This window comes from Diplotaxodon limnothrissa, linkage group LG14 (assembly GCF_057381915.1).
Source record: "Diplotaxodon limnothrissa isolate DT_005_m linkage group LG14, D_limnothrissa_male_GT1.1, whole genome shotgun sequence".
Taxonomy (NCBI): domain Eukaryota; kingdom Metazoa; phylum Chordata; class Actinopteri; order Cichliformes; family Cichlidae; genus Diplotaxodon; species Diplotaxodon limnothrissa.
The window spans coordinates 35048633-35336990 of NC_140609.1; the positions used below are offsets into that span (position 1 = coordinate 35048633).

Sequence of the window (288358 nt, forward strand, 5' to 3'; positions counted from 1 at the left end):
CAGCAGCTGCATTAAATCGCATCCTCTCGACAGAAAGGTGTCTCCTCAGTTTGAACTCGTGTGTAAGTCTTTGCAGCATGGTGCCTCATCTCCCTTTTAAAATACCTCTTACTTGTCCTCTGTGGAGGTTTCTGATGTCCCTCAGCACATATTACTAAACAGGAAATTGCACGGATAGACTCCTCTGGTGATCCAGATTCTAATTATGTAAATGAACGTGATTTTATTTTAAGATTTAATGCTGATAGTGAACTCCCCAGTTTTGGTAAAACAGGATTCTGCCTGGCTGGAAGGTCAGTTGCTTTCTTTCATTAGATGTCCAGCCTTGAGGTATTGCCAACAAAATATAATGACTTTCCTGCATTAATATGCTGATCAAATTCTGGGTTACAGGCATAGACATGTTTTTTTATCCTCACATTTCCCATCAGATATTCAACATCAAATATGCAGGAGCATCATCAGTTTAGTTTTAAGCACACTGTAACTGCTGAGGGTTACTTCCTGACATCACATAAAGAAGCATGCATCCTCACTGGCCATTTAAACATGAATGGATAGCACTCATGGCAACGCCTGGCTGCAGAGATCATTGCAATCTGTTTGGTTTCAAGAGTTATGCATTTTAAATGCCCCCCCCCCCCCCTTTTTTTTTTTAAGGAAATGACCTTGGAAGAATGCTTAAGACACTGTTCTCCAATAGTTTATCCATGCAAAAACATGAAATTCCCTGCCCTCCTAATGTCCTTTTCAAATAGTGTATCAGTACAATGCAGAATTGTTAGCTCATACAGCTAGAGTTAATGAGATCATTGCTAAGACACAGTGCTTTTCTGAAGGAGGTTTGGATAAAAGGTACACAAAGTAACCCTGTAAGGAAAAACTGGAATATACATAGTATATGTGTTCAGGGAGTACTTTAGATGTAGTCAGAACAGGCAAACCTTGCCTCATAGCATCACTGTCATACCCATAATCACATTAAAAATGTCCTCTCAGCTGCCATTCCTTGCAAGAATTCTCTGAAAGAAGGTTTGTCAGTGATGCCAAACTGGTTTTAAATATGATCCCCCATCCCATGAAATTGGTTACATGTTCTAATATTGCATTAAAAATGAGGAATCTCTGTATAAATTTACGCCCATTCTGTGGTTTTTCACGACAACCTATTTCAACCTATTTCAAATAAAGTGGTAGAAGTGGACTTTTTCAACAAACAGATATAATGACATAGAGGCATAGCTTATAAGTAAACTTCCAATGAATGACATCTCAAACTAATGATGCTATCGTGACTTTGATCGAGGGATCTGCACTACACTTATTGGGCACTATAAATAAAAGCGAACAACAAAATAAAGACAAACGTCACAGAGAAGTATTGCCAGGGGTTGTTTTCATAATGTAAATATTGAGGGCAAACATCAACATTAAGCCAAATAATACCGAACATATCTGCAAGCTTCAGTAAACTGTGTTTCAGGATTTGTACTTCACAAACTCACAGCGCACACAAATTTCTGAGCAGTGATAACTGTCATCCTGAAGGTCAAGATTTTCAATAGCCCGTCTTCAGAATTTGAGATAGCCAAGGTATGAAGAGATGGAGATAGAATAAGAAAAAATGATTATAGTGGAATCTGGCATTTTCTGGATGAATGCACTTTGGCACTCACAGGCTGATTGTGAGTGACACTCTATGACTGGGCCCAGCCCATCTGAGCATCTGTGCTGTCAGAGACAGAGAGGGGAGAAAGGGGGTCTGGTTTTGTGATCATGTGGCTGTTATTTTCTAGCTGAATAACTTACAGCTGGAAGATTATATTCGACAACAGTATGAGAGAATAAAGTAAGGTTGGCATTTCTTCGTTTTTGTTGCTGTGCTCTAGTGTCAGGTGATTTAATGCACTTCTGGCAGCCATATTGGAAGCACTCAGATCCTAGCTTCAGTGGATTTTAACACCTAATTGTATTTCTAAACAAAGTGACAACGTTGTTGTCTCAACTAAATTTATTAGACATGGGACTACTTTAGCACAAATACATCTGATTTTGCTTTAAGTTGCCATCAGCTTATTTGCTAGAGAAACATACTACTCTAACCATCACTGTGTCAGTTTTAACACATCAGATTTTCACACCAGATGAGTTAGGCAGCCCACACATGGGTTGCCGGCTGGGGAATATGCTTCAGTGTCTTGGAAAGGAAAAACAAGAATCTAATTTATTTTCAGAAAGGCACAAGTTTAACAGTAGTCCATGTGGATGTATCGCATCCACAGCATCAAACAATGTAAATATCACATCTTGTGACATAAGTGCAACCCACTCAACCAAGCAATACAAATGTCCATTATTACTACTACCAAAATGAAAGAAACAATAGAAACAATAATATGATTGATGACCTGTACAGAGTAAAGCCTCTCGCCCTAGGATAGGCTCCAGCCCCCCCCCTAAGATAATGATGGATGGAAATATGTAATTATATTAACAAAGTTACTTTTGAATACTTGTTTTGATTGGTCCTGTAGCAGCTAACTAGCTTTAGTGGTCTAGACCTCTGCATCACTCTGATTATGATGGATGGCAGCGATATGTTTTGGCAGTGTTTAAAAGCAGGAACTTTATATCCCCTGAATCAGAAAACACATCGCACACTGCTTCGACATGTAATTTTGAATTATCGATACATTCTTACGTCATAAAACTATAATAACTCACTACCTGCAGCATATTTTTATGTGACTGCTGTAATGTTTGAGCAAAATACACATTTTAAAAAAGTGGAGACATCGCTGCCATTGTATAGCACAAAAGCACAGTGCGTTTATCTTTGAATGTTTTTCAAGACTGCTACAATGATGTGTAACACCTATTTGGCATTTTTTACACTTAAAAGCAATAAATAAACTACAAGAGTTGTGTAAGTGTAAATGTAACTGTAACGTAATGCATTTTAAAGGCAAGGAAAACCAATTTCAGTTGAGTCCTACAGTATATGTCTCGTGATATTTGAGGAAAATTTTAGCTATTTTTCATGTTTTAGTAGTTGATAGAAATTCTACATGGCATAATTCCGTTTTGGGTATCTTTATCTAATCTGGCTGTTTGGACAGTTTTTCAGTGGACCGTCATGATGTTGTCAGTCGCAGATATCTGGAGATTTATGATGCAATCATGAGCTGCGATTATAGACTGCTACATAAAACAAAGGTTTTCTTTGGCTGTGGGAAGCAGTTAGGCTGCTTTTGTTCTTTCTGCAGAGCTCCTGTTGGCTTGACCTAAGTCGGGATGACATGTTCACCTCTTATCCTCAGTACCTATTTCTGGATGACTGTAACTTACTCTGACATTGCTAGGGGCAACACTTCCTCTGTATTACTCATGATAGAAAATCTCACTGATGCATTTTGGCCGTTATTTATCTCAGGAAGGAAAAAATAAATAAAAATATGAAATAAAATTCTGAGAAGTGAAAGGGAGTAAAATGTATTTTGCAGCAACAAAATTGATAGTGTAGAGTAAATAAATCATTTAGCGGAATTTCAAAGCTTTAATGAGGAAGCAAGTGAGAAATTGAATTATTTTGTCAACATTCATCACTACTTGGAATAAATCATATACCTAATCATATACTACCAAATCAAAACAATAAGAAATATATGACACAGGAGTTTTGTTTCAGAAACTAGAAAATAGTACAGCAAATGTAAGATACCATGACTAACTAACACAAGTTCATGTCAAAATCGGATTTCAAGTCAATGAGGACCAGCAGTCACTTGAATATTATTTATTTGTGGACACAGGGGCTTTGTGTAGGATAGTTTCAAATGCTCAAGGTTGGACATCCACCAACGATATGTACAGGAACTTGTAAGTACAATGCATAGACTACAAATATTGTAATCATTACAAAAAAGTGGTCCCTTTCCATTGTGATGTCCAGTGGCAAAAATAGCACTACATCCACACATTTTTTAGGAATGATCACAAAATGATAACGAATTTCTTTCTGCGTTTCAGGAGGTTAGTGGCATTTTCACTAACATTGCAGAATTCATTTGTGATATAAAAAAAATCATCTTCAAGAACATTGCCAGAAGGTGTGCTGAATAGTTTAAATGACTGATCAAGTTGTACATACTTCAATTATTGTCCAGTTTGGTGAATAATCTGGAAATATAAAGTGTGTCTGATCTATTCAAGTCTTAGGAGGTGATCAGGCAAAGAGAGGTTCGGGAAAAAAAAAAAAGCAGAGTTCACTTGAAACTCATTTTAATCAACCTTTTCTCACCACACATAATAGGCCACATTTTTCTATCTAGTCCATCAGGATAATCACCTTTGGTTTCTCATGGTGCAATCAGTTTGACTCAGTATCAAAGTTTAAATCACAGAACGCAGCACAAAGGAGTCTTTCAGAGGTCTGAAGGTCTGATAGAGAAGGAGGGTCCTGGTGACACGACCATTTGAATAAAATATGCTTGAAGATTAAAACCAGCTTTTGGCATTTAAATAATCAAAGGGGCTTTTCTGAAAAGCTCTGTGTTTTGCTTCAGATTGGAGTTGAACCTTTTTTTCTCTCTCTTTTCTTTAGCAGCGCGGGAAAATTAGAGATTGAGATAGCGTGCATCAAAGGCAGTCACTTATACTGAAGGCTGTAATGTTGGAGTGTTGAATTCTGGATGAGTTTATTTTATTTTTTAATGTTCTTCATCACATCATTGGAGCAAAACTAGAAAATATTACCAACAGAGGTAGTTCAAACATAAACAGGGCCGACAGCAAATCTGCTTTTATGTGAGCAAAGCAAACATAATTTCGAGACTGTGAATGTCACTACTTGTATATTGACTGAAATTTGGAAATCCACAGATAGCGAGCAAATTGTCGAATCAAGCATCACTAATCTGTAATTGAGAAAAACAGTAAACAAAACTTATTGTTTTCTGTTTTATTAAGATGTGTTAATGTGTTCGCAATATTGCTACATTTTAGAGTGCAAACCTGTAGTGACCGGCGAAATGCAGACAGATCCTGAGAGGGCTGAGAGCTCAGTTCTATTTATAATGCATGGGGCACTTGCCTGTCCTCATGAATAACCTGTACTGGAATGAATGCTTCCCACTGGGATTACAGTATGGGAGTGAATGGGAGGATAATGTCAGCTGGTGTTTTAGGTGGAAAATTGGTGGGGCATGTACCCTTCCTTTGGTTTTTTTGCAAGTGGATCAGTTATTGATGACTTAAAACATAAACAAGGTTTGTTATTTCATATTTAAAACAAACTGTATGCGGTTCCCTTTTTTTAAATATCTTATTACCATGATTTACAGCATGTGAAAACCCTGTATGTTGATTCTGTAACTGCAAGCTCACCAAAGCTTTGCACTGTTCACTGTCTCCATAACATTGTGTGTGACCAGGGGGTCTTCAAGGGTTGCATAACGCTGACTCCTTTGCCTCACTACACTACTTTGTGCACTGGGTTTATTTTTCCCACATTAGGCCATGTCTCTAAATGCTGAAATTCATGTATGATTACATGTAACGGCATATAAATAAAAGAATACATTACATTGTCGTTCTTTTCCGGTCACGTGGTACGCCCGCCCAAGATGGCAGCTTAAGTTGGAGACGCGCACTCCTCTTCCCCCGAAACCTCGTTAAAAATAGGTCAGAGCCGGTTATTTGTCTTATTTGGGATCTGCCCTGGTAAATTCAGTGGAAGGAGTCAGAAGAATCATTACGTTTTACGCAACGATTCGATTATGCCGCGAGGAAAAACACACAACACTCAGGCTACTTCACTAACTACTATGGCGGAGACACCTGATGGAGTCGATGTCAGGTGTCCTTCCCAAGATGGTGTGGCGGCCGAGCTGACTTCTATAAGATCTCTGCTTGAGCAGGTAGCACAAGACATGACGGCGGTGAAAGGTGGTATCGAGTCTCTCAAGGAAGCTGTGAACAGTTTGGGTGTGAGAGTGGATGAAACAGAGACAAGAATTTCTCGATTGGAGGACGAAGAGGCTAAAGCCAGCTCAATATGTAAGATCTTGAAGATACAGAACCAGCGGCTGCAGGAAAAAGTAACGGCGCTTGAGGGTTCCTCACGGCGCCAGAATATTAGAATATCGGGTATTAGAGAAGGATCCGAAGGCAGTAATATTGAGGATTACGTGAAGAATCTGCTGTCTGAGGCTCTGGACATTGAGATGGGAGATTACTACGAAATAGATAGAATCCATCGAGTGGGGCCAGCTCTTCCGAAGCCCACTGCGGACTCCAGACCGAGACACATTATTGTTCGCTTCCTACGGGATAAAGCCAAGATGTCCGTGCTGGCGGCTGCCAGAAAAAAGGGGCAGATCGTTTGGAAAGGCATGAGAGTTCTTTTTTTCCAGGATTACGCTCAGGAGGTACAAGAAAAACGCAGGAAGTTTGATGAGGTGCGCCGCTTGTTGCAACAGTACAAGATTGGCTATTCTCTTCGTTTTCCGGCTGTTATGACTTTTTCAGTGGATAACCAGTATCATCAGTTTTCCAACCCAGCTGAGGCTAAGCAATTTCTAAGCGGCTTGGATTTGGTTAACATTCCGGGTGATGTAGATTAAGAGGATTTGTTAAGCCATGGGTTGGTTTACTTCTGAGGGGGGGGGAGACGTAAGGAGGGACACCATCTGGGAATTTTTTTGAGTGCCACGGACCTGCGATTTTTTATGTTTTCATGTTCTTTTGTTTTTTTGTTTGTGTTTTTTTTTTTTTTTTTTTTTTTTTTCCTCTCTCGTGTTTGGTTTTGTTGTTGGTTTTGATGGTATGGTACCAATTGTCCTGTATAGACCTAATTTTTGGATCATTGGGTTGTCTCATGTTACTGGCTCTAAGAGTTGTTATATGGGTAAATGGGATATTCCTCTGGATAAATTTGTATAATAATTCGGCTCACATGGTGTTATGGAGTTATGTAAAATTGTGTCGTGGAATATAGCGGGTTGTCATAATGTTATTAAAAGGAAGAAAATCCTCACATATCTGAAACAGAAAAAGACTGATATAGCCCTGATTCAGGAGACCCATCTTGATGAGGCCGAATCATTAAAGCTTAAAAGAGACTGGGTGGCGCAAGTTTATTTTAGTGCATTTTCGGCTAGAAAAAGAGGGGTGGTCATATTGATTAGAAGAAACTTGGATTTTCAGGTCTTTAAGCATTATACAGATCAGGAGGGTAGATGGGTGGTTTTGGATGCATGTTTACAGGGGCGGAAAATGACATTGGTCAATATATATGCTCCTAATTCTCCTCAGCCACAATTTTTTCATGAAGTCTGTAACATGGTGCGGACTATAGGTAACACACACATTGTAATTGGGGGAGATTTTAACCGGGTCAGGGATGTCTTATTGGATAAATCTTCTTGTACTGGACTAAGCAAGGACCCAACAAATGCTGCGGTGGACGTGATGTCAGAGGAACTGAGTCTAGTAGATATATGGAGACTTCTTCATCCTCAAGAAAGAGATTATACCTTTTTTTCGCATCCTCACTCAACCTACTCCAGGATAGATTACTTTTTGGTGTCCCGTTCTTTGGCAAGTCAAACTATTGGGTCCTCTATTGGTAACATTGCTATATCGGATCATGCTCCCATTGACCTTGTTCTTACTGACACTGATAATATTAAACCGTCACCTAGGTGGCGCTTGAATAACTCAATACTGAAGAATAAGGGTCATTGCGAATGTATAAGGGAAATGATAAAGGAGTTTTGGTTGTACAATGAGGGCTCTATTGATGACGTTGGAATGACCTGGGATGCTTTTAAGGCCTATTTGAGGGGGCGCCTTATTCAATATTGCTCCTTGATTAAAAAAGCTGAGAGGGATAAGCTGATGAAGTTGGAACAGGATATCAAGGAGCTTGAAAAACAACATATGTTGCTCCCAGAGAGGGACTTATGGAACAAATTAATTAAATTTAAATTTGAGATGAATAGCATATTGGAGAAAAAAGTGGAATATGCAATGTTTTGTCTAAATCAGAAGTACTTTGAACAAGGGGAGAGAACAGGTAAAATGTTGGCACACAGGGTTAAGCAGATAAAATCTAGTAACCTTATACCATCTATTTTTGATCCTAGTAATAATAATAAGTTGACTACTAGTAAAAAAGAAATAAATGATATTTTTACTAAATATTATCAGGAGCTGTACACTTCTAATGGACTGGTGGAGGAACAGAGGCTGTCAGATTTCTTCTCTTCTATTAAAATTCCCAGCCTGTCGGAAGATCAAAGAAGTATATTAGAAGGTAAGATTACATTAATTGAAGTTAAGCAGGCAATCGGCAGCCTTAGAGTGGGTAAATCTCCAGGTAATGATGGATTTCCATCAGATTTTTATAAGGTGTTTGTGGACGAACTAGCTCCAAGACTACTGTCGGTATATCAAGATGCGTTTCAAAGAGGGAGACTACCGTTTAGTATGCGATCGGCAGTGATCACGTTATTACATAAAAAAGGGAAAGACCCACAGCATTGTGGGAATTATCGCCCAATTTCATTAATTAATGTGGATGAAAAAATTATTTCTAAGATATTAGCTTTTAGGCTTGAAAAAGTTCTTCCGTATTTGGTGCATAGGGATCAGGTCGGTTTTGTGAAAAATAGAAGCTCTGCGGATAATCTACGTAGGATATTGCATATACTCTGGAAGAGCAGGACTAAGCTAGACCCTGTCGTTGCCTTCTCTTTGGACGCAGAGAAAGCTTTTGATAAAGTTGAGTATCCTTTTCTGTTTCATACCTTGAAGAGATTTGGTTTCGGTCCCTTTTTTAGGCAGTGGATTCAGGTGGTATACACAGATCCAATGGCTACAGTTATTACCAATGGGATAATGTCACCCTCATTTTCGTTAAGTCGGGGTACTAGACAAGGTTCACCCTTATCACCTCTCATTTTTGCTCTGTTTTTGGAGCCTTTAGCCATAGCTTTACGTGAATGTAAGAAAATTAGAGGGGTGGATTTGGGTCAAGAAGAACATAAAACTTTTTTGTATGCAGATGATATTTTACTGATTTCAACTAACCCAGAACAGGCCGTTCCTGCAATTTCCTCAATTATTGATTCTTTCTCTGTAATCTCTGGATACACTATAAATTGGTCTAAGTCTGAAGCTATGCCTATTTCTAAATTGTGTCCGCCTGTTATGAGGAGTTCATGGCATTTCAAGTGGATGCCCGAGGGTCTGACTTATTTGGGGATTAAATTGACCCCTGGTTTAGACAACATAATGAAAGTAAATATTTCCCCAGTGATTCAAAACATCCGTTCGCTGTTGCAGAATTGGGTTAAAATAAATCTGTCCCTTTTGGGCAGAATTAATTTGGTGAAGATGATTATTGCCCCTAAACTTCAGTACTTTCTTCACATGTTACCGATAGCAGTCCCACATAATTTGCTAAAGCTTTATAATACATGTGTAGAGGGTTTTGTGTGGGCAGGTAAAAAGCCATTGTTCAATCGGTCTAAATTATATGCTGCTAAAGAGAGTGGTGGGTTGGCATTGTCTAAGATGGTCTGGTATCATTATGCTTTCTCCCTCTCTCAGTTAGTTAAGATACATAATTCCTCTACTGATAAGCCATCATGGGTTGGGATTGAGGAAAGTCTTGTGGCCCCTTCGTCTTTAGAGGCCTTCCTTACTCAGAAGGGAAGGCCAGTACCGTTTAAAGATCCAGTACTGTCTTTCATGCAAGAGACCTGGCTTAGAGCTCACCAATATACCAACAGCAGCCCTTATCTCACCGCTAGAGCCTCTATTTGGTATAATAAGAAAGTATTAATAGGTAAGAAACCGGTCTGGTGGGAGGCCTGGGCTAGGACAGGTATTAATCAGATGGGGGACCTATTTGGGCAGACTGGCATGAAATCGTTTGCAGAAATCAGACGAGAATTCAATTTGGATCCAAGGGAAATTTGGAGGTTTTTTCAAATAAGACATTGTATTAAAGCCATTTTGAAAAATAATCTAGACCCTCCATCTAGTGTTCAGAAGATGTTTGCAACCCCTGACAATAACAGAATCAGGGCATCTAAATTTTATGGGAGCTTCAGAGAGGCACACGCTCCCAGTTTGGGGGGACTGAGGCGGTGTTGGGAGAAAGATCTGGGTATCCAGATCTCAGAGGACAGTTGGAAGATGCTGATCTCATCATGGTATGTTTGCTCACCTGAAACACAGTCTCAACTTATCCAGTACAAGTTGCTTCACAGAAACTATTGGACACCCAGTAAATTAGTCAGGTTGAAGCTCGCAGATAAGGACATTTGTTGGAAATGTCAGCAGGAAGTCGGGACTCTAGTTCATATGTTGTATACATGTCGGAAAAATGATTATTTGTGGGATGGGATCATCAACTTGGTGAATGATATTTTTAAACTTAATCTTTCTAAATCTCCAGCTATATGCGTCCTGGGCCTACTACCTGACGATAACATTCTCTCAAAAAAACAGAGATTGTGGATGCGTCTGGCTTTTATAACTGGTTGCAGGGTAATTCTTAGGCATTGGAAGTCATCCAGCCCCTGTTCTTTCAAGGAATGGACCGAACAAATGTCTAGGATGGCATCATATGAACGGGTCATGTATAGAATGAAGGGAAGAGAAGATATTTTTGAGCAGGTCTGGGGTCCCTTTTTGCGGTACATTGACAATGTCTCTTAGACATTATGATAAATGGTCTCTTAGAGGGATGTTTCATGTGTCATTGGTATTTTGGTTGTTGTCTTTTTTTTTTTTTTTTGCACCAGGGGGTTTTACCCTTATTCGTTTTTGTTTTTGCTGATGTTTTCCAGGAGGCGGTGTATTATTTTGTTTCTCCTGGGTTTTATTTATTTTATTTATTTATTTATTTATGTAATTTTTTTTTTTTTTTTTTTTTTGTTTGTTAGTGTGTTGTTTGTTTGCTTGTCTTAGTTTGTTTGTTTGTTTAGAAACGGACAGAGAACTGACAGTATGATTTTGTAGTTGTATATTTATTTATTAATGTTTCTGTCCATCCAAAAATATTAATAAAAAAAAAAGAAAAAAAGAATACATTACATTGTATTTTTATCTTATACATATGTCTTGTTTTAAGACTTTATCCTAAAACTTATATAGCAGGGCCAGCTTTCCTCAGCATAGACTAATTCATCAATTATCCTCCCAAGCCAACTGAGCTTTGACTTTCACTGGTTACTGCTTGCAGTCTGGCCTTGTGTCCTGCTCACAGCATTTTCAGATTGGTCCTAAGTAAAACCTAATCAATACTGCACTCCATATTTGTGAGCCAGAGATGACAGAAAGGGGGATGCTTAAGCAGGATCCCACTGCTGTTAATATATATGTGCAGTTGCCATAAACACCACACACAGTTGTGATGAATTTTTATGATAAAAAAAGGTTTTAATCTTTATGACCAACATCACCTCACATTTCCAGAATTTTGTAGTGGCAGAATAAGCACAAAAACAGAAAAAAGAGGCGCTTTTTTTAAACCTGCCCTGTCCAGCTGTTAGTTTTTCCAATTAAGGGTAGATATGATTTTGTGTGACATGATGTGACATCTTGTATCCAGGCTGCAGTATAATACACTATGTTCCAATAAAAGCCAGTCAACATTAATGTTCAATGAAATTGTTCATGCATTAGTTTTGTGTGACTTCAGTGGTAAGACAAACAGCAAACCACTGAAAAATAGATGAGAAAGATGAGATGGGGTTTAGAAAATGCAACATCCTTGACCTCTAATTTCCTACTTCTAAATTCAGACGAAACTGAGGTTAGTGGACTTGATCCTAAAAATCAGTGTGTCTAACTAGACATTTACTTTATATGACATTGCATTGGCCCCTAGTTCACTGTGAGGAATCTTACTTGTAGGTTGTAATATTGTAAATTAATTATTGTTAGTATCATAATCACCCCAGCTCTCAGACTATAGAGCTGGGCAGAACTTGTGGTTCTTACGACTTTTAAAAGTAGAATGGGAAGCAGAGCCTTTAGCTTTCAGGCTCCTCTTCAGTGGAACCAGCTTAGGCTACTGGGGGCTTCCCATGAAGTACTGAGGAGTTCTTCTTCCCTCAGCCCCTTTTCACTTCTTGTGTGTTTATACCACTATTGTATTTAATCATTAATAATCATTAAACCTGGGCTTTTTCTATAATTTGTCTTGTCTCTCTTCTGTCTTCGCTTTCTCCTCATCCCCATAAATAACTGACTCTTCTTGACCCTTGGTATTTATGTCTAGAATTGAAGGGTCTTTACCTTACGATATAAAATGCTTTGAGGAGACTGTTGTTGTAACTTTTCACTATGTAAGTGTAACTGAATGGAACAGTGCACCTCCACTGTAAGTTAAATTTTCCTTATTTTTCATTTACTAACAGGATAGTTTGCTGGCTAACTTCCCCATAGACCATCCCCTCAAAAAGCTATGGGAATCATCTGGTCTCATCTTTTGAGGTGACAAAAGGTTATTAATAAATACAGTTGCCAAAAAATAAAATAAAGATACATTATGTTTTTTTTAATAAATTAAAAGTAGCCTATCATAAAGTTGCTCATTACTGCATAAATGTAACTCTATTATTTGGCCAAGTAAGAATTTGTGGGGTTTTGTGTCTGTTTTATACTTTACAACAGAAAAGTCTGAGAATTAATTGGATAACTTGAAAATTGGATTCCAGTTACCTGCCACACCTCTGTATGAGCACTCTGTATGCCAACTCTCTGACCTGTTCTATGCAAGTTTGTCTCCCACAGAGCAGACAGACTCAAAGGGGAGTCCTCTGCAAAGCGTGATGCAATAGAAGAAATCCTCTGCCAGCAATAACAGTATTTTCAAGGGTTTCCTGTTATCACATTAATATATAACATCCAAAGAATGTTGCAAGTATGTAAAACAATTCAAGATATCGACTAAAAGGGCCCAAACATAGTAACGATTTCTATCTGCCTTTGAAAGCTCTGTGTCAGCCAAACCCTTATTTAAAGTTGCACTTTGTATTGAAGCATTTTGTTTTGACTCTAAACTAAGCTGTGGTGACTTAAGCAAAAGCAATGCTGAGGCACTGTTGTATTGTTTGTGGTGATTAATAAGCCCATTGACCCCTAGGTATCATTGTGTGAAAAAAAAAATGTGATGACTCAAGCATTCAAGCATGATGAATAAGGGAATACTGTGACTCTAAGGGTGAACTGAATATCCTGTTTGCATTGTTAGTTTATAATATGTGTTTAAGCGTGCCATCCTTTAAATTGCTCATCTCTACAAATCACTGTATCCTGCCTAATCCAGCATACATCCATTATATGCGTGAAAATACTCTTCAGTAAATCACCATAAAGCATTAAGAAATTCTAGCTGTAAATGTAAAAAAAAAAATCAAACATTACTGATTGATTTAATTGCAAAGCTCTGTGATTCTCAGACATGCAATCTCCTTTTCATATTTAATACCAGCAGCCCAATTTACTTTTTAATTCCTTTTTCCAACCAAGAACAAAACAGGCGATGGAATTTGTAAACAACTGTCTCTGTTTTTTCCATCTCAGTGCTTTGATGTGACCCTCAGGTGATGCCAGTGGGATTGACAACACGTTCCTGCAGGGCTTTCGGATTTGGAATAAATCACCAAGACAGGCGTTACCCTCTCGGTGCTTTGCTCCTGGACACTAATATATCTCCTATATAGCTCACTGCCCTAGTCACTTCGTTCAGATGAGAAAAACGACAAGGTGCCTTAGGGGAAATGAATTGCATGCACGCAATTTATTAATACATGGGAGAAATAACACCTCATAAATGTCGGTAGGTAAGGCGAAGACAGTGTATATTTGACAACGATTAATTTATTCCCGACAACGCGTTGCTTATGATACAGAAAGAAGGTGTGAAACAGGCTTTTTCAAGTGTATCATGTCGCAACGGGAAAAAATAAGAGACAAAACAAAGAGAGAAGATGTTGGATATGACACCTTTAGATAAAAAAACACACCATCAACTGTAAAAACAGATAATGAGGTCAATAATAAGTGAAAACATCTCCAAAACAAAGATAAGCAGTAATTAAAAAATGTGGTTTTACTCATCTAGTAATAGCAGTACTGTAATTTCCCAGTGTCATAATTAAACAGAAACATGTATGAGAACTAAAATGACAACACGCTTCTACTAAAGGTGTTGTTATAATAAGACGAGCCCTTAATTCTTTGTTATGTTGCTTTCATTTTTGTCAGAAATGGTTAGGGGATTGAATATTGGATTACATCCAGATTAATGCAAAACCAGTTGGCAGATTATCCAATGGCTGCATCACATCTTATTTCACGGGTAAATAAAGGATCAAGAACACATTAGAGACTACTATCGTATTTAATCAAGTCAGAGCTGAACATTATTTGCCCACGTGACATAATAAAATGTTTCATTTGGATGTTAAGTATTTATGCCACAAATCACATGACCTCTTAAAATATCTCTGTCTTTTTCATATTTTATGCCTCCTGCCTAATTTAAAGGAAAGAATTAGAGCATAAAATTACTTAGCTCTCTACGGGGAGGAAGCGGTGGACACACACATGACATTAAGCACTATCCTTTTCCTCACCCAGAGCTGATGCCAACAAAAGAGATATTTTGCTTCCCACAGACTCTGAAAATGTTCAGTGTAAAAGCTCACTGGCATCAAAAAAGTTGTGTTTTTTCAGGCTGATGTGGGAGTTGACTTTTATGTATTAATCCATTCGGTACCAAGAGCTTGAAATCCAAACATGCAAAGTTGTGAGGACAGGATTACATGCTGCAGAATTAGAAAATAAAGAAATAAATAATAATAATAACGTGATTAAGTTTGATGCCATCTGCAGCCAGAAAATCATCCTTACTCTGGAATCTAGAAATTTCTCCTCTAGGTAAGCTATAGTGTAGATTTTTTTTCCAATTATAAACAGGCAAAAAAGTCACCTGAAATTGATCCTAACTATATTTTTTTAATATATATTTGCAGTGGGAATCACCAGACATTCCACAACACGATATTCTGACAATACTTCACTCACACTATGATATCATTGTGATTTTTAACATTTTGTGATTTTTCACCTTTTTTACAACTGCAACTTGTGTCTTCAAAGTTAAACTTGGTCAGAGTGTTTTTTATAATTTTTTGCTACAAAATAAGATTATCAAATACCAACACTGTCATTAAAACCTGCCATAAATCTTGCCACAAGACTTGATATCAGTCTGAATGGTTTCAATTTGGTAATTACATGCAATCTGTTTGTGATAACATAGCAATTAAATGGGTTATATCATATAAAATCACATATCTGTTGCTGTCTACATAGACAAAAACTCACATTTAACAAAAATTTAACATTTAGTCATATAGCCAGAATACAACCAGCTGGCAGCCAGTTGGGTCGAGTCAATTCAAGTTGCACTCACTGACAAAGACTCATTCAGAGTGATGGCAACATGTTGTCAGTCTGACTGCATTTATAAACTAGACAACAATCGTTTGCAAAATTTTGAGAGGGATTGCAGTCAATCCAAGTCAGACTGCAATTGTTTGCAGAAAGATTGTCTCTTATTAAGTGAGGTGAGCGTTCTTGCTTGTAGTATTCCCAGAGTATTTTAGAGGGAGAGAGGGAGAGAGAGGCCAAGAAAGAGAGAGAGACTTTAGTGCCTAAACTGGATTGGTTGGATTTGGGAATCATTTTCAGTTTGATCCTTTCAGGCTTTCACCCAGTTAACTAAAAACTTAAATCAACCTTCAAAAACTCTGCTGCCCTTAATATTTAATGATACATCTGCAATTTTCATTTCTCCTAAAATCTTATTCAGCATGTTGTTCAAGAAATGGTTCAAAATGTTAAAACTAAGAACAAAGACTTCAAGTGGCCACTCTGGCTGGAGGTAATTCATTATCCACAGTATCTGCACATACACTGAGGATGCGTAGGGTAGATGTATATATAAAAACACACCAGGAGTCTGTGACAGGCTCTGAGTGCAGGATGGGTTAAATTCTTTCCAAACTGCACGAATCTGACAGCATTACTGAATTAACACACACCTACACACACACTTATATGTACATACATACACATAAATATATATGATCTCCCCACTAGAGCCGTGTTTATTCGAAATGACATATTTGCTGCCCCATATGCTCTAGTCTCATAGTCTTAATTTCTTTCATGTCAAAGCAGCAGACATGACTGTAACTGGAACACTCCACAAAGCCTACACAAGGAAAGAGTCTTTGTTACAGATATATAGGTAAGGCAAGGCAAGGCAAGGCAAGGCAAGGCAAATTTATTTGTATAGCACAATTCAACAACAAGGTGAATCAAAGTGCTTTACAGAGACATTAGAAACAAAAACAAATAAAAAGCATGATTTAAAATTAATTAAAACAAGCAAACAAACTAACTAACTAAACACACACATTTCACACCTGTTCGCGCGATCTGAACCCTTATCGTAAGGGGAGCTACCAGTCCTTCTGTGGACGAGCTACTTTCTATTTTAAATTCCCTGAATTTAAAATACTCTCTAGACCCAGTCTAGACCCAGTTGGGGAGCTACCCAGAGCTCTAATCCCACACCTGGTAGAAAAAATATGAACTTTTTTATGCCTCCTTTTTGTCTGGAAAAAAAAAGCAGTTCAGTTTCTCTGAGAGCAACATTGAGGCTCCAGTTGAGAGAAATAGCAAATGTTGCATGTCATTTTCATTTGCTAAGTACTTAAAACAAAAGCTATTTGCAACCACTGGCACAGAAACGCATGCTGACAAGCAAGTGATTGTATACATTATATAATTTTTTTATGTAGAGCAAAGGCACTGACCTCTACAAGAAAAGTCACTTGGTCTCCAGAGATTCTAAAGACCAATCTCACAGCAGCATAACAGGATGTAAAACAAGCATGAGTAGCTCGCAGCATCAGGAGGAGTGTTAGCTAAGCCAGCCTTGACATCTCTTATATAATGCTAAAAGGGAGCGCTACGTTGGGCTCTAACCAGTCTTGGGCACAGCTATTTCAATAAAGAATATTCCAGCTCCACTCCCCGGTAATTCTGCATTGTCTGTATTTCTTTTATTATTCTTTTTTTGCATAAATAAAATGAACGACCCGTGTCCCAAATGGACTTAAACGCATCGCCTCCTTTGCACCAGATGCACATAGTGCTCATTGCTCAGTCAGTTATTTCGAATGTAGGAAATCCATTACACATGCATCATTGATTTTAAGCTGCATTTGCATTGTGAAGAGCCTTAGGTGTTGACTGTGTTGTAAAAAGAACTGTGTTTTTACTGGCAAACAAAACCCCAGCTAAAGCAGACACTAAGCACTTTTTGTAGCTTTCTCAGACTGTTTCATTATGGTGCCTTTCATGAACTAATAAAAGCAGGAACAGATGAAAAATAACATTTCACAGTGTAGAGGCTTTGATTTCTCTCAGACCAGCATGCTAAGCATCATTTGGTTCAGTTCCTGAGCTGGAACATTACTGGAACAGTGATTATATTTTCTTAAACTTCTAAAAAAAATTAATTGAATTTTTTGGCACTTTCCCAAATCAGGTTTCGCAGTAGGCATTTTCTTTAAAGACTGCAGGTTGTGTTTGAGTGTTGCACTGCAGGATCAGAGTGTGGGTTGTAATGCACTCATTCAAAACATTCATTCAAAAGCCAAATGGAGGTTTGAACTCAACAAAACTGTAGGGCAACCAGCACTGATGATATACTATATATCCACCCAATTTTTTTTTTGAAGTAAATAAAAACAAAAAGAGCCTTTTTATTTTGTTTAATAAAGGTGACTTCCACCCCAAAGAGGTGAGACAAATCAGAAACGTAGTTTATAATTACACCCTGTGTCAATGGATTTATACAGTATTGTGCGAGTGCTGTTGTTAAGCTGTTATCTGAAGTTCCAGGCTCTCTAACTGTGCCTGTGAATGTAACATAACATTAATCACATACTAACAACCAGAAATTACTTTGAAACTCTTTGGTGTAAAACTTTAAATCCCGTACTTGTTAAAAGGTACGCTCCAATCAGCGAGAAGGGGGCTTAAATTATGGTAGATGAAGTGTTATTATGCTGCTGATTGACCCTTTATGATGCCCTCCATTCTTACATCACTAAAAGTTCGATTACCCAATTGCATACACATAAGATTTATTTGCATTTTATTTACAGCAAGCGTTGATGATGTGACTCTAGTGACCATGACATTGTCTCTCGGCAAATTTGCATAATAGCAAGTTAGGAGAACACCCCTGCAATAGTTTCAAGTCCCTATAATAGCAAGCATGTGAGATACTGAAGTGTCCTTGAGCATACACTGTAACTGCTCCAGGCATGCTGTTTTGTAGCTGGAGCCACAGTCTGACCTCTGTAAAAAAAAAAAAGAAAAAAAGAAAAGAATAAAAAGATAGTTTCCTATTCAAGAATCTGTAGCCTCTCATGCATAAAGAAAATTCAAACTGTGACAGCTTTCCTATTATAATACATGAATAAAATACAAAATATACAGTCTGCAGCCAAGCTCAATTCATGGAAGGGAATCTTTCTCAAATATGAAAAGGTTTCTGTGAGAATGTGGAAATCGCATCAGACTGTTGCAATGATTAATCTAAGCACTAATCAATGTCAGCTATAATTACATGTTGCAATGTGTGTTCGTGGTTTGATAAACTGTTTTCCTATCTCCCCCCACATCCATCACATTTTATTTTGTCTGTTGCTTGGGAGGACACCAAAAACTGGGCCGTTCCCTTCCAGAGGGTGAGGATGGTCTCCAGGGAGAATTTGCAACACACATGATTATCATCCAGCTGTTCAATTAACTATCAGCTTTCTCAGAAATGAATGAACAGGCTGCAAAAATGAAGAACACTGACGAAGTCAAGAGACAAATTGAAACAGTGGCCTCGTGCATCTGAAGGCGTGAAATATGAAAATGGACACATAAAATGCAAACTGTGGAGAGAAAAAAAGGGATTTAGCTAATTTCCGACAAGAGCCTCACAAAATATGCATAATATCGATATCTTGCCTCTCTGACAAGTGATAAGGATAATGAGCTTTTCTTCTTCCTCTGCTGGATTCAAGGAAATCACATTCTCTATGTTACAGATGTAAGTCTCATTATCTGACCTGAGTTTCTTCACTTCAATTCCCACAGTCTTTGCTCACTAAGCGCATCAGGCTGATTAAAGAACTTTTCTAGGAGACTAAGCCTGTTTTATGTGTGGGTCGTGTGTTATCACACCACAAGCACAGCCCTGTGCTCTGGCAGCCAAATAGATAATATAGCCTACACATCCAAAAGCTGGCTTTAACTCAGACAGCAGCTCATCACCTTCTTCGATTCCTCAGGTTCCCTCTCCTTCAAATAGCATGTCACATAAGCACATGGTGTGTACTCATCAAAGCATTGCTGCAGTGAAATGTACAGCACTTTGCAAAGCTTTTACAAACATTGCTGCAATTTACTTAAATATTGTTATAAATTGTCATTAGAATTATTGTTCAGTAAAAGATGGTATTTCAAGCTTCACTAGCAACTAAAGCTGATAATTGAAATTAGGATAAAACATGAAAATTGTAATCAGCTGTATTTATTTATAGATATATTTTTTAAGAATATGCCCATTTAATTGTACATGTTGATCGTTAGACTGCTACATTAGCACTGACGCGTTTTAAATATATTCTCTCATATTTTCAAAAATAACTGCACTTTTCTATCTTGCAATTACGTTTGTTTTATTTGTTGTTTTCCAAGCTATCAGCATTTATTATTTTCTGCTGGTTCGTATAATGGGAATTTTAACTTTACTCATACCTGTTTTAGTCTCTTTGTGGTTTTAAAGGTCACGAAGCAGATTTTGTTTTCAAATGTAAGCCATCCTGTCTCCAGCAGTGAAATGATGTTTGAGATCTTGTTTGATCAAGTCAGTGTGATGGCTTCTTCCTTTTTCTATGGGGACAGTAAAAATATTGTCAGGTCGGCTTATCATCAAAAAGAACCTCAGACCAGAGTGTGGCAGGCTGGTAGGACCCCTGTAGCTATTTCAGCTTTCTGTTTGCTATGACAACCATATTCATCAAGCAATCAAACACTTCTTCTAGCTTAAATTGTTGTTATTGCTCTATTATGAGAGGAAAATGGTTCAGTTAAAAGGTTTCCACGGGATGGCATAGAAAAAAAAGAAGTTCAAGATCTCTTTCATCCTTTATAAATCTCCCACTTTACTGCAGCCAAAGCATCTATCACATTTCCTCCGCCCTGTTTGAAAGATGGCATCAAGCACTCTTCCAGCATGTTTTTGGTGTTCTGTGACTCACAAATGTTCTTAGATTTTTATCCAAACACTTCAAAAATATCCTAGATTTGCCTGTCACTTTATTTGGATCATCCTCTGTACACTCTGTTCTTCTTCTTATCTTATTGTTTTTTCCTTTATTGGTCAGTTTGACATAGGTCTTTTCTTTGCACAAGTGCTAGCATCATGGAGCAATGTCTTTATTGCTGACATGTACCATTTAATGAAGCTATTATTTAAGGGTGACTGTTGTCTGTTTCTCAAACGAGAATCTCTCCCACTTTACTTTTTATTATCGTTAGAGGTAAATGGTGTCTACTGTTCCCTTTAGACATCTGTATAAAATCTTTAGTAGTATTCTACATGGGCCTTACTTTTTCCAAATAAAAGACCCTGCCATTTTTGAGAAGATCTATAGTCGTACCCAGATTGTTGCTGCAGACACACAAGCAGCTAAAATTACTGCTTCATTAATCAGCACGGTTTTATTTTACTTACAGGACTTTGCTAGACGTTATGCAGTATTTTTCACTTACACAATTACTATTGCCTTGTATACACTATAAGCATTTATGTAATGTATATGCAGTGTATTACCTCATACATTGCTTTAAGCCCTGAATTGAAATGCACTGAAATTACATTTACAAATGTTTTCTTCTATTTCTCTCTTTTTTTCTCAAATCATTTTAGATCAATTCCAATATTTCTCATTTTACAAGAATGATAAAATAGTGTTATTTTTTAGATTTCATCCAAGCATTAGGACAAAATGTTCATCGTCCATCAGGGAACAGTTCTCTGTGTTTACAGAAAAATGGTCCAATTTCCCTTTATGCCAGTACCAGGCATTAAATGCACATTTCTGTTCAACAAGTTGGAAACACAGCATGATGCATTGCAAATTATTCAATCAATTATCACAGACAGGATGCCTGCGTTTATCATACAGGGTCTAAAACGTTGTTTTTACTGAGAAGTAGAGTCTGTTTTAAAAAGGAAGTGGCACCTTCTCTAACAGGAAAGAGGTTTTAGCCACTCACCTCTACATCAAGATAATCAGCAGACCTATTACCGCCTGTGTGGTTAGCAAGTCACCAGTGATGGGCAGCTCAGTGGGATAGGTTGCTGTCGGGCAAAGCAGAAGGAGGACTTACTAATGTAGAAATAAGTTAACGGGAGAATCTATTTATTGTCCTCATAAACGTGGCTGTTGTGAAACTATGGGTCATGCAACTTTCAACCTTATAGAAAGAGTCAAGAGAAAAAAGAATGCTTGTGGGGGGAAAAACAACTGTAAATTGGGATGAGTGGAGTGAGCCTAGTACCCAGCGGAAAATTTTGCTGCTCACAATGGTATTTTCTTTGTCCCATAATAAATGATGTTCTTATTAGGAGATTACTGGATTCTTCCCTGTTTCTCTGAACACCCTCCTCGCCCCTTTAGGAGAAATAAGGAGCCATAGAATAAATCAATATAAGACAAATTATCCTGTCCACTTTGAGAAAAGCAAGAAAAACAGCGAAAAGCATGAGATAAAATACTAGGAGCTGAGACTTGAATTTCATCACTGAAACAAATTTCTGATTATGTGCAAGCTCATTTATAAGCCAAACAAAATTTCTTTTGGATCTTGCTGTTATCTCAAGAGCTGATTATTTCAGACAAATCGAGATCGATGCAGTGAGAAAAAATGAGCATTTTAAATAGAGCCTGCAAATTTTTTGCTGCTGATCCTCATACCGTTTATTTTTTTCCTTTGCATTATACTCTTTTCTCCATTTTGGGCTTTTAAAACAAGTATCAGTGCATATAAGACAACACATGTCTATGATAGTCTATTATCAGGCCATAATATCAGGCTGATGTGAAAACTGTCACATTTTACGCTCCTGATGTTTCAAGCCTGAGGGACACTCACTTCTCCTGTGTCAAACACATGCCTGAAGAGAGATGCAGTGTAGCATCAGTCAGTGAAAACATCACCATTCTACTTGTTCTGCTGCAGTCCTGTGTTGATCATAGAAATTGAGTTTCTTCCGGCAAATGGCAAAATAAAAAAACAACAACAACTATAGAATACGTTTTAAAGCCTTGTTGTGATACTACTTCGTCAGCTGGCCTTCAGTTCCTATTCTGTCCCAAAAGAGGCCCTTGAACTGAGCTACTTGACTATCACAGATACAGGATGTTATCGGGTCAAAATCCATCCGTTTCTACAGTATTTTCCCGTAGATTTTAGTTAAATCAGCAAAATCCAAATGCAGAGGAAAACAGGCTATAATCAATTTCCACATCCTGAAGTGTTATCAGCTACAGCAGATCCAATTTTTTTTATTTCAGTTATCTTTGTATTCTCAAATGTTGCTACATTGACTGAAAAAACCCCCCAAACAAACTGTTTTTTTACACAACAACTTTATAAGACAGGTTGTTACCAGGAGGTGAATGCTGATAACCCCCTGGCATGCTCAGAGGGTATTATTCAAACTCATGCAGGCACAAGGCAGCAGAGATAGGCTCCTGAACTGTTGAGGTTTCAAACAGGAATATGAGACCAACATGACAGGATGATGTTTTTGTGATTGGGGGAGGTGGATTTATTAATCTGGGGCTGTTGACTGGGGTTTATTTTCTGTTAGATGACTTATATTCCTGCAGCATGCTTGATCTCTTTGAATCAGATTGCACCTTATCAGGAGAAACAGACTGTGCAGAGTTATCTTAAGATACTGCAGCAGGCTCAGCTCTCCATCCACGCGTTGTTCGATAGGCTCATTAGCCACATCATTATTGCAGGCCCAGTGACATTACAGCTACTTTGAGGTAACTCCCTATTGCGGGGCTTGCTAAATATCTAATTGAAAACCAGATGTTTCTCTCACATAAGCATTAAACGGGATTGATCTTGAGCTGATTTCTTGCCCCCTCTGTGATAATATGAAAATAAACAAGATGCACTTTATGAGGTATAAACAGCCTTCTCCCCCCTTCTCTTAAATAAAATGTGCTTTTCCTTATCTTTTATAAAATAAATAGATAAATGTGTTACCTTTGGTGGTTTTTATTACATTTTATAAATTATAATTATATAAGTTCCATGACTTTCTGATGGTTCAGCTGTAATAAAATATATTATTTAACTCCTGTTGCCTACAGCTAGAATTTATTCAGACAGACAGAGTAATTTTGTCCTGTGTGCACCTCCAGAATAGCACCAATGATGAGCCCTGTGTCACTGCCCACCCATTTGCTGATAGCCTACTGGTCACTCACAGACTCTCTCATTTTCTCAGAGCAGGCCTTTGAAGCACAAGACTGAAATTAAAGATCTCCAGATATAATACTTTCCTTGCAGCACTTTACTCTTTTTTCTCCATCTTACTTAGCACTTCAACTCCACACACTCTGCACAGTAGCATTTACAAGTATAAGTTGCAATATTTTTACATTTTTCAAAGAGTTAAATAGCACTTCATTCATTCACTTCATTGTATTACAAACATGTTTTAATACAGAAGTGAGTGGTTGTGTTTGGAGTACACACTGTGTATGTTGGCATAATGAATATCTGCTAAAATGTTTTATGCAGCACATGATAATTTTTACAAGTATGTTGTTGTTGTTTTTTAATTTAAAAGTTTTGGCTAGATGAGCACAAACTAACTTTTTGTTCTCCTTGTTATATGTTGACTTTCCAACCCCTAACACGAGATAATAATCCCACTGAAATGGCAAAATAAAATATATCTCTTGCATGCAGATCATTTCCTGAAAGCTAAACATAAGAGCTATTGATTGAATTTGGGTGCACATCTGATGGCTTTTGTAATTGTTAGTATTGATGCCGGTGCAGAAAATTACATTGAAATCTGCAAGAACACAAGGAGTGAAATTAGTTTCTGTCTGCTGCCATGCTGTTAAAAGCATTAAAGAGTATTTATGGAGTGCAGATATTGTCTATCTTCCTTATTATGTGTATAAATTACAAGATGACAGCCTCTAAAAAGTCAGATCATGCCTTTACCTTACCTTCGCCCAACCTGATGATGTTATTATTGTAAAACGAGACAAACAAAAGAGAGAGATTAGACTGTGGCTTGATGCCATGCAGATATACGAGGACATGCATGCTACCTTAAGACTCTTCTTCTAACTTTTATTATAACCTTTAGACTTGGACATTTTTGAATTGGACTTGAGGTGGATAGTCTAGCTTTGCACTATCTTAAATTGATACGCTATTTATCACTTATCATTAGAGTTTCATCTTAATTTTAACCTTTTAAGCTTTATTTGCTGTGCCTATGATTTTATTGTAGTGGATTTTGTGTATTCTGTGTTTTTGTATTCTGTAACACTGGATTTAAAAAGCACTACACGCACAAAACAACAGATTGTTATTAATATAAAATATCTGATTATTGAAATTCTATTCTCTCATTCCATTCATCCACTTCTCACCTCTTGGAATCATGTTTAAAGGCACTAGGCAAGTGGCATTTTTCCAAACAGCAGTCTTAATGTTTTGGACCAAAACTAACCAAAACTGAAATCTTTTCCAAAATGTAATCAAGCAGTTTTTAGTGTTTAAACATGACAAAGCAGCAAGTGAAAGTAGAACAAAGATGAAAAAAAAAAAGCTCCCAAATGGACACAAACTGTGACTTCCTTGATTTACTCCACTGGCACCCCTCCAACCTCCTCGTGTGGATTTGTGGATTTCATCACACTTTAAAAAAGGACCATTATCTCTCAATGTCTAATATTACTGTAGCTAATGGATCGAAGCACTCAAGCCAAAAGACACTTTATGAGCAACTGACAGAATGGCATTATGAGATGCCCTGGAAAATGCATTGCTTAAAATCCCATATCTGTATGACAAACACCAAACACGTTGATACTGTTTGAAATGCAGAAACGACCATATAGAAAAATGAAAATAATAATCATTAAAATGCACATATAATTTTGTAGTTTTACATATAGAAACCTTGCTCGCAGCGAGTTCGTCTGTCGTAACATATGCACAAGGTGAACGCATGGTGATAACGCATTTGCGGTTTTAAAGCTATAATATGTTGATTTTACATTAAGGTATGCTTCTGTGTCGAAGATAGATCATTTATAATTCAAGTAAAGTTCTATCACTTTTGCTCAAGAGTATGCTGCAAAGACAGCTTGAGGCTACATTTCTACGGCGTGGTGTTAAAGTTCTGAAAAACAAAAAAAAGAGTAGAACATTCATTGTACACCATTCTTACCTCTGTGGTATCTGTTTCATGATCCCTACCTATATGGTGACGGGCTTAAAAGATCATTTTCATACACTTCTTATATTTTGAAGTGTCAGTTTATTTAGGCTGGTATTGTTTTACATTAGTGGAAAACCAAAAGTAGTCTTTTGTGTCATTTCTCCCTGATAAATTTATGCTAATCAGCTCCTGGTAAATAAATCATGAAATATAAATAGAAGTTAATAGACACCAGCATAAAGCATATGTCTCTCTGAAAACACTTTTAATGATGCATTCCTTTGAAATAAAATGAAATCACCCGCCTCAGGCAATAGTCGGGAATATCCTGAGCTCGATGCAGTCAGCATTCAAAATGTCCTATCTAGGTTTGTGTACATTTACTCTGCTTTAATTTACATAGTCCAGTGAAAACAAAATTTCTTATAAATCCAGTTCTTTCTCTCTCATTGCCCAATTTTGTCTGTTTTTTTATAGTTTTATTAAGTCTATGCCCAAGTATGTGTGTGTGGATGCTTTCAGTGAAAAACGGTATCCTGTCAAAGATATAACAGCAAAGCAAACTAGCTGATATTTGTTATTTAAGAATTATGCTTTGGAGGTCCAATGCTCTGGAAACATTCACTCAACAAGGGGCCTAATTTAATGATCCCAGTATAGGTGGCACAGCAGATGATAGACAATATAATTACATAAACAAGAAATTTAGTTAACTTAACGCTGATTCATCAAGCATCTCGACTGGAGGATTGAGACTGTGATAGTTGCATGGTGACAGAGCAGCTGTGTCACCTTCAGGTGTCCTCCTCAGAGTCTCAGAGAAAGAGATTCTCTTTCCATTATCACTTTGTAAAATTGCTGATGTAGCCTGTACTTTGACAACACTGTGAAAGTTTTTCACATCACTTTTTGACTTTGATTCCTTTGCTCTCTAGATAATGGGTCTAGAAGAGTAGTTTGTGGGTGTAACTGGTTTTAAATTGTCTTTAAATATTTCTGTGGTATACTGCGTCTAATGGAGACCATTTTCTACACGGAATTTTAAAGCACAACAGGGGCTGTTTTTTCTTTCCCAACACAGCAAATCCTTGTTGTATAGAAGCAAGAAGGATGTCAATTATATTAGGTCTTTTTATCAGACAGGACAGGCCTGGAGCATTTTCTGCAAATTTGTAAAGCACATGTGCTAAACCGCGGCTTTAAATGCTGCCACAAAGGCTGGATTCAATTCGTTCTCCAGTCAGCAATCAATTCAGGGAAGTGGGTATTCTTCAAAATTAAAAAAATTGAAAAGCTTTTGGCATGAAAAGGTTGTCATACAAAACCAGGGGATATCAAAATGAATGCTCGACCATTAGCAAATGAGGCAGTTTCTATTTACAATTTGCAATGATTGGATTGAAAGCAAATCATCCCTGTCTGGTGCACATGGACATCATTGACAGTAACCTGCCTTCCACAGCTTTAGATGAAACAGTTATGCTAAACCTCGCCTATTTTTAGCACTGATGAGGGAAATAAATGTGGCTTATTGCCATCAGGAAGGTGCCGTGATTATGGAACCACAAGTGATTTAGGGACGCTTGATAGCACCCTTAGTATGATAATTTAGTTTTCATGTCGGGGGGGAAGTCAGGTCGCTTGTGTATAAGTGCAGAAAGAGCCACATTTTAACAAGGCAGACAGTCAAAGTGGAAACATCCTATCTAAGCTATAGGAGGAAGAAGTGGCTTGAAAATGAGTGTGCTGATAGATAGTTAAAGCCATGTAACTTAGCAAGTGCTGCCATGCATGTGATCCATCTCATTATCCTCAGAGCAGAGATTTTATCCTGCTGCCACTGCAAAAGCGCCTTCGTGCTGAGACGTAGCTGTTGGATCCACATTCCCAAAGATAATGCAATCCACAACACTTCTACATAGTTTCATCTAGTGCTCAGAGACAGAAAAGTCAGCCGTAAATGGATTAGTATAGCTTTTAGTATTAGAATATATAGACAATAAGAAATGTTAAGGGACAAATGTGGACCGGATTGTGGTTGTTTAAAGTTAGAATCATTTAATATATATATATAAATATTGTTTTAGAGTAAGTAATATGTAGGATATTAGTATTAAAAATCAAGTGTTTGCTTCGGAAACCCAATTGAAAGTATAATTTCCACTCTACTTTGTGTCTGTGACAGGATACATTGTTTTGCCATTTACCATTTGCCAGCTATTCACTCATCTTAGGTGAGAGAGAGGATATGAATTTGCCTTCTTTGTTCGAGATTGATTTCTTCTTTAAGCTGGAAACGCTGGCATTTTCCTAAATGTTCCCTGAAGGGAAGAATAATCCAAAGTCTATATTTTCTGTGGACACATTGGCAAATTCACGTGCACAATTACAGCAGCCTTTCTTGTCTAGTAAATGGAAGACATCGCGATTCATAAATAAAAGGCTGAATACCTGCTCGGCACACACAATATGAAATGCTGTAGGCTGGTTGTTTTCTTTGGATAGTCTTTTTTTGTTTGTATGTTTTTTGGTAAAGCTTGCCACATTTACAACCTCATGGAAGAATACTGAGTTTAGCTTGATAAAGAAAACTCACCATATTTTTCATAGGAATGAAAACTTTGGTTGGTATTAGGAGCTATAGTTTCTATTCCTCTGAAAAATCTTGTAATGCCCCTTTTTCTCTCTATTGGGATTTTATTTTGTCCCATTTCCTTTGACCTCCATAAAACATATTAGTAAATATCTCAGCTTTAACTTCATATTTCATATCGGAAAACTTGTTTGATATTCTCTGGGCTTCTCAGCTGAGAACTAAAGTCTTCAAGGCTTTTTTTTCCCAGTGATTTGGATTACATGCTTGTCATACCAGAGAATGCTTTTTCTCCTCCCACTGGTTTATATTTGAAGAACTAGATGAAGCATTGTCAATAAAGACATTATAAGATTGACCCACCTTTTCTAAAACATATAAGCTGCCTCATATGTCCATTGCTAGCTTTTCTCCTCTTATGTTTTATTTCATGTTGTGTTGGTGTGTGACATTTTTAGAGCACATGAATATAAACTTTCTATTATGGTCATGTATGAATTATATTTTAAGTAAGTTCAACTAGTGAGTTGTTCTATGTGTATTTTCTTTCTATTTGTAGCACAGATTTCTGGAAGTTGCCTTTTTTTCCTTATACACATACATACAAATGATTTATAATCACTATGACCTGTCTATCAACATACCCACCTGGACATCTCTGCTTAGAGAATGTCGATTTGATGTCATTATTTCCTCAAGTATTTTATCATGCAATGCATCAATAATCTTCTTTTTTATATAATTGAACAGTATTAAATCTTGAAGGAAATCAGTTAACGGATGCCTAGCAGGTGCGTTTTTTATTTCCAGATGTTAGTATGCTGTATTCAGCCTGAATACCTGCCTGTGTGGCTGCATGCGGATCCTACTTGACAATATAATGTAAGTTTTCCACATGTTAAAGCAGCACTGTAGATTTGCCTTTGTTCAGACTGCTTCTAGGCAAAAATGTCTCCATCAGATGTTTTTTTTCAGGCCAGGCAAACTAACAGCTTTGGATCAAAAGACTTGTCTGCTCTCCAGGGAAGCCGACTTGGGTCGGACCCAATGCAGATTTCATGCTATTACGGACTGCAGAAAACCTGGATTCTGTTTTGCTCATCAGCACATTGCCAATGCGCTGCCATATTTTTTCGTGCTCACAATTGCAAGTTTGTGACAGCCTACATTAGGTCACGAATATGGCACATGTCTTGCTGTATAAATCAGTGTTTGCATCACTTCCTGAGGTGCCGACAGTATTTGGGATTGAAGCATTAAATAAATGCAACACACCCTGTGCATAGTGTACTGATCTGTGGCACAATGTAAGTGAATGATTTCTTTTTCAATGGTTTTAAATTTGAAATTGGGGCAAATTGAATATCATTGGGTGGTTATGAGTTAAATGAATGTTTTTACCTCAAATTCTGATCCATAGCATTATGAATACGAATTTTGGGGTCTTTAAGTCATTTCTAAAAACTTTTAAATAAAGGTAAACACTGAAAAAGGATAACAAAGATACTGAGAAAAAACACATAAAAGAAACAAAACCTTAGGGACGCACCAATACTGAACACTGGTATTGACTGCTCTGACATATTGGCAACTACGATTGAACTGACTAACATCTATGGTTGAAAACTACCACTATCAGCATCTTCTAGTGGCCACACTGGCTGCTGGTATCAGCCCAAAATTCACAGAATGCACACTCCTATAAAGGACCAACTACCTACATTGTTTACATGCAAGTTTTAAGAACTATTGTCCATTTATATACTCTTGTGAAATTTAAATCTGAAAATTTTATCGGAAAGTCCAGCTGAATTAATCACTGCCTCTCAATATATGTCCAATTTTAAAATTCTGTGATAATGTCAATTATTTTGTCTCTGTAGTCAAACAAATCACCATTTATTTGGTGGAGAAACTTTTTCCTTGTTACCTTTGTTGGACCTACTCAGTACTTTAGCCATCGCTACTTTTTCTGATTCAGCTCCATACATAAATTATTATGCAGGGCAGTTCCTAAGTCTCGACAGCAGCTCAAACCTCGCCTTGAGCTCTGACACAAGCAGTAGTTCAGAATAAGCGTATCAAATTTCATCAGCTTGCCTGTAAATCAATCACCTCGGCCGCTCGATGAAGGGGGCATCGGAGTTAATGCACCAAAGGCAAGGGGCAAATCCGGAGGGTTTTTTGTTGCTTTTTTTAAACTGTTATCTCTTGTAGGAAGTTCCAAGTGTGGAAGCTTTCTGACAGCTGAGTTTCGACTCACACAGCTACAAACACTCAAGCTGGCAAGTTTAGCCACCTGCAGTAATGAAATGCCTTGCTCAAGGGCAAAGTTAAGGTAGTTGGCCTTGAAGGGAAGGATTTTATGTTCCCTTCCAGATCCAGATTTTCCAGGTCTATCAGATTTAGACTAATTCCTACAGTATACCTCCAGGCTTCTCCTGCTGCTCTGACCTTTCAAGGTATATTAAGTTAAATGATTATCTTCCCAATGGTAAAATGTAATGTTAAATTGACATTGTTAATTCATATTGCATGTTTTATTCATAACCCTGGAAAATACTCCTGCTATCTCGTGTGATACCCATGAATTTCCACCTTCAGTATGTGCCTCATCAATAGTCAGCGAAACATTTTAGCTGCAAACTACACATTCTGATGGCATGATTACATTTTGTAAAAACCATTACCACAGGAAATGTGTGCAGAATTTTTAGCAGCGAGTCTTTTGTTTTTCTTTCTATTTGACGAAACAGAATGTCAACTTTTTAGTTTATCTGCATGCTCCCTGTGGAAATGCCTTGTCTTACTCTTATTACATTTAACAGAACTGCAGGCATGTATATAAACTGCACACTGTACACCTAGAGAGAATAGTTTTTGCTGTTTGTAGTTTTCCATTTTATACAGAATGAATAATGTCGCCATCACTCTGACCCTAATAAGCAGTTGGCTCGGTATTCTTTTGTCGTGCCAGACAATTTCTCTTGCTGTTCTGCAGATTATTCTGTGGAGCTGATCTTAGATCACGATCAAAGACAGGATTTGGACCACATGCAAACCAGCACCCTTCAAACAACACAGTCGAATCTGCAATTCTAACCATGTTACTCCTGATCTGTTGTAATTATCTAAAGACCTTCTGTCCACAAGAGGGAAGTGTTATCACATTCATCCCCAAAATCATTTACAGCCAGTACCTTCCTGTTTGGTTGCTCTTGAGAGTAGGATGAGAAAGTATGGAAGACGGAAGGGAAAAGGTTTACTGAGTGTGGTTAGTCAGCTCTCACAGTTGCTTCATGATATAAACTAGCTCTCTACCCCCACCCCACCAGACACACAGAGTCATGGTGAGTCATTTTTTGCAGTAAAATCAGATTCCTCCACTGTCACTTCCTCTGTTTTTAATTTAGGAGCCATTACCTCACTAGCAGTGTATGCATGGATAACTTTGGATCATAATTCAGCTTTCACTGCCCCAGCTTATTTTTTTTTTAAATTGTGGTTTACTTGAGGTCTGGGGTTTCTGTAGGCGTCACTGAGGAGATTCATGGGTATTCCCCACTTGTAAAAATAATATACGTTCTCAATTATCTAATTAATTTGAAGTTGAAAGTGTAATAATTGACGGGTAAGTCTTATTGGGCTTTGCCTTATGAGATGAGCCTCAAAATATGTGCTTCACCTTTGGCCACTGGAAATAAATCAAATTTGATTTTGATACTGGATTGTTTCCGTCTGCTAGACCACGCAAAACAGACAATAACAAAGACAGAAATAGGATTCATTTGGCTGTTAATTTCACTGACTGAATTCTCTGGCTCCCTCGATACTATGAGCTAAGAAATAGTTTTAATATGTAGGCCATGTATTCACTGAAATATTTTATTTTGATTCTCATTTCTCTTTTCCTGTCAGACGCCTTGCCAAGTGTCAATAGTTTCAGTGGCTCCGTTGGCCCTAAGGGGATTCCAATATGTGAGTAGTGCGTGCACTGGATTATTCCACTTTTGTATACTTATACGGGTTGTGCCATTGTCTTCCCACATCCCCACTCAGTCTTTTCGACAGATCTATCCTCCAGCAGTTGTATTTTTTACTCCTCTGGGAACATTTTTAACGCCTGCTCCAATCGTGCCATATATGAGACCACATGGCATGCAAAAAAAGTTGAGAGCACCCCGAGTAGGAGCTACTTGCCTGCTGCAGTATGCCAGGCGATGCTTTTTGCAGGACAATCCAAGCTCCTCCCTTGCACAACGTCATCCGATCCCGATCTCTCTCCCAAAGCGTCAGCGATAGTCAGCAACATACTGTGGTGGCAGATCAGCGGGGCGGTACGCGCAGCAGGATAAAGCCACACTGTATTTCATCCAAAAAAAGAACCAGAAAAGGGGGCGCATCCCACCATTTCTGGAGTTGCAACAACTTCGCCGGCCTGGTGTGCTGATTTCTGAAAGCTGGCCGTGGCTGCACACCGGGAGAACCGGGACATACGGAACTAAAACAGGGACCATTCCCACTAATCTGCAAGGTGTTGTGCTAGTTTTGCAAAGGAAGTGGAAAGAGAAACAACATTGCCTCGGAGGAACTCTTAAGTGTTGGAAACTTCCCAGTAGAGCATCGATCGAGGACCTCCCGCCCACTTTACCTCAGTTCCACAATACTGGAGGGGGGGGGGGAGAGAGAGAGTTCAGCAGGCGCTGCGGTGGATGGAGCAACAAAGGCTATATGGTTAAACTGGAAGAGCTTCTTTGATAAGAACCCAGCGCTCCTTTCTGTTCTTGCCTGCTATTTTGTAAAGCACTTCTACGCCTAAACAGCAATTCTACAGCTGCTTGGATCTTGCTTTGGGGACCAAGCCAGGTTCTCCTTAGTGCAAACTCTCTCTGGCAGACAGGGAATCGCCGCAGACGAGAAATTGATGCTTTGGCACGGAGAAGCGCAACACCAATCCTCTAGTTTTGCGAAAGTCTCCTACTGCTGTGTAAGGGAGGTAGACTAGTTTGGACCGAAGTGGGATTTCCAGAAGTTGCATGCGGGGTCTGTGTTGTGTCGAGTGAGCACTATCCATCTACTCTCAGGTTATCAGACCAGATCCGGATAGTTGAGGTGCCATGGCGGTGTATGTGGGGATATGGGCGCTCCTGTTGGCGCTGAACATTCAAGGTAAGCCGTAGAAATAGACTTCAGCAGTGAATCGTCTGCCTTATTTTATCATTAGCTCCCTGCTTTCTGTGTGTGTGTGTGTGTGTGTGCGTGAGAGAGATGCATGATGTTCCCGTAATGACAGACTTGATTAGACAAATGCACGAATGTGTGGATTGATAAGACTGCATGGCTTATGTTTTGCAACAAAATGTGCGACAGGAGTGAGGAAAAAAAATGGAAAGTGGTGTCTGCCTTTGAATCCAAAACGGCTGCAGAATACTTATTTAGTTGCCAAAAAATGAACTTACCCCGGCAGCAGGCAGATGGCGATAAATGCGAGCCATGTAGGCCAGCAGCCCTTTAAGTTTTTCCAATATTTCATCGTAATGGCAGAGTGCAGAGACACAGAGTGCACTGGAATGATAATTGAAACATATTATCCTCTGCGCCTGCCTGTTAGTTGATTTATTAAAATAGTAAATAATTAGTACTTACAATAATTAAATATAATTAGGATAGATTTTAATTCCCACATTTTAATCTCCGAATGACACATTGGGGGCTTTGTTTTGTAGTTTCCTTGTCGAATAATCATATTTTCAGAAGAATGACTCATGGTGACGTTTAACTCTCTGTCACACTGAAACCAATTCTTCTGGGAGTTTGTGTTTTGGAGTGGGTGGTGGTGCTGAGCGAATTAATATGTGAATAATTGAAGCAATACTCTGACATTGATCACCCTGGCATTAAAGCTTCCCCAAAGTGGGGCTGACCATTAAGCAAATACCTAAGAACTGTATTTGACTCATTTTTAAGGTGTGTCATTATTAACAATCTTTTAGTTGGAACGCATATTTGTGCATGTGTGTTCATGTTTTTGGTTAGTTATGCAGAGAGGGCTTTAAGGCCTAGCTGAAGATTTACCAAACTGTTTACATCCTAGACTGATAAACTCTGTAAGGGGCCCCCAATTTAAGTAAACAATGGAAGAAAGTCAAGTGTGGTCTAAAAAAGGTCACACCAGAGTTTCGATGGGCACTAATACCCTCATTCTTCAGGTTGTACGTGTTTACTCGATGTAATATGTTGGAGCTCTTACTTTGGTGATCCCCTTTGAGCCTAATAGCTCTTAATAAGTCTTTACTAGAGAAATATTCTGGCACATCCTGTTTTCTTCAACTCCTTTGAGCTTGAGAACAACCAAGATGTTGACCTTGTTCGCAGTGAGGCTCCGTGTGGCTCCATGCATTTAAGACTGATTGAATACTTTGATCAAAAGCCCTGTCTGATTTATATTGAGATGATCCCTTTGCTTGTGGAGAAGATCAGGATTAACTGGTTCCCTTGGGATTCACGGTAGAAATCTTTTGAAGCTGTTCAATGGAGGGAGTGGAAAAATGTCTCGAAAAGTGCACCTAAAGCGTCCTGGAAATGTCTTATTTGAGCAAAGCAAGAAATGTTTTCTAAGCGTAATCAGAAATGTATGAAAATGCTTTGCTCCTATCTCTTTTTTTATTGCTGTAATTGATTTAAAACCAAAGTGAATACATTATTAATGTGTTTCGACATCTTCATGAAGAGAACAGCTTTGAAAGTTTGTGTTTCAGCATCTGTTTGGACCCATTTCTTTTGACAAAAACAAAGATTTGCTCCTTCACCCTGAGGTTAAAGGGCGTCGCCATAAATGCCCACCAGCTTTGATGGTCTAATTGATATACAACATGTTCCAGACTCTTTCCTCATTACTAAAGCACAAACAAGTGGGAAAGGCCCTAACAAATGCAAGTCACAGCAACCCATGTTGCAGCTATCCACGAGGGAAAACCATTTGTGCTTGGTAATAACCATTCGTGGAAAACCCAGCAGTGCCAAATTCATAAACACAGAAATATTCTGAGACGCTCGCCAAATAGATTATCAAATAAAAGGAAGATTGAGAATAATGGATCTGCGCATAATAACAGCAGCTCTGTTCCTGTGTTCGTATATTAGCACTCAGTCTCTCCTGTATTCCAGACTGATATTTAATTGAGTGTGAATGCAGTTAGCAACCAGGTGGTTGTTTATGGCTTGGCTCCATTCTTTTGGCCCCGGTGCAGTAGGAACCCATATAGATATCACTCTGAGTGGTGGGATAAGGGGATTTCGGAGCTCTAATTCCTCATCTTAGTTGGATTTAACGTTTGGGAAATGAACTATGAATGGTGGACGAGTGTCAAGTTTGAATGTGCTATTATTCAGGATTGGAAATTATGTGGCTGTGAATTATAATCTTTGTAATAACTTGGCAGCATGAAAGCTAAAATCATTCTGCTGCAGACCCCTGTTGTTCAGCTCTCTTCTCCGTGTTTGTCTACAGTGTTCAGTCATAAGCTACTCTTGTGATGGCACTACACAGCTGCACCGTCTTGCGTCCGTGACCTTTAACTGTGCTTAGTTGTTGATTAGATTCTCACATAATGTCCCATGAGACATGTGAATAAGTCTCAATGTTTCCCTTTTTTTTTTTTTTCTTGATATATGGCTTTCTTGTTTCATCCATCACAGATTAGTCGAGCAGCTAACTACCTGGTTTCTATGTGCAAGCTCATCATCAAAGCCTAACACACAAGACTTCATTTTGACTTGTGACGAACGGCAATGTGCTGTGCTGCTGCAGCAGCTTGTATTTGACTCATTTGAAGTACACTGAAAATCTACTTTTGTTTGGAAATGTCATGCACTTCAGTTGGATGGATTGATTGATTGATTGATTGGGGAGTCAGGGGGTCGAGGGAACATTTCAGACAAATTCATAAACGGATTTGAAGTCTTTGCTTGATGTTGAGTGTTGAAACAGCCATGTGGATAATTCCTTTTTTATGACATGGGAGGTAGGTATACAGGCTAGCCTTTGGAACATTGTAATTAGCATTTTAGCTTTTAACTAAGTTAAAATGCTCTTTTGAAGAAAACTGTAATTGCCGCTCCATGACATTTTGCATTTCATTTGGGTGACAGTTGTGATATAATGAAATGGAGAGTGTCACTGTGGGATTGTTGGGCCTTGATGGTTTCGGTGTGGATGCAAATTGCTTTGATCCTCGCTCCTTTGGGGAGTCTCCCGTTGGTCCCCGCTGAGGTGATGGATGGGTGAGAGCACTCTGAGTCCTGGGAGAGTAGCTTGAGGGGAGCTGACAGGAGATTAAGCTTTGCTTTTGCCAGAAGAACTAATGGAGGTACTTGGCCACTCAAACTTCATCTCACTGTGTTTAGCTCATTGGGGTTGTGCTGTCATCTCCTTAGCAAATCCTTCTCAAATCACTGCATGAAATGTCCCTGTAAAGGGTAGATTCTTTTTGTGTGTCTGCTGTCATTATGGAAATTGAATGGCCCTTCATTAATTTCAGGAGGTACTCTCAAACAAGTGATATTTCTTTGTTTTTTCAAAGTATTGCTCTATACACCTCTGCCGAGGACAAGAGGCACATTTTCTCTTTTCTTTGTTAGTTCATGATGCACATTTCCAGCCCCTGTGGTCTTCACATAGAGTCTGCGTGTCACAAAACTGATGAATAAAACATGATGATAAGCACTGAACCTAAATAATGGAAAGGTTATGGCAAAATAGAGTGTTCCTTGCATGCGGATGACTGCACAAATACTATTAAAGACTGAATGAATGTTAAATTAAGTTCATCTTTCCAATTGTTTGGAGTTAATAGTGTACATATAGGATTGTAGTTATGTTTCAGGGCCCCAAGTTAGGACGTTACAGTCTTTTGCATGTTTCTCTGATAAAGAAATAGTTTGGAGCTGCGCTCCAGTCACTGAATGAAGCTATTTTAGGAGACGTTTATTCAAATATCACAAGTAGCGTTTGTCCCAGACAACAGCAGTTTAAAGTTACCAGATAGCCTGTTTTGTAAGAACATGCAGTTCAGTATCATATATAATGTTTTATTTGGTCTTTATTTTGGTGTATAGTGTCTGTCAGGTGTCCTCTCTGCATCCTTTGCTGTCTTAACACCAGACAGTCACCATATAGAAACAGGATGGAAAACACATTTATCAGCAAGCTGCAGCTGCAATTTTATGCTTTAAATCATTGAAATGCTTCTCTGTTTCAAGTCGGATCGCAGTATCAGCAAAGTGAAGGAAAGGGAAATCAATAAAAAGGATCAAATCTAGCCCTCAGCTTTTCTGATTTGGCATTAATCTGTTCAGTCGTTTTCTTTCTGTTTAGCCGAACCTTGTCAAGGGATTAAATGGTTAAACTCCAGTTCTGATCTTGAGAATGAGAATTGACTATACTATACTATACTTGTTCCATGTTTTCTTTACTCTTTGTCAGATTGCTGTTGCAGCATCTTAGGATAGGCTTATTATGGTTGCTGACTAGATGTAAATCTTCACAGACGAAAAAGTAAATAATCTCACATGCTGGAAGGATTCTGACAGTCTGTGCTGTTTTCATGAGACACCGTCTTGGCTTGCCAATAGCTTGTAGAGTTTCTCTGAACCGTTTTTTCCCTTTAGTGCTCTGTTACTATAGTTACTACCTGTAATCTGTCTTTTTTTTTTTTTTTTTTAAAGAAAATTGTATTTATTTCTCTACAGGATCTGCATCCATTTCTGTTTTTCAAAGTTGTTGTGAAGGGAGTGCAGCCTTTTAATGGGTCTTTTTTGTTTTTTTTTCTTTTTCCTTTCTTGTATTTTCTGCTTCATTGGTTTTAAAGAAGATGCCATATGGAAGTACCATTCATTGCTCATTGCAACTGGGTTTACAACTAGAGCATTTAGTCATGGGCTGATCAGGGATTGAGAGTGTGGATAATTCCTGATCTTTTTACTAAGGCCGTATACTTGTAAATAAAGCAGATCTGATCAGCACAGCTCCCAGCCCCCCCAGTGTGACTGCCTGAAAAAGTCAATTTACAACAGGCAGCTGGGCTGGTGGTGTGCCTCCATTAGGGTGCAGAGTACTACTGGAAACCAGTCAGTGAACAACCTGCTGAGTTTGAAGAAAAAAGCGGAAAACTGATGCTTAGAGGTTCCCAAATTTACACATGATTAGAATGCTACAGGTGGACGCACAGACAGTGTCACAGTGCACACAGTCTGTTCTGTTACCCACTTGACTTGATCAGCTTTTAGGTTTTGTTTCATTGGCTGTGAGCTCATATTGTCCAGCTCTGTAAGCCAGACACTTTTGTATTTTACTCACAAGCCTGCTTTGTGAATTACACCAGCTGGACTCGTTTTAAAAGTTGATGGAGTAGTTGATACTGTTGCCATGTCTTCTGCTGTTCCACTCAGTTGAATTTTGTGCTGACTTGTGCGCTCTGTTGACAAGAGCTGGCCTGCAGCTCTGCCTCTTACTGTCTTGGGTCAAACCGACATATCAGTTGGCTGACACATTAGACAAGTGGAGGCTATAAATTAAATATTAGCTACAAGTTCTTCCCTGGAAACGGTGGCGTTCTGATGATGTTGTTTTTTGTTTTTTTTTTGCCTCGACTTAATAATGTCACTAATAAATACTAAAATTGTATTTCTCTATTTATCTTAAGTGTAATGTGGGGTTTTTTGTACATTTTTCACTTGCCACAGTGACAGTTTCCTACCTTAACTTGTAAGGTTAAAGTCACCATCAGCGATGAACAGTAAGCCTGACCCTATTCTATCAAAATATGGATTTCTTTTTTATTTGTTCTCACAGAAAAATTAATAACAAAACTAAATTCTATATTTGGGGTTGTGGTTTGGGGCTGGGGTTGGAGTTGACATCACAGCGCTAAATATAGTGGCGGAAAAAAAAAACCTTTTTTTGTGTCGTTAGAGATGTCTTGTGTTTTTGAAACACTTGCGGCTGAATAGATGGGTTTTCCATCCCGCTGAAAGCAAATTGGGATGAAAATCTTGACCTCAGACAGGTCAACTTTTAACACAGTGAATGTCTGCACAAGCTGCCTCCAACGTCTGACTAAAAACTGCCTTGAAAAACCACATCTGTCAATCCCATTACAAGCCTTCCAGCTCACCCACTGCACATGCCATCCGCTGATAAATACCTCCAGGGGTCAGGCTGAAATGGAATATTGGCTTGCAGAGCACATTCAAATGAAAATATAGAGGATTTCTAATATTTAGCAGTGTTTCTAGTCTTTATAGGTTCGTAAAATAGTGAGGAATTTCCGTCATTGTGACACACAGCAGAAGCTTTCGCGAGGCTCAGAGTTGATCTCCTGCCAGAACTTTACATTTTTCTCTTTTTACTTTCTGCAAACTTGGGTGTACCGCCCTCTATCTTTATTCTCCTCTTTTCTCTCTCTCCTGTTTCCTCGCTTTGCCTTTGAGAACGGTGCGTGCTGAGAGTCGGCTTGGTTAGCACTTGATACAAAAGGGGGTTTGTTTCATGAAATGTTTCCCTTTTTAATGAGTGATGGTGTTCGCTCATTTAATATTCCGCACTGATATCTCTCTGGGAGCTGACTGTGCTTCAAAGCAACAGCGTGGTTGTAAATGGGGTGGGGCGGGGGGACCAGCAACCGTGGTGGTGGTGCTATAAGAAAGGGGGGCTGCATAGAAAATACAAACACAGGTTTATTTATTCTCGCTGACATATAGTTAAGCTCCCAATGTGCTGCAGCTTGGCGTAAAGCTCCTTAGTGCCCTAGTCCTGTGCTGACAGACTGTCAGAATATGACTGATAACAGGTCACCTCATATTTCTCTCAGTGTCTTTCATTTATTTTTGCGCTGTTCCCTGTTATGATCAATTTTATAGGTTATTGCTCAATTCAGAAGGATTTATATAGCTTATATGTGTGCGTGTCTCTTATTTCTCCTATGGCCTCACAGGTGACATGTGATTTCCCAATACTTCTCATTATTAATAAGACTGAGGTCCACTTTGTGGTAGAAATTCTTCATATTTCTGCACGTAGTTCAATTTTGTTTTGAGAGCAGTGAAGATAAACATGTAGATGGCCTGCAGTTTGGCATTGATCCTTCCAGTTTGTTAGCAGGGTCTATGCCAAAGCAACTAATGCAGTCTGCTATTGATTCCTCAGTTTCAAGCCTGGCTGAATTTCACTCCAGTGTTGCATTGTTTTCAGAAAGTCAGGTGTGCCAAATGGCCTCCGCCGCTTCCTTCCTGTATGTCCTCTCTCTTTTTAAGCTGGCAATGCAGGCTACTGTGGTATCAGTAGATTTGGTGTTTGAATGTGTGTGAAAAGCGGGCGGGTGGGTAGGTGAGTAATCTAACCACTCGCCCCACCCCAGAGCGATCAAAGGGGTTCTGTTTATCCCTTTATCTCGAGCTGTAACGGCCTGAGTCTTTATCAGCAGTGCACCTATTTAAACTCTCGAGTTGTATGCGTTAAAAGCAAAGCTGTGAGCTGTGTTGTGCTTGAACTACGTTTACTCCTGTAACTGAAATTCATTATATTAAAAGTACAGTACGTCATATGCCAGTAAGAGGGAACCGTCTATTATTTTGTTATTTTCCTGACATTTATTAGGAGCAGCTTTTGTGAGCATTGACCAAAGGGACTCGTACTCATAAATATAAAATGTGCACATGCCCTCCTTAGGGTTTGCATCAAAGAAAATGCATACAGGGTTGCTGCAGTGTCCCTTGAGCATTGTATTTTGAACTGGAACTAGATGCAGGTCTCCCAGGTGACAACATGCTGCTGTACCTAACTGCTCATTATCCCCCTTTGTATCATGGCTTAGGCTGATATTTAATTCACCTTTTCTTGGAATAGATAGAAACTGCTTTAAACCACAGTTAAGCTATATGTGGTGGTGGTGGGAGTTATGTTCATCATGTTCATTTCCAGTCTCATGTTTCTGTTCTCAGACTCTACTACACTAGCTTTACATGATTTACAATTTGAAATGATCTCTATTTACCTTACACTGCGGCTGACTGCTGACTACAGCCCCTCAGTTCATCCTCTATCTGGAACAATCCATTTTAGTCTCCTCCCTCTAAGCCAACTTTGTTGTGATTAGCTGCCCTTCGTAAACAGAACCTTTGAACGGCAGATGGGTAAGCCTTCTGTGTACCCTGGACAGTGCTCCAGCCCATCCAGGGCTAACACACCTATGGCCAGTTTAGATTCACCCATTAATCAAATAAGCATGCCTCTGGACTGTGGAAGGAAGCAAAAGCATTTAGAGAAATACACAGACACGGGGAATAGATTCAAAATCCAAAGAGACAAGCTGCAATTTCCAATTTTTTTTTCTAAATATGTACTTTTTTATTGAATATATAGCAAATAAAATCACAAGCTTTATGTTGGCTAAGAGAAGAAACGAAACAAAAACTGTTCCTAAAGTTTAGACGAGGATTTAGGTCATATTTGACCACCAGTTGGCATTGACATTTTATTTAGATTATTTTTTACTGTTTTCCCTGAAGGTAATCATTTCTAATTCCGAACAGTTCTGTATAGGATTCCTTCCTCTTCTCTTTTTCCCCTTCTCCCTCACTTTAACTTGCAGCTGAACAACACTGCCAGAGGTCTCCACATGGGACCTTCCATTCTGGCAGCACACGCCTTACTTGGCTACAGCGTTGCAAGTAGAATTTACCAGTCAGGAATCTGGAGAGGGCTTTGATACCAGTAAAGGCATCACACAGGGCCATTTTGTAGTTCACACCAATTGTCCATTGAGCCATGAAGATGCCAAATGTCATGTTAGTCCACAGAAACAGAAGGCTCGGGGATCAAGGGTTTCCCGTTCGCCCACCCGCATGTCCAATATACGAGTTCTAACATCTATATGATTATAAGTTATGCAGATGTAAGTGGTCACAAGAACACCCACTCAGTGACCCTGCACCCACACAGCTCAAAGACTCACTGATGAAGAGTGAGAATGAACACTGCTTTTGCATGCCTTTGTCTGAGTCAGATTTGTTGCCCCACTTTTGTTGTATGCTCTGTTCACACGGAGCACGAGCACCGTAAATATTTATTTCAGATGGATGAAGGGACTTGCAATTGTTCCTTGCACTCTGTACCTTTTTTTTGTCAGCATTAGGAAACTGAAAATAGAAGCTAAAGAGGAACAAATGTTTGAATGAGAAACTCAGCGGTACAGAGGTTGTTTAATACCTCAGCAAAACCCTTAAAATACCTACCCTCTTACAGCCTGCAGACTCGTACCCTTCAGGTTGCTGAGTTTCAAATAGTTCTGCAGAATGGGTTTATGGATTGTACCTCACTTCCTAAGTCATGGCAAAGAAAAAAATTTGCATGAGAAAACAGCCTTATCCCAAAGAGAAAAAGTGAATCTAGAGAATTGAGATTTACGTGCACACCCTGCGGGGGATGGGAGTTTGCAGTGGGTCATGCTGTTCCTGAATAAGGCTATGTTCCAAGGGTGATTCTAGTTTGCCTTGAAATACTGTTCTTGGCACAAGTTCTATTTAGGCACATTGGGGCTGCTCACTGGAAGAAAAGCCTTGTGCAAATAAAAGTTCATTCAATTTTTTCCAACTCATTAGGTCTTTTTTGTTTCTATGCGGGAAGCCAAGGGAACCCCCCTAGAACTAACTCGTGTTCTCCATTAAAACTGACTTCAAACAAATACATTTCTTATGGCATAATTCTAAGAATATTATGACACATAAAACGGTAAATTCAATTAAAAGCCCCATAGTGTGCTAAAGCTCATATTGTCTGCTAAATTAGTTGAATTAAAGCTTTCCTAAATGTAAGGATTGAGCAAGTCAGAAGCTATAACAAGTTGGTCCAAGTGTAGATGAAATGGAAGACCATGTTTCAAGAGTCTGATCAATATGCAGTGAAAGCTGACAGGGGATGAAAGTGATTGGATTTACCCTACGTCACCAAGAGTGCGTTTCATTCCTGCTTTTTGTGAAATTTTGGTTGAACTGTAATAATCCAAATAACAGAGGTGATTCCGTATGTCACTGACAGTTAAAGGGTTTATCCTATTGATTAGGTTGTGGGAATCTCTGGAGGAAGTTTTTATCAGCAGATTTGGGGGACAATTTATTGTGAACTGCACTTCCCTGTATCCCTAACCCCTCTTTTTATTCTCACACTGCTCATGTTATGTGACCGGTGAGGGGTGGATATTTGTTTTTGCTGAGAAGACCCGGGATGGGATGCACTGATGCATAAACTCACTCATATGTGTGTGCGCACGTCGCTGAGTGCGCTACTGCACACGTCTGCGCGCAAGCCCAAGGCAGAGGCAGCTTCACGTTCCCGGCCCTGCTCCCTCCTGATCCTGACCCACTTTCTTTTCCCCGCTCATCACTCCCTCTTTAATTGCCGCGCGGCACACTGAGGCCATCTGCTCGACTGAGGCCCGTCGCCATGGAGATGCTGGGAGGCTTTTCGGATTTACTGTGGACTGACCAACAGGGAAATGGAGGTCAGGGAATGGGGGTAGGGTGTTGAACAGTAGTAGGGGCACCACAAGTGTATTATGAGGCACTTATTGACATTATAATAGTACACCTGTATGATCAGATACAGAATTCAAGTGCTTTAAAAAAAGGAAAAAGATGAAGCATGTCTTTGCAAAGTCCTTTTCCCCGAGGAGTTTTCCCAAAACCAAAGGTAGCAGTGAGCAAGAATGACACAATTTTACTCGGAACATGGAATTAATTACATTTGGAAGTAGACACTGACATGAGATGGCATCGCACCAGCTGCCATTCCAAGGATTTCCCCGACCAGACCCATCGCTGTGCGTGAATCTTGGATAAACAATACCAGCTGCACTAGCGGACCAGGTAAATATTTTATGTTTACATGCAGATGACGATATTTCCCAATTGGGAATTATAAATACATTAAAAATTAAAAGAGAGTCATAATAAGAAGAGGCCATGGGCACTTCCATGGCCCCACCTCTCCACATCTGCTCACCCTTAGGACAATGCACCAGCGAATACACCTGTCGACACGTGCGTGTCCTAAACCGTAAATGCACACATTCATTTCTACATTGCTGCATTTGTCATCAGTATTCATGGGTCAGGCCACACTACAGACCTGAGAAGAAACAACCAAACGTTTGCCAAAAACTCAAAACATCCTTTGCGGTGGTTTATTCCACAGTGAGTGTGTCCAAAATGACACCGAGATTAAGCTAGAAATTCCAACATGAAAAAGGTTTTACAGTTGGAACCACACTGAACTTTTTCAAATTAATTTTGAGGCTCAAGGACAAAAAAAAAGGTTTCCCGACGAGTACAAATTACATTTTTTTGCTACCAGGGCAGTTTAAGACAAAAGGCTATTTGTCTGTGTTAAGATAACAGCATTGCCACAGTCAGATGTGTTTTTAGTGTCATCTGCCGGCTCCAATCATACCGAGCAGAGTTCTTTTATACTTATGAGTAGTTTGTATATTTTGCTGCTGCTACTTATTTCCTTTCTAATGACACGCTTCAGTGAGGAAGCAGTTATGTTTCCAATTAACACTCAGGCATATTTCAGAGCTGTGGTCTGCACAGCCAGGTTGCCTCTTGTCCATCAGTCTGCCAGCTGTACTCACATCAAGCCCGCTTTGCATGTTGTTAATGCATTCACATATTCCGTGCTTGTTCAACGGGATCATTTGGGCCAAATGGCTAAATGTGGCATTGTATTCCAAGTGATTGTTTTACTCAAACATCCCTAATGGAGTCTTGGTATTGACCTCTGGCACATTATCAGTGCTGAGCTTTGAGAACCACTCTTTATTCATACTTTATTTATACTCTATCTTTTAAAGGTCAATATTGGTAGCTGTCATTTCTAAAGTGCCATTCATAGGTCAATACCTCATTAGTAATCTGGTGGAGTTTGGATCAAATGCAGCTCCTGTCTTGTCTGTGTCGCTGAGCTGCAGCCACTACCAATTTCAAGTTCACAGCTATTCCACAGGATTCTGTTACAGGCATTCAAAGTTTGACACATTTAGCAGTATTTTTATCGTAACTGTGAGAAGTTTTTATCTTTTTCGGCCATATTATTTGATCTGTATGTTTGTGTAAAAGCAGTCAAAAATCAGAAGATGTGCAAGAAAATAAGGAAATAAGCACAGCAGCAAATCGTCACTTTTCAAAAGCTGTATCTCATGTTCATTAACCTCCTAAGACCCGAACTCTTCCACAGCATGCCTTTTTAATTTTTCTTTGATATTTGGGCATATTGGGGACGGATGAATGTAAAAACAAAGAATTACCAGATTTTTTTTTTTTACCCTATTTTTTGTTTTTAAGAAAAATAAGAGCCGCATATGAGGATATTCGTTTAAAATTTTGATAGAACAGTAGCAGTATAATGTCCTCATAAGTGGATATCAGGCGCTTGTAGAGCAAAATTGAGTATTTTGGTCTAAATAACCCAAAATGTGATGTCCACATATGTGGACGCCAGGTCCTAGGAGGTTAAACGCCTTCGTCGACTTTATTGATCATCTTAATTTAACCAGCACATTACTACAACACCACTACTGTTACTGCCAGTAGGCTACAGAGTTCTATGGTAATGGTATTGCTTCAGGGTATTGGAGCTTTAGCAGTTGTTTATGCGACCAGTAATGCAGTGAACATGTCATGACAGACAGACTAAACTATCATGGCAGTTGCACCTCTTCCATGAATTTCTACTCCATTGTGTTGTCTGAGTTCCAGAGCTTTTCTACTAGATTGCTTAACAAGAGTCAGACCTCCTACGAAGGCTGTCAGAATATGCCGGCTTTGATGCCGTCACTATCTGCATAGATGTCTCAGAGAGCTTATTTTGCTCCTCCATCACCCGCCAGTGACAGAGTAACACAGGAGGCTGTGACAGCGGAAAAGGTAACTCTGTCAATTTAAACTCCAGTGAGCGCTTGATCTCTGAGCTGCCCAAATGTACAGTCAGAGCTGAAGCTAACAAGACAATGTACCCAGGGCCTGTAATTGGACCGGGCCCTTTTCAGCAGTGTGAAAAGATAGAGACCGTCTGTCAGCCTGCTCTCCAGTCAAGGTCATGATGTTGAGTGCTGGATGTGTTGTATATTCTACAATGCCCTTCATCCTATCACAGCTTATCCAGCTGCTGCTGTGCAGAGGTTGGGTGAGAACTGCTGCACTCTGTGGGCATCACACTAGATTATGTGCTTGGAGAGATTAATCAAATCGTATGATGTTTTGCTGTGAAAGAGTGACCAAGAAAAATTTCATCCAACCGGTCTTGCCAGCAAATGCCCCTTAAGCTGAGTTGAAAGTTGTTTTGTTCGTCCTTCATGTCATTGCCAAAGGAGCAGCACATTTATAACTTGACATAAACTGGTGCAGTGATGGGAAATAAACTGTCTTTCTGAAGGATTGTGTCATGGTATAGCACAGTTGATAGACCTGGTTAGCTGAAGTCATTTTTCTTTGATGGCTACGCTCAAAAAGTCGTCCTCAAATGCAACTGTTGGCTTTTGTTTTGTTTAAAGAGAGACACCTTCTTCCTTATTTCACCTGAGCTTTAGCACTAGTTTAAAGCATCACCTGACTCCAGATTCTCTTCTGCACCTGTGTCCAATATTGTGTATGTTCGAATGCTTGCGAACAAGAACATTCTTTATGAGCAGCAGGAGAAAGAAAGGCTGTTCACTGTTTAGAAGAATACACTCCATTCTTCCACCACTAAAATATTTATTTATTTTTTTTACCCTCCTGATGCCATTTTGGTCTGCGGGATCCCTGGAGAGTAAAGTGCATTAAGCCACTCACTGTATTTACTCGTGTTGGACTGAAGCTGATGTGTGAGGGCAGGTCAGAGGATGGAGGATGGGACATTGATCATCGTTGAATGAGTGTCAGGGGAATCTTGACATCCAGAACAGTTTTTCACACTTGGAGTTCAGAGGCCAACAGCTAGAGACTCATTACTATGTGAAAATACACTACCACAACTCGATAAAACTACAGTACATCAAGACATTGTTTTGTCACTCGTAAACTATTCAGTTTTATGTGATTTTATTGAATAATTGAACTTTTTTGAACTTGTAGCAGACACACATCAGGATAAAGAAGCCTGTTTTCTCCCACGAATAAACAGTGAGATCCTGCAAATGTAGCCTAAAACAGCGGTCCCCAACCTTTTTTGCGCCACGGACCGGTTTATGCCCGACATTATTTTCACGGACCGGCCTTTAAGGTGTCGCGGATAAATACAACAAAATAAAACTAGTACCGGTACCGAAAAATAGAAGATCTATTCATAACACACGTGAAAAGACCCATGAAAACCGAGTTAACGATAAAAACGATAACAAAATAACGCTGAAAACCAATAAAAACCCTGAAAACCATAGATTTCACACCCGAGCCTCAACTCTCATGTACCGGTCCAAGGCCCGGGGGTTGGGGACCGCTGGCCTAAAAAATGTGCCAAAAAAACAAACCAACAACAAAAATTTCCAGTAGAATAATTTAATGGATCACATACTTGAAAACAACTCTAGGGAGCTAGACACAGGTCTGTGTGACTGTCGAATTTTGACTTGCAGTCATTGGACTTTTACTGAGATATCCACAGTAAATATAGAGTTCCTTGATATGTTCTGGAAAAAAACAAAAGATCATTTAGACATCTTAAAGCACAACTGCCACACGATCAAAATAAATAATCATAAAGACCACAGCAGGAGGACGGCTTAAGTATGGATGGCTATAAAGATGACCACAGTGTGAATAGATTTAAAAGAAAGCTTGCTGTTACATAATTGAAGACCAGCTGTATTATTGTGAAAGAAAATGGTAAAGAGGTCAATTGGGAGTTTATGTACTGTATCACAGAGTAAACAGTCTGACATTTGTCTTGTTTGTCCTATTGTGGAGGAACTCTGTATTGAGAACGCGAATGACAAATACCTGGTTTATTTAACGTGAACACAAAGAAGTTCTCCAAAACCAAGTTCAGCTCCGACTCTAGTCTGCAAATACAGTTTGAATAATGAATTGTACCCTTTTAAAATCACCTCCGAGGTAAACAAAAACCAGGAATGAAAGGTTTATCTATGTGCCTTTGAGGTTCGCCTTCCCACACACCTTGAACAAAGGTCTGATCTGACAATTTTTATTTGAATTTATGTGAAAAGCCTGTGGAAATTTAAGAGGAGAACCAACAAAAACTAACATTAAAAGGTAGGGTGTTATATTTTGAATTAAAGGCATTTCAAGGATGGGTAGCAGGATCTCCCGGGCATGAATAAGCTCTTTGTGCTGCATGTGTAGACTCATTTGTTTAGCGCGTCATGTAGACAGTACCGAGTTTCAACGAGAGGATTACTGGCATTACTGTTTCACGATAATGCAAGTTTATTTTAATCCACGTAATTGTTGATTATTTTTCTTTCTGTGCAGAGTGCAAAACTTGTTCCCACAGGTTTGAGGCACGCAGCATTTGTGTTGTTTTCTTTTTTTCTTTTCTTTTCTTTTTAATTGCCAAGTCATTATTGTAAATCAAATTTGTTCTCAGCTGATTTCCCTGATTAAACTTAGGTTTAATTAAATTTTTAATTCTATACAACGAATTAAACGCGATGCCGTTACCTTCACAAACCTCTAAAAGTTAACGTCGCGCATGCTTTGTACTTGTTTTCCAAGTCAAGTAGCCATAGGCTGTTGAAACTTTCTCTACTCCTTAATTTGGAGGATTCATTAAATTAGTTAATTAATATTCTCGACTGGTTGTGTCTTTCTGATTATTCACCAGTGTGGTTTGAACCTTAGATTTATGATTAATATTTATAGGAGACTGTCAGGAGCTGTCAGCCTCATATGAATCAACAAGGCTTCACGACTCAAGAGCCAGTTGATGTGCGATAAATCAAAGGGTGAGTGGGGAAAAATCCCACAAAGATGAATAAAAAGAATCCAATTAGAAATGTGTAACCTTTCTGCAGGGAGGCTTACTTTCTGATTTATTAGTACAAAGCTGTTTATTCTTCCCGTTTCTATTATATGTTTTAAGCATTGGAGGAAATGAATATGTCCAAGAGAGTGAATGAGCTCAGGCAGCATGACCGCAACTCATGCATTACAATGGGGTGTGTGCAGGCATCTCTTTCATGCAACGCTGCCTCACCAACACACATAAACACCCACACACACATTCACCGGTGAGATACTACTATACTATCCTATCCTCTGGAACATCTTGCGTGCGTAGAAGTATTTTTAGTAACACGCAGCACTCTGTGTTTTCAGCGCAATGTGTCAGGACAGCAACATGTTAAGGATTCAGTCAGATGGGCCTCAACGCTTTGCCCAGAGCTCTGCAGAAAGGATGTGTTTGTCCCCAGTGCTGGAGGGGGGTCACGTGCTGACCTCATTGTGTGCACGAGTAAGTGCACTCTGCATTATCAGCGTGCAGCTTCCCTCCGCGTAACAAAAAAGGCGACTTTTCTCGCAATAGCTAATTGATTGATTTCCTTGGCACAAATATCCTAGACAGTAACATTTTTTTTATCTTCTCAAGTCAGTAGAGAGGCAGAGGAGCCGGTGAAAAATGAAAATGGACTCTTCTCTGGAAATGGAAAGATTTAATATTTTTCATCCCTAGAAAAAGGACTGACAAGCTTTATTACTCTTTGCTTCACCGCCCCCTCCCTTTGGTCAGGGAGAGCTGTATGCTACAGAAGTGCTATGGAAAAACACTTTGCAATAAAAAAAAAAAAACATTGTGCCTTCATAAACACAAAGGTTAATATCTTATTTACAAGCTGCAGCCCCAGTGGTCGACACGCTAGCACAAATGTCTTCCTGTCTTTTTGAGTTGACTCAGGCAGAGGTGATCCAAAACAGGCAAATCCACCTTATACCGTCCTCTTCACAGGGTTGTAGCTTCATGGAAGTCACACACCCTCCTCTTGGACCTTCAAAGATTGCAGCTGGCTCACTTTCTTCACCGGTACATTAACTCCTGCTGCCTGCATTGCCTCACTACAGCAGATGCTGCCAAAAGAAAACAAAGCTTGTAGGCCACAGGGTTAATCACACTCATCTAGGGGTCTGTCACACTGTTGCCAGGTGTGTCACATTCACAGTACACTTGGCTTCCTTTTGTTGCTGCTCTTTGACCTCTGCTTTTTTCACTAAGTGTAAAAGGGGATCAATTCAGAAGTCTCAGTCTGATGGAATCTGTTTCAGCTCAAATGATAAGTTTCTACAGAAAGGACAGAAAATGAGTGAAGAAAAATTCAGCTGTTTTTCTTTTTCTCCTTTGGTTTTTATTTAAGCTCATTTGAGCTTGGAAGTCTTCTCTGTCTCAAAGGTCTGGGTTGTACGCAAAATACCAGTGTAGTCAAAGCAGTGTCACAGAGCTGTTGTGATACTGTATGTCAAAAGCAGGGATTTGGTTTGTGGAGTCATTATATTTCTCTGTTACAACTTAAGAGCATTGATTTCACATGGTGTACCAGCCCATGTTTATTCTGTCTTTCTTGGATTGTAACACAATGCACAAGAGTTGAATTTTTGTGTGGAATATATTGGTATTCCCTCTCCTTCGCTGATCTGTGACATTCACATTGTAACTTAGATGGTATTACTTGTGACAGATTGCATTGGACTAAGGCAGAGTTGTACATCAATATGCCATTTATATTTTTTATTATATTGGCTCTTGGCAGCATATTGCCTTTGTCTGCGTGTGCAACCAGCAGAGAAGATAGCTTATCTTTTAAGAAAAGCAATCAAAGAACTACTTGCTTTGCCATATTTAGCTAATTTTAGAATAGGTTTGAGTAGCTAGTAAAGAACATAAAGGTCTTCTCTTGGCCTTGCATTGTTGCTAAACACAATGTCGAGTTTTCCAAGATGGCGTTGCCTTAGTCAAATTCTTGTTAAGTCTGTTAAGTCAGTTCTCAGCGATGCATTTGTGTGGTGAAATGCCAATTCCTTCTTTTGAATGCATCTCCTAAGACACAGCTGCCTACTTAGATAGCTAATGGCTGTGTTTTGTGCTGCAGCGCTGTGAGCCAAGTGCGGCGTGATGGCATTTGTTCTGTCTGCCCAAGGCCTGGTCTGTCATTGTGTATCAGTCCAGCCAATGGCCATGACTCACACATGAACCCTCTGGGTGCTTGAGCTCACAGAGAAGACACAGTAGTTTAATGTTCAGCACACGGAAATACATACGGGGCGGGGGTAGCTGGTGGTCACGGTGTTGAAGGCTTTTCTGGGCACTGGTAGTGCTGATGAGGAGGTGTTAGTGACTATTTTCTCATCATAACAGCAGGGGCTGCAGAGCTGTTTTCATGGTGCTAAAACCGTATTTTCTCTCCTGCATCTTTGACTGTAAGCAATCATTGCTACTATGATTTTGTGCAGAGTTTCCTCTGCAGGCAAACAGCTTGTCCAAGTCTGTAGCATCAGCTTTGCTTGGAGTGTCTGTTGATATAGTTGATGCTGTTTAGGCATTGTCCCGGTTTTTGATCAGTGATAGTGCTGCTCATGCTGTGATTCTGTTTACTTTCAACTATTGTTCTCTGCTGTTCCACAATTAAACGACATCACTTTGCGTGCTGCAGATATTTTTTTGGTTTTTCCCCAAGGACCAACCGTGCATTTAGAACAGAAAAACTTGCAAATGTAAGCACTTTCCTGGCCAGGGCTGGATTTCTTTTGTAGTTTTTCAAATGAATGATTAAGAAGAGCAAAACAAACATTTAAAAAGAAAATGTCAGAGATAATTGCTTCAACCTCAGTCCCTGAGACGCTTGTCGATATTGTCAGTTTCCTGTTTTCATTCCTTTGGTGTCCTTTCTCAGATGGCTTCATCTCTCCATAGTGACGTAGCCTGAGAATCATATCCATCAATAGATGTCAGAAAGAACCCCCGCCATTCGCTGACAAAAACAGTGGCCGTTGTATAACATCATCTATCATCCCGGGCCTTTGTTCAGCATCCTGTCTCATACGGGGGTGAGCAGCCAGTGTGAGGGTGGCATTCTGTTTGACAGGCCAGTGCAGATGCTAAATGACAGTGACACAAAGAGGAGGCCCACCACACAGGTCCTGACAGGGCTGTTTTCCATAGAGAAGAGGCTTGACTTGACTCAAAGCCCAACCCGACATCAGATTACAGCGCAACTCTTGACACCTCTTTGGCCTGCTTTTAATGTTTATAATTCAGCTCTTTCCCTTTGTGATAGGTGAAAACAATAGTTGTCATATATCTTTGTACATACCTGCTAACCTAAAATATATTGTCAGCTTTTAATGATTTAACTTATCAACTTTGGAGTAACTTGAAACTTTGCTTGACACAGTTCTGTTACAGCATGTACAGCCAACTGAGAGTACTGTTGAAGTGTCCTAGAAACTGAAACACTGTGTGTCTCTTATTGTAAGTCAGTCTGGATTAGAACATTTGCCAAAAGCCTCGAGAGTTAGTGTGATGATAATATCCATTACGGTGTTTCAGTTTATGCCGTATCCATCTCTTCTGATCCCTTGAAGGGGAACTGCTCTGCGTTCCCCTCTTTGTTAAAATGGTGACTATAAAGTGCATTCATATCTGCAGCTTTATCTGCTACAGTGATATGGATACTCAGACAAGTCTCCAAGTTTCATACTGTAGTCAGATCACACATCCTTGCCATTTGCAAAGTTGTCTTTCTTGCTTAGGTGTGCCACGGCTGGTTTTGGATTCGCATCTTTTTCTTTTTTGTTTTTGTGTTTTCTTATGCAGTTATTGTATCACCCGAAGGCTGTAATCTTACAGGATTAGTGTTTTGTAGAGGGTTTATCGTCATGCAATCCAAACCGCAGTTTTCTCATGATACCAGCTCCTGTGTCTATGAAGTGCAAACTACAAACTATCTGAAAGTGTTTGACTAGTTTACTTTTTCGACATAAAAGGTAAAGAATGTTGATGACCAGAATTTATTTTGGAAGAAAAAAAGTACTCCTCCGGTGTGTTACAAATATTTGTTCAGCACCTGGAAGAGTGAGGAATTATAATAATGGCTTCATTTCAAAGGGCTTTCAACACAACTTTGATGTCCAGTCAGTCTTATTGTGTGAGATCCATTAGCGAAAAGAAAAGCTCGCCTTGATTTGCCTCTAGTGAAATAAATGAAATATAAATGGAGGGTATTTATAGATCTGAGGTGGCCCTTTGAGGGGGTGCGTCTTTGAATCTGAAACTTTTAAGAGTGCAGACAAAAGCAAATAGCAAAGGAGATGCAGTGTTACACAGTCAGAGGAAACAGAAAGTCCACCTGGGCGATCGTGGCTCAAGAGTTGTAATCGGAAGGTTGCCGGTTCGAGCCCCGGCTTGGACAGTCTCGGTTGTTGTGTCCTTGGGCAAGACACTTCACCCGTTGCCTACTGGTGGTGGTCAGAGGGCCCGGTGGCGCCAGTGTCCGGCAGCCTCGCCTCTGTCAGTGCGCCCCATGGTGGCTGTGGCTACAATGTAGCTTGCCATCACCTGTGTGTGAATGGGTGGATGACTGGATGTGTAAAGCGCTTTGGGGTCCTTAGAGACTAGTAAAGCGCTATACAAATACAAGCCATTTACCATTTACCTGGAGCCAGCATGTTGATACATACATGGCAGTTAGTGGCAAGAAGAGTAGAAGTTAGAACTGGTTGGAGTGGATAAGTGCATTGAGTAGGTTAGCTTTTTCAGAGGTCAGCTGATGATTTTTGCCAATATTGTGCTGTTTGCCACCAATGACGTGCAATTTTTCTGTGTGGTACCATCACACAGCAGAAGCAGTATCTTCTGTAAGTTGCCTTGACGTTTGTGAAATAAACTTGGAAATTCAATAAACAATTAATGCATAATATTCTATAACAGGTTGTTTTAATTCAGGACACATAGAAGGATGTCTTTTATTTAACGTTGAATGGGCTTAGACATGTCTTGTAAGACAGTCTTACATATGCTCTGACTGAATATTATACTACTTTGTGTTTTTCTCCTTGAAAAAAATAAAAACAGCTTTCTGCCCTACTTAACAGATTCATTTCAGACACCATCTCTGAATATGACACAGCTACATTTATGTTCAAAAGGGTACTTCACACTTGCCATTAAGAAAGATATGGATTTAAAGGGGAGTTTAGATATTCAGGGGAATAAAAGCCTCTGTATTTCTAGAGATGTTCTGGAATTGCAAGTGTCATCTTTATCTCTTAGCCCAAATGCCTGACATTTACTTTACTATTAGCCACTTTTGTGCAACTTTGTGGACTGCAGGGATAATGCACCGGAGACTTGGATGGTATAGGTCTTGCCATCATTTGAACTTGTTCTAGCAACATTGAGGAACCAGGCTAAAGGCTTTTCATATCCAATTCAAAACAGGGAAGGCTGACTCATCAAAATATATCTCGGCTTTCTCCTTGGGGTGCAAGTTAACAAATTTGTTCGTCCAGCCTTCTGTCTTTTTTTTATAGTAATAACCCGGGGAGACATTGTCATAAAGGCCTCTTGTCAGTCTGGATCTGCTGAGCCTTTTAACACTAACAGCATCCCTCTCTCCACCTTGCCATTCTTTGCTGCAGAGTTTGTATTCCCATCAGCTTTCTTTGTGAGCTCGCCGCTGCGATCATTTTTTTTCCCAATGCCACTGCACACTTCTTCATTTACACAAAAGAGGACAGTGCAAGCAGCAAATTCTTTTCAAGAACAAAAGTGTAACTGATTACACAGACATCCTTAGATAAAATGCTAACGAGCAATTTTTTTTTTTGGTTTCAGAAAATGAAGATTTTGTACATTCATGTCATAACGCTCTCATAGACGACAGGTGAAAAGCGCCTGCAAAGCCTGCTGCTGAACACAAGCTGTTTCCTGTGACAGCTTCATCTGTGAAACTGTATTCTCCAAGGGCTCAAAGCCTGCCCAGGGATCACTGAGACCGTTTAAGATTACATGTCTGCTGGCAGGGAGCAGCAGATAGGTGAAAATAATTGACTTCGTCACCAGCCGCCCCTCCACCTCCCTATTCCTTTTACTCCTTGCGGTGACGACAAACAGAGTGACATGGCGAGGTAAGATGAGCCCAACCTCCCAACACCCACCTTAGCTACTTGTCTAATCGGCAACGATGCCTTTACCTGGCTTCTGTGGCATATAATCAAGAGAGGAACCCTTGTGCCCCCCACTGATTGGGTGTAAAAGAGGTTGCAGACCTAGTTTCATGCAATTAGTGGAGGAATGCCAGACGCTAATGGAGCCCAGAAGTGTTGGCAAAGCATTATGATGGGATTGTTGGGGCCACGGGAAGTTTAAAAACAAACAAACAAAAAAACCCACACAGGGCATTTGCCCAGAGGAAGAGTAAGAAAGAGGTACAGTATATGAAACAATAAACTGGAATGGACGTGGGGGAAATTATCTGTGCACAGCTTGCTTTTGGGTCTGGGGCTTATTAAGGAGGGGCATTGTGGGAAAGTGAGACTGCTCAGTAAAACATGATAAATATTATTGAAGTATTGCAGATGGTTAGGCACGGGGGAGCACTCTGGAGAGAAACAATACTGAATGGGTATCTCTGTAGTAATTACGCCCTAATTTGCGTTGACGGCAGATGCAATGTTGATGTTTTCTCGAGACTCTCGGCCAAATCTGATTGGTGACAGCGGAGGGGAGGAGACTATTGTATGCAGACAAAGCAGCTTGGAGTAAAAAAACAAAAAATTACACGTCTAATATGGATGCTTTAAATGTCATGTTTGAAGTGAATCTCCCAGAAATAATCATTCTTAGCAGAGGATGCAGGAGAGTTTCAGACTTGGCAGTGAGCCTTTAGGATGGTGTGAAATTAAGGCTGAAATGCTCACGTGCAAGTAATTTGGTATATTAGCATTAATATATTTGTTTTTTTCATTATAATGCATGTTGACTTAATTTTTAATATAGTGGAATATAACTATTTTCTAGTGATAGGTCTTATTTTGTTTATTTTAAGACATAAATTTTTAGTGCAAAACCCTCTGCAGTCATCTTTTAGTCATGCAATTCAGCTTTATTTACTTGTACTTTATAGATGGCCATTTCTGCATCATGTTGTAGTATTTTGTTGCTCATAAAGGACTAAAACAATAGCAGCTTGGCTACTTTAAGTTGCTAATACATTTTCCCAAAACTGCTTTATTAGTTTTAGGCTAACAACAGGAAAAATACTGAATTCCAGTCGATACTAAATGCAACTGTTCTTAGCAGTCTGTCTTGGTTGGCTCGGTAGCTTCTCTGTAACCCTACCAATTAGAAGACACAAACATGACAGATCATACCAAAGCAGCACAGATAAATTGGGGGAACTATATATAAGTGTAGCTTATCCTCTGAGCTGGGGGTTTGTAATGTCACCACCTCCAAGTGAATTTGCAGCTACAGCAAGATCTAAACAATTTCACCAGCTGTCTCTTGGGTATTCTCTCACTTTTTTCCCCCCCTTTGTTTGCTCTTCCCTCATAAGAAATGCACACTGCCAAAGTGTCACTGGGGGTTTTAAATAAATAATCACAAAATGCATTTATTCGATGACAGCGCTGCCTTCTATTTACCCCCCTACACTCATCTCCAGGAAGTTCAGGTTTGAGCACTGACAGGAAGGACAAGTCCCTGCCTGCACCTACAACGGCAAACCAACTGTCTTTTAGTCACTGTTGAAACAATTCCTGATAATACCATGGGCTCAGCCCACTGAATAGGGCTGTTGTTTAGCTGTTGCCATGTGAATATTCAGTGCATGAATCATTCTTTATATTCGTGAACCTGCACAGTTTACACAGACTTTGACATTGGTTCTCTGTCAGCTCACGGATATAAGTGGAGCGGGTGGCATTCAGCAAAACCGTCAAGCTGTTGAGGCCCTAAGAAAACTCACAATAAAGCCATTTGCTTAAATATAAAGTGCCAACCAGATGGGTGAGTGAGGGAAAAGGAAGGTTCTTCCTCCACAGTGAGCCTTTATTATCGCTTGCTCTTTTTCCCTCCAGTGGCACAGTGTCCTTGGTACAGATGTTGAGATTTCATGTGTGGTTAGAGCATTTTCATAGCCTTTCAGAAACACAGCTCCTTACGGATAATGGCAGTGGATGGGCACTGAGTGGCTGTCAAACCTTGAAGCTTGTTTGCACAAAGCAGTGACTGAGGAATTTTTGGCTGGCAAGAGCGCTCGTGGGGTTTTCAAGCTTCTCATATTGGCCATGTCGTGGTCGCTGAAATGTGTCGAAATTATATGTGACTCTGGCCAGAGAGTAAGCTGCGGCAGCACAGGCTGCCACACCCAGTTCGCCCACATGTCTGTACCAAAGGAAGGGAAAAAAAACCCATGGGTGACATCAGCGGTGGCCCGAGCTGTTTAACCGGTCTGTGAATGGCTGTCGCGATCTAGAATCCAGGAAAGCCGTTAAACTCCGCCACGGGTGGTTTGGACTGGTTTGTGCATGTGTGCTTTTGTTAAAGAACGTGTGTTTGTATAGTGAATATTGCCATTAGGCATTTTTATTTGTTTTTGGGCGAAACGTATTTACTGTTTTATTTAGGCGCTCTGAAAGTTGTGGATTAGTTTGATCAACTTTTCCCAAGTTGACTGTGCCATTGCTTTAAATGCTCATAGATGTGTTGTATTATTGAGAAGTAGCTGCACGTCTCTGTTTCTGATTCACTGTCATGTGTGCGAGCATGAACTTGAATCTCTGCTATGTCTAACTCAATTTCTGCTCCCAGGTGGATAATGTTCAAGACTGCAAATGGGGATTTATTGGGACCGAGTTAGCGGGGAAACTAACATCATCTAAGTTATATTATTTAACCTAGAGGTCTAACTCATTTAATTTCAATCAGTTTTAGCACAGTTTTAACAGAAACCTTTACATCTCTTGCCCTGAGAGAGTGACTACCTAATTTTTAAATTTTCTTTATTTATGGCCTTATTCTTTGAGCCTGTCTTTAAAAAGTTGTGTTGTTTAGCCTAATTTCTACAAACATTAGAACATTTTTTGTATTTTAGACATTTATTATTTTATATATATTTATTATGGCATATGCCACAAATAACATTTCCTGGTTTGGGGGAAAAAAAGCACTGTGTCAGCTCTAAACTGACTGCTCTGAACAAGTATGTCTTAATACAGAAGCAGAAGGATCATGGATAAAATTTCAGCAGTACTAAGGAAGATCTGAATTTTGCTTGAAACCTGAAAAACATCCGCGCTCCGTCAAATTAAACTTTGAACAGCATTTGAATGTGCCACTTACACCTTTCAATTTTTTGCTTAACGGCGATTTCGCGAGGAAAATCGTCTGGCTTTGGAAAGCGGGATCTTTCTTGACACCATTACCTTGCCATTCTGAGATATCACAATTTCACACTAGGGACCGTGAAACTGCCTTATCACACCGAGCAGCCCTTTCTGTCTGCTGCTGTTTAGCCCGCTCTCGCTCGTCTCACTCGTGGTTCAGGTTTTGCTTTGTTTTTTTCCTCCAAATGTATTGACCTTAACAGAAACCATTTAAATTTGTTGTAGCCAATATAATCGTGCAAAAGGTACCAGATCAAATTTCATTAAACGTCCAGAAGAGTTGGAATATGACGGGGGGGGGGGGGGGGGGGGGGGGGGGTAGTTCTGGATCATTTAAAATTACAAGACAAGGCATTTGCATTGGCATTGGCACTGGCTGAGGAGTGCCCTTGCCAAGTGCCCTTGTAGTTTTTGTTTCTCTTCTTTTGCATTCTTCTTCTATGCCCTCTTTCCTTGTCAAGAAGCTCCCCTTGAATTGCTTTATCGACCTCCGCTGAGCCAAAGGCTGCCTTGTCTCAGAGTTAACAAACGAAGAGAGACAAAAGTTGAAACATTAAAACAGGTGCACTTGCCTTCCTTGTTGCTTTTGCGCTGAGCATAACGTGTTCACACAATTTTACTGGACAAAGTCGTTTTAAGCAGCTTGCTCACAAAAAAACAGTAAACTTGTTTCATATCTCTGAATATTGTAATCCTGTGGGCTGTTTACTCATGCTTTTTACGCACACATTACAAAGCACCATTTCTTCTCAATGGCACATCTGCTAACTGCATCTGTGAAGCGGGTGCCAAAGCTGCAAACCAGGTGTGCTGGCGAACATGACCCAAGTATTATACAGAGAGCTCTCATTTGTCATACAGAACTCTCATTATTCCCTCGCGAGTGACTGTGCACCTTTGTTGTAGTGCGTTCTAGAGATTTCTCCGCCAGGTTTGGTCTTGTTTTCTTTTCTTTTTTTGTTAAACTTTGATAAAGACAAACAAATCCTTGTCAGAAAAGCCTGACAGACATTTTTAATATTGGTTTCTTTTAAAACCTATACCAGCGTTGCACCAGCTGCACATTTCTCTCTCTGGTTTTTTTGTTTTTGTTTGTTTTTTGCTTTTTTATTATTTGGAATGCCCTCAGATTCCTGTTTTTGTAAAAGTATCGGAAAAAATGTCCATCAAGGACATGATAACATTTTTGCAATGTTACGTGCACGCCTCAAGTGCTTGATAAAAATGTTCTTGTTAGATTTGGTTCCAAAAAAATGTACACTCAAAAAAGAAACAACGAAAAGAAAGGAAAATGCTGAAGCTTGTTGGATTGTTTGGCATCTTTATACAGTGTGCGCTCATGTTGTTTCATGGGCCAGATGTCTGATATCATGTGAGTATCGTAGCTTACATTCCGTTACATCTGTAGAAATCCTGTCATAACGGAGTCAATGGATTTAACTGACACTCTTGTGAAAAGCAAAAGCCATTAGTTTCACACATAGCAGAAGGTTACAGATAGTTTCCCGTTAGTTTCACCGTTTTTTTTTCCTCTCACAATGGAAACCTTCACAATCTGAAGCAGTTTTTTTTTCCCCCCGAAACGTAACCAGGACCACACATGCACGGCTGTGAACGCAGGTTTTGTTTACAATCAACAGCACTCCCAGTCCTGACATGATTGTTTGTGAGAGCATTTTGGAAATGATCTCTGTGGAGAGATTCCAGGATATGTTTACACAACACTGAAGAATAAAAACAACATATAACTACAATGGTGTACTCACTTGGACTCACTTAAAACTATATTTTACCTGGTGAGTCTATTGATTTTTTTTCCTTTGCACATTTAGATTTAGTATAATATATTTAAATGGCTATACAATGTGGCACATTTAAGAATAATAGCACATACATTATAGTATAAATAGATATTTTGCTTGATGGCCCTTCACTGTCCTTTAATTAGCTTAATTAAATCATTCAAATGTGTTCTCATCATGGTCTATAAATAAGCCACATTTTTATTCAGCTGCTCCTCAAGGATATTTTCTGCTGCTTTGGTTCCATAATGCAGTTCTAAGCTGTGCACTGATGCTCATATGAAAATTTGATGCACTACACGCTTGGTTCTCCCCCATCGCTGCACAGGGGCAAAACAAGCTTCTCTCTCTTGCATTCCCATTTGATCTGGCATCCCAGCTGTTTCCGTGATCTCTGTCCTCTCCATCAGCCTCCTGGTTCTTCTCTCTTTCGTTTCCCTTTTTTTTTTCTCCTCCTTTTTTTTCCGACTTTCCACATCTCTTTAAATGTGTAAGAGTCATATATTACAGGCTCAGGTTTGGCTCTGGTTCTTCTGGATTCTAAAAGCAGCCAGTGAGAAGCTTATGTCTCCCCTTCATGAAAAATTCACCCTTGACTGACCTTTTAGGTGTCAAGAATCGCAGAAACGCTGGAACATGCTTTCTGGGTGCTTTTAAGAAACTACCTGGGGAAAACTGCTTCACTGTGATAAAAAAAAAAGCATTTGGTCTGTTACTTTTTCTTTTTTTTTTTCAATAGCTTTAAGTTTACTTCCAAAAATAAAATGGTAAAAAAAATAAATCCTACATTTTCTGCTAAACCTTTGGAGAAATCTCTTTGGTTCCACTTTGTCCCACCTGTGATCATTCCTCATTTCACTAAACAGCTATTCTTTCATCAGGACCTTCTTTGTTTACAGCGTGGGTGTTGCACATTCACAAGGTAGAGTGAAGTATATTGCTAATGCATGAAAGGAGACGCAGCAGAGAGAGGAGTTGTCTGATAAAATGATTCTCCAAGGAATGAAAGTGCTCATCTCTCTTTCCCTTCCTCATCCCACTGTTTGTCTATATTTGTGTCTCTCCCTGCCTTAGTTATTAAACTCCCCCGCCTTCTGTCACTGTGCCATCCTTTTGCCGTATACCAGTAGTAGGTCACTCGTACCCTTTCATTAGAAAGAGTTTAGACATTGAATTTTTTTTTTTTGATTGTTTTTTTTTTTTTAAATCTGGAAATAAAGCTGCTGCAAATGGCCTCATGTCATATATTTCATGTAGCTGTGTTCATTGGATTTCCAGCCACCAGGGGATTTCTACATGACTCCGAACCTTGCAGAGCAGGCCAAATACTCAGCATATACATGTCAGAGGCAAATCTCAGGGTGATTGCCTCAGCAAGGTCAGTCAAGGACAGTGCTGTCTGAAGGAGAGGACACACACACACACACACACACACACACACACACACACACACACACATACATACGTTACCATGCAGTAATGCTGAACAGCAATTTTATTCTTGCTCTCACTGTGTTGAACTTATTGAATATTTAGCCAAGATGAAATTTAAATTTGTCTCTGCTGTTGTTTTTATTCATTAGCACCTTGAAGTTTATAGTGAGGTCATTTCAGGTCAATGAATTGCAAATAGAAGAGACCCTCAGTTTTTTGAAATGTAATCCCATCTATAGGCCTTTTATCTGAATGACTTTTTCCCCCTCAGTCACAAGTTGCACGGGAAGTTTTTAATTTCAGCATTAAAAGAAGTGAACCTACTGCCCCGCAGAGTATTTCTGTAATCTACAAGCTCTGTTTTTAAGTATATTGGCCCAGCGCCGCATTTTTCTTTGTTTATTTTGTTGTTTCTTTGATTTGCTTTATAGACGGTGTCTGGGTCAAGGGCATCTCTGTTAGATCTTTAAAGGAAATTTTCTAAGAAGGAACGAAAATAATGATCGGTTCAAAATTCGTGGCACGTTGCTCTGATAAGAAGGAAATATGGGAAGAGTTAAAGTGTCAGGCAATTGCTCGACAGCAACTTGTCTAATTATATTAACTGTCAGTGCAGCTAAAATAGAAATGTCTGCTCTGTCTGTGTCAAATTGTTGCCTCAGATGAAGAGCGAGTGCCAAACAGTGCAGCTTTATTTAATTCATGGCACAGTTTGTTATTACTTATCGTAACATCCATAAAGCTAAGCTGAGCTCAGTGCTGCACCGCACGTCTCAGAGTTCACTTGTTAAACTGCTCTGGTGCACATACTCGAAATCTCTTCAGACATGGCTAACTACCTAAGGATTCTTAGCACTTAGGAACAGAGCAAGGCCCGGTAATTAAAATTGCATAATTATTTTGGCTTTGCATTAATCTCTATGGCATTTATTAAGGAGTGCTTTATGTTTTTGGGAGGGTTTTTTTGGAGCTTGTAGAAAGTCTAGATTCTATAATACGTGAATTTTGGATTGTATTTTTTTATTTGCTCCTCAACAACATATCACTGTTTCTTTTCCGTTCTTTTGCCCAAAGTAATTTTGTTTTTTCATGGGATTTGTATTGATGCTATTAAACTTCTAATAGGTGGCATTCATTACTAATGGAACACATGGTACACACAAGTCAACACTTCCAAACTCTACCAGTTATTGTCTGATATTCTCAGACAACACACTTTTTTTTTTTTTTTTTTTTTTAAACAATGTGGATTTTGGCTGATCACACCTTAACAGATACCTGTCGGCAGTTTCCATCCACAAACAGAAGACGAGCAACAGCAGCTGAACCTTACAAGGTCATTATTTAACTCTCTAATGAGAGCAAATGCATGTACAATTACTCCTAACAGCAAGTCTTGGTAATATCGATTTTTATTTTTTTCCACATGAGTGTTCAACAAAACACTCCCTGTTTATTTCAGCAGTTTGCACATTCTTACTTTAAAACCTCCTTACATCTATCTGACTTGGTGGGAATGCATAGCTCCTCTTTGTTTCCACAGATAGGATCTATGCTACTGTTGCCAAATCCAATTATAGTACCATCTACCCTGCGGCTAACGAAACTTTTAATTCTCTTATGGTGTCTCATTCAGTAATTGGTTTATGTAGTCAAACCAACAAGCATTACTCATCTAGAATAGTCTTCTGTTAAAATCGTCCCTTAACAAATACACAAAGAAAACTTCAAAAAACCTTTGGGAAATCCAGCACTAGTCTGGTGGATGTAAGAGGCCAGCAGACATCTGTCATCGAGTATTTACAGAGGGGTTAACGGGAACTCTGGTGGATGAAGCACTAAGCTGGAAGAATGACTATACAGTAAAATTGTGGAAAGCAACATAATCGCTTTGCTGGGATGTGTTCTTACTGTGTTTCTGGCTAGTATCTCCTAACACCCTGCAATCACACAGAATTTCTAATTTTCTTAATTTTGAAGTGATAATTGTAGTTATTTCTCTTTCTTTGACTTTTCCAGAGGGAATACCTGCTTTACTTGATTTGGATGAAAGTGATGAACACAAATGTGAGAATGTCGTCATTCTCCAAATAAAGCGGCTGCTTAAAGCCTGGGAAAAGATCCTGTTTAAGGTGGTTCAAGTGGGCGTGGACCTGGTGTGACTTTGAGGTGTGTTAACTGCTAGGCGTGTTATTTCTGTAGAAGGGAGACGCAACGGCAACAAAAGGAGTCGTTTGCATGAGTTTTGCTCCTCGAGAGGCCGGCTCCGGAAAAATCTGCTTAGTCGAAACTACACTGCTCGTCTGGTATCTTGTGGGGATTGATGACTATTTGAAGTGGATCTTTGCATAATAAACATGCAGTGGTTTTGACAGACTCTTACACTGTAGCAATTTTGTAAAGTTTCATGCAGAAAATAAATAAAAATCATAGCAGTTGTATGCTTGCTTTGTAGAACTGGGCAGGATGAAAATTTGTGGTTCCTATTTCAGGAAACATGAAGGAGATGTTGAAGTACAGTGACATAAAGTACTGTACGATTTCTGATGTGTAAGAGTTGAAAGCGCAGCACAAACTAACAACTTTCCCAGCACAAGGGGCTCTTTGTAACGCTTCTCAGTAGAGGTAAGAAAATGATCACAAAAGTGGCAGCAGAAAGCTGTACAATGTGCTTTGAGACCCGTAAATGGTGGTGATAGGCTCTCTATAGAGATAGAAACAGTCTATAGAGGTGAACTGAATAACAATCTCCTCACGCACACGTACACGCGCGCACACCTCAGTCAGAAACCTTCGTTTAGATTGATTTGTGAAACAAGCTCCCTGGAGTTTGAGTGCTCCGCTGTCTGCAATCATAGGACTGACCCATTTTAAGTTGTGCAAGGTAATTCGTGTCTGGGCAGGTTTGTGGCGTTGTTTATTCTCTTCTTTTTGTATTTAAACATAACCAGCTGGCTCTACGGCCCCGCAACTCGTACATCCTGACAGTGTGGATCCTTCAGGTGTTCACTGGAGTGTGCCCCAGGTGCAGTCGAGCCAGCTGATATAAAGGTTGAGAGCCATCAGCAGAGTTCAACATTGTTTCATGCTCTTACTCTGACTGGCTTGTCTGTTGCATTCTTTTTTCTTTTTCTCTTTTTTTTCCTTTTAACCAACAACCTTGGAGTTGTGTCCCGTCACAGTTCATCAGCCAAGCAAAGTCAAGCTGGCTGAGCTGTGGGAACGAGGGAAGCGTCACTCCAGCCTGTCCAGGCCCGCTTACCCTGCAGGGGAGTGGCTGAACATTTACAAAACTCAGCCGCCTCTGCTTCCTGTGACGAAGAGCCAGAGCAGCCAGGGCCTGTCCTTCACCCATCTAATCAGCCAAGGAGTAGGACACAGACCTGGCTGCTCTCTGTCCTGCTAACAAACTGTCAATAAGGAACCTTGTGCAAAATATCACGCTTGATACAGCTGTTTCTGCTTGGCTAGCCTCACGGATAGAGGGCGGGCACGGCCTTGTCGTGTGGCATTCTTCTAACTAGGTCACAACGAGTTTCATTTTAGTGCAGCCAAGCGAGATGTGCTTGTAGCTAGAAAATGGGTACATAAATATTTACCAGTTAGGGTTTTTTTATTCGCATGTCTTTTTTTTTCTCTCCACAACAATGGGATTTAAAAACAAAAAAAAAAGGACATGAACATTTATATTCATAAAGTAAATACCATTTCAAAACTATAGTAAAATTATGGTGAGCATAATAACTGCTAAACAACTAACTGTTTAGGGAATAGGAAGACAATGCACCCTTAATTACTGTACACCATCAGTGTTCCCACGTCTCAGAAAATGAATGTCTTTGATCATTGCTGCAATAAAAATGCAGTTAAATCTAAATGCATCTGCTATTAATAACAGTTTGGTGCTTAATTAACCTTCATTAGGAACAATAAGCCGATATGTTAATAAAATACTCTTGTGGACTTGCGCCGACGACGTTTATAAATACACGTTTTGAGATGTGTTTTCTGCGTCATTCTTCAGAGCCAACATGCAGCCAGTTACAGCATTTTGCTTCTGACAGGTTCCATAAACATATTTACCCATAATTTAAATTCAGTAAAGTGAAAGTGATACTTGAAGGGGGAAAAAAATGTTGGATTTGGCCTATGCCATAGTATAGTTTCATGTTAGACTGTGTAAAGTGTGTCCTCATCAGCTACCACATTAGCATAATAAATGCAAACAGCATCACTGGAGAGGCGGCTGATTGGTATGAAGCATCCAAGCCTGTAAAACAGTGGAAAAAACAAACAAAAAAAACCCCTTTTATTGTCTGTGGCCTGCACCAACCCTTAGCCTCTAGCATCTGCAGTTTCATGGACACGAACACATCTATTATGTATGAAGGGTCGGCTGTGTCACAGGGAAAGATAAAAGCAGTAAAAGCTCAGTCTCGGTAGAAATCCTTACGCACCCCACTGGCCTTCATCACTCAGTGATTTGTTGGATGTTTTCCAAGAAAGTGACAGCTTTTGATGGGTTGACGCGAGTCTTTCATGTATTTTGAGACTACATTTTTTTATTTCTTTTTTTTGTAATTGTACTCTTGTATGATAAGGATAAACAAATGCATTGGGTTTCTTTCATGCTGGATTTATGCTGCGTTTATGGTGTCAGACATTTTCAATACTGGAATTTCTTGTTTTCTGCAGATGATGCGCTGTACTTCCTGAAAACACTTTGTGAAAGCGTCAATATTTCAAACCAAATTACACCAATCAGATCCAAAATTAAAAACTCCACCGAATCTGCACAGGTCCCTCTTGTGCTGATATAACCAGCATCTGGACATGGACGCAGGACTGCTGCTGGTGCCCTGTGGTGTCAGGCATACACAGTTTAGATGCTAATAGGATGCTAACTGTTATCGTCTCTTGCGTGATTAATGCTGGGATGAGTGAATAATAAACTCTTGTCAACTGTTTTCATGGTATCTTTGAAACCTGCATGGCTTATGTTGCATTTCCAGCTGTCACAAAAAGCTAGTTTACCCAAAGATAGAATGATTAATGAGTATTTGTTTTGTTATCCTAAACATATCCATCATTCTGAAATTAATACTAACTATAATTACCACATTGATATGCATGGCGGGTTATTGAACAACACACTCACACAAAATTATAAATAACTTTAAACAAGATTAAACACACAATTATGCCCACGAGGGATACACCTGTCTCAGCTCGCTGCCCTTTATTTTACTCTGGCCTGCACTAGCCCATATGTCGAGTTTTATCCTTGCATCCATTCACGACACGATATTTGGAGTGCACAAATGCAGTTTTGTCAGTTGTCCAAACACCTCCATTGGACTCATTTCTGCTCCAATGTTTTCCACCAGCCTTGTGAGTATGAGATCGTTTTAAGTGTGCGAGTGAATGTAGGAGTACAAGGTACACTTGCAATCTGTGAAGGACACTGTGAATATAAAACATTTTCACCCAGCCTAGAATAGAGTGAGCTGTTTTTGTATTTCCACACTAAGTTAAGCACCTACAACGAAAGCAGGAAAATATTTTACACTTACTATGAAAATCGTAAGACCAGTGTTAGAGATGAAATGTTTTCTTTTTCTTCGTTACACAAGTATCTCCCCCCTCTGTACTTTCGACCTTGCTTTCAGATGAGCTCCCACAAATAAAAGGCAAAAATGCATACGTGAGGAATGTCCAAAGAGCAGCTGCGAATGGAGATGTGACCTAGCACTTCACTAACACCATCGCATTTTCCTCCTGCAAAGCCACTTTCACACCTACTTTAAAACACCACTGGCAAAGTGTGAATTTGTTTCTTTTCACCTTACTGTTGTGCTACATCTTCATCAAATATCTAAATGTGGAAAAGTCGTGAATTAATGACACTTTTTGGCAAATTAGTGGTTCATTGCAATAATGGTTATTTGGCGATATTGTCATTAAAAAAAGTCTCGTCGATGACAGCAGCATTTCCGTTTATAGAACATCCCGGGGTTTTCTTATTGGTTCTGTTCTCATTTACAAGAGAACATAAAAGTTGGCACTGATAATTTCGGTTTGTCTTTCTTATGTCTGTTACATCATTTTAGTCAACGTCTTTGTTTTCCCAGCAAACAGAAACAAGATTATGTGGTTGATCTGATAAACACAATGCATCTTTTTGCACAGTGAGTCATATCAAGAAAGACCATCTAGGTGACTGTGTGGGAAACGGAAACCTGCGAAAATAGAAGTACTCTGGAGACAAAAGTAGTGATGAGTGGTGTGTGGGACGTGGTCTGAGATATCTTTCGGTAAAAGTCACCCAACCTTTGAGGTCTTATCCCGTGACTAAAGCTACGGTATTAGGTTTCATTTTATAGATTACTGTGAGATGGCAAAAAAAGAACATTTTCTCCTCTGTGAACTTGGGAGTGGAAAGCCTACCAGAAGGGATAAAATTGGTAAGGTATCCACAGAAGCAGGTATCTTAATTCGCTATCATCCGAACTCGAGCTGAAGTAAATTGAAACGTCCATTTCTGGATTATGACTCCAGAGAGTATGAGCAGCTGTAAAAGAAAACTGGCTACAACTAAACAGAAATTGTGAGGCCGTGACACCATAAAAGTGAGTCCTCTAACTTATTTGGAGAGGATTCAAGTGAACTTTAATGATCTATAATCCTGTGGCAAATCTTGAGTGGGCAGCCCCGCTTTCCAAGTTATTTTTAACAGGATGTTGAAATCCATGATGAAATTAAGTCTAAAGCTGGGAAAAAATAAATACATTGCAGCATGTGCCTGTCAGTCGGCATTTTATTCCAGGCAGTCTCTAACTGAGGAGAGTGGTGGTCAGTGCCATTGTAGTTGTACACAAAACTGCAAGAAAGGCAAAGGGAAGTAAAAAGAGGAAGAGAGAGGTGAAATGTTCTTTGCAAGCCAAAGCAGCATTGTCACATGCGCCAAAAAAACCTGTCTAGGTTGTGTCTTAATGGAGCCATTGATCCTGTGCCAGTGGAGGACACACCCTACAGGGGACTGGCTCACAGCGAGGAGACAGGTGTTCGCTCGATATCTGTCCCACTTCTCTGACCTTAAAGCTTTTAATCAGCTCTGCCAGGGAGCTTGTCAATCCTGTCAAACAATGAGCAGTCCTTAGTATAGACACAGTAAAGGAAGGCAACTTGAGGGTAAGAGCTCTAAATAATACTGCTGCAGCCCTGAGGAGGAAACAAAAAAAATCTGTGCATGCAGTGTACAGCTATTTGGTCTCTCACTGGACAGGCGCCTGCGTCTCGTAGCCAGCGACAGTCTAAACCCCATCAGCAGATTTCAAAGGTTGTTAGTGTCAGAGGTAGATTCACGTAAGTGACTTCACCTCGGTTAATAATTGTTGGTGGCTGCAAAAAAGCTTGGGTTAACTTCCACACCATCGCATAGAAAGAGGCTGACATCATGTGGTACCCTTGCCTGTTGATATAGTAATGAGACTAATTAGATTTTCTTTTTCCTTGCAAAGAAGCAGTATGTTTCTGCATTGGTTGAGTGACAGGGACTTCAATATGACCTAATTGAGTTGTTGTAGCTCCCTTTGACTGCCTGCTTCATTTTCTCTGCTTCTGATCAATAGTAATACACTATCAGGATTTATCAGCTATATTTTCTTTCTTTGTTTCATCAAAGCTGTCAGAACAGTCAGAACCAGTTCCATTCCTGCCTGGCTCATTTCACTATATGTTCTCTTGCATTTCAAGTGTGAGTTGGCATCCTGTGAAGTTTAACACCCTGCCCTTACCATTCTCCTCTATTTTCCTCCTGCCCATTGTCGAGTATATCCACGTTCCCTCCTTCCACATGGTCAATCCAATACCTTCAGCTCTACCAATTCCAGCTTTTTGCCAGTGCCACCATCTCCAAATCACACATCCCAGCATAGCTGTTTTGCTTCTACTTTCATTCCACTTCTCCGCAGAGCATACCGGTACCTCAACCTCCTAAGGCTCTCCTCCACCCGCTCAGTACTCGCACTACAGATCATTGCTGATTTGTTCGCAGTGAATATCACAATCTGTCTGAGCAGTCACACAGTTACAATTTGGCCACACTATTTTCACCAGTCGCAGCCGGCCCCCTTTTTTTTCCACTTCATCCTGATGCTACTTGACATTAAACTTTAAATTGTGTTAATAATCAGAAGAAAAAACACTCACAGGGACTGGAAGTGTTGAATATCCACGCCTCAGTTTTGAACAGCAAAAACAACACATAGTTAAAAACAAATAAAAAAGATAAACATGAGTTTATTTCTTCTTTTTTTTATACTCAAAGCCCACAGCCCACCCACTGCAGTGGTTTCAGATGAAACTGAGAGAAACCCAGAGAGAGGCATTTTATGATTTTTGATTCCTATGATTGATTACTGCTCCCATTCTTTCTCCTTTCAGTCACTTTTTCGAAATGTCTGTCCTGTTTTTCTTGCGGGATTCCGTCTTTGAGAATGTACCAAATGGTTTTTGTATTCTGGGTCCTTGTGTCAATAGACATCTAACGAGCAGTGGAGACTGGGGTAACTTATACCACCCGACTCAGTTTTCAGTCTCCTTTCCCCTTGCTGTGGCTTTGTGGCTCACTACTTATGTCTACGTGCCAGTTGCTTTTCTCTTGAAAGGCCAGTTACAAACTGTGCAGACATTTTTTAGCTTTTCTTTCTTTTTCCTTTTAACTTTTATCAGAAATAATGTCACAATATAAAGAACGAAAGGGATAACAACCTCGAAAAAATTACTACCATCACTCAGTTGTCTGCATTCTATCCTTGCTTACAATTCTGTATGTAATAGTCATAATAGATGTGGTGTCAGAATGACATAAAAGCCCAGATCAGAGCTATTTCATAATATCCTGGAGAGGCTTGATCTACTGAAAGATGCTGTAGAGAAACATGCTAAGCTGTGAGAAAAATACTGTATATGGTTAAGCTCAAACACTGGTGGGAAAGACAATACTTGATCCCAGCTGGAAAGCACATGCAGCAGAATATGAACATGGTCCTGAGATGTGGTGAGCATTCCAACGGTTATATGTATGTGGAACATGGAGCCGTACTTGCCTTGGAAAGATGGGCTGTGGTCGTGGTTTAGGAAATGGTTCAGCCCTGGCCTCAGAGTTCTGCCGAGAACCACTGGATTTCATAGTTTCATGATCAAAACACACATGAAAAGCAGATTTTGGCAAAGGCCAGTCTCAGCATTTATGCAGAAACCTTGTGTGTAGCCATTTCTACCACATGTTAGTATCAATCTTGTCTTTTTGTTTACATGTCATGCTTGCTGTTGATGATTCTACTGTAATTTCTCTTTTTTTTCCCCTTCCATGTCACTCTTTTGAAAAAAAACCTGACGTCTTCTGCCAGCGATGCAGTGTCACAGTTAAACTGTACCAAGGAATGCCTGTTAAAATCTACAAGCATTGCAAATGTAAAAAATAATTTAAATAACAAGATAAGATAACGTGTTCAAGGATAAAGTACGTCTAGCATATCTAACGTTATCAGCTTAAGTAACTGAACACATTCATTCCTCCAGTGGTGAAATCAGGATACTAATCCATGCCTAAATGATGTTACTGCAGGGCAAAATTCATAATCGTGTTTATTTGTACTTAATTCCTTGTACACGTGCACAGAGATGACTTGTTTGTTGCAGTATTAGATCAGCGTACTGGTGAGTTGCTTCTGTTGCTTACAGTTAGAAGACCATCAGACATGGTACAACGGCTGCTAATCTGCAGCATGGCTATTGACGGCACATCTTGAGCAAATGCACAGCATTTTCTGAGTCCCATGACGATCATGACTCAGACACATACTAAGTGTGCTTGTTAATTGATAGCAGACTGGGGCTTCAGCCCACTTCCCACTCCAGCTGGAGTGTGAATTCCCTCTCCTATATGTTAATGGATCTGTTGTATAAATGGCCTGCTCCAGCAATGCTAGAGAAAAATAGCTCTGTGCAAAACACCAACAAGACTAGCTGTGTGCACGTTGCCCCCACTGTCCTGTTTGTGTCCCAAGCACAATTAGAGATGCACTTTGATGACTGCCAGTTCTTCTATTTTTCTCTACACGTCCTTAAAAATGTATGATATGCACAACTTTAATTTGTTTCAAGAAATCTACAGAGGCTACTCAGAGTGGAAATGTCAGAAAAAATCACAAGTGTCTCTAATCAAATATTGATTGTACGTTCTCATTCCTTGGGTTTAATAAGCCACTGGTCATGCAACAGTGCTCCTCGCTATGCTTATACTGGACCTATTTATCCTCGAAAGGCTTCTTCCAGCCTGCATGCCTGTAGGATATCAGCTGGCCTTTGTTGGTGGAAAAAGGGAAAAAAAAACTCCACCAATAAAGGTCAGCAGGGGTCAGACATGCAAAAAAAGTGATATTCTGTGCTCTCACTGAGTATTTCTAAAGGTCACCTTGCATGGGGTGTATGGATTTACACCCATACAATGTTGTTTTGACTGAGCGTGCAGATTCCCGCATCCAATGCCCATTTCTATTCTTATGTGCAGCCAATAATTGATCATCCGGTTTCAGCTGAATGGTTGTTTGATTTTTGAAATCTTAATGTTTTAGAATGTATCCAACACAAGTGCTTGGCATAATCACATGGAAATATTCCGTGTTTGTACTCTATGCAAGACTTATCTTTACTTCTGGACAATGGAACAGATGGTGTGAGAGAAGGATTTGTCATGCGTGGTTGTCCAGGGCCAGACTCTTTCTCAGCACTTTTTGGCAGGACTTTATATGCATTTCATGCTGTATTTGCTGAGTTCTTAGCAGAGGTATAGGGTACTGCTGTGGGTGCTGGCTTAGCCATCCTATACTGCCCATCCCAGTATCATTCTTATACATAATCTGTATGCTTCATTGTCCTATGCATATTGAGTCAGGGCATTTGAGGTTCATATGTAGAAAAACACCATTAATACTGGCTGATGCAAGGGCAAGATATCAGAAAATTGTTAACTTAAAAGTCCCAAGGGTTCAAGGTGATACCCTGAAACATCTTTTGACAGAAAAATGTAAAATCCCCTCTCAGCAAGTAGACATATCTGCTAATTTGGGGGATTTGTGCACATGGCCTAGTTTTACCGGTATTTCTACACTTAAAAAATATATTGTTTTACTTTTAAATGGCGTTTGAAGTGAGCTTAAGGCAATGGTTCTCAAACTGTTTTTGCAATGCCCCACTTCAGCAGCAAAACATTTACATGCCCCTCACCCCACTCTATTTTTTAATCAGTCATAAATAATTACAAAAAAAGTGGAATTTTACTTTGAAAAGGATGAGTATGGTGAGTTTTGCTCCCAAATCAAATAGATTCAGTGTAATATTTTTCACACTGTTGTGTCGTGCCCCACCGGTGACAACCAGTGGCTCAAGGGAGTGTTAACCCACCAAACGTCAAATTTATGTATCTCTGAAGTGTGTACTATTCCTTAGTCTGAATCTCTCCCCTGTCCACTAGTACTATGTCCCATTGCTCCTGCAGCAATTGTGTTATTGTGTTGCTATGTCAACTGTGTCAAATGTATATGTGGACATAGCCGCTTTGTCGGCCTGTACTAATGCTGAAATTTCCACGGGAGTTGTGCCGCCTGCAGCATCGTCTCTCCTCTGCTTTAATATCCTGAGTGCTGTAATCTGCTCACCGCGTCTGACCCACTACGTGTCACTCTCACTGCTTACCCTCCTCCTTAACTCCCCAAAATCCTCTACATCACATTTATGTAACCCCACCCCTTAACTGCTTCGTGCTCCAAGCTGATACCTGCAGACGCTGTGGCTCAACCTGTCTGAGGCCGTAATGCATCGCGTCGCAGTTCGCCCGTGGCCCCCTTTTTATTTATTGATCAGCTCTTTCCTATTAAGACGTCCAACAGCTGCTCTTGTTTGAAAGCCCAGGGAAACGTTTGCATTATTGAAAAATAACCAGCGCGCATCATTGTGAACGCTGAACCCATTCTGTGGACGAGATGCTTTGCTGACTAATTGTCTGGTCCATGTAAGCGGTCCCTAGCGTCATGGCTTGAGAGCTGTCTGATAAAGCGTGCTATTATCTGGCTGATGTTACTCTTATAGCGCAGCATTTTATTTCTGATACCACAGTTGTAGATACTTGAAACATCTGGAGGGTTCCCAGCTTTTCTCTCCAAGTATCAGTCAGCCGCACACAACTCTGACGCTTACAGTCACTCATTTACTAAGAGGAAGGTTATCGCTGCGTTTCCCTTGCACCCGGCCTTTTGTTTGCTGACAGTTGATTGCTATCTGGTATCAGTGGATGATGTCATCTCGCCATTTGGTCAGGTAACGTCAGCTCTGTTTATTTTGTGTCGTAGAACCGAAACCTTGGTGGCCTTGTTTTGTTAAGCTGCAGGCTGAGGGAGGAGGGTCAAAGCTCTTTCTGTGTTTACACTCAATACATGCTATACTTTCTCTGTCTCTCTCTTCCACTCTTGCTCTCTCTCTCTGTAGGGCAAAAGTCTTATTTTTGGCCAAGCTTTATTTGTCATTGCCTCGGTCAAAGACAACCAAAATCCCAAATTGCTTTTAGCTTATTTCCTGCTAGACTAGAATAAAAACACATATTAATTACTGAAAATCCACAGGCACTGCTATCCACTTTATGTTTTAAATTCAAAGGGCAGAGGTGGGACCAAGTCATTGTTTTGCAAGTCTCAAGTAAGTCTCAAGTCTTTATCCTCAAGTCTCAAGTCAAGTCTCAAGTAATGTCAGGCAAGTCAGAGTCGAGTCTCAAGTCACTGGTGTAAAAGTCCGAGTCAAGTCACAAGTCTGAAACTTTGAATTTCAAGTCCTTTCGAGTCTTTAAAAAAAAAAGAAGAAAAAATAATGTTGCAGTTATGCTAAATGTAAATATTAGACCATGTAATTTTAATATCTGTGTTTTTCTCAACACATGACAAAATAGTGAACTTAGAAAATATACACAAATTGTGAAATTGCACCTCTTTAAAATGCAGCTCAATTAAACCTAGCTCCAAGAATAATTTTCACCGACAGTTCTGAGATAAGCTGCATGTTATTCTTGGATGCGGTTGTAGGACCAGCTTTAAAATCGCATGACAAAAATATCATACACATTAAAAAAAACTGTATCACCAACGTAGCCTGGAAAACATTTGCTAGTTAGATGAAGTCAGCTATCTCATCTTAGCATATTTATATGCATATTTATAATCATACGGTTCTTGGAGTGAGTGCATACACTCATGAAGTTTAGTAACTTCAGGTCACTGCAACAAGCCCAGGTACAGTTTACCGACGGATGGGTACAGGACCTTGAAATGCACCGTGTAGAAAGTAAAGACCATCGTACGTATCATAAGTTTACCAGTCTCACAAATCGTCGTCATAAATACACATTCCTTAACCGTTTATTAATAGGACCTTTGAGCTCAACGGTAATTAATTAGTAGTGGAAATAATTTCTGGTACCCATCACAGAAATGTAGCAGTGACAATAATACTGTATGCTGTAATCGTACTGGGCAATTAGTGATACAAAAAACCTGTTTTACCCTGTGAATAAAAGTATATGTTTTTGTCAGTGTACCATAATAACAGAAGCGAAACGCAATATTGTGTCAGGACAATTCACTATTTATGCACAATAAACAAAGGAGCATAGCGCGACAATTTCTGTTCAGCGCCAGACTTGCTTGTAACCTATATCACTAATTATGTTATGAAAATGACGTATTAACTACTAAAAAACACTGACCTTCGTGTAAATGCTTGGAGCAGACTAACCTGTGAGCTGGAGGGTTCTGGGACGTTATATTTGATCTTTGAATGGCTGCGATCCAGGCCATCCGTCGCGTCTTTGTTACTTCGGAAACATGGCTTGAACAATTTCTCTTCAACGACGTAATCCGATAACAACCGATCTCTTTACCCGTCGGCTTCTCGTGGCTGTCATGCGACCGGCTATTGCAGTTAATAATACAACAGCTTCTTGACATTTTTGTGTTTCTTTTTATCGCTGTATAACTGATTTTAATTGAAAGCCTGCGTGCGCTAGTACCGCTTGCCACGAGTTCCCAGAATCCTTTGCGGTTCTACCCGTGAATGACGTCACATTTTCAATCTCTATATAATATGCATGTTAAATTTTATATTTGGGGTAAAATATCAAGTCTTTTCAAGTAAACCGGTTCAAGTCCAATTCAAGTCCCAAGTCATTGGTGTAAAAGTCCAAGTCAAGTCACAAGTCTTAGAACATTTTTTCAAGTCAAGTCTAAAGTCATAAAATTAATGACTCGAGTCTGACTCGAGTCCAAGTCATGTGACTCGAGTCCACACCTCTGTCAAAGGGTATCGTGAGAGGTTCCCAAAAAGGGCACACTAAACTCCACTGTCTTGTAGATTTGCTTCTTTGAAATTGTCTGATAACAAAATGGAGTAGTGATGTTTTCCACTTTTTCATTCAAGGATGAATCATTATCCCGCTGAACTAAGATGAGAAGCTCTGTTGCAGGCAAAGTGATGCATCCCCTTGACATTTGAAATGCCTTAAAGCTGCTCGAGGGGCATGTGTGTGTGTGTGTGTGGGCTTGTGCTCTGAACCCCATGTTGCTTTACAAACGATGGATGCAGCTACATTAGGTGAGAGCCTGTGTGCATAGTTGAGTAGCCGATGCTACACACTGCCAACCCGAAAGTAGCAATTTTATAGCCCCGGTGGAAAACACATGACTACTGTGCGACGGTAGTCAGCCATTACGATACTCTTTTGCTCAAACAGCCATTGCAAATAGTTCAAATGAAATGCACAGTGCCTCTCATGGAGCCGTCCCAGGTTGGGAAGTTGCCTAACATAATAAATATTCCTGATAATCATTAACATTTACAGCGCAGCAGATGTTACATTGTCCTCAATGAAAGAGCGTGTTGTACAAAAAAGCATTTCAAATTTGAACCAGATAGTGGAAAATTATGAGCACGGGTACTAAACCATCTGTTCCAGTGAGGTTTCGCTTGCCTCTGTAGTCGGATGTTTGCTTGGGGAGACAGAGGGTAAAGAGAGCTGCTTTGGCAGGTACACCATTGTTTACCCAAGAGACCTGGCTGAAGCACCATCAAATAGTGTCTGAGTGTAGATTAAAACAAATTCTCTGACACGTACTGCTCTGTCTCAAAAAGCTAAATGGCCACAGTCAATAAAGAGCAGCAGTACACATAGCATATGGCTTATCCTTAAATGAAGTGCCCTATCTGTTTGTATTAAAGCTTCGGGGACAGTAAGAGTTCCCAGATGCCCCTAAGAAGAATACCATCATTTATTTTATAAATCATTTTGGGAATCACTACTATTTGTTATAAAACATGAGCAAAATGCCACTGCAAGAGCTTTAAATTACTCACTGACAAACAAAAAGAGTAAAATTGTCCTACCAGGGGAATAAACAAGCTGCTAATGGGAGGTTTCTGTGTGTGTATGAGACAGTAGATTTGGACTCCCCCTAAACACCCCATGTGTGGTCATGAATAGGGGAGCATAGAAGACTGTGCCATTGCCGTGGGAACTGGGACTACATTAAACAGTCATTATCCCGTGCGGCTCAAGCCATGTTTTATCTATCAGCATCCCACTTAAGCAACAGTAGAGTGGAGCAACCAAAGCATATCAAGCGTGAGGAGATGATGTGTTTTCATGTGATAAGCTTTAAAGCTGCACTTGGCAAGAAGTTTATACCAAAATACTTCACGCTTGCAGGGGAGCTAGAAAAGACTGTAGTGCCACTGAAAACTTTGACATATTTGCGTAAGTGAAATAATTTTACGGAAGTTGGATCTCCTCTTGTTTAAGGAAGTGGCACTCTTTTCAGTGAAAACTAAAACTCTTTCTCATTTCTATCCTCCGAAGCCACTGAAAGGATGACATTTCAGTCCAAAAAGAATTGATGACATCACATTACACATTTGGGGCTTTTTGAAGTGTTGAAACTTCAAACGGAGACGTCTCGCTGCCATTTGGGACTGACAGTGTGCCGAGTTGCCTGGTGCAGCTTTAAATAGAAGACATTAATGAGTGCTTCTTCTAAAATATGCATTCAGTTCTATTTAATCTTTGCCTTCCTCGCATTGCAGCAGCTTGAGGTGAATTATTCTGAACTTTATTTGACTCACGCACAATGGATTCCTTTGGATGCACAATATTGAAGTAGGCAATAACTACCTTTGAAATACTGCCAATTTGGCTAATAAAAGACAACAGTGTTAGATTTTAGCTATGAGATATATTCCTTCCTGGTCTGAAAGAGATGTTGGGCCTGTTTTCGATGTTATGTATACTTATTAAATTTATTAGTTTAATATTATCATAGTGATTTTCTATGTACCAGAACAAGGTCCTATGGGCTTATCTGTGGGCTGATCTTTGTATTTGGTTAAAAAACTTAAATTCTCTACAGCAAAGAAAAAAGGCAAATGTTAAATGTTTGCATCCTTCATTTTGGCTCGCTACAGACAGGAATTAATTCTGTTATTTTTTTTTGTTTTATCTTTGTTTTCCCACCTGGTTAATAAAATGTTTCAATGTGACTAATTTGAATACATTTTCTATTTTCCTGCACATTGTCTATGCACCATGGAGAGTCCATTTGACTGAAGGCTTTTATTTGGTGCAGCTTCTAATGCACAATGTCCAATGCGCCATATGCAAACAACACAAAGCACATGCTTTTCCTTTCTGCCTGACAGGCCAGATCTTATTACAGTTGAATGTTCCGTGCACAGCTCTGTGCCGAGGCCTTGGGAGTCTCTTGCTATCAGCGCAGGGCCAGACGGCACAGCAGCTGTTTTAATACTGCCCCTTATGTCCCCGTTGATCCAACTCAGCTCACCTGGTGAGAATCAAGCCACTCTTTTTTTTTTTTTTTTTTTTAATTTAATATTTTGCCAGCTTGGAAGTACTTTCTGCTTTGTTTGTTTGTCCTATCGCTTTTCCTTCCAGAAACACGACTCCTCTCTCCTTTGGCAACTCTTAAGGCAGTGCCTACCCTATCCACAGGTGTATTAGAGCATGACTGTTCCCCCAACCATCCTCTTGTCAGTGTGAGAACAAAACAGCAGCAGCACAGGCAATAATGCCAGCCAACCTCAAACCAGTAGCGCACCTACAGTCCTCCCTACAGCTCCACCTACTTCTTTGTCTCTCTCTCCCTCTCGACAGTTCTACACTTCTCTACTTTGCCTATCTCTTTTTCCGTTTTTCTCTTCTGTTTTTGCATCACTGATTTTCATTAAGCCCCCACTCCAACCTACCTTCTTAGAATCTCATGCATGTATGTGACAGTGCTTTCTGTGGCATTTGCCACTCTGTTATGTAGTCTGTAATTATAGACTCTGCTCAGCCAAAGAGTCCAACAGTCCTTGAGTGAAAGGGGTCCCAGTGGGGGCTTCTGGCCCTTTCACAGAGTGAATTTGGGCTCTGTGACTGTATAATTATGCCTATTCCTCGAGTTTCCATTTGCATTAGTTGCTGTTTAGTTGATTCAATCTGAGTTGGTAGCATCAGAGAAAGAAGGAAGGAAGAGCAAAGCGAGAGGGGGAAGGGGCTCTTTGCACAGCCGGCCCCTGCCACTATTGTTTTAGCGCTGAAATGGATGAGGTCTGGCCAGGTACATATTTATGAGTTCTTTACAGCCCCCGCCACATGCAGCATGCAGCTCCTCCACTTCAGACCAACTTAAGATTAAACTTTAACTAGTGTTGTCACGCAGTAAATTGTGTTTGCTATTTCAAAAATATCATACTATAGCTGCCACAACTGGTAATCTAAGCTGTGATAAAATGGAGTAAAGCATTGCCCTGGGGTGCACAAGGACACAGGTGGTTCTCAAGGTACAGATGACAAGGTTGCCAGTCCTCTCTGTCAAACTGCATTAGTAAATCAATCTGTCATCTTCAAATCCCCCAAGTCTAAATCTCTATAGAGAGGGTCTTGCTGATGTGGTCAGAAGGAAATGAAAGATGATGTGCACTCAGTAACTTCAAAAGGTTGTCACTTTGTTTTTTTATGTGATTTGATGTAGGCCGCAAAGGCAGCATTTGAGCGAAAGCACATAATAATAGATCGAAATTGCCTTTCTCTCATAATGCATTGCTTTCCAGCCTAAGTCATTCAACCTGAGAGTTCTCAGCCTGCTGAGGAAAAATACATGGTTAATCTTAATGGTCTACCCAGAGTCTGCACCATTTCCTCTCTACATGCATGTATTGGGCCTTCACGTCCTTTGGCTGACTACCTACCGTTTTTACAAGAAAAATCTTAACATAACAGTCGCTGCCGGTACTTAAGACAGTTTGACAGCCTTGCATACACAGAATTCGCTTTCCCCTCTTCCTCAGATCCTTGTATAGTTAAAGATCAACTACATCAGATATTGTAGTGAATGAGTGTATACAGAAATGGATTTCTCTCACGCATTCTTACACATTTTAAAGCCCCCCTGTGGAAACTTTATTTCTGAGGGCAGCGATTATCCTTGTGATGCAGTTATTCAGCGTTAAAGAGCCGCTCTGCTTGTGGTGCATATGTTTAGGCCCCACTTCTCTACTTGAGACCACAGCATATTTTCAGCCTGTTTATGAGTGGATACATTGGTGGCTTTATGAGTCCTGCGTGATTAACGAAGGAATTTCAGTCTTTCTTCCTGCGGATAGTTGTGTATCCATAGAAGATAATTATGGCTGCCTCTGGTTGTAAATACAAGCTCAGTCAGGGGCTGTCGCTTCAGGAAATGGGACATCATGCGCCAACCAGCGTGCAGCCTGTTACAGTCGCTCCTGCTTTTCTCTTAGTTTAGCTCTTTTTTCTTACGTATTCTTTTTTTTTTCTGACTTGTATTTTCCTCCGTTTTCTATCTCTTACTCAATCATGTGGATTAAGAGAGTTTTTGTTCTTCTGGTGGCCGTGGAACTGTTACTTTTATCATGGAACGGGACCGCGGCACATCTCCTACACGCACGGACTGTTTACTCCAGAGATCAGCTGATCGCCCTGATGCCGGCCGGCTCGCTGGCCAGGCCCGCAGAAGTGCCCGCAGAAGTACCAGCTGAAATTTGGAGGAAAACACATCGGGGATGCAGAGGTCAAGGACAGAAGAGAAGAAAAAAGGTGACGGTGAGACAGCGGAGGCTCGAAGCGAGGAGGAGGTTTAAACCGTGTCTGCCGTCTATCGTGATGGGAAATGTGCGATCGTTGGCAAGTAAAATCGACGAGCTCTCAGCACTGGTACGGAGTCAGAGGGAATACCGAGAGTGTAGCCTGATGTGTTTCACCGAATCATGGCTGCACCAGGTCATTCCCGATGAGAATGCTTCCGTGGAAGGCTTCCACACTGTTCGGGCGGACAGGGACAGCATCGCTAGCGGTAAGCGTAAAGGAGGTGGGCTTGCTGTTTTAGTTAACAACCGGTGGTGTAACCCTGCCAACATAACAATCAAAGAAAGGATTTGTTGCCCGGACACTGAACTGTGTGCTGTTGGACTCAGGCCGTATTATTTACCCAGGGAATTCTCTCACGTCATCTTGGTGGCTGTTTATGTTCCCCCCTCTGCTAACCCCACAGCTGCATGTGACACTATCCACTCTGCCATAGCTCGGCTACAGACTCAGCACCCGAGTGCCTTTATTGTGATCTCGGGTGACTTCAACCATGTATCACTGGACAATACACTACCAACATTCAAACAATATGTGGACTGTCCCACCAGGGGAGAGAAAACTTTAGACTTACTGTATGCTAACGTCAAGGATGCATACAGCTCCTCCTCCCTCCCCCCACTTGGTAGGTCAGATCATAACCTGATTCACCTCACCCCCCGCTATGTGCCAATTGTGAGGAGGGAACCTGTGACCACCAGGACTGTTAGGAGGTGGTCAGAGGAGGCAATAGCGGAACTACAGGGCTGTTTCGAGGTGACCGACTGGGAAACACTCTGTGAGCCTCACGCCGAGGACATCAATGGGCTTACTGAGTGTATCACAGACTACATAACTTTCTGCACCGACTCCATTGTTCCAGCTCAGACTGTTCATTGTTACCCAAATAACAAGCCGTGGGTGACTAAGGACATCAAAGCCCTCCTCAACAACAAGAAGAGGGCTTTCAGAGGGGGCAACAAAGAGGAGGTGAGGAAGGTCCAGGTGTTACTAAAGGACAAGATCAGAGAGGCTAAGGACAATTACAGGAGGAAGCTGGAGTGGAAACTCCAGCAGAACAGCATGAGAGAGGTGTGGAGGGGCATGAAGACCATCACTGGATTCAGGCCAACCAACAGCAGGGGAGCTGAGGGAGGTGAGAATAGAGCCGACGAGTTGAATCTGTTTTTCAATAGATTCGACACCACAGTGTCTGCTCCCACCCCCACAACCTCACCTGCAGTCAGCCTGGAATCCAGAGCCACACCACTGTGCCAGCCTCTCTCTTCACATGTTGCCTCCTGTGAGATTCCTGACACCCCTCCCCCACCCATCACCTTCACTCAATACCAGGTTGAGATGCAAATGAGGAGACTTCACTCAGGCAAGTCTGCTGGACCAGACGGAGTGAGTCCCCTTGTCCTCAAGGCCTGTGCCCCCCAGCTGTGTGGAGTCTTTCATAAACTGTTTATGCTGAGTCTGAGTCTGCAGAGGGTCCCGGTGATGTGGAAGACATCATGCCTCGTCCCTGTACCAAAGACGCCTCGTCCCAGTGGCCCCCAGGATTACAGGCCCGTGGCACTGACCTCCCACATCATGAAGACCCTGGAAAGGCTCATCCTGGACCAGCTGCGACCCATAGTAAGACCACATCTGGATCCCCTTCAGTTCGCTTATCAGCCTCGTCTCGGAACAGAGGACGCCATCATCTACCTGCTCAATCGTGTCTACACCCATCTGGACCAGCCGGCGAGCACTGTGAGGGTCATGTTTTTTGACTTTTCCAGTGCTTTCAACACCATCAGGCCGACCCTCCTGGGTGATAAGTTAGCAGCGATGCAGGTGGATGCTTCTCTGGTGTCCTGGATTGTTGATTACCTGACAGGAAGACCACAATATGTACGTCTCCCACAGTGTGTGTCTGACAAGGTGATTAGCAACACAGGGGCACCACAGGGGACTGTCCTCTCCCCCTTCCTCTTCACCCTCTACACCACAGACTTCAGCCACTGCACAGAGACCTGCCATCTTCAGAAGTTTTCTGATGACTCTGCGGTGGTTGGATGCATCAGCAGGGATGATGAGACAGAGTACCGGGCTGTGGTCGACTCCTTTGTCACGTGGTGTGAGCAGAATCATCTGCAGCTCAACGTGGCAAAGACCAAGGAACTGATCGTGGACTTCAGGAAGACCAGGAAACACTTGACCCCTGTTTCAATCCAGGGGGTCAGTGTTGACATTGTGGAGGACTATAAATACCTTGGAGTACACATTGACAATAAACTGGACTGGGCTAAAAACACCACAGCACTTTACAGGAAGGGCCAGAGTCGTCTCTATTTTTTGAGGCGACTGAGGTCCTTCAACATCTGCCAGAAAATGCTGAGGATTTTCTATGAGTCTGTGGTGGCCAGTGCGATCCTCTATGCTGTTGCATGCTGGGGGAGCAGGCTGAGGGTCGCAGATGCCAACAGACTTAATAAACTGATCCGTAAGGCCAGCAATGTTGTGGGGATGGAGCTGGACTCCCTCAAGGTGGTGTCGGAGAGGCGGATGCTGTCCAAGATAAAGACAATGTTGGATAACACCTCCCACCCACTCCATGACATGTTGGTCAGTCACAGGAGCTCGTTCAGTGAGAGACTGAGATTACCGAAAAGCACCACTGAACGACACAGGAAATCATTCCTGCCTGTGGCCATCTCCCTGTACAACGCATCCACTTAACACACTGTTTGCTGCTATAACTACACATGTTTCTTTTCCAAATATTTATTTATAAGTGACTTATGTATGTATGTATGTATATATATGTATATATTGTACTATTCTTAGTTAGCGTATTGTCTGTCTTGTCTTAATGTTGGTTTAAAATGGAGCGCTGTAACAAAAAATAATTTCCCCCAGGGATCAATAAAGTATTCTGATTCTGATTCTGATTCTGATCAGACTTCACCTGGAAACGACCATAAATTGTAGCACGAGATAACAAAGAAGTGTTGAAACAACAGGATGTAGGTGCCCTGCAATGGCACATCTGTTCAGACTGCTGACACTGCAGAGCTAAGAGCAGGTTTAAGTGAAACTTGTACTTGTTTGTTATCCATGAAGAAGACCTATTACTACAGATTATAAAAAGAAACCAAAAAAATGCACTAGTTACCTTCAGCATTAATTTCAATTCAATTTTATTTATGTAGCGCCAAATCACAACAACAGTCGCCTCAAGGCGCTTTATATTGTAAGGTAGACCCTATAATAATACATACAGGAAACACTTGGCGACAGTGGGAAGGAAAAACTCCCTCTGAACAGGAAGAAACCTCCGGCAGAACGAGGCTCAGAAAGGGGCGGGGCCATCTGCTGCGACCGGTTGGGGAGAGAGAAGGAAGACAGGATAAAGACATGCTGTGGAAGAGAGACAGAGATTAATAACATGTATGATTCAATGCAGAGAGGTCTGTTAACACATAGTGAGTGAGAAAGGTGACTGGAAAAGAAATACTCAGTGCATCATGGGAATCCCCCAGCAGCCTACGCCTATTGCAGCATAACTAACGGAGGATTCAGGGTCACCTGATCCAACACTAACTATATGCTTTAGCAAAAAGTTTTAAGCCTAATCTTAATTAGGCTTAAAACTTAATGTATTCTTTTTCAACTAATCAGTTATTCAGTTTGGAAAAATTGCTGCTCGCACTGAATGACATCCCTGACTGAAATGACATCCATGTTGAGACTACAGATTGTGTCAAGCCAATAGATCCAAACCCCAAAATGTTCTGTTTATACTGATATAGAAAAAAGTATCAAATGATCAATTCTGACAGATCGGTATGTGTGAATAAGGGAGTGACTTGTGTAATTATTCTTCCTGTCACTTAATTTTCCATCTTATGCTTCCAGTTCTTAATAAAGGCATAGAGACTGTAAGGAACAGTTAATCCAAGGCTGATAACTGCTAATGTTAAATAAAAAGCAAAAACGCATTACAAAGAACGGTATTCAACAGTTCAGTTTAGCACAAGGTCAATATATGCATGAAAGACTAAACCGAAGGTCCATGTTCTCTAATTGACCTTTTCTTTTGCCACCATGCTCCGCACAGGCTTAGATAGTAAAGGAGGAGTGCCTAATTGCTGGGTTCTTTTAATACAGCTAATGTGTGTGTTCTCATTGTTTTGAGTGCTTACACAGGACTACACATTGTTTCTCCTAATAGGAGCTCCAGGCAGTCATTGAAGTATTTGTGAGTAAAAAGTAATTAAAATTACAATAGGCTACCCAGTGTGTTGCTGGGTAGGTGGAGGAGAGCGCAGCAGACGACGACTTGGCTCCAGCTCACTGCCCTTGTACTCATTCATTAGTGATGCATTGGTTCTCGCTCGGCCCTCCCATCTCATCAGAAACAGCACCTTTGTGGACAAAGGCAGGCTTGTATGGATGTGCCCATTAATAACAACTCCCACAGCTTTCGCACACAACCACCACCATGAACCAACTTGTTTTATGTATAGGGGGCAGATATAGTATCTGTGGCACACAGGTGCGTATGGTTGAATCCACGAGTCTGACTTCTGAGTGTTGTGCGTGCTTGTACTACCTAGGAGGCTGAATTGACTCCTTGACTTTCAGTGCATGTACTTGCTATTGACTGGAGTGCTTGCTTGGCCTTGGACACTTGTTAATCGTAATTAAATGTTTTTTTTCCTTTCCACCCCCCTCTTTGTGTCTAGCTGGCAGTGGACAGATGGTACAGATGGACACCAGTAAGTCTGGCTTCGTGGGTTCACAAGTGGAGCTGCGCTGCGTTTTCAGCAACAGTAATCCACCAGTCAAGATCTCCCAAGTAACCTGGCAGAAGCTTCTCAATGGCACCAAACAGAATGTGGCCATCGCCAACCCGGCCCTGGGTGTGTCTGTGCTGCCGCCCTTCAAGGAGCGGGTCAGCTTCAAACATGCAGCTGTTCGTCATCGTACTCCCTCATTGGAAGACACCACAATTGTGTTCTCCAACCTGCAGCTGTCCGACGAGGCTGCCTACATTTGCGAGTATACCACATTTCCTGCAGGCAACCGTGAGAACATGGTCAACCTTACTGTGTATGGTAAGAACTGCACTGATTTTAATTCTGCTTTAATCTGTAATTTGAAAGGAACATTTTTTTTCCTAATCTGGTTTTAGCAGTTCTGTAGGGATCTAAATCTTAGTAATCTAATCTCTCATTGTTTCCCATTCTCCAGGCTTGTGTCTAGAATTTATCCAAGACTTATCTCCAATAAAGCAGTAGCTGAACATTCAAAACATGTTCATAATGTATATATGGACCTTTGGGTTTCTCATTAAAACTGTGAGAGATTTCATTAATGGCAGTAATATTCCCAAAACGCTGCCTGATAAACATCCATCTTCAAGACGTCTACATTTAAGAAAGGCTAAATTGTAGCGAGATCAAATTATTAAGCTTAATCCACCGAGTGAATGGGAACATTTAAAATGACCAGCTTCTGGGAAACAGAAAGTATGTCTTTAGTGAGTGGAACAACCTGCCCAACATATTCTGTGACTTCTTACAAAGATCCTATGGAAAAAAAGTTAGTCACATATACTTCACTGGAAAAGTTACCTATCTTTAGAGTCAAGATAAGAGAGTAAAACCCCCCCCAAAAAAACAGGTTAAACGTCTGAACATCAGTTAAGGAGTTATTTCCTGGAGCACGCTTATGCTGGTCTGATGAACAATCAAAGGAATGAAAACCCTGTTGCTCAAATTTGGTGTCCTATTGACTTTGAAACAGATCAAACAGGGTCAACCTGACAACCTGAGTGAAAGGCTTAGTAAAAACATATTTACAGCTCTTCTCTTCGACGCCGGCTGCTTTCTATATGTTTGCTGAAGCTCTCGGTATAACTGTCCTCTTTGTTGTTGAAACTATTGAAGTTGCAGAGCAGCACCAAGAGCCACGTCAATGAATGATATATATATTGGTGAATTCCATATAACATGGGCCTAATAGCTTTTATAAAACAGGAAACTTTCGCAGAGGTTAGTTGATAAAAATGGCAGGTGAAATGGAAATCAATAGGAGCACTTCTGAGTGTATAATTTGGCTTGAATAGTAGTGTGGCAAAAAAAAGAGATGTAGTTTATCTTGGAAAGAGGCAGCTTTGAAAAGGTTGCGTGCTGACTCTGATTAGAGAGCTAATTAGAAATTAAGTGTTGGTTTGTGTTCTATTGAGCACCAGTAAAAGAAATAGCACTTGGCTTAAGTAGTCCCTGTTGCCGGGTCTTCTTAGTCAGCTCCGAGTCCCCATTTTGTGTCATTTGGCCTCCCAGGACTTTTTAGGCTTCAGTGACTCAGTTTTTAGGCTCAGTGAACATCAGGAACATGTGTGCAGATAACCAACCGGCAGCCTTCAAAGAGGCCTCTTTATAGCCTATCTCTTTCAGTTGTGCATTTGCTCAAGCTCAAGCCTGCCTTTTGATGTACTAAGAGTAGATTTCTGATTGGCAACTCACAAAGGATTGAAATTGGATGACTGCGCATTTGGATAGGCAAGTGGGTTCTACATCTGAGAGCTTTGAGGAGTGAAGGAAGAAAAACAATGTTATTTTCATCTCAGCTTCTTAGTTTAATTTACTTCAGGAAATTGATTGTTAGAAAAGCAGACAAGACTACACACTAAAATAAAATGGAAAGTGAAATTAAAAAATCAAGCTCATTCTTGAGTGACTCTTTTCTTCCTGAAAATAAATTTCTCCTTTCTACTCGGCAGCTCGGCCCATGACACGTATGACCTTGACGACCCCTACGATTGTGGCTAGGGCTCAGAAGCGTAAGATGACAGTTGCAACTTGTGTATCTGCGAATGGAAAGCCCCCAAGCGTGATCAAATGGGATACCAGGTTGAAAGGCGAAGCCACTTACCAGGAGACTCGCAACCAGAATGGGACAGTGACGGTCCGGAGCAACTATGTGGTGATACCGAGCCGCGAGACCCACAAACAGAAGCTCACGTGCATCGTCACGTACCGAAATGAGAGGATCACAGACAGCGTGGTGCTCAACGTTCAGTGTAAGACACCGCTCTCCTACTACTTCACTATTTTTTGTCTGTGCTTTTATTTTGTCCTGCATCCACGTGATGATTTTGTCACCAGATGACACCACTCAGCACAGTTTACACCAAAACAAAGGTTAATTACTAGAAAACAAATGAGCAGTAAACTACAGCGCCAGACTCAGTCTAAGCATGTTAGAAATCTATTTTTCCCCAGTTCTGTTGACATAACTTATAGAATCAATAATTAATAGAATGACTGAATAAACAATTATTCAAGACAAACACTATTTACCAAAAATGATGTATTTAGAGAAAAATCAATGCTTAAACAAGACCTGTTTTTCCATGTTGTGTTGGCAAGTGTGCAATGGTTCTTTTACACTGCTGTATTATTTGGATGACCAAAATTTTTAACCTTTTTTTCAAGATTCTGGTGTTTTCAAGCAATTATTATTAATATTATTTTTGCAAAAGTAGGCTTAGGAAATGTTGAAAAGTATCATTGTTATCATTAAAAAGATGAATAAATAAATAAAATTAAACCACACAACCTAAACAATAGCCTCCTAGTCTACTTTTAGGGTATATTACCAACAGTTAGTATTTGGTGCAGGGCTTTAGACTCAGTCATTAACAGCTGGCTGGTTCTGCCTTTCAGGTAGATGTAATGCCAGTTTTTGTTGCCACTATTTTCTCTTAAATTTTCAAAGTGAGACTTTGAAACAAACTCCACTGGAGCCTGTCCTTTTAAACGTTGTGGCAAAATGTATTCTATCATCCACTAGAAAAAAAACTTCAAAACACCAGACAAAGCTTCTTCTCTTCTTTATATATTACTTACAGGCATCTCTGCTCTCTTTTCTTCAACATCCATCTTGAATGTAGGGACAGAGCCAGCGGTTAACTGACTATTATGCTACCTGGCTAGATAGCATTATCCAGGATGGCATTCAGCTGTATAATTTTATAAATGTGCAGTTATTATTGCTACGATTGCTCATATGTCATACGTTTTCTTGTGCCTTAAGACAGGTAAATGTTCATTGATGTCTATATAATTGTTAGAACAGTGAGTAATGTGGGTGTTAATAGAATTAATAGGTGTCCTTTCTGAATAAGCACTCCAAAGTGCTCTAGGTGGCCAAAATCGTAATGCAGTTATGTTTATAATACATAAGCACAGTTGGCATTTTGTCTGTTTACCAGTAAAGCATTATTTGTATCATGCATTATCTGAAATTATTAGCAGTATACCATTAGATCCTGTGAACTCCTGACACTACTAGTCCATTTAATCTTTTATATGCAGTTTTCATGTGAATAAGTAGCATAAAGGTAAAAATTAAATGTGAAGAAGTAGATAATTTTTTCTTTTTTTTTAGATCATCTGGTCAAGACGATTTTTGATCCATTGTCTCAAGCTAATATGAGCTATCTGCTACTTTAAAGTGGACGGGTTTGGAAAGGCAAACTGCTAGTGTCCTTCAGCAAAGGCACAATAATAGAGCAGTGGATTATGAGGGATAACTGACAGGAGTGCTCTTTCCTTGCAGATGAACCCGAGGTGCAGATCGAGGGGTTTGATGGAAACTGGTACCTGAACCGTCAGAATGTTCAGCTGACCTGCAGGGCTGATGCTAACCCCCCTGTCACGATCTACCAGTGGAAACTGTAAGTATGGCTAAACCGTAACAAAACACCTTAAGGTTCAGAGGACGAGGCTGCAGGGATACACGCTGTTTTTCTCAGGTTAAATTTCTAGGGGAGGAAAAAAATGTTTATAGAGGGCTTACTAATGCAACGGGAGGCAATTTCACCGAATGGTCAAAGTGAACATTTGTTTCAAGGCATATATACAAGAAAGTAATCTTCAAAGATAAAAACACTGCTGCTTCCTTCATCCTCTCCAGAAATGTGTCTCAGTTTATTTGTTTGTTTGTTTAGAAAACGTGTAATGAAGATAAGACTAGGACCCAAGGCAGAGCACAATGGGCCTATTACAGCAGCAACATATACCCCTATCTCCCCGATGGTCACAGATAGTGGGAGATAAATGCAAACAGAACACCATTTGCTTTGCTTTTGGGGATGTGCTTTGAAGTCGGAGGGCCAGGATGCAGGTAGAGGGGTGAGAAAGCATCTTTGTTAGTGCTGTTGTGTTCTCTGAAGGGCACAGATGCAGCGGGTTGTCCCCGAGACAGTAAAGAGACGGCTGAAACTGAAGCTGAAGTGGGAGCCATGGATTAAGCCCACATACCGCAGGCCTGACATCAGGGCTTTCGCCTGAGAGCCTACCGCTGAAAATACAAAGGCTAGAACAGACACAAACATGATTTCGAGCTGTTGGAGAATTGCTAAGTAACCTCAGGTTTGATCTGCTCTAAGGAACAGCATGAAAAGTGGGCTTACAGAAATAATGAAGTAAGTACTGAGATATAAAAGAAATAAAAGTGAATGCATAACTGCCATAATTTTGACTGATCAAACCCCTCACTGCCTTTGAATATCAGATGCAAGTACCAAAAAAAAAAAGACGAGGAAAGAATAAAGAAGTAAAGTGGGTGCGGTTCTTCGGATATAAAGAGTATCACCTTTTTAAATTCAAGTATTATATTATAAAATTGAGAGATAAATGTAGCAATTTGTCCTTTAATTGCTTAGTAAAAGAAAGGTTGAGAAATATGTCAGTGGACTTGAGTGGATGTGGATTAATAGACCATTGTGCCCTCATTGTATCTACTCTACAGACGACTGCTGGATTTTAATGAGACAGAAGGGGTTTCTTTTTCTCCCGTTCTGTCTTATTCATAGATTTAGCTTTCAGGGTAGAAAGACTGATACTTACTGATATATAGACATAGCAGCAGAAGACAAAGACAAAATGGATATTCTGTTTGGCCTGTTTGGGTTTATTTTTTTATCAGAAGCAAGGCGAGATTTAGGGAGATAGAGGAAGATAGGAAGAGAAGAGGAGGCGAAGAGGAAGAGATGTTAAGAGATGTGATCTAGAAAGACGAGGGCACTGTGCTGACAGATAGGAGAGGACGGCCATTGCTGCACTGAAAATGAGATGCCAAATCTGTTGTGAAGGTTCCCCTGGGCTCCACTGTGGAGGTCAGCACAAGGCTGTGACGGAACGATCCAGAACAAGCTGGCAGGATTGCGTAACACTCAACTCCAAACACAGACATCTAAAAAGGAATTGAATATAGAAATTCCAAGAAAAAAACACTACATAAAAGGTTTATTTTATATATTTTTTATTTTGTGTTGTGTTCAAGTTACTGTTGGAACTATAATTAAAAAAAGTTTGCTTTTACTTTGCACAATCACTTTCTGCCTTCATATATAGTCCTTGAGGAAAGCATCTAAGCCTCTTTGATTTTTTTCTCTTGTTCTTAGAGCACATTGCCAGAGCTATTTCTCAAAATGGGTTAATGGGGAGCTTCACTCAAGTAGCTCAGCTAAAAAAAGGAATGCATCCTGTATGAACTGTGTTGTTTGTTTTTGAAATGTTTGTTCGTACGGCATCATTTCTGGAGTCTGTTTTAAGTGCACACAGCAGTTTTGAGTGGGCATTAGAACAATAAGTACAGGAAAGGTGAGCTAAAAACATGGCTATTCTTTCATACATTCAATTCACTACAGTTATGAGATGTTTTTAAAAGAAAAGAAAGTATTTCAAGCAGACGCATCATTTCCCGTTAAAAATAAAAATCTGTATTATTTAAAGTAAACTGCTGCATTCCACTGTGTGATTGCTGCAGACTTAATTAGCCAGCTTACTTATCTGTATTGTGAAAAATGTGATTCTATTAGTCATGTCAATGAAAGGCCACAATAAAACAACTGTTGGTTACATTTTTTGCTCACCAGTCAGTGTGAATAAAACCTGGAGAGCCCTCTAAATTATATTTAAGTTGTATAACAGCTTTGTACAACTACTTCTGCTTGAGCACTTACTAAATATTGCTCCTTGCTCCTGTTGCCTAGGGTTTCTCCAAAAAAATAACATTTCACGTTACACAAATTTAAAGTATAAGCGGACAGATGTGTGATTAAAAAGAGCAATCCTGTTAATCTCTTCTTTTAACTAAAATTAGGTTGTGATCTTATCAGTTTCCTATTACCAGTCCCATTAATTATTGGTAGTATGTTTTTCACCTCCACATAATGTTGTTAGTTGTTAAATGCTGCTGTTTGGCATTCTGTCCAATCACACACACACCTATATGCACACACATATCATATATATGCTTGCGCATGACTGGCTAGCGAGGGAATAGAAAATATACATAACTCGTAAGTTGTTTGTTAGTCTTTCATTTTTCTGGTTCCGCACACACGTGCACACGCAGACATGCATTCAAATGTCTGACACAAATGCAGACATCTTCGGTAGTGGCAGAGTCCGTGGTGAATCACAGTTTGCCGGCCTTTCATTTCTGCAACAAATCAATTGGGCTTTGCAGAACTCAGCATTTGATAGCGGCTCACAAGGTAACTGATTATTGAATCGTGACATACTGTATTGAGGGTTGTTTGTGGCTCCATTGCAATTGCTTTGCCAAGGTGGCCAATGAAAACAGCTCAGCCGCAGCTCTTTCTATTACTTTTGTTCTGAACTATGGACTTTTTGTTGCTACAAAACTATACTGTGGTATTTTTTTATATTTTTATTTTGCCTTGTTTTGACATTTTCTTCTGTCAGATAAATTTAACCACACGGAGATCAGCTATTTGTACTTAACATTTTTATTAAATACCTTGTCGGTGTGTCGTACGCCCTGTCATTGCAGAGCCTTGTTAAAAGCCTGTTAAGTGAACCTCAAGTGCTTGATGCGTGACCATTGTGAGCATGAAACTTAATATTGTTGCCTCGCCGTGATGTTATTTTGTTTTTCTCTCACTGTAATGAATAGGAGCACTACATTGTTTTTGATGTTCTTGCACACCTGCACTTCTCAGTGTGCCTTTCTGAGCCCACAGTAGTGGAGGAAATCTTTGCAGCATCCTTATTGATTAAAGAAACAACCAGCAGCTCACCTCAGTCAGACCAGGGGGCTCTTTAATATTATCATGATGTTTTGTAACTCTGCTCAAGCTGGGCCTATTCAGAGCAGGTGATGAGGCTAATTGAGGGAAACTCAACAGGAAACATCTAATTGTCGTGAAATTTGATGCCTTTTCTAGCCTGCGGGCTCCATAAAAAGGGTCCAGATAATACAATAGAGGCTTTGTTTGTTCATGATCCATGGCCTCAAAGTCTGCTGACCTGATCAAAGGACATGAGCAAGTCTGAACACAGTAGAGATAGTGAACCATGAAGACAAACACCTCAGGCAGGAGAAACAGGCTGCAGTTCTCAATGACAGCACAGCATTTGGTAGATTCTGCATTTATCGCTTGATCAGCTGCCTCTCCTGACAGCTCCCCTGAGTTTTGACTTCAGCCATGTGTGCTGTGCTGTAGTTTAGGAAGGAAGCCCCCCCCCCCATCCCCTTTACCCCCTACAATCCTCTCCTCTGCCACTGCTTTGTATTCCACGTGTCAAAAAGTCCATGTCCTCAGGCATCAGCTATATCTTACCTGTTTGGACCTGCTGGGATTCCCTGTCCTCATAATTTTGTTTGGACTTGATGGATGATGGCTGAAATATAGCACTGTCAAATATTCTTGGTATTTATCTCACACCCACACCCACATCCAAGTTTGTTTGGCACTAGAGACTGTATTTTTTATGCGCTTTGAATTGCTTTGCTGCATCTGGGAGGGTTTTTTTCCTTTTTTTTCAGTGGTCTGGAGTAATTCTGCCTTTTTATGGCATCTGCATTATTGTTCCTCTCTCTTTTTCTCTCTCTCTTTCATCGCAGTTTGAATGGCTCCCTACCCAGCAATGTGGAAATCAAGAACAACACCTTGTTCTTCAAGGGCCCTGTGACCTACGACTTGGCTGGGACGTATGTCTGTGACGCTACCAACGGCATCGGGACTCGCACCGGCATCGTGGACGTCAACATCACAGGTAGGCTGATTAAGCTGGTCATTTCTCTCTCTCCAGTAACTCTGGCATGGCCTGATCAGTGCAGTAGCCCTCTAAAAATTCAGTCAGAAAGGATCAGACCCCCTTCTGCCCAAATAAACACAGCTATCAGTGCACATGCACATACCAGGTGATTGCAGCAGATCGCCTGCGTAGTTTCAATGTGGATCCAGCTTGCCTTAGTTGTGGGGCACCCTGCTGAACAGTATGGCAGGTTGGGTGAAAAAAAAAATCCTCTCTGTTTGTGTATCAGACTTTCACACACTGTGAGAACCACCGCCCCCCTCCCGACCTGCCCTGTTACACATCCAAGCACATGTGTGGGAGCAACATAAAGCAGGTCTATTATCAGTGCCTAAAATAACATCAAGGAAATTGGGGGTTTGAGGTGAGGGTACTGTATTGATCATAGTTTGCTTGCATCATGCTCACATCTCTCTGAGCTCTGTGCTAGTTCTTTTGTCTCCTCTTCTTCTTCTTCTTGTCTTCTGGGGAAAACAAAATGCTGAACAAAACTGATTCAGTTTCCTTGTATTCCACATAATTGTTGGCACACACGCACTGTGGTTCCTCTGGGTTCTTATCCATAGGAGACGATATTATGCCCTCAAAGCCCCAACTGCAATATATGCCAGATCTGACCTTGCTAGACAGACTACAAATGTGGAGATCATCTATTATTGCTACCAGCTGTGTGCGTGTGGTATTGGGAGACTGTCACAGTTTTGCTCTGGTCAGACTGGAAAGTCTTTTCCCCTTTGCTCTCTGCGCTGCTTGGTTTCTGGGAAGCCGAGGTGTTCTAACTTGCATTGCTTTGCATGTTGACTCATGTTGTGTCTCTGGAAACGCTCTGCTTGGTGTGAAGTGAACAGCTGCGCCTTACAGTATCATTGCATACCTTTTTTTTTTTCTGTTTCCTCTCTTTCAGTGTGTTATTCTCTGCTGGTAAGGGTAAGGCTAAGACAAAGAAGCTTTGTAGGATGTTGTGTGATGTCATTACCTGCATTGTGAGGAGTTGCCCTCCCAAAGCAGATGGGCTAGTAGCGTTATAATAGAGGTTTCAAAGGAGTCGGAACAGGCCTTTCTTAGGAAATCGCTGTGCACCAGCTTGTATTGAGTAACTGGGTTCCAAGGAGATGTACTGTTTGGCATAAAGTACTGTACCCCCTTTTGGAAAGGCAAAACAAAGGCACCAAAGTAATTTTCTATTTCTTCTTTTTCATTGATTGCTTAAATTAACAAACCACATTGCTACTGTCCCAGTAGTCTTTCTGTTTATTCTCATCATTTGTCTATATAATTGTATCGAGTGAGTGAGGTGAACAATGCGTGGGTACACGATGTGAGTGCGTTCGCTTTCAGGTCGCCTCCATGCAAAATTGGAATCTAAGCATTCTGCTTTGTTTTTGTCTTTGAACCTTTTGAGTTTTGAAGAAGTTTGCACTGTGCTCAGTAGCAGGTTAGAGGAAGCAAAATGACTAATTCCGAGGCTGTGAAAATACATTTGGTTCTCAGTAGTAGGTCATTGTTCCTTTCTGTCACTCTGCATGTTTACAAATAATGAATGTGCTTCATTATTACAGTTATTACATATAATTATGCATTAAAACTAATTATTGAATTTTTTCTACTTGACAGTTAGATTGTCACTTGATATTTGTAGCTTTAATAACTGCCGCCAAAGAAAAACTATATTATCAAAGATTAAATGCCACAAAGCACCCAGTGGTCTGTTTGCCGTCTCTGTAGTAACACACTGGCTGAATATATTGTTGTTCTGTACTATTTGATGGCAAAAGTTCCTGATTTCTTTTAAGGATATATTCTCAAAGGGTACCACACAAGTCTTAAAAGCATGTTGCCAGTTCCCATAGTAACAGTTACAAGTTAAAGGGAGAACAGCCAGATTCCCCCTGCGAAAGCACAGTTCAGAGCCTCAGCTCTGACATGAAGCCCCATCAAATTACACAATGCCTTATAAGCAACTCAGGTTGATTTGAAGCATTAATGCAGTTTCCTGCTTTAGGATGCACACAAAGGGCGACAGAGGCGGTCTCGTCCCCGTGTCTCGTACACTAGCAACATGGATATCTTGCAGTGGTGTGATGCATCTGCTTATGCGCTCTTTGCTGATGATGTGAAATTGATAGCATTCCCATGATAGTGTGTACTTTGTCACCAGAAACTCTGAGTTCAGTTAAGATAGTTCAGTTCGGTTCAGGAGACATTTGTGACTGCAGATCTGCACGGCTGACATGACTGAAAAGACCTTTACATGGGAACTTCAGGGTGTTCGCAACATTTCCTATTGACTTTTCTGAAGTGCTCTTTGCTGCCTTGACATTGGCGGTGCATAATGACCCAGTGGCGCTGGTGTAAGAAGTGTGCTGATGCTTCATTAACTTCAAAAAGCATCTTTGTGCTTTGCAACTTCAAAGAGGTCTGGCTGAGACATAGCAGGTGAGAGAGCCCACTGCTGGCTGCTGTTCATGGCTGCACCATTAGGCCTCAGTAATCCTAGCTAAGTGTACTGTGCTGAAAAGGACCAAACCACTATCTTCGGCACATTTGTTCAGAACATCATATAGCTGCTAGAGCTGCCAGATTTTTTTTGACCAGTGAAAACACAAAATAATAATTTATTTCCCTTGTTAAAAGCCCATTTTAATGGTCTTTGAACATGGAGACTCCCAGGAGAGTTTTGTGTTACTAGAGTCAATAAATCATCATTGTTCCTGGTCTTTTTGTCCTTTATTAAACTCTATCATTGACAAATATGACACCCAAGCAATCTTGTCACTATTATACATAATTTTGTCCATAGAAAGATTTATCCATATGCATACGTTTGTTTGTTTTTTTCTGTTTTCAAGTTCACTTATAGATTGCCACCATAATATTCACCTGCTGTGGCGACAACCTTGCTTGATGTCAGGAAGATAAAACGTCCATGACGTCTCATTTGTATAGCAGAAAAGCTATTTTCCCACAGTGGAATGCAGCACACGTGGGGGATTTTAAGAAAGTGTGTTTTAATCAAACTACTCAGTTTTCATGGACAGATTGGTAGCTGCATAGCTGTCACCTATGCAGATAGCAGGGCCACAGAGCACCTTGTTTCAATTAGTTCTGGGATAGTGTTTGCTGCGGAGATGGCATCGACTATGGTCGAGTCACATGGGCTAAAATGGCTTTCTCCAAGGACATGTGTTCTGGAGAAATGGTGTCACTTGTCAGAATCTAATGAAGCACTCTCCTGGTTTAATCAATCCTCGCTCTCAGAAAAAGAGGTGGAAAGGAAGTCTAGGGGAAAAGGAAGAGAGGGAGGGGGAGGGATCTATAGCAAGGGAGATGAGTTTCATGTAATGGGCCTCTTCTTAGCAAATACCTCACTCATTTACATGCAGTTCAGAAATCTCCTGAGAGAAAGTTGACAAGTCGTCAGACCTGATTAATCAGCTAATTACCAACGGGTATCAGAGGCCGTGTTAAAAAATAGAGACAATTAAACAGCCTCACAATGTAAGTTATTTTGATGAATCCTTCTCAGCAGCCTTTAACTGTCTAATAGGAATGTCACTCAAGCAGTCACCCCTGTAAAATATTGCAGCTGAGAAAGCCACAGGAATAATGCGGTTAAACCTCAAAGATCCTCCCCAACTTAAGAGAGACAGAATCAGTCTTTCATTAAGATAATCAGCTTTTCCACCATCAGACTCTGTTTTTGTGCTTGGAACAAATCAATGCTGCCATCTTAAATTTCTTCCTAGAGCTTAATAAGTTCTGATTTGCAAGGATGGCCTTACAATTATGTCATTATCACCCCTGAGAAAGGATATGTGTGGTTTTATTCTTGGCAGCGCACAGTTTTGTGACATGTGGGAAAATTAGCTTCAGTGAGGGGGAAGTGCATTTGTTTACTCATTTTAACCTTGACTCACCCACACACCAGCACTCGTCTTTGAGAGATAGGGGCCAGAGTGAGTCAAAGACGTTGCATTATTCCAGCCATATTAGCAGGATCAGCTATGAATGATGATATCAGATCAGCTAGGGGTCAGCTAGTAATCAGAATCAGAATCAGAATACTTTATTGATCCCTGGGGGAAATTATTTTTTGTTACAGTGCTCCATTTTAAACCAACATTAAGACAAGACAGACAATACGCTAACTAAGAATAGTACAATATATACATATATATACATACATACATACATACATACATAAGTCACTTATAAATAAATATTTGGAAAAGAAACATGTGTAGCTGTAGCAGCAAACAGTGTGTTAAGTGGATGCGTTGTACAGGGAGATGGCCACAGGCAGGAATGATTTCCTGTGTCGTTCAGTGGTGCTTTTCGGTAATCTCAGTCTCTCACTGAACGTGCTCCTGTGACTGACCAACATGTCATGGAGTGGGTGGGAGGTGTTATCCAACATTGTCTTTATCTTGGACAGCATCCGCCTCTCCGACACCACCTTGAGGGAGTCCAGCTCCATCCCCACAACATTGCTGGCCTTACGGATTAGTTTATTAAGTCTGTTGGCATCTGCGACCCTCAGCCTGCTCCCCCAGCATGCAACAGCATAGAGGATCGCACTGGCCACAACAGACTCATAGAAAATCCTCAGCATTTTCTGGCAGATGTTGAAGGACCTCAGTCGCCTCAAAAAATAGAGACGACTCTGGCCCTTCCTGTAAAGTGCTGTGGTGTTTTTAGCCCAGTCCAGTTTATTGTCAATGTGTACTCCAAGGTATTTATAGTCCTCCACAATGTCAACAGTATGTGTATGTGAACCTTTGGATGATTCCCCTTACAGCTTAGCAGCGCTAACTTTCATCTTCCTTTGTCAGAGCTGTGGCAGAGAGCTGCTTTAGAGAGCAGAGGTGCAGTCAGCTTTGCCACAGGGCTTTACCAGTTGGGTTAAACTGGATGGAGTGACAGCGTTCTCATCAATTTAGCAAGAAAGCGTGAGGATGGATCCTTCTGTAAGCACAGTCAACCGGTGCCAACATCTGTTCACGCTTCCCTGAACACGCAATAGTTGGCTGCCATGTGAGAAAATGAAGTTTAGAAAGAAGAGGTGGGGGAGAAATCCTAGTCATGTGCCAAAATTATTTGAATAAAAAAAAAAAATAGTTAGACATGTATAGGTAATGTATTTATGTCACTGAAGGAGAAATTTGAGTTCGTCTGTCTGATTTTTAAAATTTATTTCCAGCCAGACAGCATCGGGGAAGTGAAAGAGGAAGAGAGGGCATGAAACTGTTTACAGGCCTTTATGTAACAGCCTGTGTCAAATTCTAGTGTTCACTGGTTGTCACTTCTTCTTTCCTTCTAGTCCTACAACACTATAATGTGCAAAGACAGTAACACACAGTGATAGTGAGAGAAGGTGACATTGATTTAAGAAAAAAAAGGCCTATGTGGTTTTTTATTTACATTTCTTCTTCACCGGAAGCAAATGAGGTTATTGTCAGGAGAATTCAGTATGCCTATATAATGATTGTGAATGCTTACCCGCCAGGTTGGCAGGAAAGCAGCAGCGGGTAATGGGAAATAGCACAGGGAGCTTCCTCAGCATAAATTTAAATTACTGACAAGAAGATGCTATCTGAGCCGACATTAGATCTTTTAATTGCCTTAAATATTATCACGACTCTAACTGGTTGTGAAACACACCCTTAAAAATGTACTTAACTTCACTAGTCTAGATTGTTGCAAGATATTTTTTCTAAAATTTGATCTCTCAATTTTTTTTTTCCGCATAGGAAATTAACAGCTCAGGATTTAACATCCGGATTTAAAAAACAAGAAAAGAAAGAAAGAAAAAGATTAAAAATTTTTAATCACTCCTATTGGATTAAAAGTCTACTAAAACCTTATTGATTCTTCACTGTTATATTCCAGTTTCCATTACTGAAAGAGTCTTTGTAACAAAATATACCAAAAATAATCTTAAACTCACTTCAGTGACTTTGGGAAGATTTCAGCTTACATGTGTATTATTTAAAATACTTTACTGTCTCCGCATAACAGTAAATTCCAGTAGATAATGTAGTTTATTTTTAGCAGCTGTGAAACAGACATGGCGGTCAGTCCATTGCTGCAGGATCTGTTGGTTTTCTCAATGTGATAATGTGGCGATCGGTCAGTGTAATAAAACTTGCGAGACTACGGCAAGAACATCCTTGAATAAAACAAGTAATGCACCATATATTACTGACATCTAACAGCAGTGCCACTACGTGCAGCCATTTGTCTCTTTCTTTTCTCTGACAGAGACAAGAGACATTATGATGTCAGCTTTGCAAAGGCTCCTCTAGCTATGTGAAATTTGTTTGTCTTCGCCTGTCATGGTGGAGTCTGTCTCAATCTGTGCGCTATAGCACATTGCGCTTCTCACATCGCCGCCTGCATTATTCATAGATTCAAAGGCCACATGTGTATATCCTGTATATTATTACACTGTCACTTCAAGCAGATGCAGGTTAAGGGAGCATTTTGAGGATCTTGGTCTTCTGCTCCCTTTGCTAGCTTGTTATCACCCTTGAACTTCCTGCTTCTGCAAACCTACAAGGGTTTTGGTGTGCAGGCTGACAGAGTGACTTCTAGCCCCCACGTTCTCACTGCGGGGAGGGGGAGTTGCTCTTTGCTCAGATCCTGCCAAGATCACACCTCATTATCCAAATGAGACATTAGCATGGCCCGTTCCCTCGCTTGCACAGCATAGGCCGCCCCATAAAGTCTCTTCTGTGTTCTGTGCTGTGCCAGGGGAAAGCACTGAGGGGGAAGATATTGTGGTTGCAGCTCATTTTGCATAAAATGGAGGAGGGAAGTGCTCACTGTGTAAAAAGAGTCTTTTTTTTTATATTTGGAGAAGAAGAGATAACCCGGCTGGAGATGTGAAATGCAAATGTCACCAGGGGAGAGCATGTGAGAGCAGAGCAGCTGAGATCGTAGTGATTTATCTTAACATTTGTTTCTGCATGGCTTGCTGTTTCTGCTCTCCGGAGGATATGCAGAGGAGAGGGATGTGGCAGACAGATGGAGCAGGGGGATTGGCTGAGCCCCTTCGGCCCAGCTCACCTCCTCTGTCCTCCTCCTCCCTGTCCACCCATGTGGTGTTGGATCTGTCACGCCTCCATGAGAGCCTGATGAAGTAGGTCAGACGCTGTCCCGGGGTCTGACCACTGGCTCCGAAGCTGCTGCTGCTGCTGTTGGTGATGCTTTGTGGTGACTCACTCATTACGCTCAAAAATAACAACAGGGGGAGAAAATAAAAGGGGGGGGACAGAGAAAAAGCACAGGGTAGGATGGTGTGGTAAACAAACAGCTCGCTGACCTCTTGCTGACTTAATACGTGCTAACATGCAGATTTGTTTGCTGCATGTCTGCTGACCCAATAACTCAGCTGCACATCACTTTGACTAAGCACTGCAGCCGCAGATGCAAATGCATTAATAATGTTACCTGCGTAAACATGATTTTTTTAAAAGAGTTGCATTGGCATTTAGATGCTGGTGTAAATATTCATTGCTCATTAAGGGTGCATTAAAAATGATTATTGCCCCGTAGCGCAAAATGACGGATATTATACTTGCAAGAGGACCAGCTTGCTTTCTGAAATGTTCTGGCGCGCCAGTATTTTCCTGTACTTTCAAATGCGACCTTCATGTCGGATTACTGTTATAATAGTCATAACAATGGCGGCTTTGTTTATTTCAACTACAAATAACCATATATGAAAGCAGAGAGTCGGTGGTGTGAATTCTTGGTCTCAGTCAGAGATGACACGCTGTTTCTGCTGAGAGGAGATGAAAACAAGAAACAGTCGCTGTTTTTCTGACTCGATGGTCCTGCAAGTTGCTGCATGTTCACACGTTGAGGCTACAGATGATGTCACCCGTGTTTTGATTCCAGTAGTTTCACAGCATTGTCTCCTCCAGCATATCCCATCCTTCTAACCCACTGGTTTTATGACAGGGAATTGGATTTGAATTTGTGGGAAGCTTTTAATGGCACAAGTGAGATGAGCTTGTGTCTCCGAAGTCAGTGGAAGCAAAAACAATCTATAGTGACAAACGGGAAGAAATGGCAGCTATTGGGAGGGAATATCTGATAGGCTGAAAAAGAGATTTGCCCCAGCCGCAACTCTCAAAGCAGCATGTTAAATTCCTGTCAGTGATGAGCTTTTATTCGTCGTGGCAGCATCACATTTCCATGACTTCAAAACCACTGGCAAATTCAGACAAGAGAGGTAATGAGGATCTGTTAAATCAGTGAATTAATGTGTCTTCTCTGATTGTGCCCTTCCTCACTCACTCACTCGCTCATTATGCCATTCTTTATTTTGTGTTGTCACTCCTCAAGCTCTTAAGGCGTTTGCTCAATCGTTTTCCTTGTTGCCACTCCTCAACTTCTTAGAGTAGCCCTCTATGTTCTTCCTCCTTTAGTCATATTAAAACACCACTCCCAGCGCCACTCTTTGAAAATCCTCTCTCATTTTCCCAGCTTCTTTCATAACCTTGTCCAAGTGATTGCGCTAAGTCTCAGGAATGTTTTTACCTGTCTCTCCTCCTTTTTTTTCATGTGCAGACATGACTGGAGCACACCCAGTAACAGTATCTGCAGGACGGAGTTATGAAACTGTTTCTCTCACTTTAAAGCCCCCTCTGCTTTCTACAATCATTTCCCGCACTATCTCCGAGCATCTGCTGCTTCTACATTGAAATGCAAACCCCTGCTCAGAATACATGTTGTTTTCTGAAGCCACAAATCATTTTTATTACAAAATATATATGCATGTATATTATATATACACAGCATTTATTCATTTTTTTTCTTAAGTCTCACTTGTGTTTTGCACAAATGACTCAGATGAGAAGCTCTCATTGCGTTGTGAAGAAAACATATTGTGTCACTTGGGTATTTGGAGGTAGTAAATCATCCACTTGATCATGTCAGATGTGAGGGTTCAGAGTGGTATGAATAACCCAATACGAAATGGCATTGTTGTTAGAGTAGCTGTAAGATTTCCTGTTATTTTTTCCCCCCTGTATAAATCTATCGTGCCTCTGGATTGAATTATAGTCTTTCACAGCACATCCTTCCACCTATTAATCTCAATACTACATTTTATTCGTTGCAACTAAAAGTTCCCCCACTATCTGCATTTTTCCTCACGGGTGTTAATAGACATTGCCTTTTACAGCGTGGAACAGTATCAGGGCCATTGTTGTGCTGCTGAGGTCTTTTTTGATCTGTCCATTGGCAGGTAATGCCGGCAGCGAATACGCCTCCTCATTTTTCTGTGCTGTCAAACACCTACATAACCCAGCCATTCATTTCATTTATTTTTGGATTATATAAGGTGATTAGCTTGCACCCTAGCTGCTCTAATTTAACATAAATTCACAGAGTCCGTGAACTAGACAAAGCTGCTGTGCTGGAGATATGTTCACGTATGCACATGGCTGGTGGTGTGATTTCACAGAGGGATAAGCACAGAGAGGAAATGCGCTGGGTAACATGGTGAGAGCAGACAGTCCTCTTTGCCAACACGGCGTTTTAAGTTGCAAAATAGATGAGCAATTTCTGGTCTTTCTGAGTTCCTCTCTCTCCCTTAAAGTGCCCCAAACACAGAGCTGAAGCTATCTAAAAACATCAGTAGTCCTCCTTCCATTGCCGCTCCAGTAAAACAACTTAATACCTCCTTTCGAAAACGCAATTTGTTGTTTTTGGTGCAGCAGCTTGCAAAGCTTCCTCCAGGCTGGATACACCAGCCTAAAACCCACAAAAAATACCTGGAGGTTTACAACCTCTTTCGTGTCTGTGCTTTTTTTTTTTTTTAAATGAACACTTGTACAGTTATTAGTGTTGACATTCACATTCGGCAAATACGAGTGTCAGAGGTAGCTTCGCTTGATGCTTTATAGCAATGAAGATGGCAGGGATCACCTTCTTTCACTGCTGCTATTCTGCAATTTAAATGCTCTGTCCTTATGTTTTTCACCTCTTTAAATGATGGTAAATATGGAGTCTTGGCAACCTTTGAAATGCAGTACAATAATCTCCCTAATTAAGATTGAATAAGGGGACTGATGAGAGCAAAAACAGATCCTAGTTACAGACGAGGGCAGTGAAGGGGAGAAGAGAGGATTACAGGAGAATATTTTTCCTTTTCTCTTTGCCCCTTCAATCCTCTGGATTTTCACCCGTCTTTGGACTTGGTGAGAGGAAGTGTTCTCTAGCAGGGGTGACCTGGCTCTGCTCTCTCATTGATGTGTGTAATGAAGGCCTGTGTCTGAATAATCCCATTAGGTGGTCAGATTAAAACCTGAGCTGATATTTGAGACTGTGCCCGGCACGGCTATAGAAATTGGAGAGCTTTGCTGTCGGCCCTTGGAGAAAGGGTCCAGATGAAGAGCGGCTACCGAGAGCGACCGTGTTTGGGCGGTCTCGTCTGTAGACTGATAAAGTGCCATTGTAATTAAAGCAGAGCGGAAGGCTTTAGTAGCTTCCTAACTTCACTCACTACCATCATTTTATACTTGAATTAGGTTTGAGATTCATCATTTCCAGTAAAGAGCATTTCTCACCATGTGTAATGGCTTTGATTCACCCGTTAAGGGCAATAATTTGAAAAAGATTTTCTGCTTAAGTGGGAAATTTGTCTTTTTTGTGTTGCTTGATGAGGATGGCTTAGATTTGCTGTTATTGCAGTGGTGTTCTGATTCACCTCTATCCGACTTACTGATTACGCGTGGGGATAATGTATCTCCAAGGAACATTTAGGATTGCTCAACGTAAACCTTCATTTTTGTTCAATTATCACCCATTACTTGTAAATGAGCTTCAAATTTCAGAAAGACACTTTGCCCATGCATATTTTCCCCACCCCTGTTAGATCAACACACATACAATTCTGATCTCGGTTGTTGCCTTTAAAACCTTTAATAAGCACCATAAATCATTTGTGTGCATGTTGTACAGACTACAGCTGAAATTCAGTCGTAAAAATGTCATAAAATAAGAAACGCATCCTTTTTCTTTTCGAATACAGCTAACGTATTTAGTGTTATCAGTGTGTGTTACATTATCATGTGCCTAATGGGCGTGTAATTAAGCAGTAAGACTGGAAAGACAGTATCAGAAGGAAATGAAAAAGCAGCATGTATTTCACCTATATTGCTTTTCCCTGCCTTTTTTCGGACTTTACATACAATTCTCTGGTTTGCTCCGTGTGAACAGGAAGCTCATTCCTTTGTTTCTCACAGTCTCGTATTCCCTTCTTCCAGGCCTTTCCCACACCATTTGTTTAGTAGATGGTGTAACTGTGTTGTATCCCCCTACCTTTCTGTTGAGGATTCAGTGTTCACCATTGAAGTTAAATGTGCTTCTGCTCTGCCGGTTTACCTAAGCACTACCTATGCGCCTCAAGGCTTTGATCACATTTCAGATAAAAAGTCCCTCTTGTCTGTGTGCTCTAAGGAGCTTTGCACAGTTTGTAGTTTCAAGTGAAGATGTACACATACGGGACAGCACTTTCATGTTAGTTTTACTGTATGCTGCACCCACATTTGACTCAAAAGTAGTCCTTTTGTTTTGTGTTTTGTGTTTTTTTTTGTTTTTTCCTGTATGTACGCTGTGCACTCTCTAAATGGTGGACTGAACACAGCGCCTCATTTTAGTGATGCTATGGACATGGCAGTTGGGAATTTGAATTTTGAATGTCAGTATAGAGTCAACATATTCCTTTGGCTTTTGCAAGGTGAAATCGCAGCCTTCATACTCTAGCATCTTTGTCATTATCTCTCACAGGCCATTAGTCATATTCGCTCTGTTCTAGATTGGAGAACACCGAGGCTTATGATAATTTTCTCTCTTTTCCTCCTCTCTCTGTAGTCAATAATATATATTTTTCATGGAGGCATATGCTATTTTTTGCCGTGTGCTCCTCTGCTTGAATGGAAGAGCTTCGTGTTTATCAGCTCTCTAAGTGCATCATGGCTGTGTATGCTTGGCTGCTGATAATCATCTCTGGCAGTGCTCTTTCATTTCATTACCACGATGCTGGTGATCAAAATGTCTTGTTTTAATTATTTATGCTGGACTGTACTGCAGTATATCGTTGAATATGTTTACTTTGACTTGTAAGTAAAACTTGTTAACTGAAGAGCCATATCAATTATAAACCCATCTCCGAAATGTTAGGATGCTGTTTAAAGTAAGAATAAAAACAGAATGATTTGCAAGTAGCGCAGTGCCTATGTTCATCAGGAACAGTACAATACCAATGTGCTGGGGACAGGTCTGGACAGCAGATAAGCCAGTAGACTCCTTACAGAGACATGTCTTAAAAAGACAAAAGGAAAAAAAGAAGTAGTGCATGTAGGACCACCTAGTTATCACAATGACGCATTTTAGACCATGCACTGCTCCACCCTGGTTGCCTTTCTGCTGTTTAACTCAAAGAATACGATTCTTAAAAATGAGCAGACATTTTCAACATTTGAAATGTTGTATTTGTACCACTTTCAATTGAATATAGGCTTTAAATCACTTGCAAATCATTTCATTCTCTTTTCATTTTACACAGCATCCCAGCTTCTCTGGAAATGGGGTTGTAATTCCTTCACTGTTTGCCTATTAAATTGTTTAATTTTCCTCCGCCTTCTAATCAGAGAAGAAATGATGGTTAATGCATGCTGACAAAGCTTCATTTACTTTTAATGTCTTCAGTCATTTTACTCTTTGATGGTGTTCTATGGTGGACTGGCTGTTTTTTTCATTATTTCATTATTAAGCTCAGCTACTGCATGTGGCTGTAGCTGAGCTTTTACGATATGTCACTAAAGACTACTGTTGGGCTGGGAGGGGGTGTTGTCGTGGGGCCAGGGGTCCTTCCCTTTCCCCTTTGCTTTTCCGTCCTTGTCTCCCTTACTCCATCTTTCCTAAAAAAAAAATTAAAAAAAATGCACCTGCACAAACGCACCTCTTCCCACCAGAGCACTGACACACTCCCTTCCATCTGTGTTTTCCTACCCAGAAATTCCTGTCCCCACCTACGGTGGCACCACACATGTCCCACAGGAGCAACACAATGCAGGTGTCGCCATCGGGGGTGCTGTGGGGGGTGTTGCCCTCTTGGGTCTGGCGGCCATACTGCTCTTCATATTCCTGCGCCGCCGCCAGCGCACCTTCAAGGGAGACTACAGCACCAAGAAACATGTGTTCGGAAATGGGTACAGCAAGGCTGGTGGGCTGCCTACCCACCCCCCCATCCCTAAGAACTTGCAGTACCCGGACGACTCGGACGAAGAGAAGAAACCCGCCCAGATTGGTACCACTGGAGGGTTTGAGGCAGGCGACCGTGATTTCGATGCTGAATCAGACCTGAAGAGGCCCTATTTCACTGTGGATGAAGGAGAGAGCCGAGATTACGATGAGCGGACTCTGGCTTTCCAGTATGAGCCTGAATCTGAAATAGCCGATGATATGATCTCTCAAACCGATGGTTCTGTCATTTCTAAGAAAGAATGGTATGTGTAGTGGCATGCAACAACCAAACCAAACAACCCTTTGTCCCCCACCTCCATTCCACCTCACCCTTCACCTCCATCACGACCCCCACCCTCCCATTTATCAAACTGCACTATCATAGTCCCTCTTTTGGTCACCCTAATATCCCGCCCCCTTTCACATCTGACCCCATCCAACTAATATCAACTAGAAAATCAAGTGTCTATTTAAAGTGCTAGCAACATCAACTTCTCAGCATTGGTATCAGTACCATCAGGTGAATGGGCAAAGTGTACAAACGAAGGTATGTAGATGGACACACTGTTGCTGACATACAAGGTCGGTGTGGTGATTGGTCGATTAATCCTGGTGTATTCTTCATTTCGTGTATTTTTTCATATTATAAATGTGTTAAATGTATAAAAAGAGACAGCAGGTTGAGGTTTTGCTGAGCACATTTGTGAAAGTCCTACACTGGATGTTCAGTTTGTTTTCTTTTTCTTTCTACATTAGCATTGCAGTTTTGTTATTGTTTTTATAAATGTCTTTTTGTATGATTTTTAAGTGACCAGAGAACTGAGAGTTAAGTGTCTAACATAATTACAGGTGGAGTTCTACGTGTGTGTAGTTTTGTGGTCAAATGTTTCAGAGAAATTGGGGGGGGGGGGAAATGGGATACATACTGTTTCTCAGTGGGGTTAGCGTTACTAATTTTTATATATTCACAGCATTAAAACACATATGTTAATGCTGTTTTCCAAAGGTGTGGCTAGCATTTCTTGACCCCCTGTGTTTATGTGCTCGACTTGTTTCTTTACCGAGAGGAAGTCAGTCTACTGAGCCATATGGACATGGCAGTAACATATAAATATCCAGTATGCTTTTTTTTTTTTTTTTTATTAATTTCAAGCGTTAGTGCCCTTATTGTTGCAGCAGTATAGCCGAGGAGAGAAGGGCTGCAATTGTATCATACAAAACAGTTTCTACTTTTCAGTGGTGCATCACAGTCATGTCCAAAAGACACTTGGTGAGTTTCACAGGGAAATCTTCAAAAATGCTCTGAAATGTCATGATTGTCATTTGACTTGAACAGTTTGACTTGTGTACACAATCTCGAAATCTTACCACTGTAATGAAATGTCTGTCTTTTGCATTTAGCTGTCATAATTATATTTTTTTCTGACCCTCTTTTTTTTTTTTCTTCTTCTTTTCAAATGGATGTCAGTCAAAAGTGTCTGAGGAGTTTTCCTGTAACGACTCTGTCTCTCTTTATAATTGTGACTTTACTGAATAGTTGGCTTACATCAACAGCATTTTCTATGAGGAGTCATCCATGGACACAAAGGACACAAATAGGAGAAACTGATGTTTTCATTTCAGTCTGAAGAGAAAACATGCTAACAAGTAAAGGGAATTTAAAATATGGTGGCCCTTCTGAAGTCACCTGCTGCTTTCATGATGCTTTTGTTCATTTTCTTTTGCTTTTTAAGTGACTATCCAGAGATTTTAAGGTGGTTTTAAAATTATAAGAGTTGCTTCCTTAATTTTGGCATCTCAGTCTGCTAATGGGGAATCAATGACTCTGTCTGCAGGCTCTCTATATACTATATCTATATATGTTTTTAAAATCACCGCTAACAAGTGCCAGTGGATGCTAGCATAGCTAATGACTTGTTTCTCTCCTCAGAGGTTCATTACACAATCAGCAAAATGTATTTGCATCAAAAAAAAAAGCGCAATGTGAAAAATTGGTTATAATGGAAGCATTGGAGGAAATCTATCAATGTAAACGACATATCTGACTGGCTCTGAACAATATAAATACTGTATTAAGCCTTATTTTATGCATGTTTTGTGTGTGGGAGTGGAAGTGCATATGTTGCTATTTTTTTCCTATCAGTTCCAGTGTGCTTATCCTCATTTGCAGCTCAGAAGACTACACTTTGTCGGTGTCGTCAGTATTGACAGAGGTATGAGTTCCTAGGTACACAGTACCCAGCAACAATTTTGCAGTTAACACAATATTTATATAAAGTATATATAAATATATATAGAATAATAAAAATGAAAAAAATAACATCTCTGTGAGAGCAGTTCCCTCTGCTCGAGATGTGAATGTTTTACAGTCCACGCTTGTCTACTGTATGTTTTTAGATGAGCATGTTAATCATGAACCTCAAACTATATTGTATTTTCAAAACAAATCAGCATCACAGTATGGGGAATTGTTTTTTTTTAAGTCTGTTAGTCTCAATTTAGTTAGTCAGCCTTATTTTCTAAAGCCTTACTTCTTTTCTGTTAAGTGCATCTACTATGGAGTGAGGAGTACAAGGTCTGCCACTGAAGGTTTCAGAGGGGGAAGCTCATTGACAGCAGTGGGGTTGCTACTTTCAATATTCTGAAGCAAAATACAGTTTTATAGTCTTTACTTTATTGTTCACCTGCAGGTGGAGTGCTTTGCTGTAACTTTTGAACTTCACACAGTTTGCATCACAGCATAATAGACACAAACATATCGAAAGCATCCTTTGTTCATGCATTCAGTGCCTGTCAAAGTTAGGAGGCATGGGGTAGTCTAAACAGTTACTGCTCCACCATTCAAGCTATTCATACCCAGAATAATATCGTGGATATTATTAAACTACAATGCAGACCGCAAACCTGTTAAATATAAGACAGCTTATGGTCGCTTGCTTACAGTGAATATTATAGCAGGTATAGAGGAGCTTTAGCAAGGTACAAACAAACAATGTGTGTACACCTGATCTTTAAATCAGCTAATTCTGCACTAATTCTGAGAGTTGAACACCTGAAGAGATCTAACCTTTGCAACTTGGTTGCACGTCGCTGAATTTTCTGAGCACAACATTTGAAACGCTGGTCCAGTTAAGAGAAATTCAACTTGTACTTACAAACATCACCCCCTTTTAAAGCACAATTTTAAGGTTTCATCTGACATCTAACATCAGTTATGTAACCACTGCCACACTTGCTTGTCAGATATGTTGGCATGAGAAAGCCTTTTATTTTGGGGTCAACAGTCTGTATAGTTGTATATGTAAACATTGTCTTCATGTCGTTGGGGTTTTATGAGTTTCTATTTTGTAATACTGACTGTAATTTCATTCCATCCTAATCTCTCTTTTTTTTTGTATGTTTCAGTATGTTTCAACATTCCACTGTAAATAATGTACATAAGGTTGAGATTATAGTTGGGATTTATTTCGGGACAGCCATGTAGGGACCCTGTCATGTAAAATATGCCTATTTTGACCACAAACATGGAGACTCGATGATGGATAGATGATGTTGATGCATAGCTTATTTCCAAAGTCCCACCTAAAAATGCTCCCCTAGTACATTTTTTTAATATGCCAGTAGTGGCTTCACTGTTGGGGGTAATGCATACAGTGTGTCGATGTAATGTTATTAAAAGAAAGTCAAAAGAGAGAAATTGTCTGTATGCAGCCATGTGAATGTATATTTCTGAGGGTGATACAAATACAAAAAACAAAAAAATCTATTGTTCAATTGTGATGACCCAGTGAAGTAACTTGTATTTGTTTTCAGCATTAAATGAGTTCAATAGTCAAAAGCGTTCTGTCCCAGTTCACTGATTGGATAGATGTGTGTTATCTGATTGAATATGGTTTATGTCTGCAGCACATTTCTTATCGCTGTGTATTGATTTTGGTAATTGCAGCTTTTTCCCAGTCGGTTCGACCAGTAATTTATCCTTGTCACCTCATGCCGGTGCTTATTTGGACTTTTTTTTTTTATTATTATTATTATTTTCTTGTGAGCCTTAAATGTAAGACATGATACGTTTGTTCTGTAAATAAATAAGACTACAAATAAATCAAATTTAACAAACATAGACCTTGTTAGTACAATATTTAACAATTTCAAAAAGCACAAATAGTGTCCAGGCTACAGCGGGACAGTTCTCTTTGTACCTTATCGATCTGTTCACAGTCATTGCTGTAGTTCACTGTATTTTTTTTTAACCTTATGAGACAAAGACGACAGATTCAAAGCGTTTTTCAAAGCTACAGTTTCCATATGTGAGTTACTTTAGTATAACGTATGTCTTCATTTTATCTGAAGTTAACACAAGACAGATAAAAGGATACATACAGTATATAATAAGAGCCTTTGATGGTTATAACAGTAGTTTTTGGTATTTTTCTACTTTAATTGGGGAGCAAAAACTGTCAGGCAGATGTTGATTTTGAGTTCAGTGCTTAATGAAGCTACAGTGATATGATGAGAGAGGCCCAGTGTAGAGGCAGACAGATCTGTCTCAGACTGTGGGACTCAAGTGCAGACATCTGCATCGTGCACATTAAGAACAGCCCAGAGTTTGCAGCTGTTGCCATCCATTTGCTAAAAGAGCCCTTTGTAGCCCAAGGGGCTTTGATGGCACATAGGCTTTTAACATGCATGGCCATCTAGTTTTTTCTCCTCCTAATAGAGCCAGGAATGGAATTCTACAGCATATCCTCTATCAAAGTACTTTTTGGATGAAATATGGCTAGATTCCTGTTCTAAAGTATGTTCCTCCTGGGTCATAAATTCAAAAGCGAGTTTGTTAAAGTGTCTTTTACAGTGTGTGATGTCACTCCACTTAACATGGAGTGCAATAAGAGAATACAGATTACTCTAACATATTATGAATGAGAAAATTGAAAAACAATCTGACCGTGCCTGTCATTATTTATGTATTTCATTTTGTCATTAAATCAAGTTCCGAAATGCTTTATATTCAAATTTGAAGAAATCTTCAGTACTTCAACAGTTTTCATACATTTTTGTGGTGAATCACATACCAATTCGATTTAGATTTTTCTTTAGACGTCTGTTACATTTTGTAGGCCACAACTGTTCGCTAAATTCTGGTTTTAACCCAACCATCTGTGAGTTGTTGAGCTGCCAACAAGCCAGAAAAATAAATAAATAAATAAAAATATCAGTCTTAATGAGTTCAGGAAAGCACACAGACAGCCTACGCCACGAGTCATTAAACTACAGTAATTAAATAGTTAATGATCATAGTGTATATTAATAAGCAATCCTTTGGGATGGCTTCAGGAGGAGAGTGTAGTCAATCAGTGAGGTGGCTTTTAGTAGCACTAGTTTGTTCCTTTAAGGCTACTTTGTGCACATATTTGCATACTGAAACAGGGAAAATAATATCTGATTTTGTCTCATTTAGATTTATAATGATTGCACTCGGCTGTGCAAGTCACATTGTGAAATATTTGTAATTGTTATTAAAATAAAATCAGATGATCATACCTGTGTCACAGACTGTCTTAGTTCCACAGTTTATGCATCACTCTTTCTAATACTGCGTTCTTATTTTAAATAAAATGTATTGTTATTTGCACTTGTGCTATCCCACATACACTCTGAACTTATATTGCAGTGATCCATAATGAAATGTATAACTCTGAGGGGCACATGTGCTCTCATAATAAATATGCTGCAAGTATTTAAACACATTCCCAAAAATGATACCGTCTACCAATATACAGCTTTCAACCTTTAATCAACAATGCCATCTCAGTTTTGTTTTTACATTTACACAAACGGCCTCAGAAGTTAATGTTCTGTAGATGTGTTAAAAGATAAAATACTTCATTTTTGGAACATGATAAGATAATATGCTGATATTTCAGATCTTACAGCTTTGCTAGTGGCACTCTGAGAATGCACTTCATATCAGCTCTGAGTCCTTGTTAACATGTGCAGAATGACATAACCTGCCAGCAAAGGTGCCTCTCAAGTAGTAGTGATATTACTTGCAATTGAATTCTGAACACTTTCTGAACAATCGTTTCAACATTCTATCATGATTATATCAGGAATGTAATTTGCAATAGGAAGTTATGGGAAGACTAAACTTAGTTTCAAAATAATTAAATCTTTGTTTAAAGTTGCTAACAAATAAATATGCAATTTAAATTTGCTAATTTTAAAAATGTAATTGAATAACACAATGGTGGCAATATACTTGTTTGATGTTCAGCAGAACAGTGTCTGCTATGTTGGCTGATATACTTTTTTTTTAAACTTTGATAAATAAAAGTTGGGCTGATTTTAACTCCATCAGTGTTGTACTAGAAATCCCTAAAGTTCAAGGATGATAAAACATAATGTGATTCAGTTGCATATAATTTGTGTGTTAGCAAAATTAAAAACAGTAAGTGTACTACAAATTGTTTTTTAATTTAGTAGAACTTGAAATGTTTATCAGTGGGTAAACAATTAGCATTGCTCACCCAGAAAGATCAAGTACTGTATACTTGCAATAAATAAGTTGCCCTAACTTAGTTATCTGAAGTAAGCTTTACTTGGTTGTTTTGAGGTTATGAGTTTGCATCATTTTTTTAAGTTCTAAGAACTAATTAGATTTTACAGCATGATCGGAATGTAATAATCACATATAAACTGAAGCACTGGATATAGATTTAGTTTTTCTTATGACGGCACTAAATACAAAAGTTTAAGCATATTTTATCTGAGAGGACACTAATAACCGTGCCAGTCTTCATGGCACTGATCCAGTAGTTCTTATGTGATGATTTTGTCCAACAGAGAGAAAGGAGGACATCCAAAAGCAATGTTCTAAAGATACACACACAATGAACAAATTAACTAGAAATATTTGGTATGATACGCAGTTACAAGGTACAATCAAAAAGTTGCCAGGTAAATAAAATAACATAAAATACTCAGCAGATTTTCCCTTTTCTGATATTTTTGCATTTTAGCATTAATGTCTCAAACTGGCTCAACTTCCATGCTGAGGATCATTGGTGGTGATGAGAGCTGTGTCTTTGGCTAAAACCCAGCAGTTTTCAGTAGAAGAGTCCACAGTTTCCAAGCCCATAGAGCAGCTTGCTCTTTTTTTCCTTTTTGTTACATTTATGAGGTTGTACACTGTAAACTTGTACTAGTGGGTGCGACTGCCAACACTGTAGCTTTCTGAGGTCTCTAGAGGAGAATATTCAGCAGAAACAGACTACCGGTAAACTCTGATGCGGGCACATGATGAAAAGCTGGACTTTTCTTGCCGCGTCAACACAATCAGCACCTGCCCCACTCACCAGATTTGCCTCCCTGTGAGATCCTCCACTTCCCCAAAATGAAATCAAGGTGAAGAGTCAGAATTTTGATAAAGTGTAAATCCAGTGTGCATCACAGATGCATAAGTACAAGTGGACCGATGGGACATCTGAACGATCTAAAAACAGCAGCCACCCAGACATGCAGAAGAACACGATATTAAACGAGAGACAGCTAAAATAAAATTAGGAGGGTTTTTTGTTTTTTAACTGCAGAGTTCTGGGATCTTGTACATCTGACATGTGCTGTTACATAATTTTAATAGAAACCTGCCAGGCAATTTACATGGTACATCAATTTATCCCATAATATAATATAAGACCCAGAGGCGCCTCATGCCAGCAGGCAAGGCAGGTAACCGTGTGGGCCCCAGGTGAGGAATAACAAACGTTAAACTGCAGCAGTGGCAATGCGCAAAGTTTGACGTGAAAGTCAGAGAGACCTCCCCAAGGGGGATCCACCTTACTCCTCTCACTCCCACTGCAAGTGGTGTTTATGATTCTGTTTAAACAAACCAAATGACTGACTGACAATCAATGAAAATGAAGAAGAGTTGTCCTTCTGTGAGAGAAAAAAGAAGGAAAGAGCAAGATAGTGGTGAGTCGAGCAGAATTTAATAATGATTAAATATAGTTATTATGAAAATAACTCAATGCTACTAGAATGTAATGTAACCATCATCACATTATATCCTTTGTTTACGTTGATATTTTACATTAGTTAAGTTAGCTGCCAGAGCAGCCTGGTGTGGCCATGATCACATAATATGTCATGTTCTGTTTTTTGGCATTTCAGTCCAGTCAAGGAAAAAAATCACTTAGTTGTGATATCATTATAAAGCTATAAGACACTGGCGTGGTCTAAATAGACTTTGCTATATTTTTATTTTAGAGGAAGGATGTGAAGGATTTTGTTTGTTTGTTTATTTTTCACAATTAGATCTCTCATTTTTTGTAGCCTACACAGGATAGTATGCATCAGTTACAACATAATAAATATAATGCAGGTAAATACAGCTATTATTAAATAAACATATTTCTAATGTCAGTGAAATTTGGATGTCTCCAGTAACTCTTTTTTTTGAGTGTATTTTTGGCAGCATTTTTGGCAGGCCCATTACTGTCATCATATGATACACTATTTTCAGCTTTTAACCAGTTATTTATAACAAAATGTCAGATTGATTTTCATGCCAAAAACAACTACAGCTCCATGAGAAACATCAGCAGATACCGCTGGTATCTATCCCTTGTGGTATTTTCATTGGTCATATGAGCAAATGTGTCCTAAGATGACTTGCGTCATCCCGTACTTCATTTCTGCATTTTGACTCTCAGTTCCCTGTTTATGTCTCCTCAGATTTCATCTCTCAGGCAACAAGTGGTGCGACCAAAGTTGACATATGTTTCCCTTGGAGCTCTATCCAATGCGAAGGCACAAAATTTGGAGACATAAACCTGCCATGACCAAACTGGGAAAATGAACTATGAGAAAGGCACATTCAAATCTCACGCCGTTCTTTCCATTCCCCAGATCCGCTCTTAACAATGAGCTGTTTTGTGCTGCACTGCTGCAGCTGACTGTATGATCCCACTAAAACAAGCACTATTGTAAATGACTATTGTTTCTAAAACACTAACACTGACACCTGGCTCAGTTTTCCTGTCATGTTTGGAGCTGATATGGTGTTTGCCATCCATTTAGGTCTTTCTCAATGCTTCTGTTTGTGTTTACAAAAAGAAAAAAATGTTTATGAATATATAAACATGGAGTGAGGCTGCTGCTCAAAATAAGCAGTGAAGTGATTCGTCTTCGTTGATCCTTCCATTGTTTGTTGTTATGTTATCTTTTGGCTTTTTTTCTGTTTCATGGTGTGCATCACTGTCCTTGCGAACCTCTAGTTTCTTGTGAAATGTGTACACTACCTCGTGCCTCCTTTAATGCAAATGAAGTTTTGAACTGTATCCTGTCAACTCAGAGCGAAGCATTTCCACTGGAGAACATAAATCCATTGCAGCTCACAAGCTGGACTGACCAGCCGCTGGACTCGTTCAGGAACAATGACATCATTCTTCCCCCACCTCCTCCTCAGCCAGAGGCACCGCTGCTGGGACTTAGCTCAGGTCCCATTGGTGTTTTAGCTCCAGGTTCTCCACTGGGATGCACCATCCCTGGAAACTTAAAATAAGAGTGCAAGCAGCTTTATACCTTTCAGTCCTGAAAAATGAATCAAAGGCTGCTAAAACAAAGCTCCTCGGATTATAATCCAGTGGGAATCATAACCGCCAGCACATATTGCCCTCTGTAACCTGACACAAATTACTGACTTCAAAACCACAGGCAGCTCTACATTTCAACAAAGCCACCTCATCTTGTATTTAGTGTAACCAAACATTCACTGTTTTCACAGACGATTTCTACAAAAGTGAAACTATGAAAATACTAGATTCCACTAGAAATGGTTCCACAATAAAGGTTGAGTTTTCATCAAAAAGCATTTAGCAAATGTTTGAGTGTGTTATTCAAAATAATAGAAAAATATCCATGAGAAATGAACAGCACGCATTCGTATTTCATCAGTTTTGTGCTAAAGAGCTGGTCGATGCGTTGGGCTTCTCCCGTGGAGCTTTCTGATTCGACCACATCAAAACAGTGAAATAAGTCACAAATCACAAAAGTAAAGCATGCAAGACATGATTGATCATCTATAAATAGAAAGGAATAACAACCAAAAATGATGTGTTCCCAAATGAAGCATTTATGTTGTATTTCAATGAATAACACGCCATTATTTATTTCTTTTATTTGTTTGCGGTCTCTCTCAGAGGTCAAGAGTTTTGCAATCATACAGTGGAATTGTTACTGCACTGTCAAATGTCGTTTCCATTGTGCTGAATGTTTTCTGATATTGTTTGCAAAGTTTTGTTTTTGTTTGGTAGAACATGTTTCACGTATAATCTGATCAATTAAGCATGCAGTTTACACCCCACTGATGGACAGAACAAGTAAATTCTATTTCCAGAAAATGTGAAATGATAATGAATTGGCAATTATTTGGATTAACCCAGGATCAGTCTGCTGAAATTATTATTGCCTATTATTTTGTAAATGAGATGGCTCATAACAAACTGCTTGGATCCTATGAATACATTTGTTGGCACCTTGAGGGATGTCTGCACTAGCTACTGGAGACACACACAGACACACACACCAGCCCTGCTTTGACACCCTCCCATTTTCAGAGCCAGTCATGGCGTGAGCAGCTCTGCTATCCAGCTGCGCATTAGCGTTCTCCAATTAAACTCAGCCATCCCAGAGCAGAACGAAAGGCCTAAACCCTCTGGTGAGAAAAGTGCTGACAACCCTCATCTACAAAGTCCTGCTGGGAATACTTTGTCCCTGTGACCATTTACCCAGTGTCATAGAAGTGGCGTGTGTGAGTGTCTGTGTGTGGGTTTAGGAGAGCCAGAGAGGAAGTTTGTGTGCATACCCTTCATCCCTTTGTTGACCAGTGCTTTTTTCTGCACTCAGCCTGAGTGACTTTAGACACAATAACAAATTAAAGTTTGTGCGCATGACCACTAATTCTTGATTTAGTGCGAAAATATGTCCTATTTCCTGTGCTTTTGAAGTTGGACTGATCAGTATTTTTATTTTTTATTTTTTGCGTGCAAGTCTTGTCAAGAGCTTAAATTTACTAAGAAAAGTTTAAATATAAATCCCTGGAGAAGCTGAATAAACAACTAGCATCCTCCTTAAAAGATGGGGCGTGGCAGCAGAAACAGAGAGCTAGATTGAATATAGGCACAATCATCCCCAGTCATACTGAAGTAGAAGTCCAGAACGTTCCTTCATCAGTGATGCCAACAAAGGATGATATTTGGTCTTAATTTTGTATGAAAACAAACAAACACAAAAAACATTTTTTTTTTTTTACTTTTTAATTTTTTCTTAATTATGTTTTTGGATAAAATTCTACATCATTTACCAAGCAAATTATTTCATTACACAGATGGATTTCTGATTAAATGCACTATTTGCAATTATTAATATTAAAAATCAATGTAGCTTGATATACCTTACCCCCCTCCTCTTTTTTTCCCACTAGCCCAGTGGCAGGCTCATTTTACTAGCACTATTTAAATGACTAATGCTAAAGAGACAAAATTCTAATGGTTTTGGAAAGAAGAGACGATGAGCTTTATGAGGATCCTGGCGTATCACAGTAGCACAAAGCATTCACAAGAAAAATTAGCTCTGTTAGATTCTACCATGTAAAATTTAAACGGGTATCAAAAAATGATGGTATAATTTTATCATCATACACTTCCACTTACCGTAACCATTTTGGGCTATAGAGAAAATTCAAATGGTTTCATAAAGATGAAAATTATTTTGTAATTTTACAGCCAAAATTACAAAATATCTCCAGGCGTGCTGTGTGATACTTGGGTAATAAAGGGTACATTTGTCATTATTATTATTAGTTAAAAACTCTAATTTTTATAGCTAACATCAAGAAATCATACATATCCCCATGCTGCTGAAAACTAGGGCACCGTATTATTTTTCCAATACCAGCACTTTCTCTTCAGCAGCAGAGCTGACAGGTCTTGCCACCTTCGGCTTTGACATGTATCTATGAAAATTATCCTCCTGTTAAATCCAGCTCTTAGCCAGTGTCCTTGGTGATCATCGAGCATGAATCTGCTGCTCTTGCTGGGAAAGAAAACGAATCACAGGATGAGTCAAATTTCTCTCAGCATCATTATGTCAGTTGAAATTAAAATTTCTCTGTCTCCCAGACATTAGGCATGCCATGAAATGAACCTTCACCTGTTAAAAATCACTGAACCCACTGACTGTAGGGAGAGCTCTATAGTCAACATTCGGAATGATTCATCAACCCGGTTACCACAGAGTTTCAGCATCTGACAAATGGGACAAATGGGGTAAATTAAGAACCCAGTGTCTCTCACCCCCACCCTCTCTTCCCTGACTATTGACTCTCACAGCTTTATCAGTGTACATTAGTGTCAGTGCCAGTCTACATTTAGACTAACTGTGCCAGAGGAGGCAGGCCATCAGCACATACAGCCATGTCTGTCGTCATGCAGAGCCAATGACCCTTTGTCAGAAACAATCCTCATCAGCAGAGCTATCAAGCCAAGGCTGCACTGTCCAGTGTTTGAGCTCTGAGACTGTTCTCCTGTTGTGAAAAAACAAATCTTGAGGTTAGTATACAGATTTAAACCACAAAACTGCACAAGTTAGGACTTTTGTGTCTAAATGCGCCAGCTTCGTCAGCACAAATCACGGAACTGTGCCCCCGGCATGAAGTTGGTACAAAATTGACCGATGTCCAAATTGAACTCTGTGTTTGGGGAGAAACATTCTCCAACAACAAGGAAGAAAATTAATCATAACTAAAGAACATAATTAACAGCAGAAAATGGAAAAAACTGAAGCCATCAGTGCTTGATGTCTCGCTTCAGTTTTCTTACTTTTACTTTTGGTGTTCTTTATTGTACGGCAGCGCGCAATTCTGTGTGCACTTCACACAATATCTCACTTTTGATGTTTGCAAAACTCAAATTCTTACCTCTGGGTGACAATGTTCCTGCTGCACCTTAAAGTTCCACAAAATGTGGAGTGTGCCAATTAAAATGTAGATGTGATTAGTTGTTAAAAGAGCAGCAGTTTTTAGAATAGATTTTTTTTTCTCCTTTTTACTGCTAAAAAGAGACAGGCACAGTAAGATGTGAAGGCAGTGGAGAAAAAGAAGCTGTGGGACCTGATTGCATGTCAGCAGGGACATAAGCAGGTAGCTGCAGCACAGACTGACTTAACCACTCAATTATCTTTAGGCACCAGAGGTCATCAGAGAATATTTAATGGAGTCCAGAGTTCTACATGCGTCTTCATGAATCTGTAGCTGTGGATTTGTGGGCCCTGACCCCTAAACTGTGATCTTTGAAGCCTCTAAATTACTGCTAACAAAAATAAGTCCCCTAATCTGCCACAAATACCCATGTGGAGCCAGCCATTGATTAGATTACAGTGCTATTTGCAACTTCATCTGCAAGAAGCTGATCCATGCAAAAATGCAAACAAACTAACTGATCCTAAAGCAGAGCCAGTCACGACAAATTGCTCTGATGTTTAGTGGCCGGTTGCCATGACGAGTCACAACCAGTTAGTTGCCTCGGGAGAATTGGCTTTCTTCAGCAGCACGTTTCAATACCCAAACCTGAGGTCAGTCACTGAGTCCACATTACTAAAGCTGAAACTTCTTTCTTTTGTCAGTTTGTCAATGGTATTTTATTTCCTGAGAAGGGCTGGATCTAAATACAAAAAGGCGAGCTAAAAGCTTGATTTCTGCTTAAATCGTCATACCGATCATCATCCCACCTAAAATGTAACATTATGTTTCATCAGAAAGGTGGAGAAGATGTCAGAAGTACAACTAACTGTTTGAAATATGTACGTTTTTTTTTAACCTTGTGTACAGTCTCCCACAAGCTTCATCATTCGTGTTGCACTGAGTTTTGCTACTGTAGGCTATAAGAACGCAGTTTGATTAAGGGAACAAATTATTTTCAGCAACATTAATAATCACCAGGCATATGCTGCACTTATAAATTTATGTTTTCCTTACGATTTCTGATTGATGAGCCCTGAGATTTTAACTTATTTTTTGAGCTTTAATTTGCTAATCAAAGTTAGAAATGTATTACCATAATTTATTCACACAATGACTGATGACATGTTTATTTATATCTGTCTCTCCCTGAATTTGATGAAGGCATGCAAGCTGATAATCACTCGGGCCTTTTTTCTAAAGAGCTTTGTCATTTTGTTTTGCTTCGAAGCTGGGAGAAGCTGTGGCCTTCAAAGACATTTCTGATTAATTTGACTACTTGTTGATCTTTATTCATTACTTGGAATGTGCATATTGCGGTGTTTGCTTTGCATTAGCCGCCCTCTGTGTACTCAGTCATCAAATCACTTTTATTGCTCTTGCACTTTGCCAAAGTGAACATTTTTAGACAATCGAAATGCTTACGATCTGAACTTGTTCCCATAAAGTCAGCCAATTTAACACTTTGATTCGTTTATCTATCACTTACTAAGAAATATATTTCTTTCTTCCCCCCACTTTTATTGCTTTCATCTGTGATTTGATACAAATAAAATTCAGCTGCTTGGATTATTACATACAGTAATTTCTTGGTACACTAATGCTTGAGAAGGCTTCATGCTGTCTCTGACACATCCATCCTGAGGCCCTTAAATCTGTCTCTGAAAGCAGGAAAAAAAGCAATGGATGACTCACTCTGCATGTGCAGGTATTGACAGGACTTCCTGCCATGAGCCATCTTGTTAAAGGGAAATGTGATACAGTAGTGTTGGTTTAACAGGTCTTCCTTCTTCTAATGAATAGGCTTATGCGATAAAAGCTTCCTGTTTGAAGATAAGGTATTCAGCAACAACAAGTGGATGCATGGCTGATTGTCACGAGTACCTTGGTATTATGTGTCTCTTTGACAGGAAAATGCACAAGAAAACAAAGCTCCACTTTAAACCTCAAATTAAACAGCACCAGCACAAAGTCTAAAACATTCAAGGGGGATCAGTTTTCTTCACTTTAATGCCAACCATGTCACATCTAATTTATTTGTCTGGACTTTTTTAAAACCCTTTTCTAGAATAAAAAAACATTTTTTTGGAAAGCAAGAAAGTGTTGAGTGCACCCTTACTGTAAATAAAAAGTGGTTTTGTCTTTCACCTATTTAAAAAGGGGTCTGAGCGTACACAGCATATGGCTGTGTATTTTCTTACATTTCAGTGACAGAGCTGAAAGATGTTTTCTTGTGAGCGGCCCTGCGGTCACAAAGTGGAGCACTACATGTGCCGTTGACAGTGGAAAAAAATAATCTGAAGTACAGCCCCAACAGAACACATCTATCAGCTGGCTGCAGTGTGTGAGAAGTATATTGAAACAGCCTTTGTGGCTTTGATTTTCTTTTCTTTTCATATGTCAGCTCAGGGGTAGCCACCCCGAGACTGTGTGCTAATAGTCGTTTATCTGTTCTTAGAAATCTAAGCAGAATTATTTTATAGGAAAAACAATCAAAAACCTCTAGTTCAAATATCCTCTAGCAACTAAGGTTAATCTAAACATGATACAGGAGATAGTTGTTACCACTGTCTTGTCTATATGGTGAACAGTGTTGGGAAGGTTACTTTTAAAATGTATTCCACTACAGATTACAGAATACATGCCCCAAAATGTATTTTGTAACGTATTCCGTTGAGTTACTCACTGTGAGAAACATATTTTGAATACTTTGGATTACTTGATATATTATCGTGCTTTTTACAACCACATGAATGTACTATTGCTGTGTGATTTATTACTATTACTTAAGTCTATTTGCCATACCAATACCAACTAGATGGTTAAACTTTTTGCATCGATCTCGTATAGAAAACTTCAGTATCAGTACAATGTTTCTTTCTGTCTGCTTTCAGAACTACACATTATTATTTGCAGCTAGCAGGTTGCAATGCAGCCTTCATTAATAGTAATAAATCACACAGCAACACTACACTTAGGATACAAAAGGGGCACATAACCCAGGTAGCTACCACAACTAAAACAAGATAACATTAGTTTTTAAAAAATAACTTACTTCCAGATGTTTCTTTAGGTTGGAGGTGGAGTCTTTTGATGCTGAGAGCAGCTTGCTTGCTGCCAAACAGAGTTTGCATTGCACAGTCAGATTTCACCCATCTCTGCCATTCCTGCCGTGCACTGCTGGCTCTGTTGTGCTGGCTCCGGGTCCATTGTGTAACTGACGCCACCAACATTAACAGGACGCTTACATTAGAGCCTCTTATCTCGTGTCTTGTTTGCATTTCTGGCAATGCATAGAATTACCAAAATTAGAGAAGGGATAGCCAAACATATGAAACAGGAAAAGAACGTCGTGTAATTTTATTTCAACAAAGTAACTGTATTCTAATTATCACGTATTTAAGCGGTAACTGTAACAGAACCAGTACATGTATTCGGTTACTCCCCAACAATGATGGTAAACAGGAACCTACAGCAAGGAGGTAGTTAGCATGGCTCAGTTAAAGACAAGAAATTAGTGAAACTGTCCGCACATGACACAAAACACAGCTATCTAAAAAAAAACTGTAAAAGTGTTCATACATACTCTCTTGTGCTGTTGTAGTTTTAGCCTGAAAGAAGGCATTGAGAGTCCAAGCTTCTGTGTGCACACATGTACATCAGAGTTTTATTTTTTCTTCATCTGACCTCATAGACTCTGAATTGTTATGGAGTCAAAGAAACAACACTCACATTTCTACCTGCAGGGTATATTTACCACTTATCAAACCTCTGTAGATTTAAACTTGAAAAGAAGCGCAGTTTTGAATTTTTTCTAAATGAAATAGTGTTTTTTACTCTTTTATTTAGAAAGAATTGTAAAAACAACCCTATTTTCATCCAACTGAAAAAAAAAATCAAATAAGTGTATTTTCTTACCATGTGAACAATATCTTCAAACCTGTTACGTATTAGATTGCTGAGGAAAGGAGATCTACTCAACCAGTGACCTCACTAATATAGCGTACATACAGTATTGGATGAACGTGAAAGCAGTGATAGAAACCCTAGATGGCAGCTCCCTGCAATGAGATAATGAGTTCAATAAACTTTATTCATCCCCACAGGCACAAAACCAACAAATATGATACAGTATACAATGGCGTACACACTATTCACAGATAATGATACATAAAAACTGTATCTGCCAGTTCAGTAGTAAACATGCTGCTGTGGGATGTTGGAAATGGACTTCAGGTTAGTGTATTGTTGTTAAATGGAGTTTCAGCACTTGGGAGTGATACTGTATCACAATACACAAGGTAATTATTATTACTCTTATTATTGTTGCTCGTGGAATAGCTGAATTGAGTAAATGCTGCTGCCATACATGTTGCTGTGGTGCAGCAGAGGCCGTATTAGTTCTTTCTTTATATTGAAGGACAAATTTCAACTACAGCACTGTTGCTGGCAGACAAGAGGAAATTGCAGTTTCCATTCAGTGCAGTAGATTGAAGTTTGGTCCATATTGTGTTTGGACAATGACGCAATTTTTTAATTTTTTTGCCTTTGTACCCCACCACGGCAGATTTAAAGTCAAACAGTCAAAATTTGATTTGAAGTTCAGAGTTTCATCGTTAATTCAAAGGATTTAATTAAAACATTGTATTAGCTGTTTACAGTCACTTCTATGCACAGTCCCCAATTTTTAGAGGCTCAAAACTAAATGGACAAATTAGCATAATTTCAACTTTTTCATACTTGGATGAAAATCCTTTCCATTCAATGACTGCAAAGTTAAAATCTGTGGTTCCATGTTACCAAGTGCTACGTTACCTCTTGAGAGCTTCACCTTCAGTTACTGCTTGTTTGTGGATCTTTCTACCTTCAGTTTTGTCGTCAGTAACTAAAAAGTGTCTTCTTTTGCTTTGAGATCATGACTAGCTTGGCCATTAAAAATATCCAATTTATTTACCTTTAGAAATCTTTCAGTTGCCTTTGCAGTATGTTTTTGGTCATATCCATTTGCTCTGTAAAGCGCTATCCTATCCAGTCAGTTTTGCAGCATCTGAGCAGAAAGTAGAGCATCGTACGCTTCAGAATTCATCCTTATGTTACTTCTATCAGCAGTCACATCATCAATAAACGCTAGAGACCTGGTTCTACTGACAGCCACGCATGCACATGCCAAAAGACAGCTTCCACCAAGCTTGATGATGATATGAGACCTTCTATCTCTTTCCATCATTTTGGTACCAGTTCATCTTGTTTTCACCTATCCAAACTATTATCAGTATATCCAAAGTCTAACCTGGCCTAATATTCTTGAATGTACAGCTTGTTGTAAATGTTTTGCATTCTTCAACAATGATATCCTCTCTCCTTGAGAGTGTTCTTGGCTTGGCAAAACATTGCAAAGGCTTTTTTCTACCAGAAAAAGAATTCTGCAATCATCCACTTCAGGCCTGTGGTCTTCCAGGCCTTTTGGTGCTGATGAGCTTGCCCGTGGATTCAGTTCATTCCAGACTTTTTTTTTCTTTTTTTTTTACAGCTCTTGAATTAAAGATCATTGTCTGTTGTTCAATCAAATCTTCACTGTTGGATTTAAAATATGATACGCTGTGGCTCCAATGAAAATCTACAATAATACTTTCACTGTCCAGAAACTTATGGACTAACTATACATTATCACTCTGCTGCTGAGCTCTGACTGCCACTTTTTCACAATTCTTCAGTAATTTCTTCTCATGCATGTCTCCAGCATGTTTGTGATTGTAGTATCAATGAGATACTAGTCCAGTCTTTACTGGACTAGTATCCAGTAAAGACTGGACTGTTTTTATATGTGGTATACAGTACAGTCACATTTGCTTTAGACAGCAAATGTGAGCTGTATTTACTCAAGTCTGTGTGGCATCCTTTAATTGAAATATAAATGATTTGATTGTTTGATTGTTTTTTTATATATAAAAAAATAATACTGACAAGATAAACAATGGCTGCAATATGAACACAGCTGTAGGGTGGGCTTAAAATGCCTGCAGAGCTTACAGAGGATTACTCTACAATAGATGTTAAAGAAATTGGGTAAAATCAAATGAAAGTATGAAAGACAGCAAATTCACACCTGCAGATGTGAATTCAAAGGCAAAATTCCTGTTATTATGGTAAACCATTACACACATTTCCACTTAAAAAACAAAAAAACATTAAATCTGACCTTTGCATCATACCAGCAAAATGACACAGGTTTATGAGTCTTTTTTTCTGGTTCCTAATGTCATCACTGACAATAAACAGAAGTGTGATTTTTGTGGCAGATGTATTAGATATTAAAACACCGTCACTAAGAGTTTAAATTCAATTTAAATGCAAATAGATGACACCTTACATGTGTTTGAGAATGGGAGAATAGCTCATGTCTATACATCTATCTAACATATAATGTGTGAAAGGGAGAGAGCATGTGAATATTAATATGCACTAAAGAAAAGTACAGATTTTTTTCTCAAACTTTTTCAGTGAACAATGAATGGATAGATGTTAATAAATACACAAAGCAATCTTTTGAGACTAATCACAGCCAAAATTAATCTGGCTATGAAACGGCAAAAATGAAAACTAAATACAGTTTAATCATTAGCCTGAATACAATGAAGGAACAGAGGCTGCACAGAGGCAACGGGGATATTGTTTTAGACTGACTAGTTTTGTATGCAACATCTGTAATCTTATGCTTTCATTTATCTGAATGATGAAGCCCTGTATCAGAGCAGGTGTGCCTATTTGAACAATGACAGCTCTCTGAATGTTTTCGAGAAACATCATTGTAGAGGTGCCTGATATGATTTTATGTACCTCATAATTAAGCGCCCGTTCATCCATCAGGTGATGTCTCTTATTTTTTGCGAGGCTGTGCTGCTTTATGTTTTTTAGCAGTTTTCGTCTCTCATCTATTTTCAGGTCAGAATGAATCAGCTTCTCCTCGCTTTTTTGTTCATTTTGACACCCGACAAAACTCATCGCCTCTAAGGGAATTGGAGTAGAGGGTCTTGTTTTGTTCTGGCAGTTCTTTCAGGAATGGCCATCAATCAGGTGATCTATTGTGTTAGAGGGAGACCTTTCTCTATTGAATTCATGACTTGCTCCAAAAAGCAGATGCTACAAAGGTATTGAAAGTTTGCAGGGTACATTATAATCTGACGTGAGAGAAGCACGGCGAAAGACAATGGGGCTGTGCTTCATAATGATTTTGCTGCCAGTTTATATATCAGGATGAGGTGACCCCATTGGACAGTGACTCTCATGATTATTCTCCTCAGATCATACTGGTACAGTGATTCCAACAAAACAAAAGGAGCAACCAGTGACTGAAAATAAAGCCAGCTTGGTTACAAAGCACCACAATGAAAAACTCACTAGCCAGTTATTTTGAGCCAGAAAATATATCCCATCAAATAACAACACAATTATATTGTTGAGTGAAGTTCTTTATTCAGTCTAAGAATTGCATTTTTGGATTTCTTTATGACAGAGAAAAGAGCAATCTTTTCCATGCAGCAACCAAATGTTGATAGATTTGTAAAATATCAGCTGGCAAGAGCAAAAGAAAAAAACACAAGGGGAAAGAAAACAGGAGCTGAACTGAACATTTTGCCTGATGTTCCAGCTGATTGATGGGACTGGTTCTGGTGAGCTATTGTAAACACATTTACTTCTTGTTTCAAAGACTGCAGAGTAACTGGGAAAGGAGTTTGTAAGTCTTAATTTGCTGGCATTGTCAGTCAATGCCTGTGTCCATCAGGCTGAAACTACCCAGACAAAGCATAAACAAAGTGTAGGCTCTGTTTAGAGAGAGGTGGATAGAGGGGAACCAGAGACAAAACAAAGATGCGGCTGAAATTCTGAATGCATGCGTCATTTCTCCAGTTGAGAACTTTTGGAACAATGCACATTTCTTGTGGGGTCACACATAAAAAAGAACAGATTACTTGGTTAGTGAACCTCACAAAACCTAAATATCACATGCCAAAAATTGTCATCATCATTCCTGAGCATTCGCATTCAAACTCAAACAAGTTGGTGATGCCAGTTCAGACACTCGTGTAATTGTATGTCACCAAAATCTGCAACTATTCAAAGAAACTAATATGGCAATGGCAGTAGAAGCAGTGCAAACTACTCTGCTCTCATCTGACCAAAAGCAACACTTTTTTTGCAGGTCTAGTAATTTAATGATGCACAATGTCTTCAGTGTCTTTTTCAGTATTTTTGAAATTCTGGGATGCCGATCACCAGCACCCAGCAGCACGGCACAGAATATGTCATTGTCAGCTTTTATGATCTTCAAATTAATCATCGTTCTCATATCAAGTCATTGATTCTTCACTGTGCATTTTTTCTTGCAGATATCTTATCAGCCGCACACTCCTTTTCAGGTTTTCTTTTTTATTAAAAAAAAATGCTTTTTGAGATATTTGCCTTGTGGTTTTCCCATTAATTATTGTGGGTCTGCATAATGGTGCTTGTTAGGATGACATTCAAATTTCATTGCTGCTCAGGCTTTCTCGTGTGTTTCAGTGTGGCTCGCTATTGTCCCTGGGTGAAAATTTAAAAAATAATGTGTTTCCACCCCCTGCCAGCCCAGGCCAATGTGTCTCCCACACAGTGTTTGTTCTGAAGTCTCCTGTGGAACAGTTTTGTCAGCTGTGTGGTGTCGGAGTAGATAATGACATGCTTACTATGCTTCTATGTCTGTAAGATGTGTCTTATGAGTCATGATAGGCAAACAGTGGAGCCCAACTGTGGCTATTAATTCCACTGGACAAGGCTTGATTTGAATTGTTGTGCCCTGGATGACTTGAGGAGCTGAGTGTAATAACAATAATAATGATAAAATAATGGTGGTTGTAAGTGTAGAGTGTTGACTGCAAAAATGAAAAAGACATTTATTTGATTGGACAGTTAGACATCAATTTTTTGCAAGTTTAACTTTGCAAATTGTTGTTTGGAATTTTTGCAAGATTTATAGAGTGCACTTGTTTCCTTTTGGAACCTGTTTCTCACTGTCCTATATTTGTAACCCCATTAAAGCTCAATATTTTGTTAATCGACATTGCTTTTTCACTGTGTACACTGGATATATGATGCATCATTTAACCTCTCTCCTGTACATAATCAGAGGCAAAAATATTGCTAAAATAGTCACTGATATCTTGCACTTTGGGAGTTTGCAGTTGAGAGGAGGGGTGGAGGTAGTATAAAGGTTCGATTCAAATTTGAGCACTTTGTTGCTCGAACACTGTGGTGTTGAATGTATGTATCGTTTTATAGCTAAATAATTACAACTGATTGCTAGTTTTTAAGCTAGCTACCTAAAAAGCTAACTTGTTACAAGCTAAACACAGTTCATCAACAGTATTGATTAGCTGCCAAAACACAAACCCTATTAAAACCATCTCCCTAGTCTTACCCCTGCTTGTGTATAGTTCTTTCACATTTCTACAGATCCTGTAGAGATGCCCAAGGATGCTCAGCAGCAAGTACTTTATTCTGTCTGTGAATACATTCAGCAATATTATCAAGACAATGAACACTTGAACAAACATGACTGTGCTACAGTCTTTATTACAGAACCCATACTTTTTACCTCAATTTCTCCTCAGGTGCATTTTGAATCTGGATTTCCTTCTATCAGCTAACGCAGAGAGGGTGACGTTTAGGACCTATACTGCAACCAGTAACAAGGCGGACAGCTGAAATGTTTTTGCTAGTGGCTGGTGAGAAATATGTTTGGGCATTTATTGGGTCTTTGCTTGTCTGCAAGATTTCTGTTCTCCCAGTCACAGAAAACTACTTGTTGTCTTATGTCAACTACACTACACTTCTCCTTGGGCTAAATTTAGATTTTCCACTTGCTCTTGCCATTGGCCACATGTCAGTAAAGGGTAAAATTGAACCTTTAAATATGTCTGCCATCTGTGGTTGACATTAGGCACTATGAAAACACTCTTCTATAGTCAGAGAGAAATACTTGATCAGCTAAAAAGAGGAAGATTGGTGGCGACCATTAAAATGTCCTTTGCCTTGAGTCCAGAGTGCGATTAAGGGAAAGGTTTCCCTTTGAGACTTATGAGATAAAGAGTTCATCACTCCTGATACCCTCGAGAGACTCTGCAGAAAAGATTAGGTTCATGTGCCACTCAATTATCTTTTCCCTTAAAGCATTCTCTTTGAGGATGCAATTATACAGAATGGATGTGAATAAGAATGTTGGACACTGTGATGTGGGGCTGGCCACTGGTGGAGCTTTCAATTTGGTCAGCTTAATAGATCACATATGCCTTGGCAATGTTTTTGTTTTCATTCAGTAGACAAGAGTCAAAATTCGTTATGGAAACATGAATGCAAAACTTGGGGACAGCATGCAGAGAGAAGGACATTTTATTTTTCCATCTGCTCAATTAATTTGCCATGGAAAGTGCTCCCAATGCTTTTCGAAACTTTTGTTTTTTCTACGACCTTCATCTGATCCAAAAACGAATCAGACAATACTGTATAAAAAGCACAAAGAAACACGGTCCAACTATCATGATGGTGCTGTTACGGCCTGGCTTTTGAGTCTTTACGGAGAGGTTTAACTGTACGCTGCCTGCTTCAGCAGATCAGGTTTCTACTGTTCCCCCACCGAATCTCCCTCAGGCCCAGCTGCCTGGCAAAACATTCATGATTAAATGTGAGACACGAGCCATCCTGCCAAGAGAAAGCAGGAGGAGGGGTTGCAGGCTTAGGACAACCACAGTTTGGAATTTCTGCGCTGTTTGTCATACACACAGAGAAAAATGAAAGCAGATGTAGGAGCACAGGGAGAGGGGAGAGGAAGGGAGAGAGGCAATCATCAAAGACAAGAGGTCTCTCAGGCAAGAGATACTGTAGGAATAAATCTGAAGCAATATTTATAAAGCAATATATGCTGTACACAGAACAACCCTAACCCTAACAAAAGAGTGGGGCTTTAACTATACAAACATTTCTGACAAGGCACAAAGAGTCTTATTGGCTGGGCTAAACCACAATGGGTGGTGCTAGAAAACCAGTGTTTTTTCTGGATAACAAACCCACATGTATTAAAGCTTCTCTAAGATTATAATTATACAGGAAGGAGTGGAATTAATATTCTTGGTGTTGGCAGTAAATGAAATGATGAATGCAAAAAAGAAAGAAAAAACAAAGAACATGTAGAGGATTTTTTCTTTTTGTAATATTGTGCAATGACTAGTCTGCATGGTGACACAGTGGTTAGCTATGTTGCCTCACAGCAAGAAGGTCATGAGTTTTATTCCACCATCAGGCCTGTGTGGAGTTTGCATGTTCTCCCCGTGTTTGCGTGTGTTCTCTCCCGGTACTCCGGCTTCCTCCCACTGTCCAAAGACATTGGACAGTTAACTTAATTGGTAACTCTAAATTGCCCATAGGTGTAAATCGTTGTTTGTCTCTATGTGTTAGCCCTGCGACAGACTGGCGACCTGTCCTCTCACTCTAAGACAGCTGGGATAGGCTCCAGCACCCCCCCGAACCTCATAAGGATAAGTGGATGTGCAGTGACTTCAGCGTCTTTTAGACCAGAATTTATATTTTAAAGCCTTCGAGTATCCAACTCAACACAGATGATCGTGCGTGGGAACCAACGGTCCTAAAAGAAAACAAAATGGTGCTCCTACCTGGAAACCTTAGTCTTTTGTCCACAATACACTCACTGCACGCCGAGAGGTCCATCCCTTCGGTCGCCGAGCTGCACGCTTACTCCTTTTAAGCAGAAAACCTGATCGGCCCGCCTTGGCAGTCAGTAGCTTCCCACGCCGTGCAGGTCAGGTGACGCCCAGCGAAATCCGCCCTTAGGGCTAACGCCGATTAGCCAAGTTAGCACGCCGCCAACTAGGGATATTTCGAGGCAACAGTGCAAACCAGTCCGGGCCGCACCACCTCACAGTCACACTCTGTTACTCAGCCATCGGCATGGGATGATTTATCCTCACTGTCCATTGGGGAAAGTCTCTGCAGACGCCAACCGCATCTCGCGCACACTTTTCTCTCTCCTCTGCTCTCTCGTGGCTGCACTCCGCTCCTCCGTCTCTCCTTCTGCTCCCCTCCTTTCAAAGTAAATGCACCTAAACACACTTCCTTACCACTACTACCAACACAGTAAAATTAACAACAGAACTATTCAGATATATCCAACTGGAAATAAAACTTCCAGTTGTCCCACGTACTGTCCCGCGTACTTCACCTTCGGCTGACAGAATTGGCACTTATCCAATGAGAGTTTTAATCCCACTTCTTCCAGTCTGTCTAGCACCTTCAAAAGTTGCTCCTCATGTTCCTCCAGTGACCTGCCAAAGACAGGTCATCGAGGTACACTAGTACCTGCAGGAGGTTCATGTCCCCCACCGCCTTCTCCATCAATCTCTGGAAAGTGGCGGGTGCCCCTGTGATACCTTGGGGCATTCTCTCGAACTGATAGAAACCCAACGGACAAATGAATGCGGTCTTTTCTTTGTCCTCCTCCGCCATGGGTATCTGGTAATAGCCACTGCGAAGGTCCAGGACAGAGAACCACTTACTCCCTGACAAACAATCAAGTGCATCATCGATGCGGGGAGTGGTGTACTGATCAGAAATGGTACGTCGATTTAGTGTTTGATAGTCAATGCGCATCCTGATACTGCCATTTTTCTTTCTGGCAATGACAATGCGAGATTCCTTGATAATGCCGGCTTGTAATAGGTCTTGTATGTGTCTACGCACATCGTCAATGTCAGCTGGTGCAAGACGCCGTGACCGTTCGCGGAAAGGTCTGGAGTCTGACATCCGAATGTGATGCTCTACCCCCTTTGCCAGACTGACATCCCATTCACTGAGGGAAAACACATTAGCACTCTTGGACAACTTCTGTCGGAGCCGCTCTTTCCATTAATTTGGCAAAGATGAGTCACCAAAATTTATGAGAAGGTAATCTAGCTCTCTCTGATCTTTCCCCTTTTTTGGACAACTGTTGCAGTTACAGTATCAACCGTACACAACTGACCCATAACGGTTCCTTCTGGGAGAACGATATCCCGGGAGGACTGATTCTGCACTGCCACAACAAAATGGTCTACCTCCAAAGCAGAGCTAGGCAACACCATGGGCTGCAGCAGCACGCTAGCTGGCAACGGAATGGTTGGGGATGCTTCCACCATTAATATGCCTTTGCTGAGTGGTTCTTCTAGCTCCACCCGGCATATAGCATGGCAGCTTTAACCGGCCGGGAGTGACAGGGAGCTGGGCCCAACCCACTTCACCCAGCCTACTCCACCCTCATCCTCTACAGGGATCTCCACGGGGGCTGGTGGGGTTAAAACTCCAGCTGTTTGGCTTACAGTCTGCACGCTACTCACGCCTACGGTGTCCTGGCACAAGGTGGCCAATCTCTGGAAAAGGGAGGCATTGGTGCCTATGATCATGGAGGTCTGGTCCAGACCTCTGGAGTCGGGACAGATCAAAGCTAAGACCGAAATGGTCTCGTGACCTCCTTTAACTTGCTCAGGAAATTCCACATCCACAACGACATAGCCGAGATAAGGGTAACTAGAATTACTCAATCCCCAGATGGCCAGACCTGAAACTGGGTAAATTGGGACACCTGATAAGTGCTCCTTATACCAGTTCTCAAAAAGGATGGTTACTCTTGACCCACTGTCTAACAAAGCATTGCACGGTTCACCGTTCACTCTGCTGAACTGTCTACACCATCAGTCTTGCTTGTTTGAACAGGCTCTGCAACTTCTCTTGGTGCGGGGCATGACTGGTTTACCACTGATGAAACCATAGACTTCAGTTCTCTAATCTCAGTTTTCAGATTCTGAATTTCAATCTGTCTATTTTCCTGTTCTGATTGTGCTTGGAGTTTGTGTGCTACCAGATGCAATTTAGCCCGGGAGGCTTCATACTCCTTCTCACCTCTGATCTCACATAAGAGCTCTACAAAACTGGGTGGGGTTTCTTTCCTGTCTCTCAGCTTGAGCTGCACTAACATCATGTCGGAGTACACGGCACCCCCCGAGGAGCTGTTCTACTCTGGCCCTATCGACACAGTGGGCTTCAATACCGCCATGATTCACTACCCTACTCAGCGACTGCTCTAATCGCCTCAGATAGTCGGATAGTTTTTCTCTGCCTGGTTGGTACTGTGCCTGAGAACATTCTGAGTCTACGATAACTACTGCCTTCACTGGAGGGTCTCTCCATCTTTGCCAACAAATCCCCTACAGCACGGATTATTGACTCCGCAGAGTTACCATTCTCCTGTGCTTCTGCCCCACGTTTCGATTTACTCTGGGACAAATCCTCACGAGGCGAAGCCTCAGCTGTCACTATGATGGACCAAGGTTCACCAGCCCCCGTAGGATACACTTCAGGTGGGATTCTTCTGGCATCTATTCCCTCTTTGGTTTCACACAGGACAGTTAGCCTATCAAGCGCTTTGTTGTATCTCCGGCCTCTCACCCGGACTCGGCCCAAAGCTTTAACACTCTCTAGCGTGTGTTCCATCAATGTGTGAGCCTCATCTAAGGTCTCTCCACGACTCCATTCCTGAAGCTCCTCGACCAACTCAGAGTGCATAGCTTGAACATCCATGACCAAAAAATATAAAAGTTGCTGCTTTTATCTCAAAATACACGTGCTTGGGAACTTCAGACTGAAACAACAAAATATCCCTGTGGTGCCTCCGTTTTATGTAGCGCCCCGGACTGTGTACTCCACTATAGCCGGGTACGCCCTGAGTTCTAATTATCTTAAACTTACTTAGTTGCCCTCAGTGCAAGTTCCCCTGATTTACACATGTATAACACACAGATAAACTTTTACCTTACTCTGAACTATAGATACGAAGCAGTACCAGTCACAAGATCTTCTGTTTAAACCAAGCAGGTTTACTGAATGAACTGGTAAACACCCAATAAATCAATAAAGTAAGAAGTCTCTTGCAATGATAAAATATAACAATAATAACAGTTACACAGTTCTTTACCGTAATTGCCCCCCCCCCCCACACACACACACACACACACACACTCTCTCTCACACCACCCAGTTTTCCAAGTCCCCTTGGTGCAGGCCTGGATCGATGCTAGGGTGCGTGGGAACCAACGGTCCTAAAAGAACACAAGATGGTGCTCCTACCTGGAAACCTTAATCTTTTGTCCACAATACACTCACTGCACACCGAGAGGTCTGTCCCTTAGGTCGCCGAGCTGCACGCTTACTCCTTTTAAGCAGAAAACCTGATCGGCCCGCCTTGGCAGTCAGTAGCCTCCCACGCCGTGCAGGTCAGGTGACGCCCAGCGAAGTCCGCCTTTAGGGCTAACTCCGATTAGCCAAGTTAGCATGCCGCCAACTAGGGATATTTTGAGGCAACAGTGCAAACCAGTCCGGGCCTCTCCTCTGCTCTCTCGTGGCTGCACTCCGCTCCTCCATCTCTCCTTCCGCTCCCTTCCTTTCAAAGTAAAAGCAACTAAACACACTTCCTTACCACTACTACCAACACAGTAAAATGAACAACAGAACTATTCAGATATATCCAACTGGAAATAAAAGCCCCATAAAATATACCCGGGCTACATTAATTTTTTATATTTCCCTTCATACTGTCAGTGAGTTTCCCCAAATGCCACCTTGCAGATTAACCCTTTCATCTGTCTGTCAATTGACACAAATCACATGAATAGATGGATGATAGAGTAGGGAGAGAAGTGGGTTGGAAAGACAATCCTCATTTTGTTTAATAAGTTAATGTATTTTGGTCTGATATTCTGCCTAAATGATATGTGTCAGTTGTTAATAAATGCTTTTCTAAAAGACCCTTTAAGCTAAGCTAGCTGACGGGTTTTGCTCAAACTCAAATAATGCAATCACTAGTTGTTTCTTAGCTGCAACATCATTGTATTCTTTAATACTGTATGATGTATATTCATTCATCTTTAATGAAGTTCTTAGTATATTTGGTCATCACTGAGACCACACATTACAAATCCCAATTTAACCCCTGAATAAGAGTGAAGCTATTATTGGACAAGAAACCAAGGTGGACAAATGTAGGATGAATATATAAATGAAAAAAAAAAAAAACGCAAGTTTCTTACCTTCCAAGCAGACAATATTTTACTCTTACCCTCTACTTAATAAAATATTCCTTAATATAACCTGTATGTATATAAACTATACAAAACTGCTTTTTAAGATGAGATGGTCCCATATGCTCTCAAGATCTTAAATTAATCTTCTAAAAAATAGAGGGGCTGGGGTGCAGTTGGAGTTTTAATTATTATATTTTTCTTAATTTTACTTCATCTCTGCCTACTGACATCAACACATGGTAATAATTTCTATCTCCAGAGTCACCAGTAAAAGAAAAGCTAACTAAAACTACCCGCAGGAACCTGGAGGGTGGAATCAAGGAGTAGCTGAGGAGGAAAACTGAGGAAATCTCCCTGGGTCTCACTTCTATCCTATTTCAGTTACTACTTTCTTATTTTTTTTCTTTTTGCTATTTGTTGAATTTCAGTTTTATGTTTTTTTTTCTGCATCAGCATTTTAATGATTCAATGATCACTCAATTCTCTCTTTTATCAAATTCTCTTCAAATTATTTTCTTAATTTGTAAGGCAGCATGCACATGACAGCATGACAATGTTTACTTCACTCAAAGCATGTTCTAATTAATAAATTAGTTGCAGTTGTTTTGGTTTGTGCTGCATGTGAACATTGAGAGAAAGCACGAAGCTATCTGACATTAAATGTTCAAGGACAATAAATAAGGAAACCAACACATATTTAAAGAGTCAAACTGTCAATAATCATGAAATCCGCTAACTAAAACAACTACATTTTGATTATTTTAAGGTCATTGTTATTATTCTGCAGGAGTTTATGGTATTGCCTTGTTGCTTACACTCTTCACTCCTCACTGTTTCCTCTCCCCATAAGAGATTTAAGAGATTGATGGTTGAAATCATTTTTGTCTGCTTCATTAAGTCCATTATATACACAAATACATTCACTGAATTTATGGTGCGTTTAGAATCCTCTCCTATGATTCTCTTTCTTTATGTAAACATTACATTTAAAATGAGCCTTTCAAAACGTAAACACAAAAGCTTTAGTGAGGACTAACTTTGTCGAGCTTTCTCTCTGTTTAACAGCAAGGTGCTCTAGCTGTTTTCATCCTCTATATGAACATCAAGAGATCCAAAACCTGATAATCAGAGTATTTTGTTAAAGTGATGGAAGCTAAGAAAATGAGGGACAAACATAGCCTATGTTGGTTGTATGTGAATAAAAGAAACAAGGTGGAACGATAGCAGATGCTTAACTTTGTTCCTATACGACAGAACTATGTGCAATTTCGTCCTACTGTAGGAGTTTTTGAAATATCCGAGATTTATCTCTCAATGAGCCAGCCATTTTTTATGATTATTTGTGTTCTCTAGAATATCATAAAACTCACATCCACTTCGTTCACTGTCTGAACGCAATATTTTTTAGTAACTGTGGTGTGGATGAAAACCCATGGCCTGGGACAAATTAACATAAAGTAAAAATGAACTGTAGCCCTGGCACTGGTGTTTTGTTTATTTATGTTTTCCCTCTGATATTTCTTTCCTTACTAAACGATTGCAGGCACTCTTGCCCAGTTTCAGCGAGGATATATTTCTCTTGGTTTGATGTGATGCCTTAGGAGTAAAATGTGTTTTCTTTGCCTCCTTTATTACTTTCTTACAGCCCTGTCTTTTAAACTCTTTGTGATTTTTGCACTTTTGAAAGCATAATTACATTTCGAGAATGAATTGTTCCTGGTTTTGTACTGTTGTTTTTATAAATACTCTCAGAACAACGAGAGAAAAACCCCCACATCTTTAATTAAAATCAGTTTGGTTACAATTGACATGGCAACTAGAAATAGATGCATTTGTACACTTGTAGCATTTCTGTTAAGCTCTATATTGTGTGACCAGCAATATGTTCTGTGAAAATCTGATGTCACTGTTGTCAGGAGTTGGGAGAAGAGAGACCAAGAAGAAGAAGAATTGTTAGAGAGACAAAGAGAGGGAACAAGCCGTGCTGTCTGATTGAGGTGTTTGATCCAGGTTGTTCCGCGGTTTAATCAATGTAGCTGTGGATAACCACAGTTGGTGGGTTGTTTTATAAAGAAGAGATGGTTGTGCAGGCCATCTCTCTAGGACCTAATTCAATTGAAGAATAAATGAGTTCTGTTGGTAATTTGGAGATAACCTGTGCAGTAGCCGAGCTTAAAGGAAGATAAGAAATGACACAGAAATGAAGACAAGAAAACGAGACAATTTTTCACTCTGCCAATGCCAAATTAAACTTTTCCCAGTCCTCCTCAAACTTTAATTAAAACACACACACTTGCATGCACATTGCACACACGGGTTCACACAGTCATGATCACGTTGCCCCGTATCCAGCAGATAATCCAAGAAGAGCGGTCAAGTCGTTTGAAAGAGATCAGTAGACGGTGAGCACTGAGCTTAACTCGAACATACTGTAGCTTCTTTATCTGTCCCACCATTATTTGGATTAAACAGTGAGGTGCTGTGTGAAAGCCAGTCATCCTTTGTACCAGAGTGGAGATTTTTAAAGGGTCAGTTCACTCAAAGAACAAAAGCATGTTTTCTCAATGCTGCTTTCAGTATTGGGAAAAAACAAACAAACAAACAAACAAACAGTGCAGATTCATCCAAAAATGATTTTACTGCATTTATGAACGAAGAGGGAATGGAGAAGATAATGAAGAGGTGTGTCTTAGTGTGCAGAAATACATTAGAAGTGCTTCAAAAACACCACAGTTTTCAAGTTTTTCTGCAGATTTGTGACATGAGACTTTGTAATCTTTGAATGCAACCGCAATGAACCATGATGCAGAAGTGCTAAACTTTCAACTGTCTTTAACATGGATGTTTTCAGATAATAACTAAGACATGACTGTGTAGCACAACAGATCCAACTTTTTAACAATCCAAATAAATTACTGCCGATAGTAGACACTCAGTAACTCATGATAGATGTCAAAGTAAAAGCAGCCATTTGGCCGTGGCTAACACTGTTTGTTTGTCACAGCATGACTTTAACTGATTTCAAATTAGTTTTGACTGGTGCAACACTTCAGGCTACATTGTTGCATTTTATCACTGCTTTTATCAGGTCAATATGAAATTTGGTCCTGTTAAACTCGATGAAAAGGCTTGGATGAAAGATCCTACTAAAAAGGATAAAAGAGCTTTCTTTCATCTCGAACAAGACTATTTATAGAGCCATTACTATCACAAAAAACAAACTGAAACCTCCCAACCTCAAACCAAGTATTCATTGGGAATGAATGGATCATCTGTGCATCTGGTTTTTGGGGAAAAAAAGCTGCCCACCATGGTCCTCGCCTCCAATCCTCCCTGAAATTACACTGTTGCAGCTCCACTGCAACCGAACAAAGAAACATTTGGTCCTAAATGGTAATCCAAACTTCCACATGGCAACATTTTGTGGATGGGACCATTTAGCAAGTTGTCTCCAGAGCAGTTCCCCTCATTCTCAGATGATTACTAGTCAAAGACCCACTCTGCTGTTGTGTTTATTAACTTCTCTCACATTGTAGTGTGATTGTTGCTGGCAAGACCCAAATCTGTAATTAAAGTGTTGAGGCATTACAAGTTGTGGTGCACGTACAAGCTCAGCTTTGGTCTTTTGAGTTTAGCCTTTGTCTTCAGAGAGGTTTGACTGCATATATATTAATAATCCATGCATTTTTCAGATTAGACAGGCTGTTCTTTCAGTTGTGACACTAGGACAACAACAGCATTAATTTTTAATTAATATAGCTATATATTTATATATAGAACATCATTAAAATTTGCTGATTAAAGTCCCAGATTTTTTAAACTACACACGCAACAATGGAGAATCACTGCACCACTAAATCCTGATTAACTCTTGACAACCTTGACTGAACAGCTTCTGTATAGGTAGGGTTAAGGTTAGACGTGTGTCTCTAGATTCTGTTGTGAACTGTGTGTGTATTTTTGTAAGCGCTCGTGTGTTTTCATGCCTCTTGGAGAATAATAAAGCATGTTTTCACTGGGTCGTATCGACATCTTTTATTTTTCTTCTGTTTCTTTTTCTTTACCACACGTGTGCGCTTTCCAAAAGCAACAAAGCGAGTCCAAAGAAGATAGATATGTAAATGTTTAAACCTTTTACGCTTTTACTGTCCTGTCTAGTGGGGTTTTCTTTGACTTTAACTCTGCACATGTTTGAGATCATTTTTTAAATTTAAATGCATTTTTATCAAAATAACCGCACATCCATAACATGCTCCCAGACTTCTCCTCGCCCAGAGGTAATTTCAGGCATAACGTTGAAAAAAAGACCCCAGTTTTGTTTCCAAGGACTTGCACAACTTCATCGTATCCCTGTGCTCTTTCCCCTCACTGATTTCCAACCACAGATAATTTTAGTGACCACAGCTGAGTCTTGAGATTCCGTGGCAGTATTTAGTGGTGGAAGTAAGCAGCTTCAGCCGCTCGATGAAATGCCTTTGAAACTCTGGTGTCTGTCTAAGCAGTGTGTGCTCAGAGTGAAGCTGCACCCTGCTTGGATGAGGGGCTGATGGTATGCGTGCAGAATCACAATAGTCACCCCTGTTACGTGGTCTGGAGCTGATCTGAGTTGAGCTAGCTTCTGCGAGTAAGGAGAGAGCTTTTTCTCTTGTCTGTGGTGAAGAGGACATACCTCCTTCTTTAAACTTTAAACCCTGAGCCACAGATCAGAGGGGTTGTCAGGTATATATATATGTAGCCACTGCCATTAATCAGTCTGTCTGTCTTGGAAAATGTGCATGGATTGAAGCAATACTGCGCATAAAGGTGCACAAGAGTCAAGTGGAAATACTTTGTAAGTTTGTTGTATACTCATTTCTCCTTTTAAATACCATCTCAGCTTCAGTATGAGTACACATACATTTCAATCCCCCAGTGAGATTACTCAGTGATTTTCTTGGCTTGACCTTCATGGCAGAAATCTCCCCAAATAGTTCTCCTCATCATTGACTGTATTAGCCATAAAATTGTGGTTTGTGGTGATGGGTCATATTCGCATCAGTGGTCATTCTTTGCTTAATCAGCACAGTTTTAAATGACAGATATAGTCTTTGCTGGAGTATTACAACCTGTCTGACACACTTGTGTGCCTTCATGTCAGGGTCCACATTTCAGTTTTATTTGACTTTTCCTGGAACGACAAACTGGTGACACAAACACATTTTTTTTGCAGTGGAGGTAGGGATTGCTGAGATTCAAGAAATCCCCTGTGTGAAGTTTAAGGGGTTTATTTCCACTTGGAAAATTCAGTATGCACCCATACAGTGTTGTTCTCTTTAGCTTCTTCTTCTGCAAGTGCAATGAATCCAGGATGAAAGGGTTTCATCCATCCATCGATTGCTGTTTCCACTCCTAGTGCCACATCATGCTTTCAGTGAAGTGTGAATTCTCAAGAGCTGTGGAAGCAGTCAATTGTGGAGTCCTCATAGCAGCCTGGCTTTCCATAAACCACAATGAAGTGCACATTAGTGCCAGACTGTTGAACCTGATTTTCAGTGAAACAGCATGGAGGCTGTTTCTACCAGTGTAATTGTTCTGGCATGCTCACAACCATTATATTTGTTGCATATTGACTGATTCTCCTCACAGGTGTTTATGAATATGGACATGCCTTTTTAAAGCTTCTTTTTCCTCAATCACAAGCTAAAAAATAATATTTTCTCTACTTTTGTCTGATACTATACCAGGGGCGATTTTAGCCCATTTTTAGCCCAAAAATGCTTCAGCACCCCCAAAGATTTCTTACTTTTTTTGACAATAATTGCTGTTTGTCTGACACACTACTAAAAATATAAAAAGCATACAGTACTTGGTTGAGACGTAACATTTTAACAACAAAAGTATAGATACCCCCCCCAAAAAAAGAGAATGGTTTCTTCCAGCTCTCTAGCGCCGTTGCTGCCAGAGCGATGGTGGCTGAGACGTAGCGGAGCAGAGGTGTTAGTGCCTGGCTTAAAACAAGACATATTAGCTGCATTTAACCTTCAGTTACTCTTCATATAGTTAGGTAGGTGTCAGGCCATGTTTCTTTTTAGCTGAAAAACATTACACCCAGGTAACCTGCAGTGTTGAAAACTTTTCCGTCGATGTTTGCTACCCTACAATCCGTCCTGCTCTGTAGTAAAATCAGCGACATTTGACCGTCCTGTTGCTCCCATTGAAATGTATACAGCCTATTTAAAATCTAAAACTTAATATTGTCCGTAGCCTGCTGTTGTTACCACTGTCCTGTTTGAAATGGATACTAACTAGCTGACTGACTGAATGCCCATTAATCTTATAACTCCCGGTGTGTGTGTGTGTGTGTGTGTGTGTGTACACAGAGACAGCCAGGTTCATAGTGGATATAAAGAAGTTTTGTTTTGTTTTGTTGTTTTTTTAAAAAGGAGCCACATTTAGAATAATGTTGGATCAGTGTTTCAATATTTATATCTTTTATTAGATGTTCATGTGGTTTGGTTATTTGCCTTTTGGTTGAAAGTACACTGAGAGAGGACTATTTGTTAGTGATCTTAATAGTATTTTTTTCATATTAATGTAATTTTTCACCTAATTGAATCTATTTGTGTATGATTTAGGGCTGCCACGATTAGTCGACTAGTCACGATTACGTCGACTATCAAAATCGTCGACGACTGATTTAATAGTCGACGCGTCATTTGAAGCTTTGTAAGATCCCAAAAGCAGGAATAAGTAGCAGGATTTAAGAGTGTAATAACGGACTGAAACAGAAGATGGCAGCACTGCATGTACAAGGATGCCAGCTGCCGTTAAACCCCGAAGAAGAAGAAACTGTGTCCCAGAATTCATAGCGCGGCCCAGCGCAGTTGTCAACAATGGCGGCAGCTAGTTAGTTTTAATATTACTCTTATTATTCTTTCTGGGTCACAAAATAAACGTTTAACATATTTTCAGGCGAGAATGTAGCTGTGTAAACCTCAAATATCTGCTCAGTTTATCAAGACACCACATATTTTCAAAAGCGCTCCGACGTTTTCGGAGGCGTCTGTTACCCACTAGCTCGATAGCTAGCCGGGGGCCATGAGAGCACCGGACTCCCGGCAGATCGTTTTCAAACCCACCGCCCTACTCAGGTTAAACATATACAAGTCACTTAGATAACTTAAAAATGTTATTGTTTGGCTTTTTTCAGTATTTTATTTGTTCCTGAGTAAATCGGCTGAGTTTATTAAACTCCACCGAAACAATCTGCACATTTAATTAGAATTCAATTAACTATCATCTTGTCTTTATTTTTAGTTAGCACAGACCTTAAACACTTAAAGCTGTAAGCTAATGATAGTTATATAAGAGCAGATGCTGCTGGTGCAATAAGCTGTACTTTTACGTTCAATGGATGATGATCTGATTAGTCGACTAATCGCAAAAATAATCGGTGACTAGTCGACTATCAAAATAATCGTTTGTGGCAGCCCTAGTATGATTGTCAGTCTAAAGAGGGGAATGTGAGGAGAAAGTACAAGGTCAGGAAGAACCAGGTAAGAAAACAGACAGGGAACAGTGACAGCCAAAACAGAAACTGTTAAACTGACAAAGAGAAAAAACCTGATTTTACTCACACAATCTGGAAGTTGTGTTCTCCCTATATTAAAGCTGCTATACAGAATCTGCAAAACAAACTGGGTTGAAACATTTTTGACCCTCTTTAACAACATTCCAACATAACATTATCATTGATTGCGGAGATTAAAATTAATGATATATTATGTGGTTCAGCCACAACTCTACTAAAACCTCAGCCAGTAATAGGTAGGCCAACTTTTGGACCGTCCAGTTGTCTGTATGACTGCCGCAGTACGTACATCACATTTGCACACTATCAGAAATAGGGCTGGGTATCGTCACTGATTTCTAGAATCGATTCGATTCCGATTCACAAGGGCCTGAATCGATTCGATCCACGATTCGAATCGATTCGATTCAATTCGATTTGAATCTGGAAAATTTTGCCTCAGACAGTCAGAAATATTATAATTCAGATCAGTACATTTACATATTTTTGTATCTATAAAAAGGAAGCTGACATTTTCCAGGCTCAAAGGTGTGAGCATCACAGCAGATGCCTTTGTGTCAAAGTAGCTGAAGATAAAACACAGAAAAAACATGAAGGTGACTTTCCTGGCCTGGGATTTTATAAAAATATTCTGCAGTAGATCAAAAACGAAAGAAAACCATTAATCAACTTATGAACATTACCTCTGAAGTTACAGCGGTTTTGCATTTTGTATAATTTTAAAAAGTTTAAATTTGTTCAAAAGCCTATTGAACGGCCGAAATTAGGTTTTCTTTTCGGAAGTAAGTAAAAGGGAAAAAAAACATCAGCCGACTGCGCTGTAAATAACAAGCAAGCGAATAATGCAGAAAACAGATTTCGGGGATAGACGGGAAACTGTTCTTGAAGTACACTGAGAAAGAGAGAGCGAGCTGTGCATGAAGTGTGATTTTATTGTGGTAGAAGCAAACAGCAAAAGTAAGAGGGAGTCCATGACAATGTTTATGTGAAGCTTAGTTTGGATCTTCTTTTGCTGCTGGTTCGGTCAATATTGTTTGGAGAGAGATCAAACTAACAGCTTTAGAATCAGCACAAAAAGGGCGTAAACACAAAGTGCGGACCCGTCGAAACATCAGAATCAGCAAGCTGTCAGCTTTCAGCCCCGACCGTGTCCGTGCCGTCGGGTGAGAAAGGTGACATCTCACTGATTCTGATCCGTGGGTCTGCGCTTTGTGTTTACGTCTTTGTGCAGAAGCCGTGCCTGCTCCCATTTACTGTTTTAAATGTTTGGTGGTTGTCAAAATTTTGTGACGTTTCACCTGAGATTCTGGAATTTTGGGCAAAATACATTTCTATAAAAAAAAATTGATTCAGGGTTTTAATGAATCCATATCACGTTATCCAAGCCAGAATCGATTTTAATCGATGAATCGATTATTAAAACCCACCCCTAATCAGAAAGTGCCAAACAGAACCCTGGTGGAGTGAGGAGCTGTAAAGAGAAGCAGAGTGCTCTGTTTATATTCTAAAAATCAAACTTTTTACAGTGTTTACCACCTGAGAAAAATGTCAAGCTCTCCCAAGTACCACTATGAAAGCATGAAACTCATAAATCTTACAACACAAAATTAGTATTATTAAATTAGTAAAATTAGTATCTGCAGTAAAGATTTTTTTTCATACATTGTATACATTCTACCACAGGCAAAGTTGCCTCCATCTTAAGAGTTTTTTATTAAAAATTTATAATAATTTATTCTGTTTTGGGAGTGTTTTTTTAATGTATCTGTATTATACTGTTGGCGTTATTCATTTTCCCCCAGCAATTAAGGTTAGGATATGTATTTGTGTTTTTATTCCAATCCATTCTTCTTTTGTAGCATTTAAATAACCTTTATCAGATTTGATGGTTTTGTTCCAGACTTTTCAAAAAAGTGTTCTGGTTTTCTTTCACGAATGTGGGGATTCAATTGTATTAAAATGTACAAAACAGTGATGTCATGTTTTATGACGAGGACCCAGGCACAGAGAGACTTGATGGATTTAAGAATCTTGTGATTTAATAAAGAAATTTGCAGACTTGCACAGAGATGGTAAAATTTTGATGACTGATAACAGAGATGAAGACAACAGATGACAAGGACAGGGAGGAACAGGTGTTTAAATGCACCAAGGAGACAGTCATAGAGAACTCGGGACAACTGGAGACATTTAAGGATGCAGGGACTGAAAGAGACAGGGAAGAAGTCTCATCGTGACGTGTAAAGTTTATCTTGCTTGGCTGGGCAGCTCTCTGGGTGCTCAGCACCCCCAAAGCTCTAATCCTAGAATTGCCCCTGCACTATACAAAGTTTTTGATCAGTAGCATCTCTCATGTCACTTACTAACTTGGCATCCAAGAAGATATTGACTTTTTTTTTTGGCCTTTGTGTAACTTGAACAAAGCTCAATTATGTTGCTTTGCTTACCAAAAAAAATGTGTCATTTAGTCTGCAACAACATCCTAAATCATTTCTGTCATCCATCCATTCATCCATTCATCCTCTTCCGCTTATCCAATTTAGGGCGAGTTGTTGGCGAGAGGCGAGCTAAACGCTGGACAGGCTGCCAGTCTGTCGCAGGGCTAGCAGAGAGACAGAATGGGAAGAATATGCAAACTCCACACAGAAAGGCCTCAGTCAGATGGTGAATTCAATGAAAGGTGTTCATCTCATTTCATTTCAAAGCAAAACAAAATAAATAGAAAATATGTGAAATGTTTGTAACTTTTTTCTAAATTAATCTATATACACCAGAGATGGGCAGTAACGTGTAGTCCGATTACTTTTTTCAAGTAACGAGTAAAGTAAGGGATTACTTTTGCAAATACGGTAATTAGATTACCGTTACTTTGCCGTAAGCACGCTGCGTTACTGCGTTACTAAAACCGTGATTCTTTCGTGAGTATCTCATGACAATGACGTAAGCGAGTGCGATGTTCGTGACAACAGCTGTGTGCAGATCAACAATGGATCATATATCGAGTGCGGGAGAGAGTATGAGCGTGCAGCGTTTAAAGCGTGGAAGTACTGACCTTATTTTGAGTTTGATTCCATAAAAAGTGACAAAAACATTAGTGTCCGCTATTCACTGCGTGGGAAGAAAACTTCTTTTCACAGCAAAAAAACCCCTTAACTTCCGAGCAAGAACCGAGTACGCTACCATGGAATGGGAAATTCACAAATAATCTCGCGGATTCTTCAACTGACCGCTGCGGCACACCTGCACCAGGGTAAACCTCTGCCTACCCCACTCCTGCTAAACAGGTGAAAATAGAGCAACAGGACCGCTAGTCTTTGATTTTATTTATTTTCTGCTGTGTTTTACCTGCATCTGTTTGAAAGAGTGAGTGTAAACACAAAAACCTATTTTATTTTATGTGCAGGAATGTGCAGAAAATAGGTTTAAACGTTAAACAAATTTCTTCCAGTCAGTGAATGTTGTATATAATTAAATCTTTGTTTGATGCATTAAGTTAAAAGATTAAAACTAATAAACAAATTTTAAAAGGAGACTTTTCCATTTGATTACATTTTATATGATAGATTATGCAGAAAAAGTAGAATTGTGCTGAAAGATCTATTGCTTTATCACCTATTCAGGTTGTAAATCAAGTTTTTAAAAAGTAACTAAGTAACTAATTACTTTTGAAAATATGTAATCAGTAAAGTAATGGGATTACTTTTTGGGGGACATAATCAGTAATTAGTTACTGATTACTTTTTTCAAGTAACTTGACCAACACTGATATACAAACTGAACAAAGCATATGTAGAAACAAATTTGGGAAGTGAATGCATTGTGCATCAGGCAATTTTTTAAAAATGTTAGCATTAACATAGCTCACTCTTATCATATCTTCATGAGAACCGGGGAAAAAAGGATCTTCCCATTGAACTTTTTGTAATTTCTTGGCTCTCTCCTCTTTAGGTGGGTAAGTCAAAAGATGTAGACCAAAACCAAATGTCCGTAACAGAGGACATAAAAGAATAGGCTGGTTCCCAGTAGGCTATCGGTGCCATTGCTGCATTGCATTACTTCTGTTTTGATACTTTGGCCAGGTGTAGACAAGAGAAATACTTTCGATATACAACATACAGTGCCATAAAAAAAATTATTTTTCCCGTTCCTGATTTCTTAATTTGTTTGCATATTCGTCACAGTTAAATGTTTCAGTTCGTCAAACAAATTATAATCTACCTACCTGGCCCTGTGTGAGGAAAATCCAATATATTCTACCCTTGGCCACAAGAACTGCTATCAAGCATCTGCGATAACTAGCAATGAGTTTTTCTTCTTTGCAAATTTGTTTTAGCTTTAGGGAACAAATTGATGTCCAGATATTCCCCTTCAGGATTTTCTGGTAGAGAACAGAATTCACGATTCCATCAATTAGAGCAAATCTTCCAAGTCCAGAGGCAGCAAAGCATCCCCAGACAGCACACTACCACCATGTTTGAATGATGTTCCTCTTATGAAATGCTGTGTTCATTTTACGCCATGTAACGAGACTCAAACCTTTCAAAAAGTTAAAATTTTGACTTCACACTCCACAGAATATTCTCCCAAATGTGAGATGAGCCTTTGTGGGGTTTTTTTTTTGTTTTGTTTTGATTTTTTGCGTCAGCAGTGTTTTTTACCTTGTAACTCTCCCATTGATGCCATGTTTGCACAGTCTCTTTCTTCGTGAACACTGACCTCAACTGAGGTAAATAAGGCCTGCAGTTCCTTTAGATGTTGTTCTGGGTTTTTGGTTCTTTTATGACCTTCTGGATGAGTCATTGATGCGCTCTTGGAGTAATTTGGGGAGGCTGGTAACTTCTGCTGGAGTTCACTTCTAGGTTTCCTCCATTTGTGAATAATGGCTCCCACCGTGGTTCACTGGAGTCCCAAAGCATTAGAAATGGCTGCGTAACCTTTTCCAGACTGATAGATGACAATGTCAATGACTTGTTTCTCAGCTGTTTCTTTAGATCATGGCATGATTTATTGCTTTTTGAGATCTTTTAACCTACTTCACTTTGTCAGACAGGTTCTATTGAAGTGATTTCTTGATTCAACAGCCCTGGGTGTGGCTCAGCTTTCAAAAAATGTGGTTAATTTATTATTTAACAAGGGAGGCAATTAGTTTGTAACAGTGCGTGCTAGGTCTTGATAGCCCTTTCCCCTTAAGAAGTGAAATAATCAATTAAAAATAACATTTTTGTATTTAACTCAGCGTATTTTTGTTTAATATTAAAATTTCTTTGATGATCTGAAAAATGTAAGTAGCTAGGACTGGGTCAAATACTTTTCCAAAGCACAAACTGTATTTGCTGATGAACTTGGCATAGATGCCAAACTCTAACTCCTTAATTCTGCTGTTACAATAAATAGGTGGTAAATAGGCCAGTTTTTCCTGACCAACTGAAGTTATCTGTGCACTTAATCTAGGCAGTGTGTATTTACTACACTTTTAGGTAATTGCTTTGCCTTAAACACTTATTAAACCCCCCCCAAAAGTTTGTCTCCGGGTCACCTAAAGATAATCTTTTTGTTTTGTTACATGAATAACTGGTGCCATAAACACAATTGACACATAATTACTACCCAGCTTCTACGTGGTATGTTAACTATGCAAAACAAATGTCATTGTTACTTTACAAACCAACTAGATAAAACATGAAGTCCACTTATTTTACTGTGTTTGAGAGGGTGTTATGCTCACTTAAAGCCCCCTAGATTTGCACTGAATTGTTCCTCAGTACAGATAAGAAAGAATTTAAAATTCTAAAAATATAACTGGGGTGAAGTCAGGGTCCCTCCACTACAACACCATTAATATGTTAGACTGCAGGAAGCCTGTGAATAATTTTAGAAATATGCTATATTTCATTTCCCATGCTGCTTCCAGAGCCTTTATGATTTTTTTTTTTTTTTTTTTTTTTTGGCGATCGCTATTTTGAGGATTTGGCCTGGGGTAGACATCACTTCTGAAAACACGGTTGGAAATCCAAGGCTGGAGAAGTATCAACAGACAGGTCTTGTTTAAAGACATGTTTACTTTTGTGTGCTCCAAACAGACAAGATGGTTATCTCTGAGATGGCCATCTTTTGAATCTTTTCCCAAAGAGCTTTGCCTATTTTACTGAATAGCTGGAAGAAGTCATTGCCCGAGGCCATGTCTTTTCTGGTAGATTTCTTTTCATTTGTCAGTTCAGATTTCCTCTGGAGTAATTTGTGAGTTGTAGATCATCGTTTTAGCAATCCTAATTTAAGAAACACACTCTCTCTTAAAAAAAGGTATTGCATTGCACAATGCAGGGCATATTATCAGGTTTAAAATTGGAAAATAAATTGTTGCTGACAGACAAGGCCACATTTGAATCAGCTTAATTAACTAATATCACATTTGGCACCATTAATTTTAAGAACTTTCAGACACAGGAGACAGTAACTCATCCAAGTTTAGCATCACCAGTACACCTAGAAAACGAAAACAAAAAGTGAAATAACTCTGAGGCTTGTCAGAAACGTGATGAATGACTTTGTTTGATATACTTGGACATAATCAATCAAAACATTTAGGTGATTTCTAATTAGGAATTGGATAATAATTCTGAGTGATGAACATAATGACTTTGTGTGTCTATGTAGACAATAACAATTCATCTTTTAGTGTTAAGATGAACATCAGCTTAATGTCTGCCTTATGAACAAGTATTGCTAATCACCATATGTTCCCATATAATTTGCATAAGAAGAATCCAGTTATGTATTTGACATCATGATTGAATTAATTAAATGTTTTAACTGAGATTGTAAAGCTCAAGGATTATAAATTAATTCCCTATCTATTTGACCTTGAGTTGTAGCTGATCTTCTTCTCATTTCTTTTTAGATCACCTTGTTAGGAAACAACATACATAACACATTGAAAACACATGGCATATGTAAGTCAAATACTTGTTGGCACATTAAGTTGAAATGTCAGACCTGCAGAGATAATGAGAGGTTCGCACAGAAAACTGTCATCGGTGACATGAAAATGTAAAGATGTCTGGTGTTACATGCGTTTTATAGGCATTTCATTTATACTAGGTGTTATATTGTGTTTATGAAGTGATACATTAAAAAAGAGAAAGCTCTAATGATTCACAGAAACAAAAAATGCAAATTGCAATCTATTAACCCTCTCAAGGCAGGCGTTGCAGATTTGCAACAGTTAAAAGCTAACAACCTGATTACCCCACATACATATTTCATGAGTATTTTTACTCAGAAGTACCACTGCAGGTATTCTTTTGTGCATTAGCAACAAAAACTTAATTTGAGCCTGAGAGGGTTAAAAGGTAAAAAGAAAAGCTGATGTTAGATACATTGACAAAAGACTCAGCAGGGGAAAAAATTAAAATGTCAAACGGGAGATGGGTGCTTTACAAATAAATATCGAAGAGCAAATTTGTATTCTTCCACTGAAATCCAGAGGTCTGCCAGTGCGAATAAAGGAATCAATGGTAATTTTCCAGAGAGAACACAAACAGTCCTGTCCAGGAATATAAATATATTGTATTTCAGATTTAATACTGACTCCCACAGTGGTTATTTGAATATGTTTGAGTGTGTATAGTGCTTGAGATGAAACACTTGCTTAGCAGCGGGGGCAGTGAAAGGGGCTGGCCTTTGGGATGGGATCTGCAGATTCCCCAGTCCAAGTGTTGCTAAATTGAAAACCCCCTGTCGAACATAACCAGACTGACTGGGTCTGTTGCTCTGTCAGCTTTTAACCAGGCAAAGGAAATTACAGCCGTGACCTCGTGGAGCTTGCCAGAGAGAGACAGTGAGAGGTAATTTTGCTTACATCGAAAAGAAGGCAGAAGAGGGAGGACATAGTAGAGAAGGGGGTACAGATCTGTAGAAGCGCTGCTGTTCTTCCAGTTTAGAGCTGGAAGCATCCATTAAATTAACATTCAACACATAGAGGAGTTCAGCTGGGGCATGAAAGGGCTCAAGCACGAGAGAGTGCCTGCTATAGCACACTGGGAGCCCTATCATCAAACCTTCCTGCAAGGCCAGCTCTTTTTAGGGCCAAACTTGTTTTCAGATTAATGACAATGCATAGCAGAAGAAACAGCAGTGGAGTTACTGTATACTTCTAAAAATTCAACATCTTTCACACAAAACTATTGGACAGTCTGTCTATAACATTGGTATATGCTTATTTCTAATTGAAGATCTCGGTTGAATGGATCAATAAGCAGAATGCATAGAAAGTTCTGTAGCTTTAAAACTAAGCCATTATACCTTGACAGCAGCTACTGGCTTCCTGAAGTTAATAAATGAACGCAATTCACTTCCTGGAGTGATGCTGCGGGTTTATTCCCCCATTAGGAGGCAGTGGTCCACCCATTCCAATCACTTTTTAATTAGAACTGTTGTTATTTGGGCTGTCACATGGGGTAATACCTCATGACAGCATCAGCTTGGCAACCAGCAATCTCATATTCATTGACAGGGGCTTTGGTGCTGCTTACTGTTGCTTCATCTACCTCACTGGACCCAGCGGTTCATCAGACACCTCAAGCTAATATTTGTGGTTACATGGAGATCTCCAGCTCACTGTGCTGGCTTTGAGTGTCATCTGTTTAACCATGGAAACAGGCTGTGTTTTTTATTTTTCTTATTGAAGATTGGTGATTACTCCCCCAGATTGCCTTAACGTACCATTGAGTGGCAAAATGTTTACACAAGAGTGAAAGAGGCTATAAAGGGAAACAGGATGGCTCAGCAGACATTTATTCAGCCATGCAGTGATATGAATCCATTATTACTGCAATTGTCAGGAATGTATTAAAAAAAGAAAAAGAGAAAATTTGTTATTATTATAGTGTACTTGCAACTTTTTGTTGTTGTTGTTGTTGTTATGTCAGCCCAGCAGGTGCAAGGTAGTTAGCTTTGTAATGGGCTTGGTTTCATCTTAATAGACACATCACATGTGTTAACAATTTGTATTTAATGAAGTGCTGCCCTCTGTGGAGTGATGTCGAACAGCAATCAGACCATTACAATTCCCCTGCCCCCTTCACCTCCAAGCTTCTGTCTCCATTTTGACGCATCAGGTCTGAAAGGTGGCGAAGAAACAGACCATCAATGTGAATCTAGGTGAAATGGGATGCAGACCTCTCCAGAGGGTAAACTACTGTGGAAAAGACGATGACATCAGGAGCCCCTGCTCTCAGAGGAGAGCGCTCTGGAAACATTGAACTTTAACGAGATTACCAACTCAGGGGAGGGGTAGGGGAACGAAACAGCATGTACCGCTTGGAGTTGGCAGCTTGAAATACAGATTTATGAACTCCATTAAACCGCATTTCTTTCTCTTTATTGGGCCTGTAGCATTTACCCATTGAAGAAAAGAGTTGGAAAAAAAAATCTCTTCTAGATAAATTACTAACAGCCTGGGCATTTGGATCCCCATAAGGTAACGGTAAAACTTGTGAATAGAGAGATAAAGCTAGACACCTTGCCTGCTTTGCTGTGTTAGTTGACTGGCAACTTGTGCAAGCAAGGTAGAAAACCAGTCAGTGCGGTGTTTGGAACAGGTTGCTGTCTCAGACTGGCATTGGTGGTGTGGAGTTGGCATGGGTTACTAGCCAGACTCTCAATCTGTCCACTTGAAAACTCCCCAGTATTGCTGGAAAGTATTACAGCCCCTGTGGAGGAGATAGCAATTACAATTTCTGATGGGAGAGAGGGAGAACGCCAGGAGCCACATCCATTCTTGGAGAGTGATCAGACTTATGCCTGGAACATTTTTGCAAAACACCACTACACAAATGTCCTCTTAATATTGTCTGTGTGACACCTAGATTCTGACCTTCATTCTGCTTTACTGCTTTTTTCCACTTGCCAAGGATGAATTTATATGTATAAAAACTGTGAATTGTCTTACCTGTGCCAGTGTTTAACAAACCATACTGATCTGGTTAAAAAAAAAAAGGGAGAGGAAAATGCTTCCCTTTAAATCCTGCATTGCTCCGTTCTGTGACAGATTGGATTTGGAGTGGGCAAAACCTGCTCCAGCTGGAGGCTGCTCACCCTTTGACCTCCTACCTGAACTCTTCCTGCTCTGGTATGTGTGACTAACAAGTTCTATGGGAGACTGGTAACACTAGAGCCCACATGTTTTGGCTATTGAGTACAGCTGGTCCTTGAGATTACACTGTTTTCACTCATTTGGACACCCCAGACGGTGAATTGCTCTGTCACTCTGCATGTAGTTTACATTTACTCAAAAAGGGCTTCAAGCAGTAATGAGAAAACAATCACTTTTCAGGCCAGAGCTTCAGCTCATTAGGTGAATTCTTTAATAAGATGATGCCAGGTCTTCCCTAAGTAGCAACTGCCTCCTGTTGGAAGCATGTATTAGAATCTGTAGCATCAGCCTGTGAAATGAATCATCAAATGCAAAGCTCTTATTTACTGCGTCCCCCCCAAATACCATGGCACCTCTGGCTGGTCTCACATCTAAACTCCACAGCAAACAGAACAACCTGCTGGGTAGAAGTTGCACTTATCCAATGATGCCTACTTAATAGATCATCAGGGAATTTTGACGCAAGCGCAATGCCACAAACTCTGTTGCAGCTGGAGAACTGAATGTATTCCTGTCCCTGAGATCTATGTTTGAATACAGCGGTGCAGAAAAGAAATAGCACATACATCTGGTGCAGCTCAATGAGCGCTGGAGAGTAGGTGTGACAAGAATGAAGGTTACCACCACCTCAGAGGGAGCTGCAGCCTCGAAAAAGCCAAGGTCAAGTTTGTCAGCTTAAATGTGCTACAGCGGTGGAGTGACAGCACAGAGAGAACTGCTGCATGGATGAGTGCTTCACACTTATTGAAAATCAATAGCAATCTTTCAGTGGCAGCTACAAAACATATTTGAACAACGGACTTTACTAAAAAGAGTTGATTTCAGATGATCAGATTTTATGCAGGTTTTCGACTTGTTAAAATCAAAGGTCAGAGGGTTATTTGATCTTAGAGTTTATGGGTATTTATAAGGGTCTCTGTGTTTCTGGATACGGTGACTTATCAATGATAGGCAATATCTTTTATCTTGGAGTCAAATAAGTCAGCAAATATGATCTGTTAAGACCTTTGTAGAAGACACAAACCTATAAGACTTGTGTTTCTGTTTGTTCTCCATATGTTCTTCATCCAATCACAGATAAATAACAGAAGATGCTCTACTGATCTTTTTAGCCTGTTTTTGCTTGTTTTTTTGGTAGCATTACCTGCAGAAACTCATGTTAGAGACACATGTTTTCAGCTTTTTGTTTCTCTTCGACTAGAGCTGAAAAAAGATTCTGAATCAATACACTCAAGTGTCAATATTCATGCACTTTGAAGTCTTGCCTTCCAATATGTGCTTAATTGAGATATCTAAGAAGTTAGTTGAAATGTTATAATTAAAAGTAATAATTTAACTATTAATTTCTCTGAGATGCAGTAGCATTTTTTAAAGCAGGTACAATAACTCTTAGGTACACGACATCACTTCTTATATGAAGTACATATTCAAAACAAACTGAAGTGGTTGTTTTTATTCCAAGAAAAGAACCTTGCCTATTCTTAACGTTTCCTAATGCTGAAAGTAAAATTTGTACTTGTGTCAAAGCAGAGTGTAGAGACAGGGTGTATTATATAACAACTTTATTTGTTTTGATCCTTATTGTGCTTTGAGCTGGGAGGTTTTCTTTTTCAGTGTAATTTTTTTCCTTCATTGTTTGATGACAACACAGAAGGTGAACATAATGCCAGGGCTGGTGTTATAACTGAGAATGAGCTGAATTCAGTCCCTTGCTTGTTACTGGTTGGTGATCCAAAGCTTGTTTTACCCTTATCATTGGCTGCTGTGCACCCAACGCAAACATTGTAAATACTATCTTTTTAATTCAATTTTATTCAATTTTATTGAAGGCGCTTTATATTGCAAGGTAGACCCTACAATAATACATACAGAGAAAAGCCTAATGATCATGTGACCCCTGTGAGCAAGCATTTTGGCGACAGTGGGAAGGAAAAATTCCCTTTAAACAGGAAGAAACCTCCGGCAGAACCAGGCCCAGGGAGGGGCGGGGCCATCTGCTGCGACCAGTTGGGGAGAGAGAAGGACAAGAGGACAAAAGACATATTGTGGAAGAGAGACAGAGATTAATAACATGTATGATTCAATGCAGAGAGGTCTATTAACACATAGTGAGTGTCATATCTGATGATTGTTACCAGCAGTAATCCTTTAAAGTAGAACTCATGGACAGAAAATGCAAGTGTTAATTTTTTTCTCCAGCTATATGAGAAACAAACAAAGCACTCAGACTGCGCACCAGATGGCTCCCCCAACTTTATGTGTTAGGAGGTGACAGTGTAAGTCCTGTGTGTCTAGTGCCTAAGGCTCCACAACAGGGAAATTGCATTCTGATCCAGTCCACTCCTGTGTGTATTAGTGTTATACAACACACTATTGTGTCTGGCATTTGCATTAGGGCCATGAAATTCAGCCCACTGGCTTTCACTATGTAGTGCAATGAGACAACAGTAGGAATTCCGGCTTATCTATTCCCGTGCTGCAGCAAGATCACATTTACGCTTGGTCTTCAAAGCTACTCCACAGCCTTTTTATTGAAATACATCACAAGAAAGTAGTGTGTGTTCAGTACAAGAAAACCTATTTGCTTTCTTTTAGTGTGTAGATTTGACACAATGCGACTCTTATGTACCTGACGACAGAAAATTAGATCAGCCATAGCAACCGTGGCATGACAATCTGATGGACACGATATATAATCACCGACTTTGAGGCAGTGTGTGTTGGGTACAAGGTAGGGTAACGTGCTTGCTATTGTGTGGCTGTATGTGAAGTAGTCCTCTGTGTACCCATCATTATGGGCATTGAATCAAGCAAGCGGGGGCTGTTGAGAAGAGGGCTCCTGGGAGGCAGGCCTTGTCCTGTCACTACCAAAAAGGACAGACAGATAATAATAGAGACATCATGAGGGCAGGAGATAGGCTTTCCTTTTCAAAGTGGAAGATAGTGAGAATTTGCAGTGTCCCATCACAACAGGCTCACATCCACTGATTGGTCCCTGGCCTGTCTTAAAAAGGACGCCTTTAACTGCTCTTTCAAAGACAACAGATGCCAGTGCTGTGTGTCCTCAGAAGCAAAATATCATACATACAGTAGGATTCTGAAAAGAGATGGCTGTTCTATTTTAGTGTTACCTGACATCAGTTGGGAAGATTTGCACATTGTAATAATTTACCTTTTTGACTGCGTGTATGACAGCAGATGTATTACACTTTTGATATATTCAGACCTCACACAGAATGACTCATTGTTTATCAGATGTCAAAGCATAAAAAAACAACAGGCTCTCATGCAAAGAAGGTGCAAGAATGTCTCGTTTCCTTTAATATATTTAGTTGAAAGAATTGTATGTTAACATCAAAGGATATATGCTTTTCAATATTTTCTGTAAATGTTCCCTCTGGTGCTGGTAAAAGTTTACATTTGACTGACATAAAATAAATAAATAAATAATAATAATTATCTATATATATATATATATATATATATATATATATGTGTGTGTGTGTGTGTGTGTGTGTGTGTGTGTGTGTGTGTGTATATATATATATATATATATATATATATATATATATATATATATATATATATATATATATATATATATATATTGTTTTGTTTTATTATTTTCATTGCAAACCCTGTGTATAGCTTTGGTGTTATCAGCAGTAGGGAGACAGAGGTATTGAACAAACTCCAGAGAGTCACTTCAACAATCTGCAATGTTTACTGGATTAGACCTCCATGTTGTCTTCATAACTCCGTTGAACCGACTTTTGTAGACGTATCTCTCTCATCTTTTGCTCTCAACTGAATTAAATGAATTGTTTTGCTTCTGAAACCACGCACATTTTTTCTCTGCTACGCTGGAAATATATTTTGCATTTTGTTGGCCCCTGCTGGCAATGACTTTAAAGTATAATAGCATTGTTGTGCTCTTAAGAGTGCCTTTGGGTTCACTGTCAAATCCAATCCAATTTAGGCTTCTTTTGAACAGATGATGGAGCACACATTAGGAATGCAACAGCAGCTGCTGAATGACCACAACAGTGTGGCATTCATGAAGTGCCAGGACAGGCAGGACAATGGTCTCATCCTGAAATAATTCTCTGAAAATATTGTTTGGATGTGTTTTATGAGAGAAAAACCTCAAGTCTGACATATGTTGTGTCAAATGGTTTGTAAAGGTTTTCTTTGGACAATAGCCTGTTGTTTTGTTTTTGTTTCTCTTGAGTGCATTGCTGCTTTGCTTTTGAATTATTTTAACCTTTTGTCCAAGATTTCTATTAATAACAGCATAAAGTTGGACTCCCTCTGTGATAACATAGAAGTCTATTTGTCATTGGTATTGTTTTGGAGGCTGTAGTTGATTTTTCTTTTTTTAAAGTTCATCCAGGCAGTGTCAATTACTCAAAGAGCACATACTCTGACACTGTTATTTCTCCTCTTGTCTGCAGAGAAGCCAATGGCGCAGGGTCCCCCAGGTGGTGTTATCGGGATCCTTGGAGGTGTTGTTGCCATTGGACTCATCATTGGCGTGGCTGTTACTGTTGTCATGGTCCATCAGCGGCAGCAGAAGACCCGCACTGAGACAGATAATGACCTGTGAGTATCAAGCCTCTCCCAGAGAATATTGCAGGGGGATGGACAGGTGGTAAGATTAGGTGTGCACTCTTTGTCACTCCACGAGAGAAAAAACACTTCGAAAAGGACGAAACTCTTTTTTAGGGGAGTAAATGTGTTTGGAGACGGAGGAACATGCTGCAGACATGTCACTGTCTCATTCTCATTTATTCTGGGAGCCAGCAGTCTCCTTTCATAAAGGTCACGGTATGAAAATGAATTTAATTGCACTAAAAAAAAGAGAATGTCTATCTTCATTTACCAAAGCAGATAGAATCAATGATTTTTATTAAAGCAGCTATTAAGTGGTTGCTTGATTGTAATGTGGGCTGCAATGAGCCCATTTCCCATTAAAACACTATTGTTTTAATCACGGCTGATTGCAGGAGTATGTACTGCAGAGTCTTCTCAGGAAACATTTGCTTCTGTTGGATGGTCACAATATTGTCGAGAAGTTAAAGGAGATTACTTTGAGATTTTAAAGTATGCAGGAGGTCCAGAGGTCGGGTCAGCCGATTGTAGAATTATGCAAATTCATTTTAATTTAAACAGTAATTAGAGTATGAACGACTTCTTTTCCATCGCTGCTTTTGCAAATAGATATACCTCAAATCAAGCACAATTTAGCAAGGCCTGTGATGCAGATCTAATGGTGAGGTATCCTACAAATGTAAACTTTGTAATGTATTCTTAAATAGATGGTGTAAGACTTCTTCTTGCATCCATTAAGACATTCAAACTGCTGAAGACACATTAAGGGGCCTTGTAACTCTGATGTTATTTACTCTGCAACACCTCCTCCGGCCAACCAGGTAATTTTGTTCTGTCTGCAAACCAGTGCCTATGACAATTTGCAGCGTTGCCAGCTGCTGCCCATACACAAAGGAGAAAACAGAAGTAGCAGAGGGTGCAGCTGAGAGAACAATAAGCAACAGAGCTGTGAAAATCTAAAATAGCTTTTCGCGTTATTTCGAGGTACTAAAAGTCTCTGCCATCTGGTTTGGAGCAATTGTCAGAAATCTGTTTTCAATGAAGAAGGAAACACGCATTCAAGTTACGTCCTGCTAATTCCCTTCATCTAAAACACCTGGCCAGGACAGATAGCTCAGTGGTTGCCAAGGGTTTTCATGATGCTCTTGGCTATTCTGAATATACAAGATTCAAACCACATTCCCATGGGAATGATGCTGCTGTGAGCATGAGCTGGCTATCTCTCTCCCTGGGATTATTACCAAAACAACTGAGGTTGGGGGGGTGTGCAGAATCCGGCTCAGGGTGCACATGAGCCTTTAATCAATTCAGATGATGAGATTACAATGCTTATTTTAGAGGTCCCCCTCCAGAATCTTCTAGCTTATTTGATTATTCAAAGCGGTGATGCTAACATCAGACGAGGCGTTCTGCCAGGTTTTTGGTCTCCGCCGGCTGCACGTTGTGGTGCTCTGTGGTGGCAGCAGGTCCACCAAGTCTGAGGCCACGCAGACGCAGAAACCACACTGTTTTTAGCTCTCTGCATTGTCTTTCAAGATAAATGAAGCACACAAACTCTTACCGCTCCCATTGCTTTCTGTCTCTTTCTCCCGCCTTGCTAATCTATCTTTCTTTCTCACTCTGATGCCAAAGTAACTGCTCTCTGTTTCCCACTCCACTCCCTCAGCATTGCTGTTGCTGCTGTTGCTGATAGTTGTGTGACACAGGGTCCTGAGAAGCCAGAGTCCCCCACAAGGAAAGTAGAGGCTCCTGACCCCAGTCTATCCCCTGCTGATCCCTGTACTCCTGGATCCTCTATTCTGTTGCCTGCATGTAATGGTGGCCTGCAAGTGACATACTTGAGCACACCATTGTGAGTGCTGAAAGCAGCAAATGATCAATAATCATTCACTAACGAGTCACACTGCACTTGATGCCTAAAATCTGAGCAATTTCTCTGCTTGCTTTGACAGCATACAGCAAATAAATACTTTGGAGTGAAATTTAGGCTTTACATGTCAATCTGATGAATGGCAAAAATAAACTCTTACATCAAATAACGACAATGATGTTTGGAAAAAAGAAAGAATGAAAATAAAGCTTGATGAAAACAGTTCCACGACCAATTAAACCTTATCAGAATTCTTTAGATGGAAAATCCAGCTCCACTTAGAGTTTATCCGATTCAGGGAGCTTGGACAGAACAGAATTACAAGGCGAGATGAGAGTTAACATACATATCAAATTGTTAATCAAACAGAAATCCACAAGCTTATACAGGCTTTGTTTTACATAAGCTGATGCTGAGTGATAATGTCTTTGACAGACCACACTGTCCAACCTCTCTCCTCCACTTCTTGCTCTTTTCCCTCCTTTTGTTTGCATGACTCTCATCAAATATGCATGACAACAGTTGTGCCAGTGCTGTAAATGTTGTTGTTTCCCACTAGTTTGGCATGTAATGCTTAATGTAGTGAAATGTGATTCAAAGCTTTAATTGTTCATATGAATTTTTGTCATTTTTCTGTGGCTTGTCATCAAATATGTTCAGTGTCTTACTCAGAAACTGTTTACTTGTTCTCATTTAACCGTCTATGTGGATGCAGAAAAGTTGCAAAAGAATGTGTGGGGCATATTTCAATGTAGGGGGATATTCATAGTTGTATATGAGTGTCTAATGTCAGAGTAAAGGGGAAGCATTTAGCCAGACTGTTTAATTCTGCATGTTGATGAGCTGTTAATCAAGCCTGGGCATTTGATAACATGCCTGACTGCACCGCCTGTCACGCCTCTGTTTGCCCTAACAAAGCAGCACATGATGTGACTCAAAATTGGTCAATCCTAATAAATCACTGGCCCTTTAGAGGCTGCACTGGCAAATAGTCAACTGATTATCAAAATAGATGGGCATTGTCAAAGGCGATGTTCTCAGAATAATATGTTCATCGTCTTTTGCCCGGGTGTGATGTATGACCTCCAAAATGCAGAAGAGCACTGCCAATTGTGGCCAAACCCCCCCCCAATCTTTTGAGTGTTCCTGACATACAGCTGGTGTTGACACAGTTGTAAATACTTGCTTGCATAAATCACTTTGTTGCCAATTTTCCAGTCATATTTACAAAAGTATCTGAAAAGTATTGCATGCAGAATGTAAAACGGATGTTTAACCATGAGCCGAGAGCCCATGTCACGACACAACCATGATTAATTTGAACTGAGCACAGGTTTCAAACTTGTTCTGAGACTGAAATGTAGCATAACTGGAGGACATTTGGACAAACAAGGAGTACACAGTACTACTAAGTCAATGAAGTTAGATTTCATTTTGAGATGTAACGTTAGCAGAAGTGATTTGTGGAGACGTGATTTGTTTTTGTGTACCCTTTGGTCTATAAACTGGTCACCAGTGCTTTTCACTTTTGCTGTGTGGAGACCTTTTAAATGTGATAAATGGTAATTTCTTAATGGACACCTTCTTGCTTTAAGCTGTAACCAAAGTAGAACTGTCTTGTCTTTCTGAGTCGCTCAACATGAACTGTGTTGTACTCGGTGTGATTTCAAATTATTTGCTATTGTTATTTATGCATAAAATGGTGCTTGGTTTCTCTGCACAGAAAGTTATACATGCAGTACAAATGTTTATAACAATCACCTTATATCTATGTTTTTGCATAGTAGTGTATGTACACTAGTAGCATTGCCTGAGGTGTTGAAAAAGGTTTGGAAAGTGACTGTTTGTGTACAACTGTAAAGTTAAGTGTTCTAAAGAGCAAAATTTTCCCCCAGCAACAGAAGTAGTTTTTGATAAACTTGTCAAAGAACAAAAACACCATTTTGCTTCATTCTTGTTTTTTCCTTTCTTCTCTTGTGAGAGGAGAAAAAAAAGCTGAGCTTTGCAGAGTAATTGTTGTCCGCCTTTTGAAAAGATCGGAGCTAGACAAAGCATGAAAGTAATTGCCTCCTAAAGATCAAATCACATTTATCCCGTCTTGCAATTAAAAGTATCATTAGCATTTAAATTGCCAAATAAGATTGTGATCAACAGAAATCAATGAGAGCACCGAGGATCGGCTCAAACACTCCACGTTTTTTCCACGAGCAGGGCTGCAGGCATACGGTGGCTCTCTAATCCAAACGCTTGTGGGAATGCGACACTTCACTTTCTCTCACATGAAGTGGACGGAAAGAGGGTTTTCTGTCACCTTCGAGAACATCTTAATTCTGAGTGTGAGCTTGAAGACTTCCTCAATGGTGCGAAAATTTCAGATAGGAAAGTCACTTTTTTGTGAGTGCATTGTAAAAGTCATTTTCTTTGCTGTAAATCTTCCCTCACAGACTACTCTTCTCAGTTTAAGGATTAGTTATGTTTTCTCCTTGCTATCCCCTTTAAATCTCCCCCTAAGCTGCCCTGAGCTTTTTGTAGCCAACAGAGCGAGGAGGAGCAAGGTCTTCAAGGTGGATGTCTGAGTAGGAAACACTGCAAACTTGAATGTAGCTTATGGTTCCCTGCCCAGTGCTTTCTGCTCCCCACGGGCTTGTGTTGCTTGTCAGCTTTCATTAGTGTCTGCGTTTTCACAGATCCAACGCCCCCATGCTGCCTGCATCACATTCAGCACTAAGGAAGTACGAGATGCACATGTGGTGGTCAAGCTGTGCGGGACTGCAATGTAGCTTATTAATGACTGATTGAGATTGCATCATCTGCATTCCTGAAGAGCGCACAGATCTGTAGCAGTGAATATTTCGCTCATTTTTACATGTTGACGTACAAATATTAGCAGAAAACATCTCCAATATTCAGTCTTTTTCAGGGGGTTGATATATTATGCATTACACCTTTACAAATTCCAAAATTGCAGTTTGAACAAAAAGCTTCTCCTTCCAGGAATTTTAAACCGAGAGCATGTGCACATATTAAAACATATTTTTTAGTTTAAAACTAACCCAACTTACTTGCCGTGAGAATAATAATGGATTTTCTGTGTGAATAAATGTGAGCTTGATATCAATATTTCAGGTATGTTCATTCTGCTTCTACTTCCCAATAATGTGGTTTAGATGGCCACGCATAACAGCTGGCTAATTTAAAATCTGTCTGATCCTCTGACCACTTCTTTTGGCACAACACAGAGTGTTGCTGTGGAAGATCTGAGCAATTACTTGGAGTTCCAAATTATTTTTGCTAAAGGAAATTATGGACCTCAACTAAGACATTCAAACCCAAACTAGAATAAACAGTAATCTGCAAGATAATGATTGCTTATTTTCCTTGATTTTTGATTGTGGTGCTAATGGACACTGGTTTGACTCACAGTAAAACACAGAGATGGTGGATAGAGTTGTTTTTGGATATTTTTCAAAAGTGGCTGCTACATCATAACATGCAACCATTAAATCTTAAAAATACATTTTACTTTTGACCTTTTCTTGTTTTGTTTTGTTTTTACTTCCTCTCCTACAAGTATACTTCATTAATAATATACTATACATGTCAAGTTCTTTATATTATTAATATCAAATACGGAATTGATATGCCGACTGAATGACCGGCAACACACATGCTGTATATCTATCTTGGTATATCTATCTTGCGTGAGCTGTAGCTGTGCTATACGTTTTCCCTCTCTGCACACACAGCACTTCATGAAACGCTTGTGCTACTTTTTGGTCTGTTTTCCCACCCTTGTGTCAAACAGTAGTGACAGTCTATGCACTGATGTTCTCCTGAGACTGCTTCTTGTGTGTAATGTGATTACAAAAGTAGCTGGATGACAGGGAGAAAGTTGTTGCCATGGGGTGGTAGTCATGAGACGAGGGAATTTCTTCATGTTTGGTCAGATTTAATAAACTCACTCCGCATAAGGGGCCCCAGCACACTACCTATTTGAACAAGCTCCTTTGCAATAAAATGCAATCATTGGAGGTCCTATGGGATCAAACGTAAGTTCAAACGAATTCAGCAAATCATACATAAAAAAAATCAGATTTCATCCTACTTGAATAAACCTGTCGAATCCCGATGGTGCATAACTGATTTATCTCAAACTACAGTAAAATCAAAATCCAGTCAGGCATAATGTTGTAATGCTGCATGTCCTTTTATAAAATTCCAGTTAGGTCATTGCATGATGTTCATTAGTGTTATGTTTCAGCAAACTAAAAAAACACCGTTATCTGTTGTCTCACATACACGAGACAGACAGAAGCAAAAAATGACACTTAGTATCACACATTTCATGGATACAAATGATCTTGTCTTGTCTTAAGTTCTCACCTGTATCAGAATCCAGTCAGTCATAAGCAGTGAATTATAATACTTTATAATGAGCACACTGCTGTACCTGTGAAAACCGCATTCCCACAAGACTCATAATTATCTGTCTCAGGAAAAAATGGATGTTTCTCCTCTCAAAGCTCTGCAGCGGAAGGCGTTATTGTTGAAGAGCTAGTGTGCTGCACGCTGCTTCTCTGTACATTTGCTGTGCCTCTGTGCTGCAGGCAGGCTGAGGAGGGTGCCACATGAATCTGGCAGTGGTACGGCAGCCCTGTCTGGAGACAAGGTGATACGGACTGGAAATAATGAGCGTGAAAGAAAGAGTTAAGAGGTGCACTCATGCACAAATTTTCTGCACATTAAAACGGCAGCATGGCCTTGCGGAAAGGTCATGTTATTCAATAAGGACGTGAACCAGTGCGAATGGGAGGCGGGAGGAGCTGGAGATAATGCATGTAGGTACACAGCTCAGTGTCTGTGCTCCACTTCATTATCTTTGATCACTCCTGATATCATGTCAGAATACGACAGATGACATCTGACTGCCAGCGTGTTTGAGGCAAGGGGTTTTCTTTATAACGATTCCGTAGCAACAACCCTTCTGCTTCCTTGTCTGAAATAATTATACAGATACACATCAAACTATTTCAACAGAATGCTTTCAGTTACCGCTGTCTTTCCTGATCACATTTTATTTCAGTAATTTTCTATAATAACTCAGAATGACTCTGTACAGAGTGGCTTTTACCTCCATCGAAATTTGATTGTTGGTGATTTACAGAAAACGGTTGCTTACTCCATTGTTAATAGCGGCGTATAAACTAGCACAGGTGTTCAGTTTTTGAGGCTTTGTTTTTACCCAGGTGTGCCAACAGAGGGGTGGGGTGAGTGCCTTGGGATTAGAGGATGTTAGTACCAGGGATCCTGAAAAAGGTGGAGAGCTGAAGCCGCCTGCCGAGCTCTCCGTGTCACAGCTCAGGACTATATGTCAAACAAACAGTCGCTGCACAGTAGGCAGGGTGTTTGTCCGCGTGGCACTCTGGATGAGGCTCAAACCACCCTTGACTCACACATGCCCTTCTCCCTGCCCCCTATACCCCCTCCATTCCTATCTCCTCACTTCAGTCCAATTACAGCCTACTCTCATTAGCACAGTGTCTCTCCAGCGAGAGCCTTTGAAAGGGCAGGGATGGCTGCTGCTGCAACAAAGCCACCAACACGAGATCTATCAAAATCCAAGGAAAGAGTGAAAAAGGCAAGTGCAGGCAGGACTTCTCATTATAGAGTGGTGTAGAAGGTGAGGGACGTAAAGAGTGGTGATCCCTTACTGTGCTGAGTGTCATGTTATCTTTTTACTCTCTTAACAGGACTGACCTCCCACCTGCGCACAAACCAGCCCCTCCTCCACCCAAAAAGAAGAACAGTGACATGAAGGGACACTTGACATCTGATGACATCCAGGTAAGCTCCTCCCCCTACTTCTTTTCCTTGCTTATTCTCCTGATCCAACACAAGGTATGACAACTTTGGCAGTATCTGTCTCTTTCATATGAAATCCAAGCCCAAATATATTTTTAACAAAAGAGTGATGTGATGTTTTTTACCTCCATATATCTTTAAGAGCAGCGAACCAGCTTAGGTCTCTTTTTGTTTTTGGAAAGTTATTTTCATTTATTGGATTTTCAGGTGAATTTTTAAATCGCAAAAATGTCAGTTTAGTGCCGTGAGCCTTTTGTGTGTGTGTGTGTGTGTGTGTGTGTGTGTGTGTGTGTGTGTGTGTGTGTGTGTGTGTGTGTGTGTGTTCCTCGTCTTACACAGCTGTCCAAAGCAACTGTCACAAAGACGGTGAATAAAGTTAGCTGAATATAGAAATGTCACATTCTCCAAGTGAAGCCAATGACATGTAACATAATTATCCATGTGTGTAATTAATTTCCCTCTTAATAAATAAAGTAATTGTCAGTGGGCAATTTTTGACATATAAATAAACGACCATATCCCTGCTTGCACTGCAGCAGAGATATGAAAAAGAACTTTGTTGCTTATAAAAGTATTGTCAGAGATTTTTATCTGTACTTTGAATATGCTGTGCAGAGAGTCTTTGACATTGTCCATTTTATTATTTAATCACTGCACACAGTACAAGTGCAGTATGTTAAATGAAGCTGTTTATAGCTTAGTAAATGAGTGCTGAAGATTTCAAAGTGTGACTCGAGTTTGATAAACAGCTTAATTTCTCACAGACTTTTAACCTCAAGACATGTTTTCATCATTTTAACAAGCAGTGTTTTTTATGTTAATCAGTGACAAACTTACTTGTCACTGATGGGAATCTAGTGATTCTCATCAGTGATAATTTGTTCATCCCAACTTTGAAGACTGCTGCTGAATCCATGGAAGTTGTACTGTCTGAATGTACAATAACAAACATGCAGAGCCTGGAGTGGTTGCACGGGAACCGCTTTTTACAGTGCTCCCTCCCGCTGAAGTTACTTCCTGGCAACATTAAAGAAATTTGCAATTTTCTCAAGTCCCCAAATTTTACTGTCTCTAATTCTAAGCAGATTTGAGTATACTCCATTCAGACCTCATTTATATTGTCAGTACTGGAATGTGCTGTCATCTGGAAAAGATTAAAATAATAATTGATGGTGAAATAGTGCCAATAGCATCTTTAAAAGCAAGAAAAAAATCACAGCAGTCAATCACTGGTTGTGTTAATGGCAAAAAAATTGAATACAAGTCACATGCTCTTATATTAATATATCGGGTGTATTATATGCAGCCAGTATAAAGTAAGATGGCCACTCATGTGCTCTTCCACGTTATGAAAGTGCAGTTAAACCTCAAACTTCCTTTGGTGAAAAAGTATTCTGAACATGCCCTTGGAATTTGAAACCTCGTTTTCCATGGTCACACTGATTCTGCATAGCCTCCCTATTCATGTTTGGCTCCCGGTCTGTGTGGCCACTAGAACATTTTTTTCTAATTTCTTGTCGAGCTTCCATGAGAACACAATCCTTATATTGCATTAGGCTGTTTAAATAGCACAGAACCAGTACTATGTAATTGTATTCCTGGATGTTCTGCCTCAACCAGCCCGATAGCTTTCCAATCTGCTTATTGCAAACGTTACTGTAGCACAAGCTGTAGTTTAGGAAAACAAAAGTTACTCTCATAAGATTGAATGTGCAGCACTATTTACATGTGAAGTGTCATCAGGAGTGTGCAGAGGTTGCAGTGACTTTTACTGTTGTCAAGGACTACAGTATGTGAGAAACTGAGGAGCTAAAGAAGTAAAAAAAAATGGCGCTATTAGGCTCTGAATAATTAAAGATTCACGTAACTGTCAAGTTGGTCACCACCTATCAGCACCGCTGAGAATTTAAATCAAACTTTGATACTTGTCATAAGCCCAAGGTCAAACTGCTAGGCATCTGGGCAGAGAAAGTCATGGAGAGAGGGGAAATAATGCGCTCTTCTTCCTGCACAACTACTGCAGAAGATTACTTGAGCAAGGCATCGTAACCCTGACTGGTGATTAGTATAAAAATGAGGCTTTAATGGTCACATTACAGGATTTAATGTGTTTGGTTTTATGGCTGCCATTGCTTTAAAAGAAGGTGCACGTTCAGCAAACTTACATCTGGATAGATAAAAGTAACAAAAAAACCCCCAAAACAAAACAAGAAAACATCACGGCAGGTTTATTACACAGTGAGTAGAGAATGCATAGATAAGCAATCCTTCCCCCCCACCCCAACTCCCCAATAAAAAGTTAAAATGCCCAAGCAGATCCTGGTGTATAGATAGCTTCTTTATAAACATGCTTTTATGAACTACATTTTTTAAAATGTCCATAAATACAAACAAGTTGTTAAGAAATAATCTTATCTACAACTTTTAATCATATCGTATACCAGAAAAAAAAGTCTCTTGGTGGTGCCTTCATCAGTTCAGCTGGACAAGTTCGTGCCCCAAAGCCTGTCAATCATCATGATTAGCTGTTTCTTTAAATTATACTGATCAGCATCTGCAGAGCCACCAGGCAATTTGTAATGACATAGTTCTAATTATTGTTCGCTGCTATTTTTTGCTCCGGGTTTAGCTTTTCAAGGGTTTCCTTTTGAGAATGAACTCGATGAAAAGCTACGAAATGGACTATTTGAACGAGAAATGAGATCAGGGATAATTTTTCACCTTCAAATGTAGTGAAAAGATTTTGTGGGTTATGCAGCATATCTGAATGTTACAACTGGTCTTAAACAGCTTGGTATTCGGGCAGAGGTTGCTTGGTCACTTCATTGGGCGACAGAGCCAAAGTATCAGTGTGTGCTTCCTATAATTAAATGTTGTGTATTGCTGTGAATTAGACTTTGACAGCCAAACTCACTATCAGGGAGTTCAGCGTCTTTATAGCTTGAACAAACGTTCCCCCCCCAAGTAATTGCATATGAAGTCTGGCACTCAGCTCACTGTTTGACCACTCAACCATTAAATGCTTCACCTTTTGATGTAACGTGAGTAGAAAAGTTCACATCACCCAGATACATATTGTCATTCAAAAGCTTTTTGAAAAGTGGATGAAAAAAAGTGGATGAAAAAAACAGATTAAACAGAATTTGCAGGTATGAAGAGGGAAAACCATTGTTCAGCAACCATTATGAGTCTCACATTTTCATTGATGACCTCATTGTTCCGAGTGACTTTAATTTCTTTCATTAACTCTTATTTCTTTTCATTGCAAAATGTGCAGGTCTGACAAACGTTCTATGAAGGTTTCGCCTTCATTTGTCATTAAAATATTAATTAATTCCTTTATGCCAGTAAGCTTCTCTATAGACTGTTTTGAGTACCCCACCTAAGAAACACTTTCAAGGTACTTTGATGTCAGAAGCATCAAATTTTGCTTTTGTGATTATGACAGGTTTTGACAGATCAATTAGAAGTACTCTGTGGGAAAAGTCTAAGACAGACAACCTGGTGAAAAGGAAAACTATAGGAGTGGCCCCCTTTCCTCACACAAACCCACCCTTCAAAACACTGTGCCTATTATGCCACAGAAAACTTGTGAAACAGCCAAATCTTGATTTTTAAAGTGAGAATCTTAACCCTCACCCCTTGTAGATTTACAGTCATCATCATACAGTCATTACCCAATCTGAATATTTATCAGCGCCTAAGCGAATTATGTACGGAAATTATAGTGCAACTCAAGTTGTTTTGGAATTTACATATACATTGAGAGAAACCTGCAATTAATATGAACCTCAAGAAGCTTCTTCACTGACAAGATTTCCATATAACTAAGTCTTTCAGGCATCACATGAAGATACAGAACCAACCGAGACAGTATAGCTCTTCAGAAGAAATAGGTCAAGTTTTCTAGGATGATTATACAACCTACCTGTTAACCTACCTTGCCAAGTGTGCATGTGGAAGACCACTGGAGGTGTTTAATGTCTCATTCTCACTACCCTTTTTAATTAAACAAAACCATAAATAATGTGACACCACCTGTTGCTTAATAAGACTTTTATGTTGCATGTAATAGGTTATAGATTACAATTGAGTTGGCCTGAATTGACTTGACATTATTGGTTTTCGATCTTTTCCTCTGGTTCACATTGAGTTCATTGATGTTTTCCCCCTGAGCAACCATGATTTACTCTGTACGGTCATGCTAGTGCCCTTTTCTGATTTCTGAGGCAAAATGTTGTTGAATTTCCAGCACTGAAAGGAACTGTTGTCCAGCGACAAAGCCACCTGCTTTGGTGTGATCAGCTGGTCATAGACGTGCTAGACAGATTTCTTAGAGTGATTTGACAAGCTGAAGCTACAGTGTAAAATCATGCAAACCAACATACTGATCGGATCGTTGTCTGTCTACAGAAAGATTTTGGTGTTAACCAAAAAGATATTCATCTACAATCTCAATGTAACTGTAATTCCCCAGAAATTATGATGGATTACAATGTAATTTATTTTATAATATAGTACCATACTCCATTAAAGGTAATTAGTCACCCTTGAGAAACTGACATATGTTGAATGGTCACCACAGAACATCATGCTCTGCAAGTCCACTGATTAAGGATGTAGGTTAATTTTGAATTTAATTCACAAGGTTTCTGAATCTAGCTAAACCCCCTCTTTATTTATGCAACACTTTGAAACATGTTTTTGTCTTTTTGAACCATATTGCTCTTTTATTTGCATAAATAAAATAACATCTGACTTAATAGAGACTTAAAGAGCTTGCACCCAAAGCAAAAAATAAATAAAGAAAACATGTGAAATGAAAATTTAGCATTTGTACCTAAACCATAATCCTTCAAACACAGTGAAAATGTTTACGTTCTACCTTTTAAAATATCTATACAAAGGGATTTAAAAAAACATTTAAGAATCAAAATAGATCACCACTATAACTTAAAAATAAAACACAGTTTAAACCTTTTTGAAAACAAAAGTAGAAAATGTAAAAGCAGAATTTGTGTTATGTTGTGCTGGACTACATACATTTTCCTAGATGTACCTAATGAAATGTCTGTACCATATTAAAATGGTTTCAGTGAGCCTTGTCTACATAGGCAAACTATTCTTTTCAAATAGTTTATTTATGTCAGGTTCATGTAAGAAATGAAATCCCTCTGTAATATAGTGGCTATGAATCTCAGCTAGCTCTTGCAGCTTTACAGTTACTTTAGCATTTCAGCTCAGATGTTTCAAAAGTTTGCATCATATATTTATGTGATCTGGAAGTGATTCATTTGACAAAATTACTTTGATGCACATAATAACTTTAGGTTCAACTGAGCTGCTGAAGTTCAAACTGCTGTCAAGCTGTATTCTCTGTCGGATGCGAGATTAACGTTGCCGATTTCTGTTCATTACCACAGACACACAAAAAAAATGTGAGCAACAACTGTCAACATAATGTTTTGCTGCTTATGTGTTTTAATTAATGCGGATGCAATAAGAGGTAGCAGTTCACACTCATAGACTAATTGCAAAGTTAACCTTGGTGAGGACTAGAGCTGGCTGATCTATCCCGGTTTCGAGCTCATTATAAGTCACGCTGAGCTCTTGGTGTTTCCCGTAGGTGGTTCATCTCGACAAGGAGGAAGAAATGCAGAAGCTTCCTCTTCAGCCTCCTTATTACGACATGGCACCCTCTGAGTCGACCCCCTTCACCGATAAGCCGGTGAGTACTGATGCCATGAGCGGAGTCACGTGAGCTTCACTATGGAGGGGTCATCCACAGCTGCTGCCTTTGGTCAGTAGTAACTGCTGCTGAAAGGGTGAATATTTGGTGAGGTTCTGCTTGGTGGTATTGTAGAACTGATTTACAATGAACGGTACTTCTGTACAGTCACTGAGGAGCTTTCATTTTTGCTTGTCTGGTGTTATGAGTAGATGCTGACCAGCAAATCCACTGGGCGGTTTGACTAAGCTTCTTATCTCATCATCAAAATCAGCACCTCTCATCTTCTATGTAAACCTGGCCAGCCGCCATCCTCTCTCTTTCTCTCTCTGTGGACGATTTCATGTTCTGACCCCGACGGCCTGCCCTCTGCCTCACCTCCCCTACTCTTCCTCTAATCCATCGTAATTACTTGTGGGTTTGCCAGGCAACCGTCTGCAGATACGTTACAGTGTGGTGCTCCACAGTACATCATCACCCCTGAGTCTTAACTGTTGACTATGAAATGTTTGACTTGTTGTATCAGATGCCTCTGCTAACTGTGGGGAAACCTCCCTCAGTGGCACAGATGCTTGAGAGCACTGAGGGCTTTATTTGCTTTGGCAGCATTTCTTTCTGAGATGAATTTAAAAAACAACAACAACCAGGATTTTAGACAATTTGTGTGGATGTGCAAGCTTCTGCATGTTGTGTGTGCTGGCTGAAAACAAAATCATTTTCAGTGTGTCTCTTGGTAATGTGACAATTTGTAACCACACAATTGCTAAGTTTCTTTCTTTCTTCAGTCTCAGTTTTACTTATTTGGTAAGCAGTGTCGTGCAAAATGCAATTTGCTCAAATGCGTAACAACACGTGGGTATCAACTGTATCTTAATGAGATCCACTTTTAGCTCCTTAGATTTATGCCAGTATTCCTTCACAAATCCAGAACCATTTGGAAAGTTATTTTAAATTTTGATAATTAAAGGTTAAGCTGATATGTTGACTTAAGTCAGGTTGTATGTGTTACCCTTGTGCATGATGGAACTTCACAATTCAAATTAAAAGCCACATCAGTGTGACACAACTGCTGACATGCTATTCTCTATTGTTTCTATGCTACCCATTTTCTGGCTACTTGAAATCATGACAAGATATCAGTGTACAGGGCCTGCGTCCTTACAGCCTACAGACATGTTTTAAGTAGTGCTGCCAGCGTTAATCTCGTTAAAACGGCATTAACGCTATAACCGCATTAACATGCCAAATCTCTGTTAGTGAGTTAGCGCGTATCGCCCTGTGCGTGGGGCCGCATGGCTTCAACGCATTAGCGTGGTTAGCTCGTTAACGTGTTAGCGCCGTGCAGCCCCATGCACGGGGCGATCCGCACTAACTCGCTAATGGAGATTTGCCGTGTTAATGCGGTTATGGCGTTAACGTCATTTCAACGAGATTAACGCTGACAGCACTAGTTTTAAGATAAAAGTCCCTGTGTTGAATATTTATTAATTTATTGATGTCTGACATTTTGTTAAAAAAATTATTCAGAACTTTTGAAATTGCATCTTATACATTCTCACTTATTGAGGACAGCAATTCTAAAAGCCTATTTACAAAGTTTAACTATTAAATGCAAGACTTGTTTTTATACAAAAACTCCATTCATAACGTAGAGTGACTGTAGCTTTCCAGATCGCACTTACAGTGGGGCAAAAAAGTATTTAGTCAGCCACCGATTGTGCAAGTTCCCCCACCTAAAATGATGACAGAGGTCAGTAATTTGCACCAGAGGTATACTTCAACTGTGAGAGACAGAATGTGAAAAAAAAAATCCATGAATCCACATGGTAGGATTTGTAAAGAATTTATTCGTAAATCAGGGTGGAAAATAAGTATTTGGTCAATAACAAAAATACAACTCAATACTTTGTAACATAACCTTTGTTGGCAATAACAGAGGTCAAACGTTTACTATAGGTCTTTACCAGGTTTGCACACACAGTAGCTGGTATTTTGGCCCATTCCTCCATGCAGATCTTCTCGAGAGCAGTGATGTTTTGGGGCTGTCGCCGAGCAACACGGACTTTCAACTCCCGCCACAGATTTTCTATGGGGTTGAGGTCTGGAGACTGGCTAGGCCACTCCAGGACTTTCAAATGCTTCTTACGGAGCCACTCCTTTGTTGCCCGGGCGGTGTGTTTTGGATCATTGTCATGTTGGAAGACCCAGCCGCGTTTCATCTTCAAAGTTCTCACTGATGGAAGGAGGTTTTGGCTCAAAATCTCACGATACATGGCCCCATTCATTCTGTCCTTAACACGGATCAGTCGTCCTGTCCCCTTGGCAGAAAAACAGCCCCATAGCATGATGTTTCCACCCCCATGCTTCACAGTAGGTATGGTGTTCTTGGGATGCAACTCAGTATTCTTCGTCCTCCAAACACGACGAGTTGAGTTTATACCAAAAAGTTCTACTTTGGTTTCATCTGACCACATGACATTCTCCCAATCCTCTGCTGTATCATCCATGTGCTCTCTGGCAAACTTCAGACGGGCCTGGACATGCACTGGCTTCAGCAGCGGAACACGTCTGGCACTGCGGGATTTGATTCCCTGCTGTTGTAGTGTGTTACTGATGGTGACCTTTGTTACTTTGGTCCCAGCTCTCTGCAGGTCATTCACCAGGTCCCCCCGTGTGGTTCTGGGATCTTTGCTCACCGTTCTCATGATCATTTTGACCCCACGGGATGAGATCTTGCGTGGAGCCCCAGATCGAGGGAGATTATCAGTGGTCTTGTATGTCTTCCATTTTCTGATGATTGCTCCCACAGTTGATTTTTTCACACCAAGCTGCTTGCCTATTGTAGATTCACTCTTCCCAGTCTGGTGCAGGTCTACAATACTTTTCCTGGTGTCCTTCGAAAGCTCTTTGGTCTTGGCCATGGCGGAGTTTGGAGTCTGACTGTTTGAGGCTGTGGACAGGTGTCTTTTATACAGATGATGAGTTCAAACAGGTGCCATTCATACAGGTAACGAGTGGGGGACAGAAAAGCTTCTTACAGAAGACGTTACAGGTCTGTGAGAGCCAGAGATTTTCCTTGTTTGAGGTGACCAAATACTTATTTTCCACCCTGATTTACGAATAAATTCTTTACAAATCCTACCATGTGATTCATGGATTTTTTTTTCACATTCTGTCTCTCACAGTTGAAGTGTACCTCTGGTGCAAATTACTGACCTCTGTCATCATTTTAAGTGGGGGAACTTGCACAATCGGTGGCTGACTAAATACTTTTTTGCCCCACTGTATTTAAGTTGGGCACTAGTCTTGCAATTCCTATTGCGGGTACTTTTCAGACTTTTAACCTAGAGAAACAAACTTGCAGCAAATAAATCAGAAAACTTCACTGCATTGTCAAACTCTGAATATACATCATCTAAGCAGTGAAGGTCAAAGTAACTCAAAGGCATTTTTAAATGGAAGGAGGCTTTAAATCTATAGTGTTCAACTGTTTCAGAGGATTAATTAACCTTTTTTAACAATTTAAATGTGGTCTGCATTTACTTTCAGTAAGAACCAATGAACTTAGAGCTGGGTGTCACTGACAAGGTCAGTAATTCAGAAATTAATCGAGCACGCCAGTAAAAATCTGGAATCCTTGAAGTATGGTTTTAGAGTAAACTAGATATTAAATATACATTTTTTCTTTCTCTAAAGTGGATATCTTTTGAAGGACTTAAATCATCGTAATTTAATTTAGAGTGTTAAAGTAAAGAGCCTGTTCTATTCACATTTACAGGTCCGTAGTTTTGTTTCAGGTACTTATCAGAATAGGTCTACCTGTTTCAGTATTCATAAAACAGAATATATCAGTTTCATAAAACTTCTGCATAGCTGTCACCTGGCATTAAAACCAGCGTTTCAGATCCAGAATAAGAAAACTCCTTTAGAAGTCACACTGTTTCACATTCCACAAAATGACATATCACAACTATATAATTTGTATGTGTTTAAAAAAAAAAGCTAGCAGAGTTACAGGTCTCACTATAGCACAAGAGACTGCATTAAAACACAATGTGTTAGATATATTTTCTGGTTTGGGTCCACTTGTCCTGTTAGAGGAAAGGGTCACTGTAAATCAATATAAAGTTGTTCTATGTGATCACCTCTAACCTCCTATGAAACATCTTCCAGAAAGACAATGCCTCAATAAACTGGCTCTAGTAGTTTACTGAATAGTTTTTTCGAAGGATCAAGTCATATGACGAATTTAGCTTTCAGTCACCAGATCTCATCACAAACAAACACGTCTTTAGATGTCACTTTTTCAAAGCATCGGCAAACATCCGCAGCTCTACAGCCTATTGTTCTGAGGACATAAACACACACACACAGACACACATATACAGTATACATATCTACACAATTTAGAGGTAGCAGAAGTGACTCTAGCAGGTAAAATAAAAGTGGTGGACTGTGAGACAGCTGAAATAATGTTTAGATTGTCTCTCTAACCAAGTGTTTCCCAACCACTGGGCAAAAAATGATCAGGTGTGCCATGGAAGATTATCTGGTTCCACCTAATTAGTACTCTAAGTCAGCGGTCCCCAACCTTTTTTGCGCGACGGACAGATTTATATCCGACAATGTTTTCACAACGTTTTATTTTGTTGTATTTATTTTATTTTGTTATGTTTATCTACCAAATACATACAATAAATATAAATAATAAATATATATACAATAAACAAATACAACCCTGAAAACCATAAATTTCACACCCGAGTCTCTTGCGGCCCGGTACCAAACGACTCCGGTCCGTGGCCTGGGGGTTAGGGACCGCTGCTCTAAGCAATCGGCGTGAGTCACAGGTGCATTCTCTTCCACTAGAGGGCAGTACAACTGCTCTAATTAAATAGGTTGCCAACTGCCAGTAAAAGAGAAGAAGACTGAGAAGAAATTACATAATAGTCAAGCTGTGAGACCACGCATTGCATAATAGCAATAGTTAAATATTTGAAAAGAAAAAGTAATCAATCTAACCTGGGTCCTGGAGGAAATTCTGACCCAGATAAAGGCCCTAGCATGAGTAGTGCTCAGAAGAAAGCAAAAAATGGTATATTGGGGACAAGCTGAGCCAATTCTGCTATACCTGGTGCGTTGGGGAAAATGATCAATATGCTTTTTTTGTTTGATGGTGTGCCGTGTGACTTTTCTAATGTGATATATGTGCCGTGGCTCCAAGGTTGGGAAACACTGCTCTAACCATTAGGGTAAAAATGCTTTGTTACGTTCTAAGCCCAACTAACTCATGCATAATAGTACAAATAAAAAATAAAATAAAAACCGCACTGATGTTATATTGATGCCACCAACTTCAATATATTAGCCTGTCAGCTAACCTTGTTAAAACTGCTTTGCATTTTTGGTGCACTTTATAAATGACTCTTTCTCACCAAACTTGAGGGATAACTCAATTACTATCATTCTTTTCTCTGGGCGAATTGATTTTGATTTTCTGTGTAGTTATTCAAGGATATTAAACTATCATCTTCAATTCTATGCTCAAAGGGACTGGATGTTTAATTCAGATAATCCTTGGACACCAAGGGTAGATCTTCCTAAGATTTATTTCTTATCTCTGATAACATTCCACTTAAATTGAAGTTTAGGGCTGCTCTTAAGATGAATAGGGTATCACTGAGGTTTTCAAAACACTATTTGTGAAAGACATGCATTGACTGCTGAGCGTCGAGTGTTACTAATGATGATTCTCTAGGGGCAAAACACTATCTGCCAATTTTGAATGCAATGTGGCTGTAATTTTCCCCCTGATTGCACTCCGGTCATGACAAATACTCTCGATATTTAAATATCCAGTGAGTGCAGAGTGTGAGCGGCGGGGAAATATGCAATAGTTGAGAGATTGCAAAGTAGATTTAAATTATTTACAGGAGATTCTGTAAAAGCTTCCGTCATTTCTACGTAATCTTTTCTCAGATGGAATTAAAGTACATTGATGCAACACGTATCATTTCATTCCATTTCTCGTTCACAAGTCTTTACCATGCAGCTTTAGATGTGGTGCATTTGTGCTTTGCATTTACTTAACCACTCTTAATTTTACTCCACTGATTTCATTACAGCAAGCATTTTGTTTGTGGGTTGTACAATCAGTTCAGAGACACTTTGAACCCTGTTGTTCTGTTTTTAAAAAACTTACATTTTATTTCATCATCATTGCCTATCTGAGCTCTGTTTAGATTGTTTATTTTATTAAAATAAGGAAAATCAAATAAATCCATTTTCACTTTTCCTACATAAGATACATTTTTAAAGGGGGCACAAGATATTATGTTGGTTTTCTACAGTTTTCGGCTATTTTCAATTGATAAATGATAAACGAAATCACCTTTTTTATTTTTTGTAAATTTTTATTAATGGAGCAACAACGTGTTTTGTTTTATTGGATTTGGATAAAGAGCGTTCAAAGCTGTCATTGTCATTTATTGATCACCCCATTAAGGTCATTTGCTCAATCATCCACTTGGCCAATTCCTCATCGAGTCAGTCATTGGATTTGTTTTTTGTGCTCAGTGGTCGAATTCTAGTTGAATGAAGGTCTTTGTCTATGTTTACATGCACACTGAAATATCAGCACAATGGAAGCCACACAAGCATCTCCATTAACTCGCTTCTGGGCTTTGCAAGTATCTCCATGTGCCACAGGGTAACCGTGGTTGCCAATGTAAACAGTTAATTCAGACTGTGATCAGGACACATTTATTAGTTTCATTGTAGTCTGAAGGATTACATGGACATATGTTCAGTATAATCCAGTCATTATAGCTGCGCGTGCCCGCGGTGGGTTTGGCTTGTTTTGTGTTTGTTTCCGTTGGAATCCAGTTTTCATGACTATCAAATGTACATCATTTCCTGGATATACATAGATGAGCTATGTCTGTGAAGGTTCTCAGTCATCCAGGTCATTGTAGTCAAAGGAGCTTGCAAAGAAAAGCGTCTGGACTTCTTTAAGTTGCTTGAAGACGTTTCACCTCTCATCCGAGAAGCTTCTTCAGTTCTAAGGTCAAAAGTGAGCCACCTCCACAGGACAAGACTCAGCAATCCATCTGCATCTTAAGGATAAAGGTCACTCTTTCGAGGATGCCAATGTTCACATTTTGGACAGAGAGGACAGATGATTTGAAAGAGGAGTGAAAGAAGCCATCTATGTCCACTGTGAGCGACCATCTTTGAACAGAGGCGGGGGTTTACGACACCAACTCTCTGCCATCTATAATCCAGTTTTGAGATCCCTTCCCAGACGCCTTAACGCCCACTCACATCCTGGGCCATCTGACCTCAGGAATTCGCATGATAAGGTGGGGCCAGGTTTCACAATGAACACACCCGAAACTCTGGCTGATTGGGACCCACGCCCAGTTTCCCACCTTGGCTCAGGCGATTAGAGGATCATCAGGGGGTCCTTTTGTCCCTCTGTGGGGGGTCACTCCCACTAGGTTTATATCTGGGACTCTCCACCATTTGACCTTAGAACTGAAGAAGCTTCTCGGATGAGAGGTGAAACGTCTTCAAGCAACTTAAAGAAGTCCAGACGCTTTTCTTTGCAAGCTCCTTTGACATAGATGAGCTATGCACACATAATCTTAAGAAAAAAAATAGCAGCTGGACCAAAATATGATCCTGTTGCGCATGCCAACACTTTATGGATAAATATGGAAAAATAATAGAATAATGGTATGTGCATAGTAAACAAAGATTAAATTCTTTTCCATCTCTAATTTTTGATTTAATATATAATAATTTCCCCACTGTTGTGAGTTTCTGTTCAACGACTCCATTGCTGGCTCGTCATAATAATTTTCACCTTTCACGTTTTCTTTTCCTCCCCATGCGCACACATTTTTCTTTGTCTTCCACTCTAACACTGCTGCTCACACACTCAAAATGTCCCCACGACCATTCAACCTTCAGCCATCAATTTTCTCATCTGTCTGCCTTTCACTTGCTCTCTCCCACTTTCTCTTTCTCTCGTCAGCTTTCTATCTTTTTCACACTCTCATTTTTTTGGCTGCCTCACTCCTCACACACTTTCGCCTCTCTTGTCTCCAGAACTCTGGCCACAAGGACTGTGATGTCCAGTATGCGGAGCTGGATACTGCAGCTTTGGCCTCCTCTCCAAGCCCACGAAGCTCTGCTCACACTGGCCCTGGGGATCTTGTCGAGTATGCAACCATCCAGCCTAGCTCACACTAACGCATGCCATTATAGGCCTTTCCCCTCAGACTTTGGCCTCAAGGTATACAGACCAATGCACTCCATCCCTTCATTCATACCCTTTTCACATGCACTGACCTTCCTTTATATGATCCACATGGTTCCCTTGTCTACCTTCCTCTTCAGCCTTGGTCATCTTTTGATATCCCCTATGTTGCTCTTCAGAAAGTTTGATTGAATCAGAGTGATTTTTAGGGTGTCATTTAACACAACAGCACTCGAGCAGAGACGTGTGGTGCAGAAATTGAAAAGCACATTGTAGTGAGAGAATATAAGATCAGCCACACAAGTGCTCTATAATTTTCACAAAATGTCATGCAAAATATGGCTCGCTGGCAAAGACAAAGCAATTTTTAACTCCTTTTCTTCATGTTTTCTTGATGCTCCTTTTAGTCTCTTTATGCATGAAGTCTGATTCCAGAGAAATCTGTAGAGCATTCCTGTCCATAATGTGCGAGATTTAGCAGCATGACTATTTTGCATGAAAAACGTTTGGGATTTTGAACATCTCTGGTCTTATAAAAACAAAATGAAATAGTTCTTTAGTCTGTTTTTATGTCACTTTTTTGACTTAATGGCAAAATAATGTAAAATATTGAAGATATCATATGTAAAATCCTTTTTTGAGCAGTTGCGCACACGCCAAAGGTGGTTGTCAAGTGATTATGACACACTTGACAGCCCTGATTGGTAGCAGAGGAAACATGCTCTCATCTACAAGACTCTGCTCTGATGTCTGATCTGTACCCAAATCAAGACAGCTGGGAGAAATCCTTCCATCACATGCAAACAGTCATCTACACCACTTGAAATACTCCTTATACGCATACAGGAAAGTGGAACAGGGGCACAAATCGCCGTGCTGCTAAAGTGGTTAGACTGGTTTCTGTGTGTTTCTGCAAGTTGTTGTTCAGCCAAGCCAGGAGGCTTCAAGGTTAAAGGCATGAAGAGAAGTAGTGCAAAATGTGTGTTCATAAAACACTGTTGCAGGATTTACTTGTTTTTTGGTTTTTTTTTCCAAATTTTAGCTAAATGAGCTAAATGTAGATATAAAATGCATTACTGCACACAAAAGCTTTGAGAAATCACATCTTAAAATGAATGTTTTGCATTAGTTAACAAAGCTGGAATGAGAATCTTTATGTGATAACAGAAGCACCATTATTACTACTTGTTGCCCTAAACTGCAATTTCAGATTTACTATTGAAGTAATTTGCAGGTGTGACATCTCTAGAGAGCAAAATATTTAAAGCTACATTAGGTATTCACTCACTGGCAGCCCCAGATGGTATCAGGAGATACTGTTTGAATTTTGAGCAGCTAAGTAGCCAGAAATCACAGGACGTGATGTCCGTAAATAACAAACATTTTTCTCAACCCAGACGCTCTGTGATGTCTTACACTAAAACAAACAAAAGACGACAATAAACAGAGGAGTCTAGCTTGTTGCCAGGAGACAAGAAGCTGGGCTCATCTACTTAGTTCTAATTATTTGCCCCTTGATGACCCAATGTGACAACAAGGGTAAATTAAAATGTGTGCCATCAATAAATAGACCCACACATAACAGTTCAGTTAAACTAAAAGTTCTGTTGTGGAAGAGTTTGTCTGTCAGTTTTTCAGCACAATAATAAAACAACACAGAGAAAATGTGCTTCAGTTTGACAATTCAGATGGAACACATTCATTTTTTGAATGTAGAGTAAACTAGCCTGTCCCTGCAAATGCAGAGCAAACTTTGCATTGCATAGACTGGGAGAGTGACAATAATTTTACTATAAAATGTTTTTATGTATTTATTTAAATTTCCTAATTTATTCCATATGTCATCATACATGTACAATGACAATAAAATGCTACTCTGTTCTATTCTTTCCTAAATTATCCAATGGACTGTGCCATATTCTTAAGCCATACTGCTTTTTGGGGTTTTTTTGCTAGTAAAATAAGAAAAGGAACAATTATAACAAACTTGAAAGTCAGTATTTGCTATCACCACCTTCATCCTTCGACACAGCCTGAATGAACTTATACAAGTTTTCTTATCATTTTTAAGTAGTCTTCAGGTATAGTTCTCCAGGGTTTATGAAGGGACTTCCAATGTACTCTTCATTGGATGCTGACCATTTTTGGCTCCATTCTCTGTCAAGATGATCCCAGATGGATTAAAAGATGTTGAGGTCTGGGCACTGTGTTTCACTCTGTGCCCAGACCTCTGTGTTTCTCTCCAGGCATCATTTTATTTCACTAGTACTCCATGCTAAAAAATAAACCCATTACCATTTATACTCTTTCCAGATGGCTTTGCATGGTAGGTAAAAAATCTGATGGAGCCCATAATTCCATCAATTTCTCCAACACCACTGACTGAAATTCAGCCCAAACCCTGACAGAGCTTCCACTGTATTTTAAAGAGTTACTATAAGTACTGTCCATCGCCTATAGATAGTTTTGAAGGCCCGACACTTATTCTTTTGTGCCCCACTTGTCCAGTTTCCTCGCACTTTATAAGGACACACTGTACATCAGGCGAAGACATGCCAAATTTCCAGCTAGTAATGCTTTAGCCATCATCTTGTTGGTGCAAAAATTGTGTTTCTGTTTTTGTGCATACTTTTTATCTTTGTGCATGTTTTATTCAACTGATGAAATGGACAAAAATGTTTTTGCAGAATGATTATGATGAGTTACTTATTTATAGTTAAGTAAGTTGTTTGTAATGCATGTGACACAAAATGGGTTCATCCCTTGAGTGAGGTGCCATTTTTATACTGAAATATTTTAATAGGTCAGTTCTAGGTGGCAAAACAAAAAAAAAAAACAAAAACAAGGACTGCACTGAAAACGAGAGAAAAAGCAACTAATGCCTATCCTTCAAAGCAAGGCATAAAGAAATGATGATGGCACTTTTGCACAGTGTTGTATTTGTATGTATTATTAGTTTTTTCTAACTTACACTGTTTGGACAAAGTCTGAAGAAAGTACTATAGTGATATTTCTATATTTCTACACAGGGAGCATAAAACTTGTTCAAATTTGTTCTGAGTGAGTGCAGAGATGGCCAGAGATGTAACAAAAAAGATTGGACTTGCATTACACATTTTATATTAGCAAAAGAGAGAGAGAGACGACAAAGGATTACTTCAGGCAAGCAGTCATGCAATGCAGCCCAGCCCAGCAGAGATTGGAGAGTGACAACAATAAACTACCAACAAAGTCGGGGCCTACAAGTGAATGTCAGGTGGGGGCAAGGCTAATCAAAAGCTACATAACAAGCAGCCAGTAGAGTATTAGTAGCAACTGTTTGTAAATTACCAGACAATTAGTCTAGCAGAAGCATCAGTAGCACTGACAGTTTAAGTACACATTATTATTGCAAGGGTGCACTAAATGTACTGAGAAATGGTCTCATGTATTTTGTGTAGTGCAGTAAGATTTTAAGCCTAAGAACCTATTTGCATAAGAGAAAAGAAACATAGTCTATTTAGTGTAGATGCCGGTAAATATTTAAATGTGGATTAAAACCAGTTGAAATTTGAAAAAAGATAGCATTATTTTTTTTGTTACCAAATAGACAGTATATCAATAAAATGTGCTACTGCACCATCCTGAGATTAAGGCTAAATAAATTACAGATTTCAATATTCTTGCATACAGTACCCCGGCTTTGATGTGGAGCCAAGTCTTTACTAACACCCAAGACTTATCTTTGGTATTAAACCTTTGGCAGCTGCATGCTGGAAGAATTCGTCCAAAAAATATCCACAGTTAAATACAATTATTTCTGGTTTTGGGTTCTCAAAATCTTTATCACACTCACATCCTGTAAGTGGAAAAATGTAAAGAGTGTATTAGTTTTATGGTAGAAAGAAAGAAAGAAAGAAAGAAAGAAAGAAAGAAAGTCTTGTGTCAAAGTATCATAACTTTTAAAAATATTGTGAATATTGTGGCCAGTGGTATCCCTCTGCCTCCTAGTAGATGTAGTTTTCAGTAGATATAGTATCAAAATCTTAGATAACATCTTACTTGAATCATAGCATTCACAAGAGTTTTAGAAAACCTGACCTCTGACCTTTTCCACTGTGCAAAGTGACTACCGAGTGATGTCTTTTGTAAGTCATTTTGGACATACATTTTGGTCCACTGAGGGGGTTGTTTTGTATTTCCAGGTGTCTTTTTTTTTCTACATCTGTTGAACGTCTAGTGTTGAGGTCCGTAGGACCTCCGTGTACTGGCTACTAATAGTCCAAATGTGTTTGTTGTGGACATGTTTTCAGTGCCAGACTTTGACTCATTTTAGACCTTGTTTTAATGCTGCTTATATCAGAATCAGAATACTTTATTGATCCCTGGGGGAAATTATTTTTTGTTACAGTGCTCCATTTTAAACCAACATTAAGACAAGACAGACAATACGCTAACTAAGAATAGTACAATATATACATATATATACACATACATACATACATAAGTCACTTATAAATAAATAGTTGGAAAAGAAACATGTGTAGCTGTAGCAGCAAACAGTGTGTTAAGTGGATGCGTTGTACAGGGAGATGGCCACAGGCAGGAATGATTTCCTGTGTTGTTCAGTGGTGCTTTTCGGTAATCTCAGTCTCTCACTGAACGAGCTCCTGTGACTGACCAACATGTCATGGAGTGGGTGGGAGGTGTTATCCAACATTGGATACAAAGACTACATATAGTCTTTGTAGGCCCATGTTTTATGTACTGAAACAGTTATGTGTGAAGGAATGCAGAGTGATCAGCAGACGTCTCCAAGATGGCGCGGGCTCTTGACACTAAAAAAAGTGAGCTTCTGCATGGAGCATGTCCCGAGTTTCTCAAAGGCAGTTTGCAAAATGTGTGTATCGACAAAGACTGTCGAGCAGATAATCCAGTTCATACACACTTGCACAATCTTCTCATACTTTTCATCACAACCTCTCTCAGTCTTGCTACTGATCACAACCACATTTACTTCCTCTTAGAAAGGTCTTCACAAGAAAACAGGATACTTGTGAAAATGAACCAAATATAATGCAAATGCTCTTTTAAACTTGTTAAACATATCATATTCCTTTTAAAAGGAAGCCTAACATTTTTCTAAATATTTTAAACATTTTTATTTTATATTTTAACATGGATTTCAATGTTTTTAATATTTCAACACATAAATGACATTTTTAAATTGGTTACAAACAAATAATTTGAATAATTGAAATAAAAGAAACCAGTAGAAGAAAAACAGCAAAATGTAAAATAACCCCCCAAAAATACCCACATGTACTTTTTTATATATAACCCATATTCAAATGTATTATGTTGATAAGAACAATATTGATATTAATCATTAATCATGTAAATTTCTTGCACCTGTCATAGACATCCAGATGATTTCCAGAAAAATGAATAAGTCCAAAGTTCAAGTGTTGAGCATCACACTGACATTAAAGTTGTTTCATGGTTGGACATCTTGTGGACCTAGTTTGGACATCGTATAGATGTGCCAAATTGGTCATGGACCGACGGACCCAATGTAGACATGATCCGCACATCTGACGTTCACTGTTTAGTGGGTTAGGTCGAGGTCACTGAGACTCTGACTCACCCTTGATTTTTAGTGGAGACACTGAGGGTATCATTTTGAAAACCCTGGGTGTCTTTCTTCTCGAGTTATTGCATTCACAAGATTTTCATAAATCTTAGATCCTTACCGCCCGCCTGCCCAAAGGGGTGATGACTGAAACCGCTGTTTGGTATTTAATGGTTATGAAATATAGACACAAACGCAAAGGATTACCATTTGTAGTGTTAGAAGTGTGTAATCATAATAATAACATTTTTACAAAACTAGAAGTCAACGCATTTTTCCAGCACTGGGCAAAAACAGTAGATTACAGTATCTGAAAACTGGTATCTGAGCGAAACAGATTATTGGATCTGTTCAACATTCACGTTCCACAGTTCTGAGACAAAGCAGAAAAATTAATGTTTATTGATTTACTTCTTCTGTTAGTTTATATAACACGTTCAGTCAGCAGCTCTATAACGGATGGCCCGCTGTTCCAACATTAACTTCTCTGGGGAAATGCCTGTTGACATTCCCTGTTTGTAATAAGCCTTGTCTTGGCTGGCTCCAGTCACGGGGTTACACCATTCAATAAAATCTGTGTTTGCTGAGCCAGAGACTCAACCACTAGTTTATATCCAGGGTGACAACATTATCATTTCATTTTCTGCCTGTGCAGTTCACCTTTGGCCTATGATTTAGAAGTAATCAGTGAAATAAATCAGCGAACTGTTAATCACAGCCTGATTGTATTTTTCTAGCATCCGCTGGCTTTGACAGAGCTATTACATTATCAGATATGAAAACTTATTTGTGCCATCATTCTCCAAGGTTATGTTATCTACTCTTTATATACCGGTGCTTAAAATGACTTCAAGGTGAATCAGATTTCATTTAGATTAGCGTTCATTTTTTAAGTATGCACAGGTGATGGTTCTTTTTGTGCGCTTTCGCTTTACATTTAAACAAAGTTAGAAGTCTGACTTTCCTATGAGTATAACCCAATTATAGTGTAAAATAATTTAAATAGCTTTTGAAGTTTTACATTTCAAATGCTTGTTTCCACTATTATCCAAATCCTCCAAAACACTTCTTGCAATAGTTTTGAAATAATTGTGAAACTGGTAACACAATTAGCTTTGTTTTTTATTGTTTTCAAACTGTTTGTTTGAACAGAACCATACTGTCAAAGCTATTGATGCTCCTTTTTAAAAATATCCACTTAATTTGACCTTTTCTGTTTCCTGATGTAGTTTATGTTTATTATGTTTAAATACAATAGGGCATCTTATGTGCTTGTTGTTGTCTTCTTGTTCTTCTTTCTGGCCTTAGCTGTCTGGATAGTGATGCTAGACAAAACCAGCGCTGGTAGGCAGGCTGTGGTTGTCTTTCTTTTACACTGCCAACAGTGCATGTTTTTTTCCTCAAGGGGAATAAAATGATACTGGAAGTTTAAGTGAACTCTACAAAACCATAAATATCAGCTGTATTACTGTGTTGAATTACAGACTTTTGACAAATGTTTTATTTTGGAGTGAACGTGGCCTGAAGCACAGATGCTGAGCAACATGGGAATAAATCAAACCACAAGGGTCAATAAATCCAATTACTCTTCAATTAAATGCTGGAACGAGTAAGATGTGTAATTTGTGAAACGATGGATCAATGGTGACTGATGGTGCAATGTGCAGCGCTCTCCGAAACAAAGCATGTCGACTTTTAATGTGAAACAGCTCCAAGAAATGTCTTTATTTTTTCTTTATAAAAAGGAAAACATACACATTCTACTTCAAGCTTACTTTAAGGTTGTAATGTTCAGTGTAACAATTTTATGTTAATTATTTTATGTTAATTATTTTAATTCACCCAGCCAGTGCAATGCAAGGTACATTTATTAACTACAAACTGTAATAAAAATGTCAAATTAAGGTGGTTTAAAGTAGCGAAGATAAAATTAATCATGGTAGCCTAAAATAAGGGACAATGGTACAATCTCAGTTCATGATCAAGTCTAGTGAAGGGAAAGCTACATTTAACTGCAGATGTACTATCTCTGTTTCATCAAATGTTCAATCTGCTTCTGCTCACATGACAGGAAGAAAGAAGAGCATAGGTATGTTGAAGGTTTTCAGTTGGCTTCTGTCATCTAGCTTAGATGCAGTTTCAGGGTTTGGGAACAACCTTGTCTCATTTATAGACTTTCTGTGTCTATGAGTGACCCTTATCCCCGCCTTAATAATGTATACAGACTACTACACACTGTCGTTCTGACCTATAGCACCAGAACTAGGCTTAAGCAACAAATGCACTACAGTTAAATTACCAAAAAGATAGAATTGAAATAAACACACTGTGTTTCAACTCACTGTTAACTTGTTCTATATTAATGCTGAGATATATACGTTACACTTACAACTATTACCTATAAGCTGTACATCTAAATTTTGAGCTGTACACTCAAAAGTTTCTGGTCAATGTATTTAAGATATATTAAAAAAAAGAAACTGTAACCAGTGACGTTATTTAAATGTTGAGTTCCTCCAATATTATTTTATTATTAATTGTTTAACCATTACTGAAAAACACAGATATGGAAACTATCGAGAAGTATAGCAATTAAAAATAAAGAATAATCTAAGCTAATGTTAAGTGTGAGCTTATTAAATATCTTGTTATTAAACGTTTAATTGTAATGTTCAGGATCCCATTTTTCAGACAGGACTTAGTCAACTTTATTTTTTCACTTCTTGTGGGCAGTAAATACCTCAAGTAATGGCCATTCCTTATTTAAACACACTTTGATTGGGGAAATAACTCTGATAAGTAGGCTGATAAAAATGTCTTGTACTCCTTTAAATCTTAATTCCAAAAAAGTATTTTCCATAAATGACCTTTGCATTTAATTTCCCTTCAAAAATCATTACACAGCTTCAGATAGGCAATTGTCCTAAATCATGAAAACTCCTGGGCTCACTGCCCAGCAGTTTAATGGAACTCTGGAATTTGTTAGCAACAGAAAAGATGCTTTCAAACTGGCCTCTATTCAGAGTCACCATTAAGTGGAAAAAATAGCATAAATTTAACAAAAAAAAAAGTGTGTGTCTATGTGTGTCTGTTTTTTTGTTGTCACCATTTTGATTTAATCTTGAGTCACTGTTTAACGTTCAGTTTTGTGTTCCTGTCTTGATTTCCTTGTATTCCACAATAAGTCTGATCATTTGTAATATTTGAAATCTCTGGTTAGGTCTGTTGTGTGATTTTCATTGTTTTGTTTTGTGCTTTAAGTTCTTCATCCTAGCTTCCCTTGTGTTTCTATCATTTTAGTGTGTTTTCATGTCTCTGTGTTTAGTTGAATCCTCTTGTCCATTAATGTTGTACTTTAATAGTCAGTTTTCTCTTTTGTCTTGCTTTGAGTTTCCCTGATTACCTTATGCGTATAAAAAGTTCTCTAAAAATGTTCTCTTTGCTACCTTTAATAAACGTTCGATTTTTGTTTGCTGGTATCCTTCATTTGAGTTATTTAATCTACAAATTGCAGTGATATTTTAAAGTTCTAAATACAAGCATCAAAGCCTTGCTCTTCCAATGTTAAACAGTCTTTTTTTATAATTGAAAATCAATTCTAGAATGTCTGGGACAGAAAGAAAAAATGTCTGGTTAATCATAGCAAGAGTACTTTTCTATGATTTTTCTATGATTTTTCTTTTGCACATTTGGAACTTTCCAAAGACATACAGGGGTTTAATGATGATTCTAAATTGGCTGAAGGTGTGGACATAAGAGTGAATGGCTGTCTCTTTGTGTTAGCCCTGAGATAGACTGGTGACCTGTGCAGTGCATACGTCTTATGACAGGTGCAGACCAAGCATGAAGCATGAATTTGTGGATGGATAATGCAGCTCAAACAAAAACAGGGAAAACAGACTGCCTGCATAGAGTTTTTCTTCTTCTTCTTCTTTTTTTTAAATATATGGAGGTGCAAAAGCAACTTTACAGGGTGTTTGCTGTGACACACAATTTTTAACTGACACATATTTAAATAAATAAATAGCTAAATCAAGACAATTAATACAATAATAAAATACATACCACAATGTTTTTCACCCATCATCCATCCTTCCATCCATTCTCATCCACTTATGTTTCCATTTTAAATTTGTTACATTTTGGTTTCATTTACTTAATCTTTTTGTTGGTCATTGTTTAAATGTACAGAATAACCAGATTAGTAGTTTCCAGTTGTTATCTGCATGCTAACTTAATATTCTTTGTAAGAATCAAATTACTGGATGGTATATAACTCTTGTCTGAGCTCTTTTCTGAGCCCACTGCCCCCCTGTACTTCTCAAGCTTCTCGTGTTCCATCTTCCTGATGTCGCTGTAGTGATCACAAATGACAACAACATCAGTAAAAAGGAACAGCTAGAGAAGTACAAAGGGCTCAGAGAAGAGCTTGAGAAGATGTGGAAGGTGAAGGTAACACTGGTCCCAGTGGTAATCAGAGCACTAGGTACGGTGACTCCCAAGCTGGACGAGTGGCTCCAGCAGATCCCAGGAACAACATTGGAGATCTCTGTCCAGAGGAGCGCAGTCCCAGGAACAGCTAAGATACTGCAGGACCCTCAAGCTCCCAGGCCTCTGGTAGAAGACACGAGCTTGAAGGATAGACCGCCCGCAGGGGCAAGAGGGGAATTTTTTTTTTTTAAATCAAATAATCTCTGATTTATTCAGCCTACAAATTTAGAATTCAGGGTTTTTACTCGTGCAAGAGTGTATTTGAATTAGGCAGGGTGTATTTCTCTTCAAAGGGACAATACCTAACATTGAATCAGACTTTTTCTACAGACGTCTGCTAAAGTTTCAAATCTAAATCCCAAATGTCTTGAGACAAGCCTTTAAGATGGAAAAGCTGCTCCTCAGACTGCTGCTTTTAATTTTTCTTGATATCACCAAGGTCTTTTCTGCACACAAAAGAAATTAATAACGTGACAAAGTAGAAAGTTTTCTTAACATCTTCAGTGGTCCTTGATACTGACCTGAAACAAATAAGCTTTTCAGACGCTTCTGCCAATGTCTGCCGCATGTGTGTCAAGAGGGGTTTACTTGCATGTCTTATGCTGTGAAAAATCCAGTTCACCTTCACACAAGCTTAGTTCTCACACTGTCACCATTAACAGCTTCCCCTTGCTTTACTATTACAGCATCTTTTGTCTCTCAAAATATCATACATGTAGCAATACAGAGGTTTACGTTATGCTATTTGAAAAATCTTTTTTTTGTGTGTCATTGTGCTGGTTGCCTGCTTATTAACAGTTCCTCGATGTGTACCTCATGTTTTATCCATTTTACTATATTTATTTGTTCTGCTGGGCTAGCTTTTCATGTAATGGAGTTATCAATTTTATACTTTGTTTTGATGAATGCAATGATTTGTAGGCAGGTTTAAGTCTCCTTCTGGTTTTGTTGCTCCACCACAATATTTACAGAGTTGGGATCATCGTTTTCGTAGATGTAGAGATGCTTGACGATTATTCGTAAGTTGCATTTTCACTATCATTCTTATCATTTTGTTTTGTTTTTGCATGTCTTCTATTCACCACCTCATTTCATTTTTATTATAATCGCCTCACTTCAAAGCACATCCAAGATCTTTTAAAAGCACTATTTAATTTAGAGCTGCTTAAGGTTTTCAGTGATTTCAATTAACGTTCTTTAAAAAGCTAGAAATTTAATTTCTCAGAGTCCCCCAAAACAGCTCAGTGCTGAGGGCACTATATTCATGACTGGTAATGTTATACTGCCACTAAGGTAATTTTGTTTCTGTGGTGTACTGTGGTGAGTTCATGGCTTCATCTGCTTGTGCTATTTTAAAAAAACCCTAATCTGTTGAATTGGACAGGGAGCATTCTGGGAAGGAGTGTCAACAAATGTAACAGCGGAAAACAATTATGATGTTTGAAACTTGACTTCCCACCTACCAAATCACATGTTGGCACACAATTTAATTTAGTAAAGGGATTGCTGATGGTAATGCAGAATATTCAGTGAGGTAAATCTAACCTGTCAATGTCACCCACAAGTAGGTGTATAATTGCCTTTTCTGTCGGGAAATCGCATTTATGCAGATATTAAAGTGTGAAGTACATACACAACATATTTATTCACTATCAATGATGTTTATAATGAGGATGAACCTAAAAAAAGTGCTAATTAAATTATTATTTAATACAAAATAAATACCAAAGTTGCATCTTTTCTGCCAGCTGAATTTGTTGATTCTAACTCATCGACTCCCAGGTTGGAGCCAAATTCCCAGTTCAAGGATAACAAAGTGACTGACATGCTGAGAAGGCAGACTTGCTGCTCTATCAGAGATCTTAGTGCCATTATAAGCTTCATAAGTAGCACTTAGAGCATTTCATTGTAAAAAGCAGATGAACAATCAGACCCTTCTGACAACATCATGTAACATCAGAATAATGGCTGTTTTTGTTTCATAAAAACTGACAAAAGCAGGATAGACTACAACACCAAAACACTTCATGCTGTTCTGTGTAGACATTTATTTATAAAGAAACACTTTATAAGATGATAACAGCATAAATAATTTGTCTTGGTCTGTGAAATCAGTGGCTCACTGATTATTAACATAAATATAATTTTGTAAGTTAGAGTCAATGAGGTTTGAACCATGTTATGGAGAGTTTTTAAACTATAGACAGACTATTTTTAGATTTTGACAATGCATAATTAAATCTTGTGAAGGTGGTGAAATTAAAAGAAAAAAGTTAAAATGTTGAGGAAAAAAATCAAGAATAAAATTTTGAATTTAAAATGTGATAACTCTTATCTTTTCCTGTATGTGACCCTAATATTTTGCAATTGAAAGATATTTTATTTCTGTATTTTTCTATAATAAAGGATCAGCAGCTTTGTGATTCATGAATATAGGGCCCTCGGTGCAAAGAGTTGTGTTGTGCATATGTGACATGGCAGAAGTGTGACATGCCCAAATCATTTAAAGACATAAAATGCTTGAGTACTTCAAAAGACGCTGCTCTGCTGTGTATGGTTCTGTATTACTGTGAAGTCGCTCAGTCAACTCTCATCAAAAACTTTGTGACCCTGCAGTATTTTCTTCTTTTTTCCGTCTCCACACAGGACTCTGGGAGGCATCCAGAAGAGCCTTTGAACCCAGCTGAATATATGAGCTACCAACGTGTCTGCAACATGGAACAATTCCCCGAGTCTCAGCCTGCTCACCCTCCTGTTACTTTCCTGCCTCAGCACCCTTACACTCAGCACCCCTCCAACGAGCCCATGTACTCCAACACGAGCTTCCCCACCCACGGCCCTCGAGCTCCATTCACTTTCCCAAAGGAGCAATCTGTGTGACATGCCACGTAACTATTATCTCAGCGAGAGGCAACATGATAGTGCCACAAATGCTTCGTGAAAAACAAAGCTCTGCTGAACAGATGTGCATCTATCCCCACCTCGCTTCTGTTTCCTCTATAGGCTTAAAACACTTGTGGGCTTCCCCCTGCCATATGAAAGTGTCCCTCAATCCCCTGTGTATTGTGTGCTGCTTGCTCCACTGAAGCTATAGGGCCCCAGTTATCTCGTGATGTTAGCATCCTCGCCACCAGCTACTCTCTTCCACCACTCAATCCTTTACCCTTCACATGTGCCCACTCATCCTGTTTGCTTTTTATTGCCTCCTCACCTTTGAATATTTTGGGTTTTGCCAACTGTCTGTACAGAATATGCCACTCAAAATGTTTTCTCTATTTTTTTTTTTTTTTTACATCTCCCACAGTGGTAGTGACCTTTTATAGCAACGTGGTTCTTTTGTTTGTATTCTGTCTGTCAATCATATGCTTGCTTCTTTGAAAGTCATATACTATAATGTATGTGTGATCAGGTGTTTACTGGTGGACTAAAAAAAATATAAGAAATGCCAATTAATTTGTAAAACTAATTATCAATCTGTAATGACATGGACTACCCCTTTAATGACGGTTAATGACTGGGTTGTTATGTGAAGAGGTGAATTGGCAGTCTTTCAGCTGGATCCTTCATTACGTTTCATAATTGCTTTGCTGTTATGAAGTTTGACTGGCTATTTTGGACTGTTAGAAGAGAATGTTATCCTCATTAGCTAAGAAGAAAAACAAAGGGCTTGAGATCCAACAGTACCTACTTTCTGCTCACTGTCCATGTCTCATTATCCTTCCCTTCAGGCTACTGTTATTTTCATTGTCATCTACCAGTAGTTGCCAAAGACATAGTTTTTCTTGGATTTTTTTGTCCATTTGCTTTCACGCTAGCAATTACATTAAAATTATCTGAAGGGAAATAAAAACATACTTGATTGGCAACTTGCTACGCTTTCCCAGTTTACATTATCCGTTTACCATATGCTGTATTAATCATATCTTTATACGAAAACGTGTTCAGAGGTTGGTTTGAGGTTCATTACTTCATGGGTCCATTCTCAGATAGCAGATGCATTTGGGCCTAATCTGGATGACTTTTTGTCACCTAAGGCTCTACCAAGTATTGTGTAGGACAGATATGGCCCGCAAATCATGAGCCGGGCTTAGTATGGGTTATAGTAAATATCTTGCTCAAATGTCAAGGCAAACCCGACCCCTGGATCACATAAAGTAAACTTGAGGTAGATTTGAGGCAGGCAGGGTCATTCCTGAATCAGTGAAGTCAGTCAAGGTCAAATATGGTCCATAGAAATCTGCAAATGTGGGCCACAGTTGGACCAAATATTCCTTGTTCTCTAGGTTGTGTTCGTTCAGAGTTATCAACTAACTGGTGCGGGTAAAAGGTGAAGACAATCACATACAAGGGTTGTCCTTGAAAAAACAAATCATGGATAAAGTGAAAAGGCTTTTTCAAGGACAGCCCAGCCACTTAACATATTTAAATATTTTTTAAATATGATTTGTACTAATATAACCTAAATAAGTTTAAATCAATCTAAGGAACCGAAGATAAAAGCTTGCTACTGTATTTTTTTAGACAATACTCAGTTATATATGATAACACTCCACATATTTTCATAGTCCATTTTACACTGTTACTTTCAGACCATACATAAGCTAACATGCTTGACGAGCCAATTTCAGGATACCGCCTCCTACACGCAAGCCCTCTAGACACAGAAAATTAGCATAAACTGAAAGTTCACATTTTTTGCCATGTCAGATGTATGTTTGGAAAAAAAATAAAGAAAAGAAAATACTTGTGTTTGTGCTCGATGTGAAAAAAAAACCTTGAGGTGTTGAAGGTAATTTAGTGTTTACTCTTAATGGTGATGGTAAATGGAATAGAGTAAAACTTGTGAGACTTTCTCCTGTGCTCACCTTGTTGTCTTGCAATGGCTTGATATGTGTGCTAGCATTTAGTTTAAGCAGTGGTATCTGGTTTGAACCACTGAAGGAGTTTGTTATCGCTGTACCTGCTGTGAGAAAAGACACTTACACACATCTTTGTCTTTTTGTGACACATTTAATCTTCAAGAGATCCTTCCTTTTTTATTATTATTATTATGATTATTATTAGTATTATTATTATTGATAAGTACTACTACATACTATATAATATGCTAGAATTTGGGCTTTACATCCATAAAAAATATATACATTTTTACTCTGTTCCTTTTTGATGTCCTGACAATGATTGCCATGTTTTGATTTGTGTTTTGTAAGACTGTAACATTTTGTTTTATTACTATTGTTTTTGTTTTGTTTTTGTTTGTTTTTTTTTACAATTTACAATATTCATATACAGTAAAGGAAGCCTACATCACATTTCTTTTGACATTCATTGCACATTTGTGGAATAGTAAAACCCAAATAAATATTATGATTATAAGCTCTTTTGACTGAAATAATGAAAGAAAGTTCAACAGTTTAACCTGTTTTTCTTCTATTTGTTTTTAGAGATTTGAGTTATGTCGATGTAAATATTAACAATGTATCTGATGTGTGTAAAAAAAAAATCATGCAATTTAACATTAAAGTTCACAAACTAAACATTATTGCTGTTTTTATTTTTGTTGTAACTATTGCCAGTACAACACGTTTTTTTAGTGTTTTACTGTCACATATACAACTTGGGGATGGGGGGAGGCTGCAGCTTACTGTTCTGAGGCAGGAGGCAGGGAACATGCTGGGCAGGTTACTGGTTTATAGCAGAGACAATATCCACACCACTTTCGATATAATCACCATTTAACCTAACATGCATCTTGCTGGACTGACTGGGTCCATACAGGCATAGAAAATCCACAGGCTCCTCAAAGAAAGTCCCTAACCAATCAGGAAGTTTCCTCACCTTGGTGGAGAGAAAGAAAAAAAAGAAAGAAAGAATGAAAGTGAGGCAGTAAGGATTAAAAAACTGTTTGAAACAAAGGACACATTTCTGAATAGACTTTGCCTTGTGTCCACTCTTAATCATGTCTCTAATTTCTCCTTAGCACACCATCAGAGTCCATTTGGACTTCACAGGACCCAGTGTCAATGGACTTAAGTATCCAACCTAATCTCAAGTGTATGTGAGGTTCCAGTGGCTGTACTCTCACACAGTCACCTGGTTTCTAGCATATAATTTGTACCAGGTACTCTGGTGCTGTTTGTTTTTCAGATCATGATGTGCAGGAGTCTTGTTTTGTTTGTTTTTTAGCAACAGTATTCTGGCATGGTGTCTGAGTCGTCTCTGAGCTGCACTGGTTTCCAGACCTTATGATAATGTGTGATTGTAGTGATCTAATAGTACAGGATAGGGATCCTCTCCTGCAACTTGCAACAAGAGTCTTTTAGCTACCTTTATGGAAGATTCTGTCTTATCATTGCTCCATGGGAGCAATTGTTTTTCCCACAGTCTGCTGAATCTCTGGAATTCTTGAGATGTACATTGAGATCCATTATCTGAGCTTTCAGTTTCTTTATCATGGTAGTAGACTTTGTGTCTGGTTAACTGTCTATTGCTTATTACCAAAATATTGGTAATAACTACGCTGATAAAGTAGTCTCTGTTGTCAAATGAAAACAAATCCAATCCCATCTTTGTCCATGGACTGCTTGGCATTTTACATGGAAGGAGGGTTTCTATTGGTTGTGTGAAGCCTACCACTCTGAAGATATCACACTTGGCTGTATATGTCTTTATCTGGTCATTCATGCCATGTCAGTAGATGCATTCTCTAGCAACTTTCCACACCAAGATGTGAGGATGGTAAACGATAAATGAACTTTCTCCTGACATTATCAGGCTTCACATCTGGATACTATTGCGTTTTGCAAATACAGTATGGCCTCATTTCACTTGCTTTTTTTACTTTATCATTTAGCCATCCCTGCTGTATCCTTTGAATGAGAATCTGTATCTGCTGTCCTGTACTAAATGAGAGACCATATTAATGGTGGACATTCAGGAAGATATGCTCTGCTTAGAGTGTTGGCGAGTAACATATTATTTCCTGATACGTACACCACATCCAAATCATAGTTTTGAGTGCATAACATAGTTTTTCCTGAATTTATTTAGGAGCACTCAGTGGCTTTTTCACTATGGCCTCTAATGACTTACAGGCACTTTAAACGATAACTTTGCAGCTGGATGTTTACTGGTGGAACTTTTCCATTCTGAACACCACAGCCAAGGATTCTTTTTCCATTTGAACATGGCGTCACTCTGTGTCTTTGAGTGTTCTGCTTGCAGAAACAATAGGCTCAACCTCCTGAAATGTTCCACCCAAACCTGTGTCTGAGTCATCAAACTGCACTGTCAGTTATTTCTGTAGGTTATAATGTTTCAGGACTGGAGAAAATTGCATTTGCAATCACCTCTGTCAGTTTGAGGAATGCTTTTTAAGATCAGGCTTAAAACTTACATTTTTGACAAAGGATATAGTTACAGCTGGTGACTCTGACATCATATGATTGTTGGGGTTTTCTCTGTTTTCTCTGTATCATTGCCAGGTCTTTACTTTACAATATCAAGCCCCTTGAGGTAACTGTTGTTGTGATTTGGTGCTATATAAATAAAATTGAACTGAACCGAAATCCTCATGCTGTGATGAAAACTTCCACTCACAGTTTCTGTGTGTTAATTGCTTCAGTGCCTCATGGTGACCAGAGAGGTGTGGGCAAAACTTTGTTAGGTAATCCGCCATACCCAGCAGCCTCTGGACCCCTTCTACATCTGTTGGTTTTGGCATCTGTCATGCACTTTTTCAATGCCTGGTTTTAGTCCATCTGCCTTCAGGAGGTGTCCTATATATGTAACCTCCTTTTGTCTCAGTTTAAACTTGTCTGCATTCAGTTTGATGTTCTTTTGCCTATATCAGTTTAGACAGTCTCCCACCATCATCACATTCGGCTTCCTCTTGCATTTCTCCTTGTCTTGTGATCAACACCTCAGCTGTAATAATGTACAACCCAAGCAGTCATCTAGAGCTTGTGTCAGTTTTCTCTGAAAGATTTCAGGAGCAGACATATAACTATTGGTATTCTCAGCTATCTGTAGCAGCCACATGGAGAATGGTGTAAGGTAGCTAGACTCATCCTCTTACTTGATATGCCAGAACCCACTTTTGACGTCACATACCAAGGGCGTAGATTTGGTTTTGGCATTGGTGGGGACGGATGATTCAACCACCGAACTCTGCCCTGTTTCTTTTTCTTTTCCTTTTTGTTTTTGCTTCTTAATAAAAAGAGGAGAAATATACTTGCCTACATATGCTATTCTATGTGCTTTTAAACCATTTAAAATCACAATTCATAGTTTTATATGGGAATTATATAATGTTAAATTACTATTAAAAAAATGACTGACTAAGTATTTTAGGCTTTAGTTTACTTAGGCATAATCCATATAAATCAGGTATCATACAAAAATAAAAATAGCTTCAAATACAGTCATGACAATAAAAGAATATGACTTTAAGGACTTAACATCATTACTTCAGTTATAGTACACCAACATCTGTTATACTTTGGCACTAAGAGAACACTGAATGACCTGGTGGTTTTTGTCCATAAAACTACTCATCTAAGATTACCACAAAGTAAAAGATCTCTCAGCAAAATTATGCAACAGTTTAGGCACACAATTGCCCAATCAAATCAGTGAGCTGAGATTTTCTGTTCTAAACATGAACTACTTGTCACGGCGAGTGAGAAGAGCCGTGTAGAAAAGGAAAAGGAGGATCCACACGCAGGCAGTCGTGAAGGTGTAAAAGGTGATTTATTGGACACAAAAGGAGAGGCAAACGGCAACACGGAGAACTAAACTATACTGGGAAACAACTAAAACTACAAAGCACAAACCTGAATGAGAATGAGCAGAGGAGAATGATGATGGACAGCAGGGAGAACACACGGGTGAGACATGGTAGATACACAGACGGACCAGCAACTACAATAACGGAGGACATGACTTAAATACACCCAGAGAAACACAGGGGAATTACACACAGGTGGTGGACACAGCTGGGAATGATCAACAAGACGAGACAGAGGTAAAACTGAACACACTCACATGAGACCCAGACCTTCACAATAAAACAGGAAATGAGAACACCACACCAAGACGCAGACCTGACACTGAGAGACAGACAGAATGACACATGGAACCTGAACTAAACTAAACGTGAGATACAACAGAGAACAAATCCTTAAACATGAAACTCAAATAATAATCATAATCATCATCATAAACACCACAAGAGAACAAGAAAACAATCCCTGATGCAAACTAAAACCAAAACATAATAAACTCAAAATACTGGGTCCAACGGACCCAGAACCGTGACAGTACCCCCCCTCCAAGGGCTGGCTCCCGACAGCCCCAAACAGAAAACAGAACAAAACCGAGCACCAGACCAGGGCGGGCGGAGGGGGCCCAGGAAGGAGGGACAGAGACCAAACAAAAAAAAAAACAAGGAGCACAAGAGTCCAGAACCAAAACACGACTGTGCACTAGTCCATAACACAGTCAGGGGGCCGACCATGCACACAGCAACGGCGGCGACGGGCAAACAGTTCAGGAGGCCGACCGTGCACACGGCAACGGCGGCGACGGGCAAACAGTTCAGGAGGCCGACCGTGCACACGGCAACGGCGGCGACGGGCAAACAGTTCAGGAGGCCGACCGTGCGGACGGCAACGGCGGCGCGAATGCAGTTCTGGAGGCCGGCAATGCGGAAGGCAGTGGCGGCGCGTAGGAGGTCGTCCACGCAGAAGGCGGGGGTGGCAACAGAAGTCCGGAGGGCGGCCACGATGCCAGCGGCGGCGACAAACCTTTTCCGGAGGCCGTCCCCGAAGGTCATGATGCCACCTAATAGGCCTGGAAAACGGCCGGCAGAGGCTAGGCGGAACAGGTCGAGCTGGCTCTGACGGCGGCGTGGCAACCACAGGACCAGGCGAGGCCGGACCAGGCGAGGCCGGACCAGGCGAGGCTGAAGTGAAGGCCGGACCAGACGAGGCTGAAGTGAAGGCCGGACCAGACGACGGCGTGGGCGGAGCTGATGGAGCAGCAGGCAGCTGAATGGGCCCCTCGGACCCTCCAGCTGACGTGGCATGAGGCTGGTGCGGTTCTCCTGAACCCCCAGCTGACGTGGCATGAGGCTGGACGGGCCCCTCGGACCCTCCAGCTGACGTGGCATGAGGCTGGACGGGCTCCTCGGGCCCTCCAGCAGACGTGGCTTGAGGCTGGACGGGCTCCTCGGGCCCTCCAGCAGACGTGGCTTGAGGCTGGACGGGCTCCTCGGGCCCTCCAGCAGACGTGGCTTGAGGCTGGACGGGCTCCTCGGGCCCTCCAGCAGACGAGACTTGAGGCTGGCTGGGTTCTTCAGAACCCCCAGCAGACGAGACTTGAGGCTGGCTGGGTCCTCCAGAACCCCCAGCAGACGAGACTTGAGGCTGGACGGGCTCCTCTGGCCCTTCAGTGGAAACAGACACTGAAGCAGCAGGTACGGAGACCTCCGCCAGTGTGGACACTGGCTGGGACTGAGCAGCACAGTGGCTAGACTCAGGCAGCAACAGTGGGATGCAGTCCTCAGAGGGCTGAAAGTGTTCCCTAATACACTCAGCAGAGGACGGAGGCGGACGGGTGAACTCACTTGAACTCTCAAGGGGTGCTGAGAGCTGAGACTGTTCTGGTGAGTTCTCCGGTGAGGCTGCTGGCGCTGGCGTCTTGACCTCTAGGGGTCCAGAGTTGGCTGGTGACTGACACCCAGCCTCTGGGGAGGCCCTAGAGGGAGCAACTGTCTCTGACATGGCCAGCTTAAGAGAACCAGCAGATATTGTGGTGAAGTGTGTTCCCTGCTTAGAACGAGACAGTGAGGATGGAGGCTGAATGAACGAGTGGGTAGGCTGCTGAACTGGTGGCAACTGAGCTACAGGTGGCGAAGTTGTAATAGGTGGTGGAGTGGCTGACTGAACTGAGGGCAGCTGGGCTGCTGGCTGAACTGAGGGCAGCTGGGCTGCTGGCTGAACTGAGGGCAGCTGGGCTGCTGGCTGAACTGAGGGCAGCTGGGCTGCTGGCTGAACTGAGGGCAGCTGGGCTGCTGGCTGAACTGAGGGCAGCTGGGCTGCTGGCTGAACTGAGGGCAGCTGGGCTGCTGGCTGAACTGATGGCAGCTGGGCTGCTGGCTGAACTGATGGCAGCTGGGCTGCTGGCTGAACTGATAACTGTACTGCAGACCCAACATTAAACTGTGGTGAAAGTGTGGATGGGAGAACATTATCAGGAAAAACACAGAGCGTGGGCACAGGAGAAACAGTCTTTGAAGCAGTGGCCATGGGTGAGACAGAAAAATCATTGTTATCCTCAGTAGATACGCAAAAAATAGTCCCAGAAACAACAGTCACAGAAGCAACAGAGTCAACAAAAGTGTCCCTTTCACTCACCACAGCCGGCTGCTCTGACATTCTGAACTCCGGCTGTGGGGTGCCGCGCCGGCGGCGCAAACGTCGCTTCCTCCGTGGAGACGGCTCCGATGGGCCGGGTAACTCCTCATCCGGCGGTACGGACGGCATGTCCTCCGTTGAAGCGAGCGGGCAAGCAATAGCGGCGGGGGGTTGGAGGTGTAGTTCGTGGAGGATGAAGTTTTGCACGAGCGGGTGCAGTGAGTCCAATAGCCAGGGATAATCAGAAATAAGCTGTTGCAGCCTGACTTCCAGAACGTAGAGAAACGCTTCTCCCTCATGCTCGAGCCATAGGTTGATTAGTTTTGACACTGAGTCCGTTATGAGCTTTCGAAGCTCTGTGGGTGGGGTGAATGCCGCTGGATCCATATCTGGCTGGTCCGTACTGTCACGGCGAGTGAGAAGAGCCGTGTAGAAAAGGAAAAGGAGGATCCACACGCAGGCAGTCGTGAAGGTGTAAAAGGTGATTTATTGGACACAAAAGGAGAGGCAAACGGCAACACGGAGAACTAAACTATACTGGGAAACAACTAAAACTACAAAGCACAAACCTGAATGAGAATGAGCAGAGGAGAATGATGATGGACAGCAGGGAGAACACACGGGTGAGACATGGTAGATACACAGACGGACCAGCAACTACAATAACGGAGGACATGACTTAAATACACCCAGAGAAACACAGGGGAATTACACACAGGTGGTGGACACAGCTGGGAATGATCAACAAGACGAGACAGAGGTAAAACTGAACACACTCACATGAGACCCAGACCTTCACAATAAAACAGGAAATGAGAACACCACACCAAGACGCAGACCTGACACTGAGAGACAGACAGAATGACACATGGAACCTGAACTAAACTAAACGTGAGATACAACAGAGAACAAATCCTTAAACATGAAACTCAAATAATAATCATAATCATCATCATAAACACCACAAGAGAACAAGAAAACAATCCCTGATGCAAACTAAAACCAAAACATAATAAACTCAAAATACTGGGTCCAACGGACCCAGAACCGTGACACTACTGTTACAGCAACAGACATGGACTACTGGTGTCCCACACAACAACTCAATGTCCACTATGTGAAGGAGCCAAACACATGCCTGCTCCTCTCGTTAACTGAGATAAACTGCTGGCATATTTGTTTTACATCTATACTGTCCAGTCTCTCTTGGTGGACATGGCATACAGCAGCATTGTTTAATCTCATTTGAGTCATTGTTAACCTTAGTCATCTTTTTAGTCTTCTGAGAGCACTGAAGCTTCTTTCAGCCTCAGTACATGCGTTTTATCCTCAGATTACAATTATTATTATTATGTGCTTGATGTGCCTCACCTTTGGCCCTGGCTCTTCCCCTCTGACTGCACTAGGACATATTGCCACCTGATAAAATAACACATTGATTCAGCCATATAAAAAGTGAGACATGTCAATTCAGATTCTTTGTCAAATATACACTAATGAAACAATTTACATCAGCAGCCTAACAACTGTCATGATAATAAATACTAGTTAATCTATAGCACCAAAACATCAGTCACCTGTGACCTCGCCTCTTCACCTCTGAGCTACAACATGGCAGAGCTGCCTCTGTCACCTGATAAATAACAGTGAGACATTACAAATACATGCAGTCACACATGTGCTTCAAATACAGTCATGAACCATCAAGTCATCATCCAATTTCACCTGTGATCTTGCATCACCATTGCTCTCTGAGCTTTGTGTTGGTTCTTCTGTCACCTGACAAATAGGACATACATGACAATAAGAATAAAATGTGTAGCTGCTTCAGTGTTTCTGTCAATTTGTGCAGATCTTGACTCTCAGTAATGTTTGTAGCGTGAGCGCATTTTTAAAACAATTTGTGCAAACTGCACTACAAGTTGGATATTTGCAAAATCATGACTACCTCATGACATTTTGTCTCAAAAATTAACCTATGAATATGTCATTACCATTAGGATGAAATTATTGTGTCACCAACATTTTAATGTTAGACATATAATTTTAACAGCCTCTGTAAACTAATATCCTGGCTTGCTCAAAGCTGCCGTTTTCTCTGACAGTTTCAATCAAAATTAGAAATGCTACTCTGGGAGACTGAGATAACTAATAATGCTGCATGTTGTGCAGTTAGTTTCCAAAACACGTTATTCGTGGTTACATACAATTTTAGACTGATGTGGGCCAAAGCCTAGCATATCCTGTAACGTTATTATGACGGACACATTTTATGAGTTAATTTGGCTTTAAGTGACTTGCAGGTTTCTTTGAAAAATACTTATATGCAGGTTCTTCCTTTTTGCTGCCATCCTCCTCTCCTCCTTGCAGCGCAGGCTTGCTGCTGCTAAAACGAAACAGAGCTCCCTGAAATGCACAGCCAATCACATTGGCCATATTTGTCACATGAGGTAGGACTCCAGTAGAGGACTGTGGCGTGGGTGTGGTCCTTGGCCAGCTGCAGAGGAGGGGTGACGCAGTGAGCTCCCGGGGCGGCGCAGGGGCGGGGTGAACAGGTGTGCTGGGATCTGACAGTGATTGTGTCTCTTTATATGTTGGCAGTGACAGACGGAGACGGAGGTGACAGCAGAGAAAGAGAGCGCGGGAGTATATGTGTCCACGTACAACCCCGAGTTTAATAAAAAGTTCTGCATTGTCAAAGTCGCTCCGGCTGGTATTTCTTGGGTCCACCGTTACACTGGTGCCGAAACCCTGGCGTGATGTCCGGTCCCCTGCCGGCTCCCCCTGCTCCCCCGGCGGCGGCGGCGCCCGCCCCGCCGCCCGCCCAGCCGCTGCAGATCTTGGGCCAGATGATGGTGGACATGGCGGCGATGGCGGCTCGTCAGGCGGCCACGCAGGACCAACAGTTGGCGTTGCTTCGCCTGCAATCGGAGCAGCAGACCGCGGGTCTGGGGCAGCTGCTGGGGAATGCGGCCGCGCCGGCTCCCGCCCCTCCGCTGTCGGTGACGTTGCACCGGATGAGGGATGGGGAGGACCCGCTGGTTTTCATCGAGGCTTTCCAGGCCACAGCGGTGGCCTGTCGGTGGCCGGAGGAGGAGTGGGCCGCCCGGCTGCTGCCGCTTCTGTCGGGTGAGGCCCGGACGGCGGCGCTGAGCCTGCCCCCCGGCTCGCGGGGGGTGTTCGAGGACGTGTGCCGGGCGGTGCTGGATCGTTTGGGGCTCTCCCCAGAGGATTACCGCCGTCAGTTCCGGGCCAGCAGGATGTCGGGGGGGGAGCGGCCGTTTGCCTGGGCTCGGCAGCTGGAGGATGCGGCAGCGAGGTGGCTGCGACCGGGCCCCTCGGCTGGGGAGACGCGGATGCTGAACATGGTCGTCCTCGAGCAGTTCGTGGGAGGCCTGCCCGAGGCGACGGCTCGTTGGGTTCACTGCCACCGCCCGGCGGATTTGACGGCGGCGGTGACGCTGGCAGAGGACCATCTGGCGGCCGACCCGGTACCGGGCCGTGAGGAGCCGCGGCGGGGCGCCCGTGTTCCGCCGCCCAGGCCACCGGCGGCGGCGTCGCAGAGGAGAGGCGGCGGCCCTGCGGGAACGGAGCAGGCAGCAGGGTGGAGCCCCAGGAACCCGTTCCGGCCGCTGCTTCCCGCCGGAACCCCGGCGGCCGCCGAGGTTGCCCCGGAGCCACGGGGAGCCGCACAGACGCCGGGGCCGGACTGTTGGAAGTGTGGGCGGCCGGGGCACCTGCGCCGAGACTGTCCGCTCATGGAGGTGGGGCAGGTGTTCCGCGTTGCCGGCGCTCCAGCGCCCGCCCCCGGTCCAGGAGTGACGTACCGCGTGCCGGTAAGGTGTCAAGGGGGTATTCGCCATGCTTTGGTGGACACGGGCTGCACGCAGACTCTGGTCCACCAAAGTTTGGTTCGCCCCGGGGCATTGTTGGAGGCTGACTGGGTGGAGGTTAAATGTGTGCACGGGGATATTCACAAGTACCCAGTAGTGTCACTGTTGCTGAAATTCAGGGGCAAAACGCATAGAGTGAAGGCGGCGGTTAGCCCGCGCCTGTCGCATCCCCTTATTTTGGGTACGAATTGGCCGGGGTTCCACAGCTTACTGGGGCAGTACGAGGGGATGCGATCGCGGTCTGTAAATTCGTGTGACGTTTGCGCGGCACTCGGCGGTGACGCGGGGTCGACCGACGCTGACTCTGGGGGGGAGGAGGAGGCGGGGACTTCCACGGAAGCCCCGCCGCCTCCCGTTGTGTACCCCACGGAAGATTTTCCACTAGAGCAGTCTCGGGACGACACCCTACGCTCAGCCTATGACCAAGTGATGGATATTGATGGTCGCTCGGTGCGCCCCGACGCTGCGCGAACGTACCCTCATTTCCAATTGCGGAACGATCGGCTTTATAGAGTGAGCCGTGACACTCACACTAATGAAATCCGCACACAGTTATTGGTGCCGCAAAGCCGCCGGGAAATGATTTTCCAGGCGGCTCATTCGAACCCCATGGCAGGGCACTTGGGTGGCGAGAAAACTCTGGAGCGCATAATGGCCCGATTCTATTGGCCGGGCATTTGGGCCGACGTGCGCCGCTGGTGTGCGTCGTGCCCCGAATGCCAGCTGGTTAACCAGCCGGCCGTGCCAAAGGCGCCGTTGCGCCCATTACCGCTGATGGAGATCCCGTTTGAGCGTATTGGCATGGATCTCATCGGGCCATTGCACCGGAGTGCACACGGCTATCGCTTTGTGCTGGTCCTGGTGGACTACGCAACGCGGTACCCGGAAGCAGTGCCGCTACGCACCATTTCAGCGAAGAGCGTGGCGCAGGCACTGTTTCAGGTCATCTCCCGAGTCGGTATTCCGAAAGAAATACTGACTGACCAGGGCACGTCGTTCATGTCGCGCACATTGCGGGAACTGTACGAATTACTGGGTATTAAATCTATTCGGACCAGCGTCTACCACCCTCAGACTGATGGGTTGGTGGAGAGGCTGAATAAGACTTTAAAATCCATGATTCGTAAGTTCATTCGCGAGGATGAACGCAATTGGGATCGCTGGTTAGACCCTCTGTTGTTTGCAGTGCGGGAGGTGCCCCAGGCCTCCACGGGATTTTCTCCCTTCGAGCTGCTATACGGCAGGAAGCCGCGGGGGGTGCTCGACCTGATTAAGGAAAACTGGGAGGAAGGTCCGAGCCCTGCGAAAAGTGAAATTCAGTACGTGCTGGACCTGCGAGCAAAGCTGCACACACTGGGGAGGCTCTCACGGGAGAATTTGCTCCAGGCCCAGCAGCGGCAGCGACGCCTGTATGACAGAGGGGCTAGACTCAGGCAATTTTCACCGGGAGATAAGGTGCTTGTATTACTTCCTTCTTCCAGCTCTAAATTACTCGCCAAGTGGCAAGGACCCTTCGTGGTCACACAGCGAGTGGGGGACGTTGATTATGAAGTGGTACGGTCGGACAGGGGCGGGGCCACGCAGATTTACCACCTCAACCTCCTCAAAGCCTGGAGGGAGGCGGAGACCGCTTCTCTAGTGAGCTTGGTAAGAGGGAGAGATGAGTTGGGGCCGGAGGCGCCAAAGTCTAGCATCCCCGCCTCCCTCCATTGCAGTGACCATCTCACACAGGCCCAGAGGGCGGATGTTGCTGCATTGCAACAGCGCTTTGCCGACGTGTTCTCCCCCTTGCCCGGCCGTACTTCTCTCATAGAGCACCATTTTGAGACGCGGCCTGGCGTGACGGTGCGTTCACGGCCCTACAGGCTGCCGGAACATAGAAGGCAAATTGTTTTCCGGGAATTGAAGGAAATGCTGAGGCTGGGAGTAATAGAAGAATCACACAGTGCTTGGTGTAGCCCCATCGTCCTTGTAGTAAAGAAGGATGGGTCTATACGGTTCTGTGTCGATTATCGCAGAGTGAATGAGGTGTCACGTTTTGATGCTTATCCCATGCCCCGGGTCGACGAGCTCCTGGACCGGTTGGGCACCGCTCGCTTTTTTACGACTCTGGATTTAACCAAGGGCTACTGGCAGATTCCCTTGTCTACAGAGTCCCGGGAAAAGACGGCCTTCTCCACTCCGTATGGGTTGTACCAATTCGTGACGCTTCCGTTCGGCTTGTTCAGCGCCCCTGCCACTTTTCAGCGCCTCATGGACCGGGTGCTGCGGCCCCACGCTGCCTATGCTGCCGCCTACCTAGACGACGTCATCATTTACAGCGACACGTGGGCGGGGCATGTGCGGTGTGTGGCCGCGGTGCTGGAGTCCCTGAGGCAGGCGGGGCTCACGGCCAACCCGAAGAAGTGTGCGGTTGGACGGAGGGAGGTACAGTATTTGGGGTACCACTTGGGGAGTGGGCAGGTGCGACCTCAAGTGGAGAAGACGGCGGCGATTGCATCCTGCCCGCGTCCCAAGACGAAAAAAGAGGTGAGACGGTTTCTGGGGCTGGCCGGCTATTACCGGCGGTTCGTCCCAGGGTTCGCGGACCTGACCAGCCCCCTGACTGATCTCACCCGCAAGGGTGCCCCAGATCTGGTCCAGTGGACGGAGCGGTGCCAGGCGGCGTTTGTGCAGGTGAAACGGGCTCTCTGTGGAGAGCCGCTGCTGTTCACACCTAACTTCTCCCTCCCTTTTTGTCTGCAGACTGTCGCCTCGAGCAGAGGGCTGGGGGCCGTTTTGTCCCAGCAGGTGGGGGGAGTTGACCGGCCGGTCGCTTACATCAGCCGGAAGCTCACGGACCGCGAGTCACGGTACAGCACCGTGGAGAAGGAGTGCCTGGCGATCCGGTGGGCGGTCGACTCCCTTCGCTACTACCTCCTGGGCCGCCCGTTCACCCTCTGCTCGGACCACGCCCCGCTGCAGTGGCTCCACCGCATGAAGGATGCCAACGCCCGGATCACTCGGTGGTATCTGGCCATGCAGCCCTTTAAGTTCAAGGTGATCCATAGGCCGGGCGCGCAGATGGTCGTGGCCGATTTCCTCTCTCGCTCGCGGGGGGGGGGAGTAGGTTCGGCCGGATGGGCCCCGGCCTCAGTCGGGCGGTGGGGATGTGTGGCGTGGGTGTGGTCCTTGGCCAGCTGCAGAGGAGGGGTGACGCAGTGAGCTCCCGGGGCGGCGCAGGGGCGGGGTGAACAGGTGTGCTGGGATCTGACAGTGATTGTGTCTCTTTATATGTTGGCAGTGACAGACGGAGACGGAGGTGACAGCAGAGAAAGAGAGCGCGGGAGTATATGTGTCCACGTACAACCCCGAGTTTAATAAAAAGTTCTGCATTGTCAAAGTCGCTCCGGCTGGTATTTCTTGGGTCCACCGTTACAAGGACGTAATTTAACTCTTTCTGCACCGCTGGGTCAACGAGACGTTGACAGATCGGTTTTTTTTTCTTCTTTCTATCGGGTTTGATTTTCTTTACTCGAATAGATCAAATTATTGGTGGGGACAATTCAATAATCGCTGAATATTGGTGGGGACATGTCCCTTCCGTCCATGCCAAATCTACACCCTTGTCACACACTGTAAAGACATTGGCTTTGTAAAGATCTTGAAGCTGGGAATATATCCTTCAATGGTTGGTAATGAGAAGCGTCTGCACTTTAAAGCCTTGTTTAGGGGTCTTGGACCAATGCATACCCTTGATCAGCTGTTCTGTTTTTTCACCATAACTATTCCACTGATCCAGTCTATGCAGCATTAGCTGAAGTGGCGATCCCTCTGCACAGGACGCCCTACAGTTTCTCCTTCAGCAGCTCCATCATTGGAACATTCAACAGCTTTGCAGGTTTCTCGTATTGTCTCCCTCAAGACATCCATCACCAGTAAGCACATCAGCATACTTTGCTATTCTTTATCCCATTAACCACGGTCAATCTGTGGGCCTTTCTGGTGTAACCATGCTATCTGTTTTATCAGAATGTTTTGCATTGTACCTTTAAAAGTTTAACAACATCAGAGTCATTTGCCAATTATTGGGGAAAATAACCCTTTCATTGTCCACCTGAAATTTCAGTTGAGATATTTTGTTTCTTCTTGGAGTTCTTAAAGAAAAATCTGTTTTATTATTATCAGTACAATTTTGGTATATTCAAGCTTTGTGTCAGGTTTGAGCAAGCTAATTGGAATAATGCAACAAGTACTGTAGCACCACAGACTATTTGGAAGTTCACAACATTCATGCCTCGGAGTATTCCTCCTAAAAGTGCTATTTGCTTGTTTAGTGTTGACTGAATTCACATTATTTGTCACTGCTTCAGTAACACAGAATAGCTATCACTCTCACATTCAGGTTTGAGTGCAGGTTTCTTTTCTTTGTGTTCTGGGCATGCTTTATGATTGTCTCTGCAACACTTTGTTCTTATCATATGCTGGGCATTTGAATTTGCTTTTCTCAAATGGTTTCCTACAGTATCGACACTACACTGTGTTGCTGGTTTGTCTCTGGCTTGCTGTGCCTTGCCACCCGTCCTGAGATTTTCTTTGCAGGGTTGCAAAGCTGATTTCAGGAGATTTGGTTTTGTGGGCAATAACATTCTGGTATGGTGGACTTTCAGTCCCTCAATACTGATGCTTACTCTTCTCCTCTGGTGAAGTCAGTTACGCTATATCCTATCTCATATTCACAACACAGTCAATAACTACTGTCACCATTTTTGATTCTTACCCACGCTGAGCAACCACTTTGTTAAACTTGTCAGACACATGTCTTTAACACATTGCTTATCCTGCGTACTCAACCAGTGCAACCACAAGGCATGACAATAGAGGTAGACAGATACACTTAAACATATACATAAATAATAATCTCTGTTGTCACAAATATTTACCTCAATGCCAGTATGCTTATGCTATAAGCTAACTAAATTAACTGTTGTTCAGTGTTCTTATAATATAAATGTTCAGTATGTCAGCTTTCTAATCAATTACAAAAATGACAAAGACTTCATACAAAAAACTATAGAGATAATTAGTAAGAAAATCACACACTGAAAACAACTCTCAAAGTCAGTTTTTAAATTGTTAAATTTAGACATTGTGTGGTTTATTAAAAAAAAAAAAGTGTGCTGATTGACTTCCTGCACACTCTTGATAAGACTGGTTGCATTTATTTGACCTGATGATTATATACTGTTGTATAATAATGTGTGTGATACTTTTTTCTTGTCAGATTTACAGACATTTTTCAAGGCCAGCTTTCTATCTAAGTTTTGAGGAGGCCAACGAGCCAGTCAATCCTTTAATCAGGGTTAGAGTTACCACATAAGATGACTTAGACCACAGAGAGTTAAACTTTATGTCATTCATTTATTTTTCTGATTTTTCTTTTATCACTTCAATTTCACTCTGAGGAGAATAGCAAAATATAAAATGTAATTTACACCCAGATAATGACATGTCCATAATAGTATTGGTGTAATCAAAGGGTTTCCTGAATGGGCCTAAAAAGCAATAATCTTACTTTATTGAAATTTGGATTCTATCCTCTTCAAGGTTGCCTGCTTGGGCAGTAATACAATACTGCCAGTGTTCATGCTATGTTTGGATCAGGACCTGGAAGTCACATTGTAACTCCTGTGCAAGTGTGCATTTCCAATTTCACCACTGACTTCTGTGGACTTATACATAGACTTCCAAGCGGTAAGTTACAGAGCTGAAAATGAAGTCATCGTTGAAGTGCCAAAGACTGCAGATGTCTAGCCACTGCTTGAGGCTGGCTCCAACAGGGGGTCAATCCCCTTAGACTCCTATATTAAGGTGAAGCTCTTCAGTGTGTGTGTACTGCTGGACCCGTACGCTACACTATAATTGTCAGATTTTCGAAACTTCCTAGAACCACCAGGAGGGGTTGTTTTGACCCCCTACTGCAACAACCAAAGTTATTGCCTAATGGCAAAGATGTAATTTCTTGTACAATTGTTAATTATCATCTAATTCTTCCAACTGTAAGTAGGATTTTGTAAAATGAGTATTTAAAATTAAGTTAAAGCTCTTTTATTAGTTTTTTTTTCAGATGATTGAGATGATTTATTTTATTTCAGACTTTGAAGTTGAAATACATATTAGTATTCGTAAATGGATGGTGCAAAAAACAACTCAATAGGTAACATCTAAAAAAATGTAGCTATTTTAGAAAAAATCATGGGGTACATTTTAAAAATTATTTTTTACAGTAACATGTTGTATCCATGTGGTGTTTGACTGAAAGTGTTGAAGAACAAGATGAGTTGCTGGTGTTCTGAGCAACGAAGGGACTGTAGCTTAACTGAGCAGAGAGTCCATAGTGTGGAGAACTAATCCGAGAAAATAAAGAGTGAAATCCAGAGCACACCAGGCAAACGAGTTTCAGGGCTGAGCAGGAGAGCAGCGCAGAGTGGACATGGGCTGGGCTGCTGCAGGTTTGGTGATAGTAGGCAGATGTTCACAAGATGATAAACTTTGTTCTAATTTTATAGTGGTTATTTAAATATGTTTGTGATGCTTTTGTCCCCAGGGCTCTGATAAGAATGTGTGTGTGTGTGTGTTTGCTGTGAGATCAATTTTAAAATATACACTGAAAAAAATGTTTTGTTCAATTTACTCAATTTTTTTATGACAAGTGGTTGCACGAAATAAATTTGTTTGAATCCAGAAATATTTTTTAAGTACACTGAATTTAATTTAAGCGAGTAAAACCAACATATATTTTTAAGCTACTTTAACTTAACTGTTGTGGATACGTCTTAGTCAAATATTATTAGTAAGTCCAACTAAGGTCGTGTTAAATGTACCAGAATAATTTGTTTCCTTTACACTTATGTCCCAAACTTATATTCAAATCAAATTGTTAATTTCTCTCTATTTCAATTAAGTTAAGTTTACTTAAAAAATATTGCTTACCCTGATTTGTAGTTTTTAAAAACGTCAATAATGAAAACTACAACATTCTTTCACATCATTTATTAATGCAAAATTTGTTGCAAACAGAATAAGAATCCACATCTCTAAGGGAAATTGCTGCAATTTGTATAATACAAATTACAAAACTTTTGCCTATGAACTAGTAGCTTTAAAAAGCTGTATTCAAACAAAACAGAAACAACAGACAAGAGAAATGTTAACCAATGTTTCTCTTCCTCTAAAAAAGAAAAAAAAAAACCAAACTCCTTACATAAAAGAATAAAACACTACCAGCAGTATAATGTATCACAATTAGAAACTGATGCATCCACAAACTAACCAGTTTCAGACTTGCTGTTCTGCGATCCATATTTAGAAATTGCATTTTAATAAGGTAATTAGACTTAAAATTAAACTTGTGTTTTCCTTACTGCTTATTGACCACTGTCTTTCCATTCTAGTCCTTCCTTGAAGATTCTGAATGTTTTACATATTTTCTGACCTAACATACTCGCTTCAAAACAATTAATAGTCTTTAAAGTGTTACCAGTGTGCTGCAGTGTGGTAATCATGAATGTTTTTTTTTGTTTTTTTTTTATCCGGTTGAGTTAACACTGATTATACGCAGGGCAGCAGCTATAACTGAATAATTACAAAGTTGCTCTTCAAGCTACTCAAATGTACCACACGTGAAACATTCATTATTGAAAGTTAAAATGTTCAATCGAAACATAACACAGAACAAATGATGGTTGTACAAGAGTTTCACTCCTATTCACAAGAGCACCAGTCATTGGTAATTTACATAACAGCATTCTCTTGATGTGTTATTTTAGAAATCTTCCTATCCAGTAGCAATTTTGTTCTTCAGCCCAAAGACTTTGGGGGAGAGCTTTTCAAATTCAAATTCAAATTTTATTTGTCACGTACACAGTCATACACAGTACGATATGTAGTGAAATGCTTGGACAACTGCTCGTGACCTAAAGAGAACAAAAAAGGAAAAGGCTATGAATAAGATAGGAAATAAATATGAAAAATTAAAAAGGGTAAATTTAACTAGGAAGGAATAAAATATAAATTAAGGTTAAAAATGAAATAACTGTACAACACAAATTAGAATGAAGGGTAAATTTAACTGGGAAGAATAAGATAAAGATAAATATATAAATTAAAGTTGAAAATAAAATAACTGTACAACAAAATACACAATACACAATATAGAACTATATAAGAATGTATGAAGAAATCTAAATATAAATAAATATATACACAATAACAGCAGCTGTACAAGTATTAACCGGAAATGAAGAATATAGTGACCAGTGTTGTGCAAAACCAAAGTCCAGAAAGTCCAGTGTGTGTGTAAGAACCATATGTGTGGGTCAGTACTGTGTGGTGGTGTGATTGAGAGACCGTATCGCCTGCGGGAAGAAGCTCCTCCTCAGTCTCTCTGTGTTGGTCTTCAGGGAGCGGAATCGCTTTCCTGACCTCAACAGAGAGAACAGTCTGTTGTTGGGATGGCTGAGGTCCTTCACGATCTTCACCATCGAATCCCATCAACACTTTCTAAATGAATTCATAATAGTCCTTCAATTCCTTGGGGAAGGCTAGGTTTAGTGCATAGATTACTTCAAGCATCAATGCACAAGCTTGGGCCAGAGATCCAATGTTGTCCATGACTATCTCCCCTTCAACAAATATTCCAATGTCATCATAATGTCCATTTTGTCCATCCTCCCTGTTGATGACATAAATGCCCATGGTGTGCTTCTTCAGGTCTCTCTGGATATCATCTCCTTCAATGTCCTAAACATTTAATAAAAAGGTAAAAGAAAAAACAATTAACTCTACAATTAAATTCCAATCTAGTCGTTCGTGTGTGTGTGTGTGTGTGTGTGTGTGTGTGTGTGTGTGTGTGTGTGTGTGTGTGTGTGTGTGTGTGTGTGTGTGTGTGTAATACACACACACACACAGATATCTATCTAAAAAGTGTGTGTATAGATGACTTGCTTACAATGACTTAAATGACTTACAAAGAACTCCCGAATAAGGCTTCCGTCCTCTTCACCAAGGTAGAGGCAAAGTGCCCTGAGAACTGCTTCCCTTTTCACTTTAACATCACTTTCAGCCTGTTTAAAGAGAGTTGCTGATTAAACCAATTTGGAAAAAAGAACAATGTCTGACATTCGCAATAAGTAAATTTTATCATATGTCAGTTCAAACATAGTAAATAAAATTTATATATGAAATTTCAAAATTTAGATTGCTTGGCTGGTCACCTAAAACGGCTTATTGGACTCACCGGTGACCTGCCACTTAAGACAAAAGAAATCCAAATAGAATTTGCAATTAGGGCTGCTCAATTAATCAAATTTTAATCACGATTACGATCTGGGCTTTCAACGATCATTAAAAATGACTGAGCCGATTATTAGCCCCTCCCTCATTTATCCGCGACACCTTAAAGGCCAGTCCGTGAAAATATTGTCGGGCATAAACCGGTCCGTGGCGCAAAAAAGGTTGGAGACCGCTGATTAAGAGGACCCGAGGGAAGCTCGGAAAGCTAAGCAGAAGTTATTTGGAGAGGAGAGAGTGACTGCTGTTGGTTGAAAAGAGAGGTTAAAAAAAAAAAAAAAACTTCAGTGGTGTTGCACACTATTTTATATTATTTTTTAAAGTCATTGAAGCCGGTCAGAGCAGCACACTCCGTTTTGTGTAACTATTTTTAAATCCCTGTAGAACCTGAACCGTGTAAGCTAGCGCAATAATTTTTTTTGCATATGAAACCGGAGGAGTTGTACTTACATCTGATGCCATCAGCTTGTCCTCGGTCACGGTTTCCTTCCACATATAGCTTTGCAAAAACTGCATAGAAAGCGCTTGCAGGAACAAAAACATAATATTCCAGAAACACGCTTTGCCGATCCGATCAGCTGTTCGTAACACTTCCCACAGTGAATCAGACGTCAGCACGAACTATCACATGTCGGCCATTTCCTCCCCGAAACCGGAAGTGACGTCATTTTCGCGGAAATGTAGTTTTTTTACTTGTAGGCCTTAAAAGCCTATACTGGTCATGTTTGACTTTTCTGAATAGTTTCTGGGATGCTTAGAACTCGAATTGCACTGCTGGAAATCGTTTATTTTGATGCACCTTCTGTTTTCTTTGCAAATTTGCATCATAGGATTGTTTTTTCGTTTTTCCTGCAGTGTATATAAAAATTGGTGTATCTCCAAAATAAAACTATGAAGACACTCAAAATAAATTTCCTGTTGTTGTAAACTATTTTTTGCAACTTTTTTGTATTTAAAGTTTTGAGGGATAAACCTCTTAAATTTCTCCAAGTAGAAATATATGTAAAAAAACAAAACCGATTTTCAATTTTTTTGTAGTTTATTGCAACTTTTTTGCAATTTATGTAGTTACTATGGACATAATGCATACATATTATTAAAATATGGGCTATAACAGTTGTATAGCAACTTGAAATGCTCCCACAAATGGCACTACAACATGTAAAAAAATAATATAAGCTCTGGCGGACTTGGTTCTATGGTAGGTCTTAAAGGGTTAAATAAATATCGTCAAATAATCGAGATCTCAATTTCAGTGAAAATAATCGTGATTATCATTTTTGCCATAATCGAGCAGCCCTATTTGCAATATTCAGATTTACCTCTTGCATGATCTGCAAGTGGTGGGCAAGTTTCTGCCCAGAAACACCGCCCTTCTTCTGGAAAACTGTCATCAACTGAGGTGTAATTCTGTCTAACTGTGCCGCGAAGGTCATCTCCAGCTGAAGTGTTGTAATACACTGGAATTCAGCATTTACCTGTATCTCTCACACACACACACACACACACACACACACACACACACACAAAAAGAAGACTGGTGCTTAATCATTGGTATGATTATTTTGTTATTTCTTCATTAAATGCTACAATGCAATTGCCATCACTTCATAAAGCATGATTATCATATGGGTTAGTATACAGTGCATGAAGGATGTTACTACTGTTAATCAAAGAAGAAATGAATGGCATCAGTCCATTTAACGGGTTTAAAGGGTTTTAAAAAGCAGATATTTGTCTGTTTCAGGTGGTTGGCAACACATTTTCCTGTGCTCTTTGTCCACTGGTGGGAGTGTCTCACCTGTGAGGTCAGCGGGGCAGAACTCTGCCATCAGCAACAGAGAGCAGAGAAAATTTAGATGTGCAACTAAAAACATGCTTGCCATGTAAGCCCCAAACATCTCTGAAATTGCTCTGCAAACTTCAGAGTACTTATACTTCAGGAGTCCTGTGGGTACCGTAAAGACTCATGTATGCAAACAAACCACATTTTTTTTTGCAATCTGATCCTTTTTCTCTTGGCTGTTTCCTTCAGGGATCACCACAGTGAATGATCCACCTCCATCTAACCCTATGCTCTGCATCCTCTTAACTCACAAGAACTAAATTCCTGTTTTTCATTTCACTTTCGCAAGTTTTTTTTTTCTTTTGTCCTGGATAAAAGAAATTTAATCATATATATTAATTGATATTAATTAATATCAATATTAATAATCACAAGAACCCTTAAGATGAGATAGATAAACTTGTCCCTGCAATACTGTGACAAATACTGTTGTGATAAATATGTAAGGAATTTGCATGTACTTACCAAAATAACACCATCTTCTTGAATAAACAGTAACACATAAGGGGAAGAAAATCTGCCAGAAAAGGAAGACAAATAAAAAAAAAAAAAAAACTTTAGAAAGACAAACAATTACCGTTTCCAAGCCATTAGTGCATTACTTCATGATACTCCCTTGTAACAAAACAAATCTTACTTGTGCCTCTGTGCAAACTACAGATGGCACGATACCACTTTTTTATGTCCGATACCGATATCATAAATTTGATTATCTGCCGATGCCGATATGAATCCGATATAGTGTATTTTATAATAAATAAAACTGTTTTTATAAATATTTTGCTGCATTTTGTATAAGTTCATACTCAGTTTTAAAAACAAAACATTAAAGCTATTCTGTTATACCTGTATGCAAAAAATACACTGCACCCAAAATATTTTACACTTCAGCAATACTGATCAACCTAAAAAACTTACACCATCCTCCTTATTCAGGTATTCTAAACAGTACATAGAAATATTAAACTAACTAATAGGACTGCCAACTCCCAGCAAAAATATTAGGAAACCACCCCGCACCCTCCGCCTGATAATGCTTAATTGACGTAATCTACTTTAATGCACAGAAATCAATTATTTTTCTATAATAATTTGATTCAACATTTTTCTTCAATACAGTTGCAGACAGCGCAGACAGCGTACCTGTCTTTGTGTCTCCCTTTCCCTGTTAATGCCCTACCTGGCCCCTGGCAAAACTTTGCTAGATCCGCCCCTGCACAGTTACCAGCTGTCAGCTACATAGAAAAGGATCCTGGTGTTATTTGTCTCTCAGAAACAGTTCATAACTTCCCTTCAACTCATTCATGTGACCTAAAATGTAAACCTGTTTCTTCATTACCTGTTCAGCTCTAATGATTCAGTAAAAACTTCTCCTGGTTTCACCTTCATGTTTCCTTCTCACCACATATCCAAACTATCATGACCAGCAGCTATTACGGCTGTGGCTCCAGAAAACATAAGCGGATACTAGAAGTAATATTAAAAAAATTCTAGCAACAGCTTATCAAGCTTAAACGTGCTGCTGTTGTTTATCTGCCGTTTTCCTCTTTCTAGCGCAAACTGGGTGACTAACAAATGAGAGAGACTAGCGACAGAAAAGCCGATCAGCTGATAATCGATCAGTTTCATGATTGAAGTAGCAACAGGAGAGGGAGGGGGGAGAATGAGGGAAGAAGTTTTAGCTGTTCAGCATGAAGACACCGAATAACTCCAGCTTTGTGTCTTTTTTCATTCTAGCTGAAGTATAAAACAAATCGCTTCCTTTCCCCCTCAATACAAAACTCCGACAGCCAGTCCAGCTGTGGCTCCATACATCGGTTGTTAAGCTCAACATGGAAATACTATGCAAACATACAGAGATTAACTTACACACTTGCTTTACTTCTCTGTGTTAGTTTTCTCTGAGATTAAATGCAGCGGTTTGGAAGCACGTAGCGAGGCTTTAAATGCTAAACCAGACCGCTGACAGGTCTTGCACTCAACAGCTCTATCAAGTGAAGCAACTTCTTTTCTGAGTTAATTTCAGTTCTGACAAACATCACTCTCAGTGCCTTTTGATCTCACATTTTTGGCAACCACTGAGTTATTCTCCTCCACAGTTTACAACCATTATTTTTTTCTGCACAAAAGACGTTGTGCAACGCCAATCCTACTTATTTCCTACTGCACCCCTGACTGTGCAGGTGCGTTCAGAAGCCCCCTCCCCCGCCCGACTATTCCTTAATGCCAATGTTGTGGCGGGAGGGACGATTTCTCCACTTAAAACTGCAGGCGACTGTACAGTGAACTTTACAGCTAACTACAGAGAAATTGCCTCGTTCCATAATTTGTTAGTACAAAGTGTGCCACAAGAACTAAGCTAAAAACATATGACATTTTAACGCATCAATACAATTACTCTTTTAATAGAGCAGTAGCTAATAGAGCACATAGCTAGCTTAAGTCAAATTCATGACAAAGTTCAGAGGTGTACAACTACTTAGACTTCTTTCTCCATGTGCACACGTCTTAAAGAGTCAACATGCTTTGACTGAGGTAAAAAAATAAAACAAAAACGACCGTAAAAGGTTTACTTACCGAAGCTAGACCACCTTTATATGAAGTTGTGCGATTAACTTGAGCCCGCTTGCAGCACACAAAGAGTCCGCTTCTTCAGTCCGCGCGCAAAATGGTGGCCTGTCCTAACGCATGCGCAAAATGGCCCAGCAGGAGGCTATGAAAAACATACTTAAGCATTTTGAGCTACATTTAATTAACTAAAATTAATTGGATTAAAACGCAGGGAATGTATTCTGGAGTTACTCGAATTATATATGTAGACAGGAATTACTCATTTGAATTGAAAAGATATACCAAAATATAATATGCTATATTTAAAAGGAGACAATATCACTTTTTTCAGTGTAGGCAATCAGCTGTTGAATCTGTTTCACAGTGAACACTTTGCCCTTATACCATCTTTATCTTAGCACTACCAATCCTCTAAGTTATAAAAATTCTTCTTTAATAATTACATTTTTTTCAGAAGTTTAGCTGTCATGTTATTTGTTATGCTATACCAAATGTGTGTTTTCCCTATACAATATATGAAGAGATTATTTAAATCATTGATAAAAATTAATAAAATCCCTAAAAATTAATCTAGAATACTTGTTTTGTCAAATCTTACTTAAAATGAGAAAAAATAGATGAAATTTTTAAATTTCTTTACATGACGATTTATTTGCCATCACTGCTGCTGTTGCCATCACAACAACCCTTCTACAGCCCATTCACATGGTACCATGTGGTGGCTAGCTTCAAAAAGCTACAGAGCTATGGTTAGCAATAAAAACATTAGCAAAGTGAAGCTCAGGGATGAACACTAACTTTTTTTCCCCTCAAAAAAAATTCATGTGAGGGTCCCTGATGAACAGAGACAAATGCAATTGCATGACAGGAAAAATAATAATATACTGCTGCATGGTTTGGATTACTCACTATGAAAAAATCCTGATCCTTAGCTTCATGCACCCATTTAAATCTTAGCTAGCCTCAGAGGTATACTTTCCTGACCCATTCAAATAGTTGGTGTCTCACTGTGAGGCAATTAGCTGTGGTCACATTATAAGGTTTTAAAAACTGAACTTTAAAATATACTGCAGATGGAAAGTGGTCATAAAAACCCAGAGAGGCCAACAGTAATCACTGATTGTTTTTAGGGACTTTTCAAATTAAATAGAACAAGATACAAGATGTGTTGCTTTAACTTACTTTAACAGATATGATTTTTAAAATGTAAAGGGGTCAATCTTCCACTAGTATATGTTTGCAGCTTGCTAATCAAGCTACCTGGCATTAGCTTTGAACATGGTGTTGACCACAAAACTAATACAGAGGCTTCAAAATAAAAAGCCCAAAATCAATAGGTGGCATTAATCTTTTATGGTGTCTTTGTATTAAACTGACCGAATGCCCACGCTGAGGATCATTAGTGTTGACAAGAGTTTAGTGTATCCAGTTTATGAGTTTCTGAGTCTAAAGAAGCACATCAAGAGTACAACCACAGGGATGTTCATCCATTTCTTCGCCATTAATGGGTTTGTGCAGTGTGAATGTTTCCCCAAAACAGACTATGAAAATTCTCTTGCAGTGCCATGAGGCATCTGAATGAAAAGATTTGGGTCAAATGAAATAAGGACAGGAACTCAACAACTCAACAACTCAACAACACAGATGAGCATTTAATAAGAAAGTAACAAAAAAAGAAACCAAATTAATGAACTGATGACCAGCAGCTTAGTATAATGAGCAGTGAGATAAGTATAAGAGTTTTCTTAACATAACTCTTAGCCATAAACACTGTATAGTTACACACCTAAAGGAAAATTGTTGTTTATTCTTTAATCTTTAAACAGAAGTTCAAAATTCTGAAACCATGTGAGTTTAGAGGCTGCCAATCAACAACCACGAGGCAGACATGAAAGCCTCTACAAGTTTCAAATTGTAACAAACTCAATAAAAATTCACAAACTAGAATAGAAAGAATCAAGTTTAGCATCTGATGCCATAATGATTCAAAAAAGAACAACTTAGTTAAGGAACACCGGTAAACGGGAACCAGTGACCTTGTTTTGCTTTGTCTTTCCCTTTTGAGATTGCAGATAAGAACTACAGAAATTAGTTTAGTGCTTAGGGCAATCATTTGTAATATTAATGGAAAGGATACACAGCAGACACACAGATTTAAAGCATAATAGTAACTCTTCTTGCGTCAGTTAAAACGCTTTTTGGACAGAAAATCAAACTGCCTTTAGGAAGCCTCCAGTTAGAGTAAAGGTTAGATCTCAGTCCATTTTGTATTAGTTATCAAAAACACTAAAAAACAAAAGTAAGAGTAAAATCATAAATATTTATAAGCTGTCACCATTGGAATAATGTTTACAACGAGTCTACTGACAAGTGCACTGAATGGTTTTGAGATTTGACAGGTAATTTATCAAAAACCAAAAAGTCCAGTAAATCATTCTTAAAACATTAAAAACAGTTTTACAGTGTGGCAACAATATGATTAATCTTTGGTTATATTAATGCAGAAAAAACACTATCATTAAGTTTACTGAATAACAATTGCTGGGTTGTGGAACAAAGAGTGGACTCCCAAGTTAAAGTCAAATGTTTTTGTCCACCCAGCTTCCTCCATAAGCAGCCTTTGTCAAGCAGTATCATTGTGTGCTCCCTTCAGAATTCCTTTAACTGCTAACCTTTAACTGTGTCCTTTTTTTTTCTTATTTTGTTGTTGAAAAAAAATTATGATTTATTGGGTGGAGGGAAGGTTTTATAAATAAATGTATTAATAATGCTATTTGAATATAGCTAAAAAAAAGATATATAATTAAATACCTACATTATGTAGTGTTAACTTTAATAAACATAGACAAATATTGCCACTCGTCATGTCAGCACAGTGATAAAATGAAAATTATATGTGTCGATTATTAACAGGCATGCAAAGATGACATAACCTTTCTGAGAAGAATTATAATTTGATAAAATAACACCATCATCTCTCTGCTGCCTTCTGCATTAACAATACAGTTTGCATTGCTGGTGTACACATTTTCTATGTGGGCAGTAAGAGCCACAAAATGCAGCAGAACATCATACTTGTAAGAAAAAAGCTAATTTCCTCATGAAGGACAGGTTAACTCGAGTGCTTTCTTCTAAGACATGCAAGAATCGCTTGAGAACTCATCCAGAAAAGCCCACTTGATTGGATTGGGTGAAGTCTCCTGGAACAAATCCTCTGTGTCACTTTTATGTAAGACATTGCTCCTCTCTTCTTTTCTGTACCCTAATTTGCTTTGTCTTTCTCATATCTGTGCCACAGACATCTCAGTAACACATACTTTAATGATACAAGTTAAACTATAGTATTACATGTTTTGCAGGTATTGTAGATCTCACAGTTTCTAACTTCACATTTCACAGTGATTACAGGTGCAGATGGCTGGTTTGAAACTCTAGCTTTAGAAATGACTGTGGAGCCTAAGAAGTGTCTGCAAGCCTATGGGTTTGTCCAAAATAAAGGAAAGGAGGCATTATTTGTCACCATCCTCTCATCCCTGATTTAACAATATTGTTTGTCAGTGCCTGTCAAAATAAATATGACAGCTATTGCTATCATTTATTTCAAATGTCTATAATGCTAATCATTTGAGTGTTCTTTCTTGATACCAAGGACATCAGAAAACACGCTGATCGTTATCTTCTTCTGTCATTCGTAGCATTCTTCTTGCCAGTGCCTGCAGTATAGCTTTGGCACTCACCACTCATTTGGAGAACTGGGAGCGTTATGCTATTAGTGGTTATGCAGCTTCAAGGTACAGCGCTTGAGCAGACGGCTATGTTGCCTAAATCTGGTGAACTGATATTTCTAACTCCACATCCACAAATTTACAATATGACACTCGATTAACGCTGGAGAAAATGGTGAGCATGCTCGTGGTTTCACTCTTCAGCTCGTGTTCCTTCTTTGGACTAAGATACTGCAGAAACACTAAACTGTTGGTTTTGGCTGGGCTGGTTAACAAACAGATCCCATCCTTGTTTTTTTGCTGTTCGTGTGGTTTTGTTGACTTTGTCAAGAAGTAACCTTGTAGTTTTGTAGCCTAGTGTAAACAGGTGGGATGTGAATTGGCACTTCCAAAGCCATGGTTCTCAGTCAGAAAAGGATGGAGTACCTACCCCAGGTCTGGCACGAGTTACTGCCCTGGGCGTAAGCATTTTAGTATCTCAGGGTCTTGTTCACAAGTTAGAGGAGAGCAGAGTAGGAGATCAACAGACAGACTGGATCAGCGTTGGCAGTGATGTGAACTCTGTATCAGTCTGAAGAAAGAGCTGAGGATGAAAGTGAAACTGTTAATTTACTACTCAATCTACATTCCTATCCTCATCTATAGTCATGAGCTCTGGGTAGTGACTGAAAGAATAAGATCTTCCTTCAAAGGGTGCTTTAGAGATAGGATGAGCAGCTATCAGAGTAAAACTGATGCTCCTTTACAGTGAAAGGAGACAGTTGTGGTGGTTTGGACATTTGAACATTTTGGAAATGTTCAAAAGCTGGAAAAAGTGGCCAGAGAGAGAAGACTGGGCATCTTTGCTTAGACCACTGCTTCTACAACCCTGATATGTATACGTGACAGAAAATGGACGGATGGAAATTTATACACAAACCTGCCTCAAACATATTAGGACTTCAACCTCTATGACACAATGCATGCTCTGAAAGAGTGGATACTGCTTGTTCTATTGGCAGTTGTAATATTGAACAAGTTTCTGATATTTTTTCCACATTTCGTAGCTTGTAAAATGGATAAGATTGCTAACAAGCTCCCTGGTTACCACATGAGGTGGCATAGCAACAGGCAATACTAAGCTTGTGCATGCTGTATGGGAATTATCAGCACAACTGCAATATATCTGTGACCAATTATCCTGCCGGGCTATCAGTGTGTGTGTGTGTGTGTGTGTGTGTGTGTGTGTGTGTGTGTGTGTGTGTGTATATATATATATATATATATATATATATATATATATATATATATATATATATATATATATATATATATATATATATATATATATATATATATATATATATATATATATATATATATATATATATATATATATATATATATATATATATATATATATATATATATATATATATATATATATATGCTTTAAAGACATCTCTGTCACACTGAAAGTTAAAGGCAGATTTCACCATCAGCATATTAAAACAGAACCTGAAGTAATTTCTCATTTTCTGTTATGTATCGCAAAAACCGAAAAAACCCACGTCAATTGGGACAAGTGTTTTGTAAATGGATAAACAATTCCATCTCATTACACTCTGCAATAAGTTGGACCAGGAAATTTTCTTTGAACATTTGACCTTTCACACAAGCATATAAAACACATCTGTTTTGCTGTGTACATGCACATATGTGTCTTTAGAGTTCTACTTTTACCCAAATTTAGCAGTCAGAATCAATGCACCTGATGTGGATGCAGGGAAAAGGAACAGATGGTAGAAGCAGCCGCTCAGATGAGCATTACACTCATTTTTTCTCATCAGCTTTCTGCCATATTTTAATATTATGTTAAGCTCATTGGGATGCATAGAAAGGAAAAGAGAAATAGAGATAAAACTGAGTGATTCACTGACTTGAACAAATGGAAACAAATTCCATGTGACACTCCTCAGCAGAGGGAGATGAGCTCTTTCCTTACAGTGGCCACAGCCAATAAGTATTATTCCTCCCACTATGTCTCATACTCAGTCCCTGTAGTATAGACTTTTTCCCCCCTTTTCCTAATCATATATTGTTGGTAGGCTGTCTCTAGCTGAAATTTATTGATTCTGTGACTCAAGTTTTGCAAACTGATTCATATTATTTGGAAATGGTTCTCTTGTTTGGCAATTTGTGTGATATGACAAGCCAAATAATGAATAAGAGATACAATTTTTTGGCCTGGAGGGTGGACGCACAGAAGCAGAACAGTTAGATATCCCGTCTCTTTCACATCAGTGCAGCAGGAACTCATCAAGAAATCCAAGCTCCTCCTGAGGATCACAAAAAAAGAAAAACCTTTTTCTGCCCTCTCCAATAAGGCACAATGAGCCAGAATGCTTAAAGAGCTTAAAAAAATCAGATTCACCTCATTACATCCACAGAGCATAATGGATTCAATTTTCTCAACTATCACACCGGTCACTGATGATTACCAATACCAGTGTGTCAGTCTTGGATTTTTGTTCTCTCTGAAACTAATACAGATGGTACATATAATATCATGTAGTCCAATTTTTGTCTGCTTTCTTGAATTACTTTGTAGGATTAATTTTTAAGCTTGGATTAAGCTTTCAGACAAGAAAAAAACAAAACTTTTGCATCATTATCAGTATCGATAATATATCAATACATTTTTTAAATTTTATGGTGGTTAATGAAGTATCATGACATATCATATGGGGGGAGCAGTGGGTCATAAAATTACTGCATCAACAACAAGCTACTTCTTAATAGAACTGCTTCATGCCTGAGTGATTTGCTAGTTATTAGGAATTTATTTTTCTGTTAATTAGTTAATTGCATGCTTGTTAAAGCACCAGACAGCTTTTTATGGCAAATAACAAATGTTTATTGCATGAATTTTCTGAAGTAATTGGGTGATTAATGTTGTTATGCCAGGCTTGTTCAGCACAAAACAAAAGAGGTACAATCAGATAGCTACAATTTTAACTAGGTCAAAATTTAGTTTTGGCAAATGAAAGACAATCTAGGTATTAAAAGTAAGAAAATAAGAACAAAAAAGAACAGTTGGTAAAACAAATTAACATCTCCTTAAACAATTAAGAACTTCAACACAATCAAACAAAATCTATAAGGTGCCAGTCTTTTTGATCCCTGACATGACATAGCAAAGCATTTTATTAAATAGAAATATAGGTGCTTGTATCACCCTCTTATGTTATTTTGGTCTTATCTCATTGGCTCTCACTATTACATGTGTAAAAGATTCACAAAACATACGCAACAACCTGTTTTTGTTCTCAGTACATGCACTTGTTAGTGAATCATAATGATTTTGAATAAATAGGTATTCTCACTATCTGCAAAATACACCTGAAGCCCAGTTCTTTGTATGAGAAACATGCTCAAATTGAGTAGGATTAGGAGGAAAGAGGTACAATGATTATAAAAGAAAGTCAGGTAGTAAAAGAAAAAACAATTATGTTCTTGTTTTTGATACGATCTTGGCAAATTACTCACAATTTTACTGTTTCTATTTTATTATAATTTTACTGTGCTTTCACTAGCAAAAGGATAAATTTGGGTGTCAAAAATGGTGAAACCAAATGTTCTTTTTGCCCAAAGAATGTGCTATCCCACAGTCTGGCAGTGTGACGCAGCCAGGCTAACATCTGATGCCGTCTAGAAAATCACCCTGATCAAGAGATGATCTGATCTCTGATCTAAATTTTCCTTCCTAAATCAGCTTTGTGTGGGTCCAAGATTAACAGTAAGAACAGTATATATACATCAAGTGCAAGAAATATGTATCCAACACACATCAGTAGGCTGAACTTTATAGCAAAAAATAATGTAAATTTTTTTTATAAATGTGCTCCAGAGGTTAATACCAAATTTCAATCATACATGTAACTCAGATCACTGGGAATTGTGATAAACGTATGTATTAGTATTAGTCAGTTAGTATTAGTTTACTTTTTTGTTTGTTTGTTCAAAGCTGGATTGATTTAGAAAATCCAAAATGTAGTAGGTCCAACAGACCCCAAAATAATGGCTTAAAACAGGCAAACAGGCAAACAAAAAAACATAACCACCACACAAGTGTTGAGCACAGATTTGCCTGGACACACTGTTTGTAATTGACACCTAGTGTGGTGCCAGATGGATGGCTGAATGGATGAAGGTTTGCACGCATCTTGCTATTGCTGCAATTCTGATCATCAAGTCCACTGCACACTGTTGCCCACCACCACACACAGTTTAAAGTCATATCTTTTAACCTGGAAACCATAGCAATACACTGCACGCCATTTTCAAATTGAATGTACCCCAGCAGGTGCACCTCAGTGAGTAGGAGGAGTGAACAAAAAGGAAAGAGGGAACTTTAAGGTAGGTCAGACAACCAGTACTAATATAAAGCCCTAGGCCTTCATGCTGTGAACACTCAGATAGCAGCAATACTGAAGCAAAGAGTGACATTTTTCATATAGATCCACAGGATTTTCAACAGTATTCAGGATTTAGTACGGTGTTATATTCTGATAGTCTCGAAATCTAAAGTCCTGAAACTGGCAGGTAACGGAGCCGTTATGTTTATGTCTTATTAAAATTGTTTGGAATTTGTCATTATCAGTATCACTGCAGACTTGTCAAATCTCAGATAAGTGTTGTGTCATGATTAGGCTGTGTGCAGGCAGGATGAGGACCCAAATGCAAGCTCACAGAGGCAGGAATGAACTCAAAACACAGTTTTATTGCTGACCGAAGTTAAGGTGATATAAAATAATATGAAACTAAACTAGGAAGTCATAAAGGAACTGACTAACGAGGAAACACACAGAGGGGGCACACAGTCATGATGGAGATCACAACACTGACACAGAGAAACACAGGGCTTAAATACACTGGGAAATAACGAGGGGAATGAGACACAGAAGGGGAGCACAACTGGGAGAAATCGGACATAACGAGACCCAAGGGAAGCGAAACTCAATACCTTCACTTGGGACACAGACCTTCAAAGTAAAACAGGAAATGTAACATAGACGCAGACTTGACTAGGCAAGACAGAGCAACTAAGAAACACAGAGAACAACAACAGGGAGACACAGAGGGTGGCTAACTAAATACTCAGAAACCTAAAGAGAATACAAGAAAGCCAAACTAAGACACTAGACTAAAGAATAAACTGGGGCAACAAAGAGAACTAAGATCATAATACAAAAACTCAGAGACACAAGAAACTCAAAACACTGGGTCACCGACCCAGGACCGTGACATGTTGAGGTTCTGAGTTACTGTTTGTTCCCAAAGCTCCTTGCTCCAAAAAAGTCTTGTAGTGGTCTATGAGAAATTTCTTTACAGGGAAGTCTTCAAAATTGTTTCTGAATTTCTCTGAGCTGTGCTTAATTTTTTCTTTATCTCATATTTAATTTTTTTTCAGTATGATGGTTGAGGACCACTAAGATGTAAACATATGCAAACCTTAATTTGCAAACAATTAAAATATTTTTTTTTATCAAAAACATATATGGAACAAAAAAAACAAAAACACTTTTTTTTTAAAACCCGACTAACTTTTGATTTGATTAAGCAGCACATTTCAGGAAAGCTTGGGACATTGAAAACATAAAAGTGGAGTGTTAAAAAGTCTTGTCAAACATTTCACAGCTAATTCGTTTTAATACATTTTATGATTAGTTATAAAAAGAGCCTCTCAGAGGGGCTAAGCCTTAGCTTTAGAGTAAAGATGAAAAAAGGGCTCACTATTGTGTGAGATTGTAAACATTGGGAAGATCTAGAGAACATGACATGATTGATAGATTTGCCATGCCCCGCATGGGCCAAGACCAAAAAGATTCAGATTCAATAGACTCTTTTACATAACAATCTGCAAAGGCCGTCAGTGCATGGGATCAGGAAAACGTGTGGAAACCATTCACAAAGAATTATTATTATTATTAATATCATTATTATTTGATAATTTATCCATTTATTTGCTAAATGATACATACTAGTTTTAGAGTAATAGATTATGTTTTTCTCAGACTAGACCTTGCTTATTTCACTAAGACAATATCAAGCCACATTCTGCACATATTACAACATAAGGCACTGTAGAAGAAAATGTGCTAAACTGGCCTGCCTCCAGTCCAGATCTGTCACCCGATGAAAACATTTGGGATATTGTAAAAAGAAAATATGACAAAGGAAGCCTCGGACTGTTAAGTATCTGCAACCCTCTAACAAGTATGAGAAAAACAGAGAGAGAGAAAAAAAAACATTTGGCTTTCAAAAATACAGCATTTGGTCTCTTCAGTTCTCAAGCTTTGTTGAAAGAAGAGGTGATGTAATATAGTAAACATATATTACACTAAGAAATCTTAGTTTCAACCTTTTGATGTTTTGTTTTCGGGCTTAGTGGCATTTTAACTATTTAAATGTTTGTATTTTTATGAAGTTCATTGTATGTTTGTTAATGTTAAGCATTCAAGGAAAATAATTAGCTGTGGCCTGTTGGTTATTGTTCTGGTTACATTTAGAGAACTCAGATAATAAACTAACTGTATTTGCCCTCATGCTTTATCTCAAACTAACGTCCTTAAGATGGTCAATCAAGGTCCCAGCTGCCAACATGAGGGTCACAGAAATGACACTCACATAAATTTCTGATCATACCCATCGCCACTCGGATTTTCTGTGACAGGAGCGGGGAGGAAGATTGCTTTAACAGAAAAGCCAGAGAAACTAATTTATATGAGATCAAAAGCATGAAAGAGCACTTCTGTGGAGAGATGATAAGCCTTCAAGGCCACTGCCAGAGCCCCAGGACAGTGCTCTGGTCTGAGCCGTGTGGACACCTTCTCCGACCACCTGTGTCCATCATTGTCCAAGAGACAAGCCACGGGGATGCTCTAACAGGAATGCCAGAGCAGCTGATAAATGGAGAGCAGCGGTGAGGAGGCAGATAAACAAAACACACTGAGAGATAAGAGGGTGGGGAGGGTGCCGCATGCTATCGTGTAAAAAGTAATTTTTGTGCATTACACTTCAAAAGCTTGTGTGTCTATGTGCTTGTGATGCATGTGTGTGCGCCTGTGCATGTGTATGTGTATGTGTGTGTGTGTGTGTGTAAGTAGGCAAGAAAGAGTGTTTATTCATGATCATCCTTGGGTCACAAGAGTAAGTTGTCTCCTATATTATCTTTGTTATCAAGGCTGAACCTTGACTTCTCTTAAGTTGTTCTCACAGTTGAGCTTTATGTAGAAACACATGTATAAATCATTTGTGGTCATTAAAATGATTTTATATTGCTGGCTCCCTGGTACCAACTCTAATGTCCATTTGTCCTCATATGAAATTAGCACAGGTAAATATCCCCAGAAGAAGCCATGGGACCGGTCCACTGCACACCCTACCCAGTTGCATTGATGTACTGTAAAGAGAACTTTGAAGAATATCCAAACCCAACTCAACTGAAAGTTTAACCTAATATTTCTGTGTATTTCTAGTCAGTTCAATCAGGAGTATCTCAAAGCATAATGTAAATGTGATTTTAGACTAGGATCAGTAACATAGCTGGAGTTAGATCATTAAGTGTGCCTATGTAATGGCACACTTATTACTATTTGACAGATTTATTACGGCCCGTAGCTTTGAGATGACCCCCACGTATGTTACACCGTTTTGTGCGGCTCGATCAGGAATGGTGTGCTATGACTCTTGGTAGGGATTCGTCACACGGTTTTCCCAAAATTCCCAAAAAAGATCCCATTTTTCCCCATTCATTTCGATGGGGAAGGGTCAGAAAAAAGGCGCCAACCCAGGCCACTTTGAAGGCCTACTGCTCGGCCATACTTTGTCGAAGAAACGTCGTTTAAACTTTAAACGGGTCAAAAGATTTTGGACGTTTATTGACCAAACCCATGCTCAGATATGTTTTACAGTTGTTTCACAAGAGCAGTTTAAGTTTTAGGAAAATTGGGATTTTTCACAGAATGTTCGCCCCACTGTCAATTGCCATTAAACCAGAGTGTGGAGAATAATTAAAAAAATTTGTCTTTCTCTTCCTGTCCCACCCAAACAGTTTGCCCTACATCTATAATTTATACATCAAAACGTAGCTAGCGTTGTCTTCTTTCATCCAGTGTCTTCCTCATTGAGATCAGAGTTACAGTTTTCTCACAAATGCCATCAAAGCACAGCCTCCTCCCTCTCTGTCCCCCATAGACGACCATTCTAAAGCTGCTCTCAATTTTCAGCTCAAACTTAACATCGAATGGTGTCTTTACACTGTCACCACGTCACTCTGCAGACATGAAAATTTAGTATATTGTAGTCTGGAAGTTCCTACCACTCACGGTGAAAGAATTTTTGCGATCGGACCTGCAGTTTTCTCTTGGGAAGCATTTGTTTGAGAGCTTAATTCCTGTTTGCCCTTCTCTGTGTCTGACCCCAACTGCAGTGTGTGTGTGTGTGTGTGTCCCATTCCCTCCTGCCACTCACAGGAGTAACTATAGCAACCAGCCCTAACAGCTGAGTACTGAGGACTCTCTGCTTAACTTAACTCAACAGTTTTTTGCTCAAACCACATACATCCTGATCCGACAGTAGCATAGGCACACTTAAAATTTTTTCAGTAACTTTCGCTTTCTAGTCTTTATTTTTGTTTGTTTATTTGAAGTCATATTAAACATGTTTTATTATAAGTTTGTGTATCTGTATAGACATTTTTTTCTTTACATAGTCTTTTTCCACAGTCGCTGATTTGTTCAGTTTATGTTAGTAAAATGCCATGCTGAATCACGAAAAGGCAACTTGTGTTTTTGAAGAAATATTTATCATTCTCCACGGTGGCATTTACCCAGATGTAGTGAATGACTGACAGTTTTTAAAGTACCTTAGCAGATTATGGCAGTGTCTGCAGGGAGTCCACATAAAGACACAAAATGTCAAAATAGTGGAAAATCCAGTGATTTATTATTTTCTTTGGCTTGTCCTTTTTGCTACATCTACTGCTGGTATTTGGTCCTGAAAAGACACAGAGAGCAAGGGCATAGGAAAAAAAAAATCAAACACCATTCAAAGATCAGATGAGACTCTCTCCCTGTCGGTTCTTGTGTCGCTCATCTTTTTTGCCTCACTATATGAATCCCAATCTCAGCCACCTTGTGTAAACTCTGCAGGTGCCAGAGCTCCTGCAGACAATCTCATAGAAAGCTTTCATCAAAATTAAGCTCTGATGGTTCCATTAAAGGCTGACAAGAAAAAAAAAAACATTCACCCAAATTGTCAGAAGTACTAAAACTAGACAATCTTGCAATGTGACACCAGCTGCCAGAATTCTAGACCACACCCATCTTTGAACTGGGTCTTCAGTTTAATGTTAATATTAAAAAGACTTTGGATCGGGGTGCAAAGACTGGCCTATACTCAGTACTCCCAAACTGTTCCTACTGTCATACTCTTCTTACTCAGGCCTCATTTTGATTTCAGCAACCCACCTGTAAGATGCACAATGGTGATGCTACCACAAACACTACCACACTGATTTATAAACAACTGGTAAGAACACAAACAGTCAGATACAAGCACTGGAATGAAAATAAGTGAAAAAGCAACTCATGTCCAAAGAAAAACTTGGAAAGACCTCCAAGCTTCAACGTTGGAGAAGTATTGCACAAAAGGCTCATTGGAAGCAAATATAAAGAAATTAGGTGTGGCTCCAGACTTTTATGCAGTACTGTAAATTGTGCAGAAAGAGCACCCGTAACTAATCAGTTTCATACTTGGTGTCTTTTTGCATTTGTCTTATCTAATTTGGCAGCAAACTCTAAATCGTAATCAACATATTTAGGTCAGTTGATTTCATTACAAGCATTTAATACACTGAAACCTAATTTAGTATTCATAATGCATGCTTTTTATAAGAATGTATGTAAGCAGAATGAGATTAAATAGAGGTGAAAGAAAGAAGCACATTTATAAATGTGTCTGTCACCAGTCAATTGAGTGAGCTTAAATTTCTTACCTGAGAACTTAATAGAACTACTGATAAATATTAAAGCCACACCGAACATGACCTGTATGTAAACCTGTCGTAATTGTCAAATGTCTGTGAATAGTTATTTTAAAACTCTAAGCGCTGCTATCGGAGTAGCACTATATTTCAATTAACTTATCAGAGTCAGTGACGACGTACTCATAAAAGGGAGGACTATATGATTAAAATGAATAAAAGTACTATTATCCAACTGTAGATAATTACTATTACTGAAACCCTGTCACAGAACAATTCCCTCTGCACTTTATTTAGTTATGTAATGCTATTTAATTTAATTTAATGGTCACCTGACTTTGGATTGTCACTTTTATTCAACAGCTCCTAAAATGCACATTTTACCCATTAAATGTGGTATTGCCCTGAGGTGAGGATTGCAATGCATGAGCAGAGTGAGCGAGCGAGTAACCTGATGTGTGAAAGCACGCTTAATCTCCGACTCTTGATAGAGTCCAGGTGGGATGACAAATGCTCATCTCTCTAAACTGCACAAGTGAAGCTCAACAGTAGAAAAATTGTCTTCTCGAGGGGGGAAATGTTTGCTTTTTGCTTGAGAGTAAATGAGAAGATTAATAGCACTTTCAAGTTAGTTCCTCAAACATATAGTTTCAGCCAGCGAGGAATTACTTTAATTTGGTGTTAAGATGCAAAACATGGAGAAACTGTAAGCTTCAAACAAACTTTGATATGTCCATCAAAGAGCTTTAGAAAAGTTTTGGGATGGAATTTGTTACTTTTGACAAAGCCAGGTTACTATTTCTGTCTGTTTTATTTTTTTTTACACAGTAAATGCTCCTATAATCATTAGTCAAAGGGAGTTTACAGTGGGGGGGTGGAAGTTGGGGGCATGGTGTAGCATCACCCTCCTGGAAGTATCATCATCATTTCTGATCCTCTCTCCATGCCACCCCATATAGAAAAGATATCTTATAAAGTTTGTATCTGTCTTGTGTGAAACTTGTATGAAAAGCATACAAGAGTGAAAACAGATATAAGATCCCTTGAAAAATTATATAAATAAAACTTGTATGTTTTGGATACTTACTAAAACAATATATGCAAGTAATGAGAAAGTGGCCACTTTCATGAGTAAATCATATAAGCCTTATATGATTCACTATATGAAGTAGGCCACATCTTATGCAAGTCTTTTATAAGTTTTTTCTATTTCTTTTCCATATGGGACCCTTTAAAAAAATCCTGAAAACATCCTAGTTAAGTTCTTAAACATGTTTAATTTAAGAATTTGATGGATATTGAATGCATATCTCTAAATTACCTAAACCAATATGCTGAATATTGTGAAGCAACAATATGGAAGAACAAATTCATATGTGAAATTTTAACCTTAATGGGTTTAGCATTTTTTTAGAATTGCATGCACAAATATTTTAGTATTTATTTTTGTCATACAAGATCAGAAGTGTGTGGTTTAATTTTTCAGACTCCTTAAAATAATAATGCACCACACAGCAGCTGAAGTTCTCTCAGGAAACATTTCCCTTGCGGCCCTTCTGCAGAGAAGAAAACATGCCACTTTAAATGCTGTGCTATTTAAGCAGGCATGAGTGAGGAGAGGTGCAAAGGGCAACACAGCACACAAAGGTAGTTAGACAATATGTCCAGGTCAATAGGAGGTGGTGGTACTAGGTAGAATCAGGTCACACTGTAGTTCTACTGTGTTAAAAGCCCTGGGAAAAATGAAACTTAAAAGGTAATTGACAAACTGAATGAGGCTAAACAATATAATCTGATCCAAAGGAGTAGAAAGGCACTGTTAGTATTAAGCTACACTGCTTAACTTTAACTCTCACATAACAAATTAAAAGTGTTTAACTGTGAGATTCATGATAGGCTACAGGGGATATTTTACTTAAGTAAATGTAAGACCTTTAATTAGTGTGATACTAGTACTTTTTTAAGGAGCTGCTTACCTTACCACTGGCTCCAGAGTCTGCCATTATTATATTGTACTGGCTACAGACATAATGAACTTGCTTCAAGGTAACTACACTACTATAGACTGGATTATTTTGTCCGTGTATGTTTTGTGACAATAGAAAGTGATTTTCTTTAATCAGGTTTTTAACTTAATATTGATATACACACATAACACTTGTATTATTGTAGGATCTACCTTACAATAAAAAGGGCCTTGAGGCGACTGTTGTTGTGAGATGGCACTGAAACTGAATTGAATTGAATTTGGAAAACATATTTTTTAAATATATTTTGTCTACACTATGTCTCTTTCTCTATATATCTAGCTATCCATAGGGAATGTGTTCAAGGCTCACAGCTGCAAATAGACTACTGTGAGAAAATCAGTTTTTTAGTGCCAGTAATAATATACTGATACAACATAAGGTGCTGGCTAATTTCAGTACAAGCTGACACTCTGTGGCAGCTGTAGCTTTCAGCTTGTTCATGAGAGCTATCGCAGACAATAAAAAGAGAGACTCGCTCGCTGCACATTGCCAGTGACAAACTGCATCTTATTTAAGAACATAGTCATCCTTTTGCTTTTTTGAGTTTTTAAAGACTGGGAAGACTGCCCTTTTTGATTTTGCTTTTTAAATAATGGCTAAAATGTAAGAACATCTGTGATGTTCTCTTTATCTGGGAGAACTTGTGCTAAAGCTTTGTAATGTATTTGACTTCTGGTGTCACAGGGCAATTAGCTGTTTTACAGCAATTAATTAATCAGAGGCTGAGTGATAGGGTTGCAAAATGGGAAGGGCTAATTTGGGATATCAGCAAAAGTAGGAGTCTAATGGACTCATTTTTACTGTAGACAATGTTGAACGACATGTCTATTCTCTAACTTTGTGTTTCTCAATCATATAAGAGTCTATTTAAAATAAAGAAGAAAGATTTTTTTTCAACTAGTCCACTGACTGTGTTCACTCCTGCCTTATGCCACTGTCACACTAGGGACAACAGTGGTTGGAGACCAAAATGTTTTGTTATAATTCTAAGATCTCCTCTCAGCATTTGGCCTGTCTCACTCTGTTTGACTTGAGTAATGGGTCCACATCAGAGACATTTTAATCTTACATATCAAACAAAGCATTTTCAGAAATGATTCAGTGGCTGCTAAAGCCTGAAGTGTCTCCTGAGGCTGTCTTTTGTTATACAGTATGTATAAAGGCTAACACTGGAACACATCATTTAAAAACAATAGTAAGTGCTGTTGTTACATAGATGTGTTTTGTTTTTGTTTTTTTCCCAAAAAAAAGGGCACATTTTTATTTTCCTTGTTAGATCATTTCAGTTCAGCCTACTCAGTATTGTTCTCCTATTGTGCAAAATGCAACACATTGCAAAAGACCAAACTATATCTACCTTGCTTTAGCTTCCCTTTGTTACTAGGTTTATGAAGATTTGACTTTTTCAAACACATAGAAAACCTTTTTAAAAACATAAAATAATTTTTTATAGATCTCTTTTTAACCATTCATTTTTATATTGTTCTAGTAAGCAAGCAATGCTGTAGTTAAATAAGGGACATACAAAAGAAAATTTCAAAACAGGCTTGTTAATTTTGCTTGACTTATAATTTCCTTCATTGCCAGCCTTCAAACATCAAACCGATTTGAGCCTAAAGAGTAGCACATGAATGGCAATCCTGTTCGTTTATTAATCACCACGGGATGCATACAAAGAGATGACGTATACCATATATATAAAAGTGGGATGGTGTTTTTGTTTTTGCCAAAACACCGGAACCACTGCAGGTCTCCTAAGTTGCGGTACTTCGGCATCTAGCTAGCCCTACTGAAGAGGAGCGAACAAGTCATTTCAGATGCAACGTTTCTATCAGCTCAACAAACATCAGCAAACATGCAAATTGTTTGTGTGCAACACAGTATGTTACTAGATTCAGGAGTAACAAAGGATCCAGAAAGAGAGCTAACTTCACTCAGAGATTGAGAATGAAAAGAAAGCCAGGACATGACAGGAGGAAGAGAGGTTAGATTCAGGCAAGGACTGCTCATGTTTATGGTTCCCCCCGTGTTTTTAAATCAGATAATAGGCCTGTACACGTGACATTTTGTTGTTGTTGTTTTTAATTGTGAAAAGTGCTGCAAAACAAACTGAGGTAGACTAGATGTGTTATTTAAAGGTTGCATGAAAATAGAGATAAATGCAGGATAAGCAGGTTAGTTTGCTGTAATGTGATGGGTTTAAAGTAAAGAACAGTATGTGACTGGTGCACAGTGGCTGTGGTCTCATGGTCAGAGTTAGGTTACTTTAAGTGTAGCAGATATTCATTTGAATTTAAGCTGATGATGCTAAGATCCACTGACTGTGATTTCACCTTCATACCAACTTTGTACCATTTAGAAAAAAGACAGCATGAACCGTGAACTGTCAGTGTAGAGGATGGAAATCAGCCAGGACAACTCGTGAAACATCTGCTGGCATCTTGTTGAATGCTGTCCACAAAAAGCAGCAGGTCCGCTGATCACAGCCTGTACACTAAGGAAATCTACTGGAGCTCTCAATAGAAGTTATTGCTATGAGCTATGATTCTTTTCCCAACACTGAGCCAATACAACCAGTTTAGAGTTCCCCCACCTGCTGAATCCCACTTTAACCCCTGACTACAGAAGAAGGCCACACCACGTGTCACTTCTATCAGTTAAAAATAGAAAACCCAGGGTGGAGAGGACTCAATGTCAGGACTCAGAGAGGTCAAGTTTAGTGCATTTATTTACAGTGAAGCACTGATACATACAGGTTGCGATGGGGGAAACGGGGGGGGGGTCAAGGTTTTTTACTGTAACAACCACAAACATGTTTATTAAATCATATTTCATAACTTTAAATGCAAATATATGTATATATAATGCCTCTCTATCTCTCTCCGTCACTCCTAAAAATTCCCCCTCTTTCTAAACAACCAAATGTCATGTTGCCATAGGAAGCAGTTTAATCAAGATAATAAACAGAGCCAATTAAGCCAGTGCCAGCCCCTTACTAACTTATGCCTATGCTGACAGTTACTGTAACTTCAGAGTGATGGGCAACAAGATTCTAGGAGCTAGCTCATGTGTCAAGTAAGCAGCAGCATCACTGCTGTAGTGAAGCTGCAATGATGCAATATTCAGTGAAAGAGTTTCATTGCACAGAAACAGCAGTGTCTTAGAGGAACGCAGATATAACTGCATAAAAAAATTCAATCTGCCTTATATGCACATTTATATGGAACATAGGTCAGATGCATACTGTACTTGTGGTTTAGTAGTACTAACTATGTTTCATTTTATTACAAACTAAATTTCCTTTTTGTGTATATATATATATATATATATATATATATATATATATATATATATATATATATATATGCATATATTTAAGCAATTGTAGTTATCTGATTATTTCTCCAATTTTCCAGTTTTCCTTTTTTATTTATTTATTTTTTGCTTTTCACATGAACTGAAAGCTGTGACAACCCAGTTAACTACTGTCAGTTAACTCTTCTCCTCTACTGTTACCTTTCTCATTATTCCTGACTTGTGCCTCTGACAGTATCTCCCTCAGGCCACATACAAAATTGCCTTAAGTCTAATCTACAAAGACAAGAATTTCTGTGAGATATTGTGCGTCACCAAAATTATGATAATCAGCATCTTTTCACATTTTCTCTGTCTCATCTGCAGCCATAGAATTGGATTTCACACTCAGGAAGCCACTGACAAACACTTTCAGGTGATAGCTCACAGGAATAATGACACAAAGCAGCATGGCTTTTTTTCAATAAAAGATACTGCCAGCTCAAAAACAGCAAAAAAAAAAAAAAAAAAAGTCAGAATAAAATGTTTCACTAAAATATTGTTTACATGCAGAACTAGATTGTGAATAAGTTGTTCAATCTATATTATATTAAATGACAAACTTGCTCATTTAAAGGACCAGGCAAACACTGGGACATTGAAAAACTAAAGTACATTTTGTGCTTTGAAGAGTTCTTTCTTTTTTCCCCCCCCAGACCTTTAATAAGTGTTATATGGGTAACGAGGGAGCAAGCTTCAAATTGGCAGGCTGTGTGTTTCTCATAAGGTTAAAATGCGGTCCGCATGGACATGCTGTGAGACTCCCAGTAAGCTCGTGTGGGCTGACTTCATTTTTCAGCCTTTTTTCACTGACCACTTTAAGTTGGACTACAAGCAGTAGTGGTTTGGAACAGATACATAATGCATAATGAAATCAATTAATATTCCCAGTCATAGCTGACCCATGTGGAGCTGATATGGACATATTTTGTGCAGAGCCTTTTCATTGGCTGACTGTTGTCCAGTGAGTAGGAAGCGGCTGACACCCCATTTGGTCTCATTACCCCCTCAGACAGACTGGATATGTAGTCAGTGTGTCTTTCAAATTATACATATATTTTAAATACATTAGGGAAATGTCTGTATCTACACATTAGGCATTTAACAGTATTTTTTTCTTGTAGCTACAAGTGTTAACTGAGATGAAGTCCCAACTTCTTAATGATAATTTTGAGCAAAAAAAAGTCTCTGATTTTGAGGCTTCCACTGTAGCCAGTGGATATCCAGACCTGGACCTACTGTTCCATCCATCAGTTCATTATTTATAATTCAAGCTTAAATTTAAAAAGGCTCAGAAAAAGCTGAATCATTGTCAGACTACAGCCAATAGTTTTGACACTGCAGTTTTCACCTGTCGTCTCCACACAGACAGTTTAAATACAGACAGTTTCCAGAAAATCTTTGTTATTGAAATAGATTCATTTTAAAAATACCGGGTCATTCTTTCAATCTGGTGTTTACATGTCATACAGCATGTAGTAGGCCATTAGTGAAGGTATTGTATCATATAAAACTTTTTCTTTGTTTTTTGAACAGCATGCATTACTTTATTCCTGGTAGAAAATAGCTTGCTGCACTACTCTTCACATTACTTTTGTGTTACTCCACATTACCAGGCAAGGAGTATTTTCATATAATTGCCAGTTAACAGCATACTCTTGAACATTAAATATGTCCATACATACATTGCCAAAAGTATTCACTAACCGATCCAGATCACTGAATTTAACTACTCCAATCACTTCCTTGCCACATGTGTATGAAAACAAACACCTGGGCATGCAGACTACTTCTACAATCATTAGCTCAAGAACAGTGCATATAGAGCTACATAGAATGGGTTTCTATGGCCGAGCAGCTCCAGTTCAATTCAATACAGTGGTATAAAGCACCATTGGACTCTTTACCTAGTATGGATGAATCTGGGATTGGCGGTTCCCAAGGGAACAGTACTTGTCTGACTGCATTGTGCCAAGTGTAAAGTTTGGTGGAGGGAGAATTATGGTGTTCCAGTCAAAGGAACCTAGGACAATTTCATGCTCTCAACTTTGTGGAAACAGTTTGAGGATGGCACCTTCCTTTTCCAACATGACCATGCACTAGTGCACAAAGCAAGGTCCTTGAAGCCAGGGATGAGCAAGTTTGGTGTGGAAGAACTTGAATGGCCTGCATAGAGTCCTGACCCCAACCCAATAGAACACCTTTGGGATGAATTAAAACGGAGATTGAGAGCTAGGCCTTTTGTAAGAATTTGTAAGAATGGTCAAAAGTTCCCATAAACACACTCCTCATCCTCGGAAAGCCTTCCCAGAGTAGTTGAAGTTGTAGCTGAAAAGAGTGGGCCGAGTTTGAAGGCAAACAACTGAATACTTTTGGCAATATAGTGTATTTGTTTATTGTATAATGTATTTAGCATAAAAAGCTATCATGTAGATATGTATCATGCAGCTTCATCTATGACTTTTATGCTCTTAAGTAACCCCTAAAAAGATGGTAAAAATGGCCTGTATTTATATAGCACTTTACTAGTCCCTAAGGACCCCAAAGCGCTTTACATATCCAGTCATCCACCCATTCACGCACACATTCACACACACACACAAAGATGATGAAAATCAGACACAGGGCACATAAGAGAGAGATGCAATGGCATGAAAAGGCTCAGCATCATGTCTGAGGCAGTCAAGGTTCCTGTGACAGCAAGAAAAGCAGCAGTAACTATAACTAACTCGCAGCTATAATATTGTTCCTAATTAAGGTAAAGTAATACATCAAATTACCATATTACTTTGTAATACATATTGGTAGTTGTGGTGACAGTGATAGAAGATTATGAGAAATAGTCTTTAAGTAGCCTGTCTTCTGTGTTAATGCAGTTCATCTATATTAAGTTAAATGTTAATGTGCACACAGTGGCACTGCTGAAATACCGCATGGTTATAATATGCATGCTTGTAGTATCACTATCTTAACTTCATGTTACAGTATACGTTCTGTATTTGGATTTTTCATGTGTTTTGTCATAAACCAAAGTACTGGACAAATTCACATGTCCAATGGTGGCAGAAGATCAAAATCAGAGGATTACCAAAGTTATTACACTTTATTCTCAGGGGAAATTTGGGTTGCCAGGTTTCATGGCAACTCATCTGTCAGCAGTTGTTGAGTCCTTTTACTCAAACCTAGAAATGTCAACCTTGTGGAGGAGATAATGGTAGAGCCCAAGTCACAAAATCATGAAAGTCATTTGGACTCATCACCAGGAATGTCTGTATAAACTTTCATGACAATCCATCCACAGATTGAGACTTTACTTATTTTAATCTTGGCCAAATTATTGAGTTGACTTGCCAGGCAAGAGAACAAAATGCATTGCCTTTCCTTCCTAGCATGGCTAAAAAATATGAAAATGGATTTTATATTAGTTAATATTTTGTCATCAAAGCACAAAAAGCCAAAAAATTTACAATAACAAGATGGCAAGCTTTTAGCATTTCAATAGTACATAATAAAAATACTTGAAATATGCCTTCGAAACTGAACAACCTTAGAAACTAGTTATTCTACCTGCTCTCAGTCTCCGTCTATCCTGGTTTTCAAAACAGAAATAACAGCATGTATATTTTTCACATTACTGCATGTGAAAGGACAGACTTCACTTTCCTTCTAAAATGATGAGATGTATAATTTGGCAGAACAAATAACTCTAGAGTCATGGTTACTGGGTATCTGATAAGGAGCCCACTTAGACCCCTGATGTCTTCATTCGTGGCAGTCTCCATTGGCAACAAAAGAGCTGAAACACATCAACAAGTCTCTGACACAGCTGATGCTAGCCTGCAATTAAATACACATTTTAACAAGAGATGAGTAAGCTAGATAAATAGAGCAGAGATCCTCCATTAACTTAAGAGGTTCTTTGTAATTCACTTTCTGGCAGGAGAACAAGATGTGCTCCAGCTCTGAATCTGCTTTTAGCACATAGACTCATCTTCGAGCAGTTGTAAATGGAAAAAGATGGAGGGGAAATCCTGAAAGCCCGAAATTTCAGTACTTGGCAAAGTAATTGTAATTCACTGGTACTGATCAACAGCATGACCCTTGGAGATGTATTATGTCAGTATTGTCCATCACACTTTTTCTTTTAAATTTTCCAACACAATAAGATGGGATATTTGTTTTCTTTTTATTTTGGAAAGCTGAATTCTGAGCTGACAGATCCCAGTGTTTGCCCAAACCTAAATGCCAATGTGACCTGCACAAAAAGTCAGGGACACTGAATCATCTCAAATGTTTGACCGGACCAATGCATTTTTAAAGGCCTTTTCAAAAAGCCGGACACACAAATTGTTTTTATTCTCCTTCCTCCTTCTTTCTCAGTGCTATCAGCGATGTTGGACACACTGTTTCATCTTTTCTTTTCTTAAAGAAGATACAGCAGTGTATCAGAATATTCCATCTCCCCAGTTATTGCAGACACATTTCCTCAATAATACTCTTGTCATTTGGATGCTCTCTTATTTTTCCTGTGGTGACTTCTAAGCAAACAACACAATAGCGCAAATGGCTGCTCAGTGCTCCAGGTTAATGTACTTCATTAGAGGTTCAGTTTTGCATGTGTGACTTAATTTAATGGGCCAGAAAGCCTTGGGACAATTTTTCTGACATTTCAAGAATGCCAAGGCTGGCATAGAAGGCTCATGTGCAGCCACAGACAGGAAGAGAGGAGGGTTTTGGGAGAGGCTAGGGCTTCCTCTGCCTATTAATGATGGTATAGAGCCCAAGGAGACAGCACGCAGAGAAACTCAGGGAGCACACAGCTGGAGTACAGGAGTGGTGGTGGTTGGGGGGGGCAAACATCTCAAGGTAAAGTGCTGCCAGGAGGGGGTGGTGGGGCACGTCTCTCCTATAAATGACAGCAGCATTCATTCACACTGAACACCCTTGAGGTTTTCTAGTTTTGTCTAAACTCCACCCCTCCCCCTCAAAAGAATGCACAATATTGAATATGGACATATACATAATGATATATGAAAATATAAATGCCACTATTTGTTATTCTGCACTTTTAGCACAAGAAAAAACTAACAACATTTTATGAGACAGCTTTTTTCCCCATATTTAGCTAACCAATTTATATCATTTAAAGTCCTGCATGGCTTTGTTATTGCCTTTTTTCATTAGCATCATCAGCACAGGCATTTTACAGTCTGCAGCATCCCATCATGTTTGATGCAAATGAACCAAAACTGACTATAGCTGTTACAGGTTACAAAGCAAGCAAAGCATTTCCTTTTAATGACTTTAGTGACCAGAAGGCGAGAAGAACTGTGAGGCAACAGCAAAATAATGGGTACAGTTAATGCAGAAAAAGGTCATCTTCAAAAATTGACAATCTAGGACAGACGCTAGAAGGATTAGTTAATAATGTACTACATATGATACAAAAAGAGTTTACCCGTCATATAAAAAGAAACTAAAAAAGTTGTTTTTATACTACACCTCAGCCATTTTTGTGTGATGTTATGCATTCACCTCATTCTTTTGTTTATATTGTTTGAAAGCTTTATATAAGAATTATTTTTATTTCAGGCAACTTTATGCATTGCAAGTAAAATTTCTCAATTTAAAAATGTGTTAAAAATTCATCTCGATTTAAAAATAAAAAGCAGGAAGAAGCCAAAGGTGAAAGAAACAACGTGTATTTGTAAACCCAGAGTTTTAGTGTAATCAGCAGGAAACCTCTAGTGGCTTCGTGAATTTGATAGTACAATTCTTTTTAAAAGTGAAAAGATGGTGAAAAGTTTTTGGTTCATTTTCAAAAATAAACCAAAAGGTCTTCAGGAAAGAATTAAAATGTGAAGACGTATTATTCAAAATATGCAGAAGAATCACGTTTCCACAGGCTACATTTCATGTAAAAAATATAGCTTTCAACTTCGTTTTCTCTCTTTCAGTGGCACTCCCGTTCTTCACAACCATGCATATGTCTGATCCAACAATGGTTAATTGAAGCTCTTAACTGAAATGCCATAAGTAATATGCTTTAAGTTTTACAAGGTATTGTTCAGCATGTCATAAACAAGCAAACTGCAAAACTTTGTGAAGAAAATAATGCACTCAAAGCCATTCTCCTTTGTGAGTCTTCTTTTCAGAAGATGTTTGCAACTTGGGAAGAAGTCACTTCTTTCAGAAGTTTGACTGCTGTCTGAGGTAAGGATAGTCTTTACCTTAACTTCAACAGGATGAATACTTGCTGTGAGTTCCTGTCTTAGCTCTGTTGCTGTCTCTGTGGTGTTTTGAGTGTTATTTTTGCCGCTGATTTCCACTTTTCCGCTGAGGATGTATATGTCTCTAGGTAGTGGCTCTGCACTCTAAATTGCTCTATTGTTTTGGCTGAACCTTTTGATTGCTTTTTGTTATTATGAAGTGCATTGTTTAATTGTGTGTTGTGAAGTATAGTCACGATGATAGTGCTGTACTTTCCCTTTCTGGCTGATGTTTAGTTTTAATTGTATAGCTGTGACCAAGAATTATTTATCCTGGGATTGGCTTTTATGGAAAGCTTGAGCTGGTTTATAGTTGTGGTTACTTTTTTTTTTTTTTTTGCATTAAGGAAACAAATAGTTTTACGTGGCAGCTGGCTTTATTATTCTTTACATCATAATGGCATCTAAACTGCTAAGCTCCTGCTCTGTTTAAGCTGTTGCTTAAATCCACTGCATTCAGAGTCATCCTCAAGATATAGCCACAGTCATCCGTTTCGTGTATTTTGGGGGGAGGGGGGGTTTCTGCCATCACTACATAACGTTTTATAGGAAGAGTTTTTTGAAATGCACCATGAATTTTTCTCATACCATGAATTTTTATGACATCTTTGTATGAGAGGCTGCCGCATAACTTGCGGCTCTTTGCCTTTCGCTGTATATTTGGTTCATTGCTGGGTTTAGAGACATCCCGTAACTGTACTATATGTTGTGTAATATCCAGTGCTTTACAGAAGCATGGTCATACACTATAAAGGCTGGTGCCTCTGGTCCATCTAATTGTAAGCTGACTGTGTTTGAAATGGATGTAGCAACTGTGACACTCATGAGTAGGTGAAATCCAATTGATGAAGCATCAAATTGATCATTTTTTTCCTCTTAGCATCTTAGTTGATTATATGCCAGATGCTTGCCAATTAAAAGGCCCACCTTAAAGCATATCTATTTTAAAATTCCCAGTTTGAATCAGTTTGAATATAATGAAGACTGTGATAAAACCAACAAGGGAGTTCAGGGCCTCCTATAGATTTCTACAGTACATAACACAACTTGAACGCAGTACTCGTGTCCTGTTCCCCTATAAAGAATAAAGGTTCATTGCATTTCTATACTGGTTTCACTTTTTAAACTTGCAAGATATGTCATTTTTATTTACAATACACATTATTAGTTACAGTGTTTTTAATGGCAGTAGTCACATATTCAAGTCACACATTAACTGTACTCCAGCTGCAGTATCAGGGTTGACTGGTTTGGTATTTGTTCAATAAGCTCCCACCTAACCAATCCCTACTGGTTCAGCAATCTCAAGTGTCACTTCAGTGCAAATAAATGAGTTATATTAAGAGGCCCCCAGGACATACCCAATTAGGGGTTGTTTTTTTTTTTTTTTTGGCAATGCCAACAACAGAAAATCTGTGAAAAACAAGAGGTATTAAAAAAACTGCAAAATGGAATGTTAGATGGATACTGCTCCATCTAACATGTTTAATGTTTCCATTACTATATATATATATTCAAATATATTTGAATATATTTATTCTAATAATGGGTTCATATTGACAAGTTCACCAGGCATTGGACTCCAGGCTGGTCTGTTTGGAGTGTAGCAGATTTTTACACCTGCTGCTCCTGATGCAACTCCAATGGGATTAGTGTTTTCTCCCAGAAATGAACTGGGGATCCTTCGTTTGATATGCGGATATGTAAACCACTACACTGTTGAGATACTTGTGTAAGAACAGCACAACAAGATGAGTCTCATTTATTCTTTAGGAAATTTGCAAAAACTAGAATAGAATATAAAGAACATCCTTTTTACTGTCATTCTACATGTACAACAAAATTGCGGGTGCTTGTTAACAGTCCAAATGGCCCAGGGGAAGAAGCTGTTTGTGAGTCTGGAGGTGTGGGACCTTATTGACCTGAGGCTCTGACCAGAGGTCAACAAACTGGTGGTTGGTGGGGTGCAAGGGGTCACCTGTGATGGCCCTGGTTTCTCTGAGACAGGGGGATTTGATGATGGCCTCCAGGGGTGGCAGCTAAAACGGTACACAAAAAAATACACATACAAAACTACCTTTTATTCTGTGTGTATAGATAATTCTTTTGTGTAACTGAGGCAGGCAGGTAGATTGTACTCCACACACTGTGGCACTTTGCCAGAGACAATGTGCATTCACCTCTAAATTGCAGTGACTAGACTGAAGTCTTTATCATTTAATGGAAGGGATATACAATGGATTGTTATTATAATATTCTAATATTAAGTTTTAAGTTTAAATTCATTCTGCTGCGGTAGTGTCTTTAGCGTGGCTTTATGTGGGTGTTGGAGTGATTTAAAAAAAAACATCTATGATCAAATAAGAGCTGAGATGAGCTAAAGTTAGATGGTAGATTCACAACTGTTATTTGTATCTGCTTCAATTTGTTCATGTTACATGTTTACTTTTTATATTACATTTCATCAAAGATGTAAAAGCAGTAGCGTTTTTAAAGCTTTTTCTTTTAAAATGCACACCCTAAAAGACATTCATTGTGTAAAGTTGCCATAAAATTCTGGTGTTTGAGCCACTGCTTTGACACAGAGGTCAGCGCAGTGAATGGTCCACTGCCCCTGCTGATAACCATAAAGAACCATAGCTAATTTTTTAAAAAGCAATTTTAAAATGAATTGCAAGTACTCAGAGTCACGTTCGACCCCTTCCCCCCAAAAATAAAAACAAAAATAAAAACTTAAAGCCTCAGTTGTCTCACACAGGCCTATTGTGTTTCTCTTGGGATTTGCTCCCCCCCAAAAGCCATGTTAAATCTCTTAGAACCTGAAACTCAAATAGTCTGAATCCCTGCAATGCAGAGGTATTTTACTAGCAAGGTCGATCCTGATTTGTTTCACACAATGTAGTTCATTAATATTGTTACCAAGTCGCTCAGAGCAGTTCTAGAATAGTTGTGCGCTGAATTTGATGTATTCAAACTATAAATGTTCAAGGAGAATTCCCATGCTTTACATTATAAATTTTCTAGGTTAATTTGAGTATGGTAAGCACAACAGCTACTGCTGCTGTTAACTTAAATACAAATTTATTTTAAACACTTTTGATTTTTAAGATGTCAAAACCCTCAAATAGGTTGTTTTTCTAGCAGTGAAATGAGGAGGGATTAATCTTTTAATGTTCCAACCCACTCTGGGTTTTCTGCTGAATAACCTATGTTATATTTTAGCATTGGGGGCACAGACTGATCCCAAATAAATATTTAACACATATAAATAATTCTATTTGTTTCTTTTGCCTGCGTGGTGCTTGTGTTACCTGCTTTGCAAGCTATGCAGGCCTCTGCCACACATCCTGAATAAAATGTTCAAAATCAACAACGAGAAAACAGACAGCTTATTCGGCAGTAAAACGATGAAATATATATTACCCTCAGGGTGTTTTATTTTGCTTCAATTTCCATTATGGGTTCATTATAATAGTTTGTCATTATGAATAGTAACTTAAATGGGAAGGAAGTCAACTCCATGATGCTGTGATGGAAATCATATATTACATGTTCTTGCATTAATTAAAAAAGGAAATGCATTATTGAAGGATGCAGTTTTTCCATTATAGTGTTGTTTGATATTATGATCAATGTAAGTATGCTTCAGTATGTTTAAGCTTCTCATGTGGGTAATGTCGGCAGAGTTTTGGTGTGCCTCAGGGAGACACTTTGGTCCTGCTCTCACTCAGGTTGATGATACTAATAACGCAATTTGTGAAGATTAATGCTTTTATTTACACAGAGTGCAAGTGTGCTTCAATTACTGCATTTTACCTCAAACTAGATTTAAATGCTGCATTTATTTTTCTCATGAAAGAATTAAAAAAAATGCATAAATTTTTTTGATAACAAGAAAAAAAAAGTGAAATTCTACAATCATCTCAGCATTAAATGTTCATAATGTCAAACATTAAATAAATAATTAAATAATGTTGTTCAATATTGTTTACAAAAAACAAGGATGCGTTATTGGGGTGTTACAGTCACCTCATTCTCGTTTTAAATGAACATATTTTGCTAGTTTTTGATTTTTTCTGTTTGTATTCAGAATAAGTCATGCGATTAGTTACAAATTCTTTAAACAAACAACAATAGCAAAGTGATGATAACAGGAGGAGACACAGCAATGACAATAACAACAATATAACAATGACGAGCAATGATGAAAATATCAGGTGTCTGTACTACAAAACAACTTTAGCGTAGCCAGACTTTTGTGTGGTTTGTTTTGTCTTGACAGCTGTACATTAGAATGCTGAAACTTGTACACTTAATCAGTTTGCACGTTATAACATTATAGCAGAACCACAGTCTGATGAAAACGATGAAGAAATGCCTTAGTTTGTGGATAAATCAACATCAGACTGAATATTGCTGGTGATCTTACAATTTTCTAATCTTTGTTTCACTTCAGTAGTGTAATTCAGACCTGGGAGCACAATTCACTTGTACTGATTTTTCAGTACAGTAGGTATTGTAGGCAGTAAACCTACCAAATGTACCAGTGCTTCCTGAACTGGCAAGGGACAGCACATGTATTCTCATCTGTCTTCACTTGTTGAAGAAGAAAAACACCCACAAACACAGGAAAAAACTACACAAAAACTGGAAGGCAAAAAAAATCTACAGACTAGAGCAAAAAACATATGATATTGGAACATCCCTAACTGTGCTTTAGAGTACAACCATCTAATGAAACGAGAATGCCAATAATGTAAAATGCACATTCTCAATAATAATAATAATAAGAATGATCATTAAGGCAAGATCAACAATAATCATGAGTTTCACAACATCAGGGAATTAAACTTTGTGTTTAATTAGGTGTTTAAAAAAGAGGTTACATAAAAGCAGGTCAGATCTGTTCTCATTTCAATTTTGCTTCAGTCAAGGTGGAAAAGTAAGATTAGTTTGAAACACTTCCACACCTCTGGATCACAAAAATAAGTTCTGATGGTTCTGATGTTTTTAATGAACTTTTCATGAGTTTCCTTTGATGCTAATGATTCTAAATTACTAATAATATAGCTATTAGGTCAAAATCATAACTGGAATGCAGATCATGTAAAGAAGTAGGAGGCACCTATGTTAATTATATTATTTCCTTAAATACATTTTGTTTCTAAAATTTTTCTTAGTTTATCCTATTAATGAAAGGGGTGTATGGAAACTTGTAGAAACAAATAATTTAAAAATAATCTCACTAAAAGTACTTTTCTAGGGTTTTGTTGTATGTGAGACAAAATTCTTATAAACACAGAAATGTCAGTCCTTCAGTCATGCTGTGAAGGCTTCTATACTATCCACTCACGAAAAAAGGAAGCGCAAAGCTCCCATTTTTATTTTAAGTTTTACTGCCTTTAGACTCAGGCTTTTTCATTTGCATTTTTTTCTTCTTTTTTTGCCCTATAGGGCATCTAAAAGATGAAAGAGAATAGAACTTTGGAATGCTTGTGAAGTGGATTATAAAATATACTGGAAAGTAGTCTTTTCTGAAAAAGCAAGGTTAATTTGCAACAGAGCAGATGATATCTTGCCCATCATTCCTTTCATCAAACAGCTTTCTTCAGATATAAGAACAAGGGAGCCAAATAATGTCATTTTCAGCATCACTTAAAAGGGGGAAAAATTAAGTGAAGTATGTCTAAGGCTGTATTTTGGAATTTTATTTCTTTATGAAACACTAGCTGACATTTAGAAAGGAATCCTCACCAACAAAAAGAGCTTAGTATTTAATCAGTCGTTTCTCTTTATTTTGTTTGTGAACATTTATTACTATCTATTTACCAAATAATCAGGGTAAAGCGATTACTGTCCTGCACTTCATTTCTCTTACATTATGAATCCAACACATTCTGTTTCGAGATTGATATAGAGCTGCAACAGACTGTGCTGTTTACTGGGAATTTCATCTGCTAATCTTACTCTCTGCCTTGTTTAAAACTTTTCATCAGCATTATAATGTGATACAATTTGAATAACCAGTTCAAGCAAAACAGGGTTTGTGGCACCAACCAGTGAGTGCTGCAGCATTTAATTGTCTAGTCTATAAGGTGTGCATATCTCCTTTGTAATAGTCTACCACCCAACTTAGGCACATTGCCCCAATTTATATGTATGGTATGCATCAAATGTGTCTATTTGCTTTTCTGTTAGCTTTTTTGTTTGCTGCTTGAATTCCAACAAACTGATAGATTAGAAGCTGGCCTGAGTTTATGGGTTGTTGTCACTTCTTGGGTACCATAGTTATACTTCAAATTTCAGTTCACTAATTTGCAGCTGTGACATTAGAAATATATGGGGGCATTGAGAATCCACTGAGTGGTAAAATAAATAGCTTATGAGTTTACAAGAATAACAATTTTCTGCAGCATTGCTCTCTTGCTTTCTTTTCAGTAAATGTGTTGACTTTTGCTGAACTACTTGTGTGTGTGTGTGTGTGTGTGTGTGTGTGTGTGTGTGTGTGTGTGTGCGTGTTCTTCAGATCACCCTGACTTTTTGTTCTTGGTGCACTCCATCAATTTGATTTCCATCAAACCACCCTTTTTATGTAAACAGAGCTTGGAGCTTGAAAGTTGATAATCACTGCATTGCAGATTATCTATGGGGGGGGGGGGGGGGGGGGGGGGGGGGGGGTTGAGCCAGTTAATGGAAAGAAACCTGGCTATGGAGTATGTTGTTTTTAGCACACCTTTCTGGACTTTGTGTTAACCATACATGTTGGTCCTAGAAGACACTTTGTTATGTCTTTGGAGTATGTTGGGTATGTCGGGATTGTTGCAGTGCTGCAGAATAACTGTATAACCAGATGTCCCTTCACTGGATTATGTGTTCAACAAAGGATATGAGTCCCTGAAATATTTTTAGCCTGTTTCAACATAGTCAATGGCAAGTTTTGCATTTTCGATTTACCGTAATATATATTACATATCAAGCCCTGCAAAAAATCTTTCCATGATTTTGGTTAAATCATTTCATTTCACCAGCATCTAATTCCATACAGTGTATGATTAAGGGAATATTTACCTTAAAGTAAATTTCAAACTTAATAACTTAGAGAAACCTATTATGAATGGCAACCTCCATTTGATTTTTCTTGTAGTTGCTTATCAGGCTTGCACACCTGTCTATGAGGAATTCTAAACAATTCCTTCCAACCTGTTTTATTTCAATATTTTTGGCATGTCTTGGCTGAACAATTCTCTTCAGGTCAGCAGCTATAAGGACTCTTCTGTGACCATTCCAAACCCTGAGTTTTCTTCTTTCTTTAAAAAGAAAAAACAATGTTTATTTATTTATATGTTTTTGGGTAATTGTTTTTTGTATTGCTCAACCCCTCCTAGATTTCTGGTCATTGACATTCTGTTCTGAGCAATGGATACTTTTATGCAGTGTGCGCCTCGGCACTTGGTGACCTCATAACTTGCTACATTGTAGCTGAATCATTCATAAATGCTTCCAGTACAGCACAGTGCAGACTCTTGATTGATGAACATCGAATTTGTTCCAACGTTATGCTTCTTTACAGTGTTAAGAACTTAATTAAAGAACATCAAGTTGCCTGTTGTTGAGAATACAAAGATTCCCAAAAAAAGGACAAACAAAGCCGTATCCAAGTATGCTTTAGCATGACGCTGATACTTGATATCACAAGAAAATTATTCATATCTATAGGTGTTGCTGTAAATAATAAATGAAACTGAAGTGGAAAATAAAAGTAAAGACTCCCATATAACATCACAAAATGCACAGTTAGAAATCAGGGTTATTATGTCTAAGCTATAAAGAATTTGTATTAAATGTGAATGTTAATCACCCACCCTGGGTGAAGCAGCTTGTGGTGGCATTATAAAGGAGCTGTCCTTGGTGCTGAAAGCCCACGCAAACCCTCTGGCACAGCCGTGCAGGCTCTCAGACTAAAAACAATTAACAACACATAACATCATAATTGTAAAGTGTGATCAGAAATTCTCGAGTAGAGGAACCCTTTAAAATTCTTTTTCTTTCTTTCTTTTCTGATGGCGAGAGGGGGTTAGGCATTTTAAAGTAGCAACTGCTGAATATGTGTAAAGGAATGTCGCTTACACAGGAGATGATCGGTTAATTCATTGCAACAAACATTCACACTGACTGCTTCTTGCTTCATAAATTTGAGGATTTACTTGTTTTTTGTTTTTTTGTTTTGTTTTTTTCCAACTGGTTAAAACATAACACATACATGAATATATTTTAGATTTACTGTTGGTTGGATTAAAAGGGGGGGAAAAGAACGGCATCTTTGGAATTGAGTGTTTTATTAGCTTCAGTTTAAGTCTGCACAAATGAGAAAAAACAGTCTGTTGGCTTAAGAAAAAAGAAAAGAAATCCCAATCTTTTTTTTTACAACATTTTTTTCTTGTTAATTTACTCTGTCTCACTTCATGTGAAAGCATTATTTAAAAAGTCAGGGCTTTTGTTATTACTAGAAAATTACCATTATAAGGCAGGAACAAGTAATACATCAAATTACCCTTTCAAATTAAATAATTGACTGATAAATAAAATGAAATAAATTTCGAACTTTTGATTTGAAGTGTGGTCTTTTTTGACCATTAACAACACACATTAAGATTCGCTTTCCAATTACAGTGACATTGAGCAAAGCATCAGCTATTCCCTCTGATATCTAAATGCAACAAGCTGACAGTCTTTTTATAGAGCTCCAGAACTCCATGTAGGTAAACACAACACGAGCAATTGAAATGTAGACATAATGAAAAACAAAACAAGCCAATGTGATAGAACAGGCATAATATTTTGGCAAACAGCCATAATCCTTGCTAGAGCAAGCTTGTAACTTCCCCTCAAAATTCCCATTTGGGATGTTACAATATTATTAGAGGACTGAAAACAATAGCAGGCAAACAGTCAGCTGGTCATTTGCTTTTAACCTACTTCCTCCTGTTTTTCTTTATCATGCATAATACAGTCTTTGATTGCACCACTCAGCGTGACAGTGCTCACATAAAACCGGTTGGATAGCTTCCCATTATCCCTCATCATATACTACTGTGATGTTACTGAAAGACCAGCAGAGGCAAAGAGCAAATAGTTTAAAAATAATTAGTTAGTTCAATAAAGAGAAAGAAAATGTCACAGAAATAGAAATCTACAGACTAATCGATTGTATTATTTTGAGGATTTGGATTACAGTGAAATGATATTGTAGGTATATGGTTGAAATTCTTTTCTGAGGTACCACATTGGAGTTTACTGCGATGAGTTTTCTAAAGTTGGGTTGTTTTAAAAGACATTTTAGGCTGTTTTTTTAAGTAATTCTCTTATATTGTTATTTTTTGCTGTTTAAGAATAATTTGTCAGCTGAACCTGTTCATTAAGGCTGTGCATAAACAAAGGTTTAGTATCCAGCTGTGCACTGTATATTTTTGGCACAGACAAAATATGATGCATATAACAGGCTATAAAACTGAAACCATTACCTGCAGAATGCGGTTAACCTTGCTAGAACTGAGTGAAACTGCAGAGAGGTTGTAGTTGTTTTTGGCTTTTCACTATGCGCAGCACCTTTCACTCCCACCTACTCTACTGGTAGTAAAAAAGACTAACTGAAAAAAAAAAGATTTTGCATTTCTCAAGGAAAGATCTCAAAAATGCTCCAGCATCTGATCACAACTTTGGGAGGTTGAGCAGTATGGAGCAGCTTGTAATTAAATTAAAATAATGATTAGAGTCTGCTTTAATTATTGGGTGACAGCAATAAAAAAATATCTTAGATTCAAAATTGCTTAAAGATAAACCATAAATACTTAGACAAGGGTTTGGTAAGGTATTATTATTACTGAATTCATTGAAAAATGCATTTGTATTTGCATATCCAGACAGTGGATTTTTACAAACCACATTTTTGTAGACAGGTGATAAACACTTTGCTTACAGCTTCCCATATTGATGACACATAACATTCTTTACAGCAGTTCAAATCAGGTGAATGGTTTCACAGATAAAGTTTGAATATTGGGGATAAAAAAGATGCATCTTCATCCAAGTTCAGTGTTATATTCCCCAGGTTTGACACCATTCACCAATTCCAAATTCAGTCTATTAGAAAAGCACATTTCTATTAATATTATATATGAAGATTATTCCGGCAGAAGGTGGTTTAATTCAATTTATGCACCCTCACAGGCCCTCAACAAAGGGGTGTTTTTGGTCAAGAAGAATGTGTGCTGGGTGCTGTTCTACAAAAATAGTAGAAAGCTACAATTTCCCATATTCTCAATGAAGTCCTTGTGGATTTTTCTCAGGCAAATTTGGGATGGTCAGGTAGGAGGCATTTGATGAGATCACATGGAATTAACCAACTGTAATTATAAAAATAATATACTGTACTTGTACTCTATCACATTATTGCAGCACTGCACTCCCACTAGCATTTGGTATTATTTCAGCAAGTGTTGGAATTATAGTTTTAAAACAGTTTCCCTTTAGCAGCCATGTCGCTCTGGTCCTGCTGATTCTTGTTTAAAGCCTGTCCACATGAAACTTTTTTGTCTCTTTACTACTGTAGCCAGTATTGTAACTGATTACAATGGCTTTATTGTCTGCTTGGCTGAATGCTATGATTAGTAGACTCATTATATTGTCATGCTCTGATGCTCATTGGCTCCCCATCTGCTAGTGCAAAGAAAGACTCACAACTTCACAGGCATTATTGGCACCTTTAAACTTGTCCAAGATATAAACACAAATGAAATAAATCAAAGAGAGCTGTAGTTGTGAACTTCTGTATTTTTAGTGACATCCCCCTCCACCCAGCATAAAAAAGCCTCTCACTGTGTACATCTTGAAAACGACTCATAAGCGTCACTCTCCAATCACGGCATGTAAACAAACCAACAAAGCAACAAAATTAAGCAAAGTAGAGAATTATAGGCAGCCTGCCCTTATAAGGGCTTTTATGGCTGGTAATTGCTGACTGTAACAAGTACTAAACTCTCCATTTCACCCCATGGACCATTTGCTGTCTCTTCAAAACTCTTACAGTAGCTGTTGTTCACACCCACCTCCACTCCTACTCCCTTCCTTTTCCCCTTTCACACTCTATTCATTTCCAGCTGTGTTAAGCTCATCAGATGCTTTCAGAATGTTTTTCTGGTAAGCATCAACATAATTTACATGTTTTTTTGTGCACTCTCACTTAGCACATTTCACTATTTGCTGGACAGTGATGCAAATAGCACAGAGGGCACAGCTGCAAAAGTTTAACCTCACCAATCCAATGTTGAGAGTTTTATTAGTTGTACTTGCAAAGGATGATGGGACTCTTATACGTGAGGTGTGTTTATGTAGTTTAATGGTGTGCTTCCTATTACATTAGGCCCGTGAGCAAAGAAATACACCCACAGTTTAATAGTAAAATCCACTGTTCACTAAATATATAACATTGTTTATGTGAAAGAATTATTCTAGATTATGAATGATATTCTATTTTGACTGCTTCTAACTCATGACTAAAAGCATTTCTATTAATTAAATCAAAAGACAGTGTTCATTTCACTGCTCTTCTGATCTTATTGATGGTTGAACTGGTCTTCACTTTGCCATGATAACATGGGCTGAAACGAGGAGATGTAATTGTTGAGAATCATGCCAGCTAAGCTGGAGGCCATAGCTTTTCGTCATGATTTATTATTGAAGCACTGGGCACATTTGCCAATAGGAAAACACTTTCAGTAGAGTAATGGTGATATACAAAGATGGATGAGAACAAAAATTGGAAACATTTCCCCTCTGCTTACCTCACATTCTCTCCAGTCTTCTCGTAATTGTGACCCGGAAAAGACAAGCTGTTACATTTGAGTCTAAATGTATATGTTTGGGTTTCACTTGCAGATGATTTATTTTCATTGCAATATGTTGTCTGTTTTTTTAAGTTGCTAAGTTTCTTCTTTTGGAAAATGTCCTGTTGTGTTGCTGGCTATACTGCTCAAACACTGGTGGTATAGTTGAAGCCACCTCTGTTTTAGCTACTGGGGTATCACTTCCTTTTCCACTCTTGGAAGAAATATGGTTCCTCTGTTGTCTAGAGTGACTCTTTTTATTATTTGTGTTTCAGTGCCACCCAAACGTATGCTTGTTACATCTGTCAGGCTCTATATCATCCATTCCCTCGTGTGGCTGTGTCAGACTGTGTGTGATGTTGGATTATTTGCTCAGCTGTTCCGTTATTGCTGAAGATAACAACCTAAAATACTGAAAAAATGACCAGAATTTACCAGACTACAGAGAAGTATCAAGTATCTAAACAAGTATATCTTAACAAGAATATATTCAGTGCTGCTCCTATTAATGTATTAACTTCTCAAGATTATAGCTGGAGTCCAACTGATTTAGGATTTTTAAGACCAATATTTCACAAGAATCTGATTATCTGACGTATCAGCCAATATTTTCTTCTTTCAGCCAAAATAAACAAACACATTTCCCAAACATTTGTTATATAAAATTCATTATTTACTAACTGACTCTGCTCAGATCAGCCGATTGTCATTTGTAGCCTTGCAAGCCAGTGTGTTGCAAAAAGTTGCCTTCTGGTCAACTAACTATACAACATCAGCACTCATAACATAGTTGAATGGTGTTTCTTCCAATTCTGTTTCTTTAATTTACCAATCAGCAAATAGCTAATATCAGCTGATAATATTTAGCGCCAATAAATTGGTCAGGATCTTGCTAGAGTTAAAGCTATATAATAAACTGAATAGACTTTATTAAAAATGTTTTGCTAGAAAAATGGGAAATTGTTCTATTGTGTAATTTTCTGCCCAGTTGCTTTTCCCACATTGACATTGTGTTTGGTATCACTGGCTTGACACAATCAGACACTAGATGGCTTCAAAATCTGCCCTTACTTTTCTGTGTTCACAATCCATCCGTTTTAACAAGATTTCCAATACCACTGGCTGAAATGTATGCCGTTATTTTTGTGCCACTATTCTGAGCGTAAAAAAAAATTGAGCGCACGCTGTTTTGGTCTCCAACCAGCTCGAAATGACGAAATGCAATATCCCAGAATCCATTTCGTCCAAAACTCAATCGAGGCAGTGGCGGAGGAACACAGAGTGGCAGAGTCTGAAATATTACTCTTTCTGGGTCACAAAATGAACTTTTAAGATATTTTCATGCAATGATGTAGCTGTGTAAACTTCAAATATCTGCTCGATTTATCAAGACATCACATATTTGCATAAGTCATTTTGTCATTTCTAGCTGATTGGAGACCAAAACAGCCAATCAGATTTTTTTGCATCCAAGTCTGTGATTGGCTGGTTTTGTGGCACAAATACAGGGAGTGCAGAATTATTAGGCAAATGAGTATTTTGTCCACATCATCCTCTTCATGCATGTTGTCTTACTCCAAGCTGTATACAGGGAGTGCAGAATTATTAGGCAAGTTGTATTTTTGAGGAATAATTTTATTATTGAACAACAACCATGTTCTCAATGAACCCAAAAAACTCATTAATATCAAAGCTGAATGTTTTTGGAAGTAGTTTTTAGTTTGTTTTTAGTTTTAGCTATTTTAGGGGGATATCTGTGTGTGCAGGTGACTATTACTGTGCATAATTATTAGGCAACTTAACAAAAAACAAATATATACCCATTTCAATTATTTATTTTTACCAGTGAAACCAATATAACATCTCCACATTCACAAATATACATTTCTGACATTCAAAAACAAAACAAAAACAAATCAGCGACCAATATAGCCACCTTTCTTTGCAAGGACACTCAAAAGCCTGCCATCCATGGATTCTGTCAGTGTTTTGATCTGTTCACCATCAACATTGCGTGCAGCAGCAACCACAGCCTCCCAGACACTGTTCAGAGAGGTGTACTGTTTTCCCTCCTTGTAAATCTCACATTTGATGATGGACCACAGGTTCTCAACGGGGTTCAGATCAGGTGAACAAGGTGGCCATGTCATTAGTTTTTCTTCTTTTATACCCTTTCTTGCCAGCCACGCTGTGGAGTACTTGGACGCGTGTGATGGAGCATTGTCCTGCATGAAAATCACGTTTTTCTTGAAGGATGCAGACTTCTTCCTGTACCACTGCTTGAAGAAGGTGTCTTCCAGAAACTGGCAGTAGGACTGGGAGTTGAGCTTGACTCCATCCTCAACCCGAAAAGGCCCCACAAGCTCATCTTTGATGAGACCAGCCCAAACCAGTACTCCACCTCCACCTTGCTGAGGTCTGAGTCGGACTGGAGCTCTCTGCCCTTTACCAATCCAGCCACGGGCCCATCCATCTGGCCCATCAAGGCTCACTCTCATTTCATCAGTCCATAAAACCTTAGAAAAATCAGTCTTGAGATATTTCTTGGCCCAGTCTTGACGTTTCAGCTTGTGTGTCTTGTTCAGTGGTGGTCGTCTTTCAGCCTTTCTTACCTTGGCCATGTCTCTGAGTATTGCACACCTTGTGCTTTTGGGCACTCCAGTGATGTTGCAGCTCTGAAATATGGCCAAACTGGTGGCAAGTGGCATCTTGGCAGCTGCACGCTTGACTTTTCTCAGTTCATGGGCAGTTATTTTGCGCCTTGGTTTTTCCACATGCTTCTTGCGACCCTGTTGACTATTTTGAATGAAACGCTTGATTTTCGATGATCACGCTTCAGAAGCTTTGCAATTTTGAGACTGCTGCATCCCTCTGCAAGACATCTCACTATTTTTGACTTTTCTGAGCCTGTCAAGTCCTTCTTTTGACCCATTTTGCCAAAGGAAAGGAAGTTGCCTAATAATTATGCACACCCGATATAGGGTGTTGATGTCATTAGACCACACCCCTTCTCATTACAGAGATGCACATCACCTAATATGCTTAATTGGTAGTAGGCTTTCGAGCCTATACAGCTTGGAGTAAGACAACATGCATGAAGAGGATGATGTGGACAAAATACTCATTTGCCTAATAATTCTGCACTCCCTGTAGGCTCGAAAGCAACACATTGCGAGCGAGCGCAAATGCAAAAACTGAGCAAGAGGGGCTGCTATTGTGTGTGTGTGTGTGGATAATAGCAAACACTGAAATACATTTTTTGCACGCAGCAATGAATTTTGTTCACTCAAATTTAGTTTTTCTTCGCCTAAAATAAATTTCTCCTCAAAATGCAACACTTGCACCTGCAAATTTTTTTTTACGTGCGCTCAGAATAGTGGCACAAAAATAACGCCATAGAAATGCAGCCTCAAACCTTTATAGAACTTCCACCATGTTTTATAGAAATCTGTACCTGCAGTACCCTGCCTGCAGACCATTTCTGATGTTGATAAGCTGGAAAGGCAGATGTATGGCAGGTTTTGTTTCAGGTCATTGTTACATTTTTGCCTATTTCTTGAGAAAATGATTTTCAGATGCAGTTCATTTCCTTTTCCATTTCTTTTTCAGATCAGTATATCAAGACCGTATATCATTTGAACGACCGCAGTGTGTTTGGCCTCATAGTAGTGTGTAAATCTCTGCTTAATATTTTTATGAGGGAGAATTGAGATTTTTCATTTCATGTATAGTAATCTCCTGAAAATGTGTGTGCACTCTACTGGAGTCTTAGATGTCATTCTTTACTCCTGATGGTCTATGCTTTCAGTGCTCTGTGAACCCGTCACTAGCGTTATGTCAGAGGCCACAGCTCCAGTTGTTTGCACTTTCCCCTCATACCTCTCAAGATGTTAAAGTAGAACTCAGTGGATGACAGTCTGACCTTGCAGAAATGAATTTGTGGTGCAAAAGCCCATGAAAGAATAAAAAGTTTGTGCTCCTACTTTTGATCCTGACCGGAAGGGTTTTATTTGGGATTGGACACTGCACTGCATGTTGTTCCACTAACTTTTACTTATAGCTCCTCTTTACAACAAAAAGAATCTCGACTTGCTTTAGAATTCCATAATTCTGCATTCAGCTTGAGTGACTGTAGCCATTCCACAATAAGATAAACTAGAATTGGACTGAAGACAAATTTTAATTGGGTATATTATCTTGCTAGGTAAAAACATTTTGTAACATTGGACTATGATACATTTTATTATGCCTGCTATATAATAATTTCTTTTACATGTAAGGTGTTGCTTCTTACTTGAATAATACAGTTGGTTGGATCGTAACACTTTTTAATTTAAGTGAATAATGTATATTATACAATCAATAAATCAATCACAAACATAGTCGTGCCAATATGGGTCCTTCTTTTTCTTCTTTTGGCTGCTCCTTTTAGGTTTGCTGCCTACATCTCACCTTATCCCTCACATCCACCACTTCTGCCCAGCAACTCCATATTCAACACCCTTTGTCCCTGCTGCAATGTCACCCCCACCTTGAACCCATCTGTCACTCCTACTGCACTCCTACTCAGTACTCTCTCACTCTCCTCATAGATGTCCTGCATCACCTTCACATAATTTTCTGCCACCCCTGATTTTTCATCCAGTACTACAGGCCCTCTGAGCTCCGTAAGATATACTGGCCATCTCTATACGTTTTCATTCAAACTCAGAAATCAAGCATTGCATCTGTAGTGCTCCTTCTGTCCATGAAGTCATACTACTGCTGACTAACCTCTATGGCTTCTCTTCTTAACTTCAACAACTGTTTCCCACATTTCTGTTATACTGTATGTTCATCATGTCATCCCTCTGTAGTTACTACAGCTCTGCAGATAATTGGTACCATTCATTTTCTCCTCCATTCCTCAAACATTCTCTCAATCTCCAGGATTGTGTTAAACAATTTTACTGCCCTCTCTCATAGACATCTCTATACCGATTTGGGTATGTCATCTGGACCAACTGCGTTTCCACTCTTTGTCATTTTCTGCACTTCCAGCCAGTCAATACAAGTCCTTTTCCAGCCTCACATACAGCTCACTTCATTCAACCATCCAGTCTCCTTGTCTTCTATCCTCTGTCCAGATGACACCTGTAGAATACCTTGTTGGTTGTTTCTCTCACCACTTCATCTGTACTTTTCCCATCATCTGGCAAGACTTCCCCTACACCCTTCCTGAAATATTTGCAACATTCTTCTTCCTTCAGTTTTGGCAATTTAAGGCTTCTCTCTCTTGATCTTCGTAATTTCTAAAGTCTAGACTACCCTCCAATACTGCATATCATTCTCCTGACACCACCTTGCAGCCTCCTATCTCCTTCTGATTGCACATTCTACATACAGTAAGATATAATCAATTTTTGTGCATCTTCCTCAATACAATACAATATATTGCTAGAATTATTCACTTGTCTGCCTTCACACACATATGAACTTATGAGACATCCCTTTCTTAATACATAGGGTTTAAAATGATGTTGGCCCACCCTTTGGAACTATAGCAGCTACCATCTGTCCTTCTGTATTCCAACCCTTAACGGTATACCTACCCAACACCGTCTCGTCACCTCTGATCCCTTCGGCTATATGCCAAATGAGGTTTGCTCAAGTTACCGCACTCCTCTCATTGGGGGCACTCTACAGCTTCATTCAACTCACTCCAGGATTTCTCTTTCTCTTTTGACATGCAACATGTGGGGAATAAAGACTGACAAAGTTCAAAATCACTCTTTTGACTCCCAGCCTCAAACTCACGATCCTGTCTTAAACTCTCTTCACCTCAACACAATTCACATGCCCTTCCTTCAAACCTCTGTCATTTCTTGTCTTATCTACACCATGGTTGGACAGCTTGAATTAATCTCCAATGCTCTTGGACTTGCTTGCCTTCCACCTGGTCTACTGCACACACAGCATGTCTACCTCCCTTCTCTCCAGTATATCAGCCAGCTCAGTCCCAGTTACCAGTTACTGTAGTTCCCTGCTCTCACCCCCACATACCTGCCTTTTCTTCTATCTCATTCACTCTTAACATGCCTCCCCCCTTTTCTCTTGTCTTTGGCACACAGTAGTCTGCCCTGTTGACCAACACAACAGGGGTGGTATGATATGCATGTTTGACTGGACAAAAACTTTATGATGGACGCTTTTCCTGAAAACAGCCCTCCCATTAATCAGAGTTTGGGACCAATGCTACAAATGCACTGGCTTGTGGCCCTCCTGTGGCTGTGCCAATAGAGGTACTGGTGTTTACAATAACAACTCAGCTTATAGCCAATGTCTTTTTGTGTAGGTGTGGGTCTGGATGTGTGTTGTTTTGTGTATATTTTCTAATCAGTTATTCATCACCCATCATTTAATATTTTAAAGAGAACAAGATTATTATGACACAAGAAACACACATCGACCACCATCATTGGTAAATGCTGCTTCACTTCCCAAAAGGCTGATGGCAAAATAATGACGATTTTGGCTAGTACTGATGTATGGTAATTTATCAGTGCACTCCTAGCAGCTAGTCAACATTCTTAGAAACAACAGCATAAAACTTATCTCAAACAACAAAGGCAACAAAATAAAACTTCAGTGATTGATGTGAAATGAGAAATATTTGTTGACACGTTGAACACAAACTTTTGAAGTTATTTAGCCGCAGTTACGCAACTAAATAAATGCAAAAAGTTATCTCTTCATTAAAAGGCAAAAACAAGTTTTATCTTTGACTGACTGGGTAATTTGTTAGGAATGAAAGGATGCCACATTGTTTGATGGAAATGAAAATTATCAACCTACAGATGGCTGAATTCAAAGACTCACTGAGAAATAAAGAGAAAAAATGATGCGGCAGGTTAGTTCATTTTGCTGGCGCGCTTCTAATGACATGGCGGATGCCGTCCTGGAGGATCTCCTTCCCGATCTGGACCAAGACATCAATGAGCTCCTGGAAAGCTCCTGGAAACATAGTCTCCCAGAGTTGTGCTACTGGAACACCACCGATATATAATGGCAGTCAGGGTGCCGTTGCCTAGTCTGTAGAGGTCTGTGTGTCCCTCCATGGATATACCTCAGTTACCAACCACCAAACTGATTATACTGCACGATGTTGCAGGCATGTCTCATGTGTCTAACATGTGGTCAGGGTGAACCTTTATTTCTATATATCTGTCTAACTATGTGTGTTCTTAGTATTTCAACACAGAAGGAAAAAAGAACAAATTTCACCAACAACTGATCAGGCAGTAGTTGATGCAGAACTGTTTAATCTGGAATATTTAGTAATTAAAATTTCTGTAGTTATCTGAAATCTTCTTTAAAAAGCGATTTTGGGTAACTCTCCAGCAAGCAAACTAGCAATGTTCTTATGGAAATGTGGCATTTGCTTTGTTTCCCACCATCTAATGAGCCAGTTAACATTCAGTTGTTCACCCTAATTGACTCCTGCACTAACCGGATGGAGGCACAGGACTTCAAATAATTGCTGTCTTTATGAGCCAATGTCTAATGAATTTAAGTGCCGTATTTAGCAGTTGACTGACTCTGAGTTGAAGTGATTGAATGAAAAAAATATGTTTTGCGTCTTTTACAAAATTGAATCGATAGTGGAAATGTAGTCTTTTGACGTTTTGAGGGAAGCCGTTAGCTCTGTAGCACTACTAATATTCAATGTTTCCTTGACAATATATAAATATAGATATAGATTCTGTGGCTTTAAGATTAACTTTGTATTCCTATTCACAACTTTGCATTGGTTTTAAACAGAGCCAACAGCAATTGGGAAAAGCATATCTTCATTTTCATTCATTTTCATAAGCTAGTCAAGCTTTGTCATGAAGTGCAGTTAACTGGTCACTAATTATATCCTGCACTCACAACATTTATAGTACTGTTCATTTTTATATGATATTATTATACAGAACCGATATGTAGTGTGCAAAATGTCAAACTGAGTGAAACCTGTCATAAAGCAATAATCTTTTGAACTCTAAAGCAATACCAGTGTACGGTGTACATTTTAGGACATCGTCAGGTATCAGAAAAAAAATTGTCAGGTGTCAGTTGTCAAAAAAAAAATTGTCAGGTATCAGACAAAAAATTGTCAGGTGTCAGTTGTCAAAAAAAAAATTGTCAGGTATCAGAAAAAAAATTGTCAGGTGTCAGAAAAAAAATTGTCAGGTGTCAGTTGTCAAAAAAAAAAAAGTCAGGTATCAGAAAAAAAATTGTCAGGTGTCAGAAAAAAAAATTGTCAGGTGTCAGAAAAAAAATTGTCAGGTGTCAGTTGTCCAAAAAAAAAAAAAGTCAGGTATCAGAAAAAAAATTGTCAGGTGTCAGTTGTCAAAAAAAAAAAAGTCAGGTATCAGAAAAAAAATTGTCAGGTGTCAGAAAAAAAAATGTCAGGTATCAGAAAAAAAATTGTCAGGTGTCAGAAAAAAAAATGTCAGGTATCAGAAAAAAAATTGTCAGGTGTCAGAAAAAAAAATGTCAGGTGTCAGAAAAAAAATTGTCAGGTGTCAGACAAAAAAGTTGTCAGGTGTCAGAAAAAAAATTGTCAGGTGTCAGTTGTCAAAAAAAAAATTGTCAGGTATCAGAACACAAGGTACCAGAGAGAAAATCTTCCTGCAGGTGGCGCTGTTGTCATGTCCCACCCGAATTGATTTCCAAATATGTCATCAACGTGTGACCGTGGGAGAGCGTAAGGTACGGTGTACATTTTAGGACATCGTCAGGTATCAGACAAAAAATTGTCAGGTGTCAGTTGTCAAAAAAAAAATTGTCAGGTATCAGACAAAAAATTGTCAGGTGTCAGACAAAAAATTGTCAGGTGTCAGAAAAAAAGTTGTCAGGTGTCAGAACACAAGGTACCAGAGAGAAAATCTTCCTGCAGGTGGCGCTGTTGTCATGTCCCACCCGAATTGATTTCCAAATACGTCATCAACGTGTGACCGTGGGAGAGCGTAAGGTCATTGACCTCACCGGAGTTTTACCGTGGTTCAGGCTCCTAACGACACAAGGTAAGTTTAACTTTTTCTCCCTTTTGTTCATATTTTTGCCACAGTTGTGTTATATTAAGTTGCAGTTATGTTGTGAAAGTTACATATCAGAGACGGAAAGCCAGTTTTGTACGAAACCAAATCAGTACTATTTTTGTCTGGCTAATTCATTCTAGCTAGCGACAGTGGTGAAACGTGATTCAAATTTAAACTGTTCAGTAATTGTTTTGTATACATTTCAGCAAATGGACAAGCTGAAAGCTTACGAGCAGTTGCATTTGAATACTAATCCTATTTGAAGTAATACATTTCCAGTGGTAGACATGTTAGATTGTCACACCTGGCTATGCATTGTTTTATTAATATTATATATTGTCTTGATAGCTTGAAGGGGATGATGCCGGTTTCATATCACTGGACTTATCCATGGCAGTAGAGTACATCCATGCACAGAGAATCATTCACCAGGATATAAAGCCAGCAAATGTCATGGTAAGCCATATTGTATTTTTCTTTTTCTCCACTTTGTTTTTGAAGATCAAAATAAAAATAGTATATTATTTATTTAACTTTATTCTCTTCAGTCTATTAAACACTACATTTGAACAATGAGAAACTTTTCTGGCATATTCATATAAAGGATTTTTTTTTTAAAGTAAGAAGCCTTACATTGTTTCTTTAATAGTCCAATTTTTCTTTAATATGTTGGTTCTTGCACACCTACAAAATTCCCAAACATGTTGTAAGTTTAGGCTTTACAAACTGAAAGTTTCTATTATTTTATTAGTCTGTACCACTTGCTTAAGTGGAATGGGGATTAAAAAATGCACAGGACTATAAAACCGGGTTGGATCATTAACCAATCTGTTAATTTTAATGTTGGGTATAATAAACAATCTCAGAATAAATCTGCAGTGATTGGGTGATCTGGGTGCTAAAAGCTTTGAGGGTTTTTTTTTTTCCCCAATTATGAGCTGTGGTCTTTGGAATGACATTTTTGATAACATTTGTGAAATTTTAGACAACCTGGTAAGTTCTCATATGTATACCTTATAGGTTCACCACCCTTCTAAGAAGGCAGTCCTGACAGACTGGGGCATGGCAAACATAAGAGACACTGTGATGCTTCGTCAAGGGAGTAAGTTCACTGCCCAGGCTACTGGTCCAGCTGGTGGCACATATCTTTACATGGCCCCTGAATGCATACTGATGTTTGAAGAGGCCTCGTTCCAGACAGACATGTGGTCCCTCGGAGCCACATATCTGGAGATCCTGACGGGTTCCGCTCCGTGGATGGTTAAAAAACAAAGAGAACTGGCTGCACTAATGGCCACCAAAACCCCACCACATGCCCTATCACATCTCAGTGACAAAAACAGTTTTCTTGGTGGTTTGGTGAGCTATGACCCAGACTCAAGGCCTTCCGCATCTGATGTTGTTAAGTTTCTCAAGTCAGGCCTTGATCTTACGAGCCGATATGGCTACAAGTGGTAATGTTGCTACAGTCTGCAGTTCAAAAGTCTTTCAATGTGAATTATGTTCTACATTATTGTTAACAAAAGTTGTGGTAAATGAAACACTGAATCATTATGAAAGATGGCACCTTGTCAATTGTATTTCAACATTTTATTGTACATTTTGTTGGTCAGACAGTTTTCAAATTACCTGTTGATTTTAAACAAGGATAAATAAATGTTAACAAACACTGTTGTATGATTTTATTGGTCATTGGAAATGTTTACTGGTGCACCTTCCATCCTCTCTCTCTTCAGAAAGATGTATATGTCATTTGCCTCGGCAAACGTAGAAAGTGTAGGAACTGCATTTCTGTTCATGGCAGTTGTGAGCTCTTGGACTAGCATGAGGTATGCAGCAAGGCAACCATCAGGTGTGCAGGGAAACTGGCTGTTTTCTAAAATGTTCTGGCACATGTCTCTGAATTCCTGGTTTGCTACCAGTGAAGGCTCTTCCCTCTCACAGATTAATTGCTTGGCATAGTCTAAAAGGTCTGGGTCAACAATGTGCAGCACATTGCCATATCCTGCGAATGAAAGACAATATTGAAAAGATGTTCACTTTGAATGTTAAAAATAAATGAATAATGACAAAGCTGTTCTAGAACCTGTATAAGAAGCAGTCAGTGTTTACAGATGTTATTACAGAAACTTAAAGATGGAAATATCACTCAAACATTTAGATAAATTTTTAGTTAAAGGTGTCAATATGAAGCCATTTTAGTATTGACAGTAGAAATTCAGAAATCTCTTATTGTACTACAAGTAGGCTTCTTCGGAAGACACAAAAGAGAAAGCACATTATAACAGTTTTACGCTCATTACACTGGCTTCCAGTATATTTTAGAAAATTCATTTTAAAATTTTAGTAATGACTTTCAATGCTCCGAATCGTGAAGCTCCTGCCTTAATTTCTGATCTTATAGAACCCCACGCTCCCTCTCCCAGCCTGTGATCATCTAATCAATGGCTGTTAGTAGTCCCACCAGAAGACCAGAGGCAAGAGATCTTCCAAAGCGGTGGCTCCCAGGTCATGGAATGCTCTGCCTCCATCATTACGTTTCCTTGATTGCATTTATTCTGTATGTTCGATTGTGCTGTTTTATGTTTATCTGTTTTATATTATTGTGAAGCCACTTTGTGGTTTTTATCCTGTGAAGAGTGCTATATCAAAGTAAAAGTAAACTAATGAAAGTTAAAAAACAAACAAAAAAATAAAACCCCACAGGCTTTCAAATGACATACCAGGAGGTGGTGAGGTAAACAGAAGGTCGGGTTTCCCAAATGGACCAGGTGCATTGCGTTGCTTGCGGATGTCATGGGTGTTCCAAACTGTTTGCTCCGTTTTTAAGTCTCTTTGAAGCAGTGGCAAGTGTGAGTACTGCAAGCAGTTGCTATGAAAAAGGAGAATTAAAAAATTAATATGTTCATCTGCTTCTTTGAGGTAGAATAAGTAAAAGCTAAATTTTAATCAGTACTCAAAAAACAAAGGCATTCCTAGACCACATACTTTCATACTGCTGCTTGATTATTTTTCATGTCTAAAAATATTGACTTACATGTGCACAGGATTGTCCAGTTCAAGGATCCCAGACTCCATCATGGCCTACGCATGTTGTTTTGAAAAAGACATAAGTTGTGAAGGTGAGAATTTCATTAGTGAAAAGGTACAGATGTACATAAACACAGATTCTGGCCTTGTGTTTTCAGATAAACTAATCCATCGTATGTTTAACGAAATTTGGATGGCTACTCTTTGTTAATAGGTTTTACAGGTGAAAGATTTGCTTTACCTCAAATGTTGTCAGCCATTTCTTAATCCATGTCCGCTTTAAAATACTGTTGAAACATTCAGCTCTCTAAACAACAGAAACATGACATTATCAGTTTTGTTGTCAGGTTGTTACTTTAGAAATAGTCATTTACCAGCTTAAAGACATACCTGGTTGTGCACTGATGTCCCCATTCTGAAGCACCTCCATGCCTGATTCCCAAGATCTCGCATGTGAAATGCCATCTGCATTTGACCCACAACAAGGTTCTCCTTTCCTCTGTCCCCCCGAATCATTTGAGGACAGCCTAAAGACACAAACTGAAGATAATTAGTGAATGATGAAAAAATAAATTTATTAACAAAATGTAATCTTTTTTAACCCCCCATTTTTTAGTATATTGCATACCACCCTGTTCTTGAACAGCCTCAAAGAAGTATCTGGCCACAAAGTTTTGCTTGCGGTTGGATGTGCCCACCTTTAGCCATAGAACCTTCCTGGAAAATCTGAAAAGAAAGAAACAGAAAAGTGGCCACTTGTACATATGATTTAATCATGTTTTGGCACTATGTTTGGTTTTTGTTACATTCCCCAAGAGTATGCTGGTTTTCCATTGTATTATGTCTAGGCGTTGTTTCTGGTTCCTCCGGCCATTTTGACTGCCATAGTTGTGTAGGCTTACATGCCTTTGGAATTGAATGTGACTCTTGACTGTGTTCAGACTGACGCGAGGGGAGAGCTGCCTTTTGTTTTGTAATCCCTTGTATTCTCCTGTTTATGTGTTGGTTAGGTAGGTTATCGTAAATTGTACATTTTATTTTCTTTGGAGTTAAATTCTGTTTACTTTATATCAGGGATGTTTTGTTTGTTGTGTTGGTCTTGGCCCTCCCTGAAATTAACTGCCAGTCTGAAATGGAACTTTAAGACTAGCAGGAAATAAGCCTTTTAAAAACCGCCATCTTGAATCCTCCTTCACTATTCATACTTTATCTTGGTCCCTTAGACCAGGCTTGGCCAAATCCAGACCTCGAGGGCCAGTGTCCTGCATGTTTTAGATATCACCCTGGGTAAACACACTTGAATAAAATGATTAGTTCATTACCAGGCCTCTGGAGAACTACAAAACATGTTGTGAGGGTAATTTAGCCATTTGAATCAGCTGTGGATCAAGGACACATCTAAAACCTGCAGGACACCGGCCCTCGAGGCCTGGACTTGCCCATCCCTGCCCTAGACTACTCAGGAGAGATAACACCTCAGTTTACCGCACATCCTTATCTTGAAGCAACTTTGTACTATCACTGAATATAATAAATTAAGTAGCGAATGCCATATTCAAACCTACCCATCAATCCCCAAATGTATCCACATTCCAAAGAACTTCAGTTTATCATTGCCTATATGAAACAACAAATAATAATTACAATTTGTTTCAACAGAAGTACCATCAAAACATGTTTGGAAGGTTAATTGAAAAGATAAAATAAATACCATCAATGTGCCGTGTGTCATTTGGACCACGGCTGATGTAATTCCGACAGGGAATTTTCTTCTTTCCAGGAGATCTCCTCTGAAGACCACTTGCATCCATATACCTCATTATATTCGCAACATCGTCTCTACAGTAACAATAGATTTTACTCTGAGCTCAACAGTAAAACAAGAGAACACTTGATCATATACACACTATTTAACCAACCTGTAACAAGGCCGCACTCCTCTGACATCCCTTACCCGCTTTACCATTGCCCTGATTCCTTGTTCAGGAGACCACTGTTTCATCTCACTCTAAAAAACAAACAAACAGACAATTGAATGTTTTTTTTTTTTAAATCACTACAGAAAATAACATTTATTGTTTCTACAATAGCTCATGACACAGACTTCAGGAAAATATATATTTTTTGCACTGATGTTTTAACGCTTACCTCCACAGCTTTGTGGATTTCAGTAAAAGGTCGTTGGGGGCATCTTCGCTTCAACCCTAGAAGTTTTAAAACTCGTCTCAGATGCCTCTCACTGTTAAAAGACAACACAGACTTACATTATATTAAATGCAAACTGCATGTTTTGTCATTTTAGAGAGTTGTCACGGAAACTGTTGAAATGCAGACTTACCTTATTTTATGCCCATATGAATTCAGTGCACAGCTGATTTCCTTTTGTTTTAAGCCTTTGTTGAACAATGTTATTATCATCATATCTTGAAAGGTTAAGTGTAACAACAACAGTCTAATTGATCACCCACCTCTTACACTGAACATAAGTAATTAACCAGTAAAGTACTAAATCTTTTTATGTGGCAATTACACTAAAAGCATCGTCTATTCAGTGCCCACAAATAAAACATGTGTAGCAAAAAATACACTTCTTTGATATGAAAGAGGTGAACAGTAGTTAATAAATAAGTTGTACTTTAGTCATTTATTTTTAATGCTCTTTTTTTAATAAAAAAAAAAAAGTATTTTTGGTACAGTCATGGGAACCAGCCAGAGTCGGATACTCCTTTCATCATCGTCAGATGACATATTGCAGCAAAGTCTAAAAACAACAACAGAAAAAAACATATCGGGATCAAAAAATATCCCGACAGTAGCAATATAGAAAAGAGAAATAAAGAAAAAGAGGACAGAAAGGATGCAGGCTGCTCGTGAGCTTTCAGCTTGTCCATTTGCTGAAATGTATACAAAACAATTACTGAACAGTTTAAATTTGAATCACGTTTCACCACTGTCGCTAGCTAGAATGAATTAGCCAGACAAAAATAGTACTGATTTGGTTTCGTACAAAACTGGCTTTCCGTCTCTGATATGTAACTTTCACAACATAACTGCAACTTAATATAACACAACTGTGGCAAAAATATGAACAAAAGGGAGAAAAAGTTAAACTTACCTTGTGTCGTTAGGAGCCTGAACCACGGTAAAACTCCGGTGAGGTCAATGACCTTACTACGGTGTACATTTTAGGACATCGTCAGGTATCAGACAAAAAATTGTCAGGTGTCAGTTGTCAAAAAAAAAATTGTCAGGTATCAGAAAAAAAATTGTCAGGTGTCAGAAAAAAAATTGTCAGGTGTCAGAAAAAAAATTGTCAGGTGTCAGAAAAAAAATTGTCAGGTGTCAGTTGTCAAAAAAAAAAAAAGTCAGGTATCAGACAAAAAATTGTCAGGTGTCAGACAAAAAATTGTCAGGTGTCAGTTGTCAAAAAAAAATTGTCAGGTACGTACCAGTGCCACAGTGACTGCTGTCAAAAGATTTTCACAGTTAAGTGAAAACATATGTCTCTGAAAACATCTGTCCCAAAAAAAGACCAGCTCAGGATGGCAGGTAAGTGAAAGAAATTAAAGAAAGTTATAAGGAAAAGAACCTAGACCTGTTCAGCAACCGTTTCTTTTTTTAATAATAATGGATTGGATTTATATAGCGCTTTTCAAGGCACCCAAAGCGCTTTACAATTCCATTATTCATTCACTCTCACATTCACACACTGGTAGAGGCAAGCTACAGTTGTAGCCACAGCTACCCTGGGGCAGACTGACAGAAGCGAGGCTGCCATATTGCGCCATCGGCTCCTCTGGCCATCACCAGTAGGGTAAAGTGTCTTGCCCAAGGACAACTGTTATGAATGGCTGTGTGCAGACAGGAATAGGACCCAAGGTGCAGACTCCGGAGACAGTCGTGAACTCAGAACAGCTTTAATGTAAAATTCAAAATATAACATAACTGGAACAAATCAAAATAAACTTAAACCAGAGGACTGACCGAACACACAGCTAGGTAAACGGTAGATCGCGACACAGACACAAAGAAACACAGGGCTCAAATACACAGAGGGAGCAATCAGGGAATGGGTAACAGGAGGGAAACACAGCTGGGGCAAATCAGGCCTAACGAGACAAGTGGAAGCAAAACCAGACACATCAACATCAGACATGGACTTTCAAAGTAAAACAGGAAACCCATAACACAGACTGAACAAAAGACACAGACTCACATGCAGGCACTACAACAGAGGGAACAGAGACGTGGGACCAGGGCAGACACAGACACTGACTGGACACGGGGATATAGCAACTAAGGATACACAGAGACGTGAACTAGACAAGGGGATACAGCTGACAGGGGAGACAGAGCAACTAGAGAAGACAGAGACATAAACCATAAGACAGAACTCAAAGAAAGAAACCAAAGACTAGAAATTACAAATAATAAAAATAAACACAAAAACCCTGGGTCAACGACCCAGGCATCCTAACAACAACAACCAGGACAGAGAGCCCGGGGATCGAACCGGTTACAGATGCGCTCCCCAACCCCCAGCGCCACGGTCGCCCCGCAAGTCTAATTTGACTAGTGTCTATAAATGCATTATTTACATGTCATGTACCCGTGACCACTGAAATTAACAGCAAGTTGGACGACAAAGTCAGCAGGTGTTTAAAGATAGGTGTAACCTTGGAACACTGTTGTTGTTATTGATAGAGATTTTGGGATGAAAGGACAACCTATGTTTATAAATAAATGTAAATATTAAAAAAAAAAGGTAATATTTTTTTCCTATGGCAAGAAAATTATCCAGTGGTGCAAGCAGCTGCTCAGCTGGACCGAATTCAAAGCAGCTCTTTGGAGCGCCACATGTGTTCCTAAGGGCTGGTGTTAAGTCATCTTGTATCTTCTGTGCTTTGTTTTTTAAATTCTATTGAAAGTTCAATGGTACCACTGGCCTACAGAACACTGGTGTTGTTGAAATATTTTTTTTCCCTATACACTACTCTTATCTATAAAGTAGATTTCAGATATCTTACGCAAACAAACGTTGCATCCTATTGATGAATCCTAATCCATATCTAGAATATAGTCATGGAATCATCTCACTGAGATGATGTTGCCTGTATTATAAGACGGGACTGAATTATTAATAGTAATATGGTCATTCAGCATCAAAACTACCTATAATCACATCTACCTTGGATCAAGCCACTTTCAGTGTTTTGCAGTTTGAACGATACCAGAGCCCACAGTCGAAAGATGAGCAGTCACAAAGCTCCCTGAGTCATACAGAATCATTTTGTCACTGCGACAGTAAGCATCTGCCCTGCTGAAGGGTTCTTGAGCAAGACAGAGATTGCCCACCACTCCCAGTGACACGACTATGTTTCTAAGGTTATTAAAAAGATGAATTTGGCTCCAGCAGTCAGTAAGTATCAGAAAATGCACCAGTTTGAAAGGAAAAATAGAATATTGTGATTGTCAGGAAATTTCTTCCTGTGCAGTAGAAAGGCAATTTCACGAATCCAGAAAAGATCTATGCTCAGTAACGTGTGTTTATTTCAAGACTGAAGAGCTTAATTTGAATTGTTTTGAAGCTTTTGTTGACGTAACTGTGCTTTGATGACAGATAAGCATAAAATATGCACTATATCTTTGAACTGGTCCCATGATCTTTTTTTAAATTTCTTTTTTCAAAAGTTAAAGTGACTTTAGTGCAGAGAGTGAGAGCTAGCAGTGGCTTTCATGTGTGGAGTCATAAATAATACGCTTTAGAGTAATATGAAATTCCCTCAAGTACACATAATTAAAACATACAGTAAAAACTTGCTTACTTCCCGCCCTCTGGCCAGCCCACACAGGTGAAGCAGACATCTGAACAGTTCTGATGAATTTCACAAATATCTGTGCTGGGGCATCTGAAGGCAGCCCTGCACATTTGGCATTGCTGAGATGGTGAAATTTTGGATGAAGCTCTTTAAGCATATCAGTGCATCCCATAAAGGCTCAGCAGAATGTTTAGCACTAAGGTGCCGCTTATTCCTTGCCCGTATCAGCCTGTTCGAGATGGACAGCAGATTATTAGGTTATCTGCTTTGTCAGGCTGTGATCAGACAGCTTTCACCACTGATGTTATCATTTAGTTGTTAACCCTTCATAGTGTAAGGGGTTGAAATTTTCTGCATTTTCAGCCTAAAAGCATCAACCAGCACAAACACATCTGAATACTAGTAAAATCGTATTACTCTGCCAAGAAATGCTTATATGTATAAGAAAGTAGCTGCTTTTTGTTGAAAGTAAGGATAAATTACAGTCTCTCTCTTTTTAAATAGAGTAACTCTGTCTCTGGCTGCCCTTTTTTTTTTTACCTCTTTAATGCTGTGGGAATTAAACTGACAGGCTAATAAGTCTAAAGGGTCTGCAACCAGGCTAGCACCTCTCCGAGACTTCATTTGGACACAGGGGTACTTTGAGCTGGTGGTTAACATCAGCTAGTGTGTTAATAATCTCACAGTGACAATAATGGCATGTCGATGGAAGTTGCTATATTGTTTAGCATGTGTTTGAATGCTACCTTTTTATACCAAATTCCCATTGAAACAAAAACAAAAATACGAAGCTAGTATGGCTATTTAGTTAGTTAGTTAGTACACTTTATGCAAAAGGCACATAGTAAAGTTTTAAAATTCAAACACTCCAGAGGTAAAGTAATAATAATGTCACGCCTTTGGGATTTAACAGTAGCACCCCCAGGCTTCTACCTTTCTACCTTTAAAACCTGGAGAGCAGCCAAATGGCTGGTAGGCTTTTAGCTAAGCTTTAGCTTCAGCCAAGTGGAAGCTAAATTGGCTAGTCATTCATATGTATATTAGGTTGTTACCTGGGAATTCTGGAGGGAGGGGAGTGGGGGTTTGAGTGGATTGAGGAATTTCCCTGCGAATCTTGTTGACTGTGCCGAGGATGGTGGTTTTCCGTCTAAGAAGTTTTTGCGCAAGTGAAAGTGATGTGAAAAAATTGTCCGTGGTAACATTTCTGCCCTTGTCTAGGAATGGTTCCATCAGCCTCATTACTACATTTTCAGAAAGTCTCTCCCCAGTGGGACGATTGGGGTCCTTGCCAAGATATGGGAAGACATTGCAAATGTACTTGGATTTTAGGTCGCAAGCCACCCAAAACTTGATCCCAAACTTGTCAGGTTTACTTGCAATATACTGCAGGAAACAGCACCGAGTCTTTGATGGGAAAAGCTGTTCATCAACGGTGATATGTAGACCACGGTTGTAGCACGTGATGCAGTTGGTGACAAATGATCCCCAGACACTGGAAATTGCAGCGAACTTATCAGTCTTTGCTCGATCACTGCGGGTGGACTTGTCATCAAAGCGTAGGTGTTGCATGATGTCTTGGAAGCGGTTTCGTGCCATAGTTCCAATTATCTGTGGGTTTCCCAGGTTTGCTGACCAGCAGTCATTTAGAGATGGAACCCTGTAAACCCCCCGCAAGATGACAATTGCAATAAATGCCATTAGTTCAGGGAGGTCCATGAACCAATGAACATGCTCCATGCACCACTCAGCAGGCCATTTGTAAATATGTGTACAAATGGTTGGTTTTTTGTACTGTTTTTATCAATAAATCTCAGCAACAAAGGACATACACCCATGTGTGTTGATTTCTCCCTAAGATGGCAAACTGAAACACTCCAAGTTGGTGACTTTTGGAGATTTATTTCCCTGGATGATTGAGAATGCATCAAGATGAAACACAAAAGGAAGTTCACAGCTTTTAGCAGCTCGCCCACCCCCTCATCCACACACCCCCACTCCCCTCCCTCCAGAATTCCCAGGTAACAACCTAATATACATATGAATGACTAGCCAATTTAGCTTCCACTTGGCTGAAGCTAAAGCTTAGCTAAAAGCCTACCAGCCATTTGGCTGCTCTCTGTAGCCAGAAAGGTCACTTAGATGTTAAATCCTTGTTAAGACAAAACATTTACAGCTTAAACTGTAAGAAAGTTTACCCATATACAACTGTTCAAAGTAATGAGGCTGCTGTTTCAAAATAAGTGGGTTAATCTAGCAAATGTAGGTGTTCTGAGTAAAGTAGCTTGTTTTTTATGGTGCTAAACTGAATGTGTCTCAGCATTTGTAAGAGTGGCTGAAGCTGTGCGGAGTTGCAGTGGAAGCTGTAGTTTCTTGGCCATCCTGGAATGCCCACAGCTACGATGCTTTCAAGCACCTGTAAAGTCAACACCTTATGAAGTAGCCGTGGAGTCACTATTATCAGCTTCCTTGAGATATATTATGGGCTGTAGAAATTAGCTATCTATATAAAAATATATGGATATGTAAAAATAAATAAAAAAATAAAATTTCATTGACTGATCTAGTGGAAGCTGAAATCCAGAGGCATTCAGTCATAGAGACTGACTGTCAAAGGCAGTCCTCCCTCACCAAATTACTTACAAGACCTGTCCATGGTTCTGTGTCAGCACTGACCTCACACTGATCCAGTTTGACCCCTGGCCCACACATGGTGGTCTCTGGTGTCAGTGCTAGTGAGGAAGAGGTCAATGAGTCCCACCTTAATAGTCATCAGTTCAAACCATCTCCAGGGAACCACGAATAATCCCCTTCATTCATCTTACAGACAGCACATAACACAGATGGGATCCTAATGTCTTATTTTGCCATGAAACTCTTATGTGGACCATACTGCCAACATTAAGTGCTTTATAGTGCTAAACAAAGTTATTTTTAGTGTCTTATGTAAAGCTTGATAATGTGTTTATAGCCGTATCTATAAATTATTTCCCCAGCTGAACAATTGGACAATTATGATAATGCACTGGAGTCCACAGTGGCTTCTTAAATGTTTTGATTTGACTGAACAAACTGTCACAAATGCTAAAACAGGGAGGCAAGCAGCAGCTCATAAATTTGAGAAACGTGACATTTTCCATATAAATGACTTTAATGGTTTTGTAATCGCCAACAATTACCTTTATACCCATTTAACCAGTTTTTAAAAAGAGAATGTTACAAAAGCTTTAATGATTAAAATAAAAATATGTTGTGTTATCAAATTTCACTGTTAGATGTAAACATTTTGTTAATTACTGCAATTCCAACATACCATGTGATCTCAGCATTGCTACAAAGGAATAGAAACATATGGAAAGTTTAAGGTCCTCTTGGGTCTAGTTTTGATCACATTGACATAAAATGCCGTTGTTACTAAGTTATAAAACCCCTGCATGTAAAAAAATAAAAATAAAAAATTTTGTATTTATAGATTTCATGCGATCTGTATGTAGATGTTAACGTCCATGTAATGACAGCGGATGCACTGAAAGAAAAACTAAGCCGTTTTTCTACATGACATCTCAGGCTGTTCATCATCTGTTTTATAAATGGGTCGCTCATTAAATGTGAAAATGTGCATGCTTTCAGAATGTACACGTACACTGGAGAGGGATGGCTTCTTTCATATACCTTTAATGATCAGGCACACTTGAGACCAAACTGAGCTGGTCTGACACCCCCTCTTTAATCTATGGATGAACCTTTGACTTTTAGAAAGTGTGCATTGGGACTCCCTGAAAACCTTTTCAGAGCACTTTTGTTCATGCACAATAGTTAATTTCATTCATTAAATCAAATTAAACATTAAAAATAATCAGATATCTTTTGTTTTTGCTAAATATTCCATTGAACTTGGAAATATTTGAAATATGTGGCATAAACAGAATCAAACATTCACGAATGTGAGATTTTATGATTAATGGATTAAGGTCTATAATGCTCTCTCAAGTGTGTCTTTGATTGCTTGGATTTTGATGAATAATACAGAATATATATTTGAGCCTTTGTGTCCAGTTTATATCAGCAAACCTTTGCAGCTACCAAGAGACTGCTGATAAAAGGAATGACTTCTGCCTTCAGTCTCTTAAGAACACTTTGCATGGGTTTAATGAATAATCAAGGACTACAGGTGATTTTTGCTTTGTGGAGGCACCTCACACGTTCAGTGTTAGAATTATGCTGCATGTATAATCAAGGACGCATGAGAGTTTTGATGCCATCAGAGGCATTTGCTGTGTCATTTAACTTCCTCCATCAAAGAGCTGTTGTCTTTTTCTGAAAAAAAATCAATAAATAAATTTAGATTTATGTATTTCTCCATTAGATCCACACAGTGTGTCTTTTTTTGTCTTTGTTATTGCACTGGAGTGCAGTAGAGATTAATGGCTCTGTGTGCATGTAGGATCTGTGTATAGGCTGAGTCATTGCAGAGGAGTGCGGACTGGCTGATGGAACATTTGTTCAGACATAAGTGCTGATTTTAAACGTAGCAAGAAGGGTTTCTGAATGCAATCAGTGCTGCTTTGTAATTTTTGTGTGGAGACCTGAATTAATTGGAGTGTGGGCAGGCCATAAGAATTTTGGGTTTGTACAGTATTGTGTGAGATTATTATAAATATTAGTCTTCTGCTACTTTAGGTAATGTAATGACTACTTAGTGCACAAGTTTTCTTAGTAGTTAATATTACCAAATTAGCAAGTCATTGTTTCAATTAAATATGAATGACAATACCTACAATGTATTTTGGTACCTTGTGAGAACTTTTTTCTGCATTATTTCAGTTTTGTATATTGGCATAATGGGAGCTATTCACAAAAAAGCAGAGCACATAAATTACGCGACTAATTCAGTGATCGAACCTGTAAAATTATGATATTATTTTATGCCATGTTATACCCCTAATTAAAGATTGTGAATTATTATGTAGTTTTAGTTTGCATTATTCTCCTGAATTAGAAGAAGCTGATAACTATTGCATTAGTTAAACTGATTTGCATTACATTAAATTGCTGACTTGTTGTGAATGAATGATATTGTTTTATGATGCATTATACTGCTGAGTTATAAGAAATACTGTTCGCAGAAGGTTATTGTCTAATTTGTCTGAGTAGAAGAGAACAGAGTGTGCTGGAGTTTTCTGCCCCATTTCAGCAGGAGCAGATAAACAGGGAGCCAAGGTCGTAGCTTAGGCGCTGTGTGAGAGAGAGCATGTGAATGTTTAGGCTTTTTATGATAAGGTGGAGGCACCAGAGGCTATAAAAGTTTGAGCAATGCTCCACCATTTTGAGATTTTGAGGCTGTCTGCATCAGTGTCCATCTCCCACGTGTGTGATCATTAAATCATCGTTTGACTCAACCCGGCCGGACCAGTGTTGTTATTGTGGTTTTTTCTCTTGTCTCCATCCCCAATATTTTGAACCTTAACAAACCACAGTACTGAATTTATTACAGTTCAGTAGGTCATAGCTGTGGGTGTTGAATGATTTTAACCTACTAGTGGTGGTAGAAGAAAAGCAAGATGATTAATAGTTGGTACGCTTCATCCTCTGGGGTGCTCGTACCAGTCCATCCACTGGCTAAATTTAGTTTGCGCAAATTGAAATGCTGACTTTAGCATCATTAAAGGTAGATTTGTGTAGCAATGCAATACTATCTTTAAAATTGTAAAAGTTGCATCAGTGAATTCTGAAGTTATCTCTTTCTACTCAAAAGTGACTTAAAAGACTAGCAAGAAGGAAAAGGCAAAACATGTTTCAGTCTGCCAATACTTCTTGATAAGCGATGAGTCCAAACAAGACTGAAGCAGATTAATCAATAAGTACTTAGCACCAGTGGGCCTTTTAATGGGCCCTGCTTATATAAGATCCTTCTCTACGTATCCTGTCTGTACCAACAGCAGGTTTTCTTTGTGGCTTTACAGTAAGAGACTTTTTGAAGATTTTTTGAAGTACTAGGCAATGAAAGATTCTCCTGCTGGGAGAAATTGTATCTGTTGTAGTCACTGTATGTATCAGAGAGTGTTTGCACTGGGAAAAATAACATCGTGTAAATGTCAGTTAATTTATTGTGGTTTTCAATTTGTTTTCTTGGCGTTTGTACATATTTAGAAAAGGGTAGCTTGATTGTCAGTCGTTTTCTAAGAATATTACTTTTGTATGAATATATCATAATTTTTCCAGCTATAGACTTGTTTATTGTTTGAAATTATGTTGTCTGAACAGCTCATAAGTATCAAGTGTATAACTTGATAAATTGATACAATAAGTTATTACTTAAGAGAACTACTACATGCTCTAAGGCAGGGGTGCCCAATCCCAGTCCTCGAGAGCTACCGTCCTGCAGCTTTTAGATGCATCCCTACTCCAACACAGCTGAATCAAATGAATGGCTTGTTATCAGGCCTTTGCCAAACACGATGGCATGCTGAAGAGGTAATCAAACCATTTGATTCAGCTGTGTTGGAGTAGGGATGCATCTAAAAGCTGCAGGACGGTAGCTCTCGAGGACCGGGATTGGGCAGCCCTGCTCTAAGGCAACATAAACCTACAGTTTCTGACAGGTGTTTAACACCCACGTTTGTTTTTGTCTCATTAAGACGAATGTGATCAGTGAGAACACAATAGCGCACAGTGCCTAGTTAATTTGAAGGCTTCTGGAGGTTTCTGCAATTATGGTTCCAATACATGCCGTTGCATTGCTGATCTTGGTGACACTTTTTTTTTTCAAGCACACCGTTGCACTTGGGCACCGGGTCTAGGAAAGTTCAGTATGATGTGCACTCAAAAACCACATTTGAATGTTCAGTGGCAAGTGTTAGTTTTTCTGTTGCACAGTCTAAAAGTTGCCAAATGAAGTATTGAATGTTTTCTGTTCTGCCTTTTCAGCTGTCGTGTGATTTGGTAAAGGATGATGGTGTTCGTTTTATATATCATGTTGGTTCATGAAAGGAACGAACTAACGAGCGATTTGTTTGATTTTCACTCTTGTTAGTAAAGGGAAACTGTTTCATCTATCAAACATTTTTTAATTCCTTTGTGAGCACTTTCGAATCTGGAAGAACAGACAATCAACTCCTTTCTCTAGTCTCCAATCTTGTTTGGAGCACAGGGAGAGAAATTTTGTTTTGGCGGCACAACAAATCCATACAGTATGATTTTCTTCAATCAGGCAACAGTGCAAAGCTTACCCCTGGTGGGTAAGCATAAAGCCTTCAGTTCCCATTTCTAAGCCAAATGTATTTGCTCCCTGTGCTAAGTTTTCCTCTCATTCAGCTTCCTCTCAACTGTATCTCTACTGCTGACTACTGACATATTTTTATTACTTTAAGTATATAAGATTCTCTTGCTCTTACATTTTATCCACCCGGATGTCCCTCTATATATGCATCAGTGGGGCTGGTTCCATTGCTGACCCACAGGACATTTGGTCAAAACTAATCGGACAGTTAAATCCAATCCATTCAAAAGCGAGGCTAAAGATTAGGGAAATTCCATTAGCATATGGTTAGGGGTGACTGCATTTCAGTCCTGTTTGAACTTCAAATGTCATCTCACTACCAATTACATTCTAAATTGCAATTTACCTCAGTTAATTACCTTAATTAATATTCAATGGAACAGCAAAGAGACTCCTACTTGATTTGTTCCAGTTTTAATTTAACATATCACGGCTGATAATCTGGCCATATACGGTATGAATCTCCTTCACTGGCCACTTGAGCCGCTTTTGATGTTAACGTATTGAGTAAAAATTTGACTTCAACAAAAGGAGGGAAAACTTATAACATTTTTTTCTTCATATATTTTGGGTTAACTGCAGTGACTCACCGTGATAATAAGATCAAAGGAACCCTTGTGCTTAAAAGCCATTATTATGAAGCTCTGAACACACTGATCTATGCATTTAAAACTCTAAGTCCTTTTTACTACTTTACTAATCTGAGTCTGTGATCATCAGGGTTAGCAAAGATCTTTTTGAGAGATTTGGACAAGAATTTGAAGCAAAATAAAAACACAACAGCAAAACAAATGTACTGAATATTATGCTGTGCTGGCATCTGTAAAAAGAGGTTCTGCCAGAGCAGCTGGGTTTTTGTGCAGCCTTTTGACATCACTAGTCAGTTTAGAACCTTGGCAGTTTGCGAGCAGTTGTCCTTTTTCAAAATTACCCCATATGAGTTGTTCATCCATTTCATCATTCCCAGTTGTTGTTTTTGTCAGCTCTCTGGGCACAAGTGTGTTTTTGTCATTCTCCTTGCTCCGTTAGGTCAAACGACTAACATGCACCATTTTCTTGTCCTTGCCTTTATTCTTTCGATCTACATTGTTGCTGTATAGGTGATAGAAAGTGTTATAGGTGTGCTGCAATTTAAAAATTAAGCTGTTGAACAATGATGTGTAGCTAGGCTAAAAAAGTATATAGCATTCTAAATCAGCAGTAAAATTTAATGTGAGTATAAACAGTCACTGTTTCTTTGTGTCACCCTGTGACCAACTGGAAATCTGTTCACTAACCCACAACACATCCAGTATCACCTGTCAGCTTCAGTCCCCCTATATCTTGGTTTGGGCAACTTATGTTGATCCAATATAAAATAATTTGGTAAAATTGTTCTGTCAAGAACAAGATTTTTTTCTTATGCTAATTTAAATCGAAATTAAACAGGTTTTTGGAAATTTGAAAATGAAACATTTCAGTTGGTGTGTAGCTTTATTGTAATGCAAATTTCTGAAATTTTTGGGGAAAATGATGTGTGAAAAAGAGTTTTACCACAACTACAACAAATGGACTGCATCACGGTTACAAAATGAGGAATGACAGATTGTTTTTGAAAAAGAAGTTTGGATATTTTTCTACAGAAACAAACCCACGTGTAAAAGGATGTGTGGATGTTAATAAAATAGGTCGAAGTGCCTTTAACTTCTCATTTGGGACTGACATGCTGTTTACTTTCACCTAGTGCACCCATTTTATATACTGGAATATACACTCCATTCATTACATTTCATTTAATTCTTTAGGTACACCTTGCCAGTACAGGGTTTGACCACCTTTTGCTTTCAGAACGGTCTTAATTCTTCATGTCATAAGCTCAACAATGTAATGGAAACATTCCTCAGAGATTTCATTCATGATAGTGTCAAACAGTTGCAAATTTCCTATTCCATCCCAAAGGTGCTCTACTGGATTGAGATCTGGTTACTATGGAAGCCATATGAGCACAGCAAACTCACTGCCATACTCAAGCAACCAAAAAAGAAACCTGAATCTTGTCGGAATGGTTGTCATCCGATGTCATCCTGCCATCAGAAGCTGGATATACTTTGGTCCAAAACATGAACAATGATGAGCAATACTTGAGTGGGCTGCAATATTTAAACAGTTCTTAGTTGGTAGGGGCTGGTGTAACTTTACCATATGTTGCAGAAATTGAGAATCATCAGATCAGGCAGCATTTTTCCAGCCCTCTTGCCTAATTGTGGTGAGGCCATGTTAATTGTAGCCTCAGTTTCCTGTTTTTAGCTGACAGGAGTAGGATACTTGTGTGGTCTTTTGCTGCTGCGTCCACCTGCTTGAAGGTTTCAAGTGTTGTGCGTTCTGAAATCCTCATCTGCATACCTTCAGTGTAATATGTAGTTATGGGACTTGCCATTGCCTTCCTATCAGCTTGAAGTAGTCTGGCCATTTGGTGTCGTTCTCTTCTGTGATCTCTGCCATTAACAAGGTATTTTTGCTGAAAAAAACTTCTGCTCACTAGATATTTTTTCTTTTTCAGACCGTTTACTGTAAATTGTACAGACAGTTGTGTGGGTAAATCCCACTAAAATACTTGGACCAACCTGCCATAATTGATTCCCTTTATTCCCCATTCTGATTCTGACCTTCGATGCTGATGTTTGAACTTCAGCAGTGGTTCAGTGGTATTCGCACTGACCAGTTAGACAAGTATACCTAATAAAGTGGACAGTGAATGTACAATGAAATGTATAAACTAAAATTAAGAAATATAAAGCTCAGATGTCAACGTGTATCAACTTTTTTTTTTTAATTAAGCATGCAATACGAAAATGTTACTACGAGAAGCCTTCTTTATTTTATTTATTTTTTGATTGAGAAAGTGATGGATAGCTGCAATATGTGTATTACCTAATCTTATATTTTGGGAGAGATCTTATTTTATGTTATGTAGATATGAAATATATTGGTGCCCAATTTACTGTGAAGCTACATTAACTTTGTAATTAACTAATTAACATTTGTATAGCAACCCTGAACAGTAACAGTAACTGGCCAAAAGTAATTAATTACTGCAAGGCCTTTAAAAAACGCCAATGTCGCCAGGTGTTTCATCAGATTTGAGGTGTTGCCTCCTTTGCACAGTATCAGCTTAAAGCACTTGTTGCAGGCTGCTGAGTTTCCATCTTTTGCTGTGAAGTACAGCCAGACTTTTGACCGCTTCGCCTTGGGCGTTTTTAATCTGTAGCTCTGCTCTAAAAGAACGTACGTACCTGGGCCCGCCTACTACGCTTGCAAAGGTAAAATGATCGGCTGGAATCCAAAGTGTATGGCATCTCAGGGAAAAAAAGCACCGAAATAAAGCACCGAAATTTGCGCTGCTTTTCGGTCTGGTTACTACCGTTTATGTCAGAACCGGTGCCATCATGGCACCGGATACCGGTACCCATCCCTAGTGCTGATCTGCTACTCTGAGTTCATCTCTGTTCTTTTAAGCTTGTTTAATTGGTAGAGAAGGATTTGATATTGCCACATTCTTAAACTAACTTCATAAAAATGCTTAATATAAGTGGTAGCACTTGTCTCACTAATGTGTTAATGTCATGGTTTATGCTCTTATGTGGCTAAAGGCCCAAGTTCTTATCATGGAAGTCATACAACTGTAAATACTAATAAAATATAACACATTCAAAGTAAAGAGCGACATTAGAAATATCAAGGGCAAACACAAGACACAAAGAATGAGGGGACACTGGCACGCAGTCGTCTGTTTAATAAGAAGACCATAAGGAGAGGATTCTAGCACCACGGACAGATCCTGTGAGCAAATACATCACATTTCTACACTTGTGTGCTGAGATGACAGTTAAAATCCAAGATGATCTCATGTCTGATCCTACTATAGTTCCACACAGCAAAGCACCTTTAAATCACATTTTCTAAATGACAGAAAAAGAGAAAGCAGTGCTCAAGAGACTGAAACCAAAAGGCCTTTCACAAGAGAAAAAGAGAAAGTTTGCATACAGTGCTGCTGTTTCCACTTCAAATTTTTAGTTGTTTTTAAATGATGTGAATACAATAATGGCTTGCTATCATCTTTATAAGTTGATATGGCAGTGAGTTTTTTACTGAGCAGCTACAGAGCTACACCGTGATTTGCTGTCATGTTTATGCCCGTGATGATTAACCCCAAGTTTGAGATTCACTCTTTTTTTTCCTTCCATCTCCTGTAGAAAATATCTGTTTAGCTTTGTTCACTCTAATCTCTGTATGTGTGCTGTTTGGTGCCAAGCAAGTAATGTACACGCAGTGTTTAGAGCTGTTTTAGTGAAAAAGGGCCGCCTGCTGTGGCTGAAAAATTACACTACGAGTCTGGTGAGAGAGAACTATAACAAGAAAGTTGTGAGCTGGATAGCTAAACAATGAGCTGAAACCTGATATAAAGCCTTGTGAAGCTGAGCTGTGCCACAACCTTTTTAATAGTTTTTTTTTAATTGTAATTATGACACTTTTTTTTTCTTTTCTAATATCGATTAGAAGTGTGTTACTTTACTAATTATCTAGTGCTTGAACTGCATTCATTAATTAGGTTTTACTAAATAGTTGGCGGCTGATTTTAAAAATGTTCTAATTGCTTAACCATTTAAATGAACCATTTCTATGTGACCAACACCCTCAGTAAAGTCTAGGTTTTCCATAATACCAGCAAAACAGTAAGAAAGATGACTTTGACTCTTTCATATTGTACAGATTAAATTTGACCAATGTTGACATTTGATGGCAGTAAAATACCCCAAGATGGATTTTAGATCCACCAGTGTCAATCAAATTGAGGAAAATTGTCTTTTTTTTAGAGATTCTGAAACTTTATAATGTCGTATCTTTGGGTTTCTTTTTCTTTGTTTGTTTTTATGGGATATTGGCGAGTTGAAGCGGGACTAACTGTATTCCCACCACATTTCCCAGGGTTCATGTAAAGCCAGGTCTCTGCTACTCTTTGAACCAGTAAACAAATAAAAAAGCATAAGAGTCATCATATATGGTGTGTATAATGACCCGAGGTAATACAGAGGCCGGAGGCTGCCTTACTGTGAACATGAGATCTGTAATAGGGTAGTGCAATGGTGCTCAGCACTGTTGCATTGTGGTTCTTAGGTTCTTGCGCTATTCCAACATTCTAAATAGGTTTGTAGCTCAAAATTCAGGCACTCACTGTGAGGGAATTCTTAGCCTGGGTCAAAATAGACCCGAACAATATTGTGAAACCATGAAATATGAACCGTGTATAAGGGTTAAATCTTCTGTTATCACATGATTTTGACTCAACAGAATTTAATGACAGAATGGCTTATGCTAAGGCTTTCATCTGGAGAAAGAAATGAGGAATGAACTTGGAGGTTGTAATGATAGTTGCTATTGTTGAAGCTACCCACAGGGGGCGCTCTGTAATCAATGAGATATACAGAATAGAAGAAGAAAGTGATCGTGGTAGAAAGAATAATAAACAGCTAGCTGAAGCTAGCACCAGGAGCAATTCTTGATGTTTTATTCATAGAGGAATAAGAACATTACATGGTACCAGGAGACGGGTTAAGAAAAAGAAGCAACGCAACAAGATGGATGCAATAAAACCGCCAAGTCCGTTGAAACTGACTGGAAACGTGGATGCAAGTTGGAGGACTTTCAAACAGCAGTTCAAACTGTATATTGCAGCTGTCGGAGTGGATCGACGGGCAGATGAAAGGAAAATAGCCATGCTGCTCACCATCGCCGGCACAGAAGCAATAGAGGTCTTCAACACTTTTGTGTTTGCTCAGCCCGAGGACAAAGATAACTTTGATGAAGTCATGAAGAAATTTGACGAGCACTGTCTGTCAAAGAAAAATGAAACATACGAGAGATACGTCTTTCGCTCACGCTTACAGCATCAGGGTGAGTCA

The 288358-nt window shown here is 39.5% G+C and overlaps 3 protein-coding genes across 4 annotated transcripts; 2 read left to right on the forward strand and 1 right to left on the reverse strand.

Moving 5' to 3' along the window:
* Nucleotides 1-32574: 32574 nt before the first annotated feature.
* nectin1b (nectin cell adhesion molecule 1b) lies at nt 32575-193765 on the forward strand. 2 transcript variants are annotated; one of them, XM_085371000.1, is made up of 10 exons: nt 32575-33425; nt 85901-86272; nt 87943-88242; nt 89784-89901; nt 94104-94255; nt 158904-159051; nt 160727-160792; nt 166678-166774; nt 172419-172520; nt 193532-193765. In XM_085371000.1, exons 1-10 carry the CDS (start codon nt 33374-33376, stop codon nt 193763-193765), a joined length of 1641 nt encoding a protein of 546 aa, XP_085227126.1. In that variant the 5' UTR covers nt 32575-33373. The 2 variants fall into 2 exon arrangements, with proteins under 2 accessions (XP_085227126.1, XP_085227127.1); XM_085371001.1 differs by lacking the exons at nt 158904-159051; nt 160727-160792; nt 166678-166774; nt 172419-172520; nt 193532-193765 and adding an exon at nt 107328-109308.
* A 70386-nt stretch (nt 193766-264151) lies between these two features.
* LOC146619272 (uncharacterized) lies at nt 264152-267764 on the forward strand. Its single transcript, XM_085370215.1, has 4 exons — nt 264152-264233; nt 265850-265965; nt 266643-266750; nt 267315-267764. Exons 1-4 carry the CDS (start codon nt 264152-264154, stop codon nt 267750-267752), a joined length of 744 nt encoding a protein of 247 aa, XP_085226341.1. The 3' UTR covers nt 267753-267764.
* A 144-nt stretch (nt 267765-267908) lies between these two features.
* On the reverse strand, nt 267909-272472 carry LOC146619273 (uncharacterized). The gene is made up of 13 exons (XM_085370841.1): nt 272440-272472; nt 272048-272085; nt 271663-271747; nt 271473-271563; nt 271244-271332; nt 271036-271163; nt 270890-270941; nt 269953-270050; nt 269715-269851; nt 269566-269631; nt 269332-269378; nt 269018-269166; nt 267909-268299 (listed from the first exon to the last, which is right to left on the reverse strand). Exons 2-13 carry the CDS (start codon nt 272070-272072, stop codon nt 267977-267979), a joined length of 1290 nt encoding a protein of 429 aa, XP_085226967.1. The 5' UTR covers nt 272073-272085; nt 272440-272472; the 3' UTR covers nt 267909-267976.
* Nucleotides 272473-288358: the final 15886 nt, after the last annotated feature.

Excerpts from the sequence above, each read along its gene's own strand:
- nectin1b (XM_085371000.1), top strand. The coding sequence starts at position 33,374 with ATGGCGGTGTATGTGGGGATATGGGCGCTCCTGTTGGCGCTGAACATT. Across the intron at positions 86,273-87,942 it reads GGTCAACCTTACTGTGTATG|CTCGGCCCATGACACGTATG; the intron begins GTAAGAACTGCA and ends TCTACTCGGCAG. Across the intron at positions 89,902-94,103 it reads ACGATCTACCAGTGGAAACT|TTTGAATGGCTCCCTACCCA; the intron begins GTAAGTATGGCT and ends CTTTCATCGCAG.
- LOC146619272 (XM_085370215.1), top strand. The coding sequence starts at position 264,152 with ATGGCGGATGCCGTCCTGGAGGATCTCCTTCCCGATCTGGACCAAGAC. Across the intron at positions 264,234-265,849 it reads GGAAAGCTCCTGGAAACATA|GTATCAGAACACAAGGTACC; the intron begins GTCTCCCAGAGT and ends AAAAATTGTCAG. Across the intron at positions 265,966-266,642 it reads TGACCGTGGGAGAGCGTAAG|CTTGAAGGGGATGATGCCGG; the intron begins GTACGGTGTACA and ends TTGTCTTGATAG.
- LOC146619273 (XM_085370841.1), bottom strand. The coding sequence starts at position 272,072 with ATGTCATCTGACGATGATGAAAGGA. Across the intron at positions 269,379-269,565 it reads AATGGCTGACAACATTTGAG|GCCATGATGGAGTCTGGGAT; the intron begins GTAAAGCAAATC and ends CAACATGCGTAG. Across the intron at positions 269,167-269,331 it reads CTGGACAATCCTGTGCACAT|CAACTGCTTGCAGTACTCAC; the intron begins GTAAGTCAATAT and ends CCTTTTTCATAG.